The sequence below is a fragment of the Elgaria multicarinata genome, chromosome 2 (assembly GCF_023053635.1).
Source record: "Elgaria multicarinata webbii isolate HBS135686 ecotype San Diego chromosome 2, rElgMul1.1.pri, whole genome shotgun sequence".
Lineage (NCBI taxonomy): Eukaryota > Metazoa > Chordata > Lepidosauria > Squamata > Anguidae > Elgaria > Elgaria multicarinata.
In genome coordinates, this window is record NC_086172.1 from 147,298,304 (window position 1) to 147,586,661 (window position 288,358).

General features: G+C 43.1%; 1 protein-coding gene across 3 annotated transcripts; it reads left to right on the plus strand.

Moving 5' to 3' along the window:
* Nucleotides 1-11,768: 11,768 nt before the first annotated feature.
* ESRRB (estrogen related receptor beta) lies at nt 11,769-210,434 on the plus strand. Of its 3 annotated transcripts, XM_063117910.1 has the most exons (8): nt 11,769-11,894; nt 86,024-86,086; nt 159,461-159,870; nt 172,142-172,258; nt 191,912-192,022; nt 194,926-195,087; nt 204,497-204,766; nt 210,086-210,434. In XM_063117910.1, the coding sequence occupies exons 3-8, from the start codon at nt 159,474-159,476 to the stop codon at nt 210,328-210,330; spliced, it is 1,302 nt and encodes a 433-aa protein (XP_062973980.1). In that variant the 5' UTR covers nt 11,769-11,894; nt 86,024-86,086; nt 159,461-159,473; the 3' UTR covers nt 210,331-210,434. The 3 variants fall into 3 exon arrangements, with proteins under 3 accessions (XP_062973980.1, XP_062973979.1, XP_062973978.1); XM_063117909.1 differs by lacking the exon at nt 86,024-86,086 and having other exon boundaries at nt 11,867-11,894; XM_063117908.1 differs by lacking the exons at nt 11,769-11,894; nt 86,024-86,086 and adding an exon at nt 79,583-79,682.
* Nucleotides 210,435-288,358: the final 77,924 nt, after the last annotated feature.

Here is a 288,358-nt window from a genome sequence, read left to right on the forward strand (position 1 = left end):
CCCTGCAAAACAACAATAACTCCCTTTTGGTATCCTGTACCCATCTCTCCTCTGTCACCCAGTTGATGCTTCTGTGGGTCTGAAACACGCATGGTATTCCAGTAGATCAGCTATCACATGGCAGCATTGCATCTACATATATGAAGCATTATAGGAACAACAACAACAACAACAACAAAACTGGAAGTAAGCCAAGCTTGTATTTAGAAGGTGATGCAGTTCTCTTGATGCATTAAAACAGGGATAGGGGTGTTTCAGATCTAGGGGGTGGGGAGCTGGACAGAAGCTGGGAAACCACTAAATGATATGTGGTTGGAGGGGAAGGGTGTGGCCAGGGGAAGCACGTGGACTTTTAGGGGAATTCCAGAGGGCTGAGTTGAGACCCACATGGGCCAGATTTAGGCCCTGGGCCTGGGGTTTTGCTCCCTTGGGCTAAAACAACCTCCATGTTGGGTGGAGGTTTTTGACCTGGAGTTACATTTCACAGCTAAACCCATCTCGGAAATTAATTATTATTTCTTTCATGGAAATTTGCTTTATAAATACGCATGGAAACTCTCACTGGCTGCTCAGCTTTTTCCTATTTGCTTTGGCATCAGATTTGGTTTAACTTTTAAATCTCTTTATCTTTCTACCTTTTCTCCTTCTATCAGAGCTTGCATGTACTGTATTACAATAGGTGTTTGCTTTAAAAGAAGGAAAGGTACCCAAGACACACTCTTTTCTCCACCGCTTCCCCGTATCTCCAAGGTTATTGAGAATGTGAAACCAGATCCCTTTCCTGAGCCTGACCTTAAACACATCTCAGACGTAACTTGTAGGAAAATTGCTCCACTCCTGCCTCCGTCTGCACTGGTGTGTAGCAGCAGGTGGTGTAGAAGTGCACGCAAAAATGTCATTGCGAATATTCTTAAGTGAGGCAGATGCAAATGCAAGGCACAGTCTGGCCACTTTACTGCAAGCATCACCGTTGAGGAAAATGGGAGCGTAAAAGAAATGTTCACAAAGTGGAACGAACGGAGGGTTGCGGGCGTGAGGTTTTACCGTTATTGATACAGAGTCATATTTATATTTTTGAGAAGTACTGTTTTAATATGTATATTTTGGAAAGTTAAGGCAATGCTGAAGATGTTTTCAAATAGGTCCAGGATGACGTGGGGCGATATTAATAAGCTCTTCTATCCAGATAGATCGATCTAGTTCTTATTAGATCTAAATGGATGAAGCATATCTTTTTTTCTAGCATGGGGAGGGTGAGTAAGGAGATTAAACCGTGAGCCTCTTCTTGCTTCCCGTAGTTTTTGCTGCCTCTCTGTTCCTTTGCCTGAGGTCTCGAAAGCCATTGCCCACTGCTGCAGTTGGCCTTCTAATCTGGTCAGGAGCCAGGAAAAAATTGCTGCTGGACAAACCGTCTAGTCCTATCCAGGCAGAAGATAGGAAAATTGCAGTCTTGCTTTGGAGTCCTAGTTTGCCAGGGGCATTGCATCCCCCTTAGAGCATGTGTTGAAGACTTTGGCAACTCCAATAGAATGGATGAAAATATCAGTCCCCTGCAAAATGAGAAGGTTTCCCCCTATCCCTGAACGCAGGAATAGAAGTTTGGGAGCTGGAGAGAAGGTAGAAGTTTATTTTCAAGCTCCAGTTAAACCCCACTACCAACCTGGGCTTCTTCACATGAGCAAAATAAAGCATGCTCATGAGTGGACACTTATGGAAGTTTGCGGGTCCTTTTGACAACATTGTGAACCTCCTGCACATCTCCCGCTCCTTCCCCTGGGTTAAAAAAACCCACCTTGGATATCTCGATTCTTCTGAAATATCTCAGGATTTCCTACTCTGTGCAGGGGAAGTTGGGCTACAAAATACCCACTAGAGGGTGACGTTCCATTCAATAGTATGACACCGAAGTTTTCAAGTACAGACCATGTGGTCACCCCTGTCTTTCCATGTAATTCAGCTCATTACAGTTGTAGAAGAGAAGCAGGAAGCAAAGCGCCACTAAGTGAATGCATTTTCCCTTCAATCTAAAGAAGTTCCCTGGGTGATATCCACTCTTGTGTGAGTGGAAGGCAGCTTTTATAATTGAACTTTCTGATTCCCTCCTCCCCCCAGCAATTCTCTGTACCCCGAAAGTGCCTATCCAGGGGTTGTAGGGCACCTACCAAATATTGCAGACTGTGACTTATGGGATAACAGTGGGAGAGGGGAATCGAGGAATCTTGTGCTGCATGGGCAAGGGTCCCTCTTCCACTGCAATGTGCAGGGCACAGTCCACAATGTTCAAGTGATCTCCCCCCCCCCAATGACCCTGTAGAACAGAGGTAGGCAACCTGGTGCCTTCCAGATGTTTTGGACTACAACTCCCATAAGACCCAACTTGCATGGCCAATGGTCAGAGCACCACTCCGATGGCTTTTTCACGAACAAGGTGGCATAAAGGCTATAATAATAATGGTTACAATTATTCCGTTAGTCACATCAGTCACTGGCATAACATCTAATTTTTTTTTTTACAGAAAACCTTCAGAAACTGGGCCTACCAAAATATATCCACACCAACATTCAGAACACAGTCATGTTTGAAAGTCAGGAAATTTCTAAAGCAGTAAAAGACAGCATGACTTGGCAAAGCCTGTCATGTCCATCTAGAAAAACTGCCATGAGTGAGAAAAGAGATGATGATGATGATGATGATGATGATGATGATGATGATAATGTGAAAGTTGCTGTTGCCTTCAAAAAGAGGGCACCTAGTTGCCAATCCTAACACTAGAGAGGCTTTTCAGGAGTGTAAAAAGATGCCGGGTGGCTGCTGTAAGCAAGAGTATGTGTGCAACTGCTTGATAAACTGGTCACTCAGCTGCAACGTCCTGCTCTGTGGTGTGGAAAATCCAACCGCTTCCCTACTTCCCCTGAACCTACGAGCCATGCTGGATCAGAAAAAAAAATCCATCTAGTCCAGCATATTGTTCACACAATGGCCAACCAGCTGCCCAAGGGAAACCCACAGGTAGGACACGCGTGCAACAGCACCCTCCTGCCCATGTTTCCCAGCAATGGGTGCACACAGACTTACTGCCTCTGCTACTGGAGGTAGCACATAGCCTTCAGGATAGTAGCCATTGATTGCCTTCTCCTCCAGGAACTTATCCAACCCCCTTTTAAAGCCATCCAAATTGTTGGTCATCACTACGTCCTGTGGTAGTGAATTCCATGATTTAACTATGCGCTGTGTGAAGAAGTACTTCCTTTTATCTGTCCCGAATCTCCCACCAATCTGCTTCATGGGATGACCCCGGGTTCTAGCATTTTGAGAGAGGGAGAAAAATGTCTCCCTATCCACATTCTCCACACCATGCATAATTTTTGTAGCCCCCTTAGCCTCCTTTTTTCCAAGCTAAACAATCCCAGATGTTGTAACCTGATTTCTCATAAAAGTGCAGAGGTGTGATAAGTTCTCTTCACCACTTGAAAGAGCATTTCAGGAGACCAGCGTACCATATGGTTACATGGCAGCAGTTACCCCATGCCTTGGTTATATCTCATTTAGACTATTGGCAATACTCTCTACGTGGGCACTGAAGAGCACCTGGAAGCTGCAATTGGTGCAAAACGCAGTACCTAGGCTGCTAACTAGTGCACAGTATCTTTTAGATGCCAAATAAAATCCTGGCTCTTTAAGCATCTTTTTGACATCTGTCCCTTCCTTCCTCCTTGATTGATGTTGCAGTAGGGGCTGTTCCCCCCCTCTATTGATTGATTCTTGCTGGGATTTTCTAGGTATGTGATTATTTCTGTTCTGTTCCTGTGTGCTTTGGTTTATCGTCTTGTAGTTCGATTCATTGTTTTAATGATTTTGTTGTTAGCTGATTTGAGGTTTGTTTTTTTAAAGATAACCTGGGATCTCAAATCTTAAAATTATTAAGCAATATCCTGGGGTCATTTCATGCATTATGCAGAAGCAAATCCAATTTTGCCATAGAATGTATACTCAACAGGCAGCAGCAGCCAATCATGGCTCCCTGACAAGTGTACCTTTCTGATACACATTTGCAAAAACATGTTTAATGAATTCACACTTCGAACGTATATACATCTACAATCAGTAGAGGCTGGTGGCTCCGATATCAGTGGGGCGGTGAATCTTCTCCAGGTTTCATTCAGAACCAGTCAGAACTCTAAAGAAGCTATCTAAGCTCCTTTCATGAAGCACCTTGGATGCCTCCTTTAGAGTTCTGACTGGTTCTGACTCAGACCCAGAGCAGATTCACTGCCCCACGGACATCAGAGCCACCAGCTTCCACTTTGTACAATGTTATGTACAAAGTGGCCCTTTTATGAAAAACACTAAATATAATGGCAAGAGGTGAGGTTAGTAGTTAATAATTAGAGCCATGTTGAGAATCCATGCTGAAACATTTTAAATTAACAAGACTGTTGTGAATCTGAAATTTCCTTCAAATCGCAAGATGCAATAGCTACATCTCTGGATGCAGTAATCGGTTTTACCATTTTGACCTACACATTTTAAAGTATTTAATGGCTAGTGCTTCCAGCTTGAATTCCCTTCAGCTGTTCCTTCTAGACATACTTTTAAGCTTCACCTGCACTTTCTGTACCTTTTACCTGAGGCTATATAGGGGAATGTGGCATTTATCCATCCTTCTTTAGAAACTGATGAAGAATTCCTCCCACCCCCAAGTCCTTACTTATGGAGACAGCCATGTTCAATTTACACATGCTGTCTCCCTGCAAAAAGCCAAGTTGCACATCTGTGACCTGAATGATAAGAAAGATGTTCGAGCTGCCTGATTAATAAGTTTGGAAAGACAGAGCTGGCCCTACCATTAAGTAGGCAACTGCTTCAGGCAGCAGATCATGAAAAAGCAGCAAATTGTTATTCTATTTTCATTGCCAGGGATGGAGAGAGGTTCATGTGGGAATTGCTGCCTCACATGTCAACATATTTTTGTTGGTCTTGGGTACCAACTTTGAGGGGAGGGCCACCATTTGCTCCTCTGCTTCAAGCAACAACATATCTTAGGCTGGTCTTGTAGAGAGAAGCAGGGAAGGAGGTACATAATGGATAACAAATCTATTTATGGCTGTTGAACTTCCCCTCAGAAAAATAAAATGCTTAAAAAAGTTGAACAACCAATAACCTCTGAGAGAAATGGCTCATCTGTTGCTGGGCCAAAGTCCTCCTTTACAGAGGGCAGTGTTCTATTTGAAGAGCTGTCCAGTTTAATGATGAAGAGCCATAGCAGGGAGAGCAGTTGTCCATCAACAGTTGGCACCTGGTAAACAATCTGAGCAGGCCGGCAGGCAGACAGGTCAGCTGGTCACGGTTGTCCCCACTATGGTGAGATGTATTCCTATTACAGCAATCAGTTTTAAATGTGCACATAAATTAGCATGTGTAAATTTTATGCAAAGCAGTGTCCTCTTTATCTGGTGTTACGTTTACTCTTTTTTGTGACGTGGAAGTGTCCACCCTAAGCAGAAGTGTGGCTCACAACAAACTTAATCCAGACAAGATAGAATCACTGGCCTGAAACATCTGCTGATCTAGAGGGTGGTCCTGGAAGGGGGTTTGGACTCCCCTTGAAAGGTTGTATGCAGTTTGGGATTACACCTGGGCAGGATCTACACTACTGCTTATAACAGTTTATAAGGGTCATGACAACAGGCCCAGGACACATTACATATACCGTTTTCATACCATTTTAAAAGTGTTATATCCTGCTTGGTGTAGATCGGGCCACTAGGTGCTCTCTATGGGGTGGCAAGAGTCCTCTTTGTCCAGGACTGCTTTTTACCAGCTTCAGCAAGTTTGCCAACTGTGGCCTCATTTAGAGAAAGCAGATGTTGCCTTGGTAGCACATAGGTTGGGTACATCCAGGCTGGATTACTGTAACACACTCTACGTGGGACTGCCCATAAAGACAGTTTGATAGGTTCAATTAGTGTCAAATGTGGCAGTAGGAATACTAGTAGAAGCTAGGCATTACACCTACTCTGTACCAGTTTCATCAGCTGCCTATTAGTTTCTGAGACCAATTTAAGGTGCTGATGCTTTAAAGCCCTAAGCAGTTTGGGAAAAGGCTATCTGAAGGACTGTCTGCACTCATATATGTATGCCCAAGCCTTACATTTGGCATCTGAGGCCCTGTTTTCTGGTCCATCAATGAGAGCTGTTAGGCTACTGAGTATCATTGACAGGGCCTTGTCTTTGGTGGCCCTGCATCTCTGGAAGAGCCTCCGTTTGCCCCCTCCTTCTTGATCATTCAATGGACTCTAAAGACTTTTCTATTTCAGTCAGCTTTTGGATGATTTGTGGTGCTGTAACTGTTTTATTTGCTACTGCTGTTTTAATGATGTGTTTATGTGGTTCTCTTCTTTTTAGCTGATTATTTCATCTCATTTCTTGATCTATGTGCTGTTTTAATAGTTCAACATTCCTATTGCGTGCATGATCTTATGTTGTTTTACTGATCATTGTAAACCATTGTGGGAGGATAATATATCCTGAAAGTGGCTTAAAAATCCATTAAATAATGAAATAAATAAAATATCAAAGGAAAATATATTAGAATGTACCCATCTACAAGTGGTCAGTTCAGGTTTTATTAATAACTCATTTTTTTTTAAAGTATGTTCCAGTCTCTTTCCCATGATTTATCAGCCTCATTGGCTTTCCATCTATCTTCCTGTCCCTTCCATCTTGTTTCCTTGATGCCAAGTGATTTCCACATGGAATGAAGTGCTGTTTCTTTGTTGTGGGTACTGAAATATGGTCCTGAGTTGGTGAAGACTGTGATTACTCATAGGTTAAAGGGGAACATCTTTTATGAGCCTTTGGTTTCTTTCTTCAAGAAGGTATACCCTGTTGCTGTGTATAAAACATCATCATTGTGAATGGCAGTTTATAGCGAGTACCTTAACATAGATCCTTAAGACAGACGTTTCTTCCTATGAGGAACTTAACGTATAAATGGGAAGGGCCACAGCTTAGTAGTGGAATACATGCTTTGCATGCAGAAGATCACAGGATTAATGGTGTAGTGGGGTCAGCGCTTACATGCCTGAAGCTCTGGGACTTTTTGATTAGCAGGGATGATGATGTCATCTACTCCTCCCCTCGGGATTCCCTGTTCCCTCCGTGCATTAGGCGAAATCCTCATAGTAACTGGGTAGGAAATTTACCACTATACCACTGTTCAGGATCAATTACAATACCTGACAGAGCACCTCTTCCAAGCTTAATCTATCTGGACACTATGATCAGCATCAGAGGCCTTCCTTCAAGTCCCTCCTCCATGGGATGCTCGGAAGGTGGCAACAAGGGAGAAGACCTTCTCTGTGGTGGCCCCCTGATTATGGAACATGCTCCTCACTGAGGTCCACCTGTCACCAACACTGTCATTTTTTCAGCACCAGGTTATGACTCTACTCACAGGCATTTGATGGCATATAATGGGGCATTATGTCAGTTGTTTTTATTAGGTCCAATAACTTATTGTAACTGTTTTAGCTGTTTAAATTGTTGTGAATATTGTATGTTAGAGATTTTATGTTTTATTATCTTGTATTGTCAACCTTTTTAGTATTTTCGCAATACTGAAAATGGTAAAAATTCATTGTCTGATCCTGTTAACTGATCTAAAGTACAGATTCCACTGTGAATCCAATTCCTCCACATAAAAGACTGTCTCCATGAAAGCCTGAGGCCTACAGAGGCAAAGTAAAATGTTAGGCCTTAGAGGCCTGGGGTTATTCTGTGAGGTAGGGGTATCCCCGAGAGGAGTAGTTTCATTCCTCCAGTTAAGTTTCATTTCTCCAGTTAAGTTTCATCTCTTCAAGGTACTTTATGTTTTGGGGAAGAGAGTATAAAAAGAGAGGAGAGAGCCAGCCAGAGAAAGCAGAAAAGGATGAGAGCATGAGGAAACAGCAGCTGAAAAAGCCTAAATGCAGGTAGGGTAAAGGGCTTGCATTTTTTGCAACTTTTATTTTCTTTTAATGCCTTTGTATTACTCAGCTGTATTGTCTTTACTTGTAATTTGGTTGTTTCACTATTCTAGTTGTTTTAATATCCTAGTAATGGCTAGCAATGGCTCTTTTAGGCCCCATGTCAAGACTTTCCTCTTCTCCCAGGCATTTAACACCATTTAACAACACTAAGTTTGTTTTTTAACGGACCCCCAGAACTGTTGTTTTTAAATGGATACTGTTATTTTTATACTGTTGTTCTTATGTTTAAAATTTTGTATACTTTTAATGTTTACTGTTTTTAACTTTTGTAAACCGCCCAGAGAGCTTCGACTATGGGGCGGTATATGAATGTAACAAATAAATAAAATATAAAATAAATACAACTGCTGTGTTAAATCTTAAGTATCTGGAGTCTCACTCACCCCATGTCTACAGCCTAAATCCCACATTATTTGAACAGTAAAGGTAAAAGAGGGAAGGTCTGGATTTTTAAGGAAGTGAAAGATCTTTAAGGAGTTGGTCAGGGGCTCCAGGTCATAGGTGGAACCCTGACAGCCTCTCTATTTTCAAAACTGGATTCTCCCATAAAGTTAATTACTGATGTTCAGGTTGTGAGTGATATGGCTGATGTAGCCAAAATATTGCTTATGATACTACTCATGCACCAGAAGGAGGTCTCCACAAGCTTGGGGAATCACCAAGATTTTCAGAAGTACCAAAATGTTTAAGGGAAAAAAAAACCCTAAGTGTGGATCTCCAAAATAGTCTGAGGAGGTTTGAGAGTGCTCAGTGGCAATGGAACATAGATGGCTGCTGCTGCTGGGAGAATAGAAAAATAGGTGGTGGTGGCAGTGGTGGAATGGAGTGTCTGGCATCCTGAACTCCACACTGCAACATGCCATGTCCTCCTGGCTTGGCTCAAAGTTTACAGTGCAGAATGATCCAAAGCAGCATCTCATCTGACTATGAAGGATCAAATCAGGCCAGGCCCAAAAGGGTGTCAGGACCTTGGACAGAGCTGCAGTGCCTGGAACTCACCCAAGGGGAGCTGTTTTCTCAATAGGATGCAGAGGCCTTCTGAGGCATTATGGAGCCTGGCTGATGTGGACCTGCTGTGAACCCCACTCCAACTGAAGATCTGTCTGTTTTTTAAAGGGAAATTGCCTGGTTCTGCAGCTGCTGGTTCCTCTGGTGTGAGGGTGCGAAAGCCTGTATTGGGAGAGGTGGCCTCTGAGTTCTAGGAGTCCAGTAAAGCCATGTCCTCTGGCCTGGAACATCCTAGAGTAGTAGACAATAAGTTACTGGATTTTGCATCCTCCTCCTCTGAGCTGGGGTGAGGGGGAAGAATCAGTACCAGAGAATATATTACAACATTTTGTTTCATGTCTGACTTGTTTTATATTGGAAATGCAATAGTATAAGAGTTTAGATATAACCCCAATTTGTCCTTCTCACTTTCCCTATTCAGCCCCATAAACAGACTGGGAAGTTACTTCTCTCTCTGAGCAAGTGATTCTAGTTCAGGAGGTGGAAAATGTAACATCCTTTAAACGCCTCCTGAAAACACATCTTTTCACACAGGATTTCTCTGGGCTGTAACTGCTGCTGATTTTATTTTGGTTTTAAATGGCATTTTTAAACTTAAATGTTTTGATCTGTTGTATTTTATGGTTTTAATTGTGAACTTCCCAGAGAGCCTCAGGTACTAGGCAGTATAAAAATATAATAAATAAAAACGTGTAACCAACTTGAATACAATCAATTTGTGAGAAACCAGTGTTCCAGGAGATAAGTTTAATAACTGGACAATGGGTTCACCCATCTTCTCACCTGGCTCTGTTAAATATATACAGAGGTTTGGACAGCAAGCTGTTAAATAAGGAATTAATAAGCCATCTACTACTGGTGGCTAGATGGCTGATAGCCAAGCATTGGAAAGACAACAAAGGGCTCCATATTGATAATTGGTACCAAAGGATTTGGCAGACTGCCCTTTTAGAAAAATTGACCCCAAAATTGAGGAAAGAGCGAGGACAATTAAGCGAAGACAAATTTGAGGTGGTATGGAGGAAATTTATTGAATTTGCAAATAAAGAAGAAGATGGGAGAATGCCTCTACTGGAATATATAGAGATATGGACAGTATAGATATGGGTAAAAAAAAAAATCAATTTCTGGGGTACCCTTAAGTTAATGAATGTTAAATAACATTAAACCCAGGCAGGAACATATATTTGTATTGAAACTGGAGGTATATATATGATGTAACATTGAACCTATGTAACCAGAACTATAAACTACAAAAATAAAATATTAAAAAAATACAATCAATTCATTGTGGGTGGCAAAAGTCTAGTAAACCTCGTCTTGACTTTGGAATTACTAGTAAATACCAAGGATGGGCCTCCCTCCCTCTTATATTTAATCTCAAGGGTTTATCAAGTTCTCCATCACTCACAGAGCCACTAGACCCTCTTGTTAGGGTCCTCCACTTGCACAGTGCTCTTCATCTAGGGTTAAGAGGCTTTTCTGGTATTAAAGGCCATATCGAATTAAGACCTGAGCTATCTATCTATCTATCTATCTATCTATCTATCTATCTATCTATCTATCTATCTTTTAAAGGCAATCTTTAATAACTAGCATCATGGAACTGATGCTAGTTGACAGAGAATGCCATGAGCTGGAAAAGCCTTTCTTAGGTGAACACTTTAGCCATGCCACAGGGAAGCCTTGTGCCCTCCAGGGGGTGCTAAGAGGCCCACTTATGCATTACCCCAAAAGAGAGCAAAGATTTGCATAACATTTGCATATGCCAATTTGTTTGTAGAAATATGAATGTAAAAATAATTACTATAATTTAAATAAAAATATAGCACATCTCACCATATGGAGGAAGACTGACCAGAAGACCCATGCATCTGCTCAGGCTGCTGTCCAGGTGCTGACTGTGCAGATGGGCAGCTTTAAGACCCCTCCTAGCTCTCCCTTATTGTGGTCCTTTGACTTTACACCCTACTAGTCCTGGGCAGCCCATCAGATAGAGGAGTTTTATATAGAGATCCTCTGACAGCTCTTCCAATAGAGAACTGTTTTATTTAATATAGGACACTTAGCCACCTAGATGTGTTGGACAGCAACTTTCAGTATCCCACAGGCAGCAGGCACTTCTGGGGGATTCAGGGAGCTGTAGGCTGATACACCTGGAGGGCACCACATTGGAGAAGGCAGCTCCATTGAGCTGACAGGAAGTCTTCTGATCAACAGATGTTTTGAGAAGACCCTTCTGTGTTTGGGGTTACTTTGGTGCCTTTGGAAGGCTAAACTTGGCAGGACCAACCCAGGTTCCAGGCTTTGGGTAGGGCAGCTTTTCAAAACCATGGCCTGGAATCCAGAGGCATGGTTTGGAAGTCTACTTTCACGGTATGGGAGGCCTTGGTGGGATCATTTCTTCGGACACAGGCGAGTCTGGTGCTGGCTGGCCTTCTTCCCTCCATGCATTGGAGTTTGTTCATTTTGCTTCCCTGACTTCCAGTTGCCATTCTGCTGCTGGGGAAGTAATTGCTTTGCACTTTTCCTTTGCTATCCCTATGGGTGACTATGGGGGGCTCCTCCCTGGATACAGCGTGGAGTCTAAAGCCCAGCTTTTGCCGCTTTGCTTAAGAGCTGCTTATTTTTTTTCCTTGTCAGCTGCCTGTTATATCAATCACGGAGCTGGAATCTATTTATAGGTTGGGACTCAGAGTACTGTGTCCTTAGTCACAAAGAGAGACAGAGACACAGAAGGGGACTCTCGGCTGGTGCAGGCGGAACCCAAAGAGATTTAATCAGCAATTAGAAACACCTGAGGGGCAAAAGCAACCCTACCCAGGGCCTGAGGTTCATCTGTCACCCAGAATCATGTAAGTACCTAATTTCTGACCATTTATTTCAGCATCCAGCTCCTTCTTACCCCTCTCACTGCATTAGTCTTTTTATTTGGACTTGAAATTATAGGAGCACACACCTTAACAGGACCAAAAGAATGAGTCGAATGGAGGGAAATACAAAGTCTATTTTCACTTTTTTTTTTAAGAAAGGTGGCAGGCGAATTAGTTTATATCAGAACTTGACAGGACTGGGCTAATCTGTCTGCGGTTTAGTGGTGAGGTGTCTTTCATCTTGAAGCAAACAAATGAAAGTTTTGCACCAGATAGCTTTGTTTGGGGGGAATGCAAACAGTTGAGATTGCTTGTGTGCCAAAACATGCACAAACAGAGTAACACAGTTTAAGGGCTTGTCAAGGACAGGTGATAAGTTTTCCAGCATTGATCTAAAACTCTGAAGATGGAAAAAACCTTCAGGGACACAGACATTCTTTTGAAAGAAACTCCCACCTCAAAACTATTCAACGAAAACTTTGGCCTGAATGTTCTCCAAAGAAAACACGTGTAAAGGAAATAATATTGAATGCTTTTGGCTTAGATTTGTGTGTGTGTGTGTGTGTGTGTGTGTGTGTTTGTTTTAAATGTACCTAACTGAATGAAGTTTACGAAATCTCCACAATGATAAAAGGAACACACATGACTTTGTGAAGGCAGCTTAGTGATTTTGGGTCAGTGTGATTAATGTATTGTACCTGGGATTTGTAGCTAGAGTGCTTGTTTAAGCAGTGACCGTACAAAAATGCCCTTTTGTAATACATCTCATGTATGATAATTTATATTATTTCATAGCTCCTGATGAGAACTTTTTCATTTTTTTACTGAGTTTACTTACAGTAGATTTTATTGAAAGGGAAGGTATTTTTTTTATAGATGCATCTTTTTAATTGTTCCTTTGAATACTTTCTTCCCCATCTCATAAAAGTTACAATGTTTAGTTCCTACACTCAGCCTTTTCTTCTATTTTATTTTGCCTTAATTCCTCACCCACGGAAATAACCTGATCTGGCAACTTTCTGTTGAGAGAATTGAGTTAATATTTAGAAATTAGTGGAATCAAATGAGTCATGTTTTATATATATATTTGATATAAATGGGTTTTATTATATTAAGTGAGGAGCTGTTTTGAATAAAAATGATACAAAACAATTGGCAGTAGTTATAATGTGATTTGTTGAGGAACTCTGTTAAATAAGACAGATTTTTGAATGAATATACACCATAAGCTATTATTTCTTTTTGTGAACAGGAGTTTTACTAGTAACAAAATTTGTATCTTTTAAATGCTTTTTACAATTCTTTTTATTACACTCAAGTTATTCTTGCAATGTTTGTGACAGCCAGTATAAAATTCTGTGTTTGTTGGCAGAGTATAAATGGCGGCCGGGGGGGGGGGAGGAGAGAAAAGTTCTGATTTAGGGTAATTTAACAGCAATTCAGGATCTTTCATATTACCATTAAAACTTAAGAAGTAGTTAGAAATGAAACGAAATGATCCAGTCCAAAAATATCAACTTGGTAAAATGTTTTAATTGCTCCTGTTATTGCTTTTGTATTTAAACACTGAATGACTTTATTCTATGTAAATCTGATTTATGTTGGGTTTGCATAAAGTCCCATGTACTCCCTCCCAGTTGGTTATATTTCATTCTTCAGTTGTGTGAGCAGAGTTTTCTATGAAAACAAATGCATTAGATCTTCTTACAAATCAGTTAAAAGGAGTATTTTTGCGTTATTATTAAAAACACACACTACATTCCGGTACTCTTTTATGTGCACTTATTCCCATTACAAGCAATATTTAGATATAGATATAGTTAGTGCATTTTGCAGGTGTAGGATTATAATCCCAGTTTCTTTCCACCAAAACCAATGCAAAATGTGTAAAATGCACTATGGCCATGCCTGACAATATCTATGATGAATAAAAGCTTCTTCAGGACTAAGGATAACTTAAAACAAATATTCTAAAAAAAACAACCAAACTTCTTGAATTTGTGGGACATCTTTTGACACATTTAAGAGGCTGTGTTGGATTTCGTTTATTTGGGTGTGTGTGTATTGGTCTGCTATTTATGTGGTCTGCTATTTACGTGCGCCTTCCTGTTCAGTGAGCAGATTCTTTGTTTTGCATTTTGGGGGAGGGGTGGGGGACAATTCAACACCTGCTGCTATTACTTCAGTTTAAGCATGAGCTGCTCTTCTTTCCCATTTTGGGGTGGTTAGATAAAAGGTGGGAAAACTCTAATGTATTCTGTGCATGCCATGGTGATACTATTGGTCCCTGCTTCTAAAACGATTGTACTCAGGCACTCATCACTGCCATCTCATTTGAATTTACTTCTTAAATGCTTCTTTTTTAAAAAAAAAATGGGACTATTTGTGTGATTCGAAGGAATGGAAACCCTTGATCATTCCCTCGTCTCCTGTTTCTGCCTACAAAGTTATGAATGATGAGTTCTGTTGTTTGACCCATTTCATTTAGACCCTCTTCTGTTGTATTGCATGCCATCAACTTATGACAATTCTACAGTGCATGCATACCAAGCAGACTTTTGTACAGGTGTGTGAAAGGTACCTTCCAGGTATATGCTTCTGAGCCTGAAATGTTGAAATGGACACCTGGAAGGTAGGAAAGACAAAATGGTATTAAATAATTATGCATCACCAAGGTTCCTAACACCACCACCACGGCTTTGTTACAGTTTTAAAAAGATTAGTTGTCTATTTTGCTTTTTTCTGTTATCTCTTCACCTATACGCAGGCATGTCTTTTTATCATTTCTCAATTTTTTACATTTCAACATGCTTATGCTTTCTGTCTCTCCCTCTTCCCCCCCCCCCCTCCAGAAAACACCTTTCTTTCTGGCGCAGAAAATAAACTCAGATTGCTGGTAGTTATGTTAATCTAATTCAATCCTCTGTGGGTTAGAAGTGAAATTCTAATAGTGGAGCTGTTGAGGGCTTTTTTGTTAATGGCTTGGGGATTACATTGAGTTAAAGGCTCATTTCCTAATCAAACAGAGAGGGAGAGAGTGACTCCGAATATTTATGAGTCTCCCAGCGCGAGTTAAACATTGAACTCTAAAAGCAAGATATCTGCGCAGTGGAAAGAGTTAAACCCCCTCAGGGCTGCTGTGGCAAAAAAAGTAAAAATAAAATAAAAATGAAACCAGTTAAGCCATCAGCATTTTCAACTGTATAACTTCAGTTCCGCGGAGGATGGGAGTGGGGGGGCCGGGGAGAAGGAAAATAATCATCTCCCAATTTTAAAACGGATACTGCAGTGAGATATTTAAAACAAAGTCAAATGATGCTTCGGAACACTTGGCTTGTAGGTAGGCACATCTGCATGGTATGAATGTAGAAGCAGTGAGTACATAATCATGGAAAAGGTGGGCATTATGGACACCTGCCAAAGGGAGCTGCTTTTCTGTATATAATATAGGATTTTTGATGGATCATTTTTGGGTCAACTTCATTGAGTCCTAGTCACCCCCCTTTTCTTAGACATTTTAAAAGCCAGCTACAAATTGTAGAACTGTGTGCAAAGGGCCTCTTGAATTTTAACACAGTATATTTGGACAGAAAAACTGGGGGGGAGTGGGGCACTTCCCAAATCAGGTTGAGGTTGGCCTCCGGTGCTCTGAATATATAATGGACAAAATTCTGGATTCTTGTATGCTAGACCAATCAAAGGAACACGTCTCTGTGATGAATGATGGTCATGATATGTTGGAAATGGTTGTGTGGATGAGCCCTGAACGACTCTTCATTTCTGTTCCTGTTTGTTTGGTGTACCACCTGCCTTTAGAATTGGGGTTTGATGAATACTTAGATATTTTAGTACCAAGATCTTGTTCTTTTTGACTGACTTTTATGGGTACACTGCATCTGCAGTAGCATTCAACTATGGCCAGATCTACTCCAAGCAGGATAAAACACGTTGAAAACGTTTTGAAAACTGTATATGGAGTGTGTCCTGGGCTCCAATAGTTGTCAAAACCATTTTAAAGCAGTAGTGTAGATCCTGCCTCAATTAACCTGTTGTTCTTTGTCAAAACACATCCCTAGAGTCCAAAGTAGAGGTGATATCTAGCAATTGTGTGCATGTTTTTTTAAAGACCATGTGCAGTTGAAATGCACAGCAGTAACCCTTTGCGTCTCTTGTTGTCCCAGTCTGCATCACCTTCATATCATTTTCTCCCAAAAATTCATGACAATGCAAGTTTTCCTAGCAGTGCAAATAACAAGAGCCAAGAAGTGGTGGAGTTTGGGGTGGGGGCAGGGAAGCAGATCCAGATCAAAACCACAGTGTCGGGCAAAGGGTTAATGCTCCATATCCCCTACAAGATCTCAGATTGGACTCCCCTCCCCACACCTGCTATTTAGTTTTAAAAGAACCATCCACATGATGGCTGATTTGTGTCGCAACTAACTTGGCCCTGAAATGAGGAGGGAGGATGTGATCTATCAAATCAGTGTGCATCTTCCTGCCATTGAATCTCACCACAACTCAGTGTTAAATGTATTTATTTGAGGGTCTGTAGCTCAGTGGTAGAGCATCTGCTTTGCATGGAGAAGGCTCCAAGTTCGATCCCCGGCGTTTCCAGGTAGGGCAAGGAAAGAATCCTGCCAGAGACCCTGGAGAGCTGCTGCCAGTCTGTGTCGGCAATCCTGGGCTAGATGGACCAATGGCCTGACTCAGTATAAGGCAGCTTCCTGTCTTCTTAGTAACCAAGATACATTCAAAATTAGTACGCCCCTTCTCCTAGCCATCTCCCTTGCCATCTACAGGAGCAGCATCAGTCCCAGCATCCTCAGCAGGTTTCCTTGGGGTCTCCCCTCAGTGGGCTTCTTTAGAGACAGCTACCTGTGTGCACTGCACTTGCTTTGCCTCTTGTTACTCGCTATTGTTTCCTAGCTTTTCTGAAAGGCAGGAATTGATTCTGGTTTTTGCTTGTAAAATTCTTTCATTTCCTTTGCTACTGTACAGAGCCAGCATCAAGGGTTGGACACCTGTTGAAGGAGCCCAGAAGGAGCCCACTGACAAGACCCCCCCCAGGAGTTACTCCTCCTCCTCACCATCACAACATTGCTCTCCTGCCTCTCTATCTGGCCTAGTCAAAGCTGGTGGGGAGAAGAGGGAGCAGTAGAAGACACTGCCCATTTGCTTACTCACGCTCTGCCTGTCTAGCAAACAACTGGTAGAAATGAGAAGAAGGAGCAATAGTATGAGCCGGTGTGGTGTAGTGACTAAAGTGTTGGACTGGGAGTCGGGAGATCTGGGTTCTAGTCCCCACTCGGCCATGGAAACCCACTGGGTGACTTTGGTCTAGTCACAGTATCTCAGCCCAACCTACCTCACAGGGTTGTTGTTGTGGGGATAAAATGTACACTGCCTTGGGTTCCTTAAGGAGGAAAAAAGGTGGGATGTAACAACAACAACAACAACAACAACAACAACAGCTGGTGACAAAGATGATGACAAAATAGATTCACTGAGGGAGGGGGCTTATTAAGGGTGCCTTGCCAACAACCTAGAATTGGCATTGCTAGCAAGCATGTTGTTTTCCACTCTGTCTTGCTCTGTGTGTGTGTGTGTGTGTGTGTGTGTGTGTGTGTGTGTGTGTGTATCCCCAAACTGTGAAAAATGTGTTGTAAAGGTAAACTCAAATGGGCTGATAGTGGCATTTATCTTGAGAAACACTTACCTTTTCCAGGCTGAAAAGTCTCTCTTATTCTAAAAATCTGATACTTCCTTTGAGAATGGAAGAAAGTAATATTTCCTGTCTAGAAATCTCTCCTTTCAAATAGGACCAGGCTCTGGATCATCCCTAAAATGGGCAGAGGAAGGACTGTTAAGGGGAAGATATCTAAGTAATTTACCAGAGTATAAACTTTGCTGCTGCTGCTGCTGCTGCTGCTGCTATTATTATTATTATTATTATTATTATTATTATTGTTGTTGTTGTTGTTGTTGTTGTTGTTGTTGTTGTTGTTATTATTATTCCACCACATGGCCTTCTACAACCAGAGCTAGTGCTCTCTGAATTTTTTACTATATATGCTGCTGAGGATGATACTGATCCAAGCAGTAAAGCAAGTGGAATATATATGCCCTATGCAAATTTGCCTGCTGGTCATTGTTACTGAAGCTGCCCTGATTACTGGCAGCCCATGAAGTGGAGCAGGGGCAGGATCAAGATGCAAGGGCACTTCACGTCACACATTTTGCCTTCCTAGGCATGCTGGGGGAGAGGAGAAGGAGATGCACAGCTGTGGTTTTCAGCAGTGGCTGCACTGGTCATGGCATCAATCACCCTTTGGAAGTGGATCCTCTCCATTGTGTTGAAGAGCCCCAGGAAAGTCACAAAAGCAGAGATGTGATGTTCAAGCACGTGTGTGTGTGTGAGAGAGAGTGTGTGTGAAATCTTCAGTTAGATAGACTGCTAGGCCCCGGGGGACCAGCTTCCCCTTGATCTTCATGTCACTTTCCTGTGTTGTCAGCTGAATCCTGGTGTCCCATGAGCAACTTTATACTCCAATAGCTTTTCCAGTAACTTCTTCAAGAAACAAAAGCGCTTCCTTTTGCTTAGCTTGCCAGTGTGCCTTTTTATGTGCTTTGAGCTGGGGATGGGGAGAGAGGGAGGGAAAGAGAGCTTCAATCCCAATTGTGAAGTTCTTATATGTCGTTCCTTCACAAGGCTTATATTACCATGGACTAGTGGGCCAGTCTGTGGAGAAGGCAATCTGTACTCCCCTTCCTGTAATCCTAATCTTTACGGAGAGCTCTATACTCCAAGAGAGCCACAGATTACCTTTGTAATCTGAAGTCTTCTACCTCCTGCATTATTTCCTGACACCAGGCATCTCTTTCCCTTTTACAGCATTTGGACCTTTCTTTCTTTCTTTCTTTCTTTCTTTCTTTCTTTCTTTCTTTCTTTCTTTCTTTCTTTCTTTCTTTCTTTCTTTCGAAGTTCTCAACATTTTTCTCTTCCCTTGTCTACTCTTAACTGTGTCTCTTTGTCCTTCACAAACCCGTTCTGCTGCTATCTTTCTTAGCCTCTTTGCAGTCCTGTTTCTATACTTCCTGTTGGCTGTTTCCTGTGCTCCCCCTCTGTGCCCGTCTGTCAGGCTTGAATTCGATGAACCCCTTTCTTCTAAGCAGTGACAGTTGCAGTTCTCTTGTGTTTGGAAATCAGAGCACCTTCATAAAAGGGCCAAGTGCAAGATGAGTTTCACAGCCAGCACTCTGTGGGTGGTACCTGTGTACAACTTAGGTTTACATGGCTTATCTAATGAATATTTGCTGCAGAAACCAGCATAACTTGGATCATGGTGAGGGTGGGCCAGGAAGTTTCCCCTCTCCTCTATGGGACACAATATGGAGAACCTGGGATTTATTTTTGCCTTCCCATCGCAGCCTGGTTTTGATGTCATGGCCAAAGCATGGCTCAGCTGTTAGGATCACATGTTGGGTTTGTGCCCTTCCTCTTCACGTGCTCTAATTTACTCTCTTACTGACTGGTTCATTGACTTGGATCCAGGATCTGCCTTCCACAAGAGGAAGGGCTCTGCTTGCAAGAGGTCCCTCTGCCTGATTTTGGGGTCCCCCTCCCTCCCACCACAGTACACCCCATTCAGCAGGGTCTCCTGACTCTCAATGTAGCATTTTCAGGGGGCTGGAGGGGATACTGTGGGAAGGAGGGGTGGGGATGCCTACTTCCATCAGTGCAACTGATCTAGCATAAATCTTCATCCAGCCCAATAACTGCAGTTTGCTGTGCAGGCCTGGCCTAAGGCAGGTCACTGTCTGAAGCAGGGACCCTCTGCCACCACCCCCTCTCTCCCTCCCAGTCTGCCTAGCCTGCCCACCTGCTAGCTGGGTTTATTTATTTATTTATTTCATTTTTATACCACCCAATAGCTGAAGATCTCTGGGCGGTTCACACAAATGAAAAACCATTCAAAATATAAAACAAACAGTATAAAAACATGATATAAAATACAATATAAAAACACAACCAGGTTAGTTTTCTTTGTGCTTGGATGAATGCCTGTCTCCCCAGGGTGATGCTTGTAAGGTGTTTCCACCTTTTGGAGCCAAGCAGAACTTTCAGGACCTTTCGTAGGTACTTTGCCCAGCTGGGTTGGGAGATGCATGAGCAGAAGGAAGTGACAGGGGAGGGTGAGGGAGCGAGCAGCTACTTCTTGGGCCTGCCAGCTGCCTGTACAACCGGCCGGCTGGCTCACCACGCAGGTGGCCAGCAGGACCAAGAAGAGGCAGGCCCTTTGAAGAGGGAGAGTGCGGCTCTTCCCATACTCCGCTGCCTGCTGCGCCCGCATCCTCTTGCTTCATAGTTTGCCCAGTGTGAATGCAATGACAAACTGTAGTTATTATGAAGAGGAAGTGTGGGAGGGAGTAGGAGCAGGCAAGGGGAAGAAGCAAGGGGCACAGCAGCACCAATGACCAAGCCATGGTTCAGCTATAATGTCTGAACCAGGCCATGGTATATTACTAGGGCATCCAGACAGATTTGCTTTGCAGGAATCGGAATCAGGCCCAAAATAAAAATGAGATTGCAAACTCAACCGTGCTTCTTTCTGTTGGGTGCCTCCTTTTTGCCTCTCACACACTGTGGTCTGGATAGCCTAAGTTGATTTGGGTAAGGTACTTATGGTTGTTGCAGGCTTATAAGATTGAGCTGGATGACCAAACATCCAACTCATAGAAGTCTGTGAACATTGTTAGATTTTTAATATAGAGTTTCTTGCTTGTCTTCTGGATTCTGAAACTATTTTTTTGAAGTAAGCAGTGGAGGCTGGTGGCTCCGAAGTCAGTGGGGATTTAAATCCAGTCAGAACTCTAGCTTGCAGCACGGGCAGCTCCTTTAGAGTTCTGACTGAAACCTGGAGTGGATTCACTGCCCCACTGACATGGGAGCCACCAGCCTCCACTGGAATAAGCCATCTTGATTTTGATATTGCGAACTGCGCATAAGCATGGTTAGGGTCGCAATCTCATTTTCATTTTGAGTTTCAGATTCATTTACAATTTGTATGTGAAAAGTGCCTCCCCTTCAAATAACCTATGAGAGTCCAGTGATTTGGGTGGTGGTGGTGGAGCTACTTGTCCAGGGGGTGCTTTACCCCTCGCCTGTGGATACCCCTGGTGTTGCCTGTGGGTTCCAGCCCAGCTTTCCCACTTGGCTATGTTAGTTTGATCTCCTGCAACTTGCTGAGGCTTGAATTGTTTGTCTCTCTGTCTTCACTGACTCCTCCCATGAGCACTTGCACACCCATCAGGGAAACACACTGAACAGGTGAAGGGAGCTTCCTCATCACAAAGGGAAATTATAGTTTGAATGACCACATCATTTTAGGCTTTAGAGAATTGAAATTGCAATGCATATTCTGCATCCATATGCAGTCCTGGTGAAGCTGCAGAGAAACAAGGTATGGTGGGTATAATAATTGAAATGGTTCTGGGTCTGGAGGCTCTGCATCTCCCCAGACAGGACTCTGATTCCAGTGAGACATGGGTCACCCTACTCCAGGAAGGATCCTCGGGATCATTTGATACCTCCCCCAGGACCAAGACGTGGCCTTCCCACCCTCCTCCAGGAATGGCTCTCCCTAACCCTCTCAGGTCCCTCATCCATGTAGAAGCTTAAGGCCACAAACATGAGCATGGACCCTTTATGGTTGTAGTCAGTACTCAGTGGGCGGTAGAGCTTCTGAGCTGACCAGCCTACTTAAGCCCCAGTTACTGCTAGTCCCTTGCTGGAACAACTGCTCCTTTCCTGAGGAGCTATCTCATCTTAGCAGCAACTACAAAGCTCTGTCCAAGGTGCTGGTGGTTTCTTTCTTGCAAGTCATATCCTCCTGCTACCAGAGTCTCCTCAAGCACCTGATCGACCAGCAACTTCCGCTGGGGTCCAGGGCCAGCCAGAACAGTCAGTCATCCAGGCTATGAAATCTTGAGTTTTGTTGGGGACTGAGTAAGACAATAGCCTATTTCTGCACTTGCTTATACACTTCCAAAATGGTAATGGATGTGTCTTGAAGCAGGCCTAGTCTTCTTTATTACTGAGGAGTGAACTCCACCAGGTAAGATTTGGATTGGGGCCCAGCAACTATGTGTGACATTGGACAACTCTTAGAAAAAGCCCCCCCCCAGTTCTAAATTCACTCATAATTTCCAGGCCCCTAAACATCTGCCATTGTAAGCCCTCAGTGCTCCTGCCTCCAGAGAGCAACATGGGTGTGCCTGGGACCATGTCCATCGAAAGCAGGAGTGTTCTGAGAAACATGACATCAGGAATGTAGAAACAGTTATTCAGCATGGAATGGAGGGGGGGGGGAGAAGATAAATGTTAGTTGCGTAATTGAAGTAATACACGTGGGGTCCAAACCAGCCCTCCTGTAAGGCCATGAGGTCTAAGGTCTAACATTGCTTAGCTGCATCCCTGCATCTGTTTTTGGGGACCAGATTGAGCAGATTGAGTGTGAGCAGAATGGGGGAAGGGGTGTGCGTGTGTCCAAATGAAAACCGGTTGGGGCATCTTTTATAGGATTGTGTGGTTAATAAGCCTGATGAAGTACTCTATTGGGGGGGGGGGGAAGCTATCCAGTGGATAAAGAACAACGTATATGGGGGGGCAGGGGGGCAGATGTATTTCACAGGAATGTGACTCAAGCTGACTGTGTTTGTGTGTGTGTGCATATGTATGGCTCACAGAAACAATAGGCACTGACCTATGCAAACACATAGCAAATGATAGCTTCCCCATAAACAAATTAGCCTGCTTTAAAAGGTGAAAAGCTCTATAAAATTGTCTCCGCCATTGTTTATGGTGTGCATGTGGATGCACTACATTACGGAGGCATGCAAATTCCTGCATCCTCTCCCTCCCCTCCCTGAAATGGACTCGAGCTCTGTCCGTTTCGCCATTGTTCCTGCCAGCCCGGTCCCAGCAGGGGTTCCCTAATTAGCAATCTCTTCATTTCCAATCAAAGCACAAAGCAGCCCCAAAAGCCTGTCTTTATGAGGGAGCTGAGCAGTGGCTGGGGACAGGAGTGGGATAATTGCCTTCGCCACTGGCAGCGGTAAGCAGCCTGGCTAATTCATTATTGTAATAACTTTGCTTGTCCTTGGGGAGTGGTGGCGACGGTAGTGGTGGTGGTGGTGGTGATGTGTGTATGTGTGTGTGTGTGTGTAGGGGGAGGGTCAAAGTGGGAGAACTGAGCCAACCGGTGCTAGCTGAGGACATGGGGGGGGGTGAAGTTGGGAGCCCAGCCAGGGTTCAAATAAGATGGGAATAATTAGCTAGGAAGGAGAGACCATTCCAGGTGAGATTCCCTCCCCCCTTCTGTTGTGAAAACCAACGGCAGCGGTGATAACCACCACCCAGTGGTTTAATATTAACAGGCTGTAATAACACAGTTGTCCCAGTGTGAGCAGGATAATAAAGTTGAGGTGGTGGTGAGTGAACAGAAAAATACATTTGGGCTGTGATCAGAGATGCTTGGGCATTTGGTCAGAAACCGGACAGCTGATCTTGTGCCGTAGCTGGGCATCTCCTTTTAGCATTAATCTCAGAGTGGGAAGATGTCTCACCTCATCACAGGGAGTTGTATGCATTCTTTCCTCATGTTGACGGAATCTGTGAGGGCCAAACCAGACATAGGTGTGTGTTTAAACATGAGGCTCCCCAATCAGGGGCAAGGGAGAAATAAACTTTTAACAGCATGCAGGGTGTTTACCCCCACCCCACCCCACCCCAAAGCACCTTTTCCAAGTTCTTTGTTTGATGAAGGTCACATATGGTATCAGAACTCAACTGAGGAGATAAACTGTGGGGAAAATATTTGCAGTACTCACCCTCAAGGGGTAATTGCAGAAAATCCCAGGAGACAAAATATGTAATTCATGCTATATAAGGGCCTCATATACTGTGACTAAAAGCTGGGAGAGCAAATGGGGTACGATACCCACTACCCCTCGCTATTCTTTTGAATCACCCCTGACACTCATGCACGCCCCCCCCTTTGCTATTAAAACCAAATTCCAATCTCTGCATGATTGGGATGGTTCCACATTTAAACTCGCAGAACTGCCCCTGTCATAGCCACTTTGGCCCTGAGTTACACAGTAATATCCTTTTACTAAGACATCTTTTAGATCTGGAATCATGATAGTTATGCTAAAGTTGGACATGCATGGGAAGAATATGGAGTTGACGTAAGGTACCTGAGATGTTGAAGCCTAGAATCAAAGGCAGGTGAGGCAGTGACTATCCTGAACCAGTGCTTGGACTCGATAAGAGAGGCACCTGGCTGTGCACATCTTACACATGTGTTGAAGCAACTGCACTGGCTGCCTACTGAGCCAAGTACAAGGTCTTCCTGTTCATATATTATACCTTGAACAGCTTGGGTCCAGGTTACCCAATACAGACTTATGATATCAGTTCATCAGAGAAGGTCCTGCTGGTTGTACCATAGTCTGCAGACTGCCATTCTGCAGCGATATGGAAGGGGGCTTTTTCTGTGGTGGCACCCAGCTTATTGACTGATGCCCCTGCCAGTATTCAGGAGGCGCCAACTGTAGTGTGCTTTAGATGCCAAATAATGACCCACCTCTTCCCCCAGGATTACCCTGAGTGAGTGTGCTCACCAATTTTGTTAAGTATGGTGTTTTATTGGTTTTAATGGTTTTATTAATGTTTTATATAAATGTTTAAGCAATTATATAGTTCAATGTATATCATAATGCATTTTAGTGTATTTAATTTTCTGGTGAGCCACTTGGAAATATTTATGGATATGGTCAGCAGTATATAAATCTATTAAATGATGATGATGATGATGATGATGATGGGTTGGATGAGGGCCAGTAAACTGAGTCTTAATACAGGCAAGCTGGGGGTTCTGTTAGTAGGTGGTTCATCTGCTAAGTGCTGTTCAGCTTGTTTTAAATAGGGCTGCACTCCTTTGGAGCAGGTTCGTAGTCTGGCATTGCTCATAGATCCAGACTCTGTCATTTCAGGCCCAAGTGTCTTCAATGGCATGAAGTGCCTTTTATCAGTTTCGGGTGGTATCAGTGATTTTTGTGAACTGCCCAGAGAGCTTCGGCTATTGGGTGGTATAAAAATGCAATAAATAAATAAATAAATCAGTGGAGGCTGATGGCTCTGATGTCAGTTGGTCAGTGAGTCTGCTCTGGGTTTCAGTCTGAACCAGTTAGAACTCTAAAGGAGCTCTCCAAAGTGCAGAGCAGAGCACAGTGAATAGCTCCTTTGAACTGAAACCTGGAGTGGGTTCACCATCCCACTGACATGGGAGCCACCAGCCTTCACTGGCTGATATACCAGAAATAGCTTGGCACAGTTATTCATACCCTGGTAACATCCCACCTGGGTCAGATCTACACTTTGTGCCAAATCATTACGAATGTGGAATAAAAAGCAGGATGAAAGTGGGATATGGAATGTGGATTGTGCCCCAACAGTTATCATTACACTTCAATACCACTATAAAGCAGTAGTGTGGATCTCGCATTACCTTTGAAGATGGTCTGGAAACTTCAGTTAGTGCAGAATAGAGTGGAGAGGCTGCTTCCAGGGACTGGCCATTTTGAACACGTTACTCCAGTGCTGTGTCAACTACACTGGTTGCCATTCAGTTTCTGAGCCCAATTCAAACTGTTGGTAATGAGCTTCAGAGCCCTACATGAAGGCACACCGCCTTCTTCCATATGTTCCTGCCTGACTGTTAGGATCATCTTGAGAGGCTCCTTCCTGAGTGGTGCCACACATAATGGTGTGATGTTGCCGTTTGTTTCAAAGATCCTGGAGCGTGTGGTCTACTCTCGCTGTCTTGACTTTCTTTCTAGTAACTCTGCTCTGGATCCTTTTCAATCTGGATTCCGTCCTTTGCATTCCACTGAAACAGCCCTTACTAAGATCACCAATGATCTCCTTACTGCCAAGTCTAAAGGCCATTATTCCGTTCTTATTCTCCTTGATCTAACTGCAGCCTTTGACACGGTTGATCATGATCTTCTCTTAGATTCCCTTCATGACCTTGGATTTTGTGGCTCTGTCTATAACTGGTTTGCCTCCTATCTAGCGGGTCGCTCTTTCAGCGTGTTGACTAATGGCAGCTCGTCTTCCTCCTTTCCCCTTTCAGTAGGGGTTCCGCAAGGCTCGGTGCTTGGCCCGTTGTTGTTTTCCTTATACATGTTTCCCTTGGGCAAGCTTATTCAATCTCATGGCCTCCAATATCATCTGTACGCCGATGATACACAACTATATCTGTCATCTCCGGAACTTTCTCCTGATGTTCACGATCGTATCTCGGCATGTCTTTCAGATATCTCAGCTTGGCTGCTTCATCGTCGCTTGAAACTTAACATGGCAAAGACTGAATTGCTTGTTTTTCCTCCTAAACCTTCTCCTCATCTCTCATTCTCTCTTACTGTCAATGATATTACGCTTACTCCGGTCAAGGAAGCTCGTAGCCTTGGCTTTAAATTCGACTCCTCGCTCTCCTTTATTCCTCATATTGAGGCAGTAGCTAAATCTTGTCGATTTTTCCTGTATAATATTGCCAGGATTCGATCATTTTTGTCTGTCTCTTCTGCCAAAACGCTTGTTCATGCGCTGGTTATTTCACGGTTGGACTACTGCAACCTTCTTCTCTCTGGCCTTCCTTCTTCTCACATCAGTCCGTTGGTTTCTGTTCACCACTCTGCCGCAAAGATCATCTTCTTGGCTCGCCGCTCCGACCATGTTACTCCGCTTCTGAAATCTCTTCATTGGCTTCCAATTCACTACAGAATCCAATATAAACTTCTCCTGTTAACCTTCAAAGGTTTTCACGGTCTAGCTCCTTCCTATCTCTCCTCTCTCATCTCACACTATTGCCCCGCTCGTGCTCTTCGCTCCTCTGATGCCATGTTTCTCGCCTGCCCAAGGGCCTCTACTTCCCTTGCTCGGCTTCGTCCATTCTCTTCTGCTGCCCCTTACGCCTGGAACGCTCTTCCAGAACATTTGAGAACTACAAGTTCAACCGCAGCTTTTAAAGCTCAACTAAAAACTTTTCTTTTTCCTAAAGCTTTTAAAACTTGATGTTGTGCAGACTTCTACTGTTACTTTCTACTGTTAGTTTTACCCTACCCTGTGCCTGCTTACCCTACCCTGTACCTGTTTGCATTCTCTTCCCCTCCTTATTGTTTTACTATGATTTTATTAGATTGTAAGCCTATGCGGCAGGGTCTTGCTATTTACTGTTTTACTCTGTACAGCACCATGTACACTGATGGTGCTATATAAATAAATAAATAAATAAATAAATAATAATAATAATAATAATAATAATAATGATGTGTGACTACCGGGGAAAATGCCTTCTCTGTAGTTGCCCCCTCTCTGTGGAATGCCGTTCTCAGGGACAACTGTGTGATGTTTTCATTATATACCTCTTCCAGCAGGCATTTAATCTTTAATTTTCTGACTTTATTATCAGTTTTACTTGTTGTTGTTTATTCGTTCAGTCGTTTCCGACTCTTCGTGACTTCATGGAACAGCCCACACCAGAGCTTTCTGTCGGCCGTTGCCACCCCTAGCTCCCCCAAGGTCAAATCTGTCACCTCCAGAATATCATCCATCCATCTTGCCCTTGGTCGGCCCCTCTTCCTTTTGCCTTCCACTTTCCCTAGCATCAGCCTCTTCTCCAGGGTATCCTGTCTTCTCATTATGTGGCCAAAGTACTTCAGTTTTGCCTTTAATACCATTCCCTCAAGTGAGCAGTCTGGTTTTATTTCCTGGAGTATGGACTGGTTTGATCTTCTTGCAGTCCAAGGCACTCTCAGAATTTTCCTCCAACACCACAGTTCAAAAGCATCTATTTTCCTTCGCTCAGCCTTCCTTATGGTCCAGCTCTTGCAGCCATAGGTTACTACGGGGAATACCATTGCTTTAACTATGCGGACCTTTGTTGTCATTGTGGTGTCTCTGCTCTTAACTATTTTATCAAGATTTGTCATTGCTCTCCTCCCAAGTAGTAAACGTCTTCTGATTTCCTGGCTGCAGTCAGCGTCTGCCGTAATCTTTGCGCCCAGAAATACAAAGTCTGTCACTGCCTCCACGTTTTCTCCCTCTATTTGCCAGTTATCAATCAAGCTAGTTGCCATAATCTTGGTTTTTTTGAGGTTTAACTGCAACCCGGCTTTTGCACTTTCTTCTTTCACCTTTGTCATAAGGCTCCTCAGCTCCTCCTCGCTTTCAGCCATCAAAGTGGTGTCATCTGCATATCTGAGGTTGTTAATGCTTCTTTCTGCAATTTTAACTCCAGCCTTGGATTCGTCAAGCCCAGCACGTCGCATGATGTGTTCTGCATACAAGTTAAATAGATAAGGTGAGAGTATACAACCCTGCCGTACTCCTTTTCCAATCTTAAACCAGTCTGTTGTTCCGTGGTCTGTTCTTACCGTTGCTACTTGTTTGTTATACAGATTCCTCAGGAGGCAGACAAGATGACTTGGTATCCCCATACCACCAAGAACTTGCCACAGTTTGTTATGATCCACACAGTCAAAGGCTTTAGAATAGTCGATAAAACAGAAATAGATGTTTTTCTGGAACTCCCTGGCTTTCTCCATTATCCAGCGGATATTGGCAATTTGGTCTCTAGTTCCTCTCCCTTTTCTAAACCCAGCTTGTACATCTGGCAATTCTCGCTCCATGAATTGCTGGAGTCTACCTTGCAGGATCTTGAGCATTACCTTGCTGGCATGTGAAATAAGTGCCACTGTACGATAGTTGGAACATTCTTTAGTGTTTCCCTTTTTTGGTATGGGGATATAAGTTGATTTTTTCCAGTCTGATGGCCATTCTTGTGTTTTCCAGATTTGCTGGCATATGGCATGCATCACCTTGACAGCATCATCTTGCAATATTTTAAACGGTTCTGTTGGGATACCGTCGTCTCCTGCTGCCTTGTTATTAGCAATGCTTCTTAAGGCCCATTCGACCTCACTGTTCAGGATGTCTGGCTCTAACTCACTGACCACACCGTCTGAACTATCCCCGATATTATTATCCTTCCTATACAGATCTTCCGTATATTCTTGCCACTTTTTCTTGATCTCTTCTGTTTCTGTTAGGTCCTTGCCATCTTTGTTTTTGATCATACCCATTTTTGCCTGGAATTTACCTCCGATGTTTCTAATTTTCTGGAAGAGGTCTCTTGTCCTTCCTATTCTATTGTCTTCTTCCACTTCCGCACATTGCTTGTTTAAAAATAATTCCTTATCTCTTCTGGCTAACCTCTGGAATTTTGCATTTAATTTGGCATATCTCCCCCTATCACTGTTGCCTTTTGCTTTCCTTCTTTCTTGGGCTACTTCCAGTGTCTCAGCAGACAGCCATCTTGCCTTCTTGGTTTTCTTTTTCTTTGGGATGTTTTTTGTTGCCACCTCTTGGAGAATGTTGCGAACTTCTGTCCATTGTTCTTCCGGGACCCTATCTACTAAATCTAGTCCCTTAAATCTGTTCTTCACTTCCACTGCATATTCATTAGGAATATTAGTGAGCTCATATCTAACTGATCTGTGGGTCTTCCCTATTCTCTTTAGTTTGATTCTAAATTGTGCAATAAGAAGTTTGTGATCTGAACTACAGTCAGCTCCAGGTCTTGTTTTTACTGTCTGTATAGATGTCCGCCACCTTTGGCTGCAAAGGATGTAGTCAATCTGATTTCGGTATCGGCCATCTGGTGAAGTCCATGTATAAAGCCGTCTTTTTGGTTGTTGGAAGAGAGTGTTTGTTATGCACAGTTATCATTTTGTTCTCCTAGACCATGCTTACCTGTAATTCCAGATGTCATTTGACTGCCCACCTTAGCGTTCCAGTCTCCTGTAACGAAAATAACATCTCTTTTTGGTGTATTATCCAGTAGGTGCTGCAGATCCTCATAGAACTGATCTACTTCTGCTTCTTCAGCATCTGTGGTTGGGGCATATATTTGGATCACTGTGATGTTAAATGGCTTACCTTGAATTCGAATTGAGATCATTCTATCATTTTTTGGATTGTATCCAAGCACTGCTTTAGCCACTTTATTATTAATTATGAAGGCTACTCCATTTCTTCTGTGATCCTCTTGTCCACAGTAGTAGATCTGGTGCTGATCTGATGTGAAGTGGCCCATTCCGGTCCATTTCAGTTCGCTGACACCCAATATATCTATATTTAATCTTGACATCTCGCCAATAACCACGTCCAATTTGCCCTGGCTCATAGATCTTACATTCCAGGTTCCTATGGTGTGTTGACCTTTAGAACATCGGATTCGTCGTTCACCACCAGCACCGTTGGCCGCTAGCCGTCCTTTCGGCTTTGAGCTAGCTGCATCATCACGTCTGGGGCTACTTGAACTTATCCTCTGTTCCTCCCCAGTAGCATTTTGACCATCTTCCGACCTGGGGGTCCTATCTTCCGATGGTATACCGACATATCTCTGGTTGTACTGATCCATTTAGTTTTCATGGCAAGAGTACTGGGGTGGGTTGCCATTACCTTCCCCAGGGATCGTATTTAGTCTGACCTCTCTGCTATGACCTTCCCATCTTGGGTGTCCCTTCATGGTTTAGCTCATGGCATCCTTGAGGTGCTCAAGCTCCAGCACCACGACAAGGTAACGATCTCCTTTGCTGGAGTTTTACTACTTGATCCTTAATAGTTTAAAAGTATTTTTAATGATTTTAATTTCTTAATTTTTCATTGGCTGTATTGTTATGTTGGTGGCTGTTTTGCTGTTATTTAGGGTTGTTATTATTATTGCAAACCATTCTAAGGGCATTTTTCAGTTGGGTAAGATATAAATTTAATAAATAAATAAATAAATAATTTCAAGAATGCATGGCTGCTGCTTTTGGAAGAACAATTTAGAAAAAACAGTTATCAATGGTATTTGACTCCATATAAGTTGGGTATATATTAAAGTTTATTATTTTTGTTGGCCTTGTATGTGGGTTTGGTTTTCCTTTTTTGCCTGTATTTTGGAATTGTCCTGTTATACAGCCATCTGAGGCAATATTCATAATCTGGTTAGTAAAAATAACTGGTTGCGCAATACCACAAAATCCTAAAGTTGGAGTATTGTGTTACTTTAAAGATTTGATTAATAATATTGATCCTGAAATTGTTGTAAACCTGCTCATGGCAGCTAAACTGTGTATAGTAGCAAATTGAAAGAAAGCTGCTGCCCCATCGACACCGGAATGAATATGGAATATTGCAATAGAATATGGAATATTGCAATTCTGTCAAAATTAAATTATTATCGAAGATCAAATAATGGACCACAGACAAATATGCTTATTGAAAAACAGACTTTATTTGCAATGTTCCACAATATATCAGGACAATATTGGTCATACACTTTCTTCTCTTTACCGTAGAGGATTTCTTGACTTATTGTATGTGGATGTCCCTGACTTGGCTAATTTTGTATAATCTGGTGGTGGGAGGGTTATATAATAATTAATTTGATATAACTTGGTCCTATTGAGCTTTAACCTCAAAACATGGCTGCCACTGGAAACAGCAGGCCCGCCTCTCCTTTTCCCCTTATTTCTCCATCCTTGCATGTGGCATTTAATGAAGTGAAGGAGGGACAGGGAAGTTTTCCATGGAAAGGCATTGCATTTTCACTAAGATTTGGTACAGTAGATGTAGATGGTAGTAGAAGCAGTGGAGGCTGGTGGCTCTTATGTCACTGGGGCCGTGAATCTGCTCTGGATTTCGGTCAGAACCAGACAGAACTCTAAAGGAGCTATTCAAAGTGCTGAAACCAACCCCCAAAATAGGTTAAGCACCATGGATAGCTCTTTAGAATTCTGACTGAACCCCAGGACAGCCTCACCACCCCACTGGCTGGAGCCATCAGCCTCAACTGATCAGAAGAGAGGAAAGGAAAAGAAGGACCTCTGTTGTTTTCAGCAGCAGTCAGTCATGGATTCTCTGCAACATCTAGTTCCGCCCTAATTTCACGGCAGATACCAGTGCTGTGGGCAGCGATGTAAAAGAAGACCAGCCTTCTAAGGGGACTTCGCTGCCTTCTGCTTAAAGTTAACTCTCCTGTACACAACCTTAGCAGCCTAGAGGGGCGAGACTCTTGCACGTTTGTGCAAGTTTTGTCCTTTGAAGTATTTCATATTGCTGACTACTAGAAAATGGGGATGGATAGTTGGGCAGGTCTTATATCCCCAACAGGGTGGAAATTATAAGAGCCTCCATTTTGGCTTTGGGATCCTCTTCATCCGCTTTAGCTAAAATTTGAGTCCTTCACACACTGAGAATTCTTTGAGAGCAATCAGTCATGGCTAAATTATATAAGATAAAAAATTCTCCAATGGCAAACTTAGAGTACAAGTTCAAAAGTCAAGGCTCTTCAGTTCCTTTCTCCTCCTTATTTATTTAAACTATTTATATCTCATTTCTCCATGTACTTGAGGTAGCCCACTCATGTGTCCAACCTTACGTATCCCCCCTTTTTTTCTCTACTTGAGTCCGGACTTCTGGTGGTTCCTTGGACTAAGATGGCAAATACTAGGTTCTGGGCATTTTTCCATCTCACCTCACAATTGTGGAACTCTTTCCCTTTACAACTTCATATGGATCCAGAGTTGGACAGATTTAGAGGAGTTCCAAAACCCTATTTGTTCGAGTTGGACCCATAGATGTTATTGTATGGAGTGAGGAACAATCAGTTTGTGTTTGTGTTTTACATTGTTTTGGTTGTTTTAATTGATTGGTTGTGAATTATATTAATTTCTGGTTAATAGTTTATTTAATGTGTATTTATTTATTTTGTTTACGTTGTTGTGTTTTGTATGTTTTGGCTAATTGCAATGAGCTCTGGTATAGAGCTCAATATAAATTTATTTTTATTATATTATGTTATTACTATTAAGTTATAGTATGCACATATTCTGCTTCAGACAGTGAGCCCTGTTGCCTCAATGAAGGCTTGGTGTTATTGGTCACTATGAGGTCTGGTTCACACTGAGGACTTGAAGCAAGTCAGGTTCAGTGGATTCTGACCAAGAAGCAGGCAGGTTTCTCAGCGAGGCAGGAAACAGAGCAGTAGCAATACCTTAGTGAGCTCCAAGTGATGCTGAAAGCCAGACAAGCTTGCCAGTATGTTGCTCCAACAAGCAACAGGTTGTGACTGAGCATTAAGTATAGTTTTGGCTTCTTTTAGTTTGGTTAGGCCCACCTCCCTATTGAATGAGTCCTTCTTCCTTAAGGGATCCTGTTTTGATTCAGCAGCCTTTGCTGTGACAATGTGGAGGTGATGTGGTGGTATTTGCATGTCTAGAGACCTTAGATTCCAAGGACTGCAACACAACCTCCTCTGGACACAAGGGAGTTGGTCCATGGGGCCTCCCTGCAGAACTAGGTCCTAAGGAAATGGAAACCTCATGATTCCCTTTTGTAACTGAGCCCTCTCCCTGATCCATTAACTCGGGAGTCTTTTCTTTTGAGCAGGAAGGGTTGGTGTCCTGCACCATGACAGAACATAATGTTGAACTTACCCAGAAACGTTGGGGCCTGTTAGGTGCTTCAAAATCTCTTTTGACAAGCAACCTAGGAATGGAAACTGTGGGATAATAAAAAGTGTTAGGACAGATATCAATATTATTGTCTGGTATGCATTTGAAGATGTGGCTGAGAAATGATGAAAGGAGGATCAAGGGTGGGCAGTTAGGATCTCAAGCCTCTTTGCCCTCGTTTGATTTCAGAGCATAAACTCTTGCACTAATAGCAATTGCTTGTGAAAAGGTAAGAAATCGTAGCAATGGACAGGAGAGGGGAATATTAATGATTCAATTTCCAGCTGGGTTCCACTCCAAGGCCTCGCTGGAAGACGAGCATTTTTAATCATAACAAACCAGAATGAGGAGTCATTTCGATGAACCAGCTTTGTGTGTAGGGCCGCTGAGTGTGACACATCTTGTACTTTTCCTACTGAGGGGAAACTGTGCACTTAGGTACATTTGCATAAAATCTAGAATCCAACCTGCTTTAGGAATACACCATGTTCTAGCATGTGGTTGAAATTCCAAAGAACTGCAGGAACAACGCCATCTCCACATCCACAGATGTACATACACGATAATTTCCCTCCCACCTTGAGTTTCTCACCTCATGGGGAAAGTTGTTTGAACAAAATGTTGTGGAGGGTCCTAATAGATGCATGTTCAAATACCTGCCCAGTATGAATTTGTTGGATCTTTTTCATGTGCCAGTGGGTGACTGAAAAAGAAACCTCAATATTAGTGGGAAATGGGGATTTATGGATCAGTCTATTTCTGGTCGGTGGGGCTCTCAAGCCTCTTTGCCCTCCTTTCATTTCAGAGCACAAACCAAAATTCTGTTCCCTCAAGAAGCTGCTCCAAATATTTTCCTAAAATAGCTGCACAGGGCTGTCACCAGGATGGCTACCACATAACAATTGTAATCATGAGGTGTATAGCAATGTGCTTATTGAAGGGAATACTAACAATGTGCTTGTCTAGGTTGACAGGTGCAAAGAAGGAGGGTCCATCAATATACTGTCTAATGGCTTTCTGCTTTCTCTCAGTGAGTGAAGGCTGATCTCTGTCACCCCTGACTCAAGAATCGTTTTTTGCCCTAGTACAAACATGAAACATGCCCCCTCCACCACGTACCACAATCTCGTCCCAAACATACAATCGCATCTCTCCTGCTTTTTGTAAACTATCTGAATGTGATGGTGCTTAATAGTGACTATCTTGACTGTCTGCTGACAGCATTTGATTGGTGTTATATGATGCATCTGGTAGCTTTTCTTCATCAGTTGCCACAGACACAGTATCTGAACTGAAATCATTTTCATCTTGTTTTTATTCATCTGCTTCCCTAGTTAGTGTATTCCCTGATTTATTTTCATAGTATACACATTCGTTTCCCAAGCATATTGACAGAAATTGGGCAAGGCATCAGGCTCTTATAGATATTCAACAGGGGCATAGCATCTTTTGGAGACTGAGACACCTACTCACGAAAGCAATTAGGGAAAATATCACAAGTGGCAGCTTTCTCAAGATCATATATGAGGCTGCTGTCTCCCAAAACCACTGCTATAGTAGAAAGAGGGATCACAGGGTAGAAATGCCAAGACATTTTGATTATCATAAACAATGATGTCATCTGCCACTTCCCTCAGGATTCCCTCTTCTCTCTGAGCTTAGCTGGAATCCTCACAGTAGGTGAGGGGGAAATTATTTCCCCAGCAACAGTATATTTTTGTGAGATATCCCTGTTGTAATGCAAAATGTTTTGGGTTGGCTTAGAGCATCATCAGACGGTGGGGGGAATCGTGTTTCTTTACTGTCACTTCCTCCCCGCTTCTGTCCCACAATACTTCCTCTTTCTTTACATGGGGAAGAAAGAGGAAGTAAACAATGACCATGAGGCCCATTCAGTGAATGTTTTTATCTTGCTGCTTCTTCTTAACACAGCAGGAAATGGCGGCATGTTTCACTACAGCTGAAAAAGTCAGATTTTCCAGGTCTTTTTTTGCAATGGGAAAACAAGCAGAAGGGGCGGGAGACACGCAGGAGGCAGACATTGTTGTCAAAAGGAGTCAGAAAAGCCATGAGTGCCCAATAATGAGCAGGTGAGAAAACGCTAGTCTAATGATGTGCTTAGTCCTGAATAGGTCATTAAGATTCATTAGCCTTCAGAAGACCTACAAAAGGCATATATCTTTGGCTATTGGGCGGTATAAAAATGTAATAAATAAATAAATCACACACACACACACACACACACACACACACACACACCGATGGATGAACACAGCTGCCTATATTTTTTTTAACTCTTTGGGGACATGGCTATGGGGACTGTCATGATGAATGTCTGTACTTCAAATAATACAACACCACAGCCCAAAATGTGGGAAGGCCCAGACCCATGTGTCAGCTTTGGACTACTTTATTTAATTATTACATCAAGATTCTAGTTCTAGTGTATGCTGAGAGGCTAAATGAAGTATTACCAAGTACAGCCTAACTAAGGAAGCTTTGCATAGTGCAGGAAATGGGGCATTGTACAGTGTAGGTAACCTAGGGCAATGGATGAAATTTTTGGCAACAGTAGAAGATGGATCAGACCTGAGAATAGCAATATCCCTAAATGCTGTGATGGCTTTTTATAGGCTAAGCTTGTATTTTCCACAAGTTTTGGATTGCAAGTGCTGTAATTTCTGATCAAATGCATTAATTCATTTAAAATTATCTGCACAGAGCCATGTTCCTGAATAATTACAAATGGACTTAGATCTAAGACTTTTGGCTCTGAAAAGTATTAATAATGAGACACAGGTCTGCCCTGATTCCCATTTTGCTTGACATCATTGGCCTGTACAGTATTGCAGTCAGCAACATTCAGCATGCACAGGTACAGATTCTGGAATTCAAAAGCTACCTGTATTTTTGGACAAGATTCTTATCTCCAACTCTGAGGCTTTGGTCCTGAAATATATGGAGATGATAGAAATGTATGTTGAACTATCCAGCTTATTGTTGAATTGGGCTAAATGAGAGAACTCCAAATTCAGGAAATCCCTCTCAATGCATATGAATAGGAAACGGTGAATTACCTGCATTTAAATATCTCAGTACTTGGATCTCCAGAGAAATCTGGCAAATAGTACAGATGAATAAGAAGAGGCTACATGCATCCATCTGTGCTAAGAAAGACGGCCTTCTCTGAAAGGCAGTAGAGTGAGGCCTAGGATCTAAATCAGGCCAGATTTACACCAAGAAGCATACAGAACTATGAAAGCAGTATATGAGACAGGAGCCACACCAAGCACCATGAAAGCGGTATGAAAATGGTATATGGTCTGTATCAATGGGCTCCAACAGTTATCAGTGCACTTCAATAATGCTATAAAGCAGTAGTGTGGCTCCTGCCTCTTATATACTGCTTTCATAGTGCTATATTGGTGTAGATCTAGCCTCAGAGTGAGCTCATTCTTATGGTACCATGGATAGAGAAAGAAATTGTATCCCAGTGGATTCAGAAGAATGCTGTAGATACTGGTGGGGCAGTGAATCCACTCCCGGTTTCAGTCAGAACTTTAGAGTTCTAACTGGAGCGGATTATTTTGGTCCAGTTGCATTAGGACCTCCATTCCTTTCTCTAAAAACTGGTAGTGCTGCATCTTCTCTATTGTTACTTCACCTTATTATTCTTGTTAAATAGTTTCTGCATGAGTACAATAAGCTGAACGTAGACCCAGTAAGCAGACAGAAACATTGATCCTTCCACATCAGTGGTCTGTGGCTCTAAGGCCAATTAAGAAGTGCAGAACAATTGTGTTCAGTCTAATGGACTCAAAGGTGTCCCATTTGTGGAATGATTTTATTAGGGATGCTTGTTTGATGCCTACTTTGATGTCTTCTTTTTGGTTTCAGGGGATCTCCTCCTCCTCCTCCTCCTCCTCCTTCTTTTGTATTGTCCCAGACAATTAATTTCTGATGAAAATTGTTTTCAATGTTGCTGTTTCATCTTGCTGTTTTATTATTTTATTTTTCTGCCTTTTACTTTGGAAGCCACCTTGGAAATGTTTTATATGGAAGGTAGGGATAGGAATATATATATATATATATATATATATATATATATATATATATATATGCTTGGATTGATAGAGTAAAACAAACGCTAATGACCATGATGTGATCAGAGCCTTTATATTTTTCTTTCATTCATGATCTTGATATTTGGAGTGTTGTGCATACCTTTTAAAAGAATGACTGTGAGCAGTCCAGTCAGTATTTTCCAGTGAGTACAGAATCACATGAGTGCCTCATCTCCCAGAGGAGAAGCATGGTATATTTCTCCTCCCAACAGTTCAGCCCCTTCACACATCTTTACTTATCCGTAGGGGGAATGTAAAAAGTTAGGTCTCAATTTCAGGAATTGGATATGATGTTGGTATTCCAGGGCTTCTAACCCTTAACAGGACTGGAAATAAATGAATAACCCACTTCTAGGTTTTTATGGCTGTTTATCAATTCCTGTGCTGTTTATTGTTTTGCATTATATTGTATTTTTTATTCTTTTAAACATTTTATTCTATTTTATATTTTTAACTGTTCTATGGTATTTTATTTTTTAACTGACTATAATCCACCCAGAGTTAGTAAAACCAATAAATAAACAAATAAATTAGCAGCTCAAATGTTGTGGTATAAAATGTACCTGATATTTTTTGATGTTATTATGTGTTGCACAGTTTTTACCTCGTGCTGTTGATTTCATTTTGTGCTGTTTTGGTTTTTTGTATTGTAATTTTATATATCTTTAAAAATAAAATAAAAACATTAACCTGTACACTGCCCAGAGAACTTTGGTTGTTGGATGATCTAAAAGTGTTGTCCTCAAGAAAAAGGATGGAGCTTTGTGCTCAAACCTTGTAGTCCTGTAATGGATCCGGTGAATTTTAATCTTTTATAGCCACTTTTAAATTTGCACCAAGACATTTTGAACAAACAGACTGGTTGGTGTTAAGCACCTCTTGCTTTTCTTACACCTATTTCATACACAACAACGTGTCGATCTGTGTGTGCCTGTGCTGGGCTTGTATTTGTTTGGCTATGGGGGTGGGGGAGTCCATCGCTTCTGAATCTGTGCTCCAGCAGCCTGCCTCTGATTTAAGGGCAGGTTTTATTCCCCAGGTGCCTCAGGGCTCCTCTTTTCTGATTGCATTAAAGTCTCTGTAATTCTCCCCTCATTAATGATTGGCATATTTTTACCTCTCACTGGAGGAGCTTGGAGGCAACTCCCCCTGGGAAAGGGAGGGGGGGCTGCTTCCCAAATGAAACAATTTCATCTTGCTCCAGAAATGCATTAAAAAGGGTTTGTCGGGATCTTATCGCTAGTTACGGGGAAGCTAATCAAATTACTTCTATTTATTAGCTGCAGCAGCCCTGTGTCATTCCATCAAAGGCAGGTACTGGGGCAGCACAGATAGCTCTGCTACTGCCCAGTCTACACCCCAGCTTCATCCCTTCAGTGCCTCCTGCTGGGGGAGGGAGGATTGGTGGTTCTGAAGCTGTGAGCTGAACCCCAACTCTTCCTCTCTCCTCCCACCGCACTCTCCTCCTCCTGCAGCTAAGTTAACTTATTGGCCTGGCCTTGTTCCACTTAAGCTCCGTTGGTTACTTTGCACTTGACCGTTGAATTTATATTATAGCAGACATTTGCTGATTATAATTGCCATGTAGGAAACAGGCTGTACTTTCCCTGTCTTGTCTAAACTCCTATGAGCATGCTACACGTTCTTAAGACAGAGGTGGGGAACTTAGGCCTGGGGTCTTAATCTGGCCCTCTGGGGTTCCCCAGAAGGCCAAGCCCCTGGGCTCCGCCCCACCTGCTTTCCAACAAATCATAGAATCAGAGAGTAGTAGAGTTGGAAGGGGCCTACAAGGCCATCGAGTCCACACCCCTGCTCAATGCAAGAATCCACTTTAAAGCATACCTGACAGAAGGCTGTCCTTGCCTCTTAAATGCCTCTAGTGTGGGAGAGCTCACAACCTCCCTAGGTAACTGGTTCCACTGTCGTACTGCTCTAACAGCCAGGAAGTTTTTCCTGATGTCCAGCCATAATCTGGCTTCCTATAACTTGAGCCCATTATTCCATGTCCTGCCCTCTGGGATGATAGAGAAGAAATCCTGGCCCTCCTCTGTGTGACATTCTTTCAAGTATTTGAAGAGTGCTATCATGTCTCCCCTCAATCTTCCCTACTCAAGGCTAAACATGCCCAATTCTTTCAGTCTCTCTTCATAGAGCTTTGTTTCCAGACCCCTGATCATCCTGAGCTATAAGCTAAGATGTACTGGGGTTTTCCCAGTATTTTTGGACCCAGGCCACAGCTAGACCTAAGGTTTATCCTGGGATCAACCAGGGTTCACCCCTGCCTGAGCACTGGATCTCCTGTGTGTCACCTAGGTGAACAGGTTTGACCCCTGGATGATCCAGGGATAAACCTTAGGTCTAGCTATGGCCCCAGTCTCTTTGCCTTCAGCCCTGTCCACCACTGGAATGCAAACCCCAAGAACTTCTCTAAAATTTAATTTAGCCCTGGGCTGAAAGAGCCCCCCCCCAATATTCTGAGACGTATCCACATATGGAAAATCTAGTTACATTCTAAAGTGCCACTGATATAATTACATTTATGTACAGAATTCAAGCTTCAGGGGGAGCACAAATTTGTTGGAGGCCAAATCCACGGGTAATCTTTACATGGTCTGGCCTGCAAATGATGACGTTGTATTTGGTGGTAAGTAGGCAGGCTGTAACCAGAGGTAGAGAGATGCTAAGGCTTATCTGTCTGTCTGAGCTATATCATGTTCTTCCTCCTAGGAAGTCAAGAGTGGCATACAAAGGGCCTTTCACATTTTATCTTTACAACAACCCTGTGAGGTAGGCTAGGCAGCTGGATTGTGACTTGCCTGGTCTGGTAAAGATCACAAGTTCCGATTCATACAACTAGAAGAGAGGTGGGCAACTTGTGGCTCTCCAGGAGTCGTCTCTTCCTCCTCCTTCCACATGGTAATGATGTTGAAGCCTGGTCAGGCCTCCCTGGATCTCTAGGCCCTGTAAAGCATACTCCCCCCTGGTCTTAATATGAGTCAGTTGGCAAAGTCTCTGATCTGGATACATTTACCTGGAGAAAGTCTTCTGTGTCAGGCAAAGAAGTTTTTATATTCCCAGTCTCCTCTGCAAATTACTTTTATGCTGCCTGTATTGTCCTGTGTTCATTTTATTTCTGCTGACAACTTTTATATCCCTCTTTTATATTGTGGTGTTTTAATGCTTTTGTTTCTTTGTTTTGATTTTAACTTTTTGTAAACTGATCTGGGAACCGTTTTTTTTTTAAAAAGAAATAACCACGTGATCCATTTGCCAGATACAAAAATAAATATTTCAGCAACATACAAAAACTCTAAAGATACCAGTGTACATTAGTGTCGTGGGCCCAGCTGCATGATTTAAGCTGAATAAATATGGAAAACACTGGAAGACAGCTGGCATTATTTTTTATTTCATTTATATCCCGACTTTCTGCCAAAGAATGGTGCTTCAGTCAGCTAACAGTAAAATCTAGATTAAAAACAAGTGGTTAGAATGTTGGACTGGGACTGGGGAGAACCAGATTTAGTTCCCCATTTGATTATGAATGCTCACTGGGTGATTTTGGGCCAGTCACTGACTCTCAGACTATTCTACCTCACACGGACGTTGTGAGGATAACATGAAGAAAAGGAGGATCATATACACCATTTGGGACTCTTTGGAGGAAAAGGTGGGATATAAATGTAACAAATAAATATAAAAATATAACATAAAAAGTAAGTTTAATTTGCTGCCAAAACTATAGTATGGGTGCAAGTCAAAGGCATTCCAGAGACGAATTCATTTCGAATTCAGGATGAACTTTTAAAATTTACAATAGGAACTGGCCCTAAAGTGCCACTGAGCTTGTAAGTGTCTTGAACCTGAGTCCCTAGAAGCAACAACAGTTTGACCTGATGCCTGGGATCCTTGGTCAGTTTAGCCCATGCTGTGGTACCCTTGTTACTCCACACAGTTGAAAAAGCAGCCCAGAATGGCCTGTCACATTCCACAAAAGGCCATATCGATTGGTCTGTCAGAGTGTTTCCTGGGGTCCTTTATATCTCTCTGCCTCTTCATGGGTAATGAAGAGGCTGAGCGCAGAGAGAGCCGGCAGATGCCCGGCTGCTGGGATTTCTTCATCTTCTCATCAGGATTTTAATTAGACACGTCCGAAAGGGCACACTATGTGAGGGCGGGCAGGAGCTTTATCAAACACGCCACATCTTTAATTACTGTTTACTGACAGATAACAAGTAGCGGGATTGGGAGGGTGGGAGGTCTTAGAGAGAGGACAGCGACACCCAGAACATCCTTGCGGTGCAAAAGCAAAGGTTTCTCCTCCCATAGCTCTGTGGGAAACGCATGGCCACTTTGCCAGCCTACTGCTTAGAAATGGGGAGGAACTACCAATTTCCTATATATTCATGGGAGGTATATTCACGGGCAGGAATGGGTGGGTGAGTGGCATGGAAGGTGGTCTGAAGTGAAGAATTCATTTTAGGAAAGAAAATGAGGCAAATTGGTAGATATATCTTTAAAATATAGATAGTAAAACTAGAAGGGTGGTATGTAGTCTGCACTGTACAGGTGTTGCCCCCCCCTCCCCCGAGAAAAGGACAAAAGAGGATACAGCTTTGCATACCATTTGCACATGCTACTCTCTGTTTACAGATGCAAATCTAGAAAAACTGCTATAATTTAAATAGAAATATAATACATCTCACCATAGCAGGAATAGGTTGATCAGGTAACCTGTATTCCTGCTCAGTCTGCTGCCCAGGCGCTAACTATTGGCTTGCAACGTCAAGCCCCCTGGTCTCCCTTCATGGGGTTTAAACTGGACTTGAACTGGACAGCCCTTCAAATAGAGTACTGTCTCCTGTAAAGTAGGACACATGACCCACCCTATACTTGAGATTGATATATCTGTATTGTGGTGTTGAGTGGAGTGATTTGGTCAGTACCACATTTTATTGCTTTTGATTTTTTCAGCAGAAAGGGATAGTGTGCCTGTGATTACCAAGCCTGTCTCAAGGCCTTTTGCTGCCTGAGGTGAAAATGGTGGCTGTCAACTTACCCACTGCCATCTCCTCCTCTGAGTGAACAAAGCCCCCCACCCCGCCAAAGTTTTTTACTTGGTGTCCTGAGGAAAAAAGAGGAGCCTTGAAGGAAGTGACAATATTAGGAATACAAGCCATCTCCCATTTGTGCTGCATACCAATGTATAAGGTAGTGAAGTCATGTGTGTAATCCATTTATTTATTTATTTATTTATTCATTCATTCATTCATTTACAATATTTATATACCACTCCCCATTCAGAATTTCAGAGTGGTGGACAAAATAGAATAGAATAAAAACAGGATAAAAACACATTAAAAGTACATTTACATATTTACATATTTACATATGTGGTGGCAATGCAAATATGTACAAAGATTATGGAAGATGGTGTTTTCAGAAATTGAAGAAATAGTGGGAATGAAAATAGAACAAACACCAAAGATAGCATTGCTGTCACTATTTGAAGATATAAAGTGTGGAAAAGGAACTATAGAGCTGATATCGAGTTTGTTGGTTGCAGCACGATTGATGATAGCTAGGAACTGGAAGATCCAAGGGGAATATTCTATTGAGGAATGGTATAAAGTAGTATGGGACATAGCCATTAATGATAAACTGACATGTAATATTAAGTGGAGAAAAGGCGTAACTAAAATAAATGAGTTCGAAGGAATCTGGAAACAGTTCCTAGTGTTCGTGTTTACTAAGGGAAGTGGGAAACCACCAGCAGAAGAAATGATTAGATTTTGGACTCAAGAATGATCCCGAGGTGGGGGGTGCACATTTATGTTAAGAATGAAGATGTTGTAGTGTGATAAGGCATATGTAATAGTTTTTGATATTTGTACTCAACAATTATTCAATATGTATGCAGCAGATATTTGATGTATTTTTTTTTTCTTATTGTGTTAGTTTCAGTTATATTTTGGAAATGTTTATCTATGTTTATATAGTGTTGAAAATGAATAAAAATTAAAAAAAAAAAAAAAAAAGTACATTTTAAAAGAAACACAATGCGGATCTACACTACTGCTTTAAAGCACTTTAAAGCAGTAGTGTAGATCCGGCCAAAGTGAAAAATAAGCCACGGCTGGTCATTAAGGGAAGCGTCCTGGAACAATGACGTTTTCAGGAGGCACCTGAAGGAATACAGGCCTTTATTCCTCCAATGAACCCAAGGTGCCGTACATAATCATACTCCCCTTCACTGTATCCTCATAACAACAACCCTGTGGGATAGGTTGGGCTGAGAGTCTGTGACTGGCTCAAAGACACCCAATGGGTTTCCTTGGCTGAGTGGGGACTAGAACCTGGATCTCCCGACTCCAAGGCAGGAACTACACTACTGCTATAAAACAGTTTATAACAGTAGTGACAACTGTTGGGGCCCAGGACACACTCCATATACAGGTTTCAAAACGTTTTCAAAGTGTCAAATCCAGGTTGGTATAGTTCTGGCCCAAGTCCAACCCTTTAGCCACTACACTTCATCACATGTAAACCGTCCCAGCACCCCATAAATGATATACTTTGTGGAGATAAAGAAAAAAATGTATCTGGGCAGAAAGTTGCTCTGAAACACAAGCTGAGATCAACTAGTAGTTACTAGGCCGAAGGGTCTTTCTTGCAGCTGGCTCTAGCATAGAACTGTGATTTCAGCATGAGGGCAGACTTTTCCCTTGGCTTTGAGAGACCCCAGCTGTGCTGCACAGAAAAAGGGGCTGAAGGATATGCCCAGGAGCAGCAAGGACTCCATAATTGGGCTGTTGTTCTTCCACTTTGCTACGCAGTAGTGAGCAGATTATAGAGCCCACTTGCTATAGATTTCCTGTCAGCCCTCATGAATCAAGTTCCACCGTCTTATTTACTGTTATTTACTGTGAATAACATCACCTGGGGATACGCTGTTATGCACTTGTTCTTGTTCTCTCTCTCTCTCTCTCTCTCTCTCTCTCTCTCTCTCTCTCTCACACACACACACACACACACACACACACACACCCCTATCACATTCTAGCTTTGAGTTTTTAGTCCTTCGTCCTCAGTTTCCTTCTCCTCTTCCTCCTGGTAAAGTTTCCTGAAAAGGAAGGCCTCTTTGTTTATCATCTTGGCACTCCTTAGCAATCTACAAGATAATTAATAGGCATACCTTCGCCCCAAAAGAAGTAGGCATCAGTTTTAGACAGCATAAAAGATGGCCATTTATATATAGTTTTCCCAGTAGGAGACATCATCTCTACCTGTTTATACTAAAATTCCTATAGATACTACATGTCTTACCTACTTATAACAGCCCTGCTAGGTTTGTGGGGCCTTGGGAACAGGGTGGTTGGGCTGGGGCTGGGTTTGGGTTTGGGTTTGGGGAAACCTCCTTCGCCACAGCCAGCATGGAAACACAGGATACTAGCCTCTTAGCAAGCTGTTTTTTTAGGTTTGGCTGATGGCTCAAAGTTGTTTTTAGATATATGTTGTCTATGTGTATATTGTCTTTTGTCTGTTTTTATTGTTTTAAATTTTGTATATAATTTTAATGTTTTCTTTTCTTTTGTAAAGCACCCAGAGAGCTTTGGCTATGGGTGGTATAAGAAATGTAATGAATAATAATAATAATAATAATAATAATAATAATAATAATAATAATAATAATGTCTTCTGGCAGAGGTAGGATATAGCTGAAGGGTGGGATTTCCTTTCTCTGTAGCTAGCATGGAAACAGCTGAGGGATGGAGAGATTGTATAAAAATCCTTCTCACGTATGGTTTACGAAATAAGCTGGGAAATGGTGCTGCATTCTGTGGAAACACATTTCCTTTTAGAGGAAGTTTCCTTTTAGAATGTTTTTAGGATGTTTTAATAATGTATTATTTATTTATTTATTTATTTATTGCACTTATATACCACTCCCATAGTCAGGGCTCTCTGGGCGGTTTACAGAAATTCTAAAATTAAGATTAAAATGAGTATACAAAATTTAAATTCTAAAACACAGAACATACACACATAAAGCATTAAAAACCGTTAAAAAACTAAACATGTGGGTGATTAAGATGTGCCGCCATATGCCTGGGCAAAGAGGAAAGTCTTAACCTGGCACCGGAAAGATAGGCGAGCCTCATGCTAGGCGAGCCTCGTCAGGGAGATCATTCCATAGTCTGGGGGCCACCACCGAAAAGGCCCTGTCCCTCGTTGCCACACTCTAAGCCTCTCTCGGAGTAGGCACCCGGAGGAGGACCTTAGATGTTGAATGTAGTTCATGTCAGGAGAGGCGTTCCATCAAGTATTGTGGTCCCAAGCCGTATAAGGCTTTATAGGTCAAAACCAGCACCTTGAATTGGGCTCGGAAACATACAGGCAGCCAGTGCAAGTGGACCAGAGCAGGTGTTACATGGTCGAACCTTCTGGTTCCTGAAATCAATCTGGCCGCTGCATTTTGCACGAGCTGCAGCTTCTGAACCATCTTCAAAGGCATACTCTGTATACTATGTTTTTAATTCAGTTTTATGTATTTTATACTTATTGTTGTTCCCCGCCTCAATCCAAATGGAGAGGCGGGTAAGAAATAATAATAATAATAATAATAATAATAATAATAATAATAATAATAATAATAATAGTTTCTCTGTATTAGATTCATTAGATGTATTATGCGGAAGCATAAACAACTCCCTGCCTCGCAGGTTCTTTCCCTAATCCTTACACAATCGTCTGTGCCTCTGCATTAACCTGTGGCACTCAGCTCTTTTTTTTTAACCCAAAGAGACTCTGTAAAGATAATACTTGTTGCTCTCGTATGATCCTGAAGACAGTGTTCTTGCGAAGATTGCTATTTCTGTTGGGTACGACCTACAATTGCTTTTGTTTATTTTATTTATTTATTTATTTATTTATTTATTTATTACATTTTTATACCGCCCAATAGCCGAAGCTCTCTGGGCGGTTCACAAAAATTAAAACCACAGTAAAACACCCAACAGTTTAAAACACAATTACGAAATACAGTATAAAAAGCGCAACCAGGATAAAACCACACAGCAAAGTTGATATAGGATTAAAATACAGAGTTAAAACAGTAAAATTTAAATTTAAGTTAAAATTAAGTGTTAAAATACTGAGTGAATAAAAAGGTCTTCAGCTGGCGACGAAAGCAGTACAGTGTAGGCGCCAAGCGGACCTCTCTGGGGAGCTCGTTCCACAACCGGGGTGCCACAGCGTTTTGCTTTTGTCACAAGCGGTGACTTTCTAAGTGGCAGATTTACAAACCTGTTAGAGCTTTTGGCCTAGTGGATCAGTGTTGTTGTTGTTTTGCTGGCCAAGCTTTGTAAATGTGTTTGTCTAGACTCAGTCTCTGTGTGTGCTGTATGCCCGAGAGAGTATAACATGCTGCATGAAAAATGCATGTACTACATCGTGTTCTCTTGCAGAACTCTCGACCAAAAAGTGAATGTAATTCTTATAATGTGATCACAAAACAACAGAAGCAACACAACCCTGCTATTCTGAAGTGTACCTTTCATTGTGGTGTCTATCGTTTAAATCTCCCAAGATGCACTTAGCAAAATATACTTGAGTCCAATACATCCTGTTTCCCACACAGACGCATATCAATTAATTGCTTAATCTGCTCATGTGTCTAACAACCCATGGGCCCCCAGCCCAGTCCCACAGAGATGGGTATCAACTAATTGCATAGGGCTACATATTGGTACCCCTTAACTTATTTTGCATAGAACCTTAATTAGCTAACCAGTATATATAAGCTAAAGTGAGAACCAAATACTACTGATCTTTTCTGTGGGAATTGCTTTGGACTGTGTGAACTTCTGGATAACTCACATTTTATTCTGCAATTTTTAAAAGGTAGTTTCTACTGTATATGGCAAAGTTCAGAATTTTGAAAACATTGTTGACTGTTTTAAGTGGGGTAGTGTGGGGATGTAGTATAAATATAAATTCACTTGAGAGAATACAGCTGTTCAGCTTTCTGGGCCTGCATTCGAGTGTTGGCACATCTGTTCAATGAGTGTTTATAGTTGTGCTGTATTATATTCACATGCAGGTTCAAACATTTTAGAATGAAAAGTTTCAAAAGCTGTCAAGTAAGAAGTTGAACTGAGGTGAATTCTTGTCACTTAGGAGACTACCTAGGAACTACCTTGAATTCCATGATAGAAGCAAGATGGGATATAAATATCCCAAACTAGCTGATATATGCAATGTTGCCTGGGCCGCCTGTCCCCTCAGTCTTCATGTCCTTCTCCCTCACCTGTCCAACACCTTCACACTTGCTGCCACCATCACTCCCCCATCAACGCCAAGTGGGTAGATTTCCGGACCAGAGCCACCACTGCTGCTCTCCACAGCGGCTTGCCCCGCTGCCTCTCTGCCATCCATATTTGCAGTGTTGAGGTTGGGCCTCAGCAGGCAGGTGGGTGGCATCTACTTCCTTGGCTCCATTTTCTCTCCTTGGCTTGGCTCCTGAGGTGATGGCAGCTGCTGCCTGCAAACACAGTCAGGCAACCAATTATCATCTGGCGATGGCTGTGGAAGCTGTGCAGGGCATGTGGCTGTGCACGATCCTCTGAGATCTCTGTTACACCTACACCTCTCAGCATTCCTTAAGTTTCTGGGAGTTGTAGGTGTCAGCCTAAGTTATGATTTAAATTATAGATAGATAGATAGATAGATAGTGTTAAACTGTAAAAAAAATCTGGATTTAAGTTTTTTTAAAAAAACTTTGTACACAAAGACCTATCAGTATCGAAAATTTCAAGCTTCTACCTCATCAGAAAGTGGGTAAACATTTCTGGACATACAAATCCACACAAATACTTTCAGCTTTAAAGGTAGAGATAAATCAATGACATTTCCACGAAGGCACAAATCTATGAGCTGGATACAAAACTGACCTATGTGATCTGCAGTACACCATGAGCTGATGATACATGAGGTCACACTGATTTGGGGTTTAAGCAGAAAACGGAGTCATTTTTTGGTGTAGTTAGCCTCTTTCCGACATTATATTGTAACAAAGTCAGTTTATGCGTCATGTACCTTTAAGAGCATCCCCTACTAGGAGAAGTATTAAAAGAAGAATCCAAATAAAGCATCTGTTGTGTTCCTAAATTGGATCACTGTCCTCTCTGAAAAATAACTTACCTGGCTAAGCTGCTGGAGTAGGCAAAACGCAAAACAACAACAACAACAACAACGCATAACAAAATATATGTGTATTATGTGTGTGTGTTGCGGTGGTGGGTGCAGGATCTCACGAGTTCATAAAACCTGAAAAGAGCCCCTGCATGTGTGGCTCTCCCAGTGCAATCAGGACCCCTGAAAAAGCAGAGGTCCTGATCACACTGAGAAGTCCAGTGTGCATAAATGTATGCATAGAAGGTCTATTCAGATTTTATTATTACCTAAAGGATTATATATGTACCTACCCAGATTCTATGATCTTGGGAAGTCCTTCTCCAGGTGCCCCTGTCAAATGAGATGAGGTGCGTCCCTTCGAGGCAGAGGACTTTTCCAGTTGTCACACACACACACACCCTTTGTTATGGAATGCCCTCCCCAGAGAGGCTTGCCTGGTGCCCATGCTCTGGTCTTTTTGTTGACCTCTTTATTATTTTCCCAGGCCTTTTGATTTTTAATCTTGAATTCTTTTAGTGGTCTATAGATCTTGTGACATTTTTTCACTTAAGACCTGTGAAATTTCTGAAGCTGCTACAAGTTGTTATATTTATTTTGTCTGCTGCTTTGCATGTTGTATTTAGTTTATGGTTTTACCTATTGGTTGTATTCTTGCCAAGAACTTCTGTTAGTGGGTTGCATAGAAATGTCGTAAAATTATTTATTTATTATTTAAAACAATTCCAGGGTAGAACCTACTCTAAAATAAATAATGGACACGTGGACATCTGTTGCACACATTCCTGCTCCTTTCTCCACTGGGTGCATTTATGTAATATCTGCAAAGGGCTATTGCACTGCTGGGATCTGGCATCTCACCTGAGATGGGAAGAGGGCTGCCACAAGTGAGAGGATTAGCAGCCAGTTGTATGTGTAGGTTCATTGTGGAGACGCCTAGGTTGCCTTCATGGAATGGAGATTGTTGTCAGCACACAATGTCAGCTGAATTGACATCCAATCCACATGTGCATGTACATCAATTTCCAAATTTATTGATAACAGAACTTGAACAACAAGCAATTACTAAATGCCGAGGATCAATAGACGAATGGAAGTTGAAGCAGATTGAAATAAAAGAATTGGTATGGATGAGGTGAAAAGACAATGCAAGGCCAGGCCTTGCAAGCTGCAACTTGGGACAGCAATGGTGAACTAGGTCAGAGGGAGGCTTCTACTGAGGAAGAAGTGGTCCAATGAGGACAATAGGTTTTTCCTAGGAATAACCAATCAATGCATTATAGCAGACAGCCTGATCAGTTGCTGATAGATCTATAAAGGGAAATGTATGTATTTTTATTTAGTGCGTTTCTAATTCAGCCAATAATTAATGTTCTCTGGGCAGACTGCAAGCAGCTAAAATGCAAAGGCTAGGGGGCAATATGACAACACGATGCCCAGTTAGGGCAGAGCAGAGATTTATTTGGCCTTGTAGTTAGGTGTTGGTAGGCATATATAGAAACATGATGGAACTGTGGAAATTAATGGGATACATTTAGGGTGGCCAGATGCAAAAGAGGACATAGGGCTCCTGCATCTTTAGTAGTTGTGCAGAAGAGGAAATTTTAGCAGATGTAGCTTGCATGACCAGCTATACCTGCTGAAATTACCTCTTCCACACAGCTATTAAAGATGTAGGATCCCTCTCCTCTTTTGTATGTGGCTTCTCCCTGAATATAAAATCCATAGGCAGGACAAAGGGGATTTTACTGTGCATCTGAGAGGTCAAAAATTCCAATGAATTCAAAATATTAAAAGAAATAAATTCACAAGGGGCAGGACTTCCAGTCTAAAAAGGAAAAATAGTACTGGGTGCAGAATGTTTCACTTGACAATTCTGTACTAAGCAGTAACTTACTCTGGTCTGCATGTAATCACTTTGTAAGTTGGTTGTCTGTATCATCCTGCCAAGTGGAAATTATTCTTTTTTAAATGAACATAGATCAAGTGCAGATGCATGGTAAAGTGGCCATCTGTCATTGGCACAAGTCACTAATTCCCCCCCTCCCCGGAATTTCCAGTGATCTTAAATAGTGTATCTCCATGGTTAGGACATGCTGCTTACACTGGTGGAGCAGTGCTGCGATAGGATAGACAAAAAGCTGGCCACAGGCACTGTAGTGTAACAGGAATGCCATTGTGTTGCGTCAGGTAAGGAAATGTCAACTGGGGAGATGACCTTTTCCCTAGGCTTGTTTAGCTAATAGTGTTTTAACGAGCACTGACGATTTTGCGATGCTTGCTTAAACCAGCATAGATGGCCTGTGTTGTCTGGTGGCTACTGGCTACTTGACACAGCCTACGTGCTTGGAAGGGGGCTGAAGAAAAAGTCCAGCAGTCACTTGGCAAGAAGCAGCACATTCTCAAGATTCCGAAGCTAATTTAGCATTCCAACCTGGTGCCCTCCAGATGTTTTGGACTACAACTTCCAGCATTCCTACCATTGGCCATGGTAGCTGGGGCTGATGGGAATTGAAGTCCCAAATATCTAGAGGGCAGGCTATGTAAATAATCTGATGTTATGAGAAGCACTATAAGGCCTAATCTATACCAAGCAGGATATTGCACTATGGAAGTGGTATATAAAAGGCAGGAGCCACACTACTGCTTTATAGCAGTATTGAAATGCACTGACAACTGTTGGGGCCCATTGACACATGCCATGTACTACTTTCATACTGCTATATCCTTCTTGGTGTGGCTCCTGCCTTTTATATAACAATTCCATACTACTTTCATAGTGCAACATCCTGCTTGGTGTAGGTTAGGCCTAAGTCTTCACTGCTTTGTCTTCACCAAGAGCTGACCCCACCCCCTCTAGAACTTCTTTCTGCATAGGCAAGTGGGGTAGCAAGAAACGGTCGGTATGGTCTGCCTGACCGTCACTCTACCAGACCTCCAAATGGGCTCCTCACGTTGAGAGTGGGGAGTCCCCACTGTGTGGGGGAGTTGCTCCCTTTTGCCAATCTGCCAAGTGGAAAATGTTTGTTTGCTGCTTTGGATTCCAGATCAGGAAAGAAAGAATAAAAGTGATTTGGAAATCACCTGACTGAGCCAGCAGGCAGCAGAGGACAAATGGGACAAACAGTTGTAGCTTGTGTGGGGTGCAGCTGGAGATGGGAAGGCATAGATGACCAGATTTATTTATTATTCATATTCTAATTTTTCTCTGCTCGTATTTCTCCAACTGCTGGAAATAAGGATTTTCTTAACTGTCTCCATTATTTCGTGACTTGTGAGCACAGCACACTTTCTCTGACATTGGCTCTCTTTGAGATTTGGAGTGCCCTCTAGTGGTCAAGGACATCCCCACATCTTTCTGGGACTGGCAGGTACAGTTCCAGCAATGCAGGTTTAGTGGGATACTTTCCTTTGGCTTTTAATGTGCAAATACCAGAATACACTCGGCAGGCTTCTCTAGGTGGAAAAGATGGTATGGAATTTGAAAGGTAAGAAACTGGAAGTTTGTGGTGTATATTCCTCCTAATCTCTTTCTCATACTTATTGGAACTTGCTTTTCTAGACACCCCCATACCAAATTTAATATTATCTTTCAGAAATGTATGTTTAGAGCAGAGTATTGTCAATGTCATACTGCTTGGCAGCAGCTCGTGTCCAGAGGTCCTGGGAACACGCAAGATCTTCCTGGGGTTCACCTGACAGCCCCTTCACACAGGAGGAAATCTGCATGAACCCTGCATGAAGGTCATCATTTGTGGTGATCCTTCCTACACATAGATAATTCACTCATTCTCCTAGATTCATTCCACATGATCATTCAAATCTGGAGTTCAAGTCACATGAGTTCTTACATGTAAATGACTCAAAAGCCCATTTTGTGTTTTCTAGGGAATTCCACCCCCTCCCCAACACACACACATATTGGTGTTAACAAATGCACCCCGCATATCTGATGTTAGCTTTTTTCATATACACTCAAGATAATCCATTGCATGGTGTGCAGGAATTCAGTTCAGATTTCCCTCCTGTTTCTCTTAAATGCGTTAAATAGGCTGCGGAGGGAGTCTTTGCCTGCCTGCATCTTCATTAGTTAATGTATTTCACCAGGTAAAGCCACATCCTGGGGTAGCAAGGGAGGTTTGACTGGAATGGACTCCACTGTCTGCTTCATTTTAGTAGCACAGAGCACGGATAGTCTCTTGACCCCATTTCTGCTGTCTTGGTTCTTATGCAATACTAGGGAACGGAGGGTGATGATGAAGCTTCCTGGGAAGCCAGTTTTACCTTAAGGCAGGATGGACAGCCCTGGAATACCCATAGCTAGTGGACAGACACATGCCTTGGCAGGATGTGAACTGGCAAATGGTTGACCAAAGGAATTGAGTCAACCCACAACTCGTCATACCCTGAGAAAAGTATAGAGAAGGCAAAAGATGCAAGTTCAGGCCACCCAGAAGCATTACCGTCCACAGCTTTAAGCAGGGCTGGCCCTACTGTTAGGGAGAGTGAAGCATCCACTTCAGGCAGAAGGTTTTTGGTGTCATGAAAAGGCAGCAAATTGTTAGTGATTACTTGATTATAATTATATTTTACTGCCATGGAGAGGTGTTTGTAGAATTTTCTGCCTGAGAAACCAGAATAACATAGCCTTGGGTTCTATGTACCATGATTTGGGTTGGTAGTGGTGCATGTTCTGCGCTACCTCAGACAGCAAAATGTCATGGACTAGCCCTGGCTCCAAGCCACAGAACCACCTCTTTGAATTCCTTATAAAAGGGGTGGGGAGCCTGTGGCCCTCCAGATGTTCCTGGATTGCAACTCCCATTAGCCCTAGCCAGCATAGCCAATAGTGAGGCATGATGGGAGTTGCAGTGCAGTAACATCTGGAGGGCTACTCTGCCTTATAACTTTGCCTGGTTGGTGTTCTGGCAGCCACAGGGCTTGTTTGGAGCATACTGGAGCAATTCTGCTTAGCATGGGAGTCCTCCCAGGTACTACACAACATCACTCTGCCCTGCTGCCTAGAAACCAGTTTTCTGTTATCCAATAGCTGTTCTTTGTTCCTTACTGGCTGCTGCCAATCAATCCCTACTCCAGGTCTTGTTCTCCTTGAACATCATTAAGTTTGGCAGGGGTGGGGGTGGGAATGGCTGAGGCCAGGTTTTTTGGTTTAGATTCAGCATTGGATTGATGTGAGAGGCTATCATAATTAGGCGGGTAGGTTCTTCTTGGTTTGATTTGGAGTCAGCTTGCTATTTACATTTCTTTGTGATTTCTCTGTGAGTGTTTGGAAAAAGTTCTTCTGTTTTCTAAGAGTTCTCTTCCAACTCATAATGTTCACACACCCCTATTCCAAAAACAAACAGGAGCACTAGCGATCTGTATGTAACTAGTGTCTAGGACAGCCTTGCCCTCCAGATGTGTTGGATTAGAATGCTATCATCCTCAGACAGTTTTGTCAATGGTCATGCTGACTGGGAATGATGGAATTTGTGGTCCAACACATCTGGGAGGCATCAGGGTGTGGAAGGCAGTTTAGGATTTGGAAGGGGGGGGAAAGAGATGAAATTGTAAGGTGAGATGAAAACTCATTGAGTGTGTTCACACAACACATGGGTTGTTGATGAAGTGTGGGTCGTTTGTTGAACCATGGGTCAGTGTGTTGTCTGAACCCAGGACATTTTTCGTAGGGTGCCTTGTTAACCATGCAGTTTGGCTTATTTTTCTTGAACAAGCTACTTTGAGAGCCCATGGTTGTAATTGGGTTGTTTAGGGTGGTTCAGACAACACACTAACCCATGGTTCAGCAAAGAATCCATGGTTTAATAACAACCCACACTCAGTCACTGTCTGTGTATATGCTGAGTCTTCATTTAGAGCTGGAGAATGGCTTACTGGGGAACTAATACTCAATTTGTAATGATCTGAGTATTATCAATTGGACAGATTTTGGTTTTCAGATCAAACATTCCTGTTTAGAAAGATGGGATTGTTTTCCCAGCCCAACCACCTCGATTATATTTTGTGTGCCAGTAACACTATGGTGACATCACAGTGAGATGGAATCATTCTGTATGATGAGTGTAGAGTGGATGAGTGTAGGGAAGCTTTCCCAACCTGGTGCACTCCAGATAGTTTGGATTCTCATCAGCCCCAATCAACATGGCCAATGTGAGTTATAACCCAAAATATCTGGAGGTCAGCAGGTTGGAGAAGACTGGTGTAGAGCTAGTGCCATAGGGATAACATGACTATATGTAATCTTTTAAGAAAAGAAAAGAAAAGAAAAGAAAAGAAAAGAAAAGAAAAGTGTATTGACTTACAAAAGTTGCTGGTTTTGTTTTCAGATGATGTCTGCTTTTTTAAGAAAATAATTTCTGATATCCTGATAATTGGAAGAAATTATCGGAAGTGGCAGAGAATAGCAGAATTTTCCAAGGGAACGAGGGACTAACCCCCATTGATATCTCATATACCCCCATCAAAAACCCATTTCATGTGTGAATTGTCAAGTTTGTACTGGGTGCAAATATAGTTTCTAGCCCTACCTTCTGAGTAGACAGATCAGGTAAATCGCAAACTCTGTTCTACAATAGTAAGCTGACTTGAATTGCCATATTCCATACATATGTCTTTGGATCTTCTACTGGAGTCCTACTCCCATTCTGTCTATGTTGTCTCATCATCCAGTTAAACACTTTCCCAATCCCTACAGAATCTTGCTCTATATTGAAAAGTTTCTCTTTTTCTGTTTTAAAGAAAGCTAAATCACAAGTGGAAAAGCCCTTGCAGATAAGCACTTCTCCCCAAGGGGAGCTCAGAGTAAAGTATTTGGCCCCTTCTCTGTGTAATGGGTGTGTTTGTTGTTTCCCAGGAGGCCACCCTGATGCTCTCAATAGCATTTTCTGCCCTTGAGACATTTGTACATTCTGTATGGCATTATGAACATTCTGGGCATGAACCATACTCACCTCCCCGAGACCTGGGCTGTGGAAATGGAGAGGATTTCAAGCAGTACCTGCCACTGATTCCCTATCCTTCCAAAATCTTTTCTGAGCAGAAAGGGTTGCCCCAGGAGAGGAGGAAGGAGTCCATAAATAAGTAATCTCTTCTGTCTTTTTCAATCAGTCCAAGAAGCAGTGAGTGGTCCTGGGTGACCCGCTTGCCTTAAAAATGGCTTTTCAGCTAAAGTCACTCTCAGTATGATCATCCAGATCTTCCTTCTTTCCCTGGAAGACCAATTGTGTCTTTTAGGATGGATCTCTCGCTCCCTCCTTCCTCTCTGTATATCTCAACTGCTAGCTACCTTTTTTTTTTTTGAAAAAAAAAAATCTTATTTGTTTTGACTAGATTGGTGATTTCTTGGAAAAGAAGAATGAATTGCTCCAGTGTAGTGTTTAGAATGTTGGACCAGGGCAGGGGACACCCATGTGCAAATCTCTATAAAGCCTATTGAAAAGGCTGGCCCTACCATTAGGCAGAGTGAGGTGGTCTCCTCAGGCGGCAAATACTAGAAGGTGTTGGAGATTGTTGTGGGCCCCCCTAAGCTAGCCTGCTGCCTTCAGGTATGGAGAAGGATGCTGACCCAGTGCCAGTACGGAAGAATGATTCAACTGCCAATCCAGCCGGCTTTTGTAAATGGAATGGAAGGAGTTGCCATCTTGTCATCAGCCAGCAAAATGTCTTTGGCCAGCCTACCGGATGACTCTGGGCCAGTTGCTATCTCTCTACCTAACCTACCTCACAGGATTGTTGTGAAGACAACATGGGAAGAGGGAGAGCTTTGTGCACTGTCTTGAGCTTCCCAAAGGAAAGGCAGGGTAAAAATACAAAACTGAGAAGAAATAAATACCTCAGTGTTGCGAGACGTGGCTAGCCAAAGACTTTTTGCTGCCCAATCCAGCTTTGCTGTGCATTACAAGAGACACACCGCAGACGCTTTTGCAGTGTAGCAATGGGTGCTGGAGCAAGTCCCATTTCACACGTGGCCGTGCAAGATACCAGTGTTGTGCTCCTGCATCCTTTTGCAACACCGCAAGAGAATCTGGGCACACATCTTTGATTGTACGGTGCTTTGCTGGCTCCCCTAAAAGAAAAATTGCCCCTTCAAAGGAGTACTTCAGCAGGGCCTGCTGTAAGACCCTAGTCGTCACTCCGTCCACCTTTTGTTTAGAGCGGAGTCTGTTCTGCATCCTATCCACAATGATCGGTTGTTGATGCTGTGTTCGCTGTGGAAGGAGTTTTTCATGCTCTTTCTATCCCCCTCCTTTCCTGCTATGTCTTTTGAACATCGTTGCTGCTGTTCTTTGTTCTCTCGTTCCCTCCTCATTCTTCCTCAGTGCTCTCCTGGTGGTCTTGTTCTTTCGGTGACCCGTTGGTTTTTTTTATTGAGGCTGGCGTCTCAGCGGTGTGCGGAGTCGCTGCAGAAGGAAGTTGTTCAGTTTAGGCTTAGCCCGGCGGCATCCAGGGAACGGAGAACAGTGCGCTTACTTACGCAGCGCATATTTCTCTCCCTTGGGGATTTCAGCATGTAACATATATCATCACCCGTCATTCAGAGACAGCTTTACTCACTGTACAAGTATTAATTAATTAACCCTCACCATGTGCTGTGAGGGCAGCATTAAAATGCTCATTTCCCCATGAAGGCAAGGAGAGGTTAAGTGACTTGTGTCCTAAACTGTTCATTCAGTAAAGATCTGGAAAGAGAATGAAAAAATTCCGAGCCTCCTTGCTCTCTTTTCAGTATTATTTATTTAGATATGTAGCCTGCCTTATCTCTAAGGCTTAAGGCAGGTAACATGTGATCCTTATCCTTTTCATGCACACCACAACACAGTGGCCTAGGCGATGTGACTGCTCTTTTATAGATGCACAACTAGAGCACTGTAGATACAATCAGTCAAGGGAGTTTATGCACGAGCTCAGATCTAAATCCACTTTTTGAATATATCTGTATCTATCTCTATATGTATTGAAACAACCTATATGAGGGACCTGACTGATAAGTGCAGTGATCCATTTAGATTCCCTTGAGAACTGATTATTATTTATTGCCTTGTGGGAGCAATAGAAACTCCAGTCCTTAACTAGGAACTATTTATTTGTTACAAAACTATCTGGAAAATCCAGGACAAAAACTTAGGTTAGTGCAATTAAAAAAATAACAATTAGCTCGTCTTTCATCCCAGCTTGCTCACTGTGTCCTTGGGATGGTGATACAGCAACTCTATTTACTGCAGACTAAGCCAAAGTCCTGCAAATCTGCAGTTTAACTTCCATAAAACACTTCTGCTGCTGAAAAGATGCGGTTTTTTAATTTTTTTTTAAAAAAAGTTGTCTCATGAAATGAATTTTCTAGGTGATGTACAAATGTAATCATCATCATCATCATCATCATCATCATCATCATCATCTTCAACATTAAAAATTCTAAAAATACAGCACAAGAAAACAGAAACAAAACACAAATCATTATGCATATAACAGGATCTGATGTAAAACATTCCTTTTTTTTTTTTTAAAAAAAGACCTTAATAGGTCAAAGACAGCACTTTGTATGAGGCTCAGAAAAAAACTGGAAGCCAGGTGCGAAAGGACTGGTGTAATGTGTTTAAAACACCTGGTCCCAGTTAGAACTCTCACTGCCATATTTTGCACCAGCTGATCTTTCCAGAGGCAGCTCCATGTACAATGCATTATAGTAATCCAAACAGGGGTAGGTGAGCTTAACCAGGGCCTCAGGGGGAAGCAGAGTTTAGGCATTTGCCAGGGGCCCACTGGCAAGAACCCCTTGGGCTTCCACCTTCTCTGCACTATCACAACGTGCTTATTCATCTGCCTCTTGCTCTGGCCCAGATAACAATAAGAATATAAGAACAGACCAAGGGCCCATCTAGTCCAGCATTTTGTTTACCCAGTGGCCAAGCAGCTGCCCAGGGGAAACCCACAAGCACAACATGAATGCAACAGCAGCCTCCTGCCCATGTCCCCCAGCAACTGGTGTACAAATGCACTGTGGAATTCACTACCAGAAAATGTAGTGATAGCCACTAATTTGGGTGGCTTTAAAATGGGATTGGATAAATTCTTGGAGGAGAAGGCTATCAGTGGCTACTAGTCCTGATGGCTATGTGCTACCTCCAGGATCAGAAGCAGTAAGCCTACATACACTAGTTACTGGGGAACATGGGCAGGAGGGTGCTGTTTCACCTGTGTCCTGCTTGTGGGTTCCTGGTTGACAACTGATTGGCCCCTGTGTGATCAGAGTACTGGACTAGATGGACCCTTGGTCTGAGGCCACAGCTAGACCTAGGGTTTATCCTGGGATCATCCAGGGTTCGCCCCTGCCTGAGCACTGGATCCCCTGTGTGTCACCTAGATGAACAGGTTTGACCCCTGGACGATCCAGGGATAAACCTTAGGTCTAGCTTTGGCCTGAGTCCAGCAGGGTTCTTCTGATGTTCTTTTTGTCTCTGATACAGGAGGTAGAATATAGCCATCAGGATTAGTAGCCATTTATAGCCTTCTGCTCCAGGAATAGTGGCACTGCCTACTTGTTCATTTGTTCTCTGCCTGTCGGCAAGCAAGGGGTAGCAATGACGAGAATGTGGGTAAGGAGCAACTCCCACCTTAGCTTCTTCTCAGCTCAGGAAACTGGAAAGGGAAAGGAATCTAAGGCAAGAGCATGTCTACCACCCATTATTCTGGCTGTGGGAGTGTGAACAAGGGGTCATAGGGGGACTATTTCAAATGGCAATGGCAGCTGGGGTGGTGGCAGCGGTTGTCCCCTGCTCTCCTATAATCCTGATGTGCATTTCACTAGTTTAAAGAATTGATGTTTTTGACTGCATTGTAATAGGGTATTGGAATGGTGTGCGTGAGATGACAGACGTCTGAACAATACCTAAATAGATTGTACCAAAAATGCATCTGTAGATGTCGCAGAGTTACCATGAGTTGAATATATTAGGGATGCGCGTAAAGCACCGACTTGATGTTCTGCTGATTGTTTTACAGCATCTTGCTAGCTAGAACATGTTTGCATTGTTGTGTTGCACTCGAGGAAAATCCCAATACTTCAGTCTTGGTGGAATATCAGAGGAGCAGCTCATCAAGGCTATGGGCTTTTCAAGGTTACAGTGTATACTGAGCATCGATCACCTATTTATTCCTCATCTATGTTTTATAGTCGACTTACCTTCCTTCAAAATTGCACTTCTGTTGCTGAATGCCCTGCCTTTAATGCAGAAAAGGCACCTTACTTCTTGAGTAGTTGTGAATGTGCTTCTAATCACATCTGAAAATGTATACCTTGCTGTGGCTCCTCTTTCCATGTTGCCTTATCTTTCATTGTATTGTTCAGAACACACTTTTTGGATCTTGAGTGGTGCTTGGCCTCCTGCATAAACAGCCCTCCCTCCTCAAATGTGAAAAGTGCATGTCTGAAGCTTCCCAATGCTTAGAACATTCCCTTGTGTGTGCACATGCTGGGGCAAAGTCATCAGGAACACCTGCATTGAGAAACAAATTGAAAATTGGATTTCCTGCATTGGTAGGGTGTTAGACTAGATGACCTTTGAAATCCCTTTCAACTCTAAAGAGTCTAAACATGGCAAAACCAGCAGCAAAGCGAAGACGGCATGCAGCCTTGCAACAGCCAAACAGTAGGCTCTGCACAAACAAGGACTATTGATTAGCTAGGCTTTTAATTTATTTGTTTTAAATGATGCGATGTGATAACGTGTTATCTTATCTCGTAGAGTGCCTTACAAAAGGCTACAGTTTATTAGGACACGAGCCCCATTGAAATAATTGCTGCTCTCTTGCACAACACCCATTCATTTCAAAGAGACCTGCACAGCAGAAGGTCCCAGTAGACTTCTGCCCAAGGTTACCTAAACAGTGGGGAAGAAGAAAATGTGAACTTGAAAATAACTGAGCAGTGACATGGCTAATTAAATCCATTGTTGATAAATGCAGATTAGTGTACTTTGCAAATAAATAATAAAATAATAATTTTACAGCAGGCAATATTGGGCTCTAAATTACCAGTCACCAGTGGCAGTTGGTGGCCACAGAGGCTAGTGGGGCAGGCAGTAGAGCTATGAGAGACAGAGCCAACAGGGTAAAGAGTGGCGGAGCAGTCTTTTGAATCCCCAGCAACCTGCCAGCAACCCACACCACTGAAAGAAGAAACTGAGGCACATGTACTTTAAGATCCTGAGTGAGAAACAGGCAGTGGGTAGTTCACACAGTCAGACAAAAGGACTCCTTTGGACTCACATTTTCCTGTTCCAGCAACAACTCCCATTGACAGAGTTTTATTATTATAAAAATTTAGGATGTTTTAAGGATGTTTTAATCATGTGTACTATGTTTTTAATCAGTTTTGAATGTGTTTTATATTCATTGTTGTTTTCTGCCTTGATCCAAGTGGAGAAGCGGGTAAGAATTATTATTATTATTATTATTATTATTATTATTATTATTATTATTATTATTATTATTATTGGTCATGAGAGCAAAACAGGGGGGATGGGGCAACCCACACAGCCACACATGATGATGATGATGATGATGATGATGATGATATCAGAGCCACACAGATAAGCAGCCTTTGGAATATAGCAGCAAGTTCTGAGGGCATCCAAAATGCATTCCTTTGTCTTAATAATATGCACCCCCCCCGCCCCCAACCACCTCTTCTTGCCTGCTCAGACCTAATAGTGAGAAACAGCATAGTATAAAAATCCAGGTTAGGCATCTGCATTAAGTAGTAAGAAGAACTGGATGACTGGACTAAGCAAGGGCAGCAAATTCTGCCACAAATCCATCCCTTTGCATGTCATAATGATTATTAGGATTAGATCCTTTGGAACCCAGCAGCCACCCATGCCAAAACACACTCACAGACACACAAACCGTAGGCTCTGCACAAACAAGGACTATTGATTAGCTAGGCTTTTAATTTATTTGTTTTAAATGATGCAATGCAATTCTCACACCCGGTTCTGACATCCACTGATGGCTTCTCTTGTCCTCACAACTGCAGGAAAGCTGAGAGTGAGAGAAGGCCATTGGGAAGTGCCCCACCCCTTCAGGACTCTCTGGGTGCCCTGGGGCAGTTGCTTACAGAGACGGCTTCTCTCTCATCTTTCCCGCGGTGTTGGGTGCTGTGCTTTGTTGCCCCCATATGGCCACCCCTGTGGCTATATGCTGCTGACAGCACCAGCCAATCACACGCCCCCCCCAAGAAAAGAATTGATTGGTCAAGCTGCACCGGAGCAAGCTGCTCACGGAGCACCCTTATGGACTACCCCTTCTGACGATCAAAAGGATGGGGTGGCTTTTCTGCATTGGCAATGATGACTTTCAGCCAAAGCCAATCAGCTGTGTCTCTTGAAATCAGTGAAAGCAACTTTCAGGAGATCATTGCCCTTGGCTGCCCTTCAAGAGGTGAAGGCACTTCCCCCCTGCCATTTTGGGGGAAATCTTCTGCACATGCAGGATTGGCCCTACCAGGAAGAGAAGACTGATGGAACATTGAGATATGAACTGGCATGATTATAATGATAGTGCCACGCTGCTGCAGAAGAGTGAATTTGTGGTTTAAATGTCTCCCTCTCACAAGACCCCCTGCCAAACGAAAAATCACCACCACTGCCAGTCACAACTTTTGGGTGGAAATAGTGGGATCATTGTTAGTGATTCATAGGAACAACCAGTTCTGTGTTTTGCAGTGGCCTAAAAGAACTAAACAAAGCAGGGATACGAATCAAGGCAGGTTGTGGACAGATTGGGGCATAGACCTGCAAGACCTGGGTTCAAGTCCCAAGTCTGTCCTAGGACAACCTTGGACCTACCTTGCCCAGGTCTACATCTGTTACATTTGCCACATAGCTTCCAAGTTTATTGTGAAGGCAAGCATAGTAAGAGGAATGAACATACAGCTCCTCCTGGTACTGAGTAAATGGGGAAGACCCTGCTTAAGTGGACCACTGTGTACATGCTAGAACTTTGAACAGCAGTGTGTCCTCAAGGTCAATGGCACAGTTAGATTATTTTTACAAGCATTTGATCTGCATTATCTTTACTGAAAGCATCAAAGCTCTGCTTCATGTACTATTTCTTTACTATATGCACATTTCTGTATTTCTGTATTTCTGTATTTATTACATTTCTATACCGCCCAATAGCTGGAGCTCTCTGGGTGGTTCTGTATAGCATATAACTCACAATCCACATGTAGATTGTCATGAGTCATGATTACAAACATGTGTCTATTGACTGCACATACTTACCTTGGAAAGGCATAACAAGTAATGGATTTTCAATCTGAGTACATGCAAGGAACTTTATGTGATCATCATATTTGGTGATCAACATGCAGACTTCACAGAATGTCCTACATGGAAGCACTTCCTATGTAGACAAAACATAATGTATGGACTAAGGCCGTAGCTAGACCTAAGGTTTATCCCAGGATTGTCCTGCGGTCAAATTTGTTCATCTAAGTGCCACACAGGGCATCCAGCACTCAGGCAGGAACGAACCCAGGATGATCCTGGGATAAACCTTAGGTCTTTTGTTGTTGTTGTTTATTCGTTCAGTCGCTTCCGACTTCGTGACTTCATGGACCAGCCCACGCTAGCTCCCCCAAGGTCAAGTCTGTCACCTCCAGAATATCATTCATCCATCTTGCCCTTGGTCGGCCCCTCTTCCTTTTGCCTTCCACTTTCCCTAGCATCAGCCTCTTCTCCAGGGTATCCTGTCTTCTCATTATGTGGCCAAAGTACTTCAGTTTTGCCTTTAATACCATTCCCTCAAGTGAGCAGTCTGGCTTTATTTCCTGGAGTATGGACTGGTTTGATCTTCTTGCAGTCCACGGCACTCTCAGAATTTTCCTCCAACACCACAGTTCAAAAGCATCTATCTTCCTTCGCTCAGCTTTCCTTATGGTCCAGCTCTCGCAGCCATAGGTTACTACGGGGAATACCATTGCTTTAACTATGCGGACCTTTGTTGTCAGTGTGGTGTCTCTGCTCTTAACTATTTTATCAAGATTTGTCATTGCTCTCCTCCCAAGAAGTAAACGTCTTCTGATTTCCTGGCTGCAGTCAGCGTCTGCAGTAATCTTTGCGCCCAGAAATACAAAGTCTGTCACTACCTCCACGTTTTCTCCCTCTATTTGCCAGTTATCTATCAAGCTGGTTGCCATAATCTTGGTTTTTTTGAGGTTTAACTGCAACCCAGCTTTTGCACTTTCTTCTTTCACCTTTGTCATAAGGCTCCTTAGGTCTAGCTACAGCCTAAGTGGCCCTCAGTGTAGGCCTGCTACTTATAAAGATAAAACTGCTAGAATTGGTTTCTTGATATGGATTAAAGCAGTTGCATGCATGCATTTTTAAATTTTCCTTGTAGGCATGTCTATGGCAATTGTCATGAGGAGCACCTGCACCTCAACAATTACAACTGCACTACTGCTGGAGATCTTGGCCCCATACAGTAGGAACCTGTGACTAACGTGCCTGGGGTTGGATAAAAGGATTCCAGTGCAATGCTGCAGCATATGGTACTGTGCATGTGGTATCTAGCTCAGCAGCCTGTTGGCGACGCAGGAAGGGTAGCTCCTTCACTATGGGGTTGTTCACATGTAATGCTAAGTCACAGTGGGTTAATTTCTCTGCACGGCTTAGCAGAGTGCACTGGCCACCATTTGAATGTGTAGTTTGCTGTGCCAAGTGAACCCAGTGTCATGGGTTATTTGACGGGTTAGACAACCCTCAATCTAATCAAATGTGCTGCCCAACTTGTTTTAGGGATATTTGAGAGTTTTCTACCCCCTCAGAGAACCCATGAGGCTGGGTTTGCAGGACATGGCAAACCATAGCAAGCATGGGCATCCATGGACACCATTAAAAAAGGATGCCCATGGGTGCCCAGCACAATACGACAGCCCCGCAACTATACTAAGTGGGCTGGTCTTGTGTAAACCAGGCCAATACGGTGCAGAAGTGCCCTAGGCGGATACTTGTGTTAAGTTGCACAGGCACAGAAAGTAATGGAACAGGCCAGATGTTTCCTATATGCAGAGTCCTGCGGCCCCTTCAGACCCATTGTCAGTGGAGGCTGGTGGCTCCCATGTCAGTGAGGTGGTGAAACTGCTCCGAGATTTAGTCAGAACTCTCCAAGCACCTCAGACAGCTCCTTTAGAGTTCTGACTGAAACCTGGAATGGATCCACTGCCCCACTGACGTTAGAGCCACCAGGCTCCACTGCCCTTGCCTCTCCCAAGGCCAGCTGAATCCTCACTTAGCTTAAAAAGGTTCAGGGAGGTTTTTGTATCTTATTGAACATAAGCTGCCATATACTTAGTCATACTATTTTTCCACAAGGGTGATTGTCATCAGTAATAAGTCTCTCAATGGCAGTGGCTATGGCCAGGATTTATTTAATTACTTACAAAAGTTCCGTTCCTACAAATATGTAAGTAGTGCCATGTTGTAAAAATGAAAGCATGTATTTTATCACAGTGCACGCGCTCCTCATATTTTAGGAGTCTTCTCTACCAAATGTGGGGAGGTTTTAAAAACCATTACCTCCCCGCCTGTGGTCGTGATCGAAGTCCTCCCATGGCCAGCCCCTGGGGGAGCTTCCATTAGCACCAATGAGAGGTCCCCCCTCCCCCCCAGCTAACAGCAGTTGCAATGGAATTTTAATGCAGCCAGGAAGAGAAGAATTAATCCCTCCTCTCACTAGTCCCTCTTCCCACGGTCTCTATAAAAATAACACACCCTTATTATTAACTATTTTTTTAAAATAAACCCAAAGCTTTTAAACCTGAGTATTCCAGATATACAGGCTTTGTCCAACCACCTTAGAGGCTTGCAAATTTCAACCTGAATGGATTGTAGCCAGGTAGCCTCCAGCCTGTCAGGAAAGATTGCAAAGAACTGGGAAAATTCTGGGAAAAGATTGAAGTGTATGTTGTAGCAACCCAGGCAGAAGTGAAAACGGATGAAGTTTATGCATCAATTTTCTTTCATGTTTTTGGGGAAGAGGCAACAGCTCCCACATCGATGGTGGTCAAACTATAAAGCTGAGTGCAATACTAACCAAATTTGAAGATTGCTGCGACTGCGTGGCAACAACGAATGACAGATTTGAAAGTCAGATTTTGTTTTACATGCATGCAAAAAAAGTTGATGAAACCACAGAGCAGTATGTCATAGAGTTGAAGACCAGCTGTTTTGGGAAATGTATAGAGCTCAAGTTTAGTGACAGAAATATTTGTAGGGTTACAGACAATGTGTTAAGAGAGAGAGAGAGAGAGAGAGAGAGAGAGAGAGAGAGAGAGAGAGAGAGAGTGCTTTGTACAGGAGACTAAATCCTGAAAAGACCCTCAGTGTCTGCAAGACAGTAGAAGTAACCAAAGAATTGAATGCACCTGGAAGTATTGTCCAAAGACAGCCAAAGAAACTTGACTCACACAATTCTATACATGTCTACAAAAAAGAAAGTCCAGTTGAGTTCAATGGGGATGACTTTTGAAGTGGGTACAGGCTGTGAGATCCACGACCATAAAAAGTAACTGGAGAGAGAGATAGAGAGAGAGAGAGAAAATAAACAGAGGAGCCTGCCAGAGTTGTGAAAGGTGCCGTGGCTTCAAACGGCATTTTTAGTGTGTTTGGCAAGTTTTTTCATAACTGCTGTAAAATAATCACTTTGCAAAATGCGATAGGTCCCCCAAACAGGAAACTGAATTGCAAGCAGTTCGACTGACATGACCTCAGGGAGGAATTGTATCTTGACCGGGTAGAAGCAACCAGAACTGTGGGGGATTAGATCATACCAATGAAGTTGCATGGGACATTACTTGCATTTAAATTTGACACAGAAGCCCATGTTAATATTTTCCCAGATTCAGGCTACAAACAATTAAAAATTAGACCAGAAGCATTACCAACCAACATAAAGGTAAATGTTATTCGGGAACAAATATACAAGTTGAAGGGAAGTGCATCACTAGCATGAGGAACAAGGTTAGGGTTAGGATGTACTTCTGAAGAAAGGGGCACCAGTTTGAGTCCTGTGAAAAATGTGGTCAAATGAGGACTTGCAGTGAAAGAACATGCTGATGTGGTGGGATACAAGGGACTGACTTTGGAATATTAGGATGCATTGGACAGGCCGGGTTTATTTATTTTAGTAAATCTGTATTCCACCGTTCCACCAAGAATAGTGCTCAAACAATAAAATACAAATAAAACAATGAAGTTATCAAATAACATGGGCCTAATCTACACCAAGCAGGATATTACACTATGAAAGGCAGGAGCCACACCAAGCAGGATATAGTGGTATGAAAGTGGTATATGGTATGTGTCAATGGGCCCCAAGTGCGGCTCCTGCCTTTTATATACCACTTTCATAGTGGAATATCCTGCTTGGTGTAGATGAGCCCATGGTGTCACCAGTAATAGCACATAAATGGGCCTTCCTGGTAGTAGCACCCAACCTCCTATACAGGCGGAAACTGTGGCGAGCTTAAAATGCCTCTTGAAGATGTATTTGTTTACTCAGGCTTTTCTTGACTTGTAATCAGCTGTGACACTGCTCTGTTGTACTCTTGCCCTTGTTGTAACATTTTAAATGCATTTATTATTTTCTATTGTTTTTAAATTGGTTTTTTATATTGTTTCATATGTATTTGATGTAAACTGTTTAAGAGATCCTGGCATTAGCTAGACCTAAGGTTTATCCTGGGATCATCCCAGGGTCATCATCCCTGTTCAGGTAAATGACACACAGGGGATCCTGGGAGCAGGCAGGGTCGACCCCGGGATAAACCTTAGGTCTAGCTAAGGCCTCTGAGATATCGTGGTATAGAAATATATATGTATATATACTTAAATAAAGCAAACACTTCAATTAGAAATAAATAACAGCAGCCATCACCCAACAGCAAGTCAGCTTATACGCCCAAAGCCTTTCTGAATAAAAATATATTTGCCTGCTGGCAGAAGGACAACAGAGATAGAGCTAGCCTGGATTCCCTTGACAGGGAATTCCAGAGCCTCGGAGCAGCCACCAAGTAGCCCCCCTCTCACATTCCCACCAAATGTTGCTTGGCAGTGAGCATAAAATCCAAATACACACACACACAGGTCCTTCCAGGTATTTATCCCTGCAGAAAAGTGCTAGCTGCCATTTACCTCAAGGCAAAAGTAGCAAGGATGTAGGCTTTACAAATCATCCAAAGGATTGACAAACCAACAGAGTTGGCAAGGTTTTTGTTTGTTTGTTTTTGCAGAGAAACTTTATGGCAGCTTTGTCCAAACTGGCATCCTCCAGATGTGCAAGTCCCATAATTCCCAGCCAGTATTGGCCCAGTTGTCCGAGTTTGAGTTTAGTGTGTTTGGGCTCAGACCCCAGCCCTGCCTTGGGAAGGTTACTTGACCTTTGTGACTGGCCACACCTCCAATGGCAGCCATTTTGTGGTAGTGCTCAGGACAGTTTTTCAAATTGCCGTGTCTATGGGCTTAAAAGGTAAGACACAGGCAGGGAGCATGTAGCACTACAGATGTTGGGACTCCAACTACCAGAAGCCCCAACCAAGGTAAATCATCATGTGATCAGCAACAGAATAGAAGACTGGGTTATCTCCCAGGGAACACTTTTATAAAAAGGGATTGTGGCTCTGCGGTAGAGCACCTGCTTTGCATGAAGAAGGCCCCAGGTTCAATCCTCAGCATCTCCACATAGGACAGGATGGAATCCTGGCTGAAAACCTGCCAGTCAGTGACAACAGTTCTGGGCTAGATGAACCAGTGTCCGACTCCGTATAAAGCATCTTCCTTTGTTTCTAAGATAAGTTGGAAGTAATCGCCTTCATCTAAGAACTGGAGTTGCTGGCCTAATATCCACAGTGAGTGAATTCTATAGGGCAGGTGCTGCGTGTTATGATATAGCCCAGCCTGCCCCAACCTGGTGCCCACCAGATGTTATGGGACTACAATTCACAGGATTCCTGACCACTGTCTATGCTCAATGGGGCTGATGGGAATTAAAGTCTAAAACATATTCTGGGCACTAGGCTGGTGAAGGCTGACTTAGCACCTTAAAATAATTAGATGTGGTGCCAGGCAAAAAAGCCAGGGGAGGTAGCTGCACAGATGAAGTGCCACCACCTAGACCCGCTATCCATGATAGCCTTGCTAGAGAAGGGTGGGGACACCAGGTTGAGCTTCCCATAAAGATCAAAGACAAGGTATAATCAAACTCTGCAAATATGCAGTTGGCCTGCAGGCCTTCTGTTGTGCAGGCCTGTCCCTGAATATAGTTACCCAATTACAAATGAGGAAAGCTTGTACATGTCACCAGGGGCAGGAGAAGATTTGTAAGTATCTCTGAGCATCACAAGGTGTTGCAAGTCTAATGCAGATGTGACTGCACATCTGACTGGCAGAACATTTAAAAAATCCAGAGGTGCTTAGAAGGTTTCTCTAGGATGGCAAAGGCAGTTCTTGTGAGAGGAGAAGGGCCTTGGCTGCAGGATGTATGGTCCTCCAAGTTGTTGTTGTGTTGTTCAATTGAAATGGGAGCCAAATGGGAACCTGCACGTCTTTACACAAAGGTAACCGTGTTGACCATAAGTGAAATTCAAGAATCCATATTAGTGCTCTCCTTCTTTCCTTCCATCCTCCCAACCTTCTTCTCTATTCTGTTTTCTTTTTCTAAAACTGTCTTTTTGCCTCAACTTTTTATAAGTTACAGCTAGCCTGTTCTCTTATAAAGCTAACCAATCAGGAAAACTCACCTTTACCCTAAATTCTGCTGAATGCCTTGCAAACATTTCTGCAAACTCACAAGGAATTCTTGCAAAACTAAAGACCCTTTGGCATCTCAGTGTTAACAACCTCCCACCCCCATCACTAACACATGCCCTTATCTTACTAACCATCTGCTGAACTGTGTCCTTTTGGTTGCATTATAGACTTATTAGCACCAAAGCATAGTAAAATATTAACTGAACTTTTAACCTTTTGATTTTACACTGACCAACACACACACACACACACACACACACACACACACACACACACACACACGAAATTAACACCACAACATCCAAACAGCTATATATAAAATTTTAAGACAGTTCTGTTCCCTCATAACAAGTCTTTATTTTTTTTAATGTATATATTTATTACATTTCTATACCGCCCAATAGCCAAACTTCTCTGGTCAGTTCCCATGGACTTTGCAATATTCTGCGGGCCTGTTCCTGCTGGTTTTCATGTCTGTCAGTCAACAGACCTGGGGGTGAAACTGAGTGCTATTGATGGAACTGTCCAACTTTGCTGTGCCTTCAAGCAGATTTTTGCATTTGACACATATGGATGATTGGCTAGGATGAAGTCCAAAACTATACTTTTTGTTAGTTAATATGTCTACATTAAGGATGAAAGCATTTGTTGATTAATTGCTATGATCAATTATAAAATAGAGTCCTAATCTGTCCAAATTAGCTTTCTGGACTTCCCCAGTGCCTATATTAACACTTGGCTTGATTCTCTATGCTTTGCTTCCTTCTCTTGTGATACTCACAACTTTTCCTCTCTATTGTCAATTTTGATGGAAAATGGGAGGCATATGCTGACTGGTTGGGTCAAGAGGACAAGCTAGAAAGTGTGGTCTAAGGCCTGGAAGACTAAATACCAGCAGTGCTGCTCCACCCTGCTGCTGGATATTTTTGTTTCTGCATTGTAGGTCAGAAATGAGTAAGGACACTGCTAATGGAAGGAACTTCCAAGTGAGAGGAAGGGTAGAAGGAATCACTGGTGTTATGAGCATATTTCTTACTTTAGAGCAGTAGTAGGGAAGCTGTGGCCATTCAAACGTTTTAGACTCCAGCTCTGATCAGTCCCAGCCAGCAATGGTAAGGATATGGGGATTGACATCCTTGACATGCGGGGATCTGGGGATGGATCTGCTACATAGTAGAGTGTGCCTGTGTATCTACATCACTCAATATCCCATCATTTGGTAACTTTCAGCTTAATGAGAGAGTAGCCTCCATTGAAAGAATGGGTCCCCCACCCCTGAGAAGTTTCAGTACAAAACTCTGCCCAATGGGTTTAATCTTGGAACCGCTTTCTTACATGTGCAAGTCATTGCTTGATGTTGCAGCTATCAAGTGTTATACATGGAGGTGTGAACTACATTAGACTGCAATCCTATAACCACTTACCTGGGAGTAAGACCCACTAAACTCAATGGGACTTAACTTCTGAGTAGTCATTTATAGGATGGCACTGTTAGTGTCCATCATCTATCTTCATTTGGCTTGATACATCCAGTCCAATAAAGACCTATTGAAAGTTGCAATGAATTTAAAGTGTACGTGTGTATACTTGCATTGTGGGTTTTGTTTTTTCGTGGCTCAGATACAGTCATTCAGATCACCTATGTACTACAAGTCCTGTGAGCCCAGAGCTGAGCCCACACCGGTCCCTTACCTGTCTGTATGATAAAAGAGGACATCAGATACTAACTCACCTTGGGGGGCCCTATTTGGGCAAAAGGCAACTCATGAATTTATAAATAGATACATAAAATTAAAGCACGAAACCTCCCAAGAATTTTCTTCTGAACTTTGGATATGGCAGTTAAGTGCAAAACCAGGACATGAGCAATTCTCATGCCCGAACGCTTCGGCACAAGCTACTTGGATCCCTGCTTCTGACTCTCAAGTTGTTCAAGATGATAAATGTAGAAAGTCCAGACTGGTGGCCCCTTCAGCTAGTTCAGAAAAAGGAAAAAGTTACGTTTGTCCTTTTACACTGACTATAAAGTAATATTAATTTCTCTATCAATAATGGTTCTGTCAAGCCTTTTCAGAAATCCTCCTCTCTCTTTTTGCATGGGCATTTCTCTGTCAGCAGGAGTCCATTATCTGAGCACAAACCTCCATTGTGTTACCGTTATCAGTTAATTAGACCACATGAAGTCTGTGCCAGCCAATCCGATGCCTCCCTGGCTCACTCTACTAGGTCCTGATAAAAGTCAAAACCCCAAATTAAAAATTCAGCTTTTGGAAACCAGCACCTGCTTTCTTGGAGGTTCAGCAAAGTGGCACCAGAGCAGCCGAACAGTGGGGCATATTCTCAAATGTCCCTCCCTCCCTCCTCTCCCTTCCCATTGCCGGGTTAATCCTGTTACCGATTGCCATGCAGCAGAGGTGAGCAAACAGGGGTCCTCCAAATGTTTTGGACTACAGCTTCTATGATCCCATGTCATTGGCCTTGCAGATTGGGGATGGTGGGAGTTGTTGTCCAAAAGATCTGGAGGGCACCGGGTTGCTTTCCCTGGCCATTGTTGGATGATGCTTTTAAGGGAACTGCAACCCAACCACCCTGGAACAGATATAGAGGAATCGTTCCTCTAACAGTGACCGACCTGCCATTCCTTGGGAGAGTGAGGCGCTGAGGTTTCCCAGCCTGCAAGGGCTTCCCTATTCACTTCAGTAGAAGGGGAAGCTGTGCACAACATCTCCCCTTGTATGTCTTTAATGTAGAGGTGCAGAACGTCAGGCTTGGGCACCAAATGCAGCCCTCTGCAGGTCCCAATTTAGTCCTCCATTTCCCTTGACTCCAACTCCCCCCCTCCAACCTTTGGGTAGTTGCCTAACTTTTGTGCAGTTTCCCCATTCTAAAAGGCTGTTACTGACAATAAGAGCATTAAGATAAAACATATTGGTATTTTGGCTCCACCCCTTTTGCCTTTAGCCCCACCCACGACTCGAATTTGGGCCCTCAAGAGCTTCTCTGAAATGGAATTTGGCCCTCCGGATCAGACGTTCAAACACCCGTTTTAAAGGTTGTGTTTTATGGTTGGCTTCTCTTCCTTACTCAGGCATTTTCAAATAACTTCTCCATAGTCTGATGCTCCAGAAACTTGTTTTTCTGCTACAGTTGTTTTCTTCATCAGGATCAGGCCAGGGCTGTGGGCAGCCATACTTGAGTGTAAGAGGTTCCTCTAGCTCACAAGCCTTCAGCTCAGTGGCTTGTGCCATAAGCTGGAACCTGAAGGGAAACAAGCAGGCAGGAGGTACTGTTTCGTTGAGCAGTACCCAAACCCTATCCTCAAAATGGGTTCAGCACCTTGGATAGCTCATTCATAGTTCTGGCTGGTTCCCTCTGAAACTCAGAACTGAAACACAGCCCAACCGAAATCACAGCCACCAGCTTCCACTGGTCCCAATTCCAGTGTTCTTATGCAAAGATTGGGGAAACGTTAGTCCTCCAGATGATGTTGGACTACAAATCCCATCATCCCTGACCATTAAACATGCTGACTGAGCTAATGGGAGTTGGAATCCAACAACATCAGGAAGGCCTCCTTATCTATTAATTAAATGAAATTAAATGGAAGGCCTATTAATTTTTCTTCTGACCCTCAGCCTTAAAATATGTAACTGACAGAGCATGTATAGATTAATTGTGAACTATCAGGGTGAGCAAGAAGATATTGTTTGCTTTTCTTTCTGTGAAGCCCACTGGCATGAAAGATGTGGTGTAGTATGAAAGGAGAATTGCAGAGGGTGAGAATGGACTATTGTTAATGACAAGAGAACAGATATTTAGGTGGAGTTCTATGATCTTTAGCCTTGTGTACAACTGTTGTCCAGCGGTCGTTCTATCCATATGTGAAATCTAGTTACTTGTGTGTTTATCTTTAGTCAGCTGAAGGTGGCCATCTTGAAATGATTGGTCTTTTAGACAATGTCGCATTGGCTTCTGCATCAGTTACTTGAGGGTATATTTTCCTTCTGCAGGCTGATAATTTAAAATGAATTGCGGATCACATTTTTGTTATTTTTAAACTATCTACGAGAAAAAGAAGTAGTCATTCACAGTATATCTAACAATTCATTACATTAATGCCTATGAAAGATCAGACCTTCTTGCTTTGGTTGGGATGTTAAACTTGTGTTCTTTTTAAGTGTACCATGAGTAACCAACTTTGAAATTAATACAGTTAGGTCACAGGAAATTGATTGTTAATGGTTATTGGAATACCCCTCCATACATACCTCCAATAGGTAGAGGGAGAACCATTCCATTCCCAAATTTCTGTATTTCACTGGGCCCAACCCCAACGTGCAAACATTGATAAGGGAGTTTACACATTTACAGCTGTTGGTGTGTTAATCCAGGGGCGCTGAGCCTCCAGCCGGTGAGCCAAATCTAGCCCAATGGGGTCCTAAACTTTCCCTCCAGAGTTCCCCCAATGGCCACAACCCCTGACTCAACCCCCCCTTTCTCCCACCATTTACTGTTTGGTGGTTTCTGGCTTTTGTGCAGCCCCCCCTTTCTAAAAGTTGAAATGCTTCTCCTAACGCTTAGAAACTTGGGAGTGAGGGCTTTAAGCTCAATATGCAGCTCTTTTGGACCTATCTGCATTGCCTTTGGCCTTGCCCACCACTGGAGTGGGGTCTCCAAGAGCTTCTGTGAAATTGAATTTGGTCCATGGCCCGAAAGGCGACAGATCACTGGTAGAGCATCTGCTTCGCAAGCAGAAGGTCCCAGGTTTGATTCCAAGCAACTCCAGGTAGGGCCGGAAAAACTCCAGCCTGAAACCCTGGCTAGATGGACCAATGGTCTGACTCAGTATAAGTCAACTTCCTATGTTCTTAAAGGACCACTGACACCGTGGCATAGGCTCACCACCCAACTGGAATACCTTAGGACCAGGATACCTAAAGGACAATCTTCTCGTACAAGAACCTGCCTGGTTATTAAGATTGGCTTCAGAGCCCATGATCTGTGCCTGTCCCATCTGAAATAAGGCAGGTGATGACTCAAGAAAGAGACTTTTTAGTTGCAGCATCTGTATTTTACTTTTGGTGCCAAGTGAAAACTTTTCATATTACTTTCCCAGGCCTTCTAATGCTTTACGTGTTTTACGCTGGATTTTAAAAACCATTTAGATCTTGAGTGTAAAGGTAGTTTTAGTTTGATTATTTGCTATGTTTTACTGTTTTATTGATGGCCATGGTTTTATTGCTTTATTGGTTTTATGTAAGCTGCTATTGAGCACTTTGTCAAAAGTATTTTAAATAAAATAAAACCCTATGTAATTGGGGTTCCTATTGGCATGTGGAGAGCCCATGCGCATACAGCTATGCATGTATTGACCCCCTTTCAAATACTCTACTGAATGCATAGACTCTGGAGCTGAAGCCAAGGAGTTCAGTTCCTGCCGATATGTTGGCTGAATCCATGTATGGAGTAGGTTATTGAAGACCACTCATATCTGGTGTTGTATACATAATTTAGAAGACAGAATATTTTTTTATATTTGTCCAAATGTGACACATGCATTATTGTAGAATGGGCCTTATGTCCACTTATAAGAAAGCTATTCTTTTTGCTATTATCATTTCCTGCAGTAGTATGTGCCACTGATCAACAATGCATTGAACTGTATACAATTTTTCTTTGTTTATGCATTCACATATTTTAATTGAGTGTCCTATTAGTTTTCCATTCTGCAAAGTCAGTAAAAGTAGAAATTATTGCATTGTATGGATCAGCAATTAATAGAATCTTGCTTCTTTAAAAAACCTCAGTTATGTAACCATCATAACCTCCCTCTTGTCTTTAAAAATGAAATTGCTGGTTTATTTGAGGAGAGCAGCTTTTAGACAGATAAAATCTTGCACACGAACCTCCATGATGGGATCAGCTCTTAATTTTTCTCCCATTCTCCCCTCCTTCTCCCTCCCCATTCTCTCTCTCACATTGACTAGTTTCTCTTGCCATTCTTTATATTCTCTATCATAGAGCACCTTTTGCCCGCATAAGGTCCCAGATTCCATTCCCAGTGTCTCCAGACAGGGCTGGAATAACTCTTGCCTGAAACCCTGGAGAAATGCTGTCAGTCAGTGTCGACAATATTGGCTAGATGTACCCATGGTCCAACCCAGTATAAGGCAGCTTCCTGTTCCATATCTCCAAATATATTTTATATATTTATCTAAAATCCTGTATGTGGAAGGTGATGTATGTGGGTTTGCCAGAGAGATTTCTGATGTAACGTTTTTCAACAATGGGATGGCTTTTGGAAACACTTTCGGGAAGCAAGTGGGAAATGCATTCATCTGCCCAGGTTGCTCAAGAGCCCTTAGGGGAGCCAATGGTGGATCAACACAGCCGCTGCTCTTCATGGGATGGCACTTGAGCAAATTTCGAGGCTGGCACATTCTGATGGATTAGTGTAAAAGCCCATGTTGCCGTGGGTGCTCTTTTCTTGCCCCTCAGCCCCTTCACCTCAGAGGGGCTCATGAATAATGCAAATATGGCTCATGCATAGTGAACCTCCCCTCCAAAATTTGCATGCAATGCAGTCATACTCTCTCCCTTGCACGCCCTTAATTGACCGCCTCCATCCCTTTCCCCCTCCCCGCTGGCAGTGATAGCCTAACTGCACGGCTGTGCCCATGGCCTGCTTTTGCTCCACACTGACTGGCTGAGCAGAGCTGTCCGTCATCCCTCTGGTGGTGGGGCTGCTCTGCCTGTTTGATGCGGAGGAAATTAATTATTATTAAAACTCAAGCTTTGAAGTTTATTTTTTTTCCTGCACATCTACCCTGCTCAAGCTACAGCTTAAAACAAAAATGAGGAAAATCAGTATGGCAGATCTTAAGTAATAAGCCTTCCCCTCCTCATTGGCATCAACAGCCTAACTGCATGGCTGGGCCCAGGGCCTGCCTTCGCAGCACACTGATTGGCCAAGAAGGGCTGTGTCTGTCATCCTGCTGGCGAAGGGGCTGCCCTGCCTGTTTGATGTGGAGGGAATTAATGGCCACTTCAAGAGAAATTCCGAAAGCCAATCCTCTCAGATGTCAAACTCCAGGCCAGAACTAGCCCCCCAGTATGGGAGTATCCCTATATGTGGACTGGGCATCACATTTTATGTCACAACTTCGTGGCTATGTAGCAATCCTATGGACATAGTCCTTAGCAGAAGGGGGAGGGCATATTTCTTTACGAGTTTTGGCTTTGCATTCAGATGGTCCTAGATCCCATCCTCAGCACCTTCAGGAAGGGCTGGGAAAGTCTGCTGGAGACTTTAGAGCAGACTTCCCCTCCAGATATGTTGGAGATGATGGAAGCTTTAGTCCAACATGTCTGGAGGACACCAAGTCAGGCAAAGCTGCTTTCCAGAGTCACGGACAATGGTCAGTGCCAATCAGAGTAAATTCGGGGCACAGAACTGTTTGGGGGCTCATCAGAGCCACTGTGGGTGTGATGGTATCTACACTGTAGACAATACCAGTGGTCTGACTTTGTACAAAACAGATTCTTACATTCCCTCTGAAGTACTCAGTGAGGTTTATTCCCTAGTAAGGATGTTTTGGTGTGCAGCCTGTGGGCAGTTGTGATCCTGCCCAAATTTAGCATGTTATTGTTGATTCCTGTACTAATGTTGTTCCCCGCCTCGATCCAAAGGGAGAGGCGGGTAAGAAATAAATAAATAAATAATAATAATAATAATAATAATTTTGAAGACAAGTCTCTTTGGATCTAAATCCCATAGGATCCAACTAATTATTGCTCTTTGTGTTCTCAGAGGTCACATAGCACTGAAGGTTACGTAGGTGCAAAGATAACAAATTATAATGGCAGCCATATAGTTGTGTATCTCTTTTCTTTTGGTTGCTTGTTGATGTTTTTACATGAGGCAGAGGCTCTGTGACCCTCCCTAGATGTGGTTTTATTTAATACATTTATTATTACATTTATATCCTGCCTTTTTTCCTGTTGCAAGGAACCCTAGGTGGCTGACAATGGTCCTCCTCCTCTTCACTTTATTCTCACAACAACCCTGTGAGGTAGCTAAGGCTGAGAATCAGTGACTAGCCCAGTCAGCCAGTGAGCTTCATGGCCAAGTGGGGACTAGAACCCAGATCTCCCAAGTCCCAATTTAATACTCTAATCACTATACTGGCTGTTGTTGGAATACAACTCCAATAATCTCTGACCACTGGCCATCCTAACTGGACTGATGGGAGTTGCAGTCCAATACCGGCTGGATGGCCATAATTTCCCCAGTACTGTTATACACTGGCTTGCATTTTCAGTATACAATACAATATCATGTAACGACCCTATAAGATGCTGCCTTTTACTTCATGGTCAAAGCACAAGCATGGAAACTTTGTCCCTGCACCTTGTAAAACGTAGCGAGAAGTGGGAGTAAAGAAAGCGAAGCGAGTCTTTTAGGTTTATATAAGTACATGTTATATTTGTAGACTGAGTTAGGGTCTTTTTTTCCTGTCTAAATATAGATAGGATTGTGCACTTAGGCATTTAACCTTGCCGTTTAAAAAACAAAACAAAATCCTTCTAAGATGCCTTTTTCTGCGCTCTGCGGCTGACAAGACATCATCCTAGGACCAGCACTTATAAAGCGGAGAGGTTAGTTAATGTGGTGATCATAAAGCGCCGCCAGGCTTTGCCCAGCGCGCCTCAGTTCAATGCAGTCAGATTTACGGGGCGAGTAATGCGAGTGATTTCCGAAAGTTAGAGATAAACTGACCTGTTCAAGTTCCTCGTCAGCAATCGGGAAAACCCCAGCCAGGTTCAGGCTCTACAAAGTGGGGGCGGGGAGGGGGGAAGGTTTGATCAGCGCTTCTCTTTTCGTCTCTAGCTGTGATCCGAAGCAGGAGGACGCTGTATAGCAAAAGGCCAAACCTCCCCTTCTCACCCCCCTTTATTTCTTTTTGCCAGGGTCAGGCACACTTCCTTGCTGTTTATCCGCAACCCCCCCCTCCCCCATCGTTTTAGAATTTCTAACCTTTGAAAAAATCGACACGACAGACGGATGCACACGACCGAGAGTGCGCGCGTGTAGCTGCTGGCCCCGCCTCTGCCCCCACGCCGCTCTCCAGAGGACCTTTTTTTGGAAACGGGCGTCGGAAGGCGCGTTTTGCAGACTTGGCGCCTTTCGAAGCGCACCGATGCCAAACCACCCCCCGCCACGAGGTCCCGTCTCGTCTCGTCTCGTCTCTCTCTGGATATTCAGGCGCGTCCGCTGGAACTAGGGCGAAGAAGGGGTCGCTGCTGCTGGCGCGCGCGCGCGCGCCTGTGAAGGTCGCCCGCGCTGTCCCCAGCCCAGCCGCGAGCCTCCGGCGCCCTCCGGCAGCAGTGCGAGAGAGCGTGGCTGCGTCTGCGGCGGCTGTTTGGCCACGTGTGGGAATGTTAGTTAGCCTCGCTTGCTCGGCTCCCCCCCTCCTCGTTTCTTCTCTCCCCCCCCCCCCACGCAGCCTCTGCCGCTCTGTCACTTCAAGTCCAACCCCCGCGAGGTAGCCAATAGCAGCTGTGCCATATTCATCAGTCGCTCAGTCTTAAAGCTACAGTGGGGCTGGGGGGCGGGTCGTGGCGTCTAACTCTCTCGTGCCTGAGCCGCTTCGGCTGTCTCCCTTCTCTCCGCTTGCCTCAGTGTGATTGGATGAGCGGGAGTGTGTGGATGTGCTTCAGGCTGATGTCTCTCTCCCTCTCTCTGCCCTGCTCTCTTTCCCGGTTTCCTCTGCCCCTCACGCCGCCGCCCCCCGCTCTCTTCGCCCCCCTCTCTTCCCTCCTGCTTAATTTCCCCCCTTAATTGCCTGGTGCTCTCTCTTTCCCCCCCTTTTTTTGCTCTCTTTCTCCTCAGTGTGATCTAGTCGCTTTTCTCTGCCAACTGGGAATGCTAAAACAGAACTGATGGACATTTCCGAACTTTGCATCTCAGACCCTCTCAGCTACCACAACCAGTAGGTGCCCTCCTTGCTTTCGTCTTTCTTTTGAATGGCGTTGCGTTTTGCCTGGTACGGAAGTGACAGGCAGGATAGCATCCGATCCAGATGGGTCGCCCGCGGTGTGTGACTTTGAGTTGGAAAGGGGGGAACCACTTCTTTGAACTTTTCCTCTCCCTCTTTATGGGGAGAGAAGCCTCACCAAAGCTGTCCCACCTCCTGGGCACAATAGGGGTGTGTGTGTGTCTCTGTGTCTGTTTGTGATGTGCATCATGGTGCAAAAAGCTTGCTCCTTTCTGAAAAGCAGGAAGGATGCAACTCCTCATTTAGAACAGAGGCAATACCTAGAAAGCGGTACCTGCACTATTAAAACAAAAAGACGCGGCTTCCAGAGGTGAACTGCCAAGTTTCAGTTGGTTTCACTTGCTCTACTTCAGTGATCACATAACTTCTTTCTATCATTTCCCAGGCATGCAAATGGATTAAAATGGGAACTCCACATTTTCTGCTTTCAAAAGCGTGGCCCTTTGCTTAATTATAAAAGTTTCTGTGGATTTATTAACTCAGAGATGTGTGTATATCAAGGTGTGCCATGGCCATTTACAACAATATCAAATTGCTTCTTCTTTTTTTTAAAGAAGGAAATATATTTTATGCTCTACACACACATCTGAAATTCTCTAGAGAAGTCAGCCCTTCTGTACTCAGGGAGGGCAACCAGAAGCAGGGATGTTCTCAGTTGGACAAGTACCCCAAGTTGGGATTGATGACAGATAGTCACCTGCTGATGGTTCTTTTTCTTTGCATGATATGCTGGGGAAGTACCCGGTAGTGATGCTTTGCGTGAAATTGTTTTAGTAAGTAAAGGTTGAGCCTTGCGTGGAACTTTGGAAAGTGGATGGAATTCACTTGTCATTTGTGTGCGCTCCTCTAGCGTGATTCGTTCTCAGGTCTCTTCTTTTGATGAATCGGTTTCTGATCCGTGTCCCCTTTTGTGTGTTTTTGTATTGGTCAGTATGAAGCTTCTGAAGGCACTGTGCTGTCAATAGATCCAAGACATTTGCTGTATCATTACCCTGGGTGGACATGGTTTAGTTCTAACAGCTACAACTTAGTAGGTGTTAAGAAAAAGAAATGAATATAATTTTATTGAAAGCAATGGCCATTCCCTCCTCAATTCTTTTTAACATCTCTCTTTCCGGTCTATTTCTTTCTTCTTTTTCTTTCTTTTCTTCTGAGTAACTGTCATTCCTCCGGACAAAGAACATAATCTTTGTTGGGGTTTTGTTCTCTGGAGTGCTTTGACTTGTGCCACTCTCCCCCCACCGGATTAAATGTATTATTTTCAATCTTTATTTATAATTTTCTCTAACTAGTGGATTAAGAATAAATAAGAAATCATATACCATTTTGTATTTTACTAAAACTAGGAATTAAGCGAAATGTGATCTTCTTTAAAAATAATAATGATAAGGTGTGCATTGTTATGTAGCCACTGGCACCGTTTTCCCCTTTTAACTTCCCCCTTCACATACAACCAACTTGTAGAATGGGAGAGGTGGATGGACAACCTACAAAATAACGAAAATGAAGCACTTATCTGATTCTTTTTAATGCTTTGCATAATTGCAACAATGTTGTGCCTAAAGCAATTTTCCTATTTCACTTTTAGTTTGGTTTCCAATTAAAGGGGGGGGGGGGGGAGAATGGACCAGGGGGATCTGTCCTTGAAAGTCCTGATATAGAACAGATGGATGGAGGCATAACATTCTTTGAGTTACTAAAGGTGCAATCCTATGCATGTCTGTTCAAAAGTAAGTCCCATTGAGTTCAATGGGGCTTACTTTCAGGTAAGTGTGCATCACAGCCTGAATGTGGTTCTACCAAAAAGCTCTTTGAGCAAGTATCTTTTGGGTAGAGGTGCTTTATGTGATTTGGGAATTTGTATTTTTAAAAAGAAAGATGGTGTCTTATATTAGGTTCAGAGGTTTGAAAACAATCTTCAGAATGGATTTGGGATTTGCATAAAGTGGTTGCTGGAGAATGCATGGGATAAAAAGTATAAGATTCTGAAAAATACTGTTGAATTATTTCAGGGTCCCATTTATACATCCATTTACACTATTTTGTATAGCAGAGCATAGGAATAAATCAAGGCCAACTACAGGCATGTGAATGACAATTTATCTAATATACGTAGATGTTTGTAAGTACTTATGGTACAAAAGAAATTTTAATACCATCTGTATATGTTTTATCTGTCATGTGTTCCTATGATGAATACTGGGTATTTTGATAATTTGCTTAACTAATTTAAAACTGCTCCTTTAATGTTCTGTAATTATTATTCTTTTTTTCTGTGAATATTACTTTGTAAAATTCATTTGTGACATTTAAAAGGAGCTTTCCCCCCTTTCTGCACAGAAATGTGTGTGGTTGCAGCTAAAAGTTGTGCCTTTTAAGTGTTCTAAACATTTCTTTGGAACAGTAACAGGCAAAGAAGTTATCTATATAGGTCTTGGATCTGAAAACCGAAACTGCACACACTACTGCATTGAAATCCTATAGAGTCAGGATATGATACTCTACATTTCACTTTCCTAGGGGAAGGAAAGTTCCCCTCTCTCCATGCCCCATCTCCAGCTCTTCAAATGTGAGCACTTTAAAAAGGAACTAAAGAGGGAAGTTGATAATTGCTTTGCATTGCTTCCTGAAGCATGGGAACTTGCCCCAAAGTAGTTTGACACCAAGCATGCATATTTCCTTTTATTAATTTGATCTTCACAGATACATTTTGGAGTAATTCCTTGTAATTATTAAGTTGGTCTTGGAATTGTTTTCTGTAGTGTGGAGAACAAAATCCAAATTGAAACCTTTGGTAAGAATACGTTTGGCAAGCATACCTACAAAACAAATGAATCCACCATTTGTCTTGCAGGTCAAGACAGGTGAAGTGCATAAAATTAGTCAAACTGTATTGACAGTGCTTGTCTGCAGTACAGCAGCTATGTAATACACACTGCATGTGTGCATGAATATGTATGTGGTTCGGAGAATATTCTATGATTGTATATCATGCCTATATTTGAGGCTGTACCTGTAAACTCATAGAATATCCCTTATAGTGAAATTTGGAATTGTTTGATTGTTTTACCATTAATGTCACAGCTCCAGATGAGAATTAGGTCCCCACCACCACCCGCTTCTTGCTTTCTTTTAGCTGTAACATCAGATGTTGTTAGGACTGTAGAAAATACCTTTTGCCATTTCTAATCAATGGTGTGTATGGAGAGGAGTAGAACAGACTAAGGGTATACAAAGATATTCTGTCAGATATGCCTGCTAAAAATGCTTTCTGTCTGGTTAAAGAAAGATGCATGAATGTTGGCCCGCTAAATATGAAAATGAGTAATCAGTTGCAAAGAAAAGAAAAAGAACTGCATTTGTGAACATGAAAAGCCAGATTCATAGATAAGAGTGTGATTTCGCTCAGTACAAGAATACACTCAGGAGGTGGATAATTAATTTCTCTTGGTTGTTGTTGTTGTTGTTGTTGACGATGATCCTTATTTACAGACCACAGAAATGTAACTTGGTTTCTGAAGGATAGCTGTAGCAATTTGCTTCTGTGAATGGGAACAAAAAAACATTGTCAGAAAGGCTGAATGAATCTGCTTGAGTTCTAAGCACTCCTGGAAATCTAGAATGGAGAGCAGTGTCTCTTTCTATCATTTCCCCCCCCCCCCAATGAATGGGAAGAAATACTAAGCAGAAAGACTGAATGAAGTTATAAGTGCTCTGGACATTCTTGGACATCTAGGAAGATTTTTTTAAGTCTCTCTATCACTGTGTTTTCTTACTGACAGTATCATTCAAGAAGAAGCTGTAATGCAAAGGAGCGGGTTTAGTTTGCCTCCTTGAAACTGGTTTCCTATTGTGTAGCTGGGTCTCTTATCAAGAGTCTGGCCAACCTTGAATGTTAAAGGAAAATGTTAACCTTTCTTCCATCTGTCTTTCAGTTTCTACTTTTTTCAAAGCAATTATTGAAAATTATGAAAAGATCAATGTATTATTAATATTTTAGCAAAAAACAAAAAACAAAAAATAAATAAAAATAAACCACCCAACAGCAACAACTGGACAGGGATCTTTTCATTGTATTGACTGAAAGCAATCAATAGATATTGCATTTAGCCTGAGAGGGAGAAGACTTGGGAGGGCTTACATCAGAGAAAGTTGCTGTGACAGAAATTTACAACAGAATTGTGTGTGTGTGTGTGTGTGTGTGTGTGTGTGTGTGTTTCCTGGGAGAATATGTTGCTTGAAATCTTCTGCCCTTAATTTCCTCAGCTGTTCCCTATTTTGCCATCTTTTTTTTTTTTAAAAAATGATGGTACATCTTACAACAAACACTTTTTTAATGCTTCCAGTGAGAAATTTCATATGCGCCACAGTTCTGAAGACCTGAAACATTTCTGTTCTGGATATAATTGCTTCTGATAAATTATAAAAGTAGGAAAGAGTGTAGATTTACTGCACAATCCTAGGCGTGCTTACTCAGAAGTAAGTCCTACTGTGTTCAGTGGAGTTAACTCCATAGGTAAATGTGTTTAGGATTGGTGCCTTAAGCTGTTATAGAAGTAAAGTTCTCTAATGCAGTAATAATTGATCTCTTCCAAGCACGTCAAAATGTTTAGGATGCATTAACTGGGGGTAAAGAAACAGCAAAAGTAGGACAACCCATTCATGCTTATACCTTTGCTCATTTGGTTCTACATCCAACAACCTGAGGGTAGACGAGTACTCATGGCAAATGTATTGTGGGTAGAACCTTATGGTACCCTGGAGAGACTTGGATGTTATTTAAAGAGCCTGCAGCCCTGAGCACATTTACTAGGACGTATGCGCCATTGATTTCAGTGGGACATTCTTCTGAGTAAACATGTTTAGATCCCACTGAAAGTGGCTTGGAGTCCTTTGCAGTATAACGAGAACATTTATGTTTTTATCTCCTTGCATGTACACATATAGGAAAATAGTTTCAGTATCCTAGAATGTGCCAAAAACACAGCCCACAGGACCCATGCTATCCTCTTAGAAAATCTGATATTCATGAATTTGTGTTTTGCTTATTTAGGGATATCTCAACATAGTGAATGTCAGTTGTAACTAACTCTAGCAACTAACTAGAAAGAAAATCATGCTGTATTTTCACTCAAGAGTTAGCAGGTGTAGCTGGAATCCCTTTGTAAAGTAGGAAAGGGCTTTACGTGTTCATGATGAAATGGCTATGCTCCAGATGATAGATTTGCAATTTATAAATGTTAACAGAGACTTGGAGAAAACTTCATTTATAGAGAATTATATCTGAGGAGCTCTTACCTGTTAATTTTTTCTGCATTGTCTGAACTGGCTTGGCCTCATGTCACTAAAGCTCTTTCCTGCCACCTCTTAGCACTTGGGCTGCCCACAAAGTGGCCCTTCCAATGAAAAGCGGTTATTTTGTCTGTCAAGAAGCACTTCTGAGCTTGGAGGCAAATAGCAGTTAGGAAAAGTATGCCTGCTTGAAGTGGAGCGCACAGTAGAATAATATCTTTGCCGTGTTTGTAATTGCAAATGTAATTAGCAAACAAGCTCTGGGGGATTAAGGACGTGAAACTTTCACTGCACATGACTTGACCCTCTGTTAGCCAAACAAGAATGGTGTGCATTGTTTAACCCATGGCAGTTCTATGTTTTTATCTAGGGATGTTTTGCTGCTCCTAGAATTCCGTTGTGTAGTGATGACCTTGCTCTTTTTCTCAGCAAACCCTGTTCTTTGGACTCTCTTCAGGAAATAAAAACACACACGCAAAAACCAGTCTTGCCCTCTATAATATATATTAGCTTGCTGAGCTGTTTGGTGCTCAGGAGCACCTCCGATGCATTGTCATTAATTGTCCTGTTGTGTTTCGCAGAGGCAAGTTGGAAAAGGCAGGTGGCACTCTGTCACACAACTTGTGTCAGCTTTGTGGCTGGTTTTCCCTTTGCTCTTCCCTGTGTTAGTTTGGCTTCCCCCCTTCAACTCCAAAAACTCACTGTTTTTGGGACACCTCTATGTCTCCGTTCCCAAGCCTTGTGCTTGTTTTATCAACCTGTGCAGAATATTCTTGATCCACGAGTGTCTCGCAAATAATAGACACACACAGATTCCATTCAGAAAGTTACAAACTTTTGAGTATGTGTGTGTTCAGGGGGGTGTTTGCTTTCTCATGCAAATTTCATCATGCTAGAGGTTCATTTTCTGCTCCCCCCTTTGTGTGCCGTGTTTAAGTTGCAGTAACATGCCATGACCAAGCTGTTTTTGTTTTGTTTTTTAGTGTGAAAGGGAATGGATTGAGAATAGAGAGAGGCGGCGTATCTTGTCCGATTCTGCACTGCCGGTGAGGCGTTGATTTCTAGGGTATCTCCATAATTATTACATCCTGTTTATGGGGGTGGAAAGGGAAGTGGCATAGGCAGACTACTGAAATTCGGACAGAACTGTGTACCCATATGTCCAACCAAAATCATTTTCATGTGCCTTTTTTGTATGTATCAAATAACAGTTTCCAGGACTCCCAACTGGAAGCATCTTCTGTGGTGACAAAGGAGATAGCTTCATATCTGTCTTTTGAATTGACTGTATATAGTTTAGCTGAATTGTTTTAGTGGATAGCATGATGCTTATATATTCCCTGAATGCTAAGATTTCCTCTCCTGTGGAGATTTTTCTCTTTTTCTTTCCTTTTTAAATTCCGTTACTCTCCCCCACTTTAAAACACTGTTCTATAGAAATGGGACTCTCTTTCTGAACAGTCCATGAGGACATATAGTCTTCTAAGTCAAGAATAGGGTCCTAAGAATGGCTTCCCAAATCCTTACTTTTCTGGTTTGATTTTGGATAGGATAGCTATTGTTTGAAAAGCTGGTGCTTCTTCCTTGTAAAAAAAAGCAGGGAGATGCAAAAGACAAAAATATGATTTTCTGTCACTGCCATTTATTTGTAAAATAGATTGTATAACATTCTTTAAATGTGCCCCTAAATAGTAAGTATATATCAACCTTTCACTGATACACATATCACTTTGTTGGTCTGGAAAATTTAAATACCTATCTAAACACAAGTTGAGCAAATAGCTTGTTGAGACGGCATTATATAAATCAGATTTTATTCTTTTTGAAATGCAAATAAACACAAATTACATACCATTGATTATCATAAATCTGTATATATGAAAGTTAAGAACCAGGTATTCATTTCAGGGCAGAAGAATAATTTAAAGCAGATTCTTCATGTTTTTCCTGTGACAGGTACTAGATTAGTAGTGGAGCTTATTCTTGAGGTATTTTGCAGATCCCCACCCATCCCCCGCTCCCCCTTCTTTTTTTTTAGAAAAAAAATCTGAACAAAATTGTTTCTGAGTTATAGGATCTTTGCTGTTGAGTTCCATATCCATGTTATCCATCTGTTATGTGAAAAGTGCTTCCTTTAACAACAACTGTTGATGACAATAAATGGTTTAATTCAAAATCCGGCTTACAGCGCATGCCCACCCATGTTCTGACTTTTTTGGGAATTCTGTCCTTTCTCCATTGCTCTCCTCTCATGGTTTCATTCAACATCTCAAGTGTTTCTATTTTTATGCTGTTTGCATTTTTTGGTAGCTGTGTGGTGAGGGTTGGGGTGGGGGAGGAGAAGGGGGTGGTGGTATTTGTGCTGTAGTAAGATGCTGAGCAGCAATTCATGTGAAACCTAAAACCTTAACATCCATTGCCTGCCACACTTTAGTAGTCAATTTGGCATACATGCCTCTTCTGTCAAAAAGAGTATCTGAAGGGAACAGCAACCTCTGTGCAACTAACTAGTTTATTATGCGTTGACAATTGAGTCAATGTAGTCTGCAATGCAGTCTAACCTGGTCCTTGAGGCCAGGGAAGAAGGTACGGCGGCTGTCTAAAACTGACTTTCAGGTATCAAAATACTGCCAGGATAGGCTTTCTGGGTTGATATCGAGGAAGCCTAATACCTTTTAGGAAGGTTTGTCTTGACTTCTCCTTCTCCATGAACAGGTTGTAGAAACACATCCTTTTGGTACAAATGTAGCCACACATGCATGCGTTTTTATAAAGAATCGTGGATAACTTAGCTTTAAAATAAATGTATATATGGTTGTATCTTCCTTTTCATATAGACACCGCATGAGTGATAGAAAAGAATTCTTTTAATCATACTCATACATTTATGTAATGTGTATTACATTCTGTCAAGAAATACTTTTGTAAGCCGCCGTGAGAGCCTTTTTTGGCTGAATGGTGGCATAAAAATCCTTAAATAAATAAATATATGCAAATATGTTTATACAGCTCGAGTTTCTCTATGTTATACACAAATGTATACTGCGTATGTCAATCAATATATGTTCAAATCAGTTCACAATATATGTCTGTATTTAGTATACATAAGTATGCATCTACACTATGTATTTTCCATGTGTCTAGCATGAATGTGCTAATCTGTATTTGAACAGTCTACTTGCATCTAGATCTCTAAGTATATCAATCTGTAGGGGGAAAATAAATTTAATCTTATCTCTCTTGAAACATAGTTCTGAGTCAGTGCTTGTGGAGCATAAAATGTCCTTGTGTAAAAGATAACAGAAATGCAAAGTAGTCTAATATGTAAATATAGTGTACATATATAGCTTATTGGTAGATGTAGTTTGATATGGAGCAAATCTACCAGGGGAGTAGGGAACAGGGGTTAGAAACTTTCTAGGGTTTTTTGTTGTTGTTTTTTGTTTTTGGTGTAGTTAAAATTGAAGAAGGAAAAAGAGATGCCGGAAAATGTAAACAAACCACTGTTTTGTTTTGCTAAGAATCAAGCGGGATGGTTGAGGATGAAAAAATCCAGACATTTTGTTACTTTTGTATTTTCATTTGGACCCTTCAAGAACTTTGTGGGGTAGTTGTTGTTTTGTTATTGTTTTTTGTGTGGGTGGGGTGGATGGATTGTAGGTATTGCTCTTGAGTGCATCAAACAACATTTCTCTTTTTAATTAATGAAAAAGCCAGATATAATTTAAAAACAACAATTTCTGTTGGGTTTTGTAATTCTAGTTCTCCAAATAATTCTTTAGAAAGAACCATGCTGAGACAATCGTACCCATGGCTGTTCTGTTAATGATCTCTTCTCAGAGTTCCCCACTCTTCCAATATACTTTGTTTCTGTCAAAATAGAAAGGTAGTTGAGTCCTATTGGTTCGCTTAATATCTCTGACCCATATTTATTTGCTGAGGAATATGTATGAGGAATACATTTGAGGAATGCCCAAACAACAGTGCCTTATAGCTGCAATTAATGTGTTTTACTGTGCAATTTTCACTTAAGGAATTTAGGGGAAATAGACAGTTAAAAACTCATTAACTGTCAAGTGGAGAATGAAAATAAATAAATAAACAATTCAGGTTTTGGCTGTTCTTCCTCTGTCGGCATGAGGCTTCTTTGCCTCAATCTGTGCAAAATGTTATAGATTCAATTCCCCTGTTGGCCAAGAGTTAAAAATTAATTCATGAATAATAAAAACCAATCAGTCTTGTTGAGTTTAAGAGGGATTAGAAGAGAGGTTTTTGCACAGAAGCAGTTATATATCTTGGTGCTGATGTTGTTGGACTATTAGATATTGTATTGGGTCTTGCCGGTTTATCTGATAACAGTGCCTGATTTGCAAAATACAGTTGTTATCCTGATGACTAACGAGCCTAATATTGGATGGATTAGCAGGGGTCACACAGCTAGTGCCTGTTACAAGTTCTCAGCCCCTTCTGAGATAATTCAGCTCATTTGAAAGCTTTTTGAAGGTAAAGCGATTGGGACAAAACATGTTTGTGCAAGAATGGTTCTCGCTACTGTTGCTTATTAGTTAGATAGAGCTTTTCAAAGGGATTTAGATTATTAATTCCCATTGAAATCCATTTGGGGATTTAGATGCTCAAACACCCGCAATGTTTTCAGATCCATACACTACACAAATTTATTCACAATGGCTCCTGCCCTGGAGAGGTTACGGTTCAGTACATAAGTACTAAACCCAAAATACTGGAAAGATTTCAGCAGCAGCAGCAGCAGTTTTTAAGTCAGGCTATTCCAGCTTTTAGAATGTTTTATTTCCTCCTGTACAAGGGATGTTTTATATAGCAGAGGAGTCCTAATTAGTTTTTCTTTTCTTTTGCTGAATTGGTACAAGGGGACTGTACCAATTCAAGCCTCGCGGCGTGGTGGGGAGAGGAATCCCTCCTCTTCATGGCTCTAGGAACTGGTTACATAATTGTGATAAGTTCCTGTTCAGATCCCTTATTTTATAATTATTTTATTGCTATCTTGTGTTTTATGTTCTTAATTTGTATGCTATCAGAGAACTTTGGTTATTAGGAAGATAAAAACAAAAACAAAGAAATAGTAAATATTTTCTGTCATTGTCAAACTGCTACCACTTATCCTATCCATTTGTGTACATGTAGGTTTATGATGTCACAAGGTGAACAAGCGCTGCATTTTCCCATAAGTTTCATCCATCCCAGAACACACACACACACACACACATGATACTGCATTTCTTGAATAATGTGTCTTGTTTAGCCTCTCTGCTAAGATGTGCCATAAGACCCTAAGAAGAGCTTTGGTGGATCAGACCAAATGCCAGTCTAGTCCACCATTTTGTTCCCACAGTAGTCAGCCAGATTCCAATGGGGACCCATAAACACGACATGAGCACAATAGCGCCCTCCTGCTTATGTTCCTCTGCAACTGGTATATAGAGGCACGCTGCCTCTGTTACTGGAGGTGATATATAGCCATCATGACTAGTAGCCATTGATAGTCTTATCTTCCACAAATTTGTCTAATTCATGGAGGATAGCCTTTTAAAGCTGTTCAGAATTGTAGCTATCACTTATCTTGTGGTAGCGAAGTCTTTTCTCTGTCTCAGGACAATGTGATGGACTTGCTGTTTTGAGTGCTCCACAACTGCAGGGTTAGAACTCAGTACAGTTTGGAATCAAAATATAGGAAGCTGCATTCTACTGAGTCAGACCGTTGGTCCATCTAGCCCAGTACTTGTGACTCTGACTGGCAGCAGCTCTCCAGGGTCTCAGGCAGGATTCTTTCCTTGCCCTACCGGCAAGTAAGAAGCCGGGACCAAACTGGGGAATTTCTGCATGCAAAGCATGCACTCTGTCACACTGAGCTATGACCCAACTTCTTTAATGTCCGCCAAGGGGTGGTGGTGGTGGTTTTACACGTGATGCTATTTGTAAACTGCCCAGAGAGCTTTGGCTATTGGGCGGTATAGAAATGCAATAAATAAACAAACAAATAAATAATATGCCAGCAGAATGGAAACTGCTTACAGAATGGATTCCTTCTTCCCATTACACGCCTCTGTGTTCCCTCCAAATCTGCTGTGGATGGTTGGGACACTCCAGAGCAGATTTGGGGAACGTGAAGGGGTACAAGGAGAGGAGGGCAAGGGGAAGTTCCATTGCATGGGTGGGAGTTTGCTTCCATGGCATTGGATGCTGCCCATTATGAGAGACCAAGAATAACAATTAACTTTGGAAAGCTCTGATATGGAAGGGCAGTTAAACATGTATGCTGACCATTGCAGTGCAACTAATATTATCATAAAGGGGTAAATTACAATTTAGTGATAGATTCTGATTTGGGATTTCTTATTACTACTAATTTATAGTCAAGTCTCTCACCTGGTTAAAGAAATATTAATTGACTAATTCTATGGTGTGTGTTTTTAAGGCTTATGTGAATAAGTCTCATTGAACTCAGTGAGGCTTGCTTCTGAGTAGACATGCATAGGATTTCAGTGTTAATCAATTAATTGATCACAAAAATGTGCAAAGAAATAGAGTTACTCTTCTGAAGAAAAAAATACATTTGTTGTTGTTAGATGTGTGCTTGTATTATAGCATGTGTTGTTTTAGAAGAGGCATTCGCGACTCCTGAGTGAGTATGTGAATGTGAGGGAGAGAGACAAAGAAGGATGAGGAATATTTCTTCTAAGTTATTTGCCACCCATCACTTTTGTAACTGCTTGTATTAAAAAATAATTAACAGTTTTAAAATACCTTCTCAGTTATTTGGGGGTGCTGTTTTAATCAAGCAAAAATGTGCGATCAATTAATCTGATCAGTTGACTAAACATAGTAGCCCTAATTATAATATGGTTATATACGGTAACATGCCCACCTACTGAAGCTAAGCTTGAGTATGTGTAACTGGAATAATTGTGTATGCCCCACTCATTGACCCTTGCCTCTCCTTCTCTCCCTTTCCTGAGTCGTTTTGCCTGTTACGTTTCAATTTTAGCTTGTAAGCTGCTCAGGACAGGGTCCCGTCCCCTTGAATTCTGCAAAGTGCCATGTATACTGATGTGCTATGCTTCGTATTTCTATTATTTCACATAGGAAAACCTGCAAGTTACAGGAGGTTTTAACGGTTGGGTTAGGACCGTCTGAGACCCTATTTTAACATTTTACCATCTTAGTCTTTTAACTTTGCTGTTTTAAATCTGTATTTTAAATCTCTGTATTCTGTATTTTAAATTGGAGGCCCTGTTTCATCATTCATTCATTCATTACATTTCTATACTGCCCAATAGCCAAAACTTTCTGCCGGTTCACAGTCTTTCTTTGTATAGTCAAAATTGGTTTGTCATTATGTGATGACATTACATAGATTGGGAAGGAAAAGGAAGACAGAATGATGGTCTTAGGTATGGCACACGTAAACAAAGTCTGCGAGAAAAATGCACGACAGTTCCTTTTCAGATGGAGAGCATTTTCACTAATGTTAGAAAACCCTTTAACCTGGTACATTACTTGTGAACATTGTTAACATGAGATGCAAAGTGGAAGAGAGAAATTCCAGTCCATGTACCTTTTTTCATTCATTTTACCTGTTTGTGTAATGCACATAAGGAGAACCCCCCCCCCCGCCACTGCAGTCTTATGCATGCATACCCAGGCCATAGCTAGACCTAAGGTTTATCCCTGTATCATCCAGGGGTCAAACCTGTTCATCTAGGTGACACACAGGGGATCCAGTGCTTAGGCAGGGGCGAACCCTGGATTATCCCAGGATAAACCTTAGGTCTAGCTGTGGCCCCAGACAATCACCCCACTATGTGTTCAATGGATATTACTCTCAGGTGAGTGTGCATAGGATTGCAGCCTAATATTTTCTTGGATCTAAGCCCCATAGAACCTGTTTCTGAGAATACATGCAAAGGATTGTGCAGTACATCACTTGTTCATATGGCTTAATTCATGGAAGCAACTTGAGTTATAATGAGTGCTCCTTTAAGAAAAATGTAAACCTTAAAAAATAAAATACTTAGTAATTGTAAGCTTGGGCTCCAAGGAGCCATAATAGGAAACATGCCATTGCTTAACCAGGACAGGATGTATCAAGGCACATGTTTAGTATGAAGCAAACTTGGTGTTTTATAGAGGAGGTGTGACAAGAAGTCCTTTGTTTTGGCTGATGCAGACTAGTTTGGCTAAACATCCTCTGAATAGCTCTGATTGCTTTTTGGGGCCATGTGCTGAAACGGCCATAGAATGTGAATGCAGAAGAACTCGACAGCCCCCTACAGGACTCGGCTGGCTGTCAGCAGCGCATGGTTTTTCGGCAGAGTGAGGATGCATGGTTGCTGTTGAATTGCACTGGAGGGTCAGTCCTGGTATTCTTTTTACAGATGTAATCCTGAGAGGTAATGAAATTACGTTGTGGTTTGAAAGGTAAAATACAAATTCCTCTGCCGTACTTCGATGATTGTTTAATCCCTTTCTCAGGCACAGAACTGTAATGCTTGAGATGAGCATACAGATTAGGTGCTCCAACTGGCTTCCTTTCGACATCTCAGAATTCAGCCCTGCAAGGATGTTTTCTCTAATTGGTGCAATCTCATTTTGTCTGACATGAGCAATGGCCGTTATATGCTGTGGATGTGGTTATTACCATCTTTACCAATTGTTGACTTGTGTAGGCTGCTGTCCCTGGTAAACATGTACATACTGAATAAACAGTATGTTGTAGTCTATCTAGACTCATTTTAACAGTATCAATGATTACATACCTTCCGCTACCTTTTATATCCCAACATAATCCCCCACCCGCCCTGCCCCGCCCTGCACTCAATCAATCCTATTTTACAAGGGTTTCTTCTTCCTAATATTCAGCCTGTCTTTTCCCCCCCTTTTCTTTTTCTTTAACTTTTCTTACTTTTTTATTACTGTGTTAAATAATTTCCTCTGTGTATTTGGTTTATGTGTGTGTGTGTGTGTGTGCTTGTCATTCAATTCATATAATTGAGTTCAGCCTTAATCTTGCTTTCTTGGTCAGGTAAAACCACTTAATAACTTGGCTGTTTCCAAAGTTTCAGTTTATAACAAGCTGATATACTTTCTCCATCTGGAGAACTCTTCTGTCCTTGCTGCATGACAAGATATCTCTTGTAGGCAATATATAGTGCAATCCTCTATGTGTTTACTCAGAAGTAAATCTCACTGCAGTCAGTGGAACTTACTCCCAGGTAAGTGTGTATAGGATTGCAACCTTAGAGTTATCTCCCCCTCCTTCAGCTATGCCTGTGTTGCTTGGACAAAATTTGCTTTTTCTCTAGCCTAAATACTCAATTTCTCTATGTTATCATTTATTCATTTCATTTTTTAAATTCTGCCTTCTCTGAATTTTCCCTGAACCAGAAAGACATTTTATTGTTTAATATGTGTTACTGATCTCGTAAATTATCTTATTATATTAGTAATATAATAGTATAATACTATTCAGAAGTAGCACTAGCTTTAAAAATGTATTCTGCTTAGGTCCTGTTATCTAATTTTCAATCTCTCAGTTAATGTACATTTTCAAGAAAAAATATTGCTGTCCATTGATGTTCTGAATATTAACTGTTAAAAGTTAAACGATTAAAAGTCATTTTTCTGGCTTCAATAAATTTGTGGCCCCCAGAATTTTTTTTTAAATAGGTATGTTCCAGCCAAAGTTATTTACTGTTAAGTCACATTGATTGTTGCATGCTTACTCAGAAGTAAATCTCTTTGTATTAAATGGAGTGTACGTCTTAAGTAAAGAGATATAGGACTATAGCCTTAGGCATGTGTTTGACAGTGTGATCTTATACATGTCTGGAGTGCATGTCTAGAGTGCATGGCTGGCAGGGGCATGCTAGAAGTTGTAGGACTTTTTTCTGCCTAAACTTGCATAGGATTGTGCCCTAAATTTCTCTCATTAAAATCAAAGTGTCTTGAAAGTGCCATAGTTTGCCTGTATCATTCCCTTCTTGCTTTCTCTATATTAACCACTGTGTAGAGCTTTGGTTTTAAAAAAAGTTATGTCAGTGCTTAAGAGGGGGTGGGCGGAATGAAGTGTGGAAGATAATATCAGGGAGAATTTCAGATAATTATTTTCATTGGATAGCACTGGGTAGAAAAATACATTTATGCTACATGAATCACCAGGACCGTGATACCCTTGCATTTTCCAAAAGCAATCAGTGTTGTAGCAAGTATTGTGGAATCTGTGGTCTGCATTAATTTTAAAATATATTTTTGAATTTCCCAACATCATTAGTAAGTTCAACAAAATTCCTTTATTTACATTCAGGTTTTTTTTAAAAAAATTTTTTTTCCTGTTACACAATTATTATTTTTTAATGCTATTGAATGAGTCTGTTATTTCTGTATTGTTGGTCATATTATTAGAAAAGGTAGATCATTTCTTCTCTTTTTTTAAAAAAAGTATCTCATGGAAGGTTCTTTTCACTTTCAAATCTTTTTCTTTTAAAACAGGGAGGTAAACTTTCTTTGTAATATGGCCTCCATACACATACTAGAATGAAACATGTTATTTTAGTTTGAACATGGCCCAAATGAAAATATCAGTTTTTGATAATTATTTTTTAATTAAAAATTTCTTGCTAGGACATTAAACTTAAAAGTGCTTAAGGTAGATCATGCTTAATTCCTATTGATAAGCATGTGAAAGTAGCCTTGATTTCAAGTGACAATAGTGAGATCTGCAGTTAACTCTAAAATGTCATCTATTTCTTTCCTAATGTTTGTCATAATTTACAGGGATGGGAGTGGAAATTTGGGCATTTTGTTGGAATTTGGGCTTTGAGTTTGGTAGTAGCGAAATTTGAACGGAATATATGGGATTTTAGGGCACAATCCCATGCATGTTTAGACAGAAAAAAGCCTTGCCTCTGACTGAGGAATGTTAGGAATGTATGACTTTTTTCAAAGGGTTGTACTCTTTGAGGACAAGAAGCGGTGATTAAAGGAAAGCAAGTGGGGATCAAAGGAAGAATAGGGTGCCATATTGCATGAAGAAGCCCCAAACTTCAGTGTAACATACATATGGAATTCCTCTAATTTCTGACCCTTAATAGAAACAGCCCACATAGTTTTGTTCCCCACCCACCCTGTCCTAGCAATAATGACTAGAATAGGTGTGGATAGACTTCAGGCTTGCAAGATCAACTTTTTTTGTTTTTTACTAGAACCCTGAGATCCACGAAATAGAGCCAGGTGCAACATGGTAACCCTGGTGATGGAGCCAATGACTTGTGGCATCTAATGAGCCATATACAGGGAGGGCCTACAGAAACAAGTACAAATCTGCATTTAAGCTTCTGCAGATGTGTATCTTTTGCAGTACAAAATTGAAGGCAATTAAAATCTCCAAATGTTCAAGGTAGAATCCTGCATGCCTTTTTACACTGAAGGTAGTTGACTGAATGACCGGGCTAGCCCTGCCATTGAGTGGGGTGAAGTGACCTGCTTCATTTGGCACCATGTGTATATGTGTGGGGGTATAGATGAAGGCAAGAATTGGTGTCTTAATGGTGCACCAAGACATCCGCCAGCAACTGGTGATGGGAGAGGCCTCGTTGGCACTAGTAGGGAGAGTGAAGGCAGCCTCCTGAAGAGCCACCCTCCAACAACCTACAGCCTGGCCTGATGAAAGGTGCAGGGATATATTATAGAAGCATAGTACAGTAGAGTTGGAAGGGGCCTACAAGGCCATCGAGTCCAACCTCCTGCTCATTGCAGGAATCTACCTTAAAGCAGGGGTTGGATGGGGCATTTGAGCTTCATTTTCAGGCAGCAGACTGTCTTGGGTTGGCACTATTGAAAGTCTTTTCAAAGATTAATTTTAATGCTTTCTACCCATATACTATCTATCTATCTATCTATCTATCTATCTATCTATCTATCTATAATGTTGTTGAACTTGGTAAAGGGCTCCATTTGCTGCAAACAATAGTTACTTTGCAGTCGTTGACTGTATCACAAAATACAGTCCCCTAAGATGAATTTAGTGCTGGTGCAGCAAAATGTTATGGATAATAATAAGAATGGGATAGTGCATTGCCAAGAATCATCATATGAACACCCCATCCCTAAGGAATTCTCATTTCCTGGTCTGTTAGAAGATTCTTTATTTTACACAGATTCAGGGATGCTCCTGATGCTTCTGTTACTTAGGCTGTAGCTAGACCTAAGGTTTATCCCAGGATCATCCCGGGTTCGTCCCTGCCTGAGCACTGGATGCCCTGTGTGGCACTTAGATGAACAGGTTTGACCCCAGGACAATCCTGGGATAAACCTTAGGTCTAGCTATGGCCTTACTCTCATTTTGAAAACACGAGTAGAGAAAGGACACAAATAAGCCCACTTGCAAAGTCTTTGTAACATCAGAAGGGTCCGATGAAATTCTGTCTCACATACACATTGATGATATGAAGGTACCGTTTTTGTCCCTTCCCTCCTTGCATCATCAAGATGTAAGTAAAGAAAAACAATCCCCAAAACAGCTGTTACAAAAGGTTGACATGTCCCTCTTAAGGTATAGTTACCAGCAGCAAGAGCTTTAAGTGAAAATACGCTGGTACTTTTGGAACCGCCCCGTTTGCCTTCAGCATCGTGCCCACTACTGGAATGAAACTCCCAAGAGCTTCTCCAAACCTGAATTTGGCTCTAGCCTGAATTTACATGGCCACACCATGTAAATGCTGATGGGTAAAATTAAATTAAAACATGTTAATTGCTAGCTTCAGCTCTTGTAGTGGAAGCCTCATTTTGTGCTGTACTGTATAGGTAAAGTTGAGGGTGCTAAGAGAAGTGAAAACAATTGGGATAAACAAATTGGTAAAGATAAATGATGTCCAAAATGATGGTGCAATAATATCCCATAATACAAAAACAAAACCAAAAAACACCAGTACCAAAAATGACCAAACATGTTTCAGTTGAAGGACTTCTGTGGTCTAGAATAATAAAATAATAACAATAATAATAATAATAATTAATAATAATTAATAATAATAATAATAATAATAATAATATTCTTTGTTACCCGCCTCTCCCTCCGGATCAAGGCGGGGTACAACACAAATAAAAACACCATAAAATACATACAACTAATTCAAAGGTTTAAAACCAGTGCATCATTAATATATAAAAGTGGTCTAGTATATTAAAATAGGGCTTATTGGCAAGTCCTTTTACTACACGCCCTCTCTTTCCACAGCCCTGTTTTACCTTTGGGCAAGCAATGGTGGTAGAGGTGGGGAGGTCAGGTGGCATCGTTCAGTGGCCAGCAATGGCCCAGGAACCACTACTTGCCAACCCCTTATGTGGCTGTGGAAGGCCAAGATAATCACTTTTGCAAAACTCTGCCAGGTGCATTTATTGACTCAGATCACCAGCTGTTTCTTACTGAGTGCAGGTTTCATGCTTCCAGTGCATGAAACGATTCCTTTTGCCCTTTGGGAGTAATTTGGAGTGTGTTGGAGGAAGCTCCAGAGTAGCAACTGGGGAGCAGTTTGCACTGTTAAAATTCACAGAGGACAAAAATGCCAAATGAGGTGTGAGAAGAGATGAAGTGTGAACTCGCTGAAGTTGCAAAGAATATTATTTTGGGGATTTAAAGCACACACACACACACACACACACACACACGTGTGATAAGTAAAGGGCGCAGAAGCCTAATTACACATCAGGCACAGATGAAGACTTGGAAGCAAAGAGGAAACCTGGGGGGTAAGTCCATCAAAGTCTCTGTCAAATTAACAGAGGGAATGTCCATCAAAGGCTTAGTAGAGGTCATTATTGTTTCAGGCTACACAAAACTAGGAAGATAGTTATATCAAAATGATAGAAGCAAAAGCTGGGCCGAAATTAACAAAATGGGATTTAACAGATATAAATGCAGAATTCCACATATAAATAAATAAATTGCACAGTTATATTTATTTATTTATTGCATTTATATACCGCCCCATAGCCGAAGTTCTCTGGGCGGTTTACAGGTATAGGTTGTTCGATGCTTCCATTGGCATTAGTACATGTGAAAAGGATCTTGAGGTTGTAGTCAATCAACAGCTAAACATGAGTCAGTAGCATGATGTGGTAGCAAAAAGGGTGAATGCGATTTTAGGCTGCACTAATAGAACCACAATTTTCAAGTTATGTTGAGTAATAGTTGTATTACTTTATTCTGCACTAGTCAGACCTCATCTGTACTGTGTCTATTTTATTTATTTATTACATTTTTATACCGCCCAATAGCCGAAGCTCTCTGGGTGGTTCACAAGAATTAAAATCATGAAGAACATAAAAACAACCAACAATTTAAAAACACAAATACAAAATACAATATAAAAAGCACAACCACACAGCAAAAAACCACACAGCAAAAAGCACAACCACACAGCAAAAAAAATCACACAGCAAAATTTGATATAGGTTAAAATATGGAATTAAAACAGCAAAGTTTAAATTTAAGTTAAATTAAGTGTTAAAATACTGAGAAAATAAAAAGGTCTTCAGCTGGCGATGAAAAGAATACACTGTAGGTGCCAAGCGAACCTCTCTGGGGAGCTCATTCCACAGCCGGGGCGCCACAGCAGAGAAAGACCTCCTCCTAGTAGCCACCTGCCTCACTTCCCAGCACCTAGTCCTGGGTGCTTTACTTTTTAAGAAGCATGGAGACAAACTGGCATGGGTTCAGAGTCGGGTGACAAAGATGGACAGAGCTACGGAAAACAATGTTCAGCCTGGAGAAATGAAAACTCTCTGTGTGTGGTGGTGAGCGGGGAGCAGGCATGGTATCTCTTTTCAAATGCCTCAAGGCCTGTCACATAGGAGAGGGCAAAGGCTTCTTCCCTGCTGCCCCAGAGGGTGGGATTTCTGTGAGTTGTCCAAAGTGCTTTGACTGGAAAAGTAATACACAAACAAAGACTGTAATGGGCTCAATTTAAATGAAGGTAGGTTTTGGTTGAACATTAGGAGAAAACTTGATGGGAAGAGCAGTTTGACAATGGAACCAATTATCTAGGTGGCTGGTGGGCTCTCTCTCGCTGGAGGTCTTCAAGCAGAGTCAGGACAGCCATCTGCTGGGGATGCTGTAGCTTGTTTTCCTGCAATGGACAGGAGATTGGACTTGGTGGCCTATGGGGCCAGCACCCACCTTTAAGATTCTGTGATTCTGGTGTATGGAATCTCAGTGAAAGATATAACGGGTTTTTTAAGAGAAATTCAAATCTAGCCTGAAATATCACCAAACTGAGCCTCACATAAAATTGACAACGGGGAATAAGATGCTGAGAGATGCAGGCGACCTGCCACTGTCATTTTGAGTTCACACCTCTGTTTCAGAAAAACTGGCTCAATGACTAATATAGTCAGCATATTAACAAGATGCGTAGAAAAGTTATTTGCGTAGAAGGAACGGCTCAGGGATGTTTTCTACACAAGGCTAAAAGGGGTGACAGAGATTGGTAAAATGATTGATGGAAGCTGATAATTACTCCTGACATGAGTCTGAAGGAGAATGGGAATTAAAAGGTATGCATACCTCATTTAAGCAATATACCATTAATTGCTTAATTGTGCATTCCTCATTTAAGCAATATACCATGTTCACGGTGGTGGTGTTTGAAGGAATGTGGAAGAAGCCATGTATATTGGTTGGCAATCAGATGTTCACATAAAGGCTGGCTCACCCTTTTTGAAACTTGCCAATTTCCTTATACCATAGGATACAGTTGTGTCAAGGAGGAGAAGGCTTCCAGTTTGAGGTTTTCAATAGTGGCTTCTTAATGTAAGAATTCTAGTTGCTTAGTGGTGTGGGCAGATAAAAGAGAGTTGTTGCTTCACAATGGGCAAGAATCTGGTGTGTGGGCATGTGTTGAGAAGCTGCCTTATTCCAGCTCAGACAAAGTGTCTGCCTAGTATAGTCAACACTGACCGGCAGCATCTGTCCAGGGTCTCAGGTAGAGGTCTTCCACATCCCCTATTACCTGAGGTCCTGTTTAACTGCAAATACCAGGGAATGTACAAGGGATCTTCTGCAGGCCAAGCGTGTGTTCTGCCCCTGAATTATGGTCCTTCCCCTGTGTTCCTGAGTATCTGAGCAAAGTATGAAGGGAGGATGAGAAGGAAAGAGGTGTAGGACACTGACAATGTGCTGTTTCCAGAGGATTTGAATTTGGATGGCTTTATTATTTATTTATTTTATTACATTTATATACCGCCCCATAGTTGAAGCTCTCTGGTCGGTTTACAAAACGGGGTTAGGCCTGATCTACACTACTGCTTTAAAGCACTTTAAAGCGCTTTATAACAGGTTTGACAACTGTATATGGAGTGTGTGTCCTGGGCCCCAACAGTTGTCAAAACTGTTATAAAGCGCTTTAAAGCAGTAGTGTAGATCCTGCCTTAGACTAATTCCTGGAGGAGAAGGCTATCAGTGGTTACTAATCCTGATAGCTGTGCACTACCTCCAGTAACAGAGATAGTAAGCCTATGTACACCATTTGCTGGGGAACTCATGTCTTGCTTGTGGGTCTCCCACTGACAGCCACTGTGTGAACGCAATACTGGACTACGTGAACCCTTTGACTGATCTGGTATGGCTCTTATGTTCTTATGAGTTGCTGTGTTAGTCTATGGCTGCAAAAATGGCAAAATCTTATGGCACCTTAAAGACTAATGCATTTATTCTGGCACAAGCTTTAGTGGACTAGAGTCCGCATCATCTGATGAATGACGTGTTGTCCTATGTTAGCAGGTGTGTGTGACTTGTTTTGTATATTCAGTTGGGTATTTGTGTGGGGGGAGAGGGAAATAAGCTGTGAGTTCAGGGGGAAAAGAAATGCAAAAAATACAGGCAGCAAAAATGATGCTAAAAGCTTAAATTGTACATCAAATAATTACAGTGACCATTCTCATAAAGCAGCATTGATGATAACACAAATGTCCTGCCGTTGGTAAGGTAATTAACACATGTGGTGGGATAGAACCCCTTGATCTCAATTTGGAATATGCAGTATTCTTCCCCTCAGTCTTTACCTAAATTGACTGCTTTAGAAATGATTACAAATCTTCAAGACTTTTAAAACCCAAAATTGATTTGAATTCAGCACATCACTTACCATTCCAGGCCACTCTGCTGGTAAAAATTTTTTCTTTAGGTCTTGATGTGATCTATTTGTCACAATGTGTAAAAATGGCAGCCGGATCAATCTGAGAATTAAGAGGAAGTTTGGCATCGCATCGCACCATTTGCCACATCTGTTCATCTTTCACAGAGAAACATGAATTTTCTTAGTGTTTGATGGTTCTGATGGTGTCATCATTACTGGCACTGAAAGTGAGCAAGGACAGACTGCTTTGTTTCCTGCTGCATGCTTAATATCCTTGTGTGACCACGAGGGCCTGTTGGTTTCCAGGAGGCACCAAACACCAGCACTCAGTAAAATTAATAACAATGAAAGTACATTGTACAATTCATCAATCTTTTGTTTCCGGCCTTGGAGCCTTGCAGTATGGGCTATTCAGGTCATATAAGGACCAACACTTTCATTACAAACCCCTTCCTTACCTAGGGGCCGTAGTTCAGTGTGATACAGTACATGCTTTGCATGCAGAACGCCCCAGGTTCAATCCCCAGCTTCTCCAGTTAGGGGAAGAAAAAGAATCCCTGGCGAACTGCTACCAGTCAGTGTTGACAATACTGGGCTAAATAGGTTTGACTCAGTAGAAGGCAGCTGCCTACGTTCCTATGCTTTTCAGGGATGATTCAGAGCTCGCATCTATAACATTTGAACAAGAAGAAGTTTGGAAAATGAGCTTATTTGAAAAGAGAATCATGCAGGGTGTATGAATCCTTCCTCACCACATACATGCATGCATACACACACACACACACACACACACGTAAACAAGTTCTTTCTTAGAAGTTTCCATGGTGCCAAAATAATACTAATAAATTTATTTCTTACCCGTCTCTCCGTTTGGATCGAGGTGGGGAACAACGATAAGTATAAAATACATAAAACTGAATTAAAAACATAGTATACATTATGAAAACATCCTAAAAACATCCTAAATAATAAATATGAGCCAGGTCTGATTTTTAAAATGAAATATGGGAACTAATTAATCTCCATCATTGTTTCATGGTCGGTGGTGGGTTTTTATTTTGAAAAAATGTTTATATTTTGTGTGAATTTAGTGCTCATGAAGGTGAGGCTCTGACTTCACTAGCTCGCATCAGACACAGGGCAAGTGAGCGGATTCCCTTAAAGTTGGCTACTAGATTTATTTTCAACCGGCCACAGCTTCTGCTACAAAGGAACTCTTGATAATCCACCTCTCTGCATATTGGAATTCATTTTGTTATGTACTGTGTAAACAGCACAGATTGCCAATTATTTATTCTTTTCCTTATTTGTTTGTTTCTTTTGCTCGGCCTTTTTAGCCTGCTCTATCCAGAAGTCATAATAAAATGTCAAATTAAAAATCAAGCTGAATAAAACATACGCTAAAATAATAATAATATTTTGCTGTCCAAACGTAAGCTTAAAATAGGCTATGATTTTTCTGAAAAAAATCGTTAGAACACCTCAATCAAAGATTTAAAACTATGTGGGTACATGTATGGGCCTTCTCAGTGGCTACTCCCAGACTTTGAAACTTCCTGCCCAGGGAGGGTAGGTTGTAGGGTGACCATATGGAAAGGAGGACAGGGCTCCTGTATTTTTAACAGTTGTAGAGAGAAGGGAATTTCAGCAGGTATCATTTGCATGCATGCAGCACTTGGTGAAATAATAAAGCTGCAAGAGCTATATTAGAGTGACTAGTTACACAAGAGGACAGAGCTCTTGCAGCTTTAACTGTTGTGATGAAAAGGGAATTGAACCAAGTGCTACTTGCATACAAATGACACCTGCTGAAATTCCCTTTTCTATGCCTCTGGTAGATACAGGAGCCCTGTCCTCCTTTCCATATGGTCACTGTTAGGGTGACCATATGAAAAGGAGGACAGGGCTCCTGTAACTTTAACAGTACTGTAGAAAAGGGAATTTCAGCAGCTGTCAATTGAAGAGGGTGAAATTCTCTCTTCATCACAACAGTTAAAGCTACACTAGCTATAGTAGAGTGGCCAGATACAAAAGAGGGCAGGGCTTCTGCAGCTTTAAGTGTTGTGATGAAGAGGGAATTTCACCCTCTTCAATTCACACCTGCTGAAATTCCCTTTTCTATATTACTGTTAAAAATACAGGAGCCCTGTCCTCCTTTTCATATGACTAGGGTGACCTAGTCACTGTAGTAGGTTGGTTCCCGCTCTGCTGTATCTTTTGTCAGCACAGAGAGATGTTTTTATTCAAGCAGGTCTTTGTCACGTAAGGTGTCGCTGAAGCAGGTTCTGTTGGGTCGGGTGCTGCTTTTATTGTGTTTTTCATCTATTTGGTTTTTTTTATGATTGCATTAACTAAATTTATTTTTAATCTTGTTTTTTATTACTGTTAGCTACCTTGAGCATCATTTTGTTTGGTGGAATGGTGGGTACAATCAAATAAATAAATAAATAAATTTAGTATATCATAGATGCTATGATATTCATATTGAATTAGCTCCCAGTAATCCCCAAGAAGGATTATGACCTCTACTGTGTTTTATACTGTTAGAAAAACACAGAAAGAATTTTTCTCCCCCCCAAAGATGAAATAGTCTAAAAATGTTGCAGCTGCCAGATGGACAGAAAGCAGAAATATGGAAGGAAAACTTTGTGGTTCAGGCTGTTGGCTGTTTTTGAAAATTTCCTTCCTTGTTTTTTTACTTTGACCAGCCAAAAGAAGTAATATTTTATCAAACTAATTGTGGCAAAAAAAATCTAGCTAGCATTCTGTTCACACATAGTGGCTAACCAGCTGCCCACAGGAGACCCACAAGCAGGACATTATTATTATTATTTATTTATTTATTTATATAGCACCATCAATGTACATGGTGCTGTACAGAGTAAAACAATAAAATAGCAAAACCCTGCCACATACGCTTACATTCTAATAAAATCATAATAAAACAATAAGAAGGGGAAGAGAATGCACCAAACAGGCACAGGGTAGAGTAAAACTAACATGTGCAACAGCACCCTACTACCCATGTTCCCCAGCAACTGGTGTACATAGACTTACTGCCTCTGATTACTGGAGGTAGCATAGAGGCATCAGAACTACTAGCCATTGATAGCCTTCTCCAGGAATTTGTCTACTCCCCTTTTAAAGCCATCCAAATTGGTAGCCATCAATTGGTAGCCAACATGGTAGCAAATTCCATAGTTTAAATTTGTGTTGTGTGAAGAAGTACTTCCTTTTTTCTGTCCTGAACCTGACATCAGCTTCATCGGATGACCCCAGGTTCTAATACTAGAGAGGGAGAAAACATCCTAGGCCTTTGACAAAGCTATTGGTCATGATGGCTATATATTACCTCTAGTATCAGGGGCAGTATGCCCCCCAAATACCAGTGGCTGGGGAGCATGAGTGTGTGTGCTATTGCACACTGTTCAAATGTGTGTTGGGGTGTGTGTGTGCTATTTTACACATATCCTGCTTGTGGATGTCCCATAGGCATCTGGCTGGCTATTGTGAGAAAAAAATGCTGGACCCAATAGACTTTGGCCTGATCCAGTCAGGGCTCTTATGTTCTTTTATACTGGCTCTAAACAAAGAAACATGCTTATTGTGAGAAGAAATGGTATTGCCTCGTTACCTGTGTGTTTTTATGACAGGGTGGGCAACCCATGACCCTCCAGATGTTGTTGAACTTGAACTCCCATCACCCCATCCAGCATGACTAGTAGTAAGAGATGATGGGATCTGTAGTTGAACATCTGGAGGGCCACAGATTTCTCAGCCCTGTTTTATGGTATTTGGATTTTTGGCAAGTTTGCAGTATAGGAATGGGTGTATTACCCATAGTTTTACAGGTCAGTTATAAAAGAGAACTTCCAGAATCCTTGAAAACACCCACCCACACCCACACCCACTCCCACACCCCCTTCATTTTAAGGAAGCATAGGGCAAGGGAACTGTGTTTGTATCTTCACATCTATATCACTTGTGAAAGTTTATTAAAGCAAAAGGCAACTGAATATTCATTGTGAATATTTAGCATTTGAAGCTCAGTGAACTGGATCTCAAATCCCATTAACATCTAATAAGGGATGGGAAAACTATATTTTGGAATAGATTGTAAGGCCCAGGGAGAGTACACTGACTGGTCTGGATGCCATGCTGAAAATTACAGGTGATTCTGCAAAAGCTAGTGAGATAAAGCACAGCAGATTCCCAGCCTGAAAAGGGCCAAGTATTTCTCCTCAGAGGTAGGAACTGGAGAACCACCTATTCAAGCTTTCCTAAATTCTCTGAAAATCACTTTGAAGCTTGTTTTGGCTCACTCTCGTTCTCATTTTTGACCTGTTTTTCTGCTGTTTGAAGGGGGGAAGTGTGTATTTTCTGTGTGCATTTATTTTCAAATGTGCATACTTCCCCCATTGGCAAAAGCATCAAAATGCATATTTCTTTTGAAAAAATACATGTTTCAAAGTGAGTGTTTTCCAAATGAAATTTCAAATTCGGGAGTTTGCAAACATTTCTCAGAAAAAGTGCTCCTGCTCATGGTTGCATTCAGGATGACAAATGGGACATTTTCTCATGATTTGCGAACAAAAATGAAATTCTCATAGTCCCTACTCAATGGCTGAGCAAACCCCCCTCATCAGCATTTTCGCTGATTTCAGATAATCTAAGGGTTGGTGCAGATGTTACATTTGTTGTGCACACAAGCTGTCCAAACCATCTCCAGGTACACAGTTGTTTATACAAACCTACTGGCCATCATCCAACACAATAGGCTTAAGTGCACATAACTCTATATTGGATTGTGGCCATTGAATGTACCATGATGATTGGCCAGCAACAGCTACCATGACTGTAGGGCAGTTTTCTACCTATCGTGATGCTATTCTCTGTTTTACACACATTACATTTATAGCTATTGTTAAAATTCCCAACTCTCTTTAATAGCCCCTTCCTTTTGGATCCATTCTTTCTTCCTAATGCAAAGTTCTTTTTCATATGATACATGATTTTACTCAACAGAGTCCAGTTTGCTATTCTGAGACTTCCTCACAGGAAAAAGTTAATAACTAATATTGCTCACGTTTGGTTTCTAATGGATTCAGCCCAAAACCATCCTCATAGTTTGGCTTTGTACAAGATAAATATTCTATTTTTTCAACTCCCATCTTTATGGATTCATCGAACTTAAATATAAAATGTCACGCATAAAAAAAGGAGAAACCAGAATGGAATGGGTTTGTGATTGACAACATTTGAAACTTGACATAGGCCAAAAATAGACTGATCTCCCCATACCTAGACCAAGGGAAGGGGACATGCCCAGGAGGTGAGGGCTGGGGAGGGAGTTGTGCAGTTTTGAAGGGTAAATGAGTAGATGAGACAGCGTCAATTATTCAATTTCACACATGTCTTTAAAGACAATACACAAAGTTGCTGACCTGACTAATGTGAATCTGGGCCATGGAACCATGGGAAATTGGCTCTAACTTCTTCATCTATGCCATTTTCCCACTCTGAATTTGCCCATGAAGGGAAATATATAGGTATCTTCCCTCCTCTCTTGGATCAATACAAGCTTGAGGTTAGGGTTGGTAGTGCCTGCTCCTTTCATTGATTAAGAGCAGTCTGCAAATAAAGTGAGACAATGTGGCCTTGATCACCCCTCCCTGGGATCCTGTTGAAAACCTAAGGGCTTCTCACCACCATTGTGGCCAAGAAAACCATCTCATTAAGCTGCTGGAAAGGTTAATTGCATTGAAAGCTGCCATTGTCTTCAGTATATAGCTGCCATAAAACTGCACCACAGCAGGAGGCCCAGAACCTGCCTAGAGAGGAAAGATCCTAACTGCTTTCGGCGAAGCAAATTCACCTCCATTCAGCTCTGGGTTTTATTTTCGGTATAAGAATAGATAGACCGTCTAAACATAATGGAACCAGAAGATAACACAGTTCTGTCCCCCCTTATCCCCTTGACTTACTTCCGTGTCATCCTTCCTGCAGTCTTTTTCTTGCTGCTTCTCTGCTTTTATTTTACGTCTTTACAGTCCATCCTTTTGGGGCAGTCCATTCTTTTCTAACCGCTTCAGAGGATTTATCAATGAGTGAAAATTTCATTTGTCAACAAAGGAGGTTTTTCATAAATGCAGTTATATGAGCGTGTGCAAGCAACAGATTCCTATCACAGATTAATATGGAAATGAAGGTGGCCACTACCAAAGATCTCCTTAGGGCATGTCTTGCCACTGATTTTTAAACCAGTTTGAGATCAGCTAAAGAATTGTTGGAACTATTGTTGAACGGTGGGGCTAGAGGCCTGTATTGACTGTGTCTTAGCATATTCAGGAAGCTGCAGCCCCCAAGTTGCTTTGAAGGAAGTCCCAACAGATCAGCTAGCTTCAAATCTGTTTGCATTTGCAGCATAGGCAATCTGCTAAATCTTAAACTGGTTCCAAATGAATATAATTGCCATGGCTTCTCTGAAGGAACTCTGGGAACTGCAGTCACATAGGGGATCTATGGATCTCTCTAGGAGAAAATTCTCAGCATCCTCACAAAACTAAAGCATTCTGTATTTATTTATATTTATCTATTATCATTGCTAATATTTGTACGTTGTTGGCAAGGTGGCCAACAATGACCTAATAAAAATATTCAGCTAAACCAATAATCCAAATAATATCATAAAATTAGTCTGGTGGCAACTCAACAATCCCGTCAAGTCTTATTTAGGTACTACATTTTAGAAGTGTCCCCCCCCCTTTAGACATAATGCACAGTCCAGAACATAAACTATTTCCACACTAAATTGTCATTGCTGTCTTGAGACTGGTTTCCCTGTTTCAGAGCACTAAATAATGTACCTGCAGCAGAAGCATTTGGGACTCTGGAAAATGTCCCTCCTTCTCATATATCTGTAGAAGGTTCACAAAAAAATCCCCTGCCCTTTGCTTTCCTTCGTAAGCCCTTTCGGGGCCACCTACCACAGAGGCCTACCTACTACAGGTCTAGAGATTATGGTGCAGGACCCCCCTGTGTTCTGTTTTTCCTTCTTAAACCTCAGCTAAAAGGGTCTGGGATTTGAGGGGGATGCTTTTAGCATCCAGTGGACCTATCATCCACAGTCTGTTGTGAACTACCCCTCACCACCCCAGTACCCAACACATCCAGCTGTAATCCTGTAGGAGGGGAGGGGATACATTTGTTAAGACCACATTTTAATGTGAAATTATCTAATTTTGCCCATTTAGACCACTACACACAACAAAACTCTGTTATCCTTCAAAATTCGCCATTCTCCAAATTTTGCAATAAAATTCTCCAACCAAAAAATGAATACAGGAATGTGTGTGCTAGGGAAAATGACATTAAAATATATTAGGAGAAATGTGCAAATAAATAAATAAATATATGATTTTTTATGTGGACATTTTTTAAAGCACAATTCTCAATGTTTGGAATGAACAGAAATAGAAAAATGAGAAACCAAAATTGACAGATTCCTCCATCAGGTGTGATAGGATTGGAGCTGACGATTGTGTTCTTTAGGAATGCATGCCAGCATGCAAAGATCCCAAAGAAAAGACCCCAATACTCTCCTCTAGCACAATGGGATGGGGGGTGGCAAAGAAAAAATTGGGGCAGACGAAGGGATTGGGGGTGTTTGAATATACACATATCCTGAACCAGGAAATGTGGGGTTTTTGACTGCATAACTTCTAATATTTCACACACACAAATAAGTGCACCCTTGTCATTCTTTCTGGTTCAATTATGTTTAGAGGGTCTATCTATATTTAGACACAAAAATCTACCCATGAATACCCCAAGCTTTCTTCCCTTCAGCGGTATAGTTTACAGTGAGATGGGGAGAGTCATTTTGTTGATGCTATTGTTAACCATTTAGGAGTCACAAATCCTTCCTAATCTACTGCAATTCTCAAAGAGAATTGCAGTAGTACCGCTAGATCCAGATCTGCTTTTTTGCCCACATCTGCTTTAGTGCACATATGACACATTTTTACTTCTTTTACTTTAAAAAGCAAAATGAGCAACAATGTTTTATCAGGGACAAGCCCTGGGACTTAGGGACTCAGTGCCTGGCAGCTGTCCCCAACCTGATGCCCTTCATAGAATCATAGAATAGTAGAATTGGAAGGGTCCTATAAGGCCATCAAGTCCAACATCCGCTCATACCTTAAAGCGTACTTGACAGATGGCTGCCAGCTGCCTCTTGAATGCCTCTAGTGGATGGAAGGCCAGGAGCCCTGCCCAGCATGACCAGTTACAAAAGAGGGCAGGTGTCCTGCAGCTTTAACTGTTGTGATGTAGGGCTTTTATCTATCTATCTATCTATCTATCTATCTATCTATCTATCTATCTATCTATCTATCAATCATCTATTTTTTCTATTAAGAAAGGGAGATATGGTGTTATGTTCTTTTAAGATAAAATGTGTTCCAGCACAGCTGAATTGTATTTAAGTAATAGTCCTCCTTCTATTTAGAGTGTGCTGCTGTTTGCTTGGCATTTGGTTTGCACTGGAGAAATAAACACTGTTTTTGTTTGCCGTATGGGAGCTTCGATTTGCTTTAGATTATTTTCCATAAATCCCTCGTAAGAACCCGACATCACAGCTCTGTTCCCTGCTCCAGCACTGGAACTGACCCAGAGCCAAAGCAACAGCCTGAGAGGAGGTCAGCAAGGGAGGGGAAAGGACCCCTCCCAATGTGTGAACTTTTTACAGTTAAAGTAAGATTTCCCCATCTAGGATGGACCCGTCGAAACAAACATGTGTACATCACCGTTGGATCTAGTTAGAACCTCAGACTCCCAGTGCGATCTCACCCCAAAAGGAATCTACACATTCCTGATGATGCACAAGAACTTTCTGCTGCAGTTTAGAATGTGATATGGGAAGAAGGGAGTGCATTGTCCTGCCTCAGCTAGACCCTGAGCTCCCAGGGAAGCAGTAAGCAGTTGCAGTGCCTCTTAGCTGGGTGGCATAACACTCAATGCAGTAAAATCATCTTCGCCAAGGTAGTTTCAGTAGTTAAAGCAAAGATTCAGACAAATTGAAATCTCTCTCAGCATGGTCCAGATTCAGCTGATATGGCAGGATTAGGTAAAACAAAGACTTCTGGTAGATCACTGGCTGAAGACTCCTTTCCTAGAGAAAGGGGAGATGTTGCTTCAGCAGGGTGCAAAGGCCTTCTAAAGACTGACCAGCCTGGAAGTGCTGTTGACTTTGCCCCCACTGGGAAGCTACCTGGGATATTAAAGGACTATTGCCTTATTCAATAGCTATTGGCTCTTGCAACTAGAGGGTGATGAGGGTTGAACCAGGAGAAAGCCCTCTGAATCCCATGAGTCTTGTTAAGCCATATCTTCTGGTCTGGAAGGGCACAAGGGAACCCTCCTTGCCCAGGTTGTCCTGTGAGCTTGAGGGAGGGCATCACACATCATGAGAGATAACGATGGCTTATATAGAGGCAAGCTGGGAAAATGTTATGTTTTCAAGCAGAGCTCCTCTATTACTTCTTATCCCAGGTGTGCAAGTACATCTTATGTCATTCTGCAGACAGGGACTCAACACACTAGTCCCACACTCAGCAACAATTATTTCTTTACAAACACAATTGAACACCCAGCTTAAGGAAGTGTTAAGTGTTACTTGTAAGGTCACACACTGTGTTGTGAACCTCGGTTGATGCTAGTACAGGTACTGTTTGACGGACCCAGTGTATATTGGAATCATTGTGCCTAAATTGGCTTTAATTCATCACACAGACTGTGACTCAGTCTGTAAAGGAGGAGGGGTACAATGTCCTAGAGATCTGAATGAAGGACAAAAGTCAGTGCATGTATATATGACACTAGGTGGGGTGGTGGTGGTGGTGAGCCTGGTCAGAATGTTTTGGTGTCAGGAGGGCAGTTTGGTGTTTTGTAACGCTTTCCCCGTGCACATCGTGATCTTGTTGAGAAAAGGAGCAGCCAAGAGCTCTCTCTTTATTACAGTGCATGTTTTATCTCTGCAGTCTTCGCGCAGACTTAGTTTAAAGATCTCGGCTCAATACCATTAGTGTATCTCTGCTGATGGCCCTTTATAAAATTGATTAGAAACTGGGCTTTTGCATGTGTGTGTGTGGGCTCTAATCTGATTTGAGTCCGAGATGGTATCTTTAATTCAGTGCATCGTGGCAACTAACTCACGAACTTCACCGAGAGTCAGGGTCCCTAATTTGGTTTGAGAATACATTAGCAAAACGAGCTCAGAAAGAGCCCCTTTGGGGAGGAGGCCTGGTGGGGGAAGTGCAGTTGGGATTGCGGAGCGCGGGGGGGGGGCGGGGGGACGAGGACGAGGACAGAGAGTTCTGCTTGACAGAGAACTGCAGATTTAAACCAAGATCCTGGGCATGATATTCCTGCAATGGTTCCCAGAGTAAAAAAAGAAGGATGAAAAATAAAAGCAGAAGCTTGATTGATGGCACAAGTAATGGCCAGTAAAGAGATTAACCCATAACACCCCAGTCAAATAAGGGACTCTCAGAGGGCTCTGTGGATAGCATTTTCTCTTTATACACCACTCTATATTCTCATTGTCATTCTCTCTCTCTCTCTCTCTCTCTCTCACACACACACACACACACACACACACACACACACGTATATAGATGTTGCATTCCCGAAATGCAATATTAATTAAAAGCTATACTACCACTATAGTGTTGTCACAGCTTTTTTGTGGGGAGGGTGGGGACTGCTTTGCATTTTTTTTAAAAAAAATCATCCTAGGTCACTGATGAACTCATCACTGATGCTGAACATGAAGTAATGTTGTCACTGATAAGCCGTGGTGAATACAGGCAAGTTGCCTGATACTTTATTATGGAGGCAGATTACTCAGTTCAGTTGATCATTCTCATTGCTAAATGAAATAGCAATGCTTTTTGTGCAATGGGTCTTGTTCCCTGCCCGCCCCCAGCTCCCTTTTAAAATGGATAATACACTGATGGCAAGCACAGTCCCCTGACAAAAGCCCAAGTGAAATTAATGGCGTTCTGCCAAAGGACACCAACGCAGCTTGTGTCGGGGAAGGATGGCATTGTATGTTTAGTGGTGTTCTTGTTATACTTCTCAGACTCAGGTGCTTACCCTGATGATCATTTCTTAAAAGGTTGTGGACTTCCCCCCTATTTGTTCTTGTACCTAGAGCAGGATATTCTGTGGATGGGGTAACAGTGTTACAGAGGATCAGCTTTTTAAAACACCCCCCTCCAGAAATGATTGTGGAAAAGGGGAGCATACATCCCTAAAAGAGCACTTCTCTGTTTTTTAGGCCTATAATCAGGAGTGTTCGGTTTCTTACGGCCTTTCCAAACCAAAGGTTAACTGTTGTCAGGATGTGGAGTGCTGCAAAATATCTAGCCTTCTCCTGGCAAAATTCCTGTCCCCCTGGAGAGCGAAAATGACCTAGTTCATATGAAATGACAACCCAGAATGTGGGTTGATTCCTTACCCAGAGTTTAGCCATGATTTGTCTGCCAGACGAACACACAAAGTGTGGGTTCTTATTTCAATTCCTGCTTTGTTTAATTCCCTCCTCCATCGCCCACTTCCTACTTGTATCCCAAATGCCTTTGCAGCACTGTAGTACTTGCATAAAGAGCGAACAAGGTGGTGGGTTTTTTTGCCTGCCACCTCTGTAGCCCGGTAAAACAAACCATGAACAGCCCGTGGTTCTTTCATAGTTAATAACCAATAGATAACCCATAGTTCTGGGTTTGCACATAATTTAACAACCCATATTGAACCCATACTGTCATATGTGCAAACCAGATCAATCATTCCGCACCCCACTCCAAGCCTGTAGACCAGCCTTGTAAATAAGCCCATGAAAAGTTAGTAGCCAGCAAATATCTATCTATCTATCTATCTATCTATCTATCTATCTATCTATCTAAGAGGCATGTAGTCTGCATTCTCATGCTAACCTCAGAAGGTGAAAGCCTCTCCCTTCATGGTCAGTATGGAAACAAAGGCTACTAGCCTCTTACTCTGCAACCTTATATATGCGTACTCAGAACTAAGTCTCACTGTTTTCATTGGGGCTTGCTCCTATATATATCCTTCTGGAAAGTCTGGCTGAGTTGGGAGTGGGGGGCACTGCATTGCAGTGGTTCCGCTCCTACTTAGCAGGACGGCTCCAGAAGGTGGTGCTTGGGGGACATTGCTCGGCCCCGTGGACTCTTCAGTATGGGGTTCCGCAGGAGTCGGTCTTGTCCCCCATGCTGTTTAACATGTACATGAAACCGTTGGGTGCGGTCATCCGGAGTTTTGGAGTGCGCTGTCATCAGTACGCTGACAACACGCAGCTCTACTGCTCCTTTTCATCCTCATCAGGTGTGGCTGTGGATGTGCTGAACCGGTGCTTGGCTGCGCCAATGGACTGGATGAGGGCTAATAAACTGAAGCTCAATCCAGACAAGACTGAGATGCTGCTGGTGGGTGGTTCCTCTGATCGGATGGGGGGTGTTCAACCGGTTCTGGATGGGGTTGCACTCCCCCTGAAGGAGCAGGTTCGTAGCTTGGGGGTTCTCCTAGAACCATCTTTGTCACTTGAGGCTCAGGTGGCCTCGGTGGCACGGAGTGCTTTCTACCAGCTTCGGTTGGTGGCCCAGCTACGCCCCTATCTGGACAGGGATAACCTAGCTTCAGTTGTCCATACTCTGGTAACTTCCAAATTAGATTACTGCAATGCCCTCTACATGGGGCAGCCTTTGAAGACGGTCCGGAAGCTGCAGCTTGTGCAAAATGCAGCGGCCAGATTGATAGCTGGAACAGGGAGATTTGAGCATGTAACACCGATTCTGGCCCGCTTGCATTGGCTGCCTATATGTTTCCGAGCCCAATTCAAGGTGCTGGTTTTAACCTATAAAGCCCTACATGGCTTGGGACCACAATACCTGATGGAACGCCTCTCCCGACATGAACCTACCCGTACACTGCACTCAACATCTAAGGTCCTCCTCCGAGTGCCTACTCCGAGGGAAGCTCGGAGGATGGCAACAAGGGAGAGGGCCTTTTCAGTGGTTGCCCCCGACTGTGGAATGATCTCCCCGATGAGGCTTGCCTGGCGCCAACGTTGTTATCTTTTCGGCGCCAGGTCAAAATTTTTCTCTTCTCCCAGGCATTTTAACAGCATTTAACAATGTTAAGTTTGTTTTAATGGACCCCAGAATTGTTGTTTTTAAATGGATACTGTTTTTATACTGTTTTTATGTGTGTGTTTTTTTTTAAAATTGTATACTTTTAATGTTTACTATTTTTAATGTTGTAAACCGCCCAGAGAGCTTCGGCTGTGGGGTGGTATATAAATGTAATAAAATACATAAAATAAAATAAATATAAGTATGTATAAAGCACTAGTAAGAAAAGCCTCTGGCTTCCACCACTACACCTTTGTCAGCCCACTGATTTTCCATGGTGGTTGTGGAGGAAGAGAATTTCCTTCCTTTGCAGCTCGCACAGAAGTCAAGCAGGCTGGCAAAGGAGGGATGGGTTGACCTGTCCTTACTCCACCTTACTCCACTTGCCTGCATGCAGGGATGTGCGAAGCAGCAGAACCAGAGCTTGCCAAAGTTCTCCAAATTCCATCTCAAAGCTTGTTCTGACTTGAGTCCGTCCCAGATTGCAAGCTTTGTTTTTTCCTCCTTTCCGCATGAAAATTTGTGTGCTTTTTCATGTGTATTTTGTCAAATGTATGCATCGATCATGTGCATCGTTGAAATGGATGCATTCTTATCCCATTGATTAAAGCCTTTTTGTGCGTGTTTTTCAAAGGTACACATTTTTTTCATGCACATTTTTCATTTACTCATGCTTGCAGGGCCATGAATCATATTGCAAGCTCAGGAATGTAAGGACTTTGACTGCAGGTTGCATCTGAGACTGTGTTTGCTCTGGAAGATGTGAACTGGGTAAATGCTGATCAAAAACAAACTAAAATGAATTTCTCCTACATCCCTACCTGCATGGAATTCCTGGTTGCCCCTGGTGACCAGGTGACTTGTTAAATGTAATGCTGCTGCAGGTTGATATCTATCTATATTGAGAGAATATTTTTGGATTACCCCTCCAATCGATGAGTTAAACAGGCATTGTTTTTTAATTATTGGTATTGTCTATTTAATAGTGAATGTAAAATGTTAGGACGTTCGCATTATTGAAATGAATTGTTTATTTCGTTTGTCGTATTACATGTTAAGATGAATTTGTACTAGACTGTTGATTGTAATGATGTATTGATATATGTTGTGAACCACTTTTGGCATATTTATGTGGAAAAGCAGTATACAAATTAGAGTGGTGGTGGTGGTGGTTTGAGGAAATGTACAATTAAAAAAACCCAAGGATCAAAATACATAAAAATATAAAAACCTGAAACATATTTTAAAGAAGGAGAGTAACGATAAAAACAGAGATGAGAATTAATAGTTAAAAGCTCACCAGAGCAATATCGTCTTCACCAGCCAGCTGAAGGACACGAAGGAAGAGTGTAGCCTCCCTGGGGAGTGTGTTCCACAACTGGGGTGCTGCTACACAAAAGGCCCTGTTATGAGTTCCAGCCAATCTCACTTCTCTACAAGGTGGGACATGCAACAGGGCCTCGCTTGATAAGTGCAAATTCTGGGCAGGCTAATAGTGGAGGATGAGGACTTTCAGATACTTTGGCCTCAAGCCGTTTAAGGCTTCATAGGTAAGAATCCGCACCTTGAATTAAACTAAACTCAGAAACAAATTGGAAGCCAGTGCAGCTGTTTCACGTGTTATGTAGTGAATAAAATGCACACCAGTCAAAAGTAGGGCTGCTACATTTTGCTATAGGTGCCGTTTCCAGACACTCTTCAAGGGCAACCCTACATAGAGCACATTACAGTAATCTGAACACGAGGTAATTAAGTCATGGATCACTGTGGCCAGATTCCCCTTCCCCAGAAAGGGCCACATCAACTGAAGTTTGGCAAAGGCATTAAAAACACACACAATAAAGGATTGTGATGGAAAGAAATTCGCACAGATGTCCTTGAAAACATGCCATGTTTCAGCTTCTCTAAAGGAGGCTGTGGCAAGACATTTATTGAAGAAGCCTTCACTGGCTCCCACCAACCTTGATAATTATTGGCCAGTTTTGAATCTCCCTTATCTAAGTAAGGTCTTGGAGCAGGTGGTGCCTTCCCAACTCCATGTTCTTGTATAAAGCAGATTGTATGAATCCTTTTTGATCTGGGTTCAAACCTGGTTTGAAGATGAAAGATTAGGCTTGGTCACCTTCGTTGATAACCTACACCAGGGGATGTTTCCTTGTTGGTTCTGCTGGGCCTCTCAGTGGCATTTGATACCACTGATCATGATGTCCTCCTTGGAGGCTTCGCTGATATGGGGCTTAGACTTTGAGGCACTATGTTGCAGTGGTTCCAGTCCTATTTGGCTCAGAATTCCCAGAAGCTGGTCTGGAGTTCCTTGGGACTCTATTCTATTGGCATGATATTTGCATACGCTAATTCATAGGCACAGATGAATTTAGAAATAATATCTACAATTTAAATAAAAATACTGTACATCTCAGCATAGTGAGGGAGACTGACCAGGTGGCCACTGTGCCTGCTCAGTGTGCTGTCTAGTTGCTAACTGTTGATGGGCAGCATCAAGGTCCTTCCTGTGCCTTCTTTTGGTTCAAACTGGAGTTGGACTGGACAGCTCTTCAAAGAGGGGACTGACTTTTCAGTGCCCTTCAGTATGGGCTATCCTCTGTGAATAAGGACACCTGGCCACCCATCTGTATCTCTTAAAGAGGGACCATAGCTCAGTGGTGGAGCACCTGGTTTGCATACAAAAGGTTCCAGGTTCAGTCTTCAGCATCTCTAGTTAAAAGGGTCTCAGGTAGCAGTTGATCGAGAAGACCTTTCTCAAACTGAGACCCCAGAAAGCTGCTGCTGGTCAGAGAAGACTGTCCTGGATTGGTTGGACCAGTGGCCTGACTTAGTATAAGGCAGTATCCTGTGCTTAGGAGCTCATCCATGGGCACACAGATATTTGCCTAACACCTGCAATTTTCTGTCTTGTAGATTATATCGCAGTGTGTTTAGTGGATTTCCTTCTTTCCACCTTCTCCGACAAACTGCAGCAGTCAGCTCTTTTACTTCTGTGGATTGCACCAATGAACTTTAGTTCTGCACCTACATCTCTATCCAGTCAGCACTGCACTGCAGAGAAATAATCCAATTTTCCTTGATTATTAATAATTACTCCTTGCTGCTATTTTTTGAGTCAATTGATTAAAATAAACTGTGATCTGACAGGATACTCTACACCTCATAACCTAACACCTCCACTCCTTCTCCATTACTCACATTTGCTTTGATTTTCAAGGAGACCCCACAGTCCATTGAAAGGGGAAATGGATAGTTGGGATAGTAAGTCATAATTTGAAGGACGTGTAATACATATAGTAGAGCCAGGCAGAAGGTAGATCTGAATCTACTGGTAGATCTCTGGGTGATTTGCAGTAGAACAGCAAGGAATTCTAATTCCCATTTTTTAAAAAACAATAGTAGCAATAAAATGATGCCCACCACTCTAAATTGCTGAAATGATGCCCACTCTAAATTGCTGAAATGAAGAAATGCCACCACTCTAAATTGTTGAAATGAAGAAAGTTTTAGGGTAATCAAGATTGGAAGACCTGTGACTTCCTTTCAGTTCTGATACTTAAAACAACTCCCTGTGCTCAGAATTCTTTAATTCTAAGGGCAAGTCTTTTGCATCAAATGCTACATGGTGGATCTCATGAGTTCTAGAAAATACATAGACCCCACAAGTTTGAAGTCTGCCCAGCCCTAACATACAGGAGCTGAAAAAACAACAAAAGGTCTTGTAACATATTGGAAGCTAACAAATGTCTTACAGCTGGGGCCGCAATCGTAGAAGGGGGCATGCCAGTGGGTGGGGAGGGGAGGGGACTGGGGATGTAGGATACAAGCTAGTGGTCCCCAGCCTCCTTCCCTCTCTCTCTCTCTGAAGCCTCCATTAGATGGGTGAAATCTCCTGTCTAGCTAAAATACAGAACTGGAGGCGGCACTTACTTCCTGCTCTGCATTGGATACTCATAAGCCTCCAAGTTCGGAGGCTGTGGGTACCCAGGGCAGATCTCATTGGATTGCATCCTAAATAACTAAAAACAATTTCAGTACACAGTTTCAGTAATAGACCTGTTCAAGACAGCTGACATAAATGCCCCACCATATGCCTTTAAATGCCTTTGGCCATGGGGAGGAGAGGCTTAAGGATTTTTGTAGAACCCAGAGTTCCACCAATTGGTTCCAAGTGTAATACTCTTAGAATTAAACAACAGGGTGCCCCTCAGCACCTTTTGAGTTTAGGATTTGTATTTTTTTAAGTACCAGAACTGAACTCAACTCACAGTCCTTCCATACAAGGAAACCATTCCTGGTTGCCCCAAGCTTTCTGAATTTCCACAGTCATTTTGTTCCTAAAGAATTTCGGAGTTGGAAATCCTTGCTGATCTACTGTAAATCTCTCAGAGACCTACCAGTAGATCCTGATCTACCTTCTACCTACTCCTGGTATAGATTCACTTTAGTTCGAACCTGAGCATTTTCTGGAAGTCCTGTAATCTGGGATGTCTGATGATGATAATAATAATAATAATAATAATAATAATAATAATAATAATTCTTACCCTCCTCTCCTCTTGGACCGAGGTGGGGAACAATAGCGAATATGGTCGTAGTTAGGCAGGTTCTGGATAATTTTAATCCTGAAAGCTTATTTTAGTGAGTTAATCGGTATCTTGCATATGAGTTTTATCAAACCTTGATTTTAATGTTGGCAGTACACACATGCACACACACACCGCCCTGCCTCCCAAAGTCAAGCTAAAATCTCTTTAATTAGCTGCTTTCCATCATCTCAGGAGATGCACTGAAGTCAATGCAAGTATTTATGTTAATGAATGCAAACCTGGTTGCCTCTTCCATCATCTTTCTGAAGGATTTTTAGTGAGTCACACTAAATCAACACACTAAAAGTGCTAGATCAAATACGTTGGAGTAAGTAGTCAATGTAATTTTAGTCCTTCTTTAAGCAAAGTCTAAAAATTCATCCTTCTATGATTTGTGCAGGAGAGGACAACATGGATCTTGCTATCTCTTTCAGAGCATATAGGGGGGAGATTGCACTCAATCACACATCAAAGAGGGTAAAAAAAAATATTTGCAAGGTTTTCAAGTCAATATGAAGCTCGCAGAGCGGCAACGGGCCAAAGTTCCAGCAACACTGTTCAGATGACATGAGAAGCCACGGTGGTTAAGCTAGGGTGACCACATCAAAAGGAGGACAGGGCTCCTGTATCTTTAACAATTGTATAGAAAAGGGAATTTCAGCAGGTGTCATTTGTAGGCATGCAGCCCCTGGTGAAATTCCCTCTTCATCCCAACAGTTAAAGCTTCAGGAGCACTAATCTCCATTTGTTGCAAAAGGGTTAGTGGCTTAACAATGGTTTAGCATGTTGCCTGAACAGACCTGATGTGGGAAATTAACTTCAAAAGAGAGCTGTGTCTAGACACTAGCAAAACGTCCATCATGATGACACCCGATATGTGTGTGCAAGGAGAGCCATAAGGAGCTGCAGCATATCTTGGGGTGTTTTGAACATTTAGTGAGGACCAAGCTATTAAGGAGTGTGGGGGGGCAGCTTTGCCCTCACTGCAACAGTGTCCCCCAGCAACTGTATAGTAAGTAGGACAACATGAGGGTGAGAGCTAAACATTCTCCATATGCTATAGTGACTTCAGCCATTAAGAATCTTTCCCCTCCTATCTGCATAGCCCCAACCTGGGTTCTTTTTCTTGGTCATGCTGAAGCAACTTTCCCCAACCTGGTGCCTTCAGATATTTTGGACCGTAACTCCCATAATCCAAGCCCCTAGTCATTGGTCATGTTGGTTGGGGATTATGGGAGTTGTAGTCCAACACATCTGGACAGTGGCAGATTGCGGAAGGCAGTGCTAAAGCATGATAGGACATTGGGAACTAGCATGTTTGTGAATAGTGTGTGTGTGTGTGAGTGTGTGTGTGTGTGTGTGAGAGAGAGAGAGAGAGAGAGAGAGAGAGAAAGTGGCAGGATCTACACTACTGCTTTATAATAGTTTATAATAGTATTGACAACTGTTGGGGTTCATGACACATTCCATATACCGTTGTTATGTCCTGCTTGGAGTAGATCTGGCCAGTGAGACGAGGCGGTGGCAACCCTACTTAAACACTAACATGGTTGAATACACAGGGATTCAAATCCAGTCTTTTTTTTTTTTTTTAGGTTCCCCCCATTTTTATTGTGAATATCTACAAAACAGAACAGAAAATACATTGTGTAAAGAAAAAAACACACATTACATGTATAGGAATATCATCCTTTTTCATAATGTGTACCATTCATTAAAAAAAAAAGGGAGAGAGTAATACATAAGTTTCAAGAAAAGCAGACCAGATATCCAGGTATTTATCTGCTCGCAAATTATGCCTATATAACACCCATTCAACAGTTGATAGTGTTATTAGGTCTTCAGTCTTTTGCATTATGGGAGATGAGCATTTGTCCTCCCAATGTGAAAGTAGAAGTTTTTTGATTATCATAAGGGCCCTGAAGATCCATCTGTGCTAACCACGTGTTAACTTTCAAGAAGCTGGTAGGTAATTTAGTAGGAGGACATGCACATTGTTCCGTATTATAGATTGTTTCAATACAAAGTTTATCTTTATTGTAAACTCCTCCCAAAAAGGGATCACTATGGGACATTGCCAAAACATATGAGTTAAGGAAGCATTAGATGTATTACATCTCCAAAAATTGTGCGAGTTAAACAGACCTTTATTAAAAAGGCAATTTGGAGTCCAATAAACCCGAAACAATTTTTTTTAGCTGAATAAGATGTAGCCTAAGGTCCATAGAAGCTTCAGGTATGGATGCTAGAGCAACAGTCCATTGATTAGGCAAAATAGGACATTCCAATCCGCTATTCCAATCTTGACTTAAATTGTGAGTATGGTAATTATTTACTGCTACTAAATACTTATATATACAGGTCGTGGATCGATGTGTCAGTTCAGCTGTTATAAGTGTTTCTAACAGTGCTGGAGGCTCTGAAGCTGTAAAAGCAGCTGGACCAAACCTAGGTTCCAACAGGTTTTGCAACTGCAAGTATTGCCATTGGGCCGTAGCAGGTAAATTATATCTAACACACAAGTCTGAAAAGGACAAGAACTCATCGTCTGGGCTTATTAATTGATCCAAAGTAAAAAACATCTTATCCATGTGCTCCACAAAAATGCTTTCCTTCCAATTCTTAGATCAGGCTTTTCCCGTAAAGACAATTTTGCATGGGAGAATGGATCAAACTGTAATTGATATGATATTATATGACACATCTCTCTAGATGCCAAAATTGTAAGAGGGGGGTCACTTATTCTGATATGATGATTGCTGAGTGCTATCCATTTCGGAAGAGGTTCTAACCATAAGGCTCCCAGAACTGACCATGTTGGCAGTTCTGAGGGAGCAGAAGAAGACCCAAACTTAGTACAAGCCAATAGGTAAGCCTGATGGTACAAGGCTAGGTCTGGAAAACCAAACCCACCTTCTTTCACTGGAAGCTGCATCAAAGCCCCAGGACTCAATGGACAAATCTATCTATTTCCATCTCTTCCACATTTTTTAATCTCAATTTCCCCTGCCCCTGAATTTGGTGAATATGAATATGGAGAACTTTGTGAATTTGGTTACGTTCATATCAAAACTGAAATTAAATTAAATTATCAGCCATCTCTATTGACTTTGGGCCAGTCAGTGACTCTCAGCCTAACCTACCTCACAGGGTTGTTGTAAGGATAAAATGGAGAGGAGGAGCTAATATTAGCTCCCTTCAGTTCCTTGCAAGTGAAAAAGGTGGGATATAAATGTATTATTAATAAATAAAAATAAACAGTATACAGTGGACTCTCCAATTCCTACAATTCCTATTATACGTTTTGCTTGTCTTAAGGCATTTTGATGCAGTTTACGTGTGTGCTATTTCTTACCGATCTGAACTTTGAGCTGGATGATGTATCTAAATTGTAATTTTTTTGTAAACACTACAAAGGAACTTAAAGCATTGAATTGGTGGGCTGCGGATGAGGTCAGAACATTACACAGCTCAGACGCAAACTCGATCCAAAGTGGATGAGAATGAAGCATAACAAGAAAAAGCATAGGAAGTTAGGGTCAGAAAAGTCTTGAGAGCTGTGTAATGGACGTGCGGAGACAGGAATTGGGTAAAGATAATAGAAGAAAAATAACATTGATCCACAGGGTCCCTTCCATCTGTGTGATTCCATGGTACCTATATATGAGCTGTTCTATCAAATTCCAGTAGAAATTATCAGCATGATTTATATCCCAACCTTTTGCCTCAAATTCTACTGTTCATTAGTTTCCAGGGAAATGTGCTTAGGCGGGTCTTTCCAAGCAATTGTTTTATTGCACACTTGTTCGTTCTGTTAGAGAATCCTAAAACGCCATCTCCCAGCTAGCACGACCCATGTGGTGTCTGCAGCTATGTGTGATCCAGACCTCTCAAACATCATTTCCCCTCGCATTCAAAATATAACACTGCCTCCACTCTACCCCATGCCTGATCCAGGCAGCACTTCCTTTCTCATTGTTTCTCTGGAGGCTTTTTGGGTGTTCCCCACGGCATCGCCAGAGACCCAGCATCCTATATCACCCCATATCGTTTTGAAAATCTGATCCATTTTGAGAATTTTTCAAACACCTTCCTCTGCCCTATATTTTTATATTCCTTTTTTATTATTATTTTAAGCTGGGCTGTAGGGCTCCAAAACAGGATTGGACCTTTATGAATGAGGCACTATCCATAGAGTGTTGACACTCCATCGCATTGCACAAGAATGTAGAGTATGCTGTGGGAGCCAGGGGAGAGAATAGCGCAGGGATGGCTTTAAACAAGAGCGGCTGTCACCCAATTAAAGAAATCTTACAGAGCAATCCTATTGCTGGGGACAGGGAGCTATAAAGACAAAGGAACCAGCTTATCCAAACCCCAGATGGGTTCATACAAGATGAAGGAAAGAGTGGTAACTTCCTTCCTTCCTTTAAGATGGATTCCTGCATTGAGCAGGGGGGAGGGGCTGGACTCAATGCCCTTATATAGGGTGACCAACTGTCAGGATTTTCCCGGATTTGTCCTGTTTTTTGTTCTTTCCATGGTGTCGGGGGATTTTCTATAATTTTCAATAATGTCCTGGAATGACACACCTTCCCCTTTAAGGCTGCCATTAGCATGGCAGGAGGGAATGACATGCTTTCTTGAGGCACGTCATTCCCCCACCCTGAGCTCCAATTGAGGTCTTAAAGGGGAAAGTGGGTCATTCGTGGACATTATAGAAAAGGCCCCAATTGGAGTGGATGGTGGTGGTGCAGAATGAAATCCTTTCCCCTCCTCCACTCCAATCGGGTTCTTTAAGGTGGCGGGGGAATAACGTACTTTCTGCAGGACTCAGAAAGCTGCTTCCCCACACACACACTAGGTGTCCTCTTTTTTGGTTTCCCAAATATGATCATCCTACCCTTATAGGCCCCTTCCAACTTTACTATTCTATGATTCCTTCAACTGTTTCCTTCCCATTGGTGCCAATAGGAAGGAAAAAAGCTATGCCAGCTCCAGAGCTAGTGTAGTCCACCCACCCCGACACTCAACGAGGAGCTTGGGGGAATGAGGGGGGGATATGAATTTACAGCTTCTCCTGGGATGCTTTTTTTGTCTCCTTTTTGTGTTTACCAAGAGTGGAGTTCCAACATCAGGGAAGCACTGTCTCCGGCTCTTTACGCAGCCTCATGGGGGTGGGGGGTATGTGCCTTTGGAAGGGAAGATTTTTTTTTAAAAAAATCAGGATTGCAGCCTAAGTTAATTAATCATATGAGTTTTTATCAACTAAATTTTCATCTGGGTTGGAAAGCTTCTTTTAAGATGATACTTTGCCATCTGCAGTTGTTACAAATCAGACTTCTTCAACCTGGTCTCATCATTACCAGTCAGTATGGCTATTGGAATTGCAGCCCAACACATCTGGGTGCATCAGTCTGGGGAAAGCCACTATAAATGCTTCTATTAATATATATATATATATGTTGCCCGATTAATCAGATGTACCTTTTAGTCAATTAAACTTTTAAAATCAATTCATCTAATTGATCCATCCTTGAAACGTGTGTTCATTCATAAGTTTGCTCCATCTGTTTCCACATCATTCTGTATTTTTTAAAAAGGATAAAAAAAATCACATTATTTTGCATATTTGACGCAAAAAGAACTTTTTGTGTACATTTTAATAACAACAACTACAACAACAACAACAATAATAAATTCTTGCCCACCTCTCCATTTTGATCGAGGTGGGGAACAATAACAAACGATAAAATACATAATACTCAATTAAAACATAATATGCATTTTTTGTATGCATTGTAACCTAAAAGACACATTTTGATATGCATTTTGGTACATTTTAGAACCATGAATGGTTATGGCACAAAATTCAGAGAAGACTTCCCAGTTTCACTGGGAAATGTAAATTAGGTTGGTTTGCTTAATAATACAGACTGAACGGAATGCTTGAGCGTCCCTACCTACAAGCCATATAACAATGTTTTTTGTATCCAAAAGCCATGTAAGACTGAATTGTTCTGTCTCTATCTTTCCTCAAGACCTCCTGGTTCCCTATTTCTCTATCTCCTGCTGCTTATTTAATATTTATTTAAAACATTTGTATCCAGCCCTATATCATTAAGATCTCAGGGCGGAGTACAGATAAAAGCATACAGTATGAAACAATAAATATACACAGCTAAAAACAAATTAAACCATGAACCAAGTTAAAACAATATATAATTTAAAAGCAGTAATTCTTCCTGTATGTTTCCAAGCCTGATTCAAGGTGCTGGTTTTAGCCTATAAAGCCTTACATGGCTTAGGACCACCATACCTGATGGAACGCTTCTCCCGACATGAACCTACCCGTACACTGCGCTCAACATCTAAGGTCCTCCTTTGAGTGCCTACTCTGAGGGAAGCTTGGAGGATGGCAACAAGGGAGAGGGCCTTTTCAGTGGTGGCCCCCCAATTATGGAATGATCTTCCGATGAGGCTCGCCTGGCATCAACATTGTTATCTTTTTGACACCAGGTCAAGACTTTTCTCTCAGGCATTTAACAGCATATGTTTAGTTTTTAACTGACCCAGAATAATTGTTTTAAATGGATATTATATCTAATCTGTTTTAATGCTTTTTATGGTTTTAAATGTTGTACATTGGTGTTTAATGTTTGGTGTTTTAATCTTTGTAAACCGCTGAGAGAGCTTTGGCCATGGGGTGGTATATTATTATTATTATTATTAATAATAATAATCATAATCCTCATCAGTTGCAGACTGGCTTGCTAATTCTGCTTTCATTGTCCAGCTCAGTTTACTATCATTGAAAGGCTCCCCTAACCAAGTGCCCCAGCAATGGATTTACTGCCAGTCTTGCCCCTCCTTTTCCTCCCAGCCCATCATGTTTCAGCATCTGACTGAGTAAAGCAAAAGTGAGCTTCTGACAGACTCATACTATTAATCCATTTCCGCTCACTTTATTGAATTGATTCATTTTATTTAATTAAGGTATTTGTATACTGCCCTTCATAATATCTATTCCACAGCAGTTTACACTGCATTGAAAACAGAATCATCATAAAATATAAAATAGTCCAATTAAAATCAATGAACAAATGGCACAATTAAATAGCAATTAAAACAGCAGAGTTAAAAACGACACAACCAGTGTTTAAAATACAGCACCCCACCCCCATATTTAAAATACAAACCATTAAGAAGCCAAAGGGAAAGATAGATCTTACAGTGGGTGCCAGCTAGGTTTTCATGGGGAGGGAATTCCATAATTGGGGTGCCACAGATGAGAAAGCCCTCTTTTTGCTACCACCTGCCACCTGCTTGATCTCTGATGCTGGTGCAGTTTGCAAAAAATCTCAGTAGAAGACCTTATTATTCAAGCAGGTTGACATGGGAGAAGGTGGGCCGTAAGTCTTTAAAGGTTATAAGCAGCATCTTGAATTGGGCTCAGAAGTGAAGTGGTAACCTGTGTAGATTTCTCAAAAGTGGTGAGTTATGTTCCCAGCAAGCTCTTCCAGTCAAAATCCTGGGTGCTATGTTTGGAATTAGTTGCAGCTTCCAAACCATCTTCAAGGTAAGCCCCATATATGAAGCATTACAGTAGCCTAAATGAGATATTACCAGACCATGGATCACTGTTGCCAGAGTGTCCCTGTCCAGGAGAGGTGACAGGTAGTAGAAAGCGTTCTGTGCCACCGAGAACACCTATGCCTCAAGTGCTGAGGTTGAATCATGGAATCACAAGAGCCGGGTGGGGCAAGTGGAGGACGGAGAGTCCATAGGATACTGTGTAATCTGGCCTCTCCCTGTCCTCCAGCACGCCCCCTTTTCTCCCCCTCTGACTTCTCTTACAATGCTGCAGTTGTGAGAGAAGCTTTCCATGATGGCTGGGAAGGGGCTGAGAGTGGAGAAGGGAAGACTCAGGCCTTAGCTAGACCAGGCTATATCCTGGGGCGAACCCTGGGATTGTCCCTGTGCATCCAGATGACGCACAGGGGATCCCAGGTTCAGGGAGGGATCATCCCTCCCTTGCCCCGGGATATAGCCCTCCCCTTTGGGCCCGCTTTTTCCATGGTTTTGGTCTGAGCCCGAGACCGCGGAACGCCTGGCCCGTTTTCATGGCTTGACCCCGCTCTGTGTGATTACTCATGCGGAGCCGGGAGCTGCACCCATTGGGGTTAGGGTGGGGGGAGTGGGGGAACCAAATTATTTTTAAAAAAGACTTACCTTTGTGCACGACCGTTCATGCGCTCCTCTCCCTTTAAGAAATTTTTTTAAATGGCGGGTGCGACACCTCTTTTCCTGAGGTCATCATGCCTTACGTGTAAACGAGGGCGAGATCTCGTGTTAATCCCAACGCAAGGTCTCCCCTCATCCCCCCCAGACTTTCAGGTAGATCTAGCTAAGGCCTCAGGATCGGTTCTCTTTCTCCATGCTCGCAGCTCTGTTTGTAGGTTCAAAGGAGGGGGATGATGCCCCAGATGCTCTCTAGCGGCCAGAGGGTTGCTCTGTAAATGCGCTTGTGCCTGCAAGACTCTGCTGGCATAAATATGTTTATATAACATCAGTTTTAAACTCAAGACGTTGGGCTTATGGTATAGATGCCAACAGAGGTAGTTTCAGTTGGGGTCTATGCGGTAGTTGAGGTTGATGGGTGTGGGTTTATAGATCCTCTGTCATTCCATATCATATTGATCTTGCTCAGTTCAGTATATTATACTGAGCGTTTCATTTATATAATGTAACAACTTCCTATGGCTTTATTTTTAACCCTTAGCTTCTCAGCAGTTTACCAGCTTCGTTAATCAGAAAGAGACTGATGCTGATACAGATATGAATAAGATATTTGCGAAATAGTCATTGTATATAAACATAGACAGTACCCTGCCCCCTCCGCAAAGATCAGATTTTTCTGGCTGGTGTCAGACCCAATACTTCCCTGTGTTTTTCTGTAGTATCATGGCTTACAGAAACATATAAGCTTATATAAAATGAGAGTTCGGGCTAAACTACAAGTTATGTTAATACCTAGTGTCCAGCTGCTCCTCATCATTTCATTTACCACCACCCGGTAGGCAAGGTTTAAACCTTCCTACTCAGCCAATCCCCTCCCTGCAATTCACCTTCCTCCACCACTGGGACTAAAGAAAAGAGGGGCGGGGGAATCAGTTGGGGTAGAGGGTGATCACTCATGAAATACATACATACATACATACATACATACATACATATATATGTAGGACATTGTCATTCAAACACCATTAAGGTGTTGATGCTGAAGTATCCTTGCTTGTCTCTTAGGCAGGGATGGAAAACCTCTGGCTTTAGCTAGACCTGCCTTTTATTCCACGACGGAGGAGGGAAGATCCCGCGATGTGATTATCGCAAGATCCCTCCTCTGTTTACACGCGAGGCGCGACAACCTCAGGAGGAGAGGTGTCGCGCCCACCATTTTTTTTAAAGCAACAGGAGCGCGGAGTGCTCGAGTGCCAAAAGGTACGGTTTTTTTAAAAATAATAATTTCTCTGCTCCCCCACCCTACGTCCGATGGGTGCTGTGCCCTGTGCATGGCTCCCAGTGAGCAGCTGGGTCAACCTGTGGCAGGGCCGTGGAAAAACCGGGCCCAAAGCATAGAGCTCTATCCCGGGGCAAGGGAGGGATCATCCCTCCCTGATCCCGGGATCCCCTGTGTGTCATGTGGACGCACAGGGACGATCCTAGGGTTCACCCCGGGATAAAGCCCCATCTAGCTAAGGCCTCTGTCTCACAGTAGATTCAATCAAATCTCTTAATTTATGTTTTATTAGTTGGCCTGTTGTTTCGTCTGGTTCACATGTCAATGAGTGGGAGTGAGTGAGTGTGTGAGTATGCCATCTCCTGGCGAGCCAGCCGACTGCCCGCTTTTGCCGAGTGGTGAGGTCTGAACCCGGAATTGGAAGTTGTCGGTTTGTTCTTGAGTCACAAGTCTGGGTTGTTCTTCCTCCAACAACTTATAATTTTGTGTTTGGATATCACAATAGATCATCCAGGGACAGTTGTTTAATACACCAGGAGCGGAAGGGTGGACAGGAGTTAGCATGCTCACTCGATCCCACTTCGCTATAAGCTATCTATATGGTTAACATGTGCGAACCGGGCCACTGTGTATGTGGCTGATATTCTATTTATATAAGTTGGATTTTCTTTTTTAAGAAATGGAGATGGGATGTAAACCTCAGCGGCTTCTGATATCAGGCCATGTTTTCAAGAGTATGACATTTCTATACTCCTTTCTCTGTATGATGCGCCTGGGAGCAGAGTCTAAAGATAGTAATCAAATAGTACTCCCCTTTGATGCACCCTAATTACACTATCCCCAGGACTGTCCTTGAGTAAGCATCAGCCTCTCCCCCATGACTTCAAGGTTGCAGTTATTTAACAGGCCTCTTCTCTCCCAAACTCAAGCGACATTTCTGTTCTGTGGTTTCAGAAAGTGAGGATCCTGAAAGGGGGCACAGGAAGCTCAGAAAGCAGGGCAGGATTTATAGGGCGTAGGGTCACCATATGGAAAGGAGGACAGGGCTCCTGTATCTTTTAACGGTGGCATAGAAAAAGGGATTTCAGCAGGTGTCTTTTGTATGCATGCAGCACCTGGCGACATTCCCTCTTCAGCACAGCAGCTAAAGCTGCAGGAGCCCTGCCCTCTTTTGGATCTGGTCACTCTAGTATAGTTCCTGCGGCTGTTGTGATGAAGAGGGAATTTCACCAGGTGCTGCATGCATACAAATGACACCTGCTGAAATTCCCTTTTCTATACAACTGTTAAAGCTACAGGAGCCCTGTCCTCCTTTCCATATGGTCACCCTACCTTTCCACATGGTCACCCTAATAGGGTGAGGATTCAGGGGAGGATTGTGCAAAGCTGCAGCTTCCAAGCTCTCCATCAGCATCAAATTTCTAGACAAAGAAGCATGGGCGGGACAGGCAACACACATTTCTGCTTCATCCTATGGTCCCTATCAGTGTTCTGCCCTGCTGACTTTGAGGAAGCAGTGCAAGGCTATTTATTCTGTTTAGCCTTGCAGGGCTTTTCAGGGTGCCTTATGCAGCTGGCATTATGTTGGTTGGCTGCATTTTGTATTTTTTGTTTCATAGGAGTTTCTGTTATTCCATTGATTTTTATGATGTGACCTTTAATTGTTGTAAGCCACATTCAGTGTGATAAAATAATAATAGATTTTTTAATAAAAAAACTCTGAATAAATAAAAATCAATAAAACCTAGAGAGGGGAAACAGAGGACATTTGTAGTTCCTAGCTGATCAGAGCATTATGTGCCAGGAGTTAGTGGGCATCATTCTCATGGATAGATCTTTTCAGCTTTTAAACCACTGAACTATGATGGTCAGTAGAGCAGCTTTCCCCAAACTGCTGCCCTCCAACTGTTCTGGACTACAACTCCCATGAGCCCTAGACAGCATGGTCAATGGTCAGCAATGCTGGGATTTGCAGTCCCAAACATCTGGAGGGCATCAGATTGAGGAAGGCTGCAGTAGAGTGTAACATGGTCAGATTTCAGAAGAATGACGCAACGTTTCAGTGCTCTAGCAATGCTTAAGAAATCCAAGATGGACTAAAAGGAGTTCAGATTTCTAAGAAACCGACATGCAGAATCCACGGTAAACTGGCCTCCTTGGGCCGTGTGGAGACCATGGATTTTCGGATCTGGTTTTTTGTTTTGTTTTTTTAAAAAACTTTCCTGAAATTTACACAACTTTCTTGGTAGGAAAATCTGCAAGTCACTGCTGAGACAAACACCATTTTGGAAAATAAAGTGGGGAAGAGTTCTATGGAATGGAGGACAATATGCTAAATGTTATGTACTAACATAAATTATGTAAATTGTTGCAAACCCTGTTACAGAATTATTTGCATATTTTTCAGCATACTGGGAAAAAAGATCAAATCCATCTGTGAATGGACACCAAAACAAATGGATAGGGAGGCATTTTTCTCCCTCTCCTATAATACTAGAACCCAGTCAGGGTCATCCTCTGAAGCTGACTGGTGGGAGATTCAGGACAGATAAAAGGAAGGACTTCTTCATGCAGCACATAGTTAAACTATGGAATTCACTACCACAGGTGTGGCGATGGACACCAATTTGGATGGCTTTAAAAGGGGGTTGGATAAATTCCTGGAGGAGAAGGCTATCAATGGCTACTAGTCCTGATGGCTATGAGCTACCTCCAGTATCAGAGGCCGTAAGCCTATATAACCAGTTGCTGCAGAACATGGGTGGGAGGGTGCTGTTGTACTGTGTCCTGCTTGTGTGTTCCTGGTCGACAGCTGGTCGGCCACTGTGTGAACAGAATGCTGGACTTGATGGAACCCTGGTCTGATCCCACATGGCTGTTCTTATGTTCTTATGACACTGCATAATCCACAAAACACACATAGGATGGATTTCACAAAACCTGGACATCCCTATATGTAGCCAAGCTACCTTGTGTATCTTAAAGCCCCTTACACTATTTACATTGGGGCAGATATAGGGATTTATAGGGTCCTGAAACTTAACTTGGGATGGTTGCCTTTGGAAACCTCTGTTCCACAGTTTCCAACTAGTGTGCTTTGTGTACCTGGCAGATTTAGTTAACTAGTGTTTCTTTTCAAGCCTGGCCCTTCCAAGTCACCCACATTACCCAAGTCAGTGGAGCAGCAAAATGTTAGTGAGTAGGGTACTACTTGCCCACCTCTTCACTTTGCAGGCATCCTCAAGGAGCCACAGCAATCAACCAAGCAATAGCAGCATCCGTTTCACAGTTCAGCCCCTGATTTTGTTCTGACTTTATACTGTTAGTTTTACCCTACCCAGTGCCTGTTTACCCTACCCTGTGCCTGTTTGCTTTCTCTTCCCCTCCTTATTGTTTTATCATGGTTTTATTAGAATGTAAGCCTATGCGGCAGGGTCTCGCTATTTACTGTTTTACTCTGTACAGCACCATGTACATTGATGGTGCTATATAAATAAATAAATAAATAAATAATAATAATAATAATAATGATTGTGGTGGGAAAGGCAAATAAAGTTAACATTTAAAAAATCCTGGTGTACTTCTTGTCCCAAAATAGCATGTGAAAAGAAGTCGTGGCAGCAAGCAGAAACCACCACCTCTGTCTCACTGTTTACTTTCGCTGGCCCATAACCACAAATTGATTTCCAGCCCTTATATCATTGGATTCTTGGATGTCGTAACCAACTGGACTCAATCCAGCTTCCGGACCGGCTGTCCATCAGGGATCTAATGAACTCTCCAATTAGGAAAATGCCAAGGGAAAACTTGCGATGGGTGTGAGTGACCTCTCCCTCGGGCCTCGCTCGCTCAAGCACGCTTTCCCTTTCTGTCCCTATCTTTCTCCTGTCTTCCCAGCTCCCTTCTACGCATCCAGTGGAGGGTGGTAATCCTGTTAGGTGCTTGCAGGAGGCAGTGCCGCTGCCGTGGCGGCGTTTGCTCACAGCGCCTGTGCCAGGTCGAGTGTCATTGCCAGCAGCGCTCTTGGCGGGATGAAGGTTGCATTAGTGAACAGTAATTGAAATGCAAAATAACATTTTGATCGAGCGAGCAGGCTGTTTATTTATCAGATCAATAGCCAAAATGCCCCATCTGGAGAAGTCAGTGTGATAATAAGTGATAGCATTCCAAGGGCAAGCGGAACACGCACAGCAGGGAGGACAGGCAAGGAGGGTGGGAGGTGTGCAGGAGGGCGGGTGTCTCCAAAACAGGCTCCCCCCCTTCTCTTTTCCTTGTCGGAGGGAGCCGCCTTCCTAATAGCCTTCACCAAGGGCAGCATGTTCGTTTCCACATTTAGCAACAGGAAAGCAAACATCCCTTAAATAGCCCATCAAATCCAATTCTAGATGGGTGTGTAAAATCATATGAGGGAAATGGTTCCCTTACGTCTCCCCAGGAGAGGCAGGGCGCAGGTGTGGGGTGCCATTTGACAAGGGGGGCGGGGAAGACAAGGATATCCGTCAAGGATTTTCTTTTGCTTGTTAGAAAATCGTTTGAATGTTACGATACTTTGTAAATAGTCACTGTCCATTTACTGATCCTGAATTTTCCAAATAATATATAGTCATCATAGTTGGTGATAGATAATAGTGCACTCATTATGCTTTTTTTTTTTAAAAAAAAATCTATTACATTTCAATCCTTTTTGCCTCTTGTAAGGAGCCCAAGGCGGCTCAAATAGTCCTCCTTGTCTCTGTATTTTATCACAACAGCCCTGTGAGGTAGGTTAGTCTGAGAGTCAATGACTGGCCCAAAGTCACCCAGTGAGCTTCATGGCCAAGTGGGGACTAGAACCTGGATCTCCAGTGTCCCAGTGCAAAACTCTAACCACCACACTGGCTGTCAGTGTGGTAATGGATTATTTTTTCTTGTATTTACTTTCTTCTCAAATGAGTTTAACTGGCAGTCTGGTATGGATTCCAGACATTTTTGGAATTTGCATGATCAAGCAGCCCAAAGAAATGGAGAATTGAAACAGTCTACCTTCTTCAGAGTCATCTACATCTATCTATCTATCTATCTATCTATCTATCTATCTATCTATCAATCAATCAATCAATCATTACTTCACCCATTCAACACATGGATATCACTAAAGGCAGCTTACAAGAGTTAAATTGCAATAACAGAATAGAACAACATCAGACAAAAACCAAAAGAGTCAGTTATGGCATCTCAAGGTTTGGCCCTTGATGTATCTTTTCTCTCTCTTGCTGTAGGATCATGTCAAATTGCATGCCTTTTGTTGTATGCTGCTGTTGATATCCCATTCTATCTGTTCATATCTTCTCTCAAACTTGTTCTGATTTGAGACCTCCCACTCCCTTTTAAGAATCTCAGTTTAGAGGTCGAATTGTCAGCTGAAACGCAACATGTCATTTCCCCTAAAACTTCTTCCATCTTCATGGATAATTTATTCAGTTGCCTAGGCATGCGGTTCTCGTATTGTGCATGGGTAAATAGTGGCAGGGGCGGGGGGCAATCAGGAAAAGGGGAAAAAAAGACCCTCCATGTCTTGGTTCTGATCCAAAACAGCCCCCTGCAAATGCTTTTATCCCCCATCCCGGATGTCAGGAGATGCATTCCTACATGTCTGATATCTACTCTAAATTTGGCTCTCTGTTGCTAAAGTGTGTTAGGAGAAGTGAAGGATTTATAATGGAATTTCTCCTTTCCTTATTATTTCTATTGGCAAGGGCCTAGTTTATGGTTTGGGCCACAATCTAGAAAATCAGTTTAAGCATGAGAAGTAGCATGTGTAGGCCCAGAGAGACTTACAGAATCTCCCCAATGCCATATCACTGGGGTCTCCCACATGGTGCCCATGGTCACCAATGTCTTGGTGCCCTCCCCACTCCTTGTCTCTCCTAATTTTTATGTCAGTGTTAAGATTTTTCATTTTAAAAAAACAAACACCCCAAACTAGGAAACTAGCATGCAGCAAAGTGAAGCGATCCCCTCCAGCACCACCTTTACCTGGGTTCAAAAGGGTCCATTTGTGTTTTCAAGCTCAAAAACCACCTCTACATTATACTTAGATAGGGATGCTTGAAAAATTCATTTCAGTTCGTTTTTGATCAGGATCTACCCAGTTCGCACCTTCCAGATTGAACACGGATTCAGACGCAATCTGTGGTCAACATCTTTACATTCCAAGTTTGCAGTGTGATCTGTGGACCCCCAAAAATGTATTTGATAGCATGTGTGCATTTGAACAATGCATATGAAAAAATGCATTCTTTTGAAAATTGCACACAAATACGCTTCAATAAATGGAAGAGGAATGTGTACATTTCAAAGATGTGCACAATTAATGTGTACATTTGGAAAAATACAAACAAAAATATGCATGGATTTTCATGTGAAAAGAAAAAAAAGAAGAAGCTTGCAATCTGACATGGACTTGAGGGTGAACTTGTGCTTTGGAGAGTACAAGTTTTGCTGATCCACACATCCCCATTAACTTGGTTCTTGAGTACATTACTTTTACTCTCACTAGTTTTTCTTTTAGGAAATCATAGAATAGTAGAGTTGGAAGGGGCCTATAAGGCCATCGAGTCCACCCCCCTGCTCAATGCAGGTATACACTTTAAAGCATACCTGACAGGTGGTTATTCAGCTACCTCTTAAAGGCCTCTAGTGTGGGAGAGCCCACAACCTCCCTAGGGAATTGGTTCCATTGTCGTACTGCTCTTAAAGTCAGGAAGTTTTCCTGATGTCCAGCTGGAATCTGGCTTCCTGTAACTACTACTTCTTCTTCTTCTTCTTCTTCTTCTTCTTCTTCTTCTTCTTCTTCTTCTTCTTCTTCTTCTTCTTCTTTATTTATTTATATAGCACCATCAATGTACATGGTGCTGTACTGTGTCTTGCACTCTGGGATGATGGAGAAGAGATCCTGGCCATCCTCTGTGTGACAACCTTTCAAGTATTTGAAGAGTGCTATCATGTCTCCCCTCAGCCTTCTAGTAAGGCTAAACATGCCCAGTTCTCTCAGGCCCTTTCTACACCTAAGGATTATCCCAGGAAAATAGAGGGATTGTCCCTGCCTGCTCCCGGGATCCCGTGTGTCATTTTGATGCACAGGGATGATCCCGGGACGATCCCGGAGAAAAAGGCAGGTGTAGAAACGGCCTCAGTCTCCTCATAGGGCTTTGTTTCCAGACCCCTTATCATCTTCATTGCCTTCCTCTGAACCCCCTCCAGCATATATATATTTATTTATTGCATTTTTATACCGCCCAACAGCCGAAGCTCCCTGGGCGGTTCACATCCTTCTTGAAGTGTGGTGCCCAGAACTGGACACAATACTCAAGATGAGGCCTAACCAGTGCTGAATAGAGAGGAACCAGTACTTCATGCGACTTGGAAGCTATACTTCTATTAATGCATCCCGAAATAGCATTTGCTTTTTTTGCAGCCACATCACACTGTTGGTTCATATTCAGCTTGTGTGACTGGCTGTGCCCATCATAGCAGCCATTTTACTGATATGCAAGCCTCCCATGGCAGCCATTTTGTAAGAGTGCTGTCAACATTCTTTCAAAATCCCAATTGAGTCCATTGACAGAAAGAGGATGCAGACCCCTGCCATATCACAAGACAAAACTGTCTTTGAAGGACTCAACATTTAAAGCAAGTGTGTAAATGGGGTGGAGAGAAAGGGGGGAGCAGTTAATGTCTCACTGGACTCAGAGCTATCCACACACTGCTCTGGATCAAAGTCTTGATCTTTTCCCATCTTGATTATTGTAATCTTCTTTTCACTGACCTTCCCCATTCCCACCTTGACCCTCTTATCTCTATTTAGAATGCTGTTGCTAGAATAATTTACTTTGCTAGTCATCTTGATCACATCCATTTTAAATCCAGCATAAACTTCTTGTCCTTAGCTTAAGGGTTCATCACGGCTTGACTTTCATTTACTTATCTTCCTTTCTTTTCTTCTAATTTCCCATGTATGCATCTCATCTCTCAGGCTGAAAATGGATCTGGCTGTTTGACAGAGCAGTCAGAAAGCTGTTTCGCTGTGCTGCCAGGGTTAATGTGCATTGAAGCCACCGTGCACCCAGAGCTAGTTTTCAGTTGTATTGGTTGGCCGTCATTTAGCGTCTGTGAAGAATGGTGCATGGAGAGACTCCGTCTATGACAGGGAGAAAATGTGTCAACAAAGCTACAAGTGCAGTTGAGAAAGTAATATGCTGAGGAGGATTTCAGTCTCATTCAGAACTCCTGGACCACTTAACACTATTTTAGCAGGGAGAAAAGATAAGTTGGGGTGCCCACAGGACTCATAGCTACCAAATTGTCATAAAGGCTAGCATATTGTTTTGCATTTACGATTTAACCATGAATTGCCAAAGTGCTGTGACTGCAAAAGGGATGAATGTAATTCTCTGATCTATTAGGTAAGCAACTTCCAGTAAGGCCAGGGTTGCACTGAAACTAGAAATGTCTTGAGAAATTTTACTAGTTTTATTCATTTATTTTACAACATTTTTATACTGACTTTCATTCTATTTAGAATTTCAGGGCAGGGTAGGTAAATTACCTCATAACATAAATACAATAATAAAACAATAGATAAAGCCCTTAATGATGAAAGACTTGCAGGTCATGCTATGACCAATGGAATGTCACCATGTGGCATCTTGAAAGCAGGGCCTTCTCCGTAGTAGCACCCACCCCCTGGAACACCCTCCCCTATGCGGTTTGGGAGGAGGCAGAAAATGTGAGTTTTATACACCTCCTGAAAACATCTGTTTACTCAAGCTTTTCCTGGCTTGTGATTGATTATCATGGTGCTGTTCCATTTGATTGTTTCCTATTGCTGTATATTAATTGTACTACTTGTTTCTGTTTGCTTATTTCCCTTAATTTGTTATAGCTGTAGTTGCTCCTTCGTTTTAATAGTAATTTATAGTGCTTTGCCATGTAAACCTCTTGGAGATTTCATCATATCAAGCGGTCTACACGTGTTATTAATAAAATCCTAAATAAATATACAAGTTAAAATGCCTGACTAAACAAAAACGTTATCTGTTGAATCCCATGAGCCGTACACTGGGATGACTTGCATACACAAAACCAAATCTACATATTACTACATATCAGGGATTCTAACTCCTAATTTAGACCTAAAAGATGGTTCAGAAGCTACAGCTCGTGCAAAATGCAGCAGCCAGATTGATTTTGGGAACCAGAAGGTTCGACCATATAACACCTGCTCTGGTCCGCTTGCACTGGCTGCCTGTATGTTTCCGAGCCCAATTCATGGTGCTGGTTTTAACCTATAAAGCCCTACACGGCTTGGGACCACAATACCTGACGGAACGCCTCTCTCGACGTGAATATATCCAGTCACTATGTTCAACATCTAAGGACTTTCTCCGGGTGCCTACTCCAAGAGAGGCTCGGAGTGTGGCAACGAGGGACAGGGCCTTTTCAGTGGTGGCCCCTAGACTATGAAACGATCTCCCTGACGAGGCTCGCCTGGCACCAACGCTGCTATCTTTCCGGCGCCAGGTTAAGACTTTCCTCTTCGCCCAGGCAAATGGCAGCACATCTTAATTACCCACATGTTTAGTTTTTTAACAGTTTTTAATGCTTTATGTGTATATGTTCTGTGTTTTAGAATTTTAAATTTTGTATACTCATTTTTATCTTAATTTTAGAATTTCTGTAAACCGCCCAGAGAGTCCTGGCTATGGGGGTAGTATATAAGTGTAATAAAGAAAATAATAAATAAATAAATAAATAAATAAATAAATAAATAAATAAAATACTGCTATTGTAAAACAGTTGGGACCTGGAGGCCCTTGCTGACCTATTGCAAATGGCCCATAGATCCTGATCTACTTTCTGGTCTAGAAAGCACTTCGGCTTTGTGGTTTTTCCTGCATACAGTTGTGGCATGGCTTCCTTGCTTGAGTTACTTGAATTTGTTTACATCTCTTGTAGTTTTCAGATGTGTCTGCTCTCGGCTTGTGGCATGGCATGCCCCTCTCAGCATTGCATAGGTTGATATGGGAATGGCGGCTGGTTACTTTATTTTGTAGCCAGGATTGAATATGGAGGAGATAAAGTTGTTGCCTAGGTGAGCCACCATAGGCCTATATGCCATTATAGTATGCTTCTGTAAGCAGTGAGTGCAATCCACCAGGAAGTTCTCTTGTTCAAGTGCTGTTTGAATAAATGGGGACTAGGCAAGAGCATGGTGATGCATTCCAATGAAGCTTGTTACATTGTGTTAAACCTTTGTTGGCAGTGGTGTGCTAGGTTAGCATTAGGCACATGATGGAGCATGGATATGTCTACCTTTCCCACATGGATATGTTCACTTTTCCCACATTAAATCCAGCCTGAGTAAAAACAGAACAAAACAAAACAAATGAACCTAAGATGAAAAATAAGTCCCCCAAATGGTTGCGTGGATCAGCCCTTACTAGCAAGGTAGATTTCAAATTCCTGAAAACTAGAACACAAAACAAATGTGCCATGTTTCTCTATAGTGTAATATTTTTACTGACATTATCCTTTATGGCGGGGGAAGATAGCGCTGGAAACTACCAGTGAAGGTGAAAATTGTAAAGCAGTGCTTCAGGACAGCTTCTGCCATGCAGCTAATTGTTTTGAGGGTTTGTTGTTGTTGTTTATTCGTTCAGTCGCTTCCGACTCTTCGTGACTTCATGGGCCAGCCCACGCCAGAGCTTTCTGTCGGCTGTCGCCACCCCCAGCTTCCCCAAGGTCAAGTCTGTCACCTCCAGAATATCATCCATCCATCTTGCCCTTGGTCAGCCCCTCTTCCTTTTGCCTTCCACTTTCCCTAGCATCAGCCTCTTCTCCAGGGTATCCTGTCTTCTCATTATGTGGCCAAAGTACTTCAGTTTTGCCTTTAATACCATTCCCGCAAGTGAACAGTCCGCCTTTATTTCCTGGAGTATGGACTGGTTTGATCTTCTTGCAGTCCAAGGCACTCTCAGAATTTTCCTCCAACACCACAGTTCAAAAGCATCTATTTTGAGGCATCTTTTGAAGGTACATTTGTACAAATAGGTCAAAGGAAGAGATTGTAAACATTTTATATGCAATACACTCTTTTAACTTTCCACACTGGTCATGTAAATAAGGATCTAGTCAAAATGGGTGAAAACGCAATGGAAGGATTACAGGTGCAGTGCAAGTGTAGTTAAAATTAAATGGTGTCAAGATAATTTCAGTCCTCATATGTAGCTGCCCTTTCTGTAACCATTCCAGATGTGAGTACATTCTGCATATTTGCTGATGCATTTCATTCTAGATTCCCTGTTTCAGTGTTCCCTCACTAAACATTTCCATTGGACTTTATTTTTTCATCTGTTGTCCCTTTGGTATTTGTGTTCAACTCTGATGGTGTCCTGGAATTTGTTTGGCACCTGACTCAGGTATATTTGGTGCTCTGCACACAGTCTAGCTCTCAACCTACGTTTTCACACTTCTCAGTATTAATACTTCCAGAAAAATCGTGGCTAACAAACCCTAATTGAAAATAACTAATTGCCTTATTTTCCAAACCATAATATGTGTGGAATGAGATCACAAATTGTCATCCAGGACCTGGCTGCTTTTTATTGATCTTACAGATGATGTCGAATGCTAAGGTTGTGTCAGATGGTTACCTGTTTTGAATTTTGGGCTAAAAGTACACCTTTTGTGGGTGGTGGGAGTTCTTCAGTTCCTGAAGATCCCCCAATGTTTACATTTTTCATTTCTTTTCACTGCTATTGCTTCCCTCTCTCTGCTACGGCTGTTTTGGTGCTATTGTGTTTGCTTCAGATTACAGTGGGCATGGCTAGATGACTGTTTATTTCGGGGATCGCCCCAGGATCATGCTTGTGCATACACATGACGCACAGGGGATCCCAGGGGCAGGGAGGGATGATCCCTCATTTGCCCTGGGATAATGGGCACCACTTTTGTCCTGGTTTTTCCTGCAGTCTCGGAATCATCCCAAGACCATGGGACATTTGGGCACCCATCCCGGTTTCAACCCAGCTTCTCGTGAGTAACTGCGAGGAGCTGGGCATGGGGCACGGAGCTCCTCAGGAGGTCTGTGTCCATCGGGGGTGGGGGTTTGTTTTTTGTTTAAAAAATCTCACTGAATACAGTAAAAAACACGAAATGTCGGTTACGAAGTCCTCCATTCTCCCGGGACATCGCGTGCCGCATGTAGACTGGGATGTGGATCTCGCGATCACCATATTGCAAGATCCTCCCTCCTCCAGCCTTGGTCTAGCCATGGCCAGTGTCTTCTTCTCCCTCAGTTAATCATGTGGGGGAACTCCAGCTAATAGGAGTTTACATAGCGAATGGAATGACATCACAATGCTGCAAAGCTCTGCACATATTTCTAGTTCTTGTTTTGTGTTTGTAGCATATTGGACTAGTGTGGATTATGGTAAATTGGTAGTGGTGGCTTCATATCATCTGTGGGGGTGGGGACTACCTTCTTCTAGAGCTAGAATTCCACCCCTGACACAGAGGGCAAGTTGAATCCAGTTCAGAGTAAGGGCAATACTTCTTGGAATAGTATTGCTCTTGTTCTGAATGGGCAGTTTTGTCCTCTTTCAGAGTAACCTCCAAAATATCACTGAAAAGAAGGGTGTTTTTCACTGTTGTTGAACATGTTTGTGTAAGTGGCATTTTTGGCTTAGCCTATTAAATTCTAGATTCCTCATTAGTCCAGATGCAGCAGAATCCAGGCTGCCTACAGTGATAGGTGGATTTCTTTGCTTGGGAATGGGGAACAGGGCATGTTAACTCGTTTGTGGTATGGATGTCCGGTGATTAGGATGATGGGGGGGAAGATAGCTTGGCAAATGACAGAGAACAGTGGCCTCTGTCTAAGAATCAGAGGGCACATGTCAGTGAGAAAATCAGAATGATGGTTTTCTACTGTTAAGTGAGTGGTACATTTGCAATGAAAAAGTCCTCTGAAATGTGAACAAAAACCTATGATGGGATGTGGCGATATGATAAGAAACAGGAAACCCAGGTTTGCTTGGAAGGGCTCCTTGATTTTGTTTTTGTTTTAAAATAAACAAGAATGGGGACAGTTCTTTAATGGAGTTAGACATGGGCTATTCCTCTGGAGCTGGTAGCTGGTTCTGTGATGGATCAAAGGAACAAATAACCATCTGTTTTGGATCTGATGCATATATTTTTGTTCAAAACCTGGGACCCAGGTCTCTGCTGCCCCCACTCACACACAGAAGAGCCTGGAATTCAGTCTCCCCTTCTCCTCCAGAGGGGGGTGGGTGGGTAGGAATCAATTCCTTCGATTCATTTGGAAGAACTGGGTCTCAGCCAACTTCCACATCAATAGACCTAATATAACCCAGTTCTCCTCAGGCTGTCAGCAAGACCGCCCCCTGGAGCCCTGTCTCGAGACAGACGTCTCAGACTGGGGAGCAATTGGGTTGACTGGGCAGTTCAATTGTTTACAGTTTAAATCTGGTTCCTCCTCTGCTCCGGTCATAAATGTTCTATTCCCCAAGGTAAGACCAAAAGTAAAATGCTTACAGTGCAAGAACAGACAGAACACAGCGGGTGGGGGCAGAGGTGGATTCAGAGCAACACTAGACAAGACAAGAATCGAGGGGTCAGAATTAGAGCCATGCTGGAATATAGCGCAATGTTTGTAAACCAGGAGTGCAAAATGTGGAGCAGCACCTCTGTGGGGAAATGGCCAATTTATTTATTTAATAGGGTTATATTCCACTTTCCTAGAGGAGGCTGGTGCCTACTGGGCCTGATGAGGCATAGGGCAGGGCAGCTAATGGGAGGCAGTGCCAAGAGGTCACAGTAGGTGGAGCTGCAAACTGAGGCATTCAAATTAGTTGTAAGATCATGTGTTCAAAGCAGAATGGCGTGTGTCTTTCTGGGGGATTCCACACGTCGTACTGAGGGCGCTTCCATACGCCCCCAGTGCGCCCCCAAAGCGATCGTGTAGCTTGCCTGTTCGAAGAGACGAGGAAGAGGCGTCCTTGCCGCCGCCTCCGCCTCCGCCGCCACCCACCTACCTCCTCGCTGGCCGGGTCGAAGAGCTCGGCTGAAGAAGGGGCCTTCTTCCGCCAAGCTCTCCGACCCGGCCGGCGAGGAGGTGGGTGGGTGGCGGCGGCAAGGACGCCTCTTCCTCGTCTCTTCCAGGCAAGCTACATGATCGCTTTGGGGGCGCACTGGGGGCGCATGGAAGCACCCTCAGTACGACGTGTGGAATCCCCCCCCAGTGTGCAAATAAGTGACCCTGTTCAGATGACACACTAAGCCATGGTGGTTAAGCATTTTGAGCTAAATATTATGGCTTAGCATGTTGTGTGAACCATCAATTAGCGTATCGTGTGAACCATTCCCAACCATGGTGGCTACATAACCACAGTTTAAGCATGCTCACTAACTATTTGCTGCAAAAGGTTTAGTGGCCTAACCATGGCTTAGTGTGTTGTCTGAATAGGCCCTGTGTGGTGTGTTTCTGACCCATGTTACAACACAAAAGCGGTCTTCTGAGCCCACTCACAACAACACAAAATTGGTGCTTTGAATTCACGTTTGTCTGCTACAGTAGCAACCCATTTCACAGAAAGGACAAGCCAAAGCACATTCACGTTGACTTCAAGAATGCAAAGCAGAGAGTCAGGCACAGCAATACTTAGAAGCACTCCTTTGAACCAACAGTTTTCTGCTCCAGCAATTATCCATTGCACAAAGAGGGTAAATCAGTCCATGAAAATTAACTTCAAGGTCATGAGTTCAAAGTGGAGAGTTGCACATATATACACACTCACCCCAAAAAAATCAAGAGTTGTTTTTTTTTTAAAAAAAAAGTCTACCTGCTGGCTGCTGCTTCTGTCTCTCTCAATTCACATAAAACAAGAGAACACACACAGTCCAAGAAGCACACTTTCTCATTCATTCTCTCTCTCTCTCTCTCTCTCTCTCTCTCTCTGTCTCTCTCTCTCTCTCTCTCTCTCTCATTCTCTTGTTCCCCCTCTCTCTCATTCGGTCTCTTTCTCATTCAGCCTCTTTCTTTCAACACAGACATTCTCTCATTCAGCCTCTCTTTCATTCTCTCTCTCTCTCACCTTGACTTTTATTTTCTTTCAAAGGGCAAATAGGAGAATCATCTACACATATTAATGCCCCATTCTCCAAGCTTCTGGGATAATCGGACCAAGGTTTACAAGTAGTTGGGGTATGCATTCACTTTTCCTCTGGACATTCCCCACCCCCCACAGCCATATCCACATTTTGAATGGATATTTGGAAAGTCAAAGGGGAGATGGGTTGTATTTCTTAAGAAGTCCAACTAGAAAGCAGACTAATATTTACAGTATTACATTAGGACAAGCATTGAAATGCTCTTAACAATACAAGCCTAGGCACCCTTACTAGAGAGTAAGCTCCTTCCCTCGTGTACTGCTCACTGAGACTTACTTTTGAGTAAACACATTTAGGTTTATGTTGTCAGGCTGTCATCCTGTGAGCACTTAATGGAGAGTAAGGCCTTAGCTAGACCTAAGGTTTATCCCGGGGTCATCCCTGTTCATGTAAATGACACACAGTGGATTCTGGGGGCAGGCAGGGACAACCCCGGGACAATCCCTGGGTAAACCTTAGGTCTAGCTAAGGCCAAAGTTTCATTTACTAAAGAACTTATTTCAGACTAAATTGACTGGCATAGGCTTGGGTTGGATTGGTCTGCCAAAATTTTGACTGTGTGTGTGTGTGTGTGTGTGTGTGTGTGTTGCATTCACTCTCTCTCTATGACTCTCATATTCAACCCACCTCAGATCTAAACTACACATTGGCTCTATGTTAGTGGAGTTAAGGGATTGGATTGGGACAACAGTTCTTTGGGAGGGGAAGGGCTTAAGCTTCAAAATTCCATTCCTCTGTGTGTGTGTGTGTGTGTGTGTGCGTGCGTGCGTGCGTGCATGCGTCTGTGTGTTAAAAAAAAGCCATGATGGGGTTGATGGGAATGACCAATGGTGTCCTCATTTTCTGGCTCAGAGCTAGGGAGGGCTACTACGTCTTCCTTGGCTGTCTGGTGACAGTTTTCAATGGTGCCCTGCCCAAAGGGCTTTTGCCCCAGTCAAGGATGATTGCGCCCATGTGTGTTGACCCTTTATGACCCCCTGCAATAGTTAGTTGCTGTGGGAACATTATTAGGATGCTCAGAACATTCCCTCAAGCTGGCCACAGGGAATAAGTCAGCAGGGAGACCCTACTGAGAATGCTATACTGGCCACTGCCATCCTGCTTTCACCAGACCCTTTCTAAAGGTTTTCTGGGCTGAGGGAGGACTGGGGGAGGCTGAAAATGGAGGCAGGGATGGGGAGGAAGTAGTAGGCAGTTTGCCACCCTGTTTGCCCCCAAGGGTGGGACACAGACACACTTTCCACTGAGGTCTCCACAATGTGGTACTCATGGGCACCAAGAGATACTTCCCTTGCTGCACACCAGGATCCCTGCCCCCTCCTGATTTTAATTTTATTTCTTAAGTATAATTTTTAACTGCTGACTTCCAGCACCATCTTTATTAGGGTTTTGGATTTTAAAGCTCAGATCCCTACCTTGTATGTAGGTTTTTAGTCAAGTAGGTTTTTAGTCTCACCAGTTTGACTTAAGAGAAATCTTTAGTGACAGACAGGCAGTGCCCACCAATGCAGCCATTTTATGAATGAGCAAGCCCCTGGCACCCGTTTTGTAAGAGTGCCCATCACACACTCCCAAAATTCAAAATGTGCCCACTGACCCAAAAAGGTTGGTTACCCCTGGCTTACTATATTAAAAAGATATCACTAAGCGGTTTACAAAGAAAGATTAAAATACAATAAAATAATATTTTTATAATAAAATACATTAGGATGCCCAAAACATTTATCATAATAAACACTATATACATACATACATACATTTATATAAAACATTAAAATCAAATACTCAAACTCCCATAATTAACAGCCAAATTGGGCAGTACAACCAATCAGGGGAAGCCCGGATAAAGAGATGGGTCTTTAATTGACATCTAAAACACACCACAGTTGGCACCTCTCAAATACCAGTGGGGTGGGGATTTTATAACATGGCCAACACCACAGAAAAGACCCACTTTCTGGTTGCTGCAAGGTGGCAATCTGCAACTCACAGCAAAGCCTCCTCTGTTTTGGGGAAGGCGATCTGCCAGGTAACCTGCTGCCATGCTAGTCATGTCATAGAAGGGAAATATTCAAGCCAAATTTATCATTTTTGAGACTTTGTACCAGTTTGCTGACAAATTTCAGTGGCATGGGGATGGTGCTAGGCCTTGTGTTGCCCACCATTGGTTTAAAGGTATAAAATATCTTCTTCACTCCTAATGATACTTATTCTGTAGTTGCAGAGTCTTACATGCCATCCTTGCATGCTCACACAACAGTAAATCCTACTGAATTCAATAGAACTTGCTGCTAGCTGTGTATGTAGAAGATTGTAGCCTAATTCAGGATCTACACAGAATCTGCCTTTCCTTAATTCCCCCCCTTTTTTGGGACAATCACAAGATGGTGGTCTGCAGCCAAAAGCCACTGTTCTTCTCTAAGCACTTTTATTTATCCCATTTTTGTTCTATAAATTTCACCAATAGGGCATGTTTCCAGAAAATCCCGATTTTAACATCCCTGTCTTAAACAATCCTTGCTAATTGATCTGCAGCAAGTCAAACTTGCTGTAAAGCAATTAAGCAATTGCATGCATTACCAATAATGCATAATCAATTTAATTAATTGATTCTTAAGCAAATAGAGGTATCCACAACAAGTGCAGCAAAAACTAGTTAACGCTTCCTATTCACATTAAACCATTTATTTAATGGATTATAGAGTTCGCAGTTGGAGCTCTCCGTGGTGCTGCAATGTATGAAACAGGATATACATACTTACCAAGTTCTTCAGAACTCCTTTTGCTACAGACATAAAAGTCATAAACACCAAAGTATAATTGTTGTTGTTGTTTCTTTGCAGACCACACTTCAACTTCAGTTTTTCCTTTATTTATCTTTCAAGTTTCTTTTGGATTGTTTCTCTAGCCTTGTGGTCATTACAATTCAGATCACATCAGCTACAGCCTTCATAAGCATTTAAAATACATCAGATTTATGACATGGTAGTGAAAGGCATTTCTTTATCCTGAACTGAAACTCTGGGGTTAAACAAATATTTACTTCCATCCTGTATAGCTCAAAGAGAGTGCAAATCTATTTTTCAAATGACACATTTGCGATTGCTGTGCCAATCTGCATGGTCATCATTAAAGGCAAAGACTCAATCACCTTTGTCAGAAGAACCATAAACAGCCCAAACCACAAGGTTTCATCACACATGGCAATTTTCCTGCAGAGATAATCTCTGTTGAGGAAGGAACATGTGTATACACAAGCACACAAATCATTGAATAAAATATTTTATTTATTTATTTATTTATTTATTACATTTTTATACCGCCCTCTGGGCGGTTCACAAAAATTAAAAACCATGAAGAGCATAAAAAACAACCAACAAATTTAAAACACACATACGAAACACAATATAAAAAGCACAACCAGAATAAAGCCACACAGCAAAAATTAATATAGGTTAAAATATGAGATTAAAACAGCAAAGTTTAAATTTAAGTTAAATTAAGTGTTAAAATACTGAGAGAATAAAAAGCTCTTCAGCTGGCGATGAAAGGAGTACAGTGTAGGCGCCAGGCAGACCTCTCTGGGGAGCTCATTCCACAGCCAGGGTGCCACAGCGGAGAAAGCCCTCTTCCTAGTAGCCACCTGCCTCACTTCCTTCGGCAGGGGCTCACGGAGAAGGACCTTAAGGTCAGGGCAAGCATATATGGGAGGAGGCGTTCCTTCAAATAACCTTCAAATATGTGTATTTATTTTGCTATGCTGGTGTACCCATTTCTCCCCACACTGAGTTTATTTCAATATCGGATCCCTATTCAGGCACATGGGAAATCTAAACATGGAGAGGAGAAGGGTCTGCCCCCTCCCTCTAACCCTGGAGTTTCCAACATGTGTCCATAGGCACTATTGTGGCCACAGACATCTATCTTGACACATGTCAGGCTCCTTGCTCCTCCTAGTCTTTATTAATCATGTTTTTTTTTCATTATTATTGTTTAATTGGGAGGCTAACATGCTCTAGCACCATCTTTATTGTGGTTCAAAAGAGTGATTTTATATTTTTAGGTCAGGACCCACCTCTGTCTTGGTTTTTTTTTCCCTTTTAATCTCATCACTTTGCCTTCTGATTTGTGTGTGTGTGTGTGTGTGTGTGTGTGTGTGTCCAGCCATGCCCACCATGGCAGCCATTTTATGAATGCACAAGTCCCACCATGGCAGCCATTTTGTGAGAGTGCACACAACATTCCCTCAGAATTCCAAATGTGCCCAACCACTCAAAAAGGCTGGGCACCCCCTGCTGTAACCACATTAAGGTACAGTGTTCTGCCTAATTGGGGGTCTTGGTTGCACAGAGCCCTGTAAGAACATGGTTACAGTTTCACTTCAGACCTTACCCATCAATATGGGAACGATGTGGTGGAGGGTGTGAGGCCAGAGCATGTGTCTCCATCTCTCCTTCATGCTAGGGTGGCCATATGAAAAGGAGGACAGGGCTCCTGAATCTGTTTCTGGTCAAGAGGCCCTGTCCTCCTTTCCATATGGTCACCCTAGACACGACACATGAAGTGGGCCTAAGGGAGATTGCTAACAAGATCAGTCCCACCGGTATATGCTTTTTGAACTGCGGTACTATCTTGTGCACAATTCTTTCCTTGCATCTGGTTAGTCTGTACTATTTAATGATCTGTGTACTATTTAATGATCTGTTACGTGTTTTCTTGTGTACTTTACTGGACATCGTTGATTTTGTTTCTGAATACTGTTTTAAGGAAGCTGCTGAGTTTTAAGGAAATATAAATATAAATACAGAAATATTCTGTATTTTAATCCTATATCAATTTCTGCTGTGTGGTTTTATCCTGGTTGTGCTTTTTATATTGTATTTTGTATTTGGTTTTTAGATTGTTGGATGTTTTATTATGTTCTCAATGGTTTTAATTTTTGTGAACCGCCCAGAGAGCTTTGGCTATTGGGCGGTATAAAATTGTAATAAATAAATAAATAAAAACCCCTTAAATAACAATGTCAAAGAAACCTTTCAAATTAATCAGCATCCTAAAGATTTCCATCTGATGAAATGTTTTCTGATTTTAAATCTCAAATAACTGACTTTGGGTTTTATTACTTTCCTTTTCACCACTTTATTTTCTATTTTCTTTTTTTTTTTTTACTGTGAGAATTGCTATTACCAGCTGTCATAAAATGAAGTCTATCAGTTTTCCATATTTCATATTGTATATGTCCCGGACTAAAAATGTGGCTGATCCATTAAAAAAAATCTCCGTACTTATCTAAGCTAAATATTACTTTCAGTTTTCCTGATTGACAGATTTGTCCATCCCTAATTCTGATGTCCTCAGTGCAGTTTTTGTAAAGTAATATCAGTGGGATTTTTATGGGCATCCCTGGATTGGGCACATTAAGCCTAACAGCAAAACAAAGAATCAAAATCAATGAGTTTATGGAAAAACCCAGAGTATATAGCAGATGAATAGCTTTTCTTGATTCAATTAGGTAATTAGTGGCCAAAGGGAAAATAGCGGATAGACTGTTTCTTGGACTTTACTCGCACATTCAGCATAGAGCTATGCAAATCTTGTTAGAGAGATTAGATCAGTTAGATTTGGATGCAAATCCCGTGAAATGCTCCATAGGCAGCCTGCTCACAGACCATAATAAGAGTGGTGAAAGCTGGAGAAAAATGTGTGATGAATCTGTAGGAATTTATTTATTTATTTAATTACAACATTTATATACCGCTCAGTTATCTAACACAGATTCCAGAGTGGTGGACATAGATATAAACAGTAAAAGAAAGAAGATTAAAAAAGCAGATTAAAATAATTCAATTTAAAAACAAAGGAGCCAGGGGAAAAAACACCAGTGGCTAGTCAGTTGGGGAAGGCTTCTCGAAACAGAGATGTTTTCAGGAGTTGCTGGAAGCAGCTGCTTTAAAGCACTTTAAAGCACTTTATAACAGTTTTGACAACTGTTGAGGCCCAGGACACGTTCCATATACCGGTTTCAAAATTGTTATAAAGCGCTTTAAAGCAGTAGTGTAGATCCACACTAGGAATCAATGTTAGGTCCTTCTATCTTTGCAAACAAGTTGGAGCACAAAATATAAAATTAATAGCTACTAGCACAACTCTTGCATTTTCATTTTCCTCATAGCATTTCTGCCTAGCCTGCCTCTTTTGATGCCATTGGCTAACCTGCTCCAATGGTGTAGTAGGTCCTGTGCAAGCAGAGATGTGCCATTGGTTTACCTGTTTTCTGTGATATCAGAGTAGGACACCCCAGTAGCATCAAGATACTTAAGTTAGAAAATTCTAAAGCTGTGTGTTTTGCCGTTGCAGATTTTTTTAAAAATTAAAGTTTATTGAAACATTCAGGTTAATGATATAATGCCAATTTTATAATGGTACAATTAAAGTGACTTACTGCAGTATCCTCACCAGGTATCCCCTTTCCTATGATCCAATTCCAGCAAATGCATAATAATAATAATAATAATAATAATAATAATAATAATAATAATAATAATACAAACTAGCAAGAGACAGAGGCAGGGAAAAAGAAGAAGAAGTAGGAAGAGAAAGGAAGACAAGGCAAGTTACGAGAAACACTCAAAAAGGTGGGGTGGAATAAAATAAAGTCAGGATTCGAAGAGCTGTAAGAATTGAGGTCAAACACTACTGAATTTAGTGCTAGTATCAGTACTATTCATTCTTTGACTGCCAAGTTCAGTGCAGGAGCCGTAGTTTGTGACATGATGTAATCTCCCATGAAGGTGGTATGTGTCCCAAAATTAGGTTAAGAGCTGCACATTTGAAGGGTGAATCAAGAACAAATACCTTATTGATACCAATCAGTTGAGCGGTCCTGGAGCTTTTTAATAAAACATCATTGGCGACACTCACAGACCGCATCTGCTGCTTTTAAGATAGAGCTAGAATCATTTAAGAAGGAGGAAAATGTTACACACACACACACACACACACACACACACACACACACACACACACACAGGGCCTGTTCAGAAGACACCATAAACCGCAGCTTTAACCACCGTGGTTAAGCCAGAAAGCCAGGCCATGTTCAGAAGACATCTTAAACCACGGCTTTAACCACGGTGAATAAGGCTTTTTGCCTGACTCACTGTGGTTAAAGCTGTGGTTTAAGATGTCTTCTGAACACAGCCTGGTTTTCTGGCTTAACCACCATGGTTAAAGTCGTGGTTTAAGGTGTCTTCTGAATGGGGCCAGTGTGTGTGTGTGTGGGAGAAAATACACACTGAGATAGAGAAGCTCATTATATGAGACTGAATTTAAAAGGCTTGTGATCAGATCCAAGGAGCTCCCTCTGTATTATCAACATTTATATACCGTCGTATCAGCTACACAGCCATCAAGGTGATGTACAACAATTTAAAACAATAAAACCTTGCACCAATAAAAAGAAGAACAGTAAAAACATTAAAACTAAAACCTACACATTTTAGTTAGAATGGGGGACAATTGTAACTCTTGGGGGAACGCTGTGGATCGGGGGCAACACTGGAGAAAGGCCTTTTATGCATACTCAACAAGTGTGCCTCCACAAAAGGGCTTCTCCTGCCAATCTTAACACTCGGGCAGGTTCATAGCAAGAGAGGTGGTCCTTCAGATAGCCTGGTCCCAAGCCATTTAAGGCTTCAAAGTTTAAGACCACCACTTTGAATTGAGCCCGGAAAGCAATTGGCAACCTGTGCAGGACTTTCAGGAGAGGTGTAATATGGTCCCGATCCTGTGAAAGGGGAAAAAAGAGAGCCAAGCTCTGGTGCTATAAAATGATCTTTTTCTTTAATCTTTATTGAGTTCTTCAATCTGCTCTGTGTGTTTTGGAAACACATCCTTCATCAGGAGCTGAGGAAAAAAGCACTTGACTGTGATTTCACAAACCTTAGCACAATAATCAAAACAATAAAAACAATAAAACCTTAATGCGAAAGAAAGCAGCTCTTGGATTGTTGGGTGTCCCTGCCGAGCTCTGTGGTATCTCAAAGAATCTCCTCATGGGACGCCTGCTGAGAAGTACATTGCCAGCCACAACACCTGCCTTGAAGCCCAAGTTGCCACATGGAGTGCATCCCAGACTACAAGACCGACAGAAGCAGCAGAAAGCATATTATGACAACCCTCTTCCTCCTTTGCAAATAGGGGATAGCATTAGGTTGAAAACGGCTTCAAGCTGGATGCTAGCATAAGTAGCTCAGAAAAGAAAACAGTCACACTCGTATGTAGTTGAGACTCCGTAAGGTCAAACCTATAGAAGGAACTGGGGGCACCTCAGGAAGGACACTTCTTCTCCTTTGGGTGTAACTGATGTGGATCCAAGGGCTGCAGAGGAGCCGGTGTCCCCTGAGGCATTAGTGTTACCAGAAGAAAAGTCTCAAGGTGAGCTGGAGGCTTCTTCAGAAATTGATGCAATGGCAGATAGGACTGGACAGACACGGAGTGGGTGTGAAGTGAGATTACCAGCAAAGTTTAAAGACTATGTCATGGGATAGTGGTAAAGAATCAAGAACTGGTGATTGGGAATTTGATAAGTTGAGAGTTAATTGAACAAAAGATACTGTTTACATGGAGAAGGGGGGATGTGACGTGTGTATGTGTATGTATCTTTAAGAGGTCTGCAGCTGTTAGTCTCCAGGTCCTTTCTGAAGGCCTGGGCAGGGCATCTGTTTTATGCTTTTCTTTGTGTGGGCCTTGGAGCAGGCAGTCTGATATACAGATGCACTCAAGCATTTTAATAATGCTTGAAACTGTCATGGAAGAAGCTTCAGAGTCATTGATTGGCAGTGAAGGCCTAGGGTGAGCTGCAAGCTGAGCAGGTAAACTCACCCCTATGTTTTCTACACCTGAGGGACATCACACTTCCCCCCTTGGTTCGGTGGTGCTCTTAGCAGCCCTGCTGCTTCATTTTGCACCAGTTTTGCACCAGTATCCCCTCATAGTGAATATGTAAGCAAGGCATGGATAACCTTTGCTTGGGGGTTCTCTTAGAACCATCTCTGTCACTTGAGGCTCAGGTGGCCTCGGTGGCACGGAGTGCTTTCTACCAGCTTCGGATGGTGGCCCAGCTACGCCCCTATCTGGACAGGGATAACCTAGCTTCAGTTGTCCATACTCTGGTAACCTCCAAATTATATTACTGCAACACCCTCTACATGGGGCAGCCTTTGAAGACAATTTGAAAGCTGCAGCTTGTGCAAAATGCAGCGGTCAGATTGATAGCTGGAACAGGGAGGTTTAAGCATATAACACAGATTCTGGCCCGCTTTCATTGACTGCCTGTATGTTTCTGAGCCCAATTCAAGATGCTGGTTTTAACCTATAAAGCCCGCAATAGCTGATGGAACGCCTCTCCCGACATGAACCTACCCGTACACTGAGCTCAACATCTAAGGTCTTCCTCCGAGTGCCTACTCCGAGGGAAGCTCGGAGGGTGGCAACAAGGGAGAGGGTCTTTTTAGTGGTGGCCCCCTGACTGTGGAATGACCTCCCTGATGAGGCTCACCTGGCACCAACTCTGTTATCTTTCAGGTGCCAGGTCAAGACTTTTCTCTTCTCCCAGGCATTTAATAGCATTTAACAATGCTAAGTTTGTTTTTAACGGACCCCAGAACTGTTGTTTTTAAATGGATAATGTTGTTTTTATATTGTTGTCTATATGTTTCTGATGGTTTTTTAAATTTGGTATACTTTTTAAATGTTTACTGTTTTTAACTGTTGTAAACTGCCCAGGGAGCTTTGGCTGTGGGGTGGTATATAAATGTAATAAATAAATAAATAAATGCCAGACAGATTCAGGAAGGGTCACAGCTAGTAGACTCCTAATCGTGCAAGAACACCCCTTGCTATTGCTGCCCCTGCAGATCCTGGAATAAGTGCTTCTGTGTGTAGGTGCACGCACTAGGACTGCCTAATTCCCCATTTGAATGGCAGTTCCCAGACTGCATTGCAAGCCTTTCTGCAAGGCTTTCTGCAAGGTTCCCTTCATTTCCCTTACTCTGTACAGCACCATGTACATTGATGGTGCTATATAAATAAATTATTATTATTATTATTATTATTATTATTATTATTATTATTATTATTATTATTATTATTATTATTATTTCCAGAGCAGCTTATGTCGGTTGTACTTATTTTACTTGCACTTAAGTTGGCTGCATTGGGCAACTCTCTCAGGCCTTAGCTAGACCTAAGGTTTATCCCGGGGTCGTCCCTGCCTGCTCCCTGGATATCCTATTTATTTATTTATTTATTTATTTATTACATTTCTATACCACCCAATAGCCGAAGCTCTCTGGGCGGTTCACAAACCTGTGTGTCATTTACATGAACAGGGATGACCCCGGGACAATTCCGGGATAAACATTAGTTCTAGCTAAGGCCTCAGTTTCACTTTCCACTGCATTTGGATTTTTAAAATCTCAAGTTCTATCCATCCTAAATATGAAGAAATTTGTAAATTTGGGGCAATTCTTATAAACGACAACCTGAAATGAAACTCTCATCTGCACCAGCCAAATTCAACAGATGCAGCCATTCTCAGCATGGAGAGGGCCGTGTTGTAACTGCCTGGCATAAAACTATTAAAGGTGAGGAGCCTATCACAAAAAAGAGGCGGTGACCCTAATTTAGCACTCACATTGATGAATATACAGCGATGAAACTTTTAAGAGCTAGACATTCTAAGCTCTGGGCCTGGATAGATGATCCTGTCGGTTTTCCTTTATCTCACATTCATTTTTAAAAATAAATATAAACATCTGAAGTTCTTTCTATCCTGGATATGAAGAAATTTGTGAATTTAAGCAAAGGCTTATTAAAAATGAACTAAAACGAAATTCCCAACCATTTCTAGTTGCACCGTGAGAAGTAGCTTTCGTATAGCAGTTCTGCATACAGCCCTGTAGATGCCCCCCCCATGAGTTTGAAAGTAGCAAGAAGGATTGCAGATGCTAATGGGTATAATAGCTGCAAAGATGCTAATATGCTATGCTGAGAGAAATTTGAGGGGGGGGGAGAATGGTTATCAAGTGATATCAATCTGCAATGTGATACATGGCTTAGAGAGCAAATGGCATGTTTAGCAGTATAGCTAACTGCTCAGACTTCATGTTTAGGAAGCTGGTCGCTCACTCTGCTGCTCCGTCACAGCTGTGTTTCAGGGTCTGCATTCTTATCTGGGCTACAGGAAACACTGAAGACAATTTGGAGAGGATCCAGAGAAGGGCAATGAAGATGCTTAAAGGATTATAGGAAATGACCTATGATTTTTTTAAAAAAGAAGGATGAAGAGAACACAGTGTTTAGAACTTCTAAGCCTGCTATTTGGGGCCAGGAATAGTAATGGAGCTTCCTTTACCTGTTCACAGGAGAATTGGATCAAATCTCTCCCCTTTCGTGTCCCTAATAAAGTAACCAGAGCCAAGCAAGATGTTTCTTTTCTTTGTGGAAGCATTGTAGGACAAATAGGTACACTTTACCCTGGTGTTGGATTTCATGTGCCTTTCATACACTTGTAATAATTTTGAATTAGTTCAGCAAAACAACAAATGCATTATTTTTTTTAAAAATGTGCCAGTGTTATTGAAATGTTGGTGGGAATATTGCAGATGAAACTTCAAAGGAAGAACATAAGAGCATAAGAAAGGCCTTAATAAAACAGCCCTTAATAGTTGGGTTTAATTATAACCTCTGTAGGCATAACTCTAACACTGTTGGCTGGTAGAGATTATTACACGTCATATAGGACTGCCAAGTTGGTCAAACGGGTTCTGGAGAAACTAAAGTCATTGGCAGCCGTAAAAGATTAAACTTATTAATATAATATAACATGTTAGCAAATATTGTCCAGGATTACAAGATGTTTTAACTTGTTCTTGTTAGCAGTTTTATTAACACTTTGTATTTTGGTATTCCCTCTGGCAAGAGGAGTATTTTATTATGTTTCTGTATGAACATGGCCTGACTGGCTAATAAGCAATATGTTGTTGTTGTTATTGTTGTTGCAGGTGTTGTTAAAAACAGCACAAAATTGTCTAGTTTAGCATCTGCAGCCCAGTCTTGAATGCAATAGCCCTTGCTTGTTGTTTGTCACCAGAATGTTGTAGATCACAAGCTGAATATGAGCCAACAGTGTGATATGGCTGCAAAAAAAGCAAAAACTATTTTGGGCTGCGTTAATAGAAGTATAGTTTCCAAATCGTGCAAGGTACTGGTTCCTCTCTATTCGGCCCTGGTTAGGCCTCATCTAGAGTATTGCGTCCAGTTCTGGGCTCCATAATTCAAGAAGGACGCAGATAAGCTGGAGCATGTTCAGAGGAGGGCAACAAGGATGATCAAGGATATGGAAACAAAGCCCTATGAAGAGAGACTTGAAAGAACTGGGCATGTTTAGCCTTGAGAAGAGAAGGCTGAGGGGAGACATGATCGCACTCTTCAGATACTTACAAGGTTGTCACACAGAGGAGGGCCAGGATCTCTTCTCGATACTCCCGGAGTGCGGGACACGGACTAATGGGCTCAAGTTACAGGAAGCCAGATTCCGGCTGGACATCGTGGGGGGAGGGATCTACACTATTGCTTTTAAAGCGCTTTAAAGCACTTTGAAAACGTTTTGAAACCTGTATATGCAGTGTGTCCTGGGCCCCAACAGTTGTCAAAACTGTTATAAAGCGCTTTAAAGCGCTTTAAAGCAGCAGTGTAGATCCTCCCCAGAAAAAACTTCCTGTTAGAGCAGTATGACAATGGAACCAGTTACTTAGGTAGGTTGTGGGCTCTGCCACACTAGAGGCATTCAAGAGGCAGCTGGACAACCATCTGTCGGGTATGCTTTGAGGTGAATTCCTGCACTGAGCAGGGGGTTGGACTAGATGGCCTTATAGACCCCTTCCAACTTTACTATTCTATGATTCTATGAACTCTTATTTGAAAGAATGCTGCCTCTGAATATGGAAGTTTTATTTAGCTACCAAGGTAATAGCGGTTGCTAATTCCATCCTCCATAAATTTGTCACATTCCTTTTTGAAGCAACTTAAGCCAGTGACTTTTCATATTTTAATTATGCATTGTGTGGAGGAGTATTTTTTAAATTCATTTAAAGCATTTTAACCTGTTTTTCAGCCAAAAAGTCTTGCAGAGTGGCGTACAGATCAATAATAATAATAATAATAATAATAATAATAATAATAATAAATTTATTTCATTTTTATACCGCCCAATAACCGAAGCTCTCTGGGTGGTTCACACAAATTAAAAACCATACAAAATATAAAACAAACAGTATAAAAACATGATATAAAATACAATATAAAAACACAACCAGGATAAAATCAGCAGCAATGCAGAAATACAATTTTAAAATACAAATTTAAAACAGCAGAGTTAATTTATAAATTGTTGAAATACTGAGAGAATAAAAAGGTCTTCACCTGGCGTCTGAAAGAATATAGTGTATAATAATAATAGAATAATAATGTCAACAACAACAAGACAGTCCCACCCTCGGGCTTACAGTCTAAAAGACACAACATAAAAGGAAAAAGGCGATAGGGATGGGGAGGGAGGAGGAAAACAAACTAACTCAGTTTTTAAAGTTACCGCTCTTGTATTTCCGGGGATGGAAATAGTTCAAGTAGTCTGATGGAATGTATACTGCAGTGGGACCGGTGAGGGAGAAGACCGCTGTAGCAGGATCTACACTACTGCTTTAAAATGGCTTATAACAGTATTGACAATGGGGGCCATGATGCATCCCATATTCAGTTTTCAAACCATTTTCAAAGTGTTATATCCTGCTTGGTGTAGATCTGGCCCTGGTCTCTTAGCAGAGCTGGTGGGATAGCTTTGCTTCCCTTCTCTCCCTCTCTTGCAGCCTCATGGGGTTTTGTTTGTCCTGAACCTACTGCCAATCGATTTAATATGGTGGACCAATTTTATTGTTTCTAATGTTAGAAGAAATGTTTAAAATATCCCTCCATTCTCTCTACACAGTTCTTAATTTTATAAATGTTGATAATGTTTCTTTCCCCCCTAAATCAAGCAGCTCTAAATGCTTTAGTCTTTCCCCATCATTTTTCTAATTCTCACTATACTCAGAAAATAAGAGCTGTAAACAGTCAGACCAATGGCTTATAAGGTATCTTTCTAGTCCAATTGGGAAGTCCACATGGGAATTCATATACATTTTTGTGTACGTTTCTCCCAATATAACTATTTTGAAAGGCATTCTGCCTAATATAACTAATTTTTGCATGTTTTCACTAATATACACATGTTTATGTGCGCCTCCCCCTAATGTATGCATTTTTTGATTGGAGAACTGCATTGCAAGATTCTTAGAAGTGCGAATACTGAATGATAACTGTTCCGGCTCACGCATTGCTTTGGGAAGTGCAAAATAGGGAGGTTCGCTTTAAAATTCAAACTAAACTAATTTCTTCCCCATTCTTAGGCTTAAGACAAAAATTCTCTGGGCTAGATTTGAGATATGGGCTAGAGGTCAATGTATGCATCAGTGAATAAAATATTAAATCAATTAGCTTTCAGTATATGATTTCAGAGGTCAGAATGGGCCCTATTGCAGCTGTGTGTGTTCTTTAAACCAGCTAATGGCTGTTCTGTGCTTCCTACCTACAGGCTGCTAGGAAGGATGACCACAGATGAGCGGCATCTCACCTCCAGTTGTGGATCCTTCATCAAAACTGAGCCCTCCAGCCCATCCTCTGGCATTGACGCCATTAGCCACCACAGTCCAAGTGGTTCGTCCGATGCCAGTGGTGGTTATGGCATCACTATAGGTGGCCACCCCAATGGCCTGGACTCACCACCCATGTTCAGCAGTGCAGGGATTGGAGGTGGGCCTTGCCGCAAGCGATACGATGACTGTGCCAGTGCCATCATGGAAGATTCGCCCACCAAGTGCGAGTATATGCTCAACGCCATTCCCAAGAGGCTGTGTCTAGTGTGCGGGGACATTGCATCCGGATACCACTATGGCGTGGCTTCCTGCGAAGCATGCAAAGCTTTCTTCAAACGAACAATTCAAGGTATGGGGCCTGGGAAGGGGGATGCAAGTGATGTGGTCAACATTACAAAGTGGGTTCCTTGGTTTGCAGGTAGAGGCAATTGCATTGTTTCCTCCAGGAGCTGAAAAGTGTGTGTTGAATTTTCAAGGTAGCGGGGTAAGAGACCCTTGGTGAATCTGGACTGCATGGATCCGAATAAAAACACAAAAAACACAAGAAAATGTTTTGCAATCATTACCATTTCACTAATTCAAATGTGTTTTAATTACTGTTAGCTAGCTTTCAGTGAGGCTATGAATTTGCTCTGGATTTCAGACAGAACCAGCTAGGACTCTTAATGAGCTATCCAGAGTGCTAAACCCCAACCCTAAAATGGGTTCAGCACCTTAGCTCATTTAGAGTTCTGATTGGTTCTGATTGAAACCCAGACAGGATTCACAGCCCTCATGACAACAGAGACATCAGCCTCCACTGCTCGCTTTATATCTTTCTTATTTCCTTCCCATAATTTTACACAACTTGGTTAATGAATTTCTTGAATCCAGGCCATTCATTTTCAGTTGCTACTTGTGTATCTACTCCTTTAATTTATTTATTTATTCACTCATTCACAGAATGTGGCAGATTTTTTCATAACACCAAATCAGCCATCTGCCATTCTGCCAATCTACCAATCAGTACATTTCAAGACATGCACACACATGTGCAAATACATGTCCGCCTAAATGTTCATTACATCCATACATATGTAGGCATACAAGGTGAACTGCATTCCTTTGCCCACACTTCAGCAAATTGAAAAGACCAAGTATATTACTCTAAAAGAGCAAGTGTATTTTATTCATTCCAAAAGCCCCCTTGACTCCTATGAAGTGAATGAAGTAGGCATGTGGGAAGGGGGACTCATTTTATTTTCATGAAGGCTAGCTCACTTAGTCCTGATCATTCCTTGTTGCTGAGGTTGTCAAAATCTTAACAAGCATTTCAGAGAGAAATCCTGCATGAGTGTCTGAAGAGTAGATTGTTATATTCTTTTATTCCATTGATTTTAATCACCTTCCTTTACATTACATAGAACACACTCCCCAGATTGTAGGTAGAAGAAACTGGGTACTGAGGATTCCTTTACTTGGATCTTTCTCCCTTTGCTATATTTATTATTATTATTTATTTATTTATATAGCACCATCAATGTACATATTTGGTAGAAAACATAGGCCTAATCTACACCAAGCAGGATATTGCACTATGAAAGCGGTATATAAGAGGCTGGAGCCACTCCTAGCAAGATATAGCACTATGAAAGCGGTATGAAAGTGGTTTATGGTATGTGTCAATGGGCCCCAACAGTTGTCAGTGCACTTCAAAACTGCTATAAAGCAGTAGTGTGGCTCCTGCCTTTTATATACTGCTTTCATACCGTTTTCATACTGTAATTTTTGTAAACCACCCAGAAAGCTTCAGCTATTGGGTAGTATAAAAATGCAGTAAATAAATAAATTAATATCCTGCTTGGTATAGATTAGTCCATAGACATGCATATGAGCTTTTTTGCAGCTTATGAGCCATCTGAGCTACATATTACATATAGGTCTGCCATTGTTTTCTGTGAGGATTTTCTTTTATCAGGCTAAGAGTGCAGGTGGCTTCAGGTTTATTTATTACAGGGAACACGGCAGTGTTCCCTGTGTTACGGATGCTCAGTAAAAAGAGCATTCCACCATGTTAAAAGGAGTTATTGGGGGGTGGGTCAACCTAGCATCCTAAAATGAAAAATATTTCATCAATCTTTCTGAAACGGAGTACTGCCAGAAAGAAATGCTGGTTTTACATACCAGCATTTCAAGAAGATTGATGAAATATTGAGGGCAGGATGTCACTTTAAATGACAAAAGGGGGGAAGCATCTCTGTTCCAAACTGGCACAGAAATGCTTCCTGGTTGGCAACCATTTTTTTGCGCACTAATAGCTGCAAATTGGGAGCCTCCCCATGCAATTCAGTTGTAGGATTGCATTGCCCTATCCTCCCCATTGATGGAATGGCCTTTCTTTTTTCAAAAGACCATTCCATCAATTTTATTTTATTTTTTAAAAAATTCCTATGTTTCCCTATGAGGAATCTGATAAGCTAATGCATGCACCTCAGATTCCCCAGAGGGAAGGGGGGAGAAGAAGGGAGAGCGCAGCCTGCGCTCATCCCCAAGAGATCAGGTAAGTGGTGGGGGGTGCCTGCGCCCACCGTCGCCGCTGCAGTTTGTGCAGCGGCGGTGGCGGGCCCAGGCGGGATGGGGGGGGCTACCTTCTCTGGCAGCGGCGGGCCTGGTAGCTCCGGCCCGCCGCTGCCGCAGAAGGTAAGTGAAGGGGGGGGTTGCCTGGGCCCGCCACCGCAATTTGTGCGGTGGTGAGCCCAGGGAGGATGGGGGGGGCACTTACCTGCTCTGGCGGTAGCAGGCCCGGGTTAAAATGGAGCCCCCGGCTTCACCTGGAAGCAATGCCAAAAATTGGGCCCTTGCTTCTGGGTGGAGCCAGGGACTTAATTTAAACCCGGGCCTGCTACCGCCGGAGAAGGTAAGTGAAGTGGGGTGGGGGGTTGCCTGGGCCCGCCGTCGCCGCTGCAGTTTGTGCAGCGGCGGTGGCGGGCCCAGGCAGGACGGGGGGGGCTACCTTCTCTGGCAGCGGCGGGCCCGGTAACCCGGGTCTGCTACTGCCAGAGAAGGTAAGTGAAGGGGGGTGGGGGGTTGCCTGGACCCGCCGTCGCTGCTGCAGTTTGTGCGGTGGCGGTGGCAAGCTTCTCTCATTCTCCGAAAGCAGATAAACCATGAGGACAGGATGGAGAATAGGATATGCAGAGGTGACTGTGGGGTTGTGGAAAACTGATGACGAACAACTTAGAGCCACCTACTTCTTTTTTTGTTTAGAGCAGCCCTTCCCCAACCTGGGCCCAGCGACGATGGAGCAGGTAAGTGGGGTGGGGCTTACCTGGCAGTGGGGCCAGGCAGGAGGGGGGGTTCTTACCTGCTCCATCGTCGCAGTCCAACACCTTTGGAGGGCACCAGGTTGGGGAAGGGCTGCTCTAAACAAAAAAAGAAGTAGGTGGCTCTAAGTTGTTCGTCATCAGTTTTCCACAACCCCACAGTCACCTCTGCATATCCTATTCTCCATCCTGTCCTCATGGTTTATCTGCTTTGGGAGAATGAGAATTTCACTGGTACTTTCTGCCTCCTTAGGGAGGATGTGGCGTTAAGGCTGGTGAGCCTTAACTCCCAATTTCCCCGCTTTTTGGTGCTTGGTTGAAAAGTGTACATCCTTAACGTTGTTTTGTAAACCGTAGGTTTTTTGTTTATTGAATTTGTTTACTTATTACTTTCCTGTACTACCCAATAGCTGGAGTTCTCTGGCTCACAGGTTGAGTGGAAGATCAGAGAGAGAGCAAGAAGACAGGAGCTATTCGACCTGTTTCTTGCAAGCCATTTGCAGTGGAGGCTGGTGGCTCCAATTTTGGTGGGGCTGTAAATCCATTCTGGGTTTCAGTCAGAACCAGCCAGAGCTCTAAAGGAGCTCTCCAAAGTGCTCAACCACTTTGGATAGCTCCTTTAGTTCAGTTTCTTTAGCGTTCTGGTTGGTTCTGACTGAAAATCAAAATGGATTCACAGCTCTGCCGAAATTGGATTCACCAGCCTCCACTGGCCATTTGTCCACATAAACCCAACTCCCCAGAACTGCTTTTCTCCTGAAGAGATGAGAGGTACTAGTTTAGGGTTGTATCCAAAATTAGTTCCATTAACAGAACTGGCAGATGGTGATACCCTCTCCACAGCTCCCTGCACACCTTCAAAATCTGCTCTGGGTGGTAGAAAACCTTCCGCTACTGCAGTGTTGGATTTAACCTTCATGGCTTTGTTAAACATGGAGCTAGAGACCTAGAGCTTGGTTTTTTTTTCTTTATCCACTAATTTTAGCAGATGTTATAGAGACACAAGGAGGGAGAGGCATCCAATTAGTGGAGAAGAAACAGATAAATCACTAGAGAAGCAGAAAGAGAAAACTCGTATATATCCTCGTGCAAGTGACATGTATTTACATTTCTGAGTACGGTATTCGTTCTTTGAAGCCAATTTTCCCCTGATGAAGATGTAAGCTTGACATGCTTGGGGATATGTCATTTTCACAATAAATCTATTTGTGGTAGCAGCAGCAGCAGCTTGTTCCATGGTAGTTCTGTAGTTGTGGGAGAAGTTATATTTGCCAAATTTCTTCCTTCGACAACAGTGAAAAGTGTAGCTGCCTTGCTCCATACATAATTGGAGAGCCCTTGCTGGGTTGGCCTCCAAAACTGCTTTTGCCACATGTGCTTCTTGAACCCTGCTAAAGCCCTGCTGGCTGATCCTATAAACTTAACTTGCTGAGCCAGAAAAATAAGCAATACCACTTCTCAGGTTCTTGCCATTTCCATCAGCTTGACTTTTCCTACTTCCTGTTTCTGTGCAATGAGGTCACTCTGCTCTGCTTTAGGCAGGTTCAGACGTTAACGTTCTTTGCATTCCTACGGATATTCTGTCGTTCAGTTTGGGGGGGCCACACCCAAGGAGAGAGCTCGGATGCTGTGACTTCTCTCCAGCAGCAACTGTGATTGCAACAGATTGATGGACATCTTAAACACCACACCTGTTCGCAGGAACAAGAAAATGTGCAACCACCATATCATTTGAATTAAATGGCCACATTTGTAGGGACTATCATTCAACTTAAAACAGCTGTTACCCACATTACATGGTGCATTAACTATATTTACAAGCTCAAAAAGCCTGCCTTGGAGACTCAGAGATGTTCTCAAGCTATGACAATGCCAGCAGTTTTCCATGCAATATGCTGCTGCCGGATTTGCAGAAGGAGGGGCACAGTCCACATCACTTTGCTGAACCGACCTTCTTGGTTTTTCTCATGTGAAATCATGCAGCTTATCAAAGAGACAGAAGTATTTCCTGCAATTTCTGCAATGTTATACCTCTTCCTGGGCATTGTCCTCTTTCTCCTTTATTACTGAAGACACATCTTTTAAAAAATACTGAGGAATTTGCTTGATTGCATCCATATACTTGTGAACTCAGACACATTGGTACATTTCTCCATTGGTAAAAATTAGTGCCATGAGCCAACGAATAACATGGTTGTGCCATTATTATTATTATTATTATTATTATTATTATTATTATTATTATTTAAATGTGTGTATGTAGGAAATTGAGATAGGGTCATGAGGACATTGGAGCTGTACAAGCACAGAAGTTATATCCTCCAAAGGATAAGTTAGCAGGAAAAGTTATTCTGGTATCTATAATGAATGGATATATTTGTACAAAACCATCTTCAGGCACAATCTTATGCATGTTTAGAAAGAAAAAAAGTCCTACAACTCCCAGCATTCCTCATCCAGCATGCATAAAAATGCATAAGATAGTACTCCTATGGGATATCTACACCAGCTATTAAATCCGGTCTGGACTCGTGTGGCTTGCAACTGGATATCGGGAACCATGGAAAACCCAATGTTTCCCGCGGTCCCGGGAGTATCCTGCAGACTGCGGGCGGTGTGGCTGCCGTTTCTCCCCGTGAGTAGCAGGGCTCTGAAAATGGGCCACAGAGCTGTACAGGGAGGCCTTGTGCCCATGCAGGGTCGGGGGAGCTTTAACTTCAGGGAGACTGTTCTGACGCAGCTTCTGACGAGATGCTAGCTGGGCTGACTTTCACTCACTTTCTTTTAGCTCCGCCCATTTTTAGTCTGCGGTGTACTCTTAAGATCGGCTAGCTTCTTAGTGCCCTCACCTCAGAAGAATACTGATTTCCCACTGATTGTGTGTTGTTTGCACTTGAGGAGATAAGCTCAGGAGGAGGTTCATTCCCAGCTGGTGAAGAGCCCGTGGGAGCTGCCTCCCGCACTGGTATAGGCGGGTATGTCTCTGGAGCCGTCTCTTCTGCTTCAGAATCTGATTCTGATTCTGATTATCACCTGAAACTCCTTCCCCCAACCTAAAGGGAGCAGAGCTAGATATGACCAATGCATTGCAATGGGCATTCAGTGCCCTTCTTTTGAGTACAACTCCAGGGAATTGTAGAAAATCAAAATGGCAGTCCCCGGTGGCTGGGGGGGAATGACCTCTTAATTTGATTTTCACCATTTATAGCCCATCTTTCTAACAAATACAATGCCCCAGAACAATGTAATGTCAGGGGGCATTGTGGGTACTTAAATTAGCAGGTAGTTCCCAGACCTATCTGTCTGGCATGGGAGGGAGTCCTGGACTGCCATTGGGTGGGTCCTGCCAAGGTGCTACGTGCTGCTAAGGTGCTGGGTGTTGCCAGCAGTGGGCACTGCCAAGGTGCTGTGATCCTGGGAGGTGCCTGAGGATGCCGAGTGCCCTGCTGTCCCATACCAGAGTTCCTGCTAAAAGCTGAAGTATAGCAGGAAACACATTTCTTTTAATCAATTGATTGTTTCTGTACTACCAGTCAAGGCACCCAAGGCATTTCACAGTTCTTTGAATACTGAAACAAGCATTCCCAACAAGTCTCCCCCACCCACCCACCAAAATATAATTCTCTCAAACTGGTTGAAGGTCTCTTCCAGAACTGATGTGGCATGAACATAATCTTTTGTCTTCCCTCAGGGCTCACAGCTCTTAAGCAGACCTGGGAAAACCGAGGGAGGGGTTCAGCTCTGTTGGTCATGCAAGGCCAGAAGGTCAGGCTCTCAGCATTTGTACCTACCTTGGTCAATCCGTGCACATCATACTGCCTGCCAACTTTCAGCAGGTTGATGTCCCACATCTCTTTCCCCTTCTGTGCTCAAAGAGGGCTGTAGAGCCTGAGCATGTGAAATCCTGGGTTCCATTCTCATTGGTCTCATCCTCATAGCACGAGGCTCCTAATTCAAGGCTTCTGAATGTCCTCTTTGAAAAGGGAAATTTTGCTCACTTGCACACAGACAAATAGGAACACTCACATGCTCGAGGCATATCCACACTATGAACGAAGTCCAGTTCTCCTTTTGCTCAACAGAGTTCCATGGCGTGTACACAACTCGCTTTGCATCTATGAATCGCATTGAGGGCTGTTCCCTGAACTCTGGGAATTTGGGGGGGGCATTTTGGGGGGAAGGTTCTGCGATTTGTGTAAATTTCTGACCAATTTGCGTAAATTACAACCAAATTTGCACAAATTGCAGAACCTCCCCCCACATTCCACAAAATCCCCGGGAAATCAGCCCACTTGCCTGACTCGCTGCCAATCAAGTTGGCCACTGCAGCAGGAACTGAAACAAACTCCAGAGGGGAGGGGGGAGCCTAGGAAAACTCATTGAACTCCACCCCACAAGTGTATTTCTCTGACATCCCGAATTCTCATGCACGTGTATGAAGAGGCACGCACACATGCACTTTTTGCTGTTGCTGCCGCTGCTGCTGCTCATTCACATGCTTGCAGTTTCCTTCTCTGGCTGCTGAAGACACCCTGGAGCTCTTTCTGCCGCTGTCTGCCAGATCGCCCCTTGTCCACAGTGACTGAAGGGGCAGCATGACTGCCAGCCGGTGGAAGGCTGCTGGAATCCCGATGAGTTAATCTCATCACTTTATCACAGGGCACTTACAGAAATTGCCAGGCTGTGTGAGTGGCTGTGCTCTGCTGGCAGCCAGCCTCAGGACCCATAAACAAAATTGAGAGACTTGGGGGAAGAAACGGAATGACAACAACAGCAGCAGCAGCAACAGCAGAGCACTTTACTGAAGTTTTGGAGACAGGAGCTTATCTTGCACTGGTTTGGCTTGACCGTGGCTGACTATGTCATTCTCTTCTCTGCGCTTTCTCCTAAATGGTCTGATTCAGTATAAGGAAGCTTCCGATGTTCCCATGAGAATAGGGATAGCAGAGAAGTTTGTTTGTACCACATTTTAATATGCACTGACCTAATGTAAACATAATTTACAGTTCCCGAACAAATATGTGATGCAATCGTCCTGCGGTTTGCATGCTACTCTAAATTTTCCAACGCAGTTCCCAGATTTTTAAATTATTTTTTTTTAAAAAATGGAAGTTACAGGAAATTGCGTACAGAAATACACACATTAGAGAGAATAGCCTGAAAAAGGCCTATATTCATGAAATTTGCTTGCAATAAATGCAGATTTTAGGGGGAGTTGTGTACAAAATGCCTGTGAATGTTTATGCATATGAAAATGCATATGGATTTTCATGCAGATTTGCAAACTGCTGCAGAAATGGGATGGGATGAAGCTTGGAGGAAAAAGGGAATCTTAGGCCATGGCTAGACCAGGCCTATATCCCGGGATCATCCCTGTGCATCCAAATGACACAGGGGATCCCGAGAGCAGGCAGGGACGACCCCTCCATTTGCCTGGGATAATCCTTAGGTCTAGTTAAGGCCTTATAGAAAGGGAAACAGGCAAATTTGTGCATCTCCTAAAAAATGATCCTTGCAACAAAAGGCCAGCTGCATCTGTTGCAGCCTATTGCTCTTATTACCATGCACCATACTGGGTAGTCCAATGGTTTCAGGATTTTTTTAGGATACTTTTCTAGTCCCTTCCTTTTAAACCAGGAGCATTATGAATCTACCTAGAGTGTTTTTCTTTCTTTCTTTTTTTTTATCAATACGTGATGATCTTGAGATGACACTGCAAAGTTTAATAACGGGAGGTTCAAGACACCTAGTGATGTTGCTGGCTGGTCTTTTGTAGTGATCTTTTTTTTAAAAATGTTTCCTTCCTAATTGAAATGGATACAGCTATAGGTACACTTTACAGGAACTGTATCCTTGCATTTGAAAACGAGAAGATACAAAGGTAGGAATATGAAGAAGGCAACTCTACGAAGCTTTCAAAAAAAGGGGTTCCTATTTGCTTGCGTATGGGACACTGTGGAAGGGCAGGCTTTCTTGTTCTCTTAAGTCTCTGGCTGGCTGGATGTACGTGCCTCATCACTGCAGTTCATTTATTAACTAGAGATCAAGCTTAAATTTCAATTTCCAGCTTTTAGAGATATTTGATACTTCCCTGGCTATTGAAATTCAGGTGCTGTGCAGTGCCAGGGCGTACACTGGATGGAAGCAGCTGGTTACAGCGCTCTGCGCTTCTGCACAGAGTTTTGTCTTGCATCTCACCACATGATGGCGGGGCTGTGAGCATGCGAAAGGGTATAGGAGAAGGGGAACTGTCTCACATTGCTGATGCCCATCAGGATGCAGTTCCAAAGGGGGTGAAGCTCTGAACGTTCAGCCATTTCGTACATCAAGTAGACTCAGAGTCAGCACATCTTGGGTTTACAGTGTTCCTAAATATGCCCCATTTTTATTAGCTCTTTCTGTTGCTTTGGCAGTATGATTACTATTCTTTTAAAGAACAAGTATTTCATTGGGATTTACACTCCTTATCTCATTCCACAACTAGAAGCAATGACTATGATGGGGCTGCTGCCCAAAATGGCAACCTGCATCAAGTTTTCCTTCCTCTGCTTACATTGAGTCAATGAAGGTATGGCTAAGGGTGCTCTAGGGGAGCGCTCACCCCACCCCTGTCAGCCACCCACCCCCATGATCCAAGCCTCGCGAGCCCCTGCTGAGCACTTGCGGGGCTTGCAAGCTTTTGGTGCCCGCGCACACTGATCTGCTGTGTTAATGGTGGCCAACCCCTTCTGAACACAAGGGTGAGGCCTCCATTGGAGCCATTAGCATGGCACTTTCTGGAGACTCCGGAAAGCATGGAATGTTCCCCATGCTGTTCCAACTGGAGTCTTTAAGGCCACCATTGGAGCAGAGGAGGGCAAAGTGCACTTTCTAGAGGCCACCATTAGCATGGTATGGGGAGTTGTGCACTTTCCGGAGCCTCTGGAAAGTGCGCTGTTACCCCCTGCTCCAATGGGGGCCTTAAAGGCCCCCTTGTGTTAAGGTACCCTTGCGTTAAGAGGGCCTCTTAATTCCACATTAATGGCAGCTGCCATTAGCTTGGCAGGGGCAAAGGGTGTGATCCCAGAACCCAGGGTGGACCCGTGCCCGAGTGCTTGTGGGGGCTTGCGAGTGGTCGTGCGCAGGTCCTCCATCACACTGGGTGAGTGCAGTTAGGTCCATGAGGGGTGAATATGGGGGTGGGGGTCCGCAGCCCTCGCAGATCCAATTGGACGCTCACGACATCTCTAGGTGTGGCATTACATCATCATGTGTTTCCCCACCTCCTCCAGTGGCAGCTCAGCTCATAATGTGTGCAGGGGTGGGGAATTATACTACGTAGTGACAGCCCATCATGCATTTTCCTGTAATAGATTAATTTATGGATGCTTTGGAAGGCATCTCTGTAAATGGAGTCTCATCTCAGTTCAGACTCATTCACCCCTATAAGGTAGAGACTGCTAGCAATTTCAGAAATAGTGTAGTAAGCGGTGTAGATAGTGTAGTAAGTAGCCTAGATAGTGTAGCAAGGAGCCTGTGCAAGGCCTTCTAGTATGCTTTTGGGCTTGCATGAATAAACTCTGGCACACGCCCATGCCGCTTGAATCACAGTGATTAGGTTCCTCTCCTCATGTACTTGGAAAAAACATAGCTGCCCCCTCAGGAGCCACAGTGGTCTGTGCGGGTGAGAGAGAGCATAATGTCAGAACCGTGTCTGTAACAAAGGTTTTCTGGAGCCTTCCCTGCTCTTCCTGTACCACCTCAGCCCTCCAACTCAGCCTCACTACTCATAAATCTCTGCCCCCTCCCCTCTCCCCTATGTCTGACTGATGGTGATTGCAACCCCTCGGGGCAGGGTCCGTGTCACTTCTATGTTCGTGTCACAAGAAGGAAATGTTAAACTGTCTCAGGGCATTTTTTATGCACATTGGTTGCCTTTGAGCCTCTCGAGCTGTTTCCGTGAATGTGTAGTGGATGGTAATGTGGCAAAGAGCCAGGATCCTGCTCTTTCCCCGTCCCTGGTGAGCAAGAAGCTCAAGGGCAGTCTTTATGGCAAAGGTGCCTGAGGGCTGAATGCCATTTCAGAGAAGCGCTTGGGTGCCACATTCTGGTGCTGAGAAGCTCTGAAGGCAAAAGGCAGTGGAGGCTGGTGGCTCTGATGCCAGTGGGGCGGTGAATCTGCTCTGGTTTTCAGTCAGAACACTAAAGGAGCTCTCCATGGAGCTAAAGGACCTATCAAAAGGCACAAGATGGGCTAGGACTGGCTCTGATGGTTGAACCCAGGAGTCATAACTGTCAAGACAACTTCATTTACTACCCCAGACCTTACTCTTTGGATCCGCTGATTAAGTAGTGGTTAGGCCCATCTTATCGAATGGCACTCATAACTCCAGGAAAATCTCCTGGCAGGGTTTTAGAACTACACCAACATATTTTCAGGCCAGTCCACTAGAAACGCGTTTGAGTTCTTCAGAGTTATTGACTCAAACTGGCCTGTTGTTTGATGACCCACTTGGAATGATTTTTTAGCAGCTGAGGCTCAGATGAAGCTCAGATGGAAGTTAGACCCACAAAACCCAGGAAGAAGCCATTTCAGTGAGCAAAACGAATGCACCTTTCAATCTCCCCAGCCACTGTTTGTTCTGACATGGGCTCTTCCTTTATGCTGAATTTTATCTCATAAAACTGAAATTATATTTCAATAATAAAGCAACAGGGATTAGTTGCTGACTGCCCCACAGTTGTGGAACTCTCAGTATGGTAAAGCTTCTGAGTGAAGAGTGAAGAGACTCAAATATAAAACCCAGTTCAGCCTTGGTCACCTTGGGCCAGTCAGTCACCATCTCTTGCCCCAATTTACCTCACAATAGTGTCATGGACAAAATGGGGGCTTCATGGAGGATCGGTGGGATACACACGCAAAGACACTCATTTACACCAGGGGGAGATTGGGTGCCCTCCAGATATTGTTGGACTATAGATCTTATCAGCCCTAGCCAACATGGCCAGTAGATCATGGAAGTTGTAGTCCAACAACATCTGGAGAGCCACACATTCCCCATCCCTTATTTACACCGCCATGTGTCAACATATTGATCCCGGTTCATGGGGTTCTCCAGACAATCTCTTCATTAACCTGTTCCCGTGCCAAAGAGGTGAACCACAGCCTATGTGTAGGTGGTGCTTCTGTTCCACTGGCATTGGATGATTCAGCATAAAGATTGTACTCTGGTTATAAAGTAGTGATTCCTTTTTGTTTGCAGAACAAAGCCTCTTAAAGTTGCCTTCGCTTCCATTCCATGGCACAGCCTTAGTGAATGCCTTTCTTTGTATTTGCAGGGAACATTGAATACAGCTGTCCAGCCACCAATGAGTGTGAAATCACAAAACGGAGGCGCAAGTCCTGTCAGGCGTGTCGCTTTATGAAATGCCTCAAAGTGGGGATGCTGAAAGAAGGTAAGGAGAGAGACAGGTATGGGCCTCCTGTCTACTTGCCAGCACCTGAGGAAAAGTGCGCTCTGACCAGGACCCAGTTATGCTTTGGTGTTGGGGAGCAAGTGGCACAGAGTGGTTAGAATTTTGGGTGACCTGGAGGGGAGGCGAAGTGACATACCAATTATGGTAAAGTGAAATTCTGTTTCTAACATGTTAGAAACCGGTTATGTTTGACAAATAAATGTGAAAGCAGGCAAAAGTAAGCCTGATCAACCATGCTTTCCTTTAGAATAGAGCTCTATTGCCATGAATAGGCAAGGGAAGATTGACCCTTGGCATTCTCTGGGCAGGCATGACAGCAGCCAGTTTATTTTCTAGTCGTGGGCAAGTTTTCTGGTTTTAGTGGTGGGGAAAGAGTCTCCTAAACAGAGCTGTTACAAGATGTATGGCCATCTGAGGTGGGAGGAATTTGCTCTTGCTATTCCCCATTGACTCTGCTGCTGTCCCCTGCCACAATAGAAAAGCAGTCACTAGGGCTCTCCAGAGAACCCACCTACCTGTGTCCCACTCTGGGGGTGGTGTTCCTCAGAACAAACCATCAGGTGGGTGGCTGCTCCAGAGAGTGGTAAGGGGTGTTCTCTGGAGTGCCCACCTCTCCTGATGCCATTGACCTGGGTGACACCAGCAGGTGGTAGCAGGGAGGTCTTTGAGTGGAGGTGGGGTGGAAGTGGTTTACATGATCTGCTGCCCTTCCCAATCTGCCACCTGAGGTATGGGATTCACACTGCCTCCAGCGAGGGCTGGCCATGTTCCTAAAATATGCTGCCCAGGAGCCATTTGCCAAACCCTCCTGCATTAATCTGTCTCTTTCTGTAACCTGGAGTGAAGCAACATGGCCACCACTGAGTTTTCTAGAGGACACATTTGCAAACTGCAACCAAGGCAGCGTTGTGTTTTTTGCTAAGCAGGAAAAACCAGTTCTTTGGGAAATTCCAAAAGGCTGTGCATATCAGCATATATTTATACGTTTCTCTACAAAGGGATTTATTTATTTATTTCAGCCAAAAAGGCTTCCAACACTTTATACTTCGCCCGGAAACTAATTGGCAGCCAGTGAAGGGATTTTAAAACTGGTGTAATGAGGTCCCCCTAGGTGTACCGGTGACCAACCTGGCTGCCTTATTTTGAACTAATTGAAGTTTTCGGACTAGGCACAAAGTTAGCCCTATGTAGAATGCTTTGCAGAAATCAAGCCTCGAAGTTACCAGCATGTGCACTACTGTCATTAGGTCTTCCAACTCAGAGCCCATTCTCCCCCAGTCCCTGGGAACTCAGCTTCTGTTGGAAAGGGGGGGGGGGGCTTTGGAATTGGCAGATCTCAGAGTCTGTCGCAGAGTGGGCAGAGTTGAGAGCAGGTGAGAGGCAGTCTACCAGGCTAGCCACATGCCAAAGACTTCTCCAGAAAGACCCTCCCTGAGCTAAAGTGGCTCTTGGACTGCATGAGAAATCCCCCCTTTTAGTTGAAAGGGCAACTGCCTAGCTTAGTTTGTATAATTAAGCTTAGAGCAAAATACCTAGCATTCTCACTTCCTTCAGGTGTGAAGAGATTTTTTTTTTTTTTTTTTTTTGCTGAATAAAGCTTTGTGGATTACGTGGCAGACCTCTTTACTGTCTCACATCTCAGCGGGAGGATTTGGAATCATGACAATTTGGGAGTAAATGATCCAGTATAAGTAGATTGATATAGATCATGCAGTGGCTTCTAAACATCAGAAATTGTTGCCTTTTAAGTAGGGCTGTGCACAGACTCTCCCTACTCACACTGGAGGCCAATTTGGAGCTTCCAAGTCGGCCCGAATTTGCCTTCGCCCAGATCCTACCAGAAAGAAAATAAAGGTCCATCTTCAGGTGGTATGAATCCTAAACTGTTTAAGTTCTTGCCTGATGAAGAGTTCTGGAGAACTTGAAAGTTTGCATACAATTTTGTGACATTTTGGGCCTAATCTACACCAAACAGGATATTGCACTATGAAAGCGGTATATGGAATGTGTCTCAATGGACCCCAACAGTTGTCATTGCACTTCAGTAGTGTGGCTCCTGCCTTTTATATACTGCTTTCACAGTGCAATATCCTGCTTGGTGTAGATGAGGCCTTGGTTGGCCTAATAAAGGTATTGCCCTAATATGGATTTTGGAAATTCTATTATGGGGTTGGGGTTAGAGTTATTTTCTTATGGGGCAGTAGGCTACCTTTCTTTTTCTGTTCTTTATAGAAACTGCTAGTTTTTTTAAAAAAAAATAGTTGAATCTCATCATCCCCTTCCGAGGTATTTTGTCACATATATTTTATAAACACAGAAAGGGCATGCTACAGGTTTTATGTTCCTGTCTATATGCTAACAGAACAGCTTACAGAAGAATGTGGGATTGTCTGAGAGCTAAACTTCATGGCATGCTATGTTAAACGTGTAGCCTGTAGCTGATCCTGACTTTTTAAACTTTAGTGTAAGCATGTGGGGTCCTGGTTTAGATTTGGGCCACTGTGTGTAGGTAGGAGGGTTAAACCAGGGGTGGACAAAAATGAGGTCTCCAGATGTTTTAGACTTCAACTCACAGCATTCCTGACCATTTGCCACACTGGCAGGGGCTTCTGGGAGTTGGTCCAAAACATCTGGAGCAAGCCTTTCTTCCCAGTGTTCCCCCCTCTCTAAATTTGCACAGAAAGAAAGAAACCCTCCATTGGCATCAGTTGAGTTTTTCTTTCTTTCTTTAGCCCCTGCTTGTGTGTCTATGTGGAATTTAGATGTGGGGTGAAGCAGCTGGGTGGGAACGTTTAGATCTCCACAACTACCATGCGCTTTGGTCCCAATTCAGATCGGGGGCCGACACACTTACCCTAGAGTAAAAAAGGAGTTAGAATGAACTGTATGCCATTCATTTAACGTAGTGTGAAGTTTAGCCTTGAATCGTGGCACAAGTGGAAAGAAACTTTGATAATTGATTGTTTGTTGAGAGAAGAGATAAACGTCTCTGGTTGGAGAGCGGCCTTTCTCCCAGTGCAGATGGTCTCCTTTGCCCTGCAATGCACAACCTGTCATCTCACTCTGCCTATTGATCTGCTCAGTGTTGTCTGAACGGTGTAGGCTCATCTCTCTGTGCTCTTTGCCTCCCGCCCCCTTCCCTCATCCGTTCAAGATATGCCGTTGGGAATTCAATGGCAATTAAACACATTCTTACGGATTGGCCTCCAAGCTTCGTTGCTTCAGGTCCCCTCCAGAATAGAAGGAAGGGGGCAGGAAGGGACTCTCTGCATCGATGTACTTGGGAAAGCACAGCTGCCTCAGCCGAACCCATGAAAGAGCGGATCAGCTGCGGAGGGATCCAGCCCAGCACCTTTCAGCTAAAGTAGGCAGACAGCCACTGTGGGCGCCAGAAATGAATTGGAACTCAAAGCGCTTCCCTCCGAGGTGTTGCAAGAGTGATAAAAGCCCTTTTAGTAGTGTAGATTTTAAATCCTGTTTTGTCCTTTGACTGACAGGTCATATCTGAGGTTAAATCTCTCTCTCCCGCTCAGCCACAGCTCTCCTGACATTGGCGAGGTCAGCCCTGTGACCCTCCATGACCTTGCTTTTAGATTAGGATGGTGATGGATTCAGGGAGAGAGATTCACTTGCTTTGAAGGTGGAGCGTGGAGCCTACTGATGTGTTGTTCTCTGGAAACCAGTGGCAGAGATGGTGGTGATGTCTCTCCTGTTCCCTTGGATCCTTTCATATTACTTATTCTCATTTGCTCCTTCTCCATACAACACTAGACCTCATTTATTCCAGCATGTCTTAATAAAATTAACTTGGAATCCAATTCTTCGTCCCTTAGGTCTATAGCCATTTTGCTAGTATCGAAATGTAGAGCTATGCTGCTTCCAATGTAGATGGCTGTAATTTCACATGCAATATTATTCTGTGTGTAAGTGGAACAATTGTGGCAGAAGGTAATTGCCTGGTCTAGCGATTCAGTATCTGCCTGTTGCCAGGACTTCCGATAGCTGCCGTTTGTTTGTTTAGATACAGAATTGTATTTTGTCAGTACCAAAAAATTCTCTCTCTGTTTCCAAATCTGTAACATGGGCATCGCAGTGAATGGGGAGACTATGGCCAAATCTAGATATGCACGGCTTGTCTCCTCTGGCAAAATGCTTCCAGGGATATCTAGTAATGCAAAAATTGTAATGTGGCATCATTGCCTTATGAGTTTCCCTGCTTCCCCATATCATGACAGTCAATGAATAGAAGCAAAAGTATGCACGGTATGGAGAATGTGGATAGCGAGACATTTCTCTCTCTCTCTCAAAATACTAGAACCAGGGGACATCCCATGAAGCTGATTGGTGGGAGATCCAGGACAAATAAAAGGAAGTACTTCTTCACACAGTGCATAGTTAAATTATGGAACTCACTATCACAAGATGTAGTGATGGCCACCAATTTGGATGGCTTTAAAAGGGGGTTGGATAAATTCCTAAGGTGAAGGCTATCAATGGCTACTAGTCCTGATGGTTGTGTGCTATCTCCAGTATTCAAGGCAGTAAGCATGTGTGCACCAGTTACTGGGGAACATGGGCAGGAGGGTGCTGTTGCACCATGTCCTGTTTGTTCATCCCTGGCTGATGTCTGGTTGGTCCCTGTGTGAACCGAGTGCTGGGCTAGATGGACCCTTGGTCTGATCCAGCATGGCGGCGCTTCTTATGTTCTTAAGCAAACTCTGGTGACATCATGCTATACGTTATGTATTACCAGATTTAAAGAGGAGATGGGAGGAGGAGACACATGACTGCTGCTTTTGGTGGCAGGTATGAATATGCTGTAATGTAGGGAGGTACGACAATTTAGTTTGAGCTTGGAAAACAACAGAACATGCCCCATTCACCACCCTGAATGTGATCACACTTGCATTTTACAGGAAAAGATCACACTTACTTGAGCTTACAATCGCATTCACAAAAATGCATCTTTTTAAAAATAAAGCACATTCTTTAAAATGCACTTTTTAAAAAAGAAAGATACATTTTCATGCATTGATCAATGGGGAGTAGTGCGCTTTTGGGTACCTACTTTAAAAATGTGTATTTTTTGCAATAAAAATGCACATTTTTCACATTCAGGGAGGGGGGAGACACACATTCAGGGACGAGAACAAGGCAAACCCAACGTTGAGGTAGAAATTGGAGAACCTCAGCTACCTCAAACATCACCACCATAATATATACTTCTGTCCCATGATAGCCTTCATATGTATCCACTTAGCTGTGAAATGTTGTTACCTGGTATAAAGACTGTTACTAGTAATAGTGATAGCGACATCATCAACAACAACAACATGACAATGATAATAATGATAATAATAATGAGAATTCAGTCAATGCAGTTGTATAAAAAATGAACTCCAACAAAGGGAAGAAAGATTTCTTATAGTATTTGGTCTCCAAGGAGTCAGCAGTTTTCTGGGAAGAACAAATCCATAATTGTTTGACTTTCTACACAGAGATGCAGAATTGGCTGGGGACTTTCGCATATAAAGGGTTTGTTGGCTTTTCTTACCTCTGGTTCCTGTGGTTCTGTTAGATCATCCACTCAATCTCCCATTCAGTGGAGGATTGTTCCCAGTTGCACATTTTTTAGTCTTGTATCTAGGCCAGCCTTAGAAGTTCCAAGTGAAGGTGCGTCCCTTGAGAGGCAGATCTTACATTTTCACTGTTCAGAATTAATATTCAAGCAAATACCCAAAATTTCTCCTTTCCAGAGTCTTATCCATGATATGGCTTCCTGTAATCACCATTTCTTAACATCACATTAAATAATACTTGTCCTTGTTTTGAAAGACATGTAGTGTGCTACACTACAGAAGTTAGACCGGTGTTCTTGCAGTTATAGCTCTTCTGGGTTCTTTTCTTTTCTAGTTTTTGTCTTGATTCTCTCTTGTGACCTAAGACCAATCACTTATTCTTGTGAAAATGCTAATACCAGTGTTCTTAACAAAGAGATTACGCTGTTTCTGTGTTTATATTTTGGGAAACTTTTATAGAGTCTGAATTATACTAAAATAGAGTAATACTGAGCAAAATTTGATGTTAGAGATATGGTCATAAGAAGAGTCCTGCTGGGTCAGACCAAAAGCTTATCTAGTCCAGCATTCTGTTCCTACAGTGGCTAACCAGATGTTTAGAGGAAGCCCACCTTCTTCTCAATGAATTTGCCCAATCCCCCATTAAAGCCATCCAGCTTGGCAGCCATCACTACATTTTGTGGAAATGAATTCCATAGTTTAATTATGTACCGCAAATTCCATAGGTTATATGACCAACTATGCGTCTCAGCCATTTCTTCTTCTATATGTCTCTTGGGAAGGAAACACAAATGGCTTTGCTTTCTTCTCAGGGATATTTGAGGCTTCAGTTGAGACTAGTGACGCAGCAGTGAGCTAGCAGCAGCAGCAGCAACTATTGGCTTGTCTTTGCTGAATTGCATTTTTCTTTTTAAGAAAAGGAGGAAGACGTGCCTCCCCCACAAACAGCAACACAGCTGATCAGTGGCACTTGTGCTTGGCTTCCCTCCTGGGTCCAAAAGTTTTGGTGGCACAGATCCTGCTGGGCCACCCTCTGCTAACACCCCTTTTAGTGTGCCAGAGCTCACTCTACAAACACAAAACCAGAACCATTTCTGGCATACCCCAAAGGCAAAATTTACAAGGGAACTAGAATATAAGGACTGTCCTTGGTAAATAGGAACATTTGGAGCTGTTGCCTCCGGTGAAGGGGAGAAAAGGCTCCAAAGGGATACTTTGAGACTGTGAAAGACTATCCCTGTGATGTACACAGCACAGGGCGGGGGTTTGTTATGGCAATGCAGAAAGTGAATGAGAAACAGAGGCAGGAAGGGAGCAGAGTGAGCAATCAATAGGTTTCTCAGATATCCTGGCCACTTTGCTTAAGAGAGCCCTAATCAATGCAGTGCAACTAGGGGAATGCATGTGCACTGGGCCATCTCAGTTTCTCTCATCGTGACACTGCAGAGTGGAAATTCACTGAGATGACTACAACATGTGGATGAAACACAGGTTGGAAAACTACCCATGTAAAACCTGATATATAAAACAAGAGCACATGTATTCCGCAGGCTGGCTTTCTTACTAGCAGTTAATCATCCTTCCCACCCCCAACACCCCCAACAAGAATTTGCCTGCTAAATCCATTTGGCATCCTAGTTGACTGTCCCAGGAGAGCAGCCTAGGAATGAGTGGATTTAGATCTGGCAGGCTCAACTTGCATACGGAGCCGAGGCTTCTGTTTGCACTGGGAATCTTAAGTTGCACCATACCCGTTCTGTATTGGGTGTCATCTTTACTACTTAGGGATGGTTTTGCGGAGGAGAAGACATGGCACCCAGGTTCATCTCTTTATGAGTAAAGGCTGTCTTTGTCCAGAAAAGAATGGGTATTGGCATTTTTGTTTGTTTTTAAACACTTGGTCAGGAAGTCTTACAGATGCTGTTGTATAGGAACTGTCCAAGCCTATAAAAATAAAAGCCTATAAAAAATAAAAGTGGGAGAGTTTATTTTTGAATGTCCCCATGTTAAAAAGAAGAGGGGGATAAAACAGCCTCCAAGCATATAGAAAGCTAGTGCATCAGGGAGAGGCCTAAACTAGAACTTTTTTCTTTAATATGCTGGATTGTTGTTGTTTTTATACACAGAGTAGTGGTTTTCTGCTAGGAAAGCATTAAATGCAGGAACAGTCCGAAGTGGTACAGTCATGGAAATATCCTATTGTGTGATTTTGCTGAACGTATAAACATACAATTCTGTTCTCAGAATTCTAAAATACTAAATTTGCCCAGGAAGAACAATTTGATTGCTTATTCAGGAGGACTTGACCTTCAAGAGTGTTGAAAGTTGGAATTTGTTGCATGTTGGAAGACAATAGAGTTGGTCCCATCTTCAAACTTTACCAGTATTTTTTTTTCCTGTTGGAAAAATTCAGAAGAAAGATTAACTCAGAACTGCAATAAGTGAGATCACATTTCAGATATATGTTCTTTGAATAAGGCTTTTTCAGCCCTGCCTGCATATTTGTGACCATGTGCTGAGGTCATTCTCTTGTGATTATGACCTTACGGAGCAGTGGTGCAGAAAAATGCCATTTTGTCCATTTTCTCTACATTAAGCAATGAGAGAGAGAGAGAGAGAGCGTTGCTCTACAGCCTTTTACAGCAGCTCAGATAGTCTGAGCAGTTAGCAGGCACAGGCCGAGGAGCGGTATATAATGCTCAGCACAGGCAGTTTATGTTTAACATGTGCAGTGCAGTAGAGCAGTCCTGTTGTCAACTTCTCCCCAGGGAAAGCCTTTCTTTGAGAAGGGCTGGAAGGGAGCCTGTTTTGCAAGGACCTCTGGGAAACTTACTGAAAAGAAGCACAAGCTGCAAAGGCGGAAGTTCTCTGCCAGACAGGCCAAATTCATGACAAAAAGAATTTCCCAAGCAGTGTCTCTCTCCCACCCCCTCTTTTGGCTAAGCCTTATGAGCAGAGTGGATCAGGGAGTTCTTAAGTAACCTGGCCATTTGCTCCGGTTTGGCTAGAGACAGCAGCCAAATCTACACCAAGCAGGATATAGCACTATGAAAGCAGCATGAAAGTGGCACATGGTCTGTGTCGATGGCCCCCAACAGTTGTCAGTGCACTTCAGTACTGCTAAAAAGCAGTAGTGTGGCTCCTGCCTTTTATATACTGCTTTCATACTGCTTTCATAGTGCTATATAGTGTTTGGTGTAGATCTGGCCAGAGACTCTAGACCGGGGGCGGGCGGACCTCTTTCAGCCCAAGGGCCAAATTAAAGTTCTGCACCTCCGCTATAGACTGTATACGGCTCCAGGTTCTCAACCCTCCTGGGATCATCTCAGGCCACAGCTAGACCTAAGGTTTATCCTGGGATCATCCAGGGTTCGCCCCTGCCTGAACATTGGATCCCCTGTGTGTCACCTAAGTGAACAGGTTTGACCCCTGGAAGATCCAGGGATAAACCTTAGGTCTAGCTGTGGCCTAAGTGTCTCCATGCAGTTTGAACTTGCATGGTAGGATGAACATATATGAAACTGTCAAGACTAAATCATACTGAGTCAGACGAATGGTCTATCTAGGTCAATATTGTTTACACTGACTGGCCGTGGCTCTCCAAGGTTTCAGAGAGGGGTCTTTCCCAGCAATACTTGGCAATACTGTGGATTGAACCTGGGATGTTCTGCTTGCAAAACTCTACCACTAAGCTGCAGCAGCCTTGCCCTGAAGGGAGGAGGTGAGCGGGAGAACATAAGAAGAGCCATGCTCTATCAGACCGAGGGTCCATCTAGTCCAGCACTCTATTCACACAGTGGCCAACCAGCTGTAGACCTGGTCAGCCCCACGGGTGCCTGGGAAACTGCAGCAGCCACCCCCACTTCAGATTCAGGAACTGAATCTGAAGTGAGCCGGGATGGCTCCGAGGTGCCCCAATTCAAATCAGGGCCAATTTGGAAGCTCCGAATCGGCCTCTGAGGCAAATCTGGGGTGGGGGACTGTGCACAGCCCTGACATTGACCAGGCTCAGTTTCTGCAGCCACTTACTTGTTCTTTGAGATGCCCCTGCTGACAGGACACAAAACGTGAGCTAAACTTGAGCTTTAACTAGTGAAAATAGTTCCACTTAAATAAGTTTTTGCACAATTTAAACAATTTTAGAATAGTTCTATTTGTATGTAGAATGTAAGGGAAGTGCTTTTTTGAGAGGCTTCTAATCCCAGTCTTAGAGCATTTCCACTAAGTAGCGGTGATGGGTGTCTGGATTTAGGATAAAACCTACAAAATAGCCTTCTAGGGGATTACCATTAGGGTTGCAAGAGACAAAATTTTGCAGCACATCAGCTGGGGCCTGTACCCTGTTTGGGCATTCTCCATCTGGGGATAATAGACATGCGAGGAGAGGGAGCATGCTAGACCCATCTCTTTCCATCATCGAGTTTGTTGCCCCGTACTCATGATTTTCCAGCATTACAATTGTGGGGAGATCCTTCTACGGATACAGGAGGCTCTCCTCTTCAGATTGTCACCTTTCCTGAGCACAGGGCGATGGAAACGCGCAAAGACATGTTTAGTATACTCAGAATGAGAATGTCTGACTAGGGCTTGTATTAGCTCTGTATCATAACCATATCTACAGCAATGATAACATCCACCTTTGAGTTTTTAGAGTCACCCTTTTATAAAAGCAAGTGTCTTCAGATATAGGGTGACCCTATGGAAAGCAGGTCAGGGCTCCTGTATCTTTAACAGTGGTTTAGAAAAGGGAATTTCAGCAGGGGTCGTTTGTATGCATGCAGCACCTGGTAAAATTCCCTCTTCATCACAGCAGTTAAAGCTACAGGAGCCCTGCCCTCTTTTGTATCTGGCCAAGGCAGAGCTCCTGCAGCTTAACTGTTGTGATGGAGAGGGAATTTCACCAGGTGCTGCATGCATACAAATGACACCTTCTGAAATTCCTTTTTCTATACCACTGTTAAAGACACAGGAGCCCTGTCTTCCTTTCCGTATGGTCACCCTATAGAGAAGATTCATCCTCTTTTTAACACTGCACAACACTTGTCCTCTGCAGTGAGAAGAAAATGTTCACATTAGTGTTGCCACCATTTTTTCTCCCTGGCAGGGCTTCTCCATCTTTAACATCTGCATAAAAGGATGGATTTCAATGGGCGATGCTTTCCCACGATGGCTGGGAAAAGCTTCATGCCGTGTAGTTAATGGCAGAGAGAGGACCAGCACTGTTTTAAAAAAGGGTGTCATCCCTTTCTCATACACTGCGACTGATTTAAACAGGAGATTGTCAACACTAGTAATCTAAACTCAGTTCTATTAAAGCCACCATGATCATCTAAAGAAACAGCTTAAACTAGTAAAGAATTCATTTGAATAGTTAAAACCACCCTTCTTATTTTTTCTTTTTATGTATCTTTCAAAGGAGCACAGCCATTGTAGAACTCCCCCTGCCCCCCGCCAGTCCCCACCTCTCAGACGTTGCTCCTGGGCTGGCCTCCTTCCCCCCACGCCCAGCATCCATTCCATGTGTTTTCTGAAAGATATTTGATTTCAGTGAAAGCTCTGCTGACATCCATGCAATATGCTTGCGCTTTCTCTTTGTGCTTCCTGGGAAGGATGAGGACTCCTCCGGGGATTCTGGGTAATTGGGTTAGTGGCCGGCTCATGTCAGGAAATTAAAAGGCAGCCCTGATCAGGTTGCTGCTGCTGCTGCATGGGGTTTTAATGGCTTTGTATTTATAGAGTATTCTACTTCTAGCCCAGGCCAGAAATACCACTTTTCAACACATTTCAAATGAACAAAGCAAATGGAGGAAAATGCTCTCACTAAAATGCACCTGTGTTTTAAAAACAAACTGTGGGTATGCTGTGATAGACTAATACATTTTAAGTGCAAATATTTAGCTCAATATGACCCCATTGCCAACATCTCAGGGGCTTTATGTAGGATTTGCTGTATTGTATCCTCCGCACTATGACAATCTCTTTTTAGGGCATTTCCAGACCATAGGTGTTTTTGTATATGATTTTTTGGACCTAATTGATATCCCATATGCACATTTCCCCTTTATGCTATTATGATGGAAACTAAATCCTGTTCCTGAATAATGTTTTCATTGTGCTCTGAATAGGGTGACCATATGAAAACGAGGTCAGGGCTCCTGTATCTTTAACACTTATATAGAAAAGGGAATTTCAGCAGGTGTCCTTTGTATGCATGCAGCCCCTGGTGAAATTCCCTCTTCATCACAACAGTTAAGCTGCAGGAGCTCTGCCTTGGCCAGATACAAAAGAGGGCAGGGCTCCTGTAGCTTTAACTGCTGTGATGAAGAGGGAATTTTACCAGGTGCTGCATGCATACAAATGACCCCTGCTGAAATTCCCTTTTCTAAACCACTGTTAAAGATACAGGAGCCCTGACCTGCTTTCCATATGGTCACCCTATCTCTGAAGACACCTGCTGAAATTCCCTTTTCTATGCAATACAGGATCCCTGTCCTCCTTTTCATATGGTCACCCTAGCTCTGCATTGTAATGTGCATACTAATAGTTGGAGTAGTCCGGATATTGTGGGTGTAGCAGGGTTGGCCCTGACGTGAGATAGGGATGGGCAAACTCACCTTTGCCCACTCCCATGCTGGATCCCTACCTGTTGCCTCACCCTGCGAGCTGCACCCTGCGAGCTGCCTGGCAAACTGCGAGTGCCTGATGAGTGGTGCGCGCAGCCCAACCCCTTGCCAAGCTGTGCTTTTGTGCAAATGGTGGCTTGTTCTTGTGAACTGTCAACCCCTCAGGCTCTAGGAGACCGCAAGGGGCTGCCGGGCAGTGGAAAACCACAAGCTCACCTGACATGTCATGCAACAAATCAGGCAAGCCTGGGGATCTGCAGACTGGTATCCAGGGGGCTGAGCTGGCATTTTTTCACTGGGCCTCGAGCTCCAAATAGACACCTGCACCATCCCTAGATAGAATCAATCAGCAGGCTATGGGCAGCAAATTACTAAGCAGCAGGATTCAGCTTCAGGCCTGCAAGCCCTTGTATTTTTAATCACAAGGATGAAAATGGGTGATGCAGGATACTGGGGTCAGCCCAAGACATTTTGCTGCCTGAGGCAAAGGACAGGATGGTGCAACCCTGCCACTCCACATACAGAAGCCAACCAGACTGGCAATTGTATTTAACTTTAAAATTGGTGAGGGGACAGTGCTCTCCATTGCACCTGAAGGCAGCAGGCTAGTTTAGGGGGCCTAAGGCAGGCCATGTGAAACACGCAAACCTGCCCTCCCACATCTTGTTGCCACCTCCTTAGCATCTGCTGCCTGTGGCGGCTGTCTCACTATTCCTAATGATAGGGCCGGCCCTGTTGCAAACAGTAGTGCTGCTCTAGCAGGTTGGAGTAGGGGGGAAGCATGGTAGGGACTCCTTAAAGAAAAACTCTTCAACGCACACACACACACACACGCACACAATATACACATACACAGTGCCCCAGAGACTATATGCAGAATTGTAGATCAGGAGACCTACCATAGGGACTCAGCCGAGAAGAATGCACATCCTGTAAATTCAGTATGACAGCTAATATTGGGCCTAGACTGTATTTCCCACTGTTGAGGGCTGTGGTTCATTGAGCTTTTAAAGGTATTTTTAGTCTCCAGGAAAGAAAAAAAAAGGAAAGGAAACTTGATTGCTTGTGCTACCTCCTCTGCACACTCGGCTATTTTTACTTCCGACAGACTGGGACTGCGTCCAGCATTTAGAAAGGCTGAAAGGGAGGAAAAACAAATGGCGGAATTATTTGACTTCCATTAAGGGGAGGTAAACCCACGCAAAGCCTGATATTATTGAGTCAGCGAGGTGATATCTGATCTCAAACTTGTTGGACAGATGTCCCTTGGAAGGGCCACATTGGAGAAATGCAGAAAGCTCAAACCAATCAGCAGAACAAGCTCTTGTACTGCAGAGAGTTGGTACTGGCATAGATCTGTTTGAAGGACTTCTGGTACATGAGTGGCACCAACAGGATGGTTAGAAAATTGACAGCCTCCTTCAAGGTATGAGGTAATGGCAGGTCTGGGACAGACATAACTCTTTTCCCTCCCATTGTTGGGATGTGCGTCATCTTGCTTTTTCCAGGTAGAAAAATAAGCCGAAAGAAAGCAGAAAGCGAAAGCATCGCACGGAGAAGGGAATCCCTCCCCTGTTATTTCTGTAAGGGTGCATAGTCAGTTTTTGTCTGTCTTCCACAGGGCCTTTTCATTTAGTGCTGGCCGTACACTGCTGTCAAACTTCAGAACCAAAGCAGCGAGCATGAAATGCAGAATAATTACTGCAGTGTAATTTTCAATTGACGTCCTCAGTGAATCTTGTAAAGCTTTGCATATCCATTTTCCCTCCCTTCCTCTTTCTGTTGAAGCTTCACAACTGATTTCTATTTCTGTCAACCCACCTTCAACTATTTCCTCTCTATGGACACAATTCACGCCAACTTCAATTTGCTTTCGCTCGCCACCTTTTTAAATTTACAAATTGTTCAAATTACACAACCTTCAAAAAATAGTTCCTGTCAAGCTTTATACATCCACAGTACATTCCCAATAAACCACAAAACATGTAGGTTATTGAGAATGTATGTATTGTATTGTATTGTATCAGTTTTTTCCTATGTATGTATTGTATCAGTTAATTTGTCCAACTTCGCTAACTGTGGTGTAGTGGTTAGACAGTTGGACTGGGAGTTGGTAGTTCTGGGTTCTAGTCCCCACTCGGACTGACTTTGGGCCAGCCACAGGCTCTCAGCCCAACCTACCTTACAGGGTTGTTGTTGTGAGTATAAAATGGAAAGGAGGAGGAGGATTATATACACCACCTTGGTTTCCTTCAGGGGAAAAAAAGGTGGGATATAGATGCAATAAATAAATAATCCAAGTATTTGAGGATTTTTTCAGTTTTGAGCCCAAATAATCTTTGCTTGTATTGGGTTGGATCCAGATTTACACTGGTAGAAGTGGACTGTCCTACTTCTTTTTCCCACAGCAGCCCCTCCAGCCCTCTATAGAGTGTCTGGAGCCTCTGATGAATGGGGTGGGCTGTGGTGTGGGTAGAGGGGGATCCCCAAAAATCTGGTGGAGGGGTTTAAATAACTTCCCTTTGTGGAATGTCCCTGCCTCTTGGAGAAGACAGATCCTGGATACAACCCATGATATTGGGGTTCTTTTTCCTCTAACCAATTTAATAAAAATTAACAAAGGGCTTGGTCCCCAATGACCATGCTGGTTGAGGATGATGGGAATTGTAGTTCAACACATCTGGAGGTTACCAAGTTGGGAAAGGCTTAGTATCCTATAATTTCTGATATTATATTTATAACCTGTCTACAGTCTATCTGGCAGTCCAGCCATTTATAAAATAGTTCTGTGTTTGTGGCTGAACAAATCCAACATTCACGTTTTGTTTCTGAACAAAATTATTATCCTGCAGGTGTCAAATACCATTGAAACAGTAATTTATATATTAATAACAAATAAACATTTATACAAATAAACATAGCAATGCCATCCTCAACACCTGATAAATTATATTCCATTTCTGTTCTAGGATAGTAATTGAGATATCTCTTTCCCATTGTGATTTAAATTTTGAGACTTTCTTCATCTACTGCATATAGACATACACATACCCTTCTCTATTTTGTAAGGGCTAATATTTCTTCACAGTTTGAACATATTTGCCTTGCAATTTTGAGCAAGGGAGTTCTGTTCTATTCCAGTTATGCAGATCAGGTACTGGGGCTTGCAAAAGTTAGGCCATTTCAGCAGAATCATTTTTGCAGATTCAGGTATACCCTCAACTACATGGAATCAGTCTGATTGCCTGGGATCATATAGTGAGCAAGGGAAAGAATCCCTAAAATAGTAAATGCAGCAACAAATCAGGCCTGTGAATAAGTGCACTAGATAAATAAATGCACAGACAAGAAAGACAAGAAGGTAGAGATTGAGGAAGACGAGTTCTTGAACCCCTTGAATAGCACTTTACTCCTCAAAAGCATTTAAGTGCAAACCTTTGCTGCAGTTCTTGTCCAGATTTGATAGGTGAACCAGAATGTCTTCCAGCCACAAATCATCCCCCAAATCCAACCTTACCTCATCTTACGGGGATAGCTCTGGGGAGTCACTCCAGATCTCAAAGTGGTATATGATCGGCCATGAATGTACTGTCAGGCCTCAGCCAAGCTCTAAGTCAGGCTACTGCTGGGGATCCAGTTCTGGTGCAGGCGGACTGAGGTCCGAAGGCCCAGAGGCAGAAAATGTGAACATAAGTACTTAAGAAGATCACTGCTGGATCAGACCAAGGGTTCATCTAGTCCAGTATTTTGTTCACACAGTGGCCAATCAGCTGTCCACAGGAAACCCACAAGCAGGACATGAGTTCAATAGTGCCTTCCTACCCATGTTCCCCAGCAGTTGCTGCCCATAGGCATACTGCCTCTGATACTGGAGGTAGGATATAGCCATTAGGACTAGTAGCCATCGAGCGCCTTCTCCTCCAGGAATGTGTCTAATCCCCTTTTAAAGCCATCCAAACTGGTGGCCATCACTATGTCTTGTGGTAGCAAATGGCCTAGTCCTTAGTGTGGTTGAAGATGGTCAGGTTAAAGCTGCAGTGGTAGGTGCTTGCTCTTACCCCTGTATCTGGCCTTTAGTGTAGGGATTCACCCCATGCAACCCACCCCCAAAGTACAACTTGCAAGGCTGGGAAAGCCAGGAACAAGGTATCTTGCCCAGCAAACTCGCCAATGTCTTCAAGTAGAGGGGGGAAAACCTGCCCTGTTTCCTACTGAAAGCAGTAACCTATCCAGTCCAGCATTCTCCAAAGAGGCCACGCTGCTGCCTACGGGAAGCCCACAAGCAGGATGTGTGTAGCACCCTCCTGTTTGCGTTCCCCAGAAATTGGTATTTATCTATCTAGCTATTTATTTATTTATTTATTTATTTATTTAAAATATTTATATCCCGCCCTATATCAATAAGATCTCAAGGCGGCATACAGATAAAAGCATACAGTATAAAAACAGTAAATATACACAGCTAAAAACAAATTAAACCATAAACCAAGTTAAAACAATATATGGTATTCACAGGCATACTGCCTCTGATGCTGAAGGAAATAGATGACTAGGAGCCATTGATCGCCTTCTCCTCCATGAATTCATCTAATCCCCTTTTAAAACCATCTGGGTTGGTCACTGTCCCAACATCTTGTGGAAGTGGACTCCATAATTTAACTATGCATTGTGTGGAAAAGTATGTCCATTTTATTTGTCCTGAGAATAGCATTTTCCACTCAGCCCTTGCTTTCCTGCCCCCTGGCTTGCAGGCCGCCATTGCCAATGATGTTAGCCAGGGCAAGGGCCCTTCTTCATGTTGCTGGGAAGGAGCTATTGCACTCCTCTCCTGCTCATGGGCTTCTCATGGGCATGTGGTTGGCTGCTGTTGGAACAGAATGCTGGTCGAGATAAGCCTTTGGTCTGATCCAGCACAGCTCTACTTAGGTTCTTATGCCATGGTCGAGCCAGTGGGTCTCATGCCACCTGCCCCGGCCATCCAGCACAACTTCATCCCCCAAACAAGTTGTATGCGCCATTTCTAAAATCGTACATGTTTTTCTCTCTTTGCTTTCCAAGATGCTTTAACAAAATAGGTCTCTTTTTCACTATTCTAATATCTTAAGAAACTATATATGTGCCACCTGAATGTCACTGCTCAGCTGCTGGGTTGCATTTCTGTCCATTTGTGTGAGATTGTAAAGTCCTTGGGGCAGGGCTCTTGCCTTGATGTGTCTCTTAAGACAATTGGCTCAGTATATAAATAGGGGATCGTTTCTATGCCGCCGTCACGCCCAGAGACTCCTCTGCACAGTGACTGCACCGCAGGACGGGATGCTCCTCACGTGGCTTCGTCTGCACACGGTCTCTTTAATGCCGACAGTGATGACGACGATGTTGGGATGAAACAACAATGGTGACCTTATTTAAAGTGCTTGCCTCAAGGACTGTCAAACAGGATGCAGGGACAGGAGGAGAACAGAGCCTTGTTGGAAATTAACGCGCTAAAGTCCTTGGATGATCAGACATATGCACTCAGCAAAGGAAAGAGGGATGGAGCGTAAATCTCCCCCTCTTCCCCCCTCTCTCATCTCTTTTAATGCACTTAAGTCCTTTTGTTTCTCTCTAATCTGATTGAGGGTGCTTAATACCTCTGCAACCTGTGCAGCCCCCTTCCCAGCCAGGCACTGAGGACAATATCCTTAGACATGCGCAAGTCTCCTGGGTTTAAAATCAGTGTGATTCCCTCCCCTGTTCTTTCCTTTTCTTCTTCCTACACAAGAACATAAGAAGAGACCTGCTGGATCAGACCAAGGGTTCATCTCATCCAGCATTCTGTTCACACAGTGGCCGGCCAGCTGTCGACCAGGGACCCATGTTCCCCAGAAACTGGTGTATATAGGCTTACTGCCTCTGATACTGGACATCAAAATGCCCTGTAGCTACACCTGGGCTGTGTGACAGGGGTTAGGCTAGTTTGATTGGCTAACCACTGTGTGGCTTGGGAAGGGTGTGGCATGTTGATCAAGTGCTCATGACACTCGGCCATAGTCCTGTGCAGACACCTCTCCCACAGCACACACACTGAACATGTGGTGTGAAGCAGGGCCATGGCTGCTGGCCAGGCATGTCTCAAGCAACCACAGTTTAGGTATTACTGCGCAAGTGAGACATACAATGTGCATAGAGCCTATTCACACTTCATGCTGAATGTGTGGCTGCTGCTGGACATGGCCAGCAGGCGCAGTCCTTCTTCCGCATACATTGGTCTACATGAGGGACATGTAAATCAGGAAAACTCAAGCTTGTCAAGGCTCTCTGAGTTCCACCTCAAAGGTCATAACAACTCGTGTCCTTATCATCGGATTGTGATTATTTTTCTCTTTGAATAGAAATGTGTGTGGATCTTTTTTCTCCAAATGCACTTGTCATTGAAATGTGCACATGCTTCTCCCATGCATTCAAGCACGTTTGTGCACAATTTAAAAAAAGAATGCGTTTTTCATGCACTTTTTTCAAATGTGGGCATGTTGTCAAACTCATTTTGGGTGTCTGCATTCAGGTCCAAAAGGTGCAAATTGGGTTAATTCGGGTAACAAATGAAACATTTTTAAAAATACATCCTTAGTGTAGATATGGGCTGGGTTGGTGGTGTTTGCAAGACCCTGTGACCTTTACCAGTGTGGCTGTGGAAGTACTACATGTTCTCACATGGAATGGCCAGCTTCAGGTGCAAATGGGTTCCTAATTCATTGGGATGGAGAAGTTGCAGATATTTGGTGTTGATGGACAGGAAGCCATACAAATTGGTTTACTTTGGCCACCTAACTGTAGCTCAGTTGATATTTATTTATCTATTTATTTATTTATTTTAAACATTTATATCCCGCCCTATATCATTAAGATCTCAGAGCGGCATACAGATAAAAACATACAGTATAAAACAATAAATATGCAGTTAAAAACAATGCACAGTTAAATACTACCTGCTACTCACCGTTCTTGAATTTAAACTAATTAATAATTTTTAGCAAAATATATGCTGTCCAGTACATTCTCAGAGTGGCTTTTTCTAATCAATTAATTGACTAAGCACTGCAGCCTTTATGTATACCTACATAAGATTGAGAAAGATCTGCATCCAGCTTTCCCAACCTAGTGCCCTCCAGATGTTTTTGACTACAACTCCCATCAGCCCCATCAGCAAATTATAAGGGATGATGGGAGTTGAAGTCCAAAACATCTGGAGGGCACCAGGTGGCCTACATAATCTTAGAATGCACATATTTTCACTTATTTGTACTGTCAGGAATAGGAATACTTATCAGGGGATGTTGTTCCTGTGTAATATCAGTGTCTTGGTAAAAAACACAGAAAACGTTTTGCGTTGCTACACCTGCTTCCAGACCTGGTGCAAGTTCCTTAGGATCTCCTTCCTCTTTTCTCTACAGGAGTGCGTCTGGATCGGGTTCGTGGAGGCCGCCAAAAGTACAAAAGAAGGCTGGACTCTGAGAGCAGCGCTTACCTGAGCTTACAAATCCCACCTCCGGCCAAAAAGCCATGTAGGTCCCGGCGTCGCCCTCTGCTACGTGGGATGAACTCAGGCATTCCCTTTCCCCAAGAGAGCACTGTGGGATAGATGGTGCTGCTCTCCCCGAGTCTTCCTCACAGGAAACAAGTTCTTAGCTCCCCTAATTGTGTCGAGAAGAACGGCTTAGCGGTGTCATCTGAGACTGTAGCCTTCCACTCTCTGCTCTCACAATCACAATTTTCTGCAAGAGTGCACCGGGCCTTTCCCAGCTTCCACCATCTGCTAGAGATCGGCTTCCAACCTCAGAGATGGCAGTCTAGCGTCTTGCAGAGCCAGCCCTCCAGTTTTCCATAACCCTACTAGCTGTTCAGTGTCCTGTTCATTTTAGATCTCTCTCTCTTTCTCTCTCTCTCTCTCTCTCTCTCTCTCTCTCTCTCTCTCTCTCTCTCTCTCTCTCTCTCACACACACACACACACACACACACACACACACACACTCACCTTATGATAGCCTTCAGAAGGTATTTCAGATGTTGGGGGTTAGTAACATGCTGCAACTCGTTCAACCACTGCAGGCTGGTGGCTCCAATTTTGGTGGGGCTGTGGATCCATTCTGGGTTTCAGTCAGAACCAGCCAGAACTCTAAAGTTCTGCTGAATCCTATCCCCAAAATAGGTTCAGCACTTTGGATAGCTCCTTTTGAGGTTTGGATGGTTCTGACTGAAACCCAGAATAGATTCACAGCCCCAAGGAAATCAGAGCCACCAGCCCTCACAGCATTCAACTATTGTGGCATTTTGCACATTAACACTGAGGGCCTGTTCAGACAACATGCTAAGCCCTGGTTAGGCCGCTAACCCTTTTGCAGCAAATGGTTAGTGAGCGTGTTTAAGCCATGGTTATGTAGCCACCATGGTTAGGAATGGTTCACACGACATGCTAAGCCATAATGTTTAGCTCAAAATGCTTAACCACTGTGGCTTAGCATGTTATCTGAACAGGGTCTGAGCATACACTCAACAGGGAACTGTAGCCACCCAGTCAGGTTTGCTGGTCTGCATGATACATGGGCTTGTTGCTTTGACCCTTCACATTTAAATAGAATCATAGAATAGTAGAGTTGGAAGGGGCCTGTAAGGCCATCGAGTCCAACACCTGCTCAATGCAGGAATCCACCTTGAAGCACACCTGACAGATGGCTGACCAGATTCATCTTGAGGGCCTCTAGTGTGGGAGAGCCCACAACCTCCCTAGGCAACTGGTCCCATTGTCGTACTTTTCTAACAGTCAGGAACATCTTTCAACACAAGGACCAGCATATTTTTAGCTTCAAGGTCTTACTGCCAGTAACCAAGCTTTAAGGGATGCATGCCAACCTTTTTTGAATGGGGAAAAAACAGGAAACCAATGAATATTTGGTGGTCAGGGGGAACGGTGGAGCCTGGAGAAGGGAGCATGACTATCTGGGGAATCCCAGAAGGTCAGACTCAGACCCCAGTTGGTCCAGTGGCCTGCAGGCCGGAGTTTCCACACCCCTGGAGTACAGGATTGTAGTCTGAAGGTGTATATGCCTAAAAAATGTGGTGCCGCTCTTTGCTTCATTGCTTGTGGATCTAATACCAGCATGTTGACCCAGCAGCTTCTTGCGCTCTTGGTTTGGTATTATTGTGCAGTATCCTATTTGGTACTACCAGTAATGTAAATTCTGTTGCGCTACCATAAGTGACCTCTAGCGCAACGGCAATAGCATTTGCTGGGCCATGGGTGTTCTGGAGAAACCCACCATACTGGCAAAAACATCTGGCATGGCGTTAGAGGTTGCTTACACTAGTGCAATGTCATTGACATCTGCACTAGTGCCAAATAGGATGCTTCCCATTGTTTGGAGTGCAGGAAAGAAGCCATGGCAAAGATAAAGCTCCTCTGCAAGCAGGGTTACCTTCTTTCGGAGAGAGGCCAAGCCATGTGGACTGCACAGTCTGTGGTAGCCCTGCAGTGTCAGCGATCTCCTACGTGGATAGGCAGAGAAACAGGCTGAGTTACCCAACGTGTGCCTAGTGGTGAGATCAAATGCACTGAGGGAGACTTCACATTACAATCGCTCACACAAATGGTTCAAAGAATCTTTGAAGCAGAAACGAGGAATGAATCATAGTTCCATCTGCACTTCCTCCTGGGTCTTGGCTTAAGACATTTTTTCCTCCGCCCCTACTCTGCTACACCACGAGAGTCCCCATTTATTTCATCTAGAAAATGTCCGGATGTGAAGCTTCCTATCAATACTAATTAGGCCCCGAATGCATGTTAGAACAATTATCAGTTACAATATGCAGCATTTCCAGATAGGAAATTTACATCTTTGCACAGGCTACTGAGGTAGATCAGTAATGAACACATGTAAATATCTATGATAGGATCAGGAAGAAATCATAGCACAGTGGTAGAGCACATGCTTTGCATGCATTAGGTTGCAGGTTCAATCCCTGGAGTCTCCATTTTAAAAGGATCAAGTAGGTGATGGGAAAGACCTCTGCTGGAGAGCTGCTGACAGGCAAAATAATACTGGGCTAGATGAACAAATAATTTTGACCTGTGTTAGGCAGTTTCCTTTGTTCCTAGGATACCCAAGGAAGCAGAGATACAAAAATAGTCTAAGTATTATTACAGAAACCAAAGGCAGTATACAATGATGCATATTATGTTTTGCTAGCATTGCCTCTAGTGCAATGCCAATAGCATCACTGTGTGCAAGAGGATTTCCCAGAAAACCTGTTGCACTAGCTAACACTATTAGTGTTGCACTAGAGACCCTTACGCTAGCGCAACATAATTTGCAGAATGACATTGTTGGATACTGCCCAAAGTTTCAAGTGATTTTTTTAATTGCGGAGATTTATCACAAGTATGTACTAAGTTCTGCTTTGGAATTTGCAGTGACTAAGATTGTCTCCCACTTGCTGGTGGCGGAGCCAGAGAAGATTTATGCTATGCCTGATCCTACCATGCCGGAGAGTGACATAAAAGCACTGACCACACTCTGTGACTTGGCAGACCGAGAGTTGGTTGTGATCATCGGCTGGGCAAAGCACATCCCAGGTAAGATGGGGGAGCTCAGATGGATGGCAAAACGTGGCCGTGGTTACTTTCCACCAGGGGCACTGATTTATTATTTTCAGTCACGAAACTGATACTGCTTGATGAGGGAATCTGAATTTCTTTGTTAAAAAAACACACACACACTGATTTGGAAATGCTGGCTCCAAGGTTTTTCAAATGGAATGATAATGCAATGGGGATCTTTGCCCAGTGACCAATCTAGGAGTAGGGTGGCCACTTGTGGATCTCCAAAAGAGGGGACAAAGGAGAGCACAAGTTTGTATAAAATTTGCATGTCTTAATTTACATGTAATGATGCAAATTTAGAAAGAATTATGATAATTTCAATATAGAAATACAGTAAATTTCACTATAGTGGGGAAAACTGTGGGCAGGTAACCTGTGTGCCTGCCTGCCCAGTTTGCTGTCCGGGTGCTAGGTACTGATAGGCAACGGTCCTTCTGATTCTTCCTTTTCAAACTGGCATTGGACTGGAGCGCCCTTCAAACAGAGGACTGTCCGCTGGTAAAAGAGGACACCTGGCCATCCTTTTATGGCACATTACAAGACGCAAGAAAAGGCGGATGGGCAACAGCTCTCTTTATTGCTGCTTTCAATGTGTGCAATGGGAACTTGTGTATTTCCCCCCATAGAAAAATATGTAAAAGTTCCCCTTTCATACGCTACAAGAAGGAGCAGGAAGTGAAAGTGGAATTTGCTCACATATACCTGGTTTCTCCCCCCTGCTCTTTTTAGCATGCAAAGAGGGCTCAAGGAGAACCAGTGCTCAACAGAAAACAGAGGTTACGAGAGGACTCCTGACTAGTTCACAGCAGTCTCCTTGCTTTCAAACTGAATCCCAATGCAGTTATTGATTTATTTGTGTAAATTAATGTATCCTTAGATGCTTGCGATTAAGTTGTAGCTTTAGCTTTGACCTGAAAAACTCAAGCAGAGAGGTACTTGGAGAAGGAGGTCAGTCTTTGGATACTGCTGCTCAGCAAATCTTAATCCCAGGGATGTCCTTCTTGAAGGAGGCCTGTCGTGTCAGGGATTACCCCACGAGCTGCACAATCTGCCAGGGCCTGATTCAGCATGAATGGCGTTATGCTGCAGATTAAGGGAACTCAGTCTGGATTGCTCCACAAACCCAACAGCCGAAGAGAATTAACAGGAAGGATAATAACAAGCTAAAGCAGATAATGGCTTTATTACTGCTCGGGCCACCGCCCCCATATCAATGAGATCCTTTAGGCATGAGAATGTGTGAGTTCGGTGGGCATTTGTTTCCCATTTGTAGGGCACAATCTGGACACGTTTTGCCCAGGTAGAGCTTTTGTTGTGGAGATGCCACATTTATTAAGCAGCTGGGAAAGTCTATCTATCTATCTAGATATGAAGCCTTCCCCAGATAGTACATTCATCGCTTTTGTTGTTACAGTGTCAACTGTGGCTGCATTTCACTGGAGAGTGCCTCACTGTATCCTGTCCTATTACTTGTTAAAGCATAGCGTGACATTTTGTGAGATGCTTTCCATTGTTTGGAAACTGCTTATTGGGTAGTATCCAAGAGAGAGCCGGTGTGATGTAGTGGCTAGAGTGTTGGACTGAGAGTCGGGAGATCCGTGTTCTAGTCCCCATACGGTCATGGAAGCTCACTGGGTGACTTTGGGCCAGTCACAGACTCTGAGTCCAACCTACCTCAGAGGGATGTTGTTGTGAGGATAAAATGGAGAGGAAGATTATGTTTGCTGCCTTGGGTTCCTTAAGGAGGAAAAAAGGCAGGATCTAAATGTAATAAATAAATAATATGTTCATAGGAACCACCACTTGCACAACGGGGCTTAGGCTCTTCTAAAACTAACCTCAAATGAGTGGAAACACTCATTTCTGGAATGTGGCATATCAGCAGGGCTCACTGAAGGGAGATCTGCTGACCTGTCCCAATCCGAAATGATCATTTCTGCTCATTTCCATGTTTATTTTTAGAAGTGCCAACACTCTGTTGTACAAGCAGTAAGACCCACAAACTAGCAGAGATGGAATGGCTCTGCTGATGTGACCCATTCCGGAAGCTCTGGTTTGAGCTAGTTTCCAGGCTTGTGCTTCATTCCTACAAAAAATACATGGTTGGCGATGGTGGATACTGCCCTCAGTCCAGACCTTTTGACTGGTATCTTGTTGACATGCATCTGCTCAACCACAGCTTCATCAATCCATCATGAATCCCATCTCCTGCATCACTTTCCACCACTGCCATTTTTAGGATTCAATCAGGAAAACAGAGTACATTTATGCAAACATTACCTGTGGTGTATAAGTCATTCCCATAATAGAACCTAAAAATTTGGCCCCTGACTTGGTTCTTTTAATGCAGACATTTGGATCACCTCTTCATATAGAACTGTCTATCCAAGAATAATGTCAAATGCTGTTTTAACTATGGAAAGTAAACAATCAGAGTGAGTGGACAGTGTGATAGGAAAGGCAAGTCTGGGCTAAGAGAAACGGTATATTGAGGCCCCGAGAAGATCCTGGGAAGAGTCAATGAAGCCACCAGATTAGTTTCCCCAGATATCATTTGTGGTTTCAAATACATATTTTAGACATTGAAAGAAGTAAGTGTGTGTGTGTGTGTGCTTGTTTGCTTGCATGCACGTGCCAGACTATCACAGCTTTCAGTTATGCATTAATTCCAAAACTTGCCTCAGATAAGTAAATGTCACTGCAAGGACCTTATTCGAGTGCAAATTCCCTCTCAGTTGTGTCAGCAAATGAGACCAATTAAGCTTAAAGCCACTCTCCTGCAATTGGGTAGAGAAAAACATGTTTTCATAGTGTTTCGCAAATATTATTACCCCCAATATCCTCCCTGGCAAGGTTGCCGTCTTTCCCGCTTGGATAGGACTCCTGTTCTTTTGTGCTTTGCACCCACCCGCTTCATTAATCACCCGCACATGGCTTCCACCTTCCCAGTGCGTCCCAGCAGGAAGAGGAGGAGGCTTCTGTTGAGGGTTGAGGACAGGGGCTCTCTCAGAGTGGCTGTTCTGCTGCTCTCCTTGCTAGGAAGACGAAAGCCCAGCACAGGATGAAATATGGCCAGTGGAGTGACAGCAGCTGTGACTAGAGTGGCCTCAGATCCTATAATTACATCTCTCTTTATTACAGCTGCTAATGGCCCTCCAGGATGACAGAAATGATAATAAATTAACAGATTATGAACTCCACTTGCCACAAATTATGTGTTTTCTCTCTCAACCCCCCACTCCCTAACTCTCTTTAAATTCTGAAAGCTCCTGCTGCCAAATGTCTGAAAATGATTATGTGGTTACTACAGCCACGGGGGCAAATACCACACCTTGCAGAGGGCATGTTTGAGACTTAGCTGGAGAAGTTTACATTTGAATATACAGTGACCTACCTAGGCCAGATCTATACCAAGCGGGATACTGCACTATGAAAACGGTATGAAAGCAATATATAAAAGGCAGGAGCCACACCACTGCTTTATAGCAGTATCGAAGTGCACTGACAAATGTTGGGGCCCATTGACACAGACCATATACTGCTTTCATAGTGCAGTATCTTGCTTGGTGTAGATCTGGCCCTAGATACAATTAGAGATGGACAAACCCTTCAGTTTTGGTTTCTCTTAGTTTCTCGTTTTTCCAATCCTCAGTTCAGTTCATCTTTGAAAATTTCTGTGTTCTTAAGTTTATTTTGTCTCAAACTTTGAAATATTCTTTAGGAAAAGTTCACATGGAAATTCATGAATTTTCCTCTCATCTCTAGGTGCAATGTAGGGAATTTATGCAACCATTTCCTGATGTCAGATTCCAGGAAGTTAGTGAATTGTAGCAGATTTGTCTCATTTGTGTCCCCCTAGGGCGGAGATGGACACCTGCAGGAAGACCAGGGGCCATTTTCATCCCTGGACACTCCCCCTCCCCCACAGTATGCCTCCATGGAGTGCTGCATAGTCCACAGGTTGCTCTCCCAAAGTTTTTAAAAGGGGGGATCTCCAGTTTGCCAACAGAATTTGGCAGCAAATAGACCATTTACGGCGGTAATTTTGTGTAAATGGGTTTATTTATGGCTGCCATTTGCATCAAAGGATCCTTTATGTAAAAGAACAAACCATCATTTCCTGCAAGATGGTAGCTCGGTGAGCGAACAGGAGGCCGAAGCATGTGGCTCAGAGGATTAGGTGGCCAGCAGGGGTCCAGTGAGTAGCATGAAGCACAGGCCTGTATTAATTCACCCATCCCTAAATTTCTTAGTGTCTGTCTGTCTGTCTGTCTGAGCCACCATTTTGCACTTGACTCTGGCTGGTGAATCTCAGGTGTGTGTGTGTCCCCAAAGCCTGAAATTTGCACACTCCTGGATTAGAAGTTTTGTATGGTTGGGACATGTCATCTCACATACTGGCTTTCCTGCTTAAAATTATGTGTCTGGCTCAAACTGACTCAACATGATTGAATTCTTTCTTTAATGGCTACATATGCTTGCTTGTTATTTCCTGTTGGCCTTTCTAATTGTGTCCAATGGAAACTCCTTAATTAATTGCTAGGGCAGAGACACGTGCACATGAAAAGGGCTCAATGGGATGTCGCTACAGATCTCTGGTAGAACTAAATCTTTGTGATTTTAATTTTGTTGCTAAATAAATGTGGAGTTGCAACAGAAGAGCACAACTGTGTAGCTAATAGGGCAGGCCATGTTGTCATCCACACATGTACAGGGCAAAGCATGGGTTTGTTGTCAGCAGCACACCACCACCTAGCTGTATCTGGTCTTGTTTCTTTCCATCTGCCTGGCAAGGGTCAGATTTGGAGTACATCTCCCTGGCATGCCAGACTCCTCTTCAGCTGTCCTCTTATTTCTTCTGGCACTCCTCCCCAATGCTTTATCGATCCCTCCCTCCTACCCATCAGACCTCACACACGCACACCCAACATGTGACAGCTGATTGGTATCTGTTAATTAATGTGGCCTGCGGCCTCTTTTCTATTCAGTGGCCTGATAAGGGAAATTGGATGTCCAAGGACTGCTGTGCCATTATCACCCCTTACCTCCTCTGGCAACGCAAACACAAAACATGGTGTAGTGATAAATAAATACCACTAACCCATCTCTCTGCCCTCACTTCCTTGGCCTGAGATAGCTGAGATAGAAAAATAGAACTCCCGACCAGTCAATACAGCAATCACCGGCTCTTTTGTTAATTGCCGAGTTGATAACAAGAGAAATCAAATGATCCTTGCAGTTACTGGCTCCCTTGGCCCAGATGCAGGCACACAACTGCAGGCACAGAGGGTTCTGGGAAGGAAGGCCTCCTCCTGAGCATAAATCACAGCTAGTGGGACTGGCGTGTCTGTGAGTCAAAGGTTAATGAGCAGAGAAAGACCTATGGGGACAACTGTGAAGGAGTTGCACAAACGGAAGGAAAAGAGAGGGGAATGATCTCTCATTACACATGGCCAGAGGTCCCATCTTGCATATCCGGGGGTGAAAATGGACTTGCCTCTATAGCAGAAGCAGGAGCACTTTTAGGCTAGGCTGAGTCATGCTGAATGTCTGAACTTTGATCCCCTAATATTTGCATGTCCAGGAGAATATTAGACATGGCCCCCGCTGCCAATTGTGCTTCTGCCATCTCTTCTCCCCTTCCCTGTCAGGAAGGACAATTTTCCTATTCCGTTTAGATGAGGTCTCTTGTGTGATTCTTGCTGATTTTGAAAGAGCATCCCAAGCACTGAAGTTGAAATGTGCGTCTTGCGAGAGTGAAAATTGTAAGACACTGAGTAAAATTGCCCCATAAGAAAGATTTATAACTGTGTCTGTTTGTGACTCAGATACTCCTGTCCCAGACTGTTTCTTTTACCTTCCTTATAACTGAATTACTAGTGTAATTCAGATATAAGGAAGGTACAAAAACAGTACAAACGATCAAGCAGTGATCGAATTTGCACATTTTTCCTCTATGGGCTAAAGTGGGTCTGATTCAGTCTACTGGAGGAATTTGCACAAATTAGGCAATTTGTGCTAAATAGAACTGGAAATTTCACAAATTGGCCGTGAGCATGTCCAGCAATTTGCAAACATGCTCACACTCATGTTCGGGGCTTTGGACAAGGCGTGCTTGCATGTTTTGGGAGCAAAATGAAATTCTTATACATCCCTAGGAAGTGCCCTTTTCTCACACTTCCTTGGGTTCCACAGTTCCACTTCCTTACCTCCTCTCCCACATTGGCTATAATGCCTGACTTTATTTTTCAATGTGGAGTGTATAGTGTTCTTCTCCCAGTTTCCATTTGATCTTTTCCCAATTTTGTAGATGGAGACAATGTGTATTACCTATGGCAGTTTGCAGGGACAGTAGTTCTCTGCTGGGAGTGCCAGCCATTCAATTTGTTACTGGTTCTGATCTGTTCAGTTCCCATTCATACATTTTTAGTGGGGTGTGTGAGTCTGGCACACAGTGTGAGTACTATTTTTCAGCGGGTCTTAAGGTTATAGTAATGATGCTGTGGTTGGTGAGAGCAGTATGTGCAACTGGATTGTATTCCATTGTGATTTAATGTTGGGTTTTCTGAAGTGAAAAGCTGCTGTGAGGTGACTTTTCACGAACACTATTTCAGGCACAAGGTAAAGGCTTGGGATCCTTCAGTGGCCACATCAGTTCATTCAGCCTGTCCGTTCACAGAGCTGAATGTTAGGATCCAAGTCTTCATTAACCAAGAAATATAGTAAATGGAGTGCTGCGATTAAATGTTACAAGGCTAGTTGGTGTGAAATATATGTAAGCCTGTCATTAACAGCCAGCCCCATGGCAGTCTTTAATAGTATTCTATAATGCCAGGAACCATTCACAGCTCTGGAAAAGGATAAACATTATTTGTTTATAGTGTACATGGTTTATTAGGCAGCTTTTCCTCCTAATTTTTATAGATTTGTCCCTTTAAATAAAACTGACCCTTATAATTTCATTAAAGGGGGATAAGGCAATCAATGGCTACTAGTCATGACTGCTACCATTTTATTTATTTATTTATTTATTACATTTTTATACCGCCCAATAGCCGAAGCTCTCTGGGCGGTTCACAATATTAGAAGCAGCACACCTCTGAATACCAGTTGCTGGGGAACTCAAGCAGGAGGGTGCCATTAGGGTGACCATATGGAAAGGAGGACAGGGCTCCTGTATCTTTAACAGTTGTGTAGAAAAGGGAATTTCAGCAGGTGTCATTTGTATGCATGCAGCACCTGGTGAAATTCCCTCTTCATCACAACAGTTAAAGCTGCAGGAGCCCTGCCCTCTTTTGTATCTGGTCACTCTAGTATAGCTCCTGCAGCTTTAACTGTTGTGATGTAGAGGGAATTTCACCAGGTGCTGCATGCATACAAATGTCACCAGCTGAAATTCCCTTTTCAATACAACTGTTAAAGGTACAGGAGCCCTGTCCTCCTTTCCATGTGGCCACCCCCATGCTATTTCACTCATGTCCTGCTTGTGGACTTCCCGTGGGGGCATCCAATTGGCCACTGTGTGAACAGAATGCTGGACTAGATAGTCCTTTGGGGTGATCCAGCAGGGCTCTTCTCATTTCCTCATGTCCATTCAGTCAATCAACTGTGTGCATGGCTGTATGAAACATAAATGCATGAGAGACAGTGGTTTGTGTGAGTGGTTCCACATGGGGTTGTATGAACTTGAGTACTCTTTCTCCTCCCTTTTTGTGATGGCATGGTTAAAATTAGCCAAACTACTAAGAAGCAGCTTACCATGTGAAGCTGCCTTTCAAATAGGGATGGATGAGAAATTTATTTCAAAATTCACAAACTTCAAAAGTCATATTGCAAAATGTGCAAATTTCATCATAAATGGGACAGAAAGAAATTGAACAAAAAATGTGAGAGAAAGCAAAACTGATAGTTTTGTCCATCCAGGCTTTGGGTACTTAGCTCTTAAACATCTGGGTTTGAAACCCATGTATTCAACCATGCTTGTGGCACTGAATTAGTGCGGCCACCTCCTTTTTTCTGGCAGGCTCATTAGCTTTAACAGTTACATGGCTGGCAAGTACAATACAGTCCATTCTATGCCGAGACTGGAATTACCTGCACATATTGAATTTGGGTGGTGCAGATGGGTGAGAATTTAGTTTGGCTCACTTTTCAATAAGAACTTACTGAAATTCACAAATATCTTACCAACCTGCCTGGTCACAGAGGTCGTTAGAGGGCATGCTCCTGGTGGTTCCATATGGACCTACAGCCCGATTGGAGTCCACCAGGAGAAGAGCCTTTAGTGTGGTGGCCCCTTCTCTTTGGAGCTCCCTTGCCCTTGGAGGTCAGGCAAGAGCCAACACTTTGCCCCTTCCAGCGCCTCCTGAAAACAGCTCTTTTCCAGGAAGCATTCCTTAACTGACCAGCCATGTTTTTTATTGGTATTCTGTTTTAAGTTGAACAATTTTAATTTGCTGTTTTACTCTCTCTCTCTCTCTCTCTTTTAAAATCTTTTTTACTGTTTTATTCCTATAAAATTATTTTATAGGAATCTATTTTACATATGGAATGGTATATAAATATTATAAATAAATGCATACATAAAGGGGCAGAAAGGACTTGAGACTTTAAAAAAAAATCTGAATGTGTGAAAAATTGAAACTGTAGACTTGTCCATCCATGCCTATTTTCAACTGGCTTCCCCTTGAACATATCCGTAAGACTCAGTGCTGCAGGGGGAAGAACTATACAGATGTGGCTGCCTCTTAAAATTAAGCTCATTACTGAGATAGGGATGTATGAGAAAGTCGTTTCTGTTTGCAAAATGACGTGAACATGTCCCATTCACAATCCCAAATGCAAGCAGGAGGGCTTTTTAAATTTTTTTTTAGAAATATTCTCAAATCCCCAAATTTGCCATTTGAAAAGCACGTTGTTGTTTTTATGCTTTAGTCGATGGGGTGAAGTGTGCAGTTTTGAAAAAAAAAATTACGCACAGGAATGCACACTTTCCCCGTTCAGAATGCACAGTCCCAATCGAAGAAGCCTAAAAACAGGTGGGGTGGAAAGCAAAAATGGAATTGAACTGAAAGAAGTGTCAAAGTAATTTTTAAAGAATTTAGGCAAGCTCGTAAACAATTGATTCTCCTATCCCGAGACTGACGTGGCTGAGAGTTTCACTTCTGTGGTTTGTCTAAGTCACACCTTTATCTTGATTCTGTGCTTGGTGTTGTGCCAAAGATGGGTTTTTTTTACATGAGAAGGTGGTTGCTTCCATAGTTGGGTAACCTAACAGAGCCCCTGCCATTCTGCTAGGCTTCTTTGCTTGGGGTTGGCAGTGCCAGTGCAGTGCCTTCTACTTGTGTACGTCAGTTGATCTTCTGTCCTCTTGTCCCACCAGGCTTCTCTAACCTTTCCTTGGGGGACCAGATGAGCCTATTGCAGAGTGCCTGGATGGAGATCCTCATTCTGGGCATTGTATACCGCTCGTTACCCTACGAGGATAAATTGGTCTATGCTGAAGATTACATCATGGATGAGGAACACTCTCGCTTGACAGGGCTGCTGGAGCTCTACCTGGCCATCCTGCAGCTGGTGCGCCGGTACAAGAAGCTGAAGGTGGAGAAGGAAGAGTTTGTCACACTCAAGGCCCTGGCTCTTGCCAATTCCGGTAAGATCAGGGTCTGGACACCAAGGACCATGGAATGCATATTATTATCATTCATTCATTCATTCATTCATTCATTCATTCATATACTGCCTTATTTGCTAAAAAACCCCCACCACATTATTAAGGCAGTGTGAGGCTATGAGAGACTGGGGCCATAGCTAGACCTAAGGTTTATCCCTGGATCGTCCAGGGGTCAAACCTGTCCATCTAGGTGACACACAGGGGATCCAGTGCTCAGGCAGGGGCGAACCCTGGATGATCCCAGGATAAACCTTAGGTCTAGCTGTGGCCTAATAGAAATCCATGGTGCAGCTAGGGCTGGAACTCAGGGCCAAAGTCCAGATGGTTGCGGGACCTTCTAGAACAGATTTTGAGCATTCAAGTGGGGCTGCATGGGGGAGGACAGGATGTGGAAACCCCATTCCATAAGCAGTGGCAGAACTAAGGATCTGGATCCAACCCCATGTAAACTTGTATCTTAAGGCCATTCAGCAACTTTATGACTAAACAGAGTTTTTTCAGATTTGTCTATAGATTTAGATTATTTTAAAATTATTAGTACGGATTTAAACCTGGACTTCCCATTCCCCCATCCCATATTTAATCCAGCAGAATGCCATGGCACATAAACAGTTTGATTAATTAGTTTAAGGAATCTTTTGCATTTCACGTATTTGCATCATGAGAGTCCAAGGATGAGAAAGATATGAACCATAGCAATATAATAATTGATATGGCAGGCATTGCATGAACTACATTTCTAAAGACCAGCCAACCTGAACTAACGCTGAAACAGACCACTGACCAATTGTTCAGTTTGGAGAGGCACATATGTTTTAATATTGCTCCTTCAATTTTTATTTCTCATGAAACCCACCACATTGCATAGTTGGCTGCTTGCTGGTTGCTTAGTTGGTCTGGCAAATGATTCCAGGAGCCTGCTTAGCATTGCAGTATCACAGTTTTGGAACGGACCCAAAGGACATGGAGTTCAACATCCTGTTCGGTGATAGAACAGCCCCCCAGACACCAAAGATCTAGAGAAATTCGCTTAGCTTCCGCTTGTCTCCGTGGTACTTAGGTTCTTGGGTAACCGGAGAGAGTCATTTCTTGTGTTTTGTACCAAAGGCAAAAGTCTTGATGCTTTATTAGAAAAGCATCCTTAACTGTCCTTAACTGGTACTTTTCCTTTTCTTTTTTTGTTCCCCGACCATGCAGTCTTTATGAGGAATGCAGGACTCAATTGGGAAGGAAATATTCCTACTTCATATCATCCATTGCTTTCAGGACACACCTTGATAGTCTCCCCTCACTCCTGTCAATGCTCCTGGCAGTTGGAAAAGAATAACAGTCATTGATTTTGTAATTCATAGTTTATTGGTGCTATTGATACCAGTTCTCTAATGGATTGCAGGAAAATTAATCCCACAATGCTGGTTTATGTTTTATAGCCAGTTGCCAAATTTAGGTCTCCCTGTGCACTTGCGAGAGCAAGGAATGGGACATTGATGAGAGGGCAATTGAAAGGAGCCAACCTCTATGAGTCCCTTTGGCCTGTGCAGTTGCTTATAAGCTAATGTTGTACATTGTGTAGAAATTAGATAGGAAAGGCAATATAAGGTAATGTTTAGCCTGGAGAAGAGAAGATTGAGAGGAGACATGATAGCACTCTTCAAATACTTAAAAGGTTGTCACACAGAGGAGGGCCAGGATCTCTTCTCGATCCTCCCAGAGTGCAGGACATGGAATAACGGGCTCAAGTTAAAGGAAGCCAGATTCCAGCTGGACATCAGAAAAAACTTCCTGACTGTTAGAGCAGTATGACAATGGAATCAGTTGCCTGGTGAGGTTGTGGCCTCTCCCACACTAGAGGCCTTCAAGAGGCAGCTGGACAACCATCTGTCAAGGATGCTTTAGGGTGGATTACTGCATTGAGCAGGGGGTTGGACTCGATGGCCTTGTAAGCCCCTTCCAACTCTGCTATTCTATGATTCTATAATGAGCACCTGTCCTATGTTACAGTTAGGGGTCTATGGGGAATTTGTTTCAGTTCCTTTTTTATCAGGGTTTACCCAGTTTGCATCTTCTGGATCAAACACAGACTCGGATGCAAACACAGACTTGGAGGCAATCTGCTGTCATATTCCATAAATTTCCAAGCATGCAGTGTGATTTGCAGACCAAAAAATGCATTGTATGGAATGCGTTCTTTTGAGAAATGTGCATGATTACATCATGGAAAAAAGTGTATTTTTGAAAAATGTAATGAGAGAAGAATGCGTACATTTCAAAGTTATGCGCAATTGTTGCATACCATTTGCAAAAATACACATGAAAAATGCATGGATTTTCATGCGAAAAGAAAAAAACCTGAAGCTCATAATTTGATACAAACTCCAATTTGTATCCAAACTCCAATTTGGACTGAGGTGTCATCAATATGCAGATGATACCCAGCTCTACCTTTCCTTTTCATCAAACCCAGGTGAGGCAGTGACTGTTCTGAACCAGTGCCTGAGCACGGTAATGGACTGGATGAGGGCTAACAAACTGAGACTCAATCCAGACAAGACGGAGGTACTGTTAGCGGGTGGTTAATCTGTCCGGCGAGGTGATGTTTGCCCTGTCCTGGACGGGGTTGCACTCTCCCTAAAGGATCGGGTCCATAGTTTGGGGGTGCTCTTGGATCCAGAACTGTCACTTGAGGCACAGGTGAACTCAGTAGCAAAGAGCACCTTTTATCAGCTTAGGTTGATATACCAACTACGCCCTTATCTGGACAGAGATAGCCTAGCTACAGTTATCCATGCTCTGATAACCTCTCGCTTGGATTACTGCAATGCGTTATACGTGGGGCTGCCTTTGAAAACGGTCCAGAAACTTCAGCTGGTACAAAACAGGGCAGCCCGTTTACTAACAGGGACTGACCGGCGAGATCATATTACGCCAGTCCTTTTCCAGCTTCATTGGCTGCCAGTCCAGGTCCGGGCCCGATTCAAAGTGCTGGTATTGACATTTAAAGCCCTAAACGGTTTGGGGCCAGGTTATTTGAAGGAACGCCTCCTCCCATATGTACCTGCCTGGACCTTAAGATCATCTACAGGGGCCCTTCTCCGTGAGCCCCTGCCAAAGGAAGTGAGGCAGGTGGCTACTAGGAGGAGGGCTTTCTCCGCTGTGGCACCCCGGTTGTGGAACGAGCTCCCCAGAGAGGTCCGCCTGGCGCCTACACTGTACTGCTTTTGTCGCCAGCTGAAGACCTTTTTATTCACTCAGTATTTTAACACTTAATTTTAACTTAAATTTAAATTTTACTGTTTTAACTCTGTATTTTAATCTTATAATCAACTTTGCTGTGTGGTTTTATCCTGGTTGCGCTTTTTATACTGTATTTCGTAATTGTGTTTTTAACCTGTTGGATGTTTTTTGTGGTTTTAATTTTTGTGAACCGCCCAGAGAGCTTCGGCTATTGGGTGGTATAAAAATGTAATAAATAAATAAATAAATAAATAAATAAATAAATAAATTTGGGACAACCTCTGAGATAGAATTCAGAGAACTTCAGTAAGCTCAAGTTTTGCTGATCCACACATTTTTTGCTGATTCACACATCCTTCACGCTCTCCACCTTCCTTCCCTCTCTCAGTCTCCCGCATCATACTTACACACGAACACACAAACACACAGACTGTGTTCAGATGACACGCTAAGCCATGGTGGTTAAGCATTTTCAGCTAAATATTATGGCTTAGTGTGTCGTGTGAACCATTCTTAACCATGGTGGCTATATAATCATGGTTTAAACATGCTCACTAACCATTTGCTGCAAAAGGTTTGCCATCCTTACCATGGCATAGTGTGTTGTCTGAACAGGTGCATTCACACACACACACACACACACACACTCAGTAACGAAGCCTGAGTATTTTAAGGACACAAATGCATGAATATAGGCCAATGATTGGAAGTAGGAGTTGGTTGGTAACATGTGTTTATGCAGTCATCAAGGCAGTTTTGTGTGGCCCATGTTATTATTACTATTATTTATTGATTGATTGATATTTATTTAAGATATTTTTAGTCTGCCAAATACTAAAACATTGGCCTTAGCTAGATGGGGCTTTATCCCAGGGTGAACCCCGGGATCGTCCCTGTGCATCCACATGACGCACAGGGGATCCTGGGATCAGGGAGGGATCATCCCTCCCTTGCCCCGGGATAGAGCCCTACACTTTGGGCCCGGTTTTTCCAAGGTCTCGGGCTGAGCCCAAGACTGTGGAACGTGTGGCCCGTTGCCGTGGGTCAACCCGGCTCCATGTGATTCCTCGCACAGAGCCAGAAGCTGCGCCCATTGGGGGAAGGGTGGGGGAGTGGGGAAATTATTATTATTATTATTTTAAAAAAAACCTTTCGGCACTTGCGTGCTCGTGTGCTCCTGTTGCTTTAAAAAAAATGGCGGGCATGATGCCTCTCCTCCTGAGGTCATCGTGCCTCACGTGTAAACGGAGGAGGGATCTTCCCTCCTCCGTCGTGGAATAAAAGGTAGGTCTAGCTAAGGCCTTTATCTGGTAGACTACATGATACAGTTCACAATAAAAACATTCATCAGCACATAAAATGTATAAAAGAAGCCATTCCAGCCCTCCACAGGCAAATCTAATCAATAGGATCAAGTATCTGAAATGCCTGGAAAGAAAGGGATATCTTTGTCTGGTGGTGAAGAGATTATAATGTGGGCACCAGTCAAGCCTCCACAGAGATTGCATTCCATAAATGGGGTGCCACAACTCCAGATGATTTGAACTACAACACCCATCAGCCTCAGCCAGTATAGCCAATGGTCTGGGATTGAGAAGCCACAGAACTCCCCCAAAAGATTAATAGTTTATTAGTCAGAAGTTTAATTAGAATATAAAGGTCAGGGCATTTTGCTCAGGAAACTGGAGATTATAAAGTTTAACAGAGACAGAAGAGTTTTAACTCAGGAAGTAGAAACCCAGTTGGCTGAAACTGTCCAGCACTCTCTCACACACAAACATATATCCCCATAATATCCTAAAACCAAACCAAATGCCCCAAATAGAGGACAGTTTTGCATTGAGCAGGGGGTTGGACTCGATGGCCTTATAGGCCCCTTCTAGGCCCCTTCCAACTCTACTATTCTATGATTCTATGCTTCTCATTCTCTGACCATACTGGCAAAGGCTGATGGAAGTTGTAGTCCAAAATATCTGGAGGGGGCTAAGTTGGGGAAGGCTGTTCTAAGGTTAAATACTTCCTCTGCCCTGTGTCTTCTCACTGTTCTTGCTTTTCTCTTTACAGATTCAATGCACATAGAGGACATGGAGGCTGTGCAGAAACTCCAAGACCTTCTCCACGAAGCCCTTCAGGACTACGAGATGAGCCAACGTCACGAGGAGCCACGGCGTGCAGGAAAGCTGCTGCTGACCCTGCCCCTCCTGCGGCAAACTGCCGCCAAGGCCGTGCAGCACTTTTACAGCATCAAACTGCAGGGCAAGGTCCCCATGCACAAACTCTTCCTAGAAATGCTCGAGGCCAAGGTCTGACAGCCCCCCTCACAGTGCCCAGGAAGCAAACTGGAAACAGAGGTGCAGCCATGGAGCAAACCAAACGGAGGTGGCAGCTGGCTCTTATCTCCAACCATTTATTATGGAAGAATTATTTAACGTCCATCTGGCTGGCCACCAGCCTGTACGTCCATCTGAAGATTATTGTGTACAGAGAGGAAAACTCTTTTAATCAACAGCACTCTTTTTTTCCCCTTTTTCTTTCTGGGAGATTCTAGAACAAGCTCTTGCACTTGCAAAGGGAGTCAAGGGAAATTTGGAAAAACCCCTGAGCAGCGATGCTCTTTGCACTATCCAGGGCAGCTGGTTCCTGTCTCTTTCTACCTTCTAGAGAAGGGATGCGGGGACTTGAAGCAGGGAATGGTGAAAGAAAAATGATAAAATTCATAGCATGGTGGTGTGAGAGGAGATGGAAGCAAATGGGGGCATCAGTGGGTCTGCAGCATGACACCTTTTTGCAAAGCACAGGCCCATGTGGCAGATGCTTGTTTGGAGAGGCGCATCATGGAACCTCTTTTATCCAAAATAGCTGCGTCTTATGTTCAAGCTACTCGTAAAAGATGTACATAGAGGCCCTGCTTCTTATTGGGGAAGACAGGCCTGACCGTGTAAGATATTCTGTGAACAGTGTCTTTGCACCTGGCTTTCCCCCACCCCCACTCATGTGCAATCATAACATTCCCAGTGGTGGTTGCTATAGAGGCTGGAGGCATGTCCCTGAGAGAGAGGAAGGCCTCATTGGTTCGGAGCATGCAGAGCGAAGGAGCCCGACACCATTTTGTTCCAAGGCTGTATTCACTCAATCACCCCATCCTTCTCCTGTATGTGGTGCTATTTAAAAGCCCTCTACCTCCTTTCTTCCTTTCCCACTTGGCACAAGTCCAAGGCCTCCGGAATCTATCCACAGTGCACAGGGCGAAGGAAAAAGGTATCCCAAACAAGGGCATTTCCCAGGCTCTCAACAAAGGGATGTCTTGATCTAAATACTGTTACTGGATACATATTCCACAAGGGGTAGTGGGGAAACACATCACCTCAGAAGGCTTCTGGGCTCAGGCCATATTAACAGAACGAAACCAAACCTCTTTGGGGGAGATATATAATACTTGCTTCCTGAATACCTCTTTTTCCCTTCACAGCTCTCACATCTAGGCCAGTCACTTGAATCCAGCCCAAGTCAGTGGCTTAGGGCGGGGGAGGAGAAACTTCTTTCTGTCACGGACCGTATTCCCTCAGGGGCAATCTGTCGGGGGCCACATCCTGGTGGTGGGTATGGTTGAAGCCCCTGATGGAAGGGGCCACCTCTTTTTCTCTCTCTTTCATCCCTTCTCTCTCTCTCTCTCTCTCTCTCTCTCTCTCTCTCTCTCTCTCTCTCTCTCTTTTCCTCCCTCTTCCTTCACACCCAGTAGGTTGCCAGGGGAGGGACAGATCACTCTTGGCAGAGGTCTGAGCTCATCATTTGCAGGCAGCTTAGGAAATTAGACCAAGGGTCACAAGTTACCCACTCGTGGATTAGAGGAAGGGTAGCAGTTTGAGCTAGGGCCTGTTTCGAATGCAAGGCTTGAAGCGTATGAAGTGATAAATAAGAGAGGACCTCTGAGAATGGGAATGCATTTCTCTCACATGGGGTTTTAAGGTCATTTAAAAAACTGGGTTCCAAGTTCAATGATCCTCTGTTTAGAAAGGAGGGTGACCATATGAAAAGGAGGGCAGGGCTTCTGTGTATTTAACAGTTGTATTGAAAAGGGAATTTCAGCTGGTGACATTTGTATGCATGCAGCACCTGATGAAATTCCCTCTTCATCACAACAGGAGAGCTCTGATCAGAAACAAAAGAGGGCAGGGCTCTTGCAACTTTAACTGTTGTGATGAAGAGGGAATTCACTAGGTGCTGCATGCATAAAAATGTCACCTGCTGAAATTCCCTTTTCAATACAACTGTTAAAGATACAGGAGCCCTGCCCTCCTTTTCATATGGTCACCTAATCACTTTTCTTCAAATCACTCCCATGGGGCCACAAGTGCCATTTGCCCCCAACTGACTGATCTGTGGCATTTCAGTGTGTGTGTGTGTGTGTGTGTGTGTGTGTGTGTGGTTTTACAGTCCTATGGGGATTGAATTGTGAGTTAAAGAGTGTGTTCCACTGAAGTAGAGACAGCATTGAGCCAAGATGACCAAACAAGTGAATATCACTTAAAAGGGTGTAGTGGAACAGGTGAAAAACAGAACTAACCAAAGCAATTAAAGGCATGGATGGCAAAGACTGCTTGGCAAGTAGGTGCTGAGCAGTCTCATCCCATCTCCTCTCCAAGAGTAAAAAGAAAAAAGGGCGTGTCCTTTTCATGTTGAACTAATTTCCTGTGCTGCTTACTCCAGGTTCCAGTCCAAGGGACTCTTTTGTTGGTGAAGGGAAGGTGGAGGGGGCGGGATGTAGAATAACCCAGTTGTATAACATGGTTTTCTGTGGCCTTAGCTAGACCTAAGGTTTATCCCGGGATCGTCCTGGTGTCATCCCTGTTCATGTAAATGACACACAGGGGATCCCGGGAGCAGGCAGGGACCACCCCGGGGCCACCCCGGGATAAACCGTAGGTCTAACTAAGGCCTGTGGCTCTAATGGGAGAGATGAAAATAAGCATTGTAGCTGTTTGTGGATGTGTGCCATTGGCAGCACCTTGCAGGCCAAACTACACTTACATAGTGTATAATTTAACCCAACAATCTTGAGCAGGGGTTGCATATGCAATCTGGTGCTCTCAGGTGCCGTGGCTCATTGTGGGTTAAATAACCCATGATAAGCTGCAGCATGTAGTCTGAAATCGGTCACTGTTTGACAGAATAGCCTTCTTGTCAGAACTCTCTTCCTTGCCCTACTAAGAGTCGTCCCTGTTGTTCTCCAAGACAGCAATCACATGTAGGAGAGAAACCATAGTCCAGAGCACACGCTTTGTGTGCTAAAGGTCCTGGGCTTATTTCCTGGCATCTTGAGTTTAGAAAGATATTTTGGACCTCAACTCCCATCAGCACCAACCAACATAGCCAATGGTCATGAATGGTGGGTGTTGTAGCCCAGCAACATTTGGGCAGGGGCGCCAGGTTGAGTGAGGCTGGGCAAAGATCATCTGATCCTGGCAGACTGTGGAAAGATCAGACCTGTGGTGTTGGGTCAGATGCATTTAATCCGGCATTCTGCCTCCAACTGAGGCCATCAGATGTCTCTGGTAAGGTCACAAGCGTCAGAGAGTAATCAACAATACATTGTATTGCTTCCTGAAGTGGGAGGCAATGCAAATCCTGTTTCTCCATTACTCACTGTGCCCTTTTAGGATTGCTGAAATGTACAGCTGTATCACTCTAAACTAAATGAATAGGTATAGACTACCTAACCTTGGGGATGTCTATATGCTCTGTTAACCCCTTCGCAGCTGCACAGTGGCACTGCATGGTTTATATGACGCAGCTGCCAACTCACAGCCACGTCGGGCTTTTACCCCTGAAACGGCACTTTTTTGCGGTGTCTTTTAACTGCAACTTGTCCAATTGCTCCAATGCCACCATGTTGTTTCTTTCACCTGTCTCTGGTGGCTTCAATTTTGCGCTGTTCCTAAAGGAGGATCCCAGTGCAGGATAAGCCCGGGAATGGCAGGGGCGGGTTTGGCAAACCAAATGGCCACCAGCGCTGATTTTTTTTTCCTGGCGGGATAGCCTTGCTTCCCTCCTGCCATCTAACTTACTGGATTTCACCTCGCAGCAGTGATGTTGTGGGGTTTTGAGGGAATCAGCATACAAAGTGAGTCATATAAACACCTCTTTCTGTTATGTAGATGAACATAAAAAATGCGCTGAATTGTGCTCTTCTTTATATGAGCCTCGTGTGGCGCAGAGTGGTAAGCGGCAGTTACTGCAGCCGAAACTCTTCCCACGGCCTGAGTTCGATCCCAGCGGAAGCTGGTTCTCAGGCAGCCGGCTCAGGTCGACTCAGCCTTCCATCCTTCCGAGGTCGGTAAAATGAGTACCCAGCTAGCCAAGTCTGCCAAGAAAACGTCAGCGAAAGCAGGCGTCCCTCTAGGAGTCAGCAATGACTCAAGTGCTTGCACGGGAGGTTCCTTTCCTTCCTTCCTTCCTTCTTTATATAAATAAGAGATACAAACTATCACTAGAGGCGATGAGGGGACCGCGTCCGCGTGTTCTGATTTAACTTGATAGAACATGCGCTTAAGGAGGGCTATAATAATCTGCCACAGCAGCAGCTTGGCAATACATTGAGTTCCTATAGGGAGAGAGGATGCTGTGGACCACCAATAAGGTTTTGGTTTTTTTAGCACGATGGAGAGAGCCTTTGCTCCATGCATTTGGAGCTAGAAAGTCTAAGTGTGTGTGTGCGCGCGCGCACAAAGGTATGTTTTCTGCTTTACAGCAATCTACCCAATCTTAGGGGCAAAGACTTTCTAAGGAATCAACTTTTAAGTTCAAGATCAATTCTGGTAACTGCAAGTCCTTGTACAATTATAGCAGTCATAGTGTAGTCAATGTTGAAATCAAGTCCTGGAGGGCTAACTGCAGAATTGGATTAGGTTAAGGCTCGCAAGTAAGTACCTCCATTAGAACACGGGTGGGCAGATTTCAAGCTTCCTGGGCCTACTTTGTGGTCTACCTGAGATCCACCAACCAGACCTAGGTGTAAAAGACATACATTGAGAATTAAAGAACTGAGTGCCTCTGATCACATTTGCTACACAAAAGTCCACTCCTGGTCACTCCAAAGTTTTTTTCTTCTTCGTTTCAGTAGCCTCATTTAGGTGGGAAAGAATCATTTTATTGTTGCCGTTGTAGAATCGGAAACTCTTGCCGTTCTACTGCAAATCACCCAGAGATCAGCCAGTAGATCCCAATCTACCTTCTGCCTACACTTGTATTAGAATGTAAGTGTGAAGCTAGTCAAGCCATCCCTTTCAAGGGCGTTGTGGCAACCCACTTCCACGCCTACCTCCTGGAACTTGCAGTGTGTCTCTCTCCTGCCCCAAAGTTTGCATATACAATACACAGCTAGCTGTCTTCTGCCGTGAAACAGAACCCTCCCCGTGAGCCTTGGAGACAACCGATGGTGCTCGTCGTATTCACATTCCTCTCTGGGAACAGAGGTCTCTGGCCTTTAGTGCAACCCTGCCCCCAACCCCCTCCAAGCTGACAGGAATCAATTCAGATCAATGTTGAGAGACCCACTCCGCTTGCATCTGAGAAAACACGGGCATTATTTTGAAGTGAAAAAACTGCAAAACCACAACCCAAATAGTATTATTCATGCCAAATAAGGGGGCGTTAAATTTTTTTCTTTTCATAAATGAGACTGACTCATGCATTTAGAACTGTTTACCACATCTTTAGCAATCATGCTAGAACAACTGTCAAAATAAAATAAAAAGCAAAGTAGTGGTGAAAGACCCAAGAATGTAAGTGGCTGAGTTTTCTGCCAGTTAGAACTAAGAGAGAGAGAGAGAAAGATTATGTTCGCCATGTAGCGACCAGCTACAACTAATCATGCGATCAAAACCCAGCCCTGCTCCTGTGGCTTGATGGTTAAGAGAAGCCAAAAAAATAAAAATAAATGGAAAAGCTGTGCAAACTATGCAGGGTGTCATAGTCCAAGAGTGAAATAAATAATATCTACTCAACTATTATCTGCTCCTGAAAACAAAACCTGTTAAATAACTAATTAAATAAATCGTATTCTTGTGGTACAGGTCATTCGAACAATCCGAGAAATAAAACAAATGTACAAACAAATCCTGTTGAGATGGCATTTATTGGGTACGCTGAAGCATCTTTTCACACACTGCATTGGCATATTTTTTTCTTTACACCATATTCCTGGCCATTTTATTATACACTATCAATAATAGCAAAGTCAATGAGTTATGTATTAAAATGACTTGCATCAGCATTTCAAAACCAGATACTCTACCCAGGTTGGTATCCTGTTTATGGAGCACCCAAATGATTATTTACTTTGACCATGTTCCCCTCCCCATGTTTTTTACAACCAGATTTGTGGTAGTTCTGTTTGCCATTGCAGATTGAGCTTGTGCAGTCTGCTCAGATGAAACCACTATTAAGACTTTTAGGGCTGTTATGCCTTTAAATGTTTTAAATTATATTTATATCTCCTTTTCCTCCAAGGATCTCAAGGAGGTGTACATGATCCTCCTCCTTTCCATTTTATCTTCATAACAGCCCTATGATATATTTGGACAGAGAGTCAGTTAATGGCCCAAAGTCACCCAGTAAACTTCATGGCCAAGTGGGGGACTTGAACCCAGATCTCCCCAGTCCAGCACTCTAACCATGACACCACACTGGCTTTCGCTTTGGTCTTTGTGGATCCAGCTTTTTTTTTATTCTATTGTTCACTGATGGGGGATTTAGTGAGTATTTTCCCTTGAATAGTCTCTGTATGAATTGCTCCATGTGGGTTTTCTCTCCCCCACCCCCTGGGTGTGTGTTTGATTTTTAAATACAAACAAAAATCTGAGGAAATCAGTAATCCTCAATGGAAAAGAAAGTAACACGGGGCAATTCACAGGCTGGGGTCAATTGAAAGCAATACAACCTGCAAACAAAAATCGCAAAAGTTGCCTGGGAACTTTGCTTCATGGAACTTACTTGGATCATGGCCATGGGAAAAGGCAATGCTAGCAGATATAGAAATATATTTGATGCTGAATGGAATCCCCTTTTTAATCCTGCTTCGGACTAATTGTAGAAAAGCAATGTCCCAGCAGCTCTGGAACAGAAGCATCCCAAGTGTGGATTTTGTTAGGACATTTAGTCCTCTGCTGGAAAAGTGTCCCCACATTCCCCTTTTGTAGAGTGACAATAACAGCAACACATGGAACACCCTGCATCTGAAAAAGGAAAAGAAATACTAATATGCAAATAGAGGTCTGGGGACAATGCATACACACCTTTTTGCTGTAGTCAGAGAATGAAGGAATGCTAACATTTTCCTCCAAGGCACCTGTTCAGTTTGTTGGAACCTGCAACACCTGACCAGTCATCTTCGTGGGACCTGCTCTGGGATGCCCCTCCTACGCTCTCACTGGGGCAATTTTAGGGATGTCAGAGGAATCTGTCTGTGGGGTGGAGCTAGCTGAAGAATCTGTCAGGGGGTGTTGGAGCTCAGCTTTGCCCCCAACAATGGGCTTCAGCTCATTTCCCCACAAGCTGTGGCCTGACTCAATAGACACCAAGTCGGGTCAGCTCAGAGGTTTTTTCCATTTTTAAACAGTTACATGAATAGAAATGTGTGCAAATGTGTGCAACTTGCATGATTTATGCAAATTTTGGTCCTCATTTGCACAAATTGTGACTGAAATTTGCATAAATTATACAACTTGTGGCCAAAATTTGCACACATTTCTATTTATGTAAATTAAATTTAAAATGCTGGAAAAGTTCCCAGATTTTGGGTAAAGCCCTGTGCCCCGGCCTGCAAATGTGAGCCGAGTCAGTTGCTCATCGTGACTCTGTCAAGCACAAGAGGAGGCAGATTCCACAGCGCTGGACATCCCTAGGTCATTTGCAAGCTTGGACAACTCAGAGAATATAAATAACCTGATTTAGAGGCAATTCATTCTCCCATTTTGCCAGAGGGTGCATTTGATGATTGCCAAGGGGGAGCTCTCTCTTGGCCAGCATTAGACCACCAGTTTCTCATGGCTTTAAAAATGTGTACATGTCCAATATGGATGCATGTATTATTATTATTTTTATTATTATTATTATTATTATTATTATTATTATTATTATTTTATATAGCACCATCAATGTACATGGTGCTGTACAGAGTAAAACAGTAAATAGCAAGGCCCTGCCGCATAGGCTTACAATCTAATAAAATCATAGTAAAACAATAAGGAGGGGAAGAGAATGCCAACAGGCACAGGGTAGGGTAAGCAGGCACAGGGTAGGGTAAAACTAACAGTATAAAGTCCGCACAACATCAAGTTTTAAAAGCTTTAGGTTTTAGGTTTAGGTTTAAAAGCTTTATGTACTGGTTTTCTTTTGAACTGGAACTGTGTTTGTGATGGTTCTTAAATGTTTTCATAAGGTGCGGGAAAATGTTTATAACAAACTAAATTTGCGCATAAGCGTACAGTCTCTGGTTCACACAGAGGTTCCAATTATTCATGTAATGTATGACCCAGTCAAGTCCACTAACTATGCATCTGCAAGAGGAGCAATGTGGAGGGTATACCCTCTTTTAGGACACTCCATTTCCCCTGCTTTTGTCAGGGATTCCCCGCACCCCCCCTAAAGATTCATCTTTATTTGAACTCTTGCAAACCTTTGCCATTTCCCTGATCCTGTTGATGTTCTCTCTATTGTGCATAGATGGCTCCATTTTGGCTGCATTAGGAGCCACAGTCAGGGAATAAGGTCACTATATAGGATAAACCAGCCTTCTCCAACTTGGTGCCCTCTGGCTGTGCTAGATTACAACCCCCATTATCCTCAGCCATGGGAGATGTAGCTGAGCTACATCTGGGAAGCACCTGGTTGGGGGGAAAGCTGGGATACAAAGGATGCCAAATTTCAGTAGACTTATAAACACAATAAGGTAAATGGTGCAGGAGCTCTGAGTGGCTCATTCATGCTCTTGCTGTAAGCAGTGAAGCAGCCTTCCCCAACCTGTTGATCCTTAAATATATTGGACTGCAACTCCCATCATTCCCACCCAGCTGGAGGCACCAGGTTGGGGAAGGATGCAATAGAATCATGGAAATGTCTCTTGCTTTGGAATATCATCGCTCTACTGCAAGGGAAGTTATGGCTGCTTGTTGAAACTGGTTTACAGCATTTAGTACATTTTGTTACATTTGTACTTGGCCTTTTCTCAAGGAGCCCAGAGTCATGTGCATGCCAGACAGCACACACCTGGCCTGAATTCACTTCTTCGGCTTCTTAGAGTTTTCAAGATGACATCAGGCCAATCTCCTTCTATCCCAGTATGATGCTGCGATAATGTCAATCTAGCCGTTTTCCTTCCAGCTAACTTTATTGTGATTGGGCTCCCTATTTAAATACACTCTCTGTAGGGAAGCTACTAGGGGTGTACAAAGTGGGACTTTCTGCCTTGAAATTCAATCTGGAGCTCTGTAGAGGAGTTTCTCTGCCTCAATTTCTGGGGCGGGTCCCTCTCTCCACCTTGTCAAATTACCCATCAAAGAACTATTCAGTATTCAGTAGGGCTGTGCACGGACCCCCCGATCCGCCCTGCCTCGATCCGCCTAGGGTCTGCTCTGCTCCGCTGTGGAGCTCTGGCTATGAATCAGAGCTCCGCAGTGGCATGGGCGGTGCCAGGTAAGGCCCCCTCCCTCCTACCCCCTTATCTGCGTCCGTCCCGTCCCGTCACCAGCTTCACTAGAGCCCGCGGCTCAACCTGGAACCGCGGGCTCTAGTGAAGCCAGCAACGAGCCTCGATGGACCAGGTAAGTCCCTGTCCACTTACCTGGCACCACCGCCATCGCCGCATGGACTGTGGTGGTGGCAGTGGTGCCAGGTAAGGCCCCCTCCCTCCTCCTCCCTTACCTGCGTCCGTCTGCATTCCGGCGGCTGCTTCACCTGAGGCCAAGGACTCTGCGGCCTGGTCTTCCTGTTTGAGTCCTTGGCCTCAGGTGAAGCAGCCACCAGACCGTGGACAGATGCAGGTAAGACCCCCCTCCCCCTTGCCCCCTTACCTGGCTCTGCTGCTGTTGCCGCATGGGCGGCAGTGGCAACGCCAATTAAACCCCGCCCTTACCTTTTGTGAAGAGCTTCAGATCGAGGCGAAGGATCCGCCTTCATCTCGATCCACTCCGCGATGCTCCGCTGCTCCCCCGATCCTCTTCGCCTCCGCCTTAAGGGGAGGTGAAGCACCCCGATCTGCTTCTGCTTCTCCAATCTGAGGAGAAGCGAAGCACAGCCCTAGTATTCAGGTAACCGTTATTAACAGAAATGCTTACAGCTCCCCCAGTTTTAAAGATAAAGAGATGAAACTTGGCAATGTGATAGCTCTTAAGAAGGGCTTTAGCCCCACCATGTTTGAATCAGAACGGTTCATGCTTTGATTTTTAGGAATTTTTAAAATGGAAATTAACAAAAATGCTTACATCTTTATAGATAAAGAGATAAAACAAAGTAATGTGATAGCTATTAAGGAGGGCTTTAGCCATGCCAAGTTTGAATTAAATCCATTCAGGACTTGATTTTTTAGGATTTTTTTTTAACAAAATCCTCACTCCAGCCTTCTCCAATCTGGTGCCCTCCAAATCTATTGGATAGAACCCCCCTCCCCACCCCTGCACTGGAAGCCCAGCCACTGAAATAAAGAGTCGGCCTTTGCCTGACTCAGGTGTAGAAGTTTTCTTACTGATGATGCCAGCCAGCCAGCCCAGCAGCACTTTCACACTGTGGAAATGTAGATAATTGCCTTCTATGAGTCAGAGCAGAAACATGCTCCCTCTCTCCCTCCACCCCACCCACCCCCACAGCCAGAATCAGCAGCCAGTTAGTGTTTCCCACTCCCCTGAACACCATGATTGGAGGAGAACCCAGTCACGGACAGCTCTATGGCAGTTCCTAATTGGTTAGCCACAGAAGTCAATATCAAAGCTACCCCTCACCCCACTCAGAATCTTCCAAATATGGGAATATTCACTTTACACACACACACACACACACACACACACACACACACACACACACACAGAGAGAGAGAGAGAGAGAGAGAGAGAGAGAGAGAGAGAGAGAGAGAGAGAGAGAGAGAGAGAGATCAGGATAATTTCGGAGACATTAGAAGCTCCAATTGCGCACGTCTCTGCTCTGATATTAATCAATGGATTTGGAAGCAGCCAATCTCTGCTCTGGAAGATTGAATGCTCCATGGATATTTGTGGTTACCAGATAATTCTGGGATGGAGTGCACACCCCCTAGAAGCTATTGCTCAATTCACTGGCAAAGAAACTTTTTGTGGGAAAAAGAATGATGGGTGGTGACAGACAGTCTCTGGCAGGTGTATAAGTGCAAACAGAAGCAGATACGGTGGGGGGATGGACACAGAGGAAAGTCATGACTAAACTTACAGCCCATTCTTTTCAATGGATCTACACTACTTAAGCAGTACATGCGTTGGATTTTACCCATTGTCTTGCATCCTGAGATAAGTAATTCAAGGGAGTTCAGAGAAGGAAAGTTCCCCAGCCCTTCCTTCGCCCTGCAGCCACCTGTGATCCACAAAAAGTCTCTCTGAGGTGTCGAGGGGGGGGGACTTCCTGAACAATGTGGGAGGCTGGAGGGGGGATGCAGGGGGAAGTAGGGATAGGAAACATTCCTTCCATGAACCTGCTTAAGTTAAATTACATTAGGACCAGTGGTGGTCCTCCCTCCCTTGATGGGGGCCACTCCCCCACCAGAAACTGCAGAGGCCTGGGGATGGTGCCAGGCAGATTCAGCTGAATGGAAAAGGCTTCAGCTCTGCTTAGGTCTGGCCCATCTTCACAACAGGAAATCAACATTCATGTGTGTGGAGAGTATCATTAGAGTCACATTTCACTGGACAACATCAGAAAGCAAGTTGAGCCCCAAGGTGGCACTGGACTTAGTTGTCTTTGGGTGACCAGAACTTCCTATATCCTTGGAGATGGACAATCAAGTTTTGTTCATCTTCCAGCCTGGGGTGTCTTCTACGCCTTCCATGACATGAGCCTTGTTTGGGCATTATGCCTGAACAAGGCACATTAATGCATGGGTAGGGACGTTCACACTGGTGTCATTGCATGCTGGCCCGTCCTCTTGGTTCCTGGCCCTGCCACATTGACAGGCAAGTCTGAAGAAGAGATGTACTCATGTTCACTTGAACCCAAGTAGAACTCTGCCCCCCCCCCCCATTACATGAGGAGTTCTACTTGCATTCAGCTGGGGCAGAGCCAGCATGCACGGCTCCATGCCCCCACAGAGCCAGAGTCTTTATTCCATGCTTCCTTCTCCACTCGCAAATGTTTTTGTACACATTTTAACTGAAAATATCAACTTTCATGTGCATTTTGAGATGCTGTTGAGCTGAGAACTGTATCACTAAATGCAGAGAAGTGCAAAAACTGAAGGATAATTGAGTTCCAGTGTATTATTCCTCTAATATTGGGGGGGGGTTGTAAGGGGGACAATCTAGACTAGTCTAGTAGCATCTTTTCCTTTTGTTAAGCTTGCTTTTAGGAACGCCAGCCTACTGATTCTAGAAGCAAAATATCTTTTGAAATGTTCGCCTTTTTTAAAGATGGAATGTTACCTCGGCACAAAATTTCTCTATGCCAAAATCATAGGGTTTTGTAGACAGCAGTTATTTCACATTTTCAGCAGCTTTAGCACAACACCCAAATGTGTCTCCAATACAGTGTAAAAAGGGGCAGAACAATGATCAGATAAAGAGGAGCAAGGCTAGAGGAAAACCACTTTAGCTAAACTGGCAGGGACTGATAGAAACTAAAGCCTGTATTTAATAGCTCAGTTAAAAACCAAATCACATAAATGTTGTTTTCATGGGGAGATGAGGGGGGTAATTTACACAGCCTGTCAATTAAATCGAGTGCCATGTGCTGGTTATGAATAATCTTATTGGGGTGAAGAATGTTATTTTTGGACAGAAAATGATCTAAAGCCAGATTATATCATCTTGAACAATTCAATTTTCAGAGTTGTAAATTCACTTCAATTTTAATATTGAAGCCAGTCAATCCTGCAAATAATGTTCATTGCCATTTACATTATTAAAACCATGCACATTAACCCAAACATAACAACAGGCCTGGAAGCATGACGAGAGTCTGGCCATTTTAGCTCCAGCAAAAAAGAAAAAGAAAAAGGGATTGTGAATATGATTTTGCAATTACAATTTCATCTGTATGTTTCCCGAGCAATACGTTGTGTGCAAGCTGGCTGGCAAGAGGTAACGGGGCTTAATACACACACACACACACACACACACACACACACACACACACACACACACACACACTATCCCTGGCGTCTTTACAAATCCTAAAACCTCTGTACCCAAGCATTTCTGGACATGGCCAGAAAGTGGCCAACCAATATTTCTGTTCAAGAATAGTTGATATTGCCAAACAAGCTCCACTTAAGGATGTGCTGCCTCACAACATCCATGCCCGGGAGATCAGATGGGTTGCTATTTACCCTTATCCCACCATTTCACACTAAAATAACCTAATGGCTCCCAGCGGTGCATTTAGGTAATTTTAGAGCCAAATTACACATTATGCTAAGCGCATGTAGCAGAGGAGGGTTAGCTTTTTCTTTACTCTGGTGCAAGCATGCGTGACCCCAATTCAGATTGGGGGGGGGCACACCTGGGAGGGAGGATTAAGCCTTCCCCCAAGGTTTTCATCCCTAAATCCCTCCACCACGGGGAGCAGGGGAGGGGAGGTGAACAAAAAGTAAAAGCCTCCATCAAGGCTAACGGGCATGGTTGGGTGTGTGAGGGGAGCTCTTTAGGTGGTAACAGCTATGACTTCACTTCCTTCAAAATGTGGCAAGCCAACCTTCCTGCATGTGGGCCTCTGCTTGCACATTCTGCTGAGTGACGCTCTGGGGCCTTCAAGGCCTGCCTGGTGGCAACCCACCAGCAAGGCACCGATGTCCCCTCCTGGCCTATTTTCATGAATGGTGGGCACAGTGGAGGCTGGTGGCTCCAATGTCAGAGGGGTGCCGCACCTCAGATGGGTTCTTTAGAGTTCTGACTGGTTCCGACTGAAAGCTGGAGCAGATTCAACGCTCCACTGAGAACAGAGCAGCCAGCCTCTCTTGGGTGGGAAGCCTTTAATTGCATCCTCTTCTCTGACAGACTGTCCTTGTATGGATGGGAAGCTGGGGCAAATCCATTCAGCAGGAGTGGAAGGCAGGCAGAGATCAGGAGCACAATATTACCAGTCCGAAGTGAGGCTGTCCAAGCGCAGGGTCCAAGGCAGAGTTGAAGTCAAGCCCAAGTAAACAGTCCAAATTGACTACAGCCCAACGAACAGGCTCTTAGCAGGAGTCCAGTGGTCAGCAGCACAAGAGATCACTCCAAAGCAGATACAAGGCCAGGAAAGCATGGTTGCAAAGTACTGGGAGCTGAAATAAAGGTGCTGTTCCAGCTGCTAGTTTAACTTCTGCTTGTGTGGGTGCTATGGGGCTTAATTAGAATAAACTTGCAAAAAATGCAACCTGAACAAAATTTATCTTTAGTAAACATCAAATTACAGAAACATGCCACAATTAGTCCTTCTATGTCCAAAGGAAGGAAGAAAATGGATCTCTTGCTACCTCTTCCCCACAAGAGAGATGACTAGGTGGTGCGTTTTTAGTAATATTGCTAATGTAAATGTTCACAAATAAACTCTTTCCCAGATTACTCAAACAGTACATCATGCATGGCTGCCATCATAAACACACTTCCCTGGAAGTAGGGGTGTTGGAGGCACAATGGAATCAAAAAAGTTCAGATTGATATGAATCTGACCCATGGATTCTGCAGTGGACCAGGTTTTCCTGAATTGCACAGATTCCATGGACTTGCAGACTCCCCACCTTTCCAGAGTTTTATGTGAATTTAATCATATGTAAAATAAAAATACACAACTCCCATGTGTAGCATGAAGATGTGCATGTGGCGGGGATTTATGCATTGGGGTAGGGGTGATGTGTGCATTTTTGCAAGTTCAAATTTGTGCAGATTTGGAAAATTGGGGAAAAACTATTACGTCAATGAGAGGATGATAGTATGAGAGGCACCTGACAATTGCTAAACTATACAAAATCCAAACATGCCTACCTGGAAGTAAGACCAACTGAACTCAGTGCAACTTATTTCTGTCTAGGATTGGGCTGTCAATCACTATGTCAATTTATCTTCAAATGAGACCCAACAAAACTTAGTTTCAGGCCAGATTTGAGATGATGCTAGATATATGTGCCACATGCAACCAACTTCATGTTTACACCAGTTCTTCAAATGCTATGCTTCCCACAATAGCAAGCCAGTGTGGCATCTACTTGAGCCATAGATCCCTACTGAATGCATACGCAAGGTGACCCAGTTTAAACAAGATGCCAGTGACATGGAACACTGCACTGGGATGATGATGATGATGATGATGATGATGATGATGATGATGATGATGATGATTGCATAGTATCCCATTTAAATCAGGCTGCAGAATTTTGTGCATGATCTGCTATATTGCAGTCATTTTCAAATGTTTGGAGAGAAGCTAAAGAATGTTCCTATTGTCACTTGTAAAAACACACTATAAATTTCCTTTGATGCAGAACTGCAGCATTGGTAAGCAAGTTGTAGCACAGAGCAGCACTTCCCAGGGTGAGTACAACACCATCATGTCCTAAGGTTTATCCCGGGATCGTCCCCGCCTGCTCCCTGGATATCCTGTGTGTCATTTACATGAACAGGGATGACCCTGGGACAATCCCAGGATAAACCTTAGGTCTAGCTAAGGCCTCAGAGAGCTTCTGCGGGCAGGCAGAGGATTCAGGCAGAGGATTCAGTGGGCAAGTGTGTCAGTGGGGGGCTTCTGCAGGCAGGGGCTTTGGAGATGGCAGGGACCCACTGGCAGCGCTATGCCAAGGGCCACTGGAGTCTAGCAATAGCCCTATCTCAATGGTACAGCGGCAGGCTTTCCTGCACATGGCAGAGGGTTAGACTTGATGATCCTTGTGGTCCCTTCCAACTCAACAGTTCTGTGATTCTATGACCGCAGAAGATCCCAAGTTAAGCTATAGCATCTCCGGGTAGGTCTTGGAAAGACCACAGCCTGAGACCCTTCTGCTAACAGTCGCTCTGGACCAGGGATGAGGAATTTTGTCCATCAAGCCAGCCCACCTGGCCTGTGGGTTCTTAGGAGAACTCCTGCCTGTCTTCAAAGCCATGCTCCACAGGGATAGTAGGGCAGCAAATCCCTACCACTATCTCTGATCACTGAGATAATTCAGCTAGGGAGGGCTGGGTGGAGATGGGCCCATCTATCACTTTCAGATTAACCATGGTTCTAATGCTCTTGACTGTAAATTTGTTTCTGCATCGATTTGCCAATTTGGTGGGACAATAATAATGTGTTGTACACCAGTTCAATAGCTTTTGATGTGTAGTGATTTATAAATTCTGGAATGAATGAATGAATGAATGAATGACCAAAAGAAATAAAAAATGAAAAAATAATAATGAAATGAATGTCCAAAAAAACTGATTTGGGGGCACATTTTTCCTAATATACCCATTTTTGTATGCACTTTTCCAAGTGTGCAGACTTTTTCCAAGCAATTTCTCCCTATTATAATACTTTCTTTGTGTATTTTCCTGAAATACCTGCAATTCTGTGCACACTTTCCCTTAATGTAGGGCCATACGTCAACGTTATAAAAGCCACTGCACCAAAACACATTTTGGGGTGTGTGTGTGTGTTTTGTGTGTTGCAAACTCCATTACAAAATTATGAGAGATGCGTATTTGGGCATACAAGTGCATTCCAGTTCACGTATAGTTTCAGGATGTGCACACTGGGCAACTTCATGTAAAAATTCAGAACCAATGAATTTCTCCTCCATCCCTAATCCACACTGCAATATTCTCGAAGTGGGTCTTCCAACAATTTTTAAACCCATCCAGGCTGTTTATCTAGTCCACAACTATCCCATGATGGTCTATGGCTGGGAATTACTCTTAGGGCTTGGGTTCAGTGACACCTGGCAAGCTTAGAAGGTCCTGTAGCAGCCCTTTGAGCAATTACATGGAATGTAGCTCATCCCAGATGCTTCTAAAGAAGGATGGAGAGCCGACTGCTACAGTGTCAGGAGACGGAATTGCTGTGTGTAATGTATGCTGTCAGAACTGTCACCGTGACAGGGAAAATGTATGAGTGCACTGAAAAATATGCTCTGCTTTATATATGGCTGTTCACATTTTGATCATTTCCCCTTAAGTCTTTGCTTCAAAGCAGCAATGGACCACCTAGGGGGGAGTGTGGTACACAAGCAAAGACTTCACAAGGCGCGTAGAGGAAGAGAGAAACGGGTGCTATTTCTGAAAGTATATAAACTGGCAATGACCCTTGAGTTCCAGACAGAGAATCACCTAGTAATTGAAGGCAGTTTCAAGGGCTTCTCCTCTGCTTGATGACACATAAGCAAATGATTTGGAACAAGTTATAACATCTACATGAACATGATAAAAGCATCCTCAGGAATATGGGGCAAGATACAAAAAGAAACACTTACATGCATTAATTCACCTGATAAGTAATGGATGGAGAAATCAATAGTTTCCGCCTGCATATTCCCAATATAAGCATACCCGTTCAGTGATTTTGTGAGCGATCAGGTGGGGCTATAAAGCAGCACTTCCCACCGTGATGAAGAGAACACCGGAAGGGGCTTGGGATGAAGGGCACCTTGGCAAGGTGAAGGCAAAACAAATAGTAGGCAGACCGCTCAGCACCGGCACTGATTAAGTTACAGGGTGGTGTAGAGTGGCTGGATGCAAGGAAGTGGAAAGGGCCTTTTCAACCTTGTTCAAGAATGGAACTCTGCCTCCTTTTGGGCAATGTCCCAACACTTATAGAGCAGGGGTGTGCACTCCACCTCGGAATTATCTGGTAATCATGAACATCCACAGAGCATTCAATCTTCCAGAGCAGAGACTGGCTGCTTCCAAACCCATTGATTAATATCAGAGTGGAGACATGCCCAATCGGTGCTTCTAACGTCTCCGAAATTATCCTTCTCTCTCTCTCTCTCTCTCTCTCTCTGTGTGTGTGTGTGTGTGTGTGTGTGTAAAGTGAATATCCCATATTTGGAAGATGCTGAGTGGGGTGAGGGGTAGCTTTGATATTGACTTCTGTGGCTAACCAATTAGGCATTGCCACAGCGCTGTCCCTGGCCACGTTCTCCTCCAATTGCAGTGTTCAGGGGAGTGGAAAACACTAACTGGCTGCTGATTCTGGCTGTGGGTGTTGAGGATGGAGAGAGGGAGTGTGTTTCTGCTCAGACTCACAGACGTCAATCATCCAGATTTCCACGGTGTGAAAGTGCTGCTGGGCCAGCTGGCTGGCATTGTGAGTGAGAAAGCTTCTACACCTGAGTCAGGCACAGGCAGGCTATTTATTTTAGTGGCTGGGCTTCCAGTACAGGTGTGTGTGTGTGGGGGGTGGACTTTATCCAATAGCTCTGGAGGTCACCAGGTTGGAGAAGGCTGGGGTGGAGTGGTGTGTTTTTTTAAAAAAAAAAACAACCCAAAAAATCAAGGCATGAATGGATCTGATTCAAACTCAGCATGGCTAAAGCCCTCCTTAAGCGCTATCACATTGCCATGTTTCATCTCTTTATCTATAAAAATTATGCAGATGTAAGCATTTTTGTTAATTTCCATTTTAAAAATTCCTAAAAATCAAAGCATGAACCGATCTGATTCAAACTTGGCAGGGTTAAAGCCCTCCTTAAGAGCTATCACATTGCCAAGCTTCATCTCTTTATCTTTAAAAATGGAGCTGTAAGCATTTCGGTTAATACTGGTTACCCAAATAATGAATGGTTCTTCAATGGGTAATTTGACAAGGTAGAGAGAGGGACCTGCCCCAGAAATGAAGGCAGAGAAACACCTTCAAAGTAGAAAGATCCACTTTGAACATCCTTAGGGCCATGTCCCAATACATATAGAGTCTAATGAGAGCAGTCCTTTGGGGTGGGGAAAACTTTTTTTTGAAAAAGAAGGAGGAGGAGGAGGAGGAGGAGGAGGAGGAGGAGAAGGCAGAGCAAAAACAAGCACAACATGACGACACTCCATCCAGAAGTCTTGTCCCAATTGTCAAAATGGACATTGGCTGATGTTAGTCATCTCTTTCAAGTGGCACATACATGGTCAGTATTATGATTTGTCATTCAGGGCCAGAATCTTTAATCACTGCAGGATCTACACTATTGCTTTATAGTGGTACTGAAGTGCACTGACAACTGTTGGGGCCCATGACACATCTACACCAAGCAGGATATAACACTATGAAAGCAGTATATGGTTTGTGTCATGGGTCCCAACAGTTGTCAACACACTTCAATACCTCTGTAAAGCAGTAGTGTGGCTCCTGCCTTTTATATACCACTTTCATACCACTTTTATAGTGGAATATCCTGCTTGGTGTAGATGAGCCCCCAAACTGCTCATATATTTCAGGGAGACTTCTCACTCTTTCTCTGCACCATGATGACTGGCAACATACACATTATTATTATTATTATTATTATTATTATTATTATTATTATTATTATCTTGATTATAAAGGAGACAAAAGCAGAGTGTAGCCATACACGTACTCTGGATTTTAGGAAAGCTGATTTTAATAAACTCAGAACTATGATAAGTAAGGTCCCATGGCAAGTGAGCCTAATGAGAAAAGGAGTGCAGGATGGGTGGGAGTATTTAAAAAAGGAAATTTTAAAGGCACAATTACAAACAATTCAAACAAGGAGAAAAGATAGAAGACAACAGAGGAAACCAATGTGGCTCCACAAAAAGCTTAGAGATGACCTGAAAACAAAAAAGGATACATATAGGAAGTGGAAGGAAGGCCAGGCTACAAAAGAAGAGTACAGACAGGTGGCACAGAAGTGCCGAAATGGCATCAGGAAGGCTAAAGCTGAGAATGAGCTGAGATTAGCGAGGGATGCTAAAAGCAATAAAAAGGCTTTCTTCAGATACGTGAGTAGTAAAAGACAGAGGAAAGAAATGGTGGTTCAACTGCTTAATGAGGACGGCAAATTGATAGCAGATGACAAAGAAAAGGATGAAGTGCTCAATTCCTACTTTGCCTCAGTCTTCTCTTCTCCCAAAAGCGGGTCTATGACCCCCCTGGAAAAAGTGAAGCAGAAGTTGAGGGGGCAGGATTGCAGTTTGAGATTGATAAACAAATGGTCAAAGAACATCTAATTTCCTTGAATAAGTTCAAATCTCCAGGGCCCGATGAACTGCATCCTAGAGTAATGAAAGAGCTAGCGGAAGAACTCTCAGAACCTTTGTCTATTATCTTTGCAAAATCATGGAAGACGGGTGAGGTGCCGGACGACTGGAGGAGGGCTAACGTTGTCCCTATCTTCAAAAAGGGCAAAAAGGAGGAACCTGGGAACTACAGACCAGTCAGTCTGACATCCATCCCTGGGAAAATTCTGGAGCAGATTATAAAGAAGTCAATCTGTAAACACCTTGAAATCAATGCAGTGATTACTAGAAGCCAACATGGATTTGTCAGGAACAAATCCTGTCAGACTAATTTGATCTCATTTTTTGATAGGGTAACCTCCCTTGTGGACTGTGGGAATGCTGTGGATGTCATATATCTTGACTTCAGTAAAGCTTTTGACAAAGTACCACATGACATTCTGATTAACAAACTAGCTAAAAGTGGGCTAGATGGAACAACTATTAAGTGGATTCACAGTTAGCTACAGAATCGGACTCAAAGAGTACTTATCAATGGAACCTTCTCAAACTGGGGAGAGGCAACAAGTGCAGTACCGCAAGGCTCAGTCCTGGGCCCAGTGCTCTTCAACATTTTTATTAACGATTTGGACGAGGAGGTGCAGGGAACACTTATCAAATTTGCAGATGACACCAAATTGGGTGGGATAGCTAATACCCTGGAAGACAGAAACAAACTTCAAAGTGATCTTGATAGGCTGGAGTGCTGGGCTGAAAACAACAGAATTAAATTTAATAGGGATAAATGCCAAGTTCTACATCTAGGAAATAGAAACCAAATGCACAGTTACAACTTGGGGGATACTTGGCTCAGCAATACTACAAACAAGAAGGATCTTGGAATTGTTGTAGATCACAAGCTGAATATGAGCCAACAGTGCAATATGGCTGCAAGAAAGGCAAATGCTATTTTGGGCTGCATTAATAGAAGTATAGCTTCCAAATCACGTGAGGTACTGCTTCCTCTCTATTCGGCCTTGGTTAGGCCACATCTAGAGTGTTGCGTCCAGTTCTGGGCTCCAAAATTCAAGAAGGACGCAGACAAGCTGGAGCATGTTCAGAGGAGGGCAACCAGGATGATCAGGGGTCTGGAAAAAAGCCCTATGAAGAGAGACTGAAAGAACTGGGCATGTTTAGCCTGGAGAAGAGAAGATTGAGGGGAGACATGATAGCACTCTTCAAATACTTGAAAGGTTGTCACACAGAGGAGGGCTAGGATCTCTTCTCGATCCAGAGTGCAGGACATGGAATAACGGGCTCAAGTTAAAGGAAGCCAGATTCCAGCTGGACATCAGGAAAATCTTCCTGACTGTTAGAGCAGTGCGACAATGGAATCAGTTGCCTGGTGAGGTTGTGGGCTCTGCCACACTAGAGGCCTTCAAGAGGCAGCTGGACAAGCATCTGTCGGGGATGCTTTAGGGTGGATTCCTGCATTGAGCAGGGGGTTGGACTCGATGGCCTTCTAGGCCCCTTCCAACTCTGCTATTCCATGATTCTATGATTATTATATAAAAAAGAGAAGAAGCTTCTATCTGCTTTTTAAATATATGCTTCCTCACATGACAAAACATGCTTTGCTTTATGGAAGATCTAATTCAAGATCTATTGAAGGAAACGAATTTCATTCAATGGGCTGAAGCTTCTGAACATTTGGAAGACTTTTTCCTGGCAGGTGGATTGTCTAGGGACTTCACTTTAAAATGTTTTGCTAAAGCCTCTATGCTGTGTAATCAATGAGATAATAGACACAAGAAGAATGTATCCAGAAGCACCTGTGGCTTGTCTCCCTGTCCACAAGCCCTGGTCATTAGTCAGGTGGCTTCTTCCCACGCTGCAACCATGGTGTCCTTGGTGGCAAAAAGATTATCTGGCTGATTTAGAATATTATTTCCAGCAGTGACAAGGAAGCGGAAGAGAAACAGCCTCGACTATTTGTATGGATCAAAGAGATCCTGACAAGATATGCCCAGGCTGGGCCAGACCAGACGGGGGGCACTTTAAAGCAGTTGTGCTGGATGAACACTCCTGTCTGGTTGCCCTTCAGGAAGGAGTTTGGCTTCCCTCTCAGAGACGATTGAGAAATGAGATAGTTTCTTACCACCAGCAGGTTACAAGGAACAAAGCTTTGAACAAAAGCAAAAATCACAAGCAGCAATTCCATGTGGGGAGTGGCAAGGAAGGAGTTTCTGGCTGCTCCTCAGTTTTTCAGGATCCATTCCTATGTTACGTTGTGTTCTTAAAATGCATATCACAAAGTTGCCAGAAAATAGCCGCAGACAGTTGTCTTTGGAATAGTGCTAATGCCAACGTCCAAAACTGTGCCTGTTCACAGACGACTGATCTACCATTAATTCAGCAAATCAGGGCTTGTTTTTTTTAGTGTGCAGTTGGACACAAAATGTGCAGTTGGGGGAAAAAAAGTGCAGCTGGAAATCTGATAATGTGCAGTTGAAAAAAGTGGTGAAAAAAAATAAGACATGTGTTATGTGTATGTGTTCATTAAGTACTTAACAATAGACAAGGTCAGGGATGTAACACAAATTATATAAGGATGCAGGTGAAAGAGCCCTTGATGGTATTGGGTCCTGTGACAGTGTTGCCTGAATAGATGTGGGGGCAGAGTTGGCACTTGGGTCTATTGCATGGTCTGGTCCCTCTGTCTGTGTCTCTGTCCTGTGTACTATTGCTGGTTAGCATCCGCTTCAGGTTGGGAGGTTGTCTGTAGGCCAGGACTGGCCTGCCTCCCAAGGCTTGTGTGAGAGAAGTGTCTGTGCTGATGATGGGTTGGAGTTCACTGATGATTCATTGCAATGGTTTCAATTGGGGGCTGTGGGTGACAACCCGTGGTGTACTTCTCTTGGTCTGTCGTCCTTCCTGGGTATCCGCATCGCCCTGTCAATCTGTCTTTAAGTTTAAGGTGCTACTAGTGTTGATGATAATCTATCCAGTCGTGAAAGAGAAATAATGTGTTTGGCTTGGGCGAGAGTGGGGCATCTTGACAGGGCATTTGTGCAGTTGGAAAATTAGCTTTAAAAAAAACCCTGCAGCAAATTATAGTGGATTCCAATATAACTCAACAAGCGGCCCTTGATGTCCACTCTGCTTTCAATTTTGCAGTTTGCTCCAACATTTACAGTGGTGGCTATACAATATGTAATAGACCAGTGATGCCCTGTTCTGGTATGATGGGAATCCAGGTAAAATAGGATGGTCCACTCTTTTCTGCTCTTCCCTTCCTTCAGCCTTTCCTTCTGCCACCAGGTAGAAATCTTCCCCCCCTTTGTCTTCCTCCACCAAACCAGCCTTAAACTCCTTGGGTCTCCAATGTGCACCTTTAGGGAGTGGGTGGGGTTGACTATTAAACACAGGGTGGGTAACCCAACAAAAAAAGACCTCCACATTTCAAATTACAAAGTTAAAATGTTTACCAAAAAAAATAAAGTTAATAGGAAAAAGGGTTTATCTCTGAATAGATGCACACATAACACACACACACACACACACACACACACACACACACACACACATCATGTGAGTAACAAAGCAATAAAATAACCAGGGATAAATACATCCAGCTAATTTAACTAGGCTGTATCCTTAGGGCCCAATCTACATGGAAATGGTTTCAGAAGCATTTTCTGCTTATATCCGGATTTCCATGAAAGCACTTTGTGAAAATGCACCTTTTTGATAGGGAAGCTGCATGGTTGCTGCAGAGTGGAAATAGCATCATGTGTCAAGAACAACCCTGATGTGCTCTCAATCTGCACTAAATCACCCATGTAGATTGGACCCAGATCTCTCCCCAGCAATATCTCATAGTTCCTGCATTCTTTTCCAGTTCTCCAATTTGCAGCAACTTCTCCAATTTGCAGTAACCTTCCTCTAGAACTCTCGGCTTCTCACTGTGTTTCTCTCTCTAATCTTTGTAATCCTTCTCTGTCTCTCTTTTATATCTTAAAAAAATACCCTGTTCCCTATCCTCTCCAGCCAATCTTCTCCAGCCAATCTTGTTCATCTTTCCCCTAAATTCCCATTCCTAAATCCTTCCTCTGACCTTTTGTTGAACCTCCTGCAATCCCTGATTATTTCCCCTTCTTTATAGACATCCTGACTCCAATAATACAATTCAAACCTCTTGCAGCCTTCTGACTGAAACTAACACACACACACACACACACACACACACTTTAACCCCATAATATGCAAAAAGCAAACAAAAATGCAAGACAGTTCTGGCCCTTTACAGCATGTAATGGAATAAAGTTTGTTGACTTTCTCTCTTCATTATTCCACAAATATCTGTTCTATGCAGGAATTTCAGTTCAGGCCTATTCAAACATATCCCTCATGCCTGCTCATAGGTTGAGCCAGGACAGCAGGTTTGCCATTTTGGATTGTGGACATTTTCATGAGTTCCTGAATGTCACTGAGGGATTTTATAATATGTCTGGGAAGCTCTGCTCCACCTAAATAATATGGGCAGCAGCAGAACTAAAGTGGCCATTTATACAACATAAAAAGAGGAAATGAATCAGCAAAAACCAGGAGAAAAGTGGACAGAGATTTGCATAAACGTGTATATGCTGGTTTATCTGTATAGATACACATTCAGAAATAATGGCTATAATTTAAGAAGAAACACAGTGCATATCATCTGAGTGTAGAAGACTGTGTCCATGTGACCCGTGTGGCTGCTTGTTCAGCCTACTATCTAGGTGCTACCTGTTAATGGGCAACTTCAAGTCCCAGCTCTCCCTTCTTAGGGTTCTTTATCTTTCAACCAGTCATAGAATCATAGAATAGCAGAGTTGGAAGGCGCCTACAAGGCCATCGAGTCCAACCCCCTGCTCAATGCAGGAATCCACCCTAAAGCATTGCTGACAGATGGTTGTCCAGCTGCCTCTTGAAGGCCTCTAGTGTGGGAGAGGCCACAACCTCCCTAGGTAACTGATTCCATTGTCGTACTGCTCTAACAGTCAGGAAGTTTTTCCTGCTGTCCAGCCGGAATCTGGCTTCCTCTAACTTCAGCCTGTTATTCTGTGTCCTGCACTCTGGAAGGATCGAGAAGAGATCCTGGCCCTCCTCTGTGTGACAACCTTTCAAGTATTTGAAGAGTGCTATCATGTCTCCCCTCAATCTTCTCTTCTCCAGGCTAAACATGCCCAGTTCTTTCAGTCTCTCTTCATAGGGCTTTGTTTCTAGACCTCTGATCATCCTGGTTGCCCTCTTCTGAACACGCTCCAGCTTGTCTGCGTCCTTCTTGAATTGTGGAAACCAGAACTGGACGCAATACTCTAGATGTGGCCTAACCAAGGCTGAATAAAAAGGAACCAGTACCTCATATGATTTGGAAGCTATACTTCTATTAATGCAGCCCAAAATAGCATTTGCCTTTCTTGCAGCCATATTGCACTGTTGGCTCATATTCAGCTTGTGATCTACAACAATTCCAAGATCCTTCTTGTTTGTAGTATTGCTGAGCCAAGTATCCCCCATCTTGTAACTGTGCATTTGGTCTTGGGATTGCATCCAGCAAAAGCCTCCCACAGCCAGAAAGGCCTCCTTCCATCACTGGGAGGCTTTTAATCCAGTGCAACTTTTCTGCTGGCTTAATGGAAGAGGAGGCCATCTTTGCCAATTCCCCCCTCCCCCTGCATGTGGGACCCTCTGGAACAAGAGGGGGACATGGCACTGGGGGCTGCAGAGGAAAGGACCTTCGGAGCAGAATTGTGCTTGGGGATACTCCTGCCAGCAGAATTAAGAACCCTTGCACCGGACTGGCCTTCTAGTAGAGGGAGCTATGCAAAGTAGGACACATGGTTACCCTAAGCAGGGCATCAGAGCCTGACACATTGAGACTGAGAAGAGAGGCAAGCAGAGAGAAGGGGTGAAGCGGAGGAAGAAGGGGCACACTTGCCCAGTCGACGGCCTCCGTGAATTCCACCTGGGGGAAATTAAACTCCAGCTCCACAGCAAGGAATCATGTGTGAGGAGAATGCCCCTCAGGGACAAATGATGAATGTCACTTGCCATGACACATTCTTTATTGGAGCTTTGTCACTGTGCGGCTTTGTGGATAATGCAATACAAATTACTATTATCATTACTTAGCCCTGTCAGCACTCTCCAGTCTGTAGAGACACAGGCCGTTCGACAGAGCTCATCTCTGTCCCACGGAATGGACCGGAACAGCACACGGATGCCCTGCATAGCTTTTGGGCACGGTTCAAAAACAGCACCTCTGCAGCCAGTGCTGGATTTGGCCATTCCAACTTTTAAAGAAAGGAAGCTTCAGAAGGTTTTAAAAGGGATAAAAAGGGCAGAGAGACTGGGGGTGGGGAAGGGAGAGAAAGAAAGAGGAATACCCTTTTCCTAGGTGCCCTTTAAATATTGAGAGAAAAAGAGAGAGGAGGAGGAGGAGGAGGGGAGAGAGAGAGAGAAAGAGAGAGTGGGGGGACAGCGAGAAAGGGAGGGAGAAAGGGGAGGAGAGAGGGTGAGACAAGTGTGGAGAGAAAGAGAGGAGGCAAGAGAGAAAGAGGGAGAAAGGATATGAGAAAGATAACGGAGAAAGATAAGAGAGAGGGTAAAATAAAAGGAGTAAGAGACAAGGAAAGGAGGGAGGGAGGGAGAGAAAAGGGGGAGAGAAGGGATGGTAGAGAGAATGAGGAACGTATCAGAAAGGAAACGGCTCTGGCCCCACCCACTGTTGTCTTTGGTCCTGCCCAACATTGTCTTCAACTCCTCCTTCCCTTGGTTTGTGGTCCCTGAGAGATTTTGCCTGAGCAAAGGTGGCCCTAGACGTTAAAAGAGTTCCCTGACTGCGTTTCAGCCCTATCTCAAGTCACAAGAACTCTGCTCTCCCATGAGTTGATATCAGGCAGCTGGGGACCGCATGCCTACCCTATGCATGCTTACTCAGAAATAAATGACACCGAGTTCAATGGGCCTACTCCGATTGCTGCCTGATTCCACCACCTGGGCGAGGCTATTCATGTGGCTCTTCCACACGATTCCATGGGTTTGAATCACACAATTGGACCCCACTTGTGCCATAGCATCATTCTGATGCTGCCCCTAGCCATGTGGGATCGACTAGAAGAGTGGCTCTCATGGGCTGGGAGACATGGCTCAAGGCACCTCTCTCAGGACACAAATGAGCACCAGTTTTCTGTCTCCAGATATGGTCATCTCATCTGATTCTCTCAGATGTTGATCAATAGTTTCCAAGCTGAAATCGGCTGGGTTAATCCTGAATAACTAATGGGCCCACTAGCTAGTCAACCCCTTGATTTCAAAGAGCCTCTGGAAAGAACATTCCACACTCACACAGGGGAAACTATGCATGGTGTGGAGAATGTGGGAGACCTTTTTCTCCCTCTCCCATAATACTGGAATCCAGTGGGGTCATCCCATGAAACGGGTGGGAGATTGAGGACAGACAAAAGGACGTACTTCTTCACACTGCACATAAAGTATGGAATTCACTACTACGATATGTGGTCATGGTCACCAATTTGGAGGGCTTTAAAAGGGAGTTGGAGGAGAAGGTTCTCAATGGCTACTAGTCCTGATGGTTAGGTGCTACCTTCAAGAATAGTTGTTTGAAATGGAAATTTATCCATTGTTTTTATACTTTTGGTGGTTTTAAATTTTGTATATCTGTTTTTAATGTTCATTGTTTTTAACTTTTGTAAACCACCCAGAAAGATTCGACTATGGGGCGGTATAAACATGTAATAAAATAAAATAAAATAAAATAAAATAAATAAATAAATATCAGAGGCAGTAAGCCTGTATACACTAGTTGCTGGGGTACATGGATGGGAGGGTGCTGTTGCACCGTGTCCTGCTTGTGGCTTCCTGGTCGACAGCTGGTTGGCCAATTTGTGCACAGAGTGATGTCCTAGATGGACCCTTAGTCTTATCTAGCCTGGCTGTTCTTATGTTCTTATGCTTAGGTTATACCCCAAGGAATCTCTTCCAGCTTTTCTGAATTTTCTGGTTGTAAATCCAGGCTTTTTGCAACTTAACCCTTAATCTGAAGTTCAGGTTCATCCCATGTATCTTCTTTGTTGATCCACAAATGGTTTTAAGAAATGGATATTATTTTCTCAGGAATTAGAAGTTATTTAGAACTAGCGCCCCCAAAAGTCAGGTTAATAGTAATCATACTGTTACAGGACACGTTCCTCTCCAGCAGTGATGGAGTTCGGTCATTTTAGGCTCTGGATTTAATGGTCTTATCCCACCGATCCCTCTTGATATCAATGTGTGTTACTTCACTTGTTTCAAAGTGTGGCAAGTTCAGCCCAGCTGCGTTTGGGAACCCTCCTGCTCATTCTTCTCACACCTTTGAGAACTCCATGGCAAACTTGTCAGAACATCTTAATATAATATGGTTTTGCTCTGCCATTTCTGGACCCTTACCATAGGAATGATCCAGTCCCTCTTTGAAGTGGAGGGAAAATCCCTTCAAGGAAGGAAGGAAGGCTGGGGCAAACCAAAGACTCTTTTCCTGATTGACAGGGAGCAGTTCTGCTGCAATAGCTTTGTTTAAAATGCAAAATGTAGATGTGTTTAGAGGACACATCAGCATCAATCACTACATGCAAATGCCTACCGTAGGGAAGAGATTTCCTTCTAAGCTGCTCTTCACTGCCCTAATCAAGTTAATGCCAGTGACTGAGGATATCCTTAACACTGATGGGCTGGTGATAGCAATTCCCCAGGAAAGATTAATATAAGGTGGTGTGAAATCAGTGAGCAGTGGGATACTTGGAGGGGTACATGTGTGTTAGGTATGTATGAGAAATTTGTTTCAGTTCATTTTTTTCATCAGGATTTGCCCAGTTTGTAAATACAGACTTGAACACAACCTGTGGTCCAAATCCATACATTTCCAAGCACGCAATGTGATTTGCGGATCAAAAGAAAGAAAGAAAGAAAGAGAGAGAGAGAAAGGCATTTGAGAGCATGCATTCATTTTTAAAATGTGCGTGGAGAAAATGCATACTTTTGAGAAATGCACAAAAAGATGCTTTAATAAATGGGAGAACAATGTGTACATTTCAAGGATGGGCACAATTGATGGATCTGTTTGAGGAAATATGCACAAAAATACACATGAATTTTTACATGAAAAGAAAAAAAAACAAAGATTGCAATGTGATATAGACAGGAGACTGAGGCCACAGCTAGACCTAAGGTTTATCCTGGGATCATCCAGGGTTCGCACCTGCCTGAGCACTGGATCCCCTGTGTGTCACCTAGATGAACAGGTTTGACCCCTGGACGATCCAGGGATAAACCTTAGGTCTAGCTATGGCCATAATGAGCTCATTGGAGAACTCCTATGAACTGAAGTTTTGTTTGTGCATGCATCCTGTGTGTGTGCGCGCGCGCACACACACACACACACACACACACTTTCTGTTCTGCTAGGAATACTTTCACTCAATTCCAGAAGCTAGTTCTGCAGATACAATGGGAAACACTACAGGCATTCAGACACAAACTCTGTGCTTGAAGAAGAATGGAAGTGATGTGAAAAGTGATTGAATGAAGTGAACGTAGTAGAAGATTTTGAAGGCGCCCAATGACACCTCATTCCCAGTGATTTACAATGGGTGTTATGTCCTAATTACCACTAAGGGTAATCTGGCAAAGTTCTAAATAGATTTTTCAAATCTACTTAGATTTTTGGCACATTTCCCACAGGGTCAGAAATTAACATAGCATAAGGTGCAGCCATTTCAAAACAGCTCAGATCTATGACATACAACGGGAGCCCCCACGGAGACTTTCACTAGAGACTTGGCAGCGTCCGGGTTCAGAGGCTGCCGACTATCCGGACAGGATCGCGCCCTTAAAAAAACATTCCACATGAACTAAGTAGGAATGGCTGAGAATATTGTTTGGTTTGTTTCTTTGATAAAAAATTGTAAATTGCTTCATAAACGGAATGGAAAGAACTTGAGATTAAAAGACATTTTTGATGCTGGAGAAAGTGAAACTGGCAGTTTCGTCCAGCCACACAGTGGGCTTGACTCTTTGAAAAAGGTTAAATTAATGTCTGTGGTGCTGAATAAGGTTCAGGACCTATTTTTCTGAAAGGCTCCATGTCATCAGAGAGCTTCGGCTATTGGGTGGTATAAAAATGTAATAAATAAATAAATAAATAAATCTTCAACCGCTTCACAGCAGACTGGTACAATGTAGTCCTATCTATGGTGGGAATAGTTGTACCTTTTGAATTTGACTGATACAGATGGGAAAGAATTTTGTGCAGGGTTCCTCTCTCTCTCTCTCTCTCTCTCTCTCTCTCTCTCTCTCTCTCTCTCTCTCTCTCTTTAATAAGAACTTACCAAAATTCACACATTTCTTCATAAACAGTTTAAAAGAATTTGAGATCTTAAACAGTGGGAATGTGGGAGAAAGTGCATTTGACAGACTTGTCCATCCCTGGCACTAAGACTGCTTTTTAAAAGGAATAATAAGATTCAGCCCTTGGCACTGGTGTAGTGCAGCCTGGGCTCACGGAGATGAAGTGCCCGGAGGTTTTGATTAGCAAGGACAATGGCATTGTCTGTGGCCCATCCTCCCTGCACACCCAAATCCTTCCCTGTTCCCTCTGAGCTTAGCTACAGTCCTCACAGTAGCTGCAGGGGTGGGGTGGGGATAATGGATTTCTCCAGCAATAATATAGCGTTCTGGGTTATCGCTGTTGCAATGCAATAGTATTTTAGGGTGGCTTGGCCTTGAATGGACAATTAAGACTCATTAGCTTCACAAAAGACTTGCTCTTGGTGGAGATAGCAACTGCTAGAGCTGGTTTGGTTGTTCTGAAAGGACATTTTCTCTTTGATGCTGGGAAAAGAAAGTCCTGGAAACTCCTTTCTCCTGCCATCTCAGGTCTCTTCAGCTGAAGTCCAACATGCTAACCACTACACTGCTCTTTGCCAGCTCACTATTCTATATCTGTCAGCTGATCCCAATAAATGGGTTTTATGCTATGTACTGCTAATCTTTGTGTGTGTGTGTGTGTGTACACACACACAAATATAGATATAGATCAACATAGCTGTCTGCATTTTTGGACTGTCTTTGTAGGCCATGGCTATGAGGGCGGTCATGATGAGAACCTGCACTTAAAAATTTACCACAACACCACTGGTCATTGGATGGGTATTAACACTTTTGTTAATAAGTGTCAACAAATAAACACTTTTGTTGTTTATTCGTTCAGTCGCTTCCGACTCTTCGTGACTTCATGAACCAGCCCACGCCAGAGCTTTCTGTCAGCCGTTGCTACCCCTAGCTCCCCCAACGTCAAGTCTGTCACCTCCAGAATATCATCCATCCATCTTGCCCTTGGTCAGCCCTTCTTCCTTTTGCCTTCCACTTTCCCTGGCATCAGCCTCTTCTCCAGGGTAGCCTGTCTTCTCATTATGTGGCCAAAGTACTTCAGTTTTGCCTTTAATACCATTCCCTCAAGTGAGCAGTCTGGCTTTATTTCCTGGAGTATGGACTGGTTTAATCTTCTTGCAGTCCAAGGCACTCTCAGAATTTTCCTCCAACACCACAGTTCAAAAGCTTCTATCTTCCTTCGCTCAGCTTTCTTTATGGCATTGCACTACAACAATCTTATTTTCAACACTACTTTAAAATTAGGGGTGTGCACGGACCCCCTGCTCCACTTCTCTTCCAGATCCACAATTTGCAGATCGGGCCGCTTCGCTCCGCCCCGCCTATGTCCGCTCCACTTCGCTGCGGAGCTCCGGATCCGGATTGGAGCTCCGTTTCCTCCCCATAAGCTTGCATTAAGCTAAAAAAGTATACAACTTTTTTTCTGTTAAAGTTAGAAACCTCAAGTTTGGCACCATGACACCTCATGGATGTATACACACGCATGCCAAGACTCAAGGCAATCCCATCATCCCCTGATTTTTGGGGAATTTATGAAAATCGGGCACCCCATTCATACCCCTTTCGATAGCTCCGTCAATTTGCACGTTAGAAACCTCAAACTCGCCACCATGATAGCTTATCCAGGGATACACATGCACGCCAAGACTCAAGGCAGTCCCATCATCCCCTGATTTTGGGGGAATTTATGAAAATCGGGCACCCCATTCACACCCCTTTCGATAGCTCCGTCAATTTGCAAGTTAAAAACCTCAAACTCGCCACCATGATAGCTTATCCAGGGATACACATGCACGCCAAGACTCAAGGCAGTCCCATCATCCCCTGATTTTTGGGGAATTTATGAAAATCAGGCACCCCATTTGCAGACTTGGACTATTCTCTGACATTTGGACAGATAAAAAAAAAGGAAGTGGGCACACTCACAGATGTCATCTAGACCCACAATCATGCCAAGGTACAAGGGAATCCCATCATCCCCTGATTTTTGGCGGAGCTTAAACCTGCAGACAGCTCAATGGGGCCATTTCAAAGGAAATCCCAAGATGCCATGAATTGGGGAGTAGAGATAAACCTAAATATGAATCTTCTTCCACACTTGAAAAATGGATTTGGAACTTCCAAAAGTCTAATTGAGCGCAGGAAGGACTTCTCCCCTGAGTCAAAGCCAGACACAAACCATCCCTGTGAGGCGGGCAGGGGAGGAGGGAGGGAAGGCAGGCAGGCAGCAGACATTTCTGGGGTCATAAGGAAGTGAGCCAAGGATAAGCCAGTAATGCATATAAAATGGAATAAATAAATAAATAAACAAAGGAGGGGTGGAATTAAAAGCAGCAGTGTTGCTGAATAAACAACAAGAAGAACTTTTAAAAAAAGGCTATATCTGTCTTTTACCAGTAATGGGGGGTGGGGAGTGGACGTGCCCAAAGGGGGAAGCATCAGCCAATTTGACTGGTCCTGTCTAGGTCCCAGTCTTTTAAGAAGCAAACTCTCACTTCAACTCATGATAGGCATTGCTCCATTGGGTTACTCTTTGGAGGGCTCTGATGGCCCTCCAAGTACAGGAGAGTGAGGGCACGTCCACATGCCCTAGGGGAGCTCATCCCCTTGCACCACATCTATTCAGTTGTTCCCCAAAGTTAGGGTGGGTAGCAGTGCTGTGTTTTTTCTGTCTCTTATTATTGGCTTAGTATATGATTTCAGGTTGTGTTTGTGCATTTGGTGGGGCTACTGTGTTAAAAAACACTGGGAAAAGTCCGTTCAGACTAAGAAAGAGAAGTTCCCAGAATCCCAACTTACCTGTTTTGCCTATCCCCTCCTCCAACTTTGGGATCATGTGATCATGACCGGGAGTTCATAGAATCATAGAATAGCAGAGTTGGAAGGGGCCTACAAGGCCATCGAGTCCAACCCCCTGCTCAATGCAGGAATCCACCCTAAAGCATCCCTGACAGATGGTTGTCCAGCTGCCTCTTGAATGCCTCTAGTGTGGGAGAGCCCACAACCTCCCTAGGTAGCTGATTCCACCGTCGCACTGCTCTAACAGTCAGGAATTTTTTCCTGATGTCCAGCCGGAATCTGGCTTCCTTTAACTTGAGCCCGTTATTCCGTGTCCTGCACTCTGGGAGGATCGAGAAGAGATCCTGGCCCTCCTCTGTGTGACAACCTTTTAAGTTGACTCTGCCCCTCAGCAATTGAAAAGGTAATCTTTTCCCTGCCTTTACCCTACTTTAAAAAAAATTCTAGCAAGCGAACCGCACCACGCAGAAAGCTGAGAGTAGGCTCAAAATGACCCCCAGCCATGACTCTCTAAGCACAAGAAGTTTCAGAAAGATAGCTTCAAAAACAACACAGTTATCCCCTTTTCTTTTCCGCAATGCAATCCTATGGGCGAAATGTTTCAAAATGGCGATCGGATCGGTCCGCAGAAAGAGGATCACTCCGAAAATGGGCGCTTCTCTTCGCCTTGCTTCTAGGGGTCCGCGGTCCGCTTCTACTCCGCCTCTGGGCAAGGCGGAGCAGGCCAATTCACTTCTGATTCTCCGTTTCTAATTGGAGCGGAGCACATGCCTATTTAAAATGATCAATGAGTGTGCTCCATCCGTACTGAATAGCTACTGTAATAGTCCCAGAAGCCTCATTCCTCTACTAATAGCAATGCCACCTTTTAAGGCCACCTTTAAGGGTGGGATTCACATGTAATGGGTTTCGGTGGAGGGGACAGTAAACAGCCACAATAGCAACTTAAGAAAAAACAGTGTTGAATGGTCACTCCAATGCATGGTTTGTATGGCTTTTTAATAATAATAATAATAATAATAATAATAATAATAATAATAATAGCAACAAGGGCTTGGCTCCCTGAATAGTCATTAGTCTTAATGACAAAATGGAACTGGCATTGCTCAAAATTCCTCAGTTAGTTCACTTTAGGGAAACTTGCAAATTTACTTCAGATTTTGCCTTAAGTGAAAGCCAATGGCAATCTCAGAGTTTGCAGAACACCCCCACCCCACAAAATGGCAGTAAATGCTTTGAAAAGGCTAAGACTTATTTCAACATTCCTCAGATGTTTCTCCTCAGGATTTCTTTTTGCTGGCGATGAATACTTTTACTTTAGGATTTCTTTCCACTGGTAATGAATACTTTGTTGTTATTTTTAAAGGAATGCACCAAAGGTTTAACTATTTGAACTGTAGATTAGGTGCCTGTGACATACACACAGCCACATTTCACACAGCCGTCATGTTAACAATGGGGTACTGAGAGAGAGAGAGAAATGTGTAAAAACAACAACACAAGACCTAGGGATGTACACTGCCCACCCACACCCTTCAACTTGGCCTACAAGACAATGCCTTGGAAAATGGCTTGTTTCTAGTTGGAGTGACTTGGCATTAATCTGCTTCAACTTGGTACTCATTGGTACATCCATACTAAAAACCTGTGATAATTATTCTCTCTCAATGATTATCCTCAGTTTACCTCTAATGAGCATAAATATGCCCCGGATGTGAATTGCTTCTGTATATTTTATCCCATTTCCCTCTCCTTAACCTTTCATCAGGGAAAAACCCATCTAATTGGTCTTGTGTACAAAATTATGCATAGTGTGGAGGATGTGGATACAGAAACATTTTTCTCCTGCTCCCATAGTATTAGAACTCAGGGTCATCCCATGAAGTTGACTCAGGACAGATAAAAGGAAGTACTTATTATTATTATTATTATTATTATTTATTTATATAGCACCATCAATGTACATGGTGCTGTACAGAGTAAAACAGTAAATAGCAAGACTCTGCCGCATTCACACCGTGAATAACTATGGGATTCACTAACACAAGATGTAGTAATGGCCACCAATTTGGATAGCTTTAAAGGGGGTTAGACAAATTCCTGGAGGAAAAGGCTATCAGTGGCTACTAGTTCTGATGGCTATGTGCTACCTCCAATATCAGAGGCAGCAAGCCTATATAAACCACTTGCTGGGGAACATGGGTGGGAGGGTGCTGTTGCACCGTGTCCTCCTTTGTTGGTCCCTGGCCACTGTGTGAACAGAGTGCTGGACTAAATGAACCCTTGGTCTGATTCAGCACGGCTTTTCTGATGTTCTTATGTCTTTCATAACTTTCAACCACTTCATATCCTTTGGCTCACAGCAACCTCTTTGTTGAGATTGTTCCCAGTTTTCACAGATCCAGAGGATTTTCCTCTCTTCCATTGATGCTTCTTTACAAAATACTCCGATGCAAAGACTGCATGCAGCACATCGCCCATCAACCCCATCAGCTCCATCACGCTGAATTATGGTGCCACATCTATCTTGCATGTGTGAGTTACACTGTCATCTCCTCTGAGAGCAGGAATCTTGTCTTTTATGTGTCTGTAAAGTGCTCTGAATGTTTATGGCTCCCTATAAATAAGGCTAATAAGAAGCTGTTACCAGCAGCCCCAGAAGCAAAGGAAAGAAGTTGGCATCTGGATCAGAAGACAAACGATGCTTTGGGTAGTCACTTTTTCAAGTGACACTTACAACGAAGGCAGGCCCATGAAGGCCAACTGCATGTCTGCCACTGGCCAAACTGCTTGCTATCCACAGCGTTTACTCTTTGGAAATCAACTACAAACAATCCTTACTTTCTTCAGGATTTTTTGTAAGCTGCCCTGAGCTTATGGAGAGGTGGGTTGATAGACAGACAGACAGTGAAAAGCAGGAACACACACACACACACACACACACACACACACACAGTCCAGAGGGTAACACCAACATGTGGAGGGAATTCATGGAGATATGCCATACAAAGAAGATATGTCAGATGGCAGTATTCTACACTATCTCCTGCACTATCAGAACAGACTGCTAGTGTAAGTGGAACTAGCAGTTCCTGAAACATCCAGCAACAAGCAGCAATGCTAATTTCTGGAATAGTTACTGTTGTGCTAGCAATCCATTCCACTGCTGCAATAGAATGAGTGGAGGCGCAGCAGCAGCATAAGATACTGCCTTATGTGCATGGAGTCTGGTGGCTCTGATGTCAGTGGGGCGGTTAATCCACTCTGGATTTCAGTCAGAACTCTAAAAGAGCTACTAAGCTCTGCAGCTTGGAGAGCTCCTTTAGAGTTCTGACTGGTTCTGACTGAAACCTGGAGTGGATTCACCACCCTACTGACATCGGAGCCACCAGCCTCCATTTCTTATGTGTGCACCATGGTGATACAATGTGCCTCCTTCAGATAAGAAAATACCATATCACCATCCTTATAAATAAGACACCGATCCCAAGCACATTTATTTAGAAGCAAGACAAGGGCCAATTTGGTTACTAATTCCCAGTTCCTTATTTCTAGTTCCCACGAAAGTTCAAAATAAAGTTAATGAGCAACCGCAATAAGGAATTGAGGATTATATGCCTCTGCACCCCAAAAAAAGCTTTGGGCTACCCCAATGACAAACATCACTATGACCTGGACACTGCACCCTTGAAGACCCATAAGATTTCTCTACCATGAAAACAGTTGTTTTGCATAATGCTCATTAACGCATGATGAATTTAGGCCTCATCTTGAGTACTGTGTACAGTTCTGGGCACCACACTTCAAGAAGGATGGAGGTTCAAAGGAGGACAACGAGAATGATCAGCGGTCTGGAAACAAATCCTATGAGGAGAGGCTGAAAGAACTGGGCATGCTTAGCATTGAGAAGAGAAGATTGAGGGGAGACATGATAGCACTCTTCAAATACTTGAAAGGTTGTCACACAGAGGAGAGCCAGGATCTCTTCTCGATCCTCCCAGAGTGCAGGACACGGAATACGGGCTCAAGTTAAAGGAAGCCAGATTCCAGCTGGACATCAGGAAAAACTTCTTGACTGTTAGAGCAGTACAATAGGACCAATTACCTAGGGAAGTTGTGAGCTCTGCCACACGAGAGGCATTCAAGAGGCAACTGGACAGCCATCTGTCAGTGATGCTTTAGGGTGGATTCCTGCATTGAGCAGGGGGTTGGACTCGATGGCCTTGTAGGCCCCTTCCAAGTCTGCTATTCTATGGTTCTAGAAGTGTCTTGTAAGATGAATGTAGGAGTTCCAACTATACTGCCCTGCATCATGGTAAGTGCAGGGTTGTAAAGTGGATATTGCTGAAGAATCTTTCAACCTGGTTGGTTCAGACTCTTACTTAGGGCTCCTCTACACAGAGCAGGACATTCCACTATGAAAGCAGTATGAAAGCAGTTTATAAAAGCCAGGAGCCACACTACTGCTTTATAGCAGTATTGAAGTGCACTGACAACTGTTGGGGTCCATGACACATACCATATACTGCTTTCATACCACTTTCATAATGTTATATTCTGCTTGGTATAGATGTGTCATGGGTCCCAACAGTTGTCAGTGCACTTCAGTACCACTATAAAGCAGTAGTGAAGATCCTGCAGTGCACTTCAATACTGCTATAAAGCAGTAGTGTGGCTCCTGCCTTTTATATACCGTTCATACCACTTTCATAGTGGAATATCTTGCTTGGTGTAGATGAGCCCTTAATGAATCACAAAACACATTGAGGGGGTGCCACATCAGAGAGAAATAGGTCTAAGGGAGCATCTGCAGGCAAACCCATTTTACAGAGCTTAGCCATACAAGAACAATGGTCCTCGGGACATTTCCTTGATTTGGAATTCTTGTTTTGCTGCTAATGGCATGTACAAAGCAAAATGGACATATATGCCAGTAAGGTGTCTTTGCTTCCTGGGTATAAAACATCTCAATGGCAAAGTGAGGGGAGGCAAGCATTAAACTGGTGGGGGGCAAGCCGAAGGTTTTGGCTTTACAAGAGGATGATGAATGGCAACAGCAGTAGGAACGAAACCAAGCATCCTTCATGCTGTCAGAACAATGAAGTTGGCACATAACAAGATGTCGTTCCAGGACAGTGCTGCATTTCAGAGGAGCTCAAAACACAAAGTCACTTTTGGTCAATCAAAATCAACACATCAATTCTTCTTCTGTCATCTTCCATGGAGCTACAAAGGGAGGTGGAAGATGGATACTGATAACCATTACTACGAAGAAACAACTTTGTAAATTCACCATGGGGCACATTTGGGGATCTGTACAGTTCTGGTCACCACACCTAAAAAGGGTATTAGAGAGCTGGAAAAAGTGCAGGAAAGAGCAATTAAAATGATTAAGGGGCTGGAGCATCTCCCCTATGAGGGAAGGTTGCATCAACTGGGATTGTTTAGCTTGGAAAAAAGGAGGCTAAGGGGAGACATGATAGAGGTGTGCAAAAGGTAGAGGTGTCGCTAACATATATCCTCTACCTTGAGAGCAATTTTACAGGTATGGAAAGGTAGGAAAGAAAAAGGATTTCCACTATGATTCCTTATATTGTCCCCTGACCTTCCATAATAAAGATTGTCCAATGGATATAATGGCCTTCAAACAAAAGGGGCTCTACAGATTGAAAGAATTTTACCTGAATGTTCAGCTTCTGCTTAGGGAGTTGTGGAGGACTCACCTGAAGGAAGCTGGAATAACATGGTTAGCATGGTATCAAGTAGGTACGTTTATTAGGAGAGAGGATATTAAAGAACAGGCCCTGAGAAATTTAACACCATATTTACAGAATGGTAATTGATTTAGACATGGGTTCAACCAATAGTTTAAAATGGATATGGGAACTGGACTGGGAAATAGAAATAGAGGCTGCGTTATAGAACTCAATGCTGGAAAAAAAAACCCCATTTAAATCAATATCTATTAATATGAGGGAACAAGCTTTGAAGGTTCTTCAAAAATGGTACATGACTTCTGTTTGTTTGGCACACATTCACCAGGAATTATTTATTTATTTAAAACATTTGTATCCCACCCTATATCATTAAGATCTCAGGGCGCCCTACAGATAAAAGCATACAGTATAAAACAATAAATATACACAGCTAAAAACAAATTAAACCATGAACCAAGTTAAAACAATATATAATTTAAAAGCAGTAGAAACAATTAAAACAGTTAAAACAATGGGCCATCTTAGTGATGGGGCCGGAATAAAATCAGCGTTGGCGCCAGTAGGAGATTGTGTTGGAGGGGATGTAAGGAACCAGGTACCACCCAGCATATGCGGTGGTCCTGTGTAAAAGTGGCAACGTTTTGGACAGAAGTCTTTGGTGAAATTGATAAGATACTTGGACAGCAGTTGGAGAGAACACCAGAGTTGGCACTTTCAGGACTATTTCTGGGAAACAACAAAAACTGCTCCTTTAAGACATTGGGTGCATTTTTGTTGGCGGTAGCCAGACTGGTCATTGCTCAATTTTGGAAGGACCTAAGAGGAGTTTCATTGGATGCCTGGTGGACTCGGGTTTGGAAGATCACCTTATCTGAAAAATTAACAAACAAGTTATAACGGGAAAAAGGAAGTAGGGAACATGATACATTCACTATGGATTGGTATCAATTTATTATGTATGTTGGTAACACTCAGTTTCATAACACTCTGCCTGTAGCATATTGGCCTCTCTGGTTCATGTGAATAATATATTTTGTATTTTTCTGCCTTGATTTATTATAATTACAGAATGCTTGGACTATCGCATGTAGAGGGTGGAGGAAATAGAGTATTAATTTTCAAAAATTTAAAATTTAAATTAAAAAAAAGAGGTGTACAAAATTATGCATGGGGAGACATTTTTCTCCCTCTCTCAAAATACTGGAACCCGGCGTCATCCCATGAAGCTAATTGGTGGGAGATTCAGGACAAATACAAAGAAGTACTTCTTCACACAGCGCATAGTTAAATGATGGAATTCCCATGTAGTGAGTGGATCGCCACAGAAAGTTTAGGAAGTGACATGCTATGGGTGCCTAGCATTGCAGCATGAAAAATGGCATATTTAGACAACATACCCAAAGGCTGGAAAGATCGTAGCTATGGGGCTCTCCTGCACCAAAGGCTCTCAAGATAACCCCACCCCACCCCCCAGCTCTTTTCCTATTGCAAACTGTTGGTTTGTAGGCTCATGGGGAGACAAACGGAGGATCAAATATCAAGGCTAAAAGCTTGCTCTGCTCATATGAAACAGGAGAGCTCATGAATATTAAATGAAAAAAGGCTTTGAGTGGCTGAAAAATCACTATTGTTAAATGGCCACCCCCACCCCACCCCCAGACCAACAATTCACAAAGAGCTATTAAATGGGGAAGGAACTTTCTTCTAGCCAATGAAATGCCAAATGTGGTTGAAGTAGGCTGCTAATACACTATTCACTGGAATCCCCAGTAATCAGGTCCATACAATTTGATGTTCGCTGTGTGGAAGCAAAGGGTGGTAACTAATTGGTGCTGATGGCAGGCATCCATCAAGTGGAACATCAAATAGAGCCATTTTGGGCAAATTCCCTCCTCCCTGCAGGTCCCTGCTGTAGTGGTAATCTGCTCTAGAGGATAAAGGGACCCTGCAGATGGCACCAAATGGATATCACCCAAATTTAGTAGCCAGAGGGTTACTTGTCTGAAGTCTAAACAGGAAATCGAATCCTTTACAGAGATTGTGCCAGAGAGGGAAGAAAAGAAATGGTCAGTAAAAAGAATGGGCGAGAAATTCATTTGGTTCACATTTTAACGCAAACTTACCCAATTCACACTTCTTGAACTGATATGTGAACCAAAACATTTACACTTTACACAATTTTGCAATGTAGTTCTCTGATTTTTTTAAAAAAATGCATACAAAAAATATGTATACAAGGGGAGAATGTGCACAAAGATGTGTATACAAGTTAAAATAACACACCAAAAAGGCATTTTATTAGGAAGAATTCCTTGCAAACATGTGTATATTAGGAGACAATGCATGCAAAATTGATACGAGACATTTGCAATAATATAAATATGAATCTTCATGTGGATTTTTTAAATGCAAACTGATGCAGAGATGGAACAAAATGAACTTAAGATTGAAAAAAAGAGAGAAATTGAGAGAAACAAAAATTGATAGATTCACCCATCCTTAGTAGGTAAAGTGGCCATTAGAAGTGGATAGGTGTCAAGAGGCGAGATTGAAGTAAGGATCGTAAAGCAGCCTGGACAGGCACTTATCAATCGGGCAGGGTGTGTTAGGGTTTATTTGAGCTTTTTAGGATGTGATCTGATGAGTTTATTACTCTTGTTGATTGGTCGTTTCTTCTTTATACTTGGGGCAGGATCCAGTTATGACATTCCGCCAGCACAAATGATGTTGTTCTAGCGGAAGCTAAGTTCTGGATAACGTGCAAGAAGAGAATCCAACGAAAGTTACATTTGTGCAAGCGCATTTGGGCAAGCAGTTGTGCACAACCAGCTGCACAAGCATAATGCACAAACGCTTGCAGAATGGGAACATTCGGTGGAGCTCCACTAACATTATTTGAGGTAACGGAATGATACTGTTGGATCCTGCCCTTAGATTTTAATTCTGTTATATTATGTGTGCAATTTGTTTTCAAATGTGTCATACATTTGTGTCATGGTTGGGAGCTGCCTTGAGACTCTATGTGAGCCACAGGTGGGGTGTGTATTTTATTTAATAATAAGTAAAACAGGTGGGTGGGTGTTTTATTTACCAATAATACGGCTCACACGGAATCCTTAAGATGGCTCCCAAATACACACTCCCCCTCCCATGGTTTCTGGCGACCAACAGCAGGAGGTCACCTTCCATCCGGGAATGCCCTTGGAGTGGCTCTGAGCGAGGACAGACCGACAGAAGAGCCTGGCTGCCCTCGCTCTGGCTGGAAAAGTCGGTGTAAGTCCCCAACTTTTCAGCCATGCATCTCCACCTCTTTGCCCTGGGGTGGCTTTGAGTCTGTGGCTGCGTCATCTAACTGACACAGCACGGATTCAGAGCCACCCCAGGGCAAAGATGATGTCAAGACAGCCGCCAGGGATCCACTCTGCTCTAGTGTACCTCCTGTTAACATAAATGCAGCTGTGGATTAAGCCCAAAGTTGCAGTATAACTCTTCAAGTATAGAAATGAATTAATGTCTGCCTCGCCTACCAGAACACCACTTTTTATGCAAATTATAGAGCAATGCATTTTGCTTTAGTTGGACATATAGAAGCAACACTTTCAGTCCCATTATTCTTCATTAGCCCTAATTAGCATTCTGAAAATGATTGCATTATTTCTACATTTCCAATAATGACTAAGAATAATGGGACTCCACACCGGGCTTGGCCTTTTGCTCCCTTTGCTCACTGTCACACCAGCTAAACTTCTTTGATGTAGACCATGACATACCCTGGCTCTGGTGTCACCATAACATTTGCAGATCTCTTCAAAGAAAGCACAGAAGTAACAGTATCCGTGACAAGTTCCTTTAGCTCTGGAGCCTGTGTGGTGTAGTGGTTAGAGTATTGGACTGGGAGCCAGGAGATGCAGGTTCTAGTCCCTCACTTTGGGCCAGTCACAGACTCTCAGCCCAACCTACCTCACAGGGTTGTTCTTTTTGTAGAGGCTAAAATGGAGAGAGGCGGATTGTGTACGCTACCTTGGGTTCCTTGGAGGGAAAAAAAAGGCAGGATATAAATGCAATAAATAAATAAATAAATAAATAAATAAATAAATAAATAAATAAATAAATAAGACTTTGTGTTCTCTCTCTTTCTTGCACATAGCTCCTCCCTTCTCTCAAACATATAAAGTTTTCCCATATGCACGCACGCACGCACACACACACACATGCCAGGACTGGCCCAAGATATTTTACTGCCTGAGGCAAAGAACAAGATGACACTCCTACTGATTCCATGTACAAAAGCCAACTGCTGCCTGAGGTAATTGCTTCACCCTGTCTAATGGTAGGGCCATCTGTCATATATATACACACACAGAGAGACTTTCCCCACACTGAGAGAGACAGACAGGCAGGTCTAGCCATGACCAAACACGCACTTCCCCACACCTAGAGAGACAGACAGGCAGATAGACAAACACACACATACTTTTGATAGATTTAGGATGTGGCAAGAAAACTTACTGGTAGGATTGACAGATTCCAACTACAGAAAATGTACCAATAATAGGCAGAAGACAACGATGCCTTGGCTCTTCACCCACCCCCGCCCCTCCTCACCTCATCTTCTGCATGTGCTGACTCTAAATGTTAAGGCTGGGCCATGGGCAGCCAATGACCTGTGGGACAAACCCAGCAGTCAGTCAAGCAAGCTGGAACCAGAGGACAGACATGGAGGCAGGATTGAATAGGGATGTATGAGAAATTTGTTTCAGTTCATTTCTGACCAGAATTTATCTAGTTTGCACCTCCTGGAACTGACCTTGGAACCAATGCAATCTGTGGTCAAAGCCTGCACATTTCTGAGTTTACAATGCAGTTTGAGCAACAACTATTAATATACATTTGAAAATGCACATGAAAAAAAATGGTACTTGCAAAAAGTGCACAGAAACACTACAGGATAAGGTGCATATCTTTAAGAAATGCACACCATTGATGTGTACATTTGTAAAAGGTGCGTGAAAGTATGCATGCTATTTCTGTGCAAAGAAAGAAAGAAAGAAAAGCTTGCAGTCAGACACAAGCCAGAGGGAGCTTTGAGGTGAAATTCGAGGAACCTTGATGAGCTTGAGTTTGGATGATTTGTGCTTCCCTCGGATCAAGAGCAAACCAGAAGCCAGGACCAAAGAGTGTCAAGTATAGGTCTTCAACAAGGCTTCTGGCCTTGTTGAAGACAAGTAGATTTATAGTTATAGAATCTCAATGTGTCTGCAAGCTTATCTTTGTCAGAAGTTCCCACGGGTGCAGCTCTATCACTCCCTGTATCGGGCTTGAAGCTGCTACTTCTCTGGGAACTTGGGAATGTTTTGAGGGGCCATACAATTAATGCTTCTTTTGTTCATATGTTTTGGAAATGCCCAATAGATGCCTCCTTTTGGTTGGAAGTCATCAGACCTAAACTTTGTATTGGAAAGCTCTTTAATATTTTCTGATGTACACGTTCTCTTAAATTATATACCTGCTTCTTGGAATGTCACACACGGTCAGCATAAATTGATTTTCCATGCCCTCTTGACTGCTAAAAGACTGATACTACAATATTGGAAAGATTAAAGCTCGCCGCCTATAATGCTGTGGATTGAAGACCTAAAAACACTAGCAACATTTGAAAGAGTGGCATATAGGCACCATTCATGAATGGACTTACATTTGGATATTTGGTCTGTCTTTACTGAAATTTATGTGTCATTTATTCCTTTTTTCCTTTTTTTAGAATATTGGCCTATTTGTTGTAATATTTGAAACTGGGGGCCTTTAAAGCATGTAGCTACACTTGTGTTTTTGTTTGTTTTGTTGAAACTTATAATAAAAGATAATGCTAACAATCTTTTCAATATAAGAAGTGCTGTAGTTGTTGTCACCTAGCTTCCTTGCAAAGGATCTGTGCATTTCAGAGATGCACGATCGAAAAACCAGATGTCCAGCCTCTGCATGCTAGATGCAAGCATCTAGGTTGCGTATGCAAGCTAATGCACTGTGAAAAGTAATCTCCATAGCTAATGAGTCTCCTAAAGTGATGGGATGGTCAAGGCATCTGTAATTCTGCTTTGTACAAAGTGACCAACATGCAAGGAACTGAAACCGGCTGATAGGGATAGTAACCACGCTGGGCAGTCTTAGCTCATGTTGCTCATGCTTGTGCAGTTCTGCTGGAGTCTCGTCCACAATGACTGATCCCACGCGAGGTGTGCACCTTCCTTCCGAGGATGCACGTACAGGGTTAACTTCCTTGCATTCCTGCTCTGAGACAAATGGGTTGTGTTTAGGCACTGCTGCTGGAAAGGAAAGGGGGGAAGGCCCCCTTTTTATTATTCCGAGGTGCATTTTAATTTGCACAAGCGACATTGTGTCTGTGATGGATTACGTGGAAGGAAACATTACAGCCCAGCAAGCTTGGCAAGGGGGGAAAATAAGGGAGATATGGGGAGGATTAAAAACAGCTTTTTTGCAATGCTGAATTCTGATAAGGGGTCTGTGAGGTGTTTTCAGAACTGGAGCAGGTGGAATTCAGAGTGCGAGAAATGAGAGAGGGGCAGGGCTCAGGCAGACAAGGGGAGGGGAACCCACCCACCCCCGGCTTTCCCTTGTGTTGGCCGGACTCACTGTTCTTTTCAGTAGCCTTGCTGAAGCTCTTATAGGGTAGGAAACAGGCATGAATTAGTCCTTATAATCAAACTGTGACATAATTCAATCGTTCCCCTCCTTGTTAGAGAAGGAGAATTTAAACTCGAAGATGAGAATTTAAACTCAGACCAATTTAAACTTAAGCCTGGGCAGCAATGATGGTGTCAGATCCTCTCATCTCAGAGCCAGCCTGACTGCCTGTTAGGTTCACCTTACAGTTGTCACCTATCTTCTTTATGAAGACTCTTATGCATTTAAGAGATGCATGATAGGCAAGACACCAACAGGTGCTGCGTTCACCACCACTGTCACCTGTTGAACTTCTGATTGTTTCTGCAAATGCCAGATGAGAATACAGCTGCTGCTCCCCAAGGGGAAATCCCCTCGTTATCTCCAAGCTGTGATCAAATATAACAAGGGGATTCCCCTGCATGCCCCTCCCCTTCTATTGGGTCAGGGAGCAGTGCCCAGGGGAAAACCTTTGTTATCTCCAATCACAGATCAGAGATAACAAGGGGATTCCTCTCCCTGCCTCCTCCCAAAGCCCTCAGTAGCTTCCAGGCTGTTGGGAGGGGCTTAGGGAGAGGGAAGGGCTTGCAGATGGGAGTGGGCAAGCCCTTTGAAGGAGCCCAAGCCTCTATGGGAAGGGTGGCAACCTACACAGGCCAGAGGTTGCCTACCCATGTGTTATATTCTGTCAAACAAGGTTGGCAGCCCTGCCTAATGTTGATAAATCTTTATTTATTTATTTATTTAAAAAACCCAAACCAAAATGAAATTCTCACCCAGCTGTACTGGCCAAATTCAATAGGTACAGCAATCTTCAGCATAAAGAGGACGATGCTATATTTGCCACCCATATAGCTGTTAAAAATGGGCGGTCTGTCAGAAAAAAGAGTTGGTAACTCGAATTCAACACCACAAAGAGGGGCCTTGTCTATATGCAAGACTCTGCATTGGATACTCATAAGGTTCCCAGTTCGAAGGCTTACAGGTACCCAGGGTGGATCCAATAGGATTTTGGTGTTGTACTTGAACGTTTACCATAACTTAATTTTTTTTATTACTCTGTATTCTCCATCAAGAGAAAGCAAATATAAATATAGGATTTAATTTGTTATATTTGTTGATAAACCAGCCCAACAAATTATTTGTTCTGTGAAAAGCACAGTGTCAGAAATAAAGATTTATGGTTTAATTTATACAATGCATCTCATTATAAAAACTTACCACATGTGCCCGCAATTTCATTTAAAACAAAGTAAAACAAAACACCACTCTAAGAAGTTCTACCATCTCAGTTGGGAGCAGTGCATCCAACTCATGCATTGCTCCCAACTGGGATATTAATACCCAAGCCGATGAATTCAGGGAGAGGCGCTCCCTCAAATATTGAGATCCCAGAGCATTCAGGGCTCTCAATGTCATTACTAACCCCTTGAACTCATAGGAACATAAGAAGAACCATGCTGAATCAGACCAAGGGTCCATCTAGTCCAGCATTCTGTTCACACATGGCCAACCAGCTGCCTGTGGGAAGCCCACAAGTAGGAGATGAGTGAAATAGCACCCTCTTTTGTTTGTTCCTCAGCAACTGGTATCCAGAGGCATTTGGCCGTCAATGCTGGAGTTAAGATATAGCCATCATGACTAATACCCAATGATAGCCTTCTCCTCTACAAATCTGTCTAAACCACTTTTAAAACCATCCAAGTTGATGGCCACCAATGCATTCTGTGGTAACACATTCCATTGTTTAACTATGTGACACAGTTTAACTTTGACCAATCCCTGTTATTTCCGAAAAGTCTCCCGAGCTTCGTGTGGCGCAGAGCGGTAAAGCAGCAGTTTCTGCAGCTGAAACTCTCCCCACGGCCTGAGTTCGATCCCAGCGGAAGCTGGTTTCAGGCAGCCGGCTCGGGTCGACTCAGCCTTCCATCCTCCTGAGGTTGGTAAAATGAGTACCAGTTAGCTGGGGGAAAGGTAATAATGGCCAGGGAAGGCAACGGCAAACCACCCTGCTATAAGGCCTGCCAAGAAAACGTCAGTGAAAGCTGGTGTCCCTCCAAGAGTCAGTAATGACTCACTGCTTGCACGAGAGGTTCCTTTCCTTTCCTTTCCTCCTGAGCTTCAATAGCCGTTTGTCATGTGACACAGAGAGCTGCAGCTCAAGACAAACCCAAGCCCAAAGTCTCCCTTGGACATGCACATGTCTAACTAGAGGAGAGAATATGTAACAGGTGTGGATTGGGATCCAATAACTCTAATACAATGGAATCTACAATTTAAAATGTTGCTGCAGGGTGTGTGGGTTAAATTAGCAAAATATAAATACACGTATTTGCAAACAAGTTGGAATTGTTGGCATCTGCTTGAGCATTTTTTTCTAAATTTGTTCCGGCTTTAAATAAATCTCAGCAAACGTTTCTTTTTTCTTTTTAATACACAAACGACCAAATTCTCCTTTGGCATCTAAAAGGAAATCCGATGTGTAAGAAAGAACGATATATTTTTCCAGGGTGTAGACATGATCGTAAGTCTGCCCTCGTGTGTTTGAGAAATCCAAACTAGCTGACATTTCCCATTGACCCCAGTCTCACACACACTGTTTACAGAAATTGGCTCAAAAAAAAGTGATTGCTCTGCTCCTGTTTTCTTTCTGCCATTCTCCTGGATCAACATGACAACAACACTCCAATCACTCATACAGAATACACAGAAGATCTCCGGAAAGCAAGATGCATTTGAAGGGCTTTTGCAACATTGGGAAATCAATCCAGCCAAAGATATGCATTTTTTTTGCATAGACTAGTCCCACCTCCTTTTTGCCTTCAGACCCACTTACCACTGGGATGCAGCCTCTGAAATCATCTCCAGAATGGAATCCAGCCCTCGGGATGAAAAGAGGTTCTGCGTCCCAGGACTAGAGACATTAAGGGTGAAAGCCTGTTAGTGGAGCTTGATGGCTCTTATTTCAGTGGGGCTGTAAACCCATTCTGGTTTTTTGTACCTGGTCAAAAGGGCAGGGCTCCTGCAGCTTTAACTGTTGTGATGAAGAGGGAATTTCACCAGGTGCTGCATGCATACAAATGACACCTGCTGAAACTCCCTTTTCTATGCAACTGTTAAAGATACAGGAGCCCTGTCCTCCTTTCCATATGGTCACCCTACCACTGAGGCACCTTCTAGATGTGTTGGCCACTGTCCATGCTGGCTGGAGGAAAAGGCTGGATTAAAGCAAATCTCCTTATAAAATCAACAGGACTTTTGGATTGTGGTTTATTTTAAGTGCTTCCCTTCATCTGGATCATGGCCTCCATTTTCAAGCTCTAGTGCACCGACTGACACCTTCCTAATCGTTTCACCATCTAATGCCATATATATTCATTGCTTACACCAAAGTTCGCCTATCCTCTCCCCAAACAAGAACAGCGTCCTCTCTCTTTAAAGGCCCTCTCACTGAATCTGCTTTTCCGTATCAGACCCAAATGCTGCTTCCCTTCCAAACAACGCTCAGGCAGGCAAAAGGTGCCGCCTAATTGGTTTCCTGCTGTGATGGACACACGAGGGGATTGGTTAAAGAGCCCCTGAGATAACCTTCCCTACAGAGATTTGTTTTCGAGACACAGAATGAATGTGGCAGGAAACATTAGCGCAGCCCGGAGATCTCTTGATACAAAAAAGGCGCTCCTCTCTCAGCGATGGTGCTGCTTGCACTGGGTCACCTCAGCAGGGACCAACCGATTCCTCTTCTTCTCTAATCTCTGCTCTCTTTAATTTGGGTTGCAATCCTAGAGCCACTGACTTGGGGGTAAGTCCCACTGAACTCAGTGGCACTTACCTCTGAGTATTCATGGATGGGATTGCACTATTTTGTTATTCCAGTGATTAGTAGGGAATCAAGCTGGGACAGCCAAATAAAGAACCAGAGGATTATCTTTGTGAGCAGGAATGGATCTCCCAAGGAACTACCTTTGGGGACAGATACAGGTTAAGAGCTTTTATATATAATTACCAGACCCTGCTCAAGGCAGGTCACCACGTGAGCCTGGGACCTGCTGCACCACCACTGGGAACACCACTTCCTCCTCCCCACTGATCTGCCTGCCTGCCTGCTGCCAGGTAGCTTACTTTTCCTGGTGTGAACATGTGCACCAATGTCACCAGCACGCTGCCTTTAAGGTGTTTCTGCCTTCAGGAGCTGTGCAGTGCCTGCATGTCCGGTAAAGTATCATGATAGATCCTGGAAACTCTGAGACCTCTCATGATTGCCCGACCTTGCACAAGTACCATGCGGCTTCTGAAGGCAGAAAGACCTTGCTGGTGATGTGGGCATGCGTGTCCATGCCAGGAAAAGTAAGCTGGATGGCTGGCAGGGTTGGGAGGTGCACAAGTGGGGCAGGGCAGAGGCTGCATGGGTGGCAGGCAAGGCGAGGTGAGGCCTGAGGTCCATGGGTAAGCGAGTGGCTGCTTCTTGTTCTCGCCGGCTGCCTGCATGCCTGGCCACGCAGGCAGCTAGCAGGCTCAAGAAGAGGCAGACCCTTGGGAGAGGGAGAGCGCCACTCTTCCCATGCTCCACTCCCTGCTGCTCCCGCTTCCTACCGCTTTATGGTAGGGCCAGCCCTGATAAATACATTATTACTGTAAAATGCTTAGACATTTTACAGAAAGAGTTTTTTTAAAAAATAATTCCACTATTATGGTAAAATGCTTAGAGAAATTAATGAGGGCTTTATTAAATTCAATAAATAAATGTTGGATTTATTTCACTGTTCCAGAGAATAATGGTTACTGGCCAGATTAAATATATAATGAATAAAATAAAACAATAAATAAATAAAACAAAGGATTGGTTAGTGGTGTGTTTCCAATGATCACTGGTCACTATACCACTTAGGGTACCATCAGTTAAAGTAGAAATTATTAGGTAATAAATGAACTTGCCTCCATTGGTTGCAGTCCAGACTTGTGCCCCTACTAGATGCTGACACACACAGAAAATAATCAGTCAATTATTTGCATCTGTCTTCAGTCTGGAAGATGGAGGGCAGATACTTGTGCCTGAGCGGACATTTTCAGAAAGGGGTCTAAAGAACTAAGGTAGTGACAACTCTAGGCTTTATTGGCATATTACAAATTAAGAAATCGCCAGGTCTGGATGGTTTGCACCCAAAAGGTCTTAAATAATTCAAATGTGAAATTGTAAATCTTCTAACAAAAATACGTAACTTGTCCCTTGAATCAGTCTCCATATCTGAGGACTGGAAAGTGGCTAAATGCAGCACCATTTTCTTTAGAAGGGGATGTGACGGGGGTGGGGGAAGTATAGAAGCACATTTCAGGCCAGTTAGCTTATTGTCTGTTCCAAGTAAATTGATGGAAAGCATTATTAAAGCTAAAATTATCAAGCCTAAAGAAGGACAAGCCCTGCTAAAAACAGAATCAACACAGCTTCTGCAAAGTAAGTCCTGCCTCACTAACTTTTCAGAGTTCTTTGAGAGTGTCAATGTGGAGAGGGGGGGATCTGGTGGACATTGTGTACTTGGACTTTCAAATGAGTATTAACAAAATCCCTCATCAAAGGATCCTGAGCAAACCTAGCACTCATGAAAGAAGAGGATCAGAATCTTATGGATCAGAAGCTGATCAGAGAATAGGTAGCAGAGAAAAGGAATAAATGGCCAGTTCTCACAATGGAGGGATGTAAGGAGTGAGGTCCCCATGGATCTGCACTGTGCTTTTTAATTTTTTTCATAGATGATGTGGAGTTAGGGGTGAACATGGAGGTGGTAAGATGTATGGATGCCACCAAATTATTTAGAGTGATAAAAAGAAAAACAGACTGTGAAGACCTCTGAAAGGATCTCTCTAAAATAGGTGAATGGGCATTAAAGTAAGTGTAAAGTGATGCACATTGTGGCAACGCCCCCCTAAATTCACATATATGCTAGGGATGATGTGGGCGCCCAGACCCTACTCACTGAACCATGCGGCCCACTACACCTCCAATACTGAGGAAATTGTCCTTTTACAGCTACCATTTTGAGTAACATAAATATACAAAGACGTCAGAGCCCCCATCTTCCATAAAACCCCCCATCTCACATCTAGGAGCGGGTGGCTGTGGGGCACTCCCAGACTGATCACTGAGTCTTCTAGGGGCTCGTGTGGCCCACTGGGCAGGGACAAGAGGCAGCGATAGCTCGTCAGGTGCCCGGTGAAACTGGACAGAGGTAGGTCCATCCATATATAGGCTTTGGAGAACCCGCAGGGGGCCTGCTGGGCTGTGTAAGCCTTTGCCAAGCACTCAGAAGGCTGCACGAACCTCCTGAGCCCTCGGCAAAGTGCACTTTCTGGGGCCTCCAGAAAGTGTGCTGTCCCCCCCCCCCCCACACACATGCCAGTTGGGGCCTTAAAGGCTCTTTTATGCAAGGCTACCCTGCATAAGAGAGGAGAGGACTGGCAAAGCGTGCTTTCTGAGGTCTCTGGAAAGTGTACAATTCCCCCGACCATGCTAATGGCCAGAGAAGCCACCTCTCTACATATTTATATTTGTTACTTCATCTTGTAAAACCTTGGCTGCTATTGAGGCTGCTCAGGCACCTTCACAGCTGAGCCTAAACCTGAGTTTCTGGCCTTCTAATCCAACAAACTCAACCCATACTAACTTTCCATTTCTTTGCTCTAAGATAATGTTTATTTTTCTTCCTTGGTTGACAATAATAATAATAATAATAATAATAATAATAATAATAATAATAATAAATATATATTTATTTATTACTCACCTCTTCCTCTGGATTGAGGCGGGGAACAACACCAAATAAAATATAATACATAAAATTAGTTAAAAGAGCATATAAACCAATACAATATTAAAATAACAATAACAATCACAACATCTTAAAATTCTTAGGTTTAAAATTCATCTGGGTAGGTCTGCCAGAAGAGACTAGTCCTATTCTTTGTCTCTCTGCCTATAAATACATCTAGGTACATACAAAATGTCCACATGATGATTTTTGCTTTGGCAATGATCAGAGAAAATGGAAGAGCTTGCCATTGGTCCACACTGTGTCACTGTGTTCCTCCCTTCTTTATACATCATCTAGCTTGTTGAGTTTTCAGATGGCATTTTTTCTCACTGGCCAGATTCCGATTGCATCATATATTTGTTTAGCCCTCACCTACACCAGTGGGCAATGGCATACATTTTATGGGCTTGAAGTAGCCAAGCCATCAGAGCAAACACTTTCGGTTATCAACCTATACAAAGGAGTAGTGGGTACATGGATGGGCGCCATCTTGTAACTAGATGGTGTGTTGCTTCAACTTCAACTTCCCTTTTCTTCTTTCAGAAGGAAATGAACCTTCGCTAACAAACCATTTTGATCTAGCATAGTTTGAGGTCCACACCCTGAGAAAAAGCACCCCCTCCGGTTTAAGGAAGGTATTGGTGGTGGTGGTGGTGGGATTGCCCTCTATATCTCTCCAAAAAAAAAAGAAAGACAAGAAGAGGGGATGAGGATAGAAGGCAAATGAGAACAGAAGGCAAATGAGAATAGAAGGCAAAAAGGAGGCTGGGGGAGGAGGGAGAGGAAAGCATTTGTAAAATTAAAAAGCAGGGCCCCATCAGATTGTGTTGGGCAGGGGAAAGCGTGTCGAAGGCAGGAGTAATTGGTAATCGGAGCAGAAGTGAAGAAGGGGATGATTTATGGGAGCATGGAGACAGGGGTGGAATAATTTTTGGAGCAGAACGGGGAACTTACTGAACGCCTGAAACTCAGCTACTTATCCACTCGTTCTTGTGATAAATTAGCTCTTGTTTAAAGTAACCGGAGCTCCATTTTTCATTCTGATTACTACACTTGATATCTCTCTCTCCCCCTCTGTTTTCCTCTGACCACTGCCCCTTAGCAGGCTCCCTGAGCTGAGGCAATGGCTTTATGGAAACTCCTCAACTTCCATCGTACAGTCCTTCTGACTTCCCCCATACAATTACAGTAAGGCTAACTCTTTGGGAATTGCAGCAAACACCGAAGAATTTCCAGGGAACCTTAAGGTCTCTCTCTCTCTCTCTCTCTCTCTCTCTCTCTGATGCAACAATGGAGAAAAGTGCAGTGGAGTAAATATTCAGAATGCTTGTTGAAGATTCATGTTGACATGCAGTGTATTTGTTGGCATTCTCATGCCAAAATGAAGCCATACATACTGGTGCCTATCAGTTTAAAAGTCAGGGCAGGATCTGCACTACTGCTTTATAATGGTTTATAAGGTATTGACAACTGTTGGGGCCCAGGACACATTCCATATAGCATTTTTGGAGCACTTTTGAAGTATTATATCCAGCTTCATATAGATCTGGCCCAGAACACCTTTACGAGCTGGAAGGGGCCTCTTGGCTCCTCTAACTCATCCTTCCACGTGGAACATGGAACCCAACACAGTATCACTTTCAGAGCTCATCTATGAAGCAATTACATTTCTACTCATCATTCTAGAACGGGGTGCATACGTATGCTCAAGGGGTGTGCCAGGTGTGCCCAGGCACAATGTCTCAAGCAGTAAGTGGCAAATTGAGGGAGGCATTGAGTAGGGATCCATAGGGGGATACAAATACAGTGGGGACAGTCCTCCAACTGCCCTCTGGCTGCTGAGTAGGACATCAGCACCTACAGTGTTTAATAAATGAATGAATAAAAATTATGTCCTTTATGATTGATATTCAATAAATGTTCACCTTTAAAAAATATTCATTGGGTGCACACCTTAATGAAATGTGCTGCACATGCTTAAGCAGGGGTGGGCAGCCTTTTTGGGGATCGAGGGCTGCATTCCTGTGGGGGGGGAAGTGGTAAGGGGGCACATAATGCTGTTGGTCAAGGCCACCACCCCTTTTCTCTCATTCATCATTTGATCATTTGCTCTTCCATTCATATGCTCTCTCTCTCTCTCTCTCTCTCTCTCTCTCTCTCTCTCACACACACACACACACACACACACCCACACACACCCACACACACACACACAATCATCTCAGTGAGGTAGAACAATACAGCCTCAAACACCCCATCTCCCCTCTCCCTTCTGTTCTCTCTCTTTTACACCCATCCACCCATACCCATCCATCTACACCTATTCCCACTCTCTGTGAGAATACATCTCAATGTAGGTTAAGATTTTCAGGCCCTAGACTGGCTCCACCCATCCAGCCTGGCCATTGGACCCTCCTGGACAGGAAGTAGTATGAGATATCTTCCTGTTGCAGCTGAACCTTGCTTGAGCAACATTGTCTTCCTGAGTGATGTTCCTATATTCTTGGCGACTGTTTCTATTTTCTGGCTTGCTCCTTGGCTCCTTTCTCCTGGTTTGGCCTTTGGACTACAATACCCATCAGTTCCACCCAGAGTGGTCAATAGTCATGGATGATGGGGTTGTAGTCCAAAACATCTGAATGGTGCCAGGTTGGGGCAGACTACTGTAGGATTCTGACTACTGGCTTGCTTCTGGACCCCACCCCCTAATTTGCCCTGTGATTCTGGCTTGCTCTTTGGACCGCCTGGCTACCATCTGATCCCAGGATCCTGGTTCCTGACTCCTGGCTCACTTCAGACAGCCCAGTCCTGACAGATATCCATAACAACCGAGAAATGCAGTATTATCCCATATTTAGTATCAGTTGACACACTGTGGTTTTCTTGTATGGAGATAATCCCATGCTTTAGTTCATGCCCCAATACATAGTCACAGCCAAGAACCCCACTTCATGCAATATATTTTCCTATGTGGAGGTCCTAGATGGAGTATGGGTACATGTAAAGTAGATGCTTTTTATGTTTAACTTTATAACAATATTCTCTGTAAATTCTAGCCAAGGGTTCTCCTGTCCTTTGGGCACTGAGGGTCCCATCTTCATTCCGCCTTGTGTCTGTGATGCATCTAAATATTCCCTGTAAAAAGCACCTAAAGTCAAGAATCATGACAAAATATTTGAGTTAAGTTAACAAAATTCTAACATGTAATTTCCCTGGGACACCAGGAATTCCTAAGGAGCACATGATAATGAAACACATGCAGGATTCATGCAATTTCTTTCGCTGAACTGATTTCCATGTAGGACAATTTATCTTGTATGAAGCATCCCTTTCTGTATTAGATCCATGTAAATTACCTATTGTCTGGAGATAGATTTCCCATCAGGAAACATGATAGCACTCCACCCACAAAGTCATTCTTCCCTTGATAAGGAAGAAGTTTTGTGTGTGCGTGTGACTGGACAAAAAATAAAAATAAAAACTCCAGTTGCCATGTTGGCCCATTAGAAAAAATCCAAAAGCAACAGTAATATAATGTCTTTAGTGGGGGTAGGACAAACTGAAATGTGGCAAAGCAATATGACTGGAGTTCATCTTGTCTACCTGGCTGCACTGGATACTAATCCATGACATCCTCTGTCAGGCTGGGAGATAAGCTTGTTTTTAGTCATGCTGGCTGGGGCTGATGGGAATTGTAGTCCAAAACATCTGGAAACAACAGCTTGGGGAAGGCTGCCCTACATAATATGGACTAACATGACTAATGTCTTCGATTGAACTCCTAATCCATACTTAGGGGAATTAAAATAGTAGGTGCTTATTAGGGTGCTTATTATCCCTAATAACTAAGCACCTACTACTCTAATTCCCCCCTGACTTGACTCAGAAGCCATGTCAGAGCCTCTGAAATATTTATTTATTTATTTATTTTAGCATTTTTATCCAGCCTTTTAGCCAAAAAGGCTCTCAAGGTGGCTTATAAAAATATTTAAATGCCCCAATTTGACTCGGAGTGCTTCAGGGCTGGGTTGCCTCACTTTGGAGTTGAATCCGAAGCAAGGTTTGGCCCCCCTGAAGCTGGTCAGTCCTTGCAGGCTCCTGTGTGCCCACAGTAGAGCCATGCAGCAGGCGCCCAGGAAAGCTGGGTGCAAGGCTGACTGGACTCCTCGCTCACCCCCTCCCTCCAAGCTTCCCAGAACCTGGAACTGCCGCCCCTGCGACTTACCTTTGCCATCTGCCCTCCTCCATTAAAGCTGCAATTTAAAAATAAGATGGGGGATTCTGAAATTTTCATAGATCTAGGGGTACAAACTATGGAAATGACCCTTTACATCTGCCATAGTTTGTGACTGTAGATCTATGAAAATGGCTCCCATCTTACTTTTAAATCTTGGCTCTAATGGAGGAGGTAAGTCCTATGGGCTGCAGCAAAGGTAAGTCCTGTTCAGATCTATATGAAGCTGGATATTTGGGGGATGAGTGGTGGGGAGGGGAGTCCAGTGGACTCATGGTTGGCTTTGCATCAGCTTTCCCAAGTAGGTGGGCGAGCGGGGTGTGGGGGAGAGTTGCCCATGTCCACCCCGAATCGGCCTGAGGCACACTAAGCTGCTATGGACCCACGCTGCTTCAGCTTGGAGTGCCTCAGGCTGAACCCCAAAATCCAAGATGAGGCAGTACGATACAGCCCACTTCAGCCTGGATACAAGGCAGTACCGTGTCGGCTCGAGGCACCCCAAGGAGAAGCGGATCGGGTGTGCAGCCCTAGTGCTTATAATGCTAGTGGTTATAACTTTATGTTTCTAGGTGCCTAAAATTAGGGGCAGTATCCAAAGCTGCCATTGCACTAGTGGGAACTACCTAATTTCAGCTACACTACTGGTCATTAATTTCTATCATGTGTAGCAGCGTATTCCAATGAAGTGGAAGTGGCTCTCAAAAGTCCCTGTTCATCTTCAAAGGTGTTCCCCGGCTCCCTTGAGGTCTTTGTAGCTGACGGTGCCTCATGGCCAAGGGGATTGGACTCGATGGCCTTGTAGGCCCCTTCCAACTCTGCTATTCTATGATTCTATGAGTCTAAGTATTCCCATAACTGCAAGAAATGTTTCCTATTGCAATTTCTTCTGCCCTCTTGCTCCTACCTTTCCCGATCCACACATGCCCTATGCTAAACTCTTCCCTTGCATAAGGGCTCCTGTTATGTTCTCATGCTACCCATTTGCAGAGCGAAGCTGTAAACAAAAGAGGAATTCATTCAGGAAAAAACAGACATAAGGCACTCAATAGGTTGTGCTACAGGAATGTCCACTAGTGCCATGGAAAGGTATCACTTCTTAGTGATACCCTGGAAACGAGCCAAAATTAGGACTTCCAGGATGGAAGAAGTCAGTGGAGTTCCTGGAAGAGAGCTCTGCTGAGCTGTCCCATTCTGGAAATGCTACTTTATTACTATTTTGGAGAGCTGGTAGATGAGCGTCCTCTCTTTGATGGGTTGTACAGCCCAAATCTGGTTATAAGTCAAAGCACTATAAAGAGAGAGGGAGAGTTGGCAGGCACCTTGAAGATGCTGATCAACAGTTGGGGTGATCTGGACAGCCGGCTCAGCAGGCCCACAGTTCACCTGGTCAGTCTTCCCTCCTACCCTGCGAGGTATTGTGCTTCTATTTAAATTGTAGATATTATTTCTGAATTTGCATCCATGCCTATAAATTGGCATATGCATGCAAATATTATGCAAATAGCCTCGACTTTTGACCTCTTCCCTGGTGATGCAATTCCTCTTTTTGGGCCAGCCTAAATATTCACCTTGGATTTATGCCTCAAAACTTGAGACCTTTGCACAACCCTAATAGGCAGGGGTGGACAAACTCTTTCCCGCATGCTCTGCTTGCCCATCTGTCAGTTCAGAAGTAGCTTTCTTGTTGGGCTCGTGCAATGCTTTGGGGGGCCTGTTCCTTAACAAAGCAAGTGGAGGGGCCTTTTGCTGCCTACGTGTTGTTCTGTGATGCCCTCTCCATGAACTGAGCTAGAGCATGGAACAAGGGAAAGACGATTTTAAAAGGAGAAGAGCTCTTTGCTAAACTTGTGCACCATCAGTCAATTCCCCAGCCTTAACTCAGCCCAGAATGGGAGCAAGAAAAGAGTGCTTCTGGCTAAGAACCTATATACTATCCGCAAGGCATTGAGGGTCCAGATCCAAGGAACGGTATACTAGATTAACATTGGGAAGGACTGGACAGAGGAAAACACACACCAAATGATGAGCCCCAGCATACCACTGCGATCAGCGTGCCTCTCTGGGCCCCCTCCCTTGACAAAGGTGAACTGCATATCTTTAGTTAATAATTAAGTTGTCATGAACTCCATCAATATCCCATCATCTGCCTGACAGAGGGAAGGGAGGCAATGGGGGAGGGGATCAGCCCCCATGTGCCAGCTCTGCCCACAGCCGTGATCTCGTCTCGACCATAATAAATAGCATGAAATGCGCTCCTGATAAATGCCCGTGTCATGGAGAGATTTTACCTTCACTCAGAAACAATGTAATATCTCAGCTATTACCCAAAATAATTTATCAATGTGTAATAGCTTTGTGCAGAGCTCAGATAGGAGGGGAGCAGCACTGCTCGAGATGGATGGACCCTACCTTCTGCTTTTAATTTTTAATGTTCGTAGGCAGCTTCACATTAAAGGCCAGGTGTCATACATAGACTTAATGTAAGAATGGAGTTCATGAATTCTAATCAGGGGAGAATCTCTCCACTTTAAGCACATCAGTTTCCTTCTCTCCTCCCGCGGTCTTTTCTTTTCGCTTCTTTTGCTCTCCGTTTTCCCGTCTCTCCAGTTTGCATTCCTCTGTTTCAGAGAACCATGAAACTAAATCCATGGCCTTGGGTGATTAAGATCTCTAATACAATAATAATTTTAAATGCAGGGAAAATATACCATATGCCTGACCGTTTACCATTGACACCACTACCCCACCTGGCCACAGCACATGCCTCTGAGAAAGAGCACAGAACAGAACCTGAAGACGTGACACACAGCCATCCCCTGTAGTGCAATCCATTCTACCCAGGAAAACCATGTGTCCACCTTCAGATGTGTTGAGCCTGCACATGTCTACTTTGCAACATTAACACAGAATAATAATAATAATAATAATAATAATAATAATAATACATTTATTTCTTGCCCGCCTCTCCATTTTGATTGAGGCGGGGAAGAACAATAAACGATAAAATACATAATACTCAAAACATAATATACATTGTTAAAACATCCTAAAAACATTTTAAAAACATCTTAATAAAAACATACATGTGGAATTAATCACTAGAGATGGGCAAGAAATTAATTCATTTTTCATTTCAATGCGAACTTATCACATTTAAAGTTACCGAACCTAAACAAGAACTGGAAGACAGTTAAACATTGAAATCCATACTTTTCTGAAGTTTGCAATGTAGTTCACACATTAAAAAGTATACACAAAAAGGCATACATTTGAAAAAAGTGCGTACACAAAAATGTTCATATTTTGAAAAATGTGTTGACAAATCTTTATGTAATGGGGAAAATCTCTTGCAAAAATGTGCATGTTTGGGGGGAAATGTATAGATTTTGAAAAATGTGCATTAAAATGCATAATTTTTTTGTGCCAACAAAAATCTAATTCGTGATCCAGAACAAAAATGGAATTGAGCGAATGTAACAGTAGAAAGATGAGAGCCTGAGCAAAATTCACCCATCCTTAGTTACCCCACATGTGGTTTTCCTTTGCAAAATTTACCACGGAATAGCAGCCGCATGATCCATGTGAAAATGGCAAAACTATGGCAGCATGTGTACACATATCTTAGGGCTCCTGCACACAAAACAGGGGTTTTTTTTTACACTGAAAACAATTTCTCTGTGGAAGGACTTGTACAATGCTGAAAAATCAAGCTATGATTAGGAGTGTTTGGAGAAGGGGTGGGTAGGCAGATGCTAAGAGAAGATCTGGCCAGGTAATAAGGAGGGGCACAGACATCTTGAAGTTGTCCTTCCATTGGATCCACTTCCCCTTTTAGTCCTAATTTCCCCTCCTCCATGCAGCAGAATTCAGAATTTAAATAAAATTCTTCAAAGAGGAGGCTCTTCCTCTTCTTGCCCCCCCCAACTCTTCACACATGCCCTCCTTTCTTATATAGGCTTACTAGGTTGGTGGGTACACGAGACAGGGCCTTTTCTGTAGTAGCACCCCTACTGTGTAACACTCTCCCATGGAAGGCCAGGTTGGTTCTATTCCACCTAGGTTTTAGGCAGGCAGTGAAAACTGTGCTGTCTTGCCAGGCTTTTGACATTGCTCTGGCCTATTTTTGATAACATTTTGTTTTCATTTTGATTAGTGCCCCTATATTAGGAAACTTTTTCTCTCCCTGCGAAAGAGGCATTATTTTTTTCTGCCTCTTTGGCAGAGAGGGGGAGAATTTCAGAGAATTTTCTCCTTGGGGAGGGGGGCAGCATTTCCACAGACCTTTTAAAAGTGTAGCTAATTGTTTAGGGGTCTATTTTCTATTTGAAAAACAAAATGAAACAAAACAAAACAAAAACCCAAAAAACACCCCTGGCACTTGGAGGAGCCTGGCAGTTCTTCATGAATACCTATTGGAGACCATGTGACCTCTGCCTCTCCAATAGGCATTCAGGAAAACCTCCTGGGTTCCTGCAAGTGATGAGGGTATTTTTTTAAAAAATAAAATAAAACAGAAAGAACCTTCATAATTTCCTACACTTAAAAAGGTATGTAGAAACCCTTGCCCTCTCCAAGGAGAATTTTTCCCCAAAATTTCCAACACAGCACTAATATTCTATTTTGACTGTAATTGTACATTGCTTTGAGAGCCTGGTGAGTAGAAAAGCAATTAATATAAACTTCTAAGACATAATATATATAAAGATACCACCACCACTGCTCCAGCTCACTTAACTGGGGCAATGATAAATATGATGCAATTGGTTCCAGATAGAAGATCTATTACAGTCGATATTTGGAGGTAATTCGAATGCACACTCGCTATGGAGAGCCTGTCGCTCGCCCATCTATTTCATGGGTCCGCGTGGGCCATGCCGGCGAATGCCAACGCCTCTGCCAGAGCAAAGCAATATTCAGCTGAGCAGCAGCGGGATTAATTTATCTGAACTAGTGAGAAGGAAGAAAGCTTTTGTTTGAAAACCAAGGGAAGACAGCGCTACCCTCCCTGGATGTTGTCCGCGTAGCGGCTTTGGCTGGGTTCCAAGCCAGCTGAAGTGTGGGATGCTCTTCTCGTAGCCAAAAGAGAGTCCATTACAAGCTGCCGGACGGCCTCAGGCAGACGGAACTTCCAAGAACAAAGCTGATAGCCCCTGAACTTATCCTTTCTAGTTGAAGGCCATTTTCAGTCCTAGCGGGATGGAGAAGTGGGAGAGGAGGGGAAGGCTGTTTCCCCCCACCTGGCCGCCCCAGGTAACACCCTTGCATTACACAAGCTGAGCCTAATCAAGGTCTATTGCTGTCTCCTTCTGTCACTAGCACTGTGGCTCTAACTGCCTTGTACTACAAATTAATTCATTCCTTCAGACCTTGCTGTTTAGTAACTGGCTGTCACAGCAATCTCCTGAGGAGCTAATTGAGAGTTGTGATCCGTGCAGTATTTCCATTAGCGTTGTAATGACAGGCATGCACACACACACACACACACACACACACACACACACACACACACACACACAGAGTACAGGTTCCACCATCCTGACAAAGGGAAGCAGATGATGGCCAAAGACTGTCTAAAGTGTTTGGCACACTGATCAAGAAAGAGGGGAAGTGGCAGATCTGGTGACAGAACAGTTCAGAGTCATCTAAACTTTGCTCAACCAGGAAATAAAGGTTGAAACCCTATGTATGTTTAGACAGAAAAAAAAGTCTTATAACTCCCAGCATTCCGCAGCCAGTGATGCTGGCTGGGGAATGCTGGGAAGTGTAGGAGTTTTTTCTGACTAATGTAGGGGTGTTGGAGGATGTTTTGGGTGGGATTGGGTTTTTTGGCATAAATTGAAATTTTCGCAAATTGCAACTGCAATGTGCGTAATTTACACAAATTACAGCTGAAATGTGTGTAAATTATGCACATTGTGGCTGAAATTTCTGAAAATGATGCAAATTGCAGCTGCAATTTCTATTTATATAAATTTTAAAAGCGCAGAAAAAGTTCCCGGATTTCAGGAAGAAAACCACGGCTTGGCTCAAAAATTCAAGCCAACTTGGGGGCCTGGCGGAAATCCAGTGAGCTCCCAAAAGTGCCAGAATTCCCAGTGACAGACATCATGCATAGGGTTGTGCCCTAAACTAACAGCTTGCTGGGACACAGAAAATGGTGCTTAAAATGAATTAATCACCTAAAATGGAGATGGGGAATATAGGGCCCTCCAAATGTCTCTGGATTGCAATTCCCATTATCCTTCACCATTGGCTATGCTGGTGAGTGCTGATGGGAGTTGCAGTTTATCAACATCTAGAGGGCCATGCATTGCCCATTCCTGTCCTAAGAGCTCAGGGACTGTTGCATCTTCATGGGAAGGTAATAAAACAGCTTGTTCTGTTGTCAGCAACACCTATGAGCTTCTGGATGAAATGCAGATCCTTAAGTATAGAATCAAAGGGTTTTAGAGTTGGAGGTGACCCTGGAGGCCATTTAGTCCAACCCTTGCTCAGTACAGAAATCTGCAAGTACAACATAACCTGCCTCCCCTTAAATACCACCAGCAAAGGAGAGGCAAACTGCTCTGCTCTTGAATAGCTCTTACCATTTCTCCAGTGGATGCTGGTGGCTCCAATTTCAGTGGAGCTGTGAATCCATTTTGGGTTTTAGTCAGACGCAGATAGAACTCTAAAGCATCTATCCAAGGTGCTGAACCTGTTTTGGTATAAGGTTCAGCACCTTGGATAGCTCATTTAGAGTTTTTACTAAATTCCAGAATGGCTGCACAGCCCCACCGAAATAGGAGCCACCAGCCTCTACTGCATTTCTCCTACTGTTTGCTGAAATCTGCTTCCTTGCAATTTCCACCCTATGTTTCCCCTAAACCTTCTCTTCTCCAGGCTAAACATACCATTCCTCATAGGACTTGGTTTCCAGACCATTGTGGTTGTCAGTGTTTTGTTTTGTTTTTTAAGTTATTTTTTTTTTTAAAGAAAGACATTGACAAACATTCATTCAGCCCAGACTTTGGTATACAAGGTAAACCCCCTCTCCCTCCTCCCCCTTACCTGCGTCCGTCTGCGGACCCGTGGCTGCTTCAACTGAGCCTGAGGACTCAAACAGGAAGACCAGGCCGCAGTTGTGGCCTAGTCTTCCTGTTTGAGTCCTCGGGCTCAGTTGAAGCAGCCGTGGGACTGCGGACAGATGCAGGTTAGACCCCCCTCCCCCTTACCTGGCTCTGCCGCCGTCGCCACATGGGCGGCAGTGACAGCGGCAGGGCCAAGTAAACCCCCTTACCTTTTTTGCGGCGCTCTGGATCGAGGCGAAGGATCCGCCTTCACCTCGATCTGCTCCGCAATGCTCCGCTGCTCCCCCGATCCTCTTCGCCTCTACCTTAAGGGGAGGCGAAGCCCCCCGATCCGCTTCTGCTTCTCTGGTTATGCTCATCCCTATTGTGGGTCAGAAAAGTGACGGTAGGGAAATACGATTGTTTAGGGAAATACTGGGAAATATAGGGAAATACTGAGGATGTTTAGCCTGGAGAAGAGAAGATTGAGGGGAGACATGATAGCACCTGGAGCTGACAGTAGTTCAGATCACGAACTACATCCCTAATAAATAAAACACCAGAAGCAGTCTGACCAGTGCAAAATCAAGTGGAACTATTATTTCTCATGATCTGGACAGGGATGCTCCTATTAATGTGACCTAAGAGCCAAACTACCCATTATGCTAATTGCATAGTGTGGAGCAGAAGCGTGTTCTACCCTTGTGTAAGCGTGCATGGCCCTGCTTTAAATTGGGACCACCATACCCTTCCCGGCAACATCATTTGCTTCCCCATCTGACAATGGAGGCCTTTCCCCCCCCCCTTTTCTTTTTTCAGCCTCCTGCCCTGTGGAGGGAGGATTTCAGGAAGCAAACAGTGGGGGAAGGGAACGTTTAATCCTTCCTTCCTAGAGCACGGTGGTCCCAATCTGAATTAGGGCCCTGTGTGCTCACCCTAGAGTAAAACAACAAAAGGCAAGCCTCAGCTATATGCTTCGTGATTAGTGTAATGTATAGTTTGGCAATGAGACTGCATTAGTAACAGAACAAGTAAAATGATATCTTTATTGGACCAGCTAATGCTTTAACTGCTGGAAGCATATACATACTGAACCTTCCCAATGCATGCACCAAGAGTGAAAGGACACACACTGCCATTCACAAATAAGAAGGCACACTGTATTTCTGGCAGTGAGACCAGGGCTAGATCTACACTACTGCTTTATAGTGGCATTGAAGTGCACTGATAACTCTTGGGGCACAATCCACATTCCATATACTACTCTTATAGTGTTATTTCCTGCTTTTTATTCCACATTCATAACAATTTGATACCAGGGGGCTGTCTTCACAGTGGTGAGTTTGCGCTGCTCCGCCACCAAACCCCATGGTATCGCTGGGTGGCAGCAAGTTATACAAATGAAGGGAGGCAGTGTGGGCTTTCTGTTGGCCATTAGGCTTTCCAGGCCTGCCCTCTTCCCGTCCCGCGGCTTCTGGCGAGCAATGGGAGGTCGCCTTCTGCCCGGTATCACCCCCGGAGCAGCGCGGGAATGAGGACAGACGGCGAAAGAGCCATGCTGACCTCACATAGGAAGGAAAAGTTGGGGTAAATCCCTGACTTTTCGGCTCCGCATCTTCAGCTCTTTGCCCCGGGGTGTCTCCGAATCAGTGGCTGTCAACCAATGCAGCGCAGATTCAAAGCCACCCCAGGACAAAGACGATGTATAGAGCCCCAAGGTGTAGATCTGGCCCAGTGCTCCATTTGAGCCAGAACTCTGCCCTTGAACCTGTTGTCAAAATCCTAGAGCGTCATCAGACAGTCATTTTATCGCATGGCCACTCACGTTTATCGCATGGCCACTCACGTTTTTTCACGGGTCCTTTTGATGACGCTGTCTGCATCCTGTGCATCTCCTGCTCCTTCTGCTCTACTTTCTGTGACAAAATAAGACCCAGTAAATCTGATTTATTTATTTTTTTGGAGGCGAAACTTGCCACCATTTCCTGTTGTGTGCAGGAGAAGCAGTGCAATAAAAAGCACCCACTGAATGGGCCACGGGGTTGTTGCTGCTTCCTCTTTCTTCCCTATGTGAAGAAAGAGGAAGATGCTCATCCCTATTGTGAGTCAGAAAAGTGACGGTAGGGAAATACAATTGTTTAGGGAAATACTGGGAAATATAGGGAAATACTGAGGATGTTTAGCCTGGAGAAGAGAAGATTGAGGGGAGACATGATAGCACCTGGAGCTGACTGTAGTTCAGATCACGAACTTCTTATTGCACAATTTAGAATCAAACTAAAGAGAATAGGGAAGACCCACAGATCAGTTAGATATGAGCTCACTAATATTCCTAATGAATATGCTGTGGAAGTGAAGAACAGATTTAAGGGACTAGATTTAGTAGATAGGGTCCCGGAAGAACTATGGACAGAAGTTCGCAACATTGTCCAAGAGGTGGCAACAAAAAACATCCCAAAGAAAAAGAAAACCAAGAAGGCAAGATGGCTGTCTGCTGAGATCCCGGGGTTCGCCCTGGGATTTCGCCCAGTCTAGCTAGGGCCGAAAAAGAACTCCAGTAAGCATTCAGAAGGTGGTAGAAACTGTTCTAGGCTGACCTGGGCCAAATCTACACCTTGTGTCAAATTATTACGATCCCATCATGGTAATGCTATATCCCTCTTGCACATTTATACCTCGTAGGACACACAGGCCTTAGCTAGACCTTAGGTTTATCCCGGGGTCGTCCCTGCCTGCTCCTGGGATATCCTGTGTGTTATTTACATGAACAAGGATGACCCCGGAATGATCCCAGGATAAACCTTAGGTCTAGCTAAGGCCACAATGACATTTGTTGTGGTATTTTGAATAATGTGGAATAAAAGGCAGGAAATAGCACTATGAAAGCAGTATATGGAATGTGTAATGTGCCCCAACAGTTATCAGTGCACTTCAATGCCACTATAAAGCAGTAGTTTAGATCTAGCCCAAGGATTTTGTTTCTTTTCATTGTGGTATTTTACCATTTTTATGGTTTTATTTAATTCGCTGGTAAGATTTTATGGTTATCTGGCAATTTTTCATGTTAATTTGTATGGATGTAAACTGCCCTGATAGCCTTTTAAAGATCATGTTGTGGGAAGGATAAAGTTGTAATATATAAATAATTTTTAATAATTTAATTTACTTTCACCGGAACTGATAGTTGTATCATAAAATATAGATCATATCCAGGATTCAATACACTCAGTATAAGCAAATTGATTTGGACTACTGAGATGGTGAACAATATTATCATTCATAATTAATGATTAATATAATACTGTTTGCATTTACATAAATTGTAATCTTTTCAAAGTGTTGTGTAGTCATTTACTAATCAATTAATCAAACAGAAGCATAATTAGCAGTGTTTCCTAATTAATCAATTTATCAAAGGCTGATGGAGTGGATATTGATTGTTGCTGGAAATAGCACTAATTAAAATGTTGAGGTACCAGGCTAAGAATTCTAGAAATGAGAAATCACAGCTCAATGGTATTCGTTCCAATGGATTAAAGCGACTGGCTACCCACCAGATGTTTTGGACTTCAACTCCCATCAGCCCCACCATCATGGCCAATGTTCAAGAATGTTGCTAGATTTTGGATGACAGTTGCAGTCCAAAACATCTGGAGGGCACCAAGTTGAGGAAGATGTGTGTGCCATAGAAATGAATGTATTAGGGCCATGGGCAGCAATTTGGAGAAAGTCAGGACCTGGGAACCAACAATCAGTAATCTGGATCAGAGGGTGAATCAGAAGACCAGGCTGGAGAATAAGATGAGAGCTAGGGCCAAAGAGGAATCAGGATCAGAGGTTGAACCAAAGGGCAAGGGGAAAAATGCAAGATTAGAAATACAAAACAAACCAGGACTCAGATAGACCTTGCTGCTCAAGCAAAGTTTCACTAAGACAGGAAGTCAACTTAGGGCGTTACTAGACGAGGCTCTAGCGCGCGTTACCTTCCGCAGTCATGTCGAGGCTTCCAGATGACGTTCACGAGGATCCGCCGTTATCCTGCGGCGAAGCCTCTTTCTCCCGACTTTAAAAAAGTGAGTTCTAGTGCGCCTTTTCCTGCCGTCCCGCGGTAATTTGGAGTACGTGTGGGAGGATGTGAGGTCACTGCGGTCCGCACTGGGCAGGAAAAGGCGTGCTAAGGGGGAGTGGTCAGCGGCTTCGGTCAAGCCGCCTCCGCCATTTGCGCGCAGTCTGCCAGCTGGGGCAGCGCGGCGGAGCGGCTTTTTTTTTTTACTCACCCACTGATAGTTTGCGCAGGAACGGAGGAACGGAAAAGTGGCTAGTGTGCTGCTGGGGTGTGTGGGGGATGGGTGGGGGATGTGTTTTTTTTTTATTTCCCCAGTGACAGTTTGCGCAGGACCGGAGGACCGGAAAAGTGGCTGGTGACTCCTTGCGGTGGGCAGCTACCGTGGCCGCATAATGGCGGTGCTGTACGCTGCCTGTTAGTGTGGGTACCAGGCTGGCAGAGGGCAGAGCTGTTTGTGGGCTGCTGCCATGGCTACGGCCAGATGTGGGTTGGCTCCTTGGGATGGGGCACAGGGCACAGAGGCGGTCATCGCCGCCGACACCTCAGAGGCATGATGGGAGATGTAGGCACAGAGTGCCCATGCAGACGATTGACCTCGGGTCATATTACACCCGCCACGACCCCCATCAGGAAGTGAGCGCATCAATGTTGACCCTCAACAGCACCAGCAGCACTTCAGCTGGCACTGGCACTGCCGCCGCCGCCGCCGCTGCCGCCGGGGCCGGCAGCGGCATCGCTGACGGCTGCGCAAGTTTGCGGTCTTTCGGACGTGCGCAAACCGTGCAGCGAGCGAAAAAAAAAGCCGCGGCAATCAGGCCGGTGTGGCTGCGCAACCGTGCTCGCGGCGGCAGCAGCACAACCGGCGCAAACTTCCGCCACAAATCGAAGGCAGGTGTGGAGCATGAGGCGTCACGGCTGAACGGGAAAAGCCGCTTTCACCGCTCCTCAACGACGGAACACCCGGTAGGTCTAGCTCCCCTCTAATCAGGAGGAGCCAACAGATGGCATCAATGGAGTCAGTCCAGAAAGTTCTTCCCTGAGAAAACATGGTGGCATAGCTCAGCACATGAGACAGTGGTTGGCAGTTCCTGACAATTTACTGAGAAGCTGTAGTGACACATCTCTCCACATGGGGCAGTGGTCAGCAGTTCCTGTCAGGAAGTAGGGTATCTAAAAGATCATTTTGAAAATCTTTCTGATTCCCCTACCCCATGTTTCAAGTGCAATCCTACACATGTCTACTCAGAAGTAAGTCCCATTAAATTCCACCAGGCTTACTCCAGGTAAGTGGGTATAATAGCAATTGGCAGAACTACATGATTAAAGACATAGCAGCTTCAAGTGTAGGGATGGGAATGAGAATTTACACTGAGGAATCAGTGCAGGGAAATAGGGTTAACCCCAGGACCACGGCCTCAATCCAAATTTCCCCCTCTTTTCTGAAAGAGCTCCAATCCCACATCAGATCTAGAGCATCATCAAACTAGTGTCTAATTGCATGCTCACTACTGCCCACTCAAGGTTTTTCACGCATCCTTTAGATGACGTCTGCCTCACATGTGACTCCCGCGCCTTCTGGCCTTCGTTCCATCACAAAATAGACCCCAGTAAATCAAATTTTTAAAAAATCAAAATGTCCCACCGTTTCCTGGCCTTATCTACACCAAGCAGGATATTGCACTATGAAAACAGTATGAAAGTGGTATATAAAAGGCAGGAGCCGCATTACTGCTTTATAGCGGTATTGGAGTGCACTGACTACTGTTGGGGCCCATTGACACAGACCATATACCGCTTCCATAGCACTATATTCTGCTTGGTGTGGCTCCTGCCTTTTAGATACCACTTTCATACAACTTTCATAGTGCAATATCCTGCTTGGTGTAGATGAGGCCCTGCTGTGTGCAGGAAAAGCCACGTGATAAAAACGTCCACTGAATGGGCCACATGGTCATTGTTTACTTCCTCTTTCTTCCCCTGTGTGAAGAAAGAGGAAGTATCATGGGACAGAAGTGGGGAGGAAAGCGACGGTAAGGAAATGTGATTTCCCCCCGTCTGATGAATTTAAATGTGTTAAATTCCCCCAAATTAGCATTTTTATGCTTTATCCTGTGGGGGAAATGCACATTTTACATATTTTTCTATGACTAAATTTGCATAAAATTCTGGAAAGTAAACAAATCAGCCTACAAGTCCATGGAATCTGTGTGTCTCAGGACAAGCTGGTCCACTGTGGAATCTGTGGGTCGGATTCGTAGAAATCTGCACTCACTTGATTTCCTTGCAGATTTCTTCAACATCCCTAAATTTAGATTGAAAGAGGGGAAGAAAGAATTTGAATTGGGGGGGGGGGGAGTTTGTATGGGAAGGAAGAAGACAGGAAAAAGCAGTGACCCTCCTCCTTTGTTTTAAGTAGCCACCCATACAGCATATGTTGCCCAAATCCTGTTATGTTCTTACCAACTAGCATTGAGCTGACACCAACCCTCATTATTCCTGTTTAAACAGGAATATTGGGATGATGAGCTGCATGCATATATGAATAAGGGACTTGGGGCTGATGATGAAATGCACCCTCTGCGAGTTCTTTGACCCGAAGCAAATCATGTAGTTCCCATTCTAGGGAGATGAGTCAAAGCAGATGACCTGGAGATCCATCCTGCTCCCAGCAGCTTTTGCCGTATGAGCCTATTGAGATCCACTGTGCAAAAGAAAGGAAGAAAGACTTCAGAGATGGAAAGTAAAGTAAATCTTTTATGCATTTACGTTTCCCTGAGAGGTTAATTAATAGGCTGTTGAGTGTATACCACTTTATTCTGTGACTAAGCTACAACCCCTAAAGAGCATTTTAAATGTCTGGCCTACATCCCAGCCTTCAAAGCAGGGAAGACCAAAGGCTGCTCCCAGCTGGTAGGTAATGGAGCAAATGATGGGCAACCTCATCTTTCAACACAGGAAAGGTAGATGAGGGAGTTAACAGGTCACGGTGTGCTATGTTCCATCTTAATCTAAGCCAAGCAGATTGGCCATCTGTATCTGCAGCCTGCCCCAATCTGATGCCCTCCAGCATGGCCATGCTAGATAGGAGTGATGGGAATTGCAGTCCAACACGTCTTGAGGGTACCACGTTGGGGACGTCTGCCCCTTTGCATCAGGTGCTGCCAACCACTGATGTCAACAGCAGCAAGATCTAGAAACCTCTGACAGGACAGTTTGGTCACCACTGTCAGAGAAATCCACAATGAAACTAAATGAGTTTGAATTATTATTATTATTATTATTATTATTATTATTATTATTATTATTATCATTATTATTATTACATTTATATCCTGCCTTTTTTCCTGTTAAGGAACCCAAACCAGTGTACATAATCCTCCTCCTCTCCATTTTATCCTCACAACAACAACCCTGTGAGGTAGGTTGTGCTGAGAGTCTGTGACTGGCCCAGAGTCACCCATTGAGCTTCCATGGCCGAGTGGGGACTAGAACCGGGATCTCCCAACTCCCAGTCCAACACTTTAGCCACTATACCACACTGGCTCTTATGAATTAGATTTGTGGATTCTGCCATGGACTGGCTTTTCCTGAGTTGCATGGATTTCGCAGAATTGTGGACTTTTTTTTTTTTTAGTCTCTGGAATTTTATGCAAATTTAGTCATAGAAAAATACGTAAAGACAAAAACCCACTAGCCAAAAATGTGCATTTCCCCCATATGCTGAAGCATGAAAATGTGTATGGTGGTGTAGATTTGTGAATTGTGTAAATGAAAATTTCCACAAATTTGGAAAATTTGGGGGGGGGGAATCTGATTCTGTCAATGTGCAGATGATAGAATGAAAAACTGTGACAAACTGTGAAACTCAGAAAGAATGGATTTTACAAGTTCCATACATCCTTACTACCATTAAACAAGGTGCTGGTTTTAACCTATAAAGCCTTACATGGCCACAATACCTGACGGAACTCCTCTCCCGACGTAAACCTACCCGTATACTGCGCTCAACATCTAAGGTCCTCCTCCGTGTACCTACTCTGAGGGAAGCTCGGAGGATGGCAACAAGGGAGAGGGCCCCCCAATTATGGAATGATCTCCCCGATGAGGCTCGCCTGGCGCCAACATTGTTATCTTTTCGGCGCCAGGTCAAGACCTTTCTCTTCTCCCAGGCATTTAACAGTATATGCTGAGTTTGTTTTTTAATGGACCCCAGAACTGTTGTTGTTTAAAAATGGATACTGTTTTATACTGTTGTTTTTATATTTTTGATGGTTTAAAATTTTGTATACTTTTTTAATGTTCACTGTTTTTAACTTTTGTAAACCGCCCAGAGAGCTTTGGCTATGGGGCGGTATATAAATTTAATAATAAATAAATAAATGCCCCAAGGATTCGTCCAAGGAGGGGGCAGAGAATCCAATCCAGTCTGGGACAGGTGAAATGGGCTTGGGGCCCCTGGATGCTGCCTTCTCCATGGCATAAGCAGGAGTGGAATAGGATGGGAAGGCAAGACAGAGGCCCTTTCTACACCAAGCAGGATATTGCACTATGAAAGCGGTATGAAAGCAATATATAACAGGCAGGAGCCACACCAAGCAGGATATAGCACTATGAAAGTGGTATATAAGAGGCTGGAGCCATACCAAACAGGATATAGCACTATGAAAGTGGTATATGGTATGTGTCAATGGGCCCCAACAATTGTCAGTGCACTTCAATATCGTTATTATTATTTATTTATATAGCACCATCAATGTACATGGTTATAAAGCAGTAGTGTGGCTCCTGCCTTTTACAGTATATACCACTTTCATTCCACTTTCATAGTGCAATATCCTGCTTAGTGTAGATTAGGCCAGAGTGCACTTTGGATGTTCCTCTAGGAGCACAGGAGCAGCCAGGGTCATGCTGCTATGGGAAATGCATGTCCCAAATGCCGTGCATCTCATAGTTTTGCGTAGGGTAATCTTGATATGAGGGTGAGAATGAGACCAGGTAACCCCCATATATCCTTCTCCTCCCCACACACAATTGAATGGGGGGGGGGGAGGAAGATAAAAAGGAGGCAAGAGCATTTATACATTAGTGGGGTGTTGTTGTTTTTAAATAGACTTAACTGAATATGTGGAATATTCTATGCGGCAGATCAGTGTCCTGCCCTCAAGTGGCAAACTGGAAGTTGTCTCTTTCCTATAACATAAACCAGGCACTGGCTTGGCTTTGCACTTAGGAAAGTCCACGAGGCTCATACTTCTGACCCTAAACTCTGCAATTTTATGGGCTGGCTGTTAACCACAATGCCTGGAATAATCTGCTGACTTTTTATTTTATTTCAGCTGCATGATGTCGTGATCTGATGATTGATTGGAGCTTGCAAGCAATCATGAGCTTCAGCCTACTGCTGCTAGCTTGATAGAGTGTGTATCTCTATTTCATATCAAATCATGATGAATGGTCATGACTTGCATTTATATAGCGCCTTTCATCCAGAAAGATCCCAAAGCGCTTTACAAATTGATTTACTGTGAAAACGGTGGGGTTTATTCTCCGCTCCATAAGCTTGTATAAATCCCTCTGAGTTGCTTGCACTTCATCACTTGGTATAGCCCAAACAAAGTGCAGGAGCTCTTTATAATCATACACATGGAAGGCAGCTGGGGACCTACTATAAAACAGAGCCGGTGTCCATAGCTTCTGTTTTATGGCTCATCCAAAATGCTGAGCATCTCTCGGATGTGAGCATCTCACATTCCCAGTCATAACTGGGGAAATGGCTCTAGTGAACTGCCAGAAGTAATTCTGACAGCCTGATTGGGTTCCCAAATCTACAGATGCTTTCATTTGTCTGCCATTAGAGACTTGCAACTGGGCACTAAGTAATCCAAATTGTAGGCTGGTTCCCTAACTTCCATAAGCACCATTTGGCACAGTCATATGCCCATGGAGGGAAGGGACAGACAACTGGTGGACCATAGGCCAAATTTTGCCTCTTTAGCAGCTATATTTGGCCCCGTCTGACCTGTCAAATTTGATGTAGTAGTGAAAAGATGTTCACTATTTTACTAGCAAGGAAAAAGCATCAATGAGACTCCATGTGGACTTCATATAAAATTTAGTGCATGCTATCTTGTTTATTTTATTTATATCCCATCTCTCCACCAAAAAATGGTGCTCAAGATATCTAACAATAAAATCCAGATTAAAAATAAAATCAATTAAATTAAGTGCTTTTTGAGCTCATTCTGGAAAGGTAAAGGAACTTTGGCCAATGCCACTATGGCTCTGGATGGGATCTCTGAAGAAGCACATCCATTCATCAGTGTCTCCAAGATATTTCTGATTCTTTAGTAACAATCCTTGTGTTGCTGAACAAAAGTGTCAGGGAGACTTCTGAAAAGGTATAGTTAATAAGAGAACCTCAAATGTTATGAAGGCATGTATTTATATTACATTTAGCTGTCACCTTTCCTAAAAAGTTAAGAAGCTCTAAATTTGTGTAAAATAGGGATATATGAATACACTTTCACATGTATTCAATTCTAAATCCATTCTGTCCAATTTCGGTTCATTCTGTAATTTAAATAAACCCCCCAAAAACGTGCATTTCTTTTTGTATTCAACTTTCCCCTAACAAGCGTTTTGTATGCAGCTTTTCCTGAACATATAGCCCCCAGTTGAATCATGGTGAGAATAATTAACCTTCCCTTGCTTTGAATGAAGGACAGTACTTACTAAATTGCTCTTGCCTCAAATTCCTTCTTGAATACAAATGTGTATACAGACAGAGGCCCTCTCCTCCATACATCTGGCCATCTGCAGGTAGAAATTCAACAGGAGACATGCTTCCCTAGCATGAAGTTGCATTTGGTCCAGATTTTACCTGTTACATTTCTCCCAGCTACACAGGAGCAAGCTTTTAAGAAGAAACAATGACAACTCTGTCCATCCTTCTCTTAATAGTGATAAGGGTGCAAAGAAAGGATTGGAATAGCAATTTCCCAAAGCATTACACTTCTAGAACCACAGTGGCGACAAAATTCTATATCCCAAATCGACAAGAGTGTGTGCATCTGCAGCTTAGAGTGCGATCCTATGCATGCTTCGACAGAAAAAAAACAACACCTACAACTTTCTCAACATGCATAGGATTGCGCCCTTAGGCACTGTCTTCAGGAGTCAAGCTCTCCTACAACACAATGGATCCTTTTCAAGAAGGACAGTGTGGGACAACCCAATGCCAAAATGATAGTGATAGTGACACCATCTGCAGTGCAGGCAAGATAGGCTGATTGTGCACCTGATGTGCAACCTGCCACTGGCACCATGCAGATTGTACAGATTAGTTACACATTTTCACACATTTGATGTGCAGTGATTCACAGGTTTACACCCTAAAAACAGCAGCTCCTGCCTCTGAAGTTACAATGACCCTTTTTCAGATGACATGCTAAGCCATGATGGTTAAGCATTTTGAGCTAAACATTATGGCTTAGCGTGTCATGTGAACTATGACTTAGCATGTCATGTAAACCATTCCTAACCATAGTTGCTACATAAACACATTTTAAAAATGTTTACTAACCACTTGTTGCAAAAGGGTTAGTGGCCTAACCATGGCTTAGCATGTTGTCTGAACAGGCCTATTGTTAAACAAATCAACATATCCTGCCCATGAATGGATAAAAATACCTTATACAGTGACAGATCTTTGATCCACCAACTCCAGTACTGGCCAGATCTACACCAAGATGGATATAACAGTTTGACAGTGGTTTGAAAATGGTATATGGAATGTGTCCTTGGACCCAAGTGTTCTCAATACTGTTATAAACTTATATAAAGCAGTAGCTTAGATCCTGCCACTGTGTACTCTGGCTGGCAGGCGGCATCATCATCATCATCATCATCATCATTATTATTATTATTATTATTATCCACCTTTTCCCCAATACTGGGACTAAAAGTGGCTTTACAAATTAAAATATGTACAGTTAAAAACAGATAGAGATATACAAAAGTTAAAAATATAATTAAATATGGTACAATATTAAAACATTTAAAAACATTTTAAATATGAATAATTTTTTTAAATGGTGTAGTCCGGCTTTACAAGGTCTACTCAAACTGAGGTCTCTCCCAATCCTGTTGTCTGGAGATTGCACCTTGTACCTTTTGTGTGCAAACTATGTGCCCTAGATTTCTGACCTGTGGCTCTTCCCTGTGTTATACAATTAATGTCCTATAAACAATAATGTAGTAACAAAACGTTCACACTGAGACAAGGGTTCTCATAGATGTGGTGACATTCAACTAAGCATGGGCGAGCATTTCATTCAGTTCATTTTTTTTATAGGAACTTGCCAGAATTTGCAAATTTCTTCATAAATGCGATGGAAAGAATGTGAGATTTTTAAAAATCAAACGTGGAAGCAAGTGAAACTGACAGATTTGTCCATATAGGCAGAGGGCTTTGAGTGCTTCAGCTAGATTTGAAACCTTGTATATTTCCTGGGTTTGATCCTTGTGCATTTCTCCATCTTTGTAACTCACCTTTAATTAGCTGTATGGCAGGCAGCAGGTACAACATGGTCCTATCCATGCCGGGAATTCGTTGAATTTGGCCACTGCAAGTGGGTGAGTATTTCCTTCATTATTATTTTTTTATAAGAACTTTCTGAAATTTGCAGATTTCTTTATAAATGGGAAGGAAAGAATTTGAGATTTTAAAAATTCAGATTATTATTATTATTATTATTATTATTATTATTATTATTATTATTATTTATTTATATAGCACCATCAATGTACATGGTGCTGTACAGAGTAAAACAGTAAATAGCAAGACCCTGCCGCATAGGCTTACAATCTAATAAAATCATAGTAGAACAATAAGGAGGGGAAGAGAATGCAAACAGGCACAGGGTAGGGTAAACAGGCACAGATGTGGGAGAAAGCAAAACTGACAGATCCCTTCACCCCTTCATTCAATTTCCCAGTTCTCAGACATGTGATTTTCTATCGTTCACATATAAAGACAAGAAGGATCCATTGTACTTTCCAGTGACATTATATGGGAGCTTTTGCAAGGACCAAGAGACTGAATTTAGCTGCAATGAGATCCGAGAAATCATTGCCATTAGGGAGAGGTCATGAAATTAGTTAATTAAACTCAAGGGTCTCAGTCCAATGCCTTGCAGGACAGCTGTTCATTTGAAATAAACCACAAGCATATTAATTGTTCCCCATGGTAGCATTCTCACTTGAGAAGCTCCAGGCTGAGAGCCAAACTAGATGTGACGGGCCAGCCATATTTCTTGTTCATGGGTCTGCTCCATTTGTATATTTGAGTGGGGCAGGGGCTTCTACTTTTCACTTTAAAAGGGGCACCCAGGTAGGGAGTGTGGAACACACTCAGCCTTTGCTGGTCTTACCTCCCTCTGTTCCCTCACTTTGCTTCAGGCTCCCCCCGCCCCTACCCTGATACCATTATAGGGAAGGACAAATGCCAGTTTTAGTTTCTCCCAGTTGCTCATTTTTCCAACCTAAAGTTCCATTTGTCCTGAAACTCTGAATTTTTTTTAAGTTCCCAGGAAAATTGGTACATATCGTATTTTCCGGCGTATAAGACGACTGGGCGTATAAGACGACCCCCAACTTTTGAGAAGATCTTCCTGGGTTAAAAAGTCATCTTATACTGGGCGTGTAAGATGACCCCCAACTTTTAAGAAGATTTTCCTGGGTTAAAAAGTAGTCTTATATGCCAGAAAATACAGTATATTTGTGCACGTTTCTCCTAATATGCCATTTTTGTGTATGCCATTTTAAATGTTTTTTTCACTAATATACACTTTTTGCAGGCACTTTCCCTTAATATACACTTTTTGGTACACATTTTTGGTTGAAAAATTTGGAGAAGTGCACATTGTGAAGGATAAATATTCGACTTGAACTTGCGAAATTATATTTGTTTGAAATTGTGCACTAAGGTAAATTTCTTTTAAAATACAAATCAAAGAAATTTCTTTCCCATCCAGAGGCTTCATCTACACCAAGCAGGATATTGCACTCTGAAAGCAGTATATACAAGGCAGGAGCCACACCAAGCGGGATATAGAGGTATGAAAGTGGTCTATGGTATGTGTCAATGGGTCCCAACA

Bases quoted from the DNA above. Each gene is read 5' to 3' on its own strand.
- ESRRB (XM_063117908.1), top strand. From the start codon at position 79,633: ATGGACATTTCCGAACTTTGCATCTCAGACCCTCTCAGCTACCACAAC. The intron at 195,088-204,496 runs GTAAGATGGGGG...TTGTCCCACCAG, and splicing joins CTGGGCAAAGCACATCCCAG to GCTTCTCTAACCTTTCCTTG. The intron at 204,767-210,085 runs GTAAGATCAGGG...TTCTCTTTACAG, and splicing joins CCTGGCTCTTGCCAATTCCG to ATTCAATGCACATAGAGGAC.